Source organism: Plecotus auritus, assembly GCF_963455305.1.
Source record: "Plecotus auritus genome assembly, chromosome: 6".
Classification (NCBI taxonomy): Eukaryota; Metazoa; Chordata; class Mammalia; order Chiroptera; family Vespertilionidae; genus Plecotus; species Plecotus auritus.
Window position 1 is genome coordinate 104,512,399 of NC_137773.1, and position 288,358 is coordinate 104,800,756.

At 46.0% G+C, this 288,358-nt stretch overlaps 2 protein-coding genes across 4 annotated transcripts; one reads left to right on the forward strand and one right to left on the reverse strand.

Moving 5' to 3' along the window:
• Nucleotides 1-68,788: 68,788 nt before the first annotated feature.
• On the reverse strand, nt 68,789-75,936 carry PNMA2 (PNMA family member 2). Its single transcript, XM_080675970.1, has 3 exons — nt 75,761-75,936; nt 72,777-72,910; nt 68,789-72,471 (listed from the first exon to the last, which is right to left on the reverse strand). Exon 3 carries the CDS (start codon nt 71,983-71,985, stop codon nt 70,891-70,893), a length of 1,095 nt encoding a protein of 364 aa, XP_080532096.1. The 5' UTR covers nt 71,986-72,471; nt 72,777-72,910; nt 75,761-75,936; the 3' UTR covers nt 68,789-70,890.
• A 182-nt stretch (nt 75,937-76,118) lies between these two features.
• Nucleotides 76,119-192,163, forward strand: DPYSL2 (dihydropyrimidinase like 2). 3 transcript variants are annotated; one of them, XM_080675971.1, is made up of 14 exons: nt 76,119-76,606; nt 118,980-119,068; nt 120,721-120,905; nt 157,968-158,132; nt 161,581-161,642; nt 162,112-162,192; nt 162,756-162,824; nt 168,200-168,320; nt 178,925-179,081; nt 179,392-179,533; nt 182,176-182,346; nt 186,975-187,154; nt 187,961-188,126; nt 189,579-192,163. In XM_080675971.1, exons 1-14 carry the CDS (start codon nt 76,253-76,255, stop codon nt 189,668-189,670), a joined length of 2,034 nt encoding a protein of 677 aa, XP_080532097.1. In that variant the 5' UTR covers nt 76,119-76,252; the 3' UTR covers nt 189,671-192,163. The 3 variants fall into 3 exon arrangements, with proteins under 3 accessions (XP_080532097.1, XP_080532098.1, XP_080532099.1); XM_080675972.1 differs by lacking the exon at nt 76,119-76,606 and adding an exon at nt 114,839-115,574; XM_080675973.1 differs by lacking the exon at nt 76,119-76,606 and adding an exon at nt 116,750-116,911.
• Nucleotides 192,164-288,358: the final 96,195 nt, after the last annotated feature.

Below are 288,358 nucleotides of genomic sequence, written 5' to 3' on the forward strand. Positions count from 1 at the left end.
AAAGGTAGCACCAGCCCAGCTGGTGTGGCTCAGTGGTTAAGTGTTGAACCAAGAGGTCAATGTTCGATTCTAGTCAGGACACATACCTGAGTTGTGGGCTCCGTCTCCAGTAGGGGGTGTGCAGAAGGCAGATGATCAGTGATTCGCATCATTGATATTTCTATCTCTCTCCCTCTCCCTTCCCCTCTAAAATCAATAAAAATATATTTTAAAAATAAATAATCCTATATAATAAAAGCCTAATATGGAAATTGAACAGCAGAACAACCGGTGGAATGACCGGTCGCTATGACGCTCACTGACCACCAGGAGGCAGACGCTCAACACAGGAGCTGCCCACAGCCCGCAGGCCCCAGGCCAGCCAAGGTGGGTGCCAGCGGAGGCTCCCTGATCACCCCACTGGTCACCCCACAGAGGGATGTGACTGGCAGTGGTGGGGGGGTGGGACCAGCCGGCAAGCAGGCAGCACCATTCCCCCAATTGCCCCACCAGTCGCCTCCAAGGTGGGTGCCAGCAGGGGCTCCCCAATTGCCCCACCAGTCGCCCCACAGATCAGCTCTGATCACCAGCCAGGCCTAGGGACCCTACCCATGCATGAATTCGTGCACCAGGCCTCTAGTAAATAAATAAAAAGGCATTACCAAACCCAGGTCATCTAGATTTTCTTCTGTGTTATCTTCTACTAGAGGCCCAATGCACAAAGATTTGTGCAAGAATGGGCCTTCCTTTTCTTGGCTGCCGACACCACCTTCGCTCAGGACCAGAATCACCTTTCTGCCTTTGCTCCGGCCCGGAGCCGCCTTTCTGCCTTCCCATGCTGCCCAGAGGCCCAGAGCAGCTGGGCCAGTGCGGAACGCCTGCGTCCCACCCGGCCCCCGGGTGCTCGGCACCTGCATATGCAAATTAACCAGCCATCTTTGTTGGGTTGATTTGCATACTCATTCCTGATTGGCTGGTGGGCATCGCGAAGGTACAGTCAATTTGCATCATTCTCTTTTATTAGTGTAGATGAGTTTTGTAGTTTTGCAGTTTACATTTATGTCTGTGATCCATTCTGAGTCATTTTTAAGGGTACAGTTCAGTAGTGTTAACTACAGCACATTGTTATGCAACAGATCTCTATAACTTCTTCATCTCACAGAACTGAAATTCTATATCCATTAAACAACATTTTCCCATCTCTCCCAATGCCCAGTCCCTGGCAATCACAATTTCTACTTTATGTCTCTTGGAATTTGACTAATCTAGTTACCTCATATTAGTAGTAACATATAGTACTTGTCATTTGTGACCAGTGAACACTGTCAACTTTAATTAATCGCTCTAGTACTGTTGCCTTCCTGCTTTCCTTGCCAAAAAAATGCTATTTGTGAAGTACCTACTCCGTGCTCAGAATTATTGTCCCAGGTCTTTCACATGCTGTGGTGGGCAGAATAATAGCCCTTCAAAGATGTCCACATCCTAATTAGTGGAACCTGTGAATATGTTTGTTACCTTACATGGCAAAAGAGACTTTGCAAAAGTGATTAAGTTAAGGATCTTGAGAAGGAAAGATTCCTTAGATTATCCAGTTGACGCAATGTAACCACAGGGTCCTTATAAGGAAAGAGGACATGTTAGAGTTGAAGGAGTTGCAATGATGGAAGCAGAATTATGAATGATGTGGGACCACGAGCCTACCAAGGTGTGCAGAATTGAGGAGCTGGAAAAAGCAAGGCCATGGATTCTCCTGTAGAGCCTGCAGAGGAACATGGCCCTGCTGACCCATTCTAGACTTTACCTTCCAGAATTGTTAGATAATACATTCGTATTGTTTTAAGCCACTAAGTTTGTGGCAATTTGTTACAACAGCAAGGCAGACTAATACACATGCATTCTCTCATGTACACCTCATGACATTTTTGAAAGGGAGGTGTTATGCCCTGGCTGGTTTGGCTCAATGGATAGAGCATCGGCCTGCGGACTGAAGGGTCCCAGGTTCGATTCCGGCCAAGGGCACATGCCTGGGTTGCAGGCTCGATCACCAGTGGGGGCCGTGCAGGAGGCAGCCGATCAATGATTCTCTCTCATCATTGATGTTGCTATCTCTCTCTCCCTCTCTAAAATCAATAAAATATATATTTTTAAAAAATTAAAAAAAGAAAGAGAGGCATTAATATATTACAGAGGAGAATGACTCATTTAGGTAAGGATTCAATTGTGTAACATAGCAAGTAATGGAGCCTGGATTTGAAGGAAGAGCTGGCTACTTGAAGCCATGGGCATTGAGTCCCTCCTGCACTCAATACTCTGCCTTTAAAGTGAAAGTTAAGTTCAACTGTGAATGCTTGGCTGCTATGGTAACAGGCATGTGGCAAGAATTCATCTCTGGTAAGGACATAGTCTTTGGAAGGAGAGATAGACCATAAAACAGTGAAACATACTGCCTTGGGATGTCCAGAGTTTTATCTCCTCTTCAAAAATAAATGAATCAGACGCCTGAATGTTTGTTTGTTTGTTTGTTTGTTTAACAAATTCCTGTTTCAGTGTCTTTGGTTGATGGACATGCAGAAGTAGTTGTTTATTACCAAGAGTTCTCCAGAGAAACAGAACCAGTAGTAGATCTATCTATCTATCTATCTATCTATCTATCTATCTATCTATCTATCTAATCTTCCTTGCTATAAGGAACTGGCTCATGTGATTATGGAAGCTGAGAAGTCCCATGATCGCCATCTGCAGGCTGGAGACCCAGGAGAGTGGGTGGTGAAAGTTCAGTCTGAGGGAAGAAGACCAACGTCCCAGCTTGAACACAGTCCAGCAGAGAGAGTAAATTCTCCCTTCTTCCATCTTTTTGTCCTATCCAGGCTCTGATGGATTGGATGAGGGCCACCCACATTGGGGAGGGCAATCTGCTTTCCTCAGTCTACTCATGTTAATCTCATCCACAGATGCCCTCACAGACACACCAGAATCGTTTATTCAAATATCAGGGCACCCAATGGCCTGGTCCAGTTGACACAAAATTATCCATCACAAGTCTTGTATGGATAAATGAAGAAAGTGTCCAGGTTACAATTACAGTTCAGGGGCTGGAACTGGAAGCAGACTAAGCTCAGAGTTGACATTAGCAGGTATTGACTCACTCAGTTTTAGGTCCGGAAATGGCTTTAAAGGCAGGGCATCCTACTGAACCTTGAGTTTAAGAGCTGGAATTGCTTAGAGTGTTTTGCTCAGATACATACAGCACTTCATGGTGGTGGCCCAAGTGCCCTCAAATGAATGAGCAGTTATGCACTATGCTAACAGTAAATTAACCTGTATCGATCCTCTCCATGTGCTGAACACCATCTCAGCTCATTCCCTGTATCAATGCCTTTAATAACATGTGAGCCCTTAATTTGACAGATGAGGACAACACTAAGGCAGGTCCATGCAGACATCAAGAGGCAGAGCCAGGAATAAAACGTGTGCATGTTGGTCCAGGGTGTGTGCTGTTAACCACCATGCTCCGACCTCTGATTGACGTGCCTGAGAGCAGTGCATGGGCCCAAGAGGGCTTCATGTCAGGCAGGACTTTCTCCAGGTCACCTCTGTTGGGACTTGAGAGGCCACTGTGGGCTGGGCGACTTTGGCTAGAGCTGGCCTCTGTAGCTTTTAAAATTGGACTCTTAACAGACCAGCCTAGTCTCTAAAAGGAAAAGGATCACATTCACTCTTGGAGTTTCATTAAAGGGGCTCCCGCATGAGTCAGGTTAGCCATGGGCTGGTGCTGTTCAAGAAAATGCAACCGATCCTTACTTTGGAAGCTCTCACGCTGGGATGCTTGGGAAATGAATCAGGAAAACGGGGGGTTTTAATACCAGGGAGAGACTCAGGTTACTCCCCTCCAGGGACAAACAGGAAGCTGACCTTTCTCTGCTTCCTTCCCCCACAGACTGACTGTGGAAGCCTTTCTATTTTCTTTTTTTCAGAATGAATCTGGGCATTTACTTCCCGTACTCCCATATATGTTTGGTCCCATCCATGGTTCATCAATGGCATTTTCCTTTCATTTGTTAAAGGCACACTGGGATTTTTGTTTGTTTCTTTTTGTTTGTTTGTTTCTGACTGAGGGACTAACTTTAGTGAAAGAAGAAACTGACTGTCAGATTTGCTAGCTCAATTGTGAACCCCAGTAGCCAGAGTGGCTGGCTTTATGAAATAGTAGAATGGCCATGGAATACACAGCTCCTGAGCCAGCTGGAAGACAGCAGCTTGAGAGCTTGGATTCCATTTATACTTACAACTAGAGGCCCAGTGAATGAAATTCCTGCATGCGGGTGTGTGTCCCTCAGCCCAGCCTGCACCCTGTCCAATCTGGGACCCCTCGAGGGATGTCCGACTGCCCGTTTAGGCCTGATCCCACCGGGCCAGGATCGGGCCTAAACGGGCAGTCAGACATCCCTCTTACAATCCAGGACTGCTGGCTGCCAACCGCTCACCTGCCTGCCTGCCTGATTGCCCCTAACTGCTTCTGCCTGCAGCCTGATCACCCCCTAACCACTCCCCTGCCAGCCTGATCAAGGCCTAACCACTCCCCTGCTGGTCTGATTGCCCCTAACTGCCCTCCTTTGCCGGCCTGGTCACCCCCAACTGCCCTTCCCTGCAGGCCTGGTCCCCCCCAACTGCCCTCCCCTGCAGGCCTGGTCCCCCCAACTACCCTTCCCTGCAGGCCTGGTCCCCCCCAACTGCCCTCCCCTGCAGGCCTGGTCACCCCCAACTGCCCTCCCCTGTAGGCCTGGTCACCCCCAACTGCCCTCCCCTGTAGGCCTGGTCCCCCCCAACTGCCCTCCCCTGCAGGCCTTGTCCCTCCCAACTGCCCTCCCCTACCAGCCTGGTCCCCCCAACTGCCCTCCCCTGCAGGCCTGGTTCCCCCCAATTGCCCTCCCCTGCAGGGCTGGTCCCCCCCAAATGCCCTCCCCTGCAGGCCTGGGTCCCCCCCAACTGCCCTCCTCTGCCGGCCTGCTCACCCTTAACTGCCCTTCCCTGCAGGCCTGGTCGTCCCCAACTGCCCTCCTCTGCCAGACCGGTCACCCCTAACTGCCCTCCCTTTCAGGCTTGGTTCCTCCTAACTGCCCTCCCCTGCCGGCTATCCTGTGGTGGCCATCTTGTGTCCATATGGGGGCGGCCATCTTGTGTGTTGGAGTGATAGTCAATTTGCATATTACCTCTTTATTATATAGGATTAGCGATTCTGTCAATATCCTTCTCGTGACTTTCTTTTCTGTTTAAATGAGCCAGTCAGTTTCTGTTGCTTGCAATTAAAAACACCAAGAATACAAAAATACCTCATGTCTATAATATATTTATATATATAATTTTTTTCTTTTTGTAAATTGGCCTCCTACACAAGTAGATTATGAACTCTGAAGGTTGTCACCATTTCTAACATTTTTCCTATAGTATATGGGACTGTACTTTACACAGTGCAGGATACAGGTTGCAAACTTAAAGATTCTGGGTTATATCTGAACTGCATTTATTTTGAGCAATCTGAAGTGTTTTTTAAAAATTGACTTAGTTGCCAACATTTAAAAATCATAAGATTTCATATGCAATGCCCATTGGCACCTTTTCTTGAAAAATTTGAAGCTCTCAAATTCCCACAGCTTCCCTCTTTTTTTTAATCCTCACCTGAGGACATTTTTATTGATTTTAGAGAAAAAGAAACTTTGATGTGACTGGGAATTGAACCTGCAACCTTTTGTTATATGTATTGCTCCTACCAACTAAGCCACACGTCCCAGGGCCCACAGCTTCTTTAAACAGAACACAGGCACTTGCATTTGGCAAAGTCCTCACCTTGACCACTCTATTTACTTTCATTACTTAACCGGACCCTGAAGGCATGTTTGTCACTCTTGGTGCTTAACTGAATGATACTGAATAAATTAAATTGGCAATTAATGCTTGTGTTTTACATTTTCTTTCTTTCAAAAAAATATATTTTTATTGATTTCAAAGAAGAAGGGAGATGGAAAGAGAGACAGAAACATCAATGATGAGAGAGAATCATTGATTGGCTGCCGCTTGCATGCCCCCTACTGGGGATTGAGTCTGTAACCCGGGCATGTGCCCTGACCTGGAATCAAATTGGGACCTTCTGGTTCATAGGTCAACGCTCAACCACTGAGCCAAGCTGGCCGGGTGTTTTCTTTCTTTTTATTATTTTTAAAAATCTTTATTGTTGGAAGTATTACAGATGTCCCCTTCCCCCCCCCCCCCCACATTGACCCCTTCTAGCCCATGCCCACACCCTGCTCCGGGCCTTCACCACACTAAAGGAACACTATTTTAGATCAAGTCCCTGGAAGCAGGACCAGAGGCAGATGTTCTTATGAAAGTGACTTAAGATTGTTCTTCAGGAAGAAGCTGGAAGGAAGAGAGGGGAGCAGGACAGAGAGGAGGAAGGGCTGGGGCTGAGCAAGGATGTAGTCTCAAATAAAGTTTAGGAGATTTTGGAACATAAACCACACTGCAGAGCTGACCCACCTCTAGGCAAGGGGTCAGCTTTGTATACCATACCAATCAGTTCATGACTGGAGGCTCCATCAAGAGGTTCCTTCTTCAGAATGAGGGGCCGTGGGCAGCCTCCCACACGTGGCCTGGCAGTGGTTCTGAAGAGAGTGCCACAGCTGCCACTTCGTATGACTCTAGGTGACCATCAGAGTCTGACACCACTTCCTGACATCTCTATTCCTCCCGTGCAACACCATGCCGAGCTCTTGGGCCGTTCCCCCTGACAGGACTCTTCCACCCAACTAAGCAGTGTGAGTAAAAACAGCATCATGAAGGGGTTGGCGAGACGGGAGGTGGAGGCCTTCTTGCATTTGTTCTGGCACGTTGCACACCTGGCCTGATATTCAGCACACTGGTGTGAAAGATCAGAGAAGGAGAGCAGGAGGAGAGCCTGGAAAACAGCTGGTGTGCAGGTGGACAGAGTGACAGATCTATGGGCACCATGCCCAATGAGGGCAGTGAATTAGTGATGAAACCAGGACTGGAACTTAGGTCTTGTGACTCCAGGCCAGGCTCTTCTACCTGCCTCCTCAGGTGTTCTTTTTTTTTTTTTTTTTTTTTAAATATATTTTATTGATTTTTTACAGAGAGGAAGGGAGAGGATAGAGAGTTAGAAACATCGATGAGAGAGAAACATTAATCAGCTGCCTCCTGCACACTCCCTACTGGGTATGTGCCCGCAACCAAGGTACATGCCCTTGACCGGAATCGAACCTGGGACCCTTGAGTCCGCAGGCTGATGCTCTATCCACTGAGCCAAACCAGTTAGGGCCTCAGGCATTCTTGGTGTCTGCCCCTGGAGCTTATTGCTGCTCGATGGCGGCCATGGAGGGAGCCCATTGATGAGGCTCTGGAGGTTGAAATGAGTCAGGGGAGGTGGGGGCCTCTGTTGGTCTTGTGCTGGGACTGACCAGCAGACCCGGAATGATGGGTGAATGGATTACTCTGACACACATTTCTGTGAAAGAGAGGGCTAAGGGACTGCCTGGCTAAAGGAACCGGACAGCCCCATTCACCTGCCTCCTTAGGCTTTTGTTGTAGCAACAGCTTGAACTAAACCTCTAGATACTATCAGCAGGGTAAGTATCCTTGAGAAAGCACATGCTTCTACAAAGTTGTGTCTAAAGACTAAGCATAGAGATTCTAGTAAAACACCCAGGGCTCAGACTTGTTCGGAAAAGTCAAGGCAGGGGCTGCTGCCTTTGGCAAGATCCCCCTAGAAGCCCCCAACCTTTCAGAGAATCCTCCTTACAGACTTTCCAACCAAGTCCCATGCTTACCCACATCTCCTCCGTTTTTTGTTTTTTTTTGCTGGCTGCAGAAGACAGAGGGAGGTGGTGAACTTTCTGCTTTGAAATGTTGGGGTCCACGAAGCGCGTTCACTGCTCAAGTTCTAATTTTGTAGACATAATAGTGCTGATGTTCAATGAAGTAATGTTCTAGGTGGTAATACAGGATGCAAAATAAGCTCCTTCTCCAATCTATACTAGAAAAGATGAACTATGGCTTATTAGTAGATTGGGGCCCATAACAAAGACAAAGGGGTGAGTGGTACAAATCAGGCTATTGTCAGTAAGATTATGAGTAAAAGTTATACTATAGTGGCCAGAGGAGTTCTGGTAGTCACTGTGCCACAATTTCAAAGGGCTGAAAACATGGTCTAATCTCCATAAAGTTTCCTGAACTGGCAAGCCTAGTACTTGAGGTCGTGGGGAACTCATCCCTCCCTCAGTCCAAACCTCAGGCATGCCTGCATAACCAATGTAACTAGCATTAGATGCATGGTGTACCAGAATGTCAATGTGGTTGGCTTGCAAATGACCATGTGGGCTCCAATCTATAACCTGTTGGTCCCCTAGGACTGTCAAATGGGCATAATTTCCTTGACAGATTTCCCAATGGAATGCCTCAGCAGAGGGGTCCCACATCTTATTTTGCTTGCACAGAGGGATGGGAGGCACTGTAGTATTAGTCAGATTACCGCAGGCCAGACTGCCTGCTGAGAGAAAGGTTAGCTGGGATTTAATCTGATCATGTTTAGGAATGATATGTAACCAAATCTGATTAAGAGCTCTCATACAGTACAGAGAGGAATTGGAGGAGGTAACGCATAAGGGTAGTAAATTGGAATGAAAAGAGGTATTGGGACGGGCAGATGTCCAATGTGTCCCATTCTCAAGACTGCCTATCGGTAGCAAGTCTCCTCCCCCTAAAAGGGATGTTAGGTTGGTAGACACAGGAAAAGGGGGGGTCCCCCCAAGTGAGGGGTCTAAATAAAGGTGGATCTATAACATGTGCCAAATATAAGGTGGCAGATGCTGGTGCCCAAAGCCAGGCAAAAATGCCAAACCATACTGCACAGGAGTTGAGGTGAATCAAGGAAGTCATAGCAAGAAAGAGGTTATCTGGGGTGCGTGGAGCATGAGGACGCTCCAACAGTTGCTCAACCTCGCTGTCAGCTTCTTCATCACTCCCCAGGTTATTCCGGGGGCCATCTGGGTTCAGTGGAGGCGCCTCATTTGGGGCTGTGGAGCCCCCAGACCCAGATTCTTCATTTCTGGGAGAGGATTGGTCCCATGCCATGCCATGGTAGGGTTTAATCCTGCGAGCTGGAATCCACAGCGGCCCTGTGGGGGTAGAAACACGCATATCCTCTCCCCCATGTTAATAATTCATTGGTTCCTTGAGTCCTATATTCCCCTTTTTTATTTTACTACTATGCTCTTTAATGTTGAATGGGCATGCTCGACAATGGCCTGCCCCTGTGGATTGTAAGGGATTCCCATGGAATGCTGGATGGACTAAGTCCTGTAAAAGGTGGCAAAGGCATGGCTGCTATAAGCAGGCCTATTGTCAGTTTTTATCTTGGTTAATATAGCTACAATTGGAAACAGGTCTTATTGAATTCATGTAAAGAAACGTATTGCTACTTATTAAAAATAGCTAAATTTTAGAGGGCCAGGTAGGGAGAGAAATATATAATTTACTAAATTGTTTTAAAAATGCTTCCTTATATCTGAAAAACAAAAAGTTTAAGAATTAGCAATACTTTTGACAAAAGTTACAAAAACTATATAATTATTATCTATTTATTCTATAATAAAATTTTTGTTTCTTCTGATTTTTCCTGCCAGTACTTCTATAAATTCAGATACTTTATAGAATAATGTAAATGATAGGGAATCTTGTCCTTTCTATAAAATATAATATTCTAGAACAACAATTAGAGCTATAAATGAAAGTATAATATAGTTATTATTATTTGACAAAGCTTCCCATGTACCTTAAGTAGAAAATTTTCCTTTATGAAGGAGAAAGCAAACACTTGAGGCATTCTAGAGCCCATTGGAATGATCTAAAGCTAATTGTAGGTCAAGAAAAAGTTTCTTAAAATTCAAACCCTGGGAAGGTAGTCAAATACATTAGACTAAAAGATTATGTATTATTATTATTATTACTAGAGGCCCGATGCATGAAATTCATGCAAGAGTAGGCCTTCCTTCCCCTGGCTGCCGGCACCGGCTTCCCTTTGGCACCGGGGATCCGGGCTTCCCTCGCAGCCCCGGCTTTGTCCAGAAGGTTGTCTGGTCTAATTAGCATACTATGCTTTTATTATTATAGATTATTAAACAGTATTAAGTAATTTATTCATTTAAAGTAATCAAGTTCCTGATTAACATAATATAATTATTTTGAATATATATATGTATATAAAACCTTTGCTTCTTAGGCAAATACAGGAAAAAACTTTTTCCCCCCTTACTTTTAGAAATAGGCTTATTTTTCCAATGGAAAATACACTCATTCTTAAAAGGCATAATAGAGATAACATGACCTTGACAACTCTGGAGGCTGGAGAAAGGGTGGTGTGTATGTGGGGAGATAGCAGGTCCTGGAGTTTGTTCCTAGGACTGCAGCAACTTCTGGGCCTCTAACGGCTTTAGTGTAAAAGCACTATTTTTTTTTCTTTATAAGGAGAGTACCTCCCTACCCTGCTGCTGCTGCTTCTGCAGCTATTCAAGGGTACTTCTGTAGCTCCAGCCCTCTAGGATAAATACTTAGGATTTCCCATATTTTTCTCTTTTTGAGTAAACTAATAATATGAAATCTTGTATATAAGAAGAGATTTTAAAAACAGAAACAAAAAACCCTACAGTAAATGAATGAGTACTCGCAAAAGGTGGACTAGGACATTAGCCTTAGAATTTTATTTCCTACTAACCTAGCACAGTAAATGGGTTCTGAGTGGCGCAAAGCCCAAACAATACAGACAGAGGATTCCCTATGTTTATAAAATGGTGAAGTGCAAACTAAGTCCCCTAAAGGTAAGAAAGCAAGCAAAGAACATCAATCAGTAACTAAGTTACATTACAGACAGACAAGAACTTCTACTAGCTAAGAGTTTCTAATGGCTGATGTCTTGAGAAGGAGAGCAAGAAGATCCCCGAGATTAAGAGTTCTTGGCAGCTGCTGGGAAGTTCCTGCAATCCCTGCCACAAGTAACTGGGGCCCCTAGCAAAGTGAAATATGCCCTATCTTCAAACAAATTAAACAAAACAAAGACACAAAATAAAAATTAACAGAGACACTCTATGAACAATATTTATAGGCACGTACAACCTACAGACAAGACTTAATGAACCAGAGTCCTCTCCATGGATCTTTCAGAAGATGTCTTATAGTGCCCGGGACTTACAGCCAGAGTGTGACCCAGAGGGCTCCCAGGTGGGGTGGCTAGTCACACCTACAAACAGCCTGTTGTTCACAGATTTCATCATATTCTGCTCCCCATAATAGATATTGACTGGCATCTAGAGTTGTTTTGGCCAAAATCTGCCAGTCCCAAGGAGTTATGTGATAATTTTCAGACAAGGCATTAAGGAGTCCTTTTGTAAATGGACTGTTAGCCCCATTTTCTCTAACACTTTTCCTTATTTCTTTAAAGATATTAAATGAGAGCAGCTCATAAACTTTATTACCTTGTTGATCTTGTGTAACTGGGCAAGCTAAAAGCCCTCCTTCTAACCTGGCTTGCCTGACACAGGACCCCATAACTAAGGATCTAGTTGATGAGCCTTCCCACACCGGAGGCGGAGGATCGGGAAATATTTCCTTCAGTGGTGGGGCTTTGGGTATTACAGGCTCTACAGGCTCTGCTTCAGGAGGAGGGGGCGGTGGTAAATCCTCCTGTTGCTCTGTAGGCTTTTGATCCTTAATATGAAGTGGGCACAGTGCAGCTCAAACAAGAGCCCACATAGTTACTGATGATAAGGGCACTCGTTTTCCTGGGGCCTGATTTCTCTTTAAATTCCTGTCCACATGTTCCCAGAGATTAAGGTCTAGTGTTCCAGCATCAGGGAACCAAGGATTATAAATTATAACAGTTTGCAATAAGCTTTTTAGTTGTTCTTCGGTAACAGAGGCACCACCGGCTTTTAAGAACTGTTTCAGCACTGTGATATATTGCTGCTGTTCTGTGGACAGCTGTTGTCCCATTATGAAACCTTAGCTGAGAAAAAATTCCCTCGAACTTGGAAATCCCAAGCAGGCTCTAATGACTTACTGCACAGTTCCTTTCACTTTCTTCCTCTTCGTTTTTGAGGGTTCTGTCAAGTTTTGTTGCATTCTTGGGTCCTCACATAGGGCACCACTTGCCAAGACTGACCAGCAGACCCTGAATGATGGATGAATGGATTACTCTGACACACGTTTCTGTGAAAGAGAGGGCTAAGGGACTGCCTGGCTAAAGGAACCGGACAGCCCCGTTCACCTGCCTCCTTAGGCTTTTATTGTAGCAACAGCTTCAACTAAAATTAACCTCTAGATACAATCAGCAACGTATCTTTAAGAAAGCACATGCTTCTACAAGGTCATGTCTAAAGACAAAGCAGAGATTCCAGTAAAACACCTGGGGCTCCGACTTTTTTAGAAAAGTCAAGGCAGGGGCTGCCGCCTTCGGCAAGATCCCCCTAGAGGCCTCTGACCTTTCGAAGAATCCTCCTTACAGACTTTCCAACCAAGTCCCATGCTTCCCCACAGTCCTGGACTGTGAAGGACAGGGATGTAGATGCTGATCGCACCATCTTCCTTTCAGAGAGAAGATAAAGGAAGCCAGAAAATTGTGTTTTCATTTCATTGATATGGAACTGCTGCTAACAAATCAATAAGCCCTGTTTTTTTTTTCTCTTGGGCATCTTGGCATTGGGCATCTTCAGCCCAGCTACCAAGATCCACCTCCCCACTTTAGTGAGCTGTGGTGGGAGGAATCCCCCCTGCAGCCGCTGGGGCCATCTGGCTAGGGCACTGGTTGTTTGCCACCCACCACTCGGTGGGGTCCAAACCTGTCCCTGCTTCCATGACCCCCAGGCTCAGGTGAGGCTTAGCCACCCACGTGCCTCAGAGCTACCACCTGGCTCTACTGCCAGCTGTGATGGTCCCATCATCCCACCTATGTTCTGTTTGGCACTTCAGTTCTCGTCTGGACCTGACACCATGCTGAGCTCTTGAACCAACCCCCATGGCCCGAACTCTTCTATCCAACTAAGCAGCTGAGATTGCTGTTTCATTGTCCCCGTGCCCTTTAGCACATCTGCCATCTGGAGCCTCCCACAGTAGGGCCTCCCCACCTTCCCAAGTTTGGACCTCCTTGCCTACTAGCTGGCCTACATCAATTCCTGGTGGCTCACCACAGCCCTAGCAATGTACTGTGTTGTACTGTTTCTAACCCAACCATGAGGCCAGCCCTACACTAGTTATTTCTTTCAGCTCTGACTGAGTCTGACCCTCTCTTCCATTTCCCGACCATCCCGGGACCTGCCGCTGAGCCTACCTGAATTATGTAGAAGTAACCTTACCTTGTTGCGGGACTCTTCCTTTGTAACCTTTCTTGAGAACCTGAAAGGTGCCAGGCACTATGACTTACTATGGTAGGCAGTAGGGAGAAAAGGTTGAAAGAAACATGATTGCTGATAGTAAGGAATTCCAAACAAACCTGGGATTCTGTTAGAGACATCATTGAGGTCTGAATATGTCAACTGGGCGAGACTTTTAAGTTCACGTTGTGGGAAGAAAGGTTAACCTGGGAGAACCTCAGGTCCAAAGACAGCCTTATTGGTGGCTGCTTTAGCTTGAATACAACTATCTTAAGAGACTGTATCATTATTTAATAATTTAGATAGTTTATTTGCCTTCTGCACATGGAGTTATCTACTTAAGTTTCTCTCTGATCATGCTACTTTTTTAGCATAAAAATCACCAGTGACTTACTGTATCCTTGCCTTCAGGATGATCTAAACTTCTTGTCATGGCCTTCGAGGACCTTCCCAGACAAGCCCACTTATATTTCTAGCTTCATCTCCCTGCACTAAGCTATTAGAACCTTCTCCAACTAGCCTGGTTGATTGGCTGACAGCCAGACTGACATTTGATTCCTGCCACTATACTGAGCTTTCCTCACTCCTACTCCGTGTGTCTAAATTTCCCCTGTACATCAAGGATAGCCCATAGGTCACATCCTAGAAGCCTTCCCAGGCCACGCCAATCCTCTTTTCAATCAGTGGTTCTCACCCTGGCCGGTTCCTCAGTGGTTAGAGCATTGGCCCATAGACCCAGGGGTCAAGGGTTTGATTCCTGGTCAAGGGCACGTACCTGGGTTTCAGGTTCAATCCCCAGCCCTGGGTGGGAGGCAACCAGTCGATGTGTCTCTCTCACATTAATATTATTCTCTCTCTCTCTCTCTCCCCCCCTCCTCCCTCCCTCCCACTCTCTCTAAAAATCAATGGAAAAAATATCCTTGGGTGATGCTTAAAAAAAAAAGAAAAACTCCTGATTGTGTGTTAAGATCATCCACAGAGCTTTAAAAAATTAGATGGGTGAAAAAAAATTAAGTGGGTGGGTGGGGAAGGGGAGTGGGCAACAGACCAGTTTATTTTATTTTTATTTTTTTAAATATATATATTTTTATTGGTTTCAGAGAGGAAGGGAGAGTGAGAGAGAAATAGAAACACCAATGATGAGAGAGAATTATTGATCAGCTGCCTCCTACTTGCCCCACATCGGGGATTGAGCCCAAAACCTGGGCATGTATCCCAACTGGGAATCAAACCATGACCTCCTGGTTCATAGGTCGATGCTCAATCACTGAGCCATGCCAGCTGGGCTGGGCACCAGACCAATTTAATCAGACTCTCAGGGATAGCACCTGGCACTTATAAAAAGCTCCCAGGTCATTCTAACATGTAGCCAGGGTCAAGAGACCTTCTGTTGCAAACAAATATGTATTGTTTTTACCCCTTTAGCTATATTTTAAGTTTGTTGGAGGATGAACCGAGATGGAAAAAGATGGCAGACAATTTATCGCCACCCAGACATGATATGATGAGGGCCTACACTAAGATTTCATTTGGCATAGTTGCTGGGGAAGGAGGTAGGCAGGATAGCAAGAGGCCATGGAGCTGATGAAAACAACACTGAGGCCAAAACTTCATCTTTGGGGAAAAGATGGCAGACCACTGCTACCACTTCGTAAAAGTCTCTTATACGTGTTTCTTGCAAGAAAAAGGCAGGAAGTGATACTACGCTCAACACCATCTGTTAGGGCTTGTATTGTATTTGTTTCCGAGGTCTGTTATAATAAAGTTCCACGAAATGGATGGCTTAAAACCAGAGAAATGCCTCCGTCTTCATATGGCCATCTCCCTTGTGTGTGATCAAATTTCCTTTGTCTTATAAGGCCCGCCCGAACCCACTATGGCCTCAGCTTGCTCACATCTGCAGATTCTAATTCCAAATAAGGTCCCAGTCACAGGTACCAGAGGTTAAGACTTGAACATATCTTTTGGGGGACACAATGCAACCTGCACTGGGTGTATTAGGGCTGCTCTAGTTAAAGGTGCTGGGTAATCTCTTGCTTAAGGGGAAGAAAGAGGTAGATAAACTTGTCTACCTGCATAACTAACTCAAAGCGCTGTCCTAAGTGTTGCTTAATTCTCAGAAAGGATCTTTCCCCGGGATGGCTAAGATCCTCCCTGCCCTGATTCCATGCAGGTTTACACGGCTAATCACAGAAAAAAGATCTCCCCCTCCCCAAGTCTGTGGCAGCCCCCCAACAGGAGTCACATGCCCATACTTTGAAGCATAGAGGCAGCTGCCCAAATCCTGACAAAAGGAGTGGATTCTCTTGGCATGTGGGGGAGGATTCTCCAAAGTGCTGGCGGGCAATATTTGTTCTCTGCCTCTCCCCACATGCGGGCAGGGAGAGAAGGGCTCCGCTGGAAACACCAGCCTCTGCCTGGCCATCCTGTCTGTGGGCCATTTGCACAACAGGCAGCTTTGACTTACTCTTCATGTGGCTTTGATGGAAGCCTATCTGTTGAGCCCTTATTTTATTCTCTTCGGGAACCTGACATTTGCCACCATGTTCTCACCGGCCCACAGGAGATAAGAGCTAGTCAACAAGGCAGCCCAAGTGAAGGAATTGGGCTTAGTACCTATTATTTCTCTACTGTTCTGTGCCTCCAGGGCTGTGACACTGAGGATGGCTGGCCACTGGGCACTGCTCTTTGTACCATACCCTCCTTGCGGTGCAGGAAGCCCCCTGTCTATGTAGTGTTGCAGACCTGCCTGCTCCAACCTCTCCCAGCACAGGCAAACAAGAAGCTAGCCCTGACCAGTTTGGCTCAGTGGATAGAGTGTCAGCCTGCAGACTGAAAGGTCCCAGGTTCGATTCCGGTCAAGGGCATGTACCTTGGTTGCAGGCACATCCCCAGTAGGAGGTGTACAGGAGGCAGCTGATTGATGTTTCTCTCTCATCGATGTTTCTAACTCTCTATCCCTCTCCCTTCCTCTCTGTAAAAAATCAATAAAATATATTTAAAAAAAAAAAAAAAAAAAAAACCCAAGAAGCTAAAGTCATCTTGAGGTCCATACCTGGGTCATGACTCCATAAACATCCCACTGCCATTACTCTCAGCATTTGACTTGGAAAACTGCCCCACTTCCCTCCACTTGGCCTCCCTTCTGTGTTGCTTACCCTGAGTTTCCTGGCCACAGGCCAGCAGAGCGAGCAAAAACCTCAGGACAGCCCTAACTGGTTTGGCTCAGTGGATAGAGCGTCAGCCTGTGGACTGAAAGGTCCCAGGTTCGATTCCAGTCAAGGGCATGTACCTTGGTTGCGGGCACATCCCCAGTAGGAGGTGTGCAGGAGGCAGCTGCTCAATGTTTCTCTCTCATCGATGTTTCTAACTCTCTATCCCTCTCCCTTCCTCTCTGTAAAAAATCAATAAAATATATTTAAAACAAACAAACAACAACAACAACAACAAAAAAAAACACCTCAGGACAGCGAGTCCAGGCCTGTCCTGTATAGAAGGAGAGACCTTCACTTTTACCCTCGTTCACCTGCGGAGCAATGTTGGAGGAGGTGGGAGCCCAGTTGTGTAACTGGGCTGCCCTGCTGGGTGCCTTTCTTCCCTGTGTCACAGGTGAACATGACCTCAGGCTTGGTTCTCGGTTTTCCACCCACGTTTCCCTCTGCAGGACCGCCCACTGGGTGAAACAAAATATTAATATTCTCATTAACAGTATCATCAACAACAAAATAGTAATAACAACCATCCCTATGTGCCAGGCTCTGTATTTAGTTCTTTCTGATCGGTAGCTCATTTACTCCTTCTCTCTGAAGAGTAGATATCCTCCCTCCTATTCAGATGAGCACACTGAAGTTCAGAGAGGGGGTAACTTGCCCATGTTCACACACCTGGTGTGTGACAGGACTATCAAATCTGAGCTCTGGGGCAGCCTCAGGCTGTGGGGGGCAGTGGGAAAGACGAATATTCCTTTTCTTCCTTTACTCACTCCTCCTTGGCACCGTCTGCACTTCTCCCCCAATTCCTGGCCATCCCTATATCCATCTTTCTTAAATAGAAAAGAAACTTAGCTGTTTTATTTGTTCACTTCTCTTTTTATTTCCTAGTAAATTAATTTCCCCCTTATCCTCATTAATTTCTCCCTTTTGCTTTTCTCCAGCTTATTTTCCATAGGCAAATGTTCTCAGTGTTACTTTCTAACCAATCTATCATTTCAGCCTTGAATTTCTCTTTGTCCCAAGAGTTAAAGAGAGGGTTCTAAGATTTCCAAGTGGTTAACCTTTTGTTATAAATTACTCGTTTGTTTGTTTTGATGGTGGGGTAGAGGGTGGGTGGGAAGATATGTGTGTGTGTGTGTGTGTGTGTGTGTGTGTGTGTGTGTGTGTGTGTGTTTAGGAGAAACTTGTTTATTTGACTGGTGCTGATTGACACCAGCTGTACAAGGACATTATGTTGAATTCCACAAGAAACACAGAGATGAGTAAGGCAACCCTTGTAGAGAATCAAGCCCCAATTACTTGCTTCACCTTCCAGTACTTTTTGTTTTTTATTCGATTGAGAGTCTCCCCATACGCCAGACTCATACACCATTGTATTTGTTTTAGTGTACAACATGATTTGATATATGTATATATTGGGAAATGATCACCACAGGAAGTTTAGTTAACATCTATCACCACACATGATTATAATTTTTTTCTTGTGATGAGAACTTTTAAAATCTATTCTCTTAGCAACTTTTAAATATACAATTACTAATATGTTAATTACTAGTTTCTGTTATATTACAGAGAAAACATTTGCAAGTCATATTTCCAATATGGGATTATATCTAGAATATGTAACCAACTCCTACAACTCAACAACAACAAAAGCAAAACAACTGAAAAATAGGCAAAGGATTTGAATAAATATTTCTCCAAAGAAGATATACAAATAGCCAATAAGCACATGAAAACATGCTCAACGTCACTAATTATTAGGGAAATGCAAATCGAAACTACAATGAGATCCCACGTTACACCCAATACATGGCTGTTATAAAAACAATAAAGAGAGAAAATAACAAGGGCAGACGAGGATGTAGAAAAATTGGAATCCCTGTCCATTCCAGGAATATAAAATGGTACAGGTATATAAAATGGTACAGCTGCTGTAGAAAACAGTATGCTGGTTCCTCAAAAAATCAAAGAAGGAATGGTCCATATGATCCAGCAATCCCACTTTTGGGTATGTATCTGTATACCTAGAGGAACTGAAAGCAGGGACGAGAAGAGGTATTTGCACACCCATGTTCATAGCAACATTATTTAAAACTAGTGGCCCAGTGCACAAAATTCGTGCACGGAGGGGGGGTGTCCCTCAGCCCGGCCTGCACCCTCTCCAATCTGGGACCCCTCAGGGGATGTCTGATTCCTGCAGTCAGACATCCCTCTCACAATCCAGGACCACTGGCTCCTAACCACTCACCTGCCTGCCTGCCTGATCGCTCCTAACCACTCTGCCTGCAGGCCTGCTCATCCCCAACTGCCCTCCCCTCCTGGCCTGATTGCCCCTAACCGCCTCTGCCTCAGCCCCGCCACCATGGCTTTGTCCAGAAGGATGTCCGGAAGGTCTCCTGGTCTAATTAGCATATTACCCTATTATTAGTATAGATAGCCAAAGGGACCCTTGCTGGTTTGGCTCAGTGGTTGGAGCGTCAGCCTGCAGACTGACTCTCTGGGTTCTATTGTGGCAAGGACACATGCCTTGGTTGCAGGCTTGTTCCTGGCCCCAGTTGGCACATGCGAGAGGCACCCAATTGATGTGTCTCTCTACCTGTCTCTCCCCCTCAGTGGACCCACTCTGTGGGGTCCAAACCTGTCCCTGCTGCCATGACCCCCAGGCTCAGGTGAGCCTTAGCTGCCCACATGCCTCAGCGCTACCACCTGGCTCTACTGCCAGCTGTGATGGTCCCACAACCCACCTATGTTCTGTTTGGCATGTCTGTTCTGGTCTGGACCTGATACCATGCCGAGCTCTTGGGCTGACAAATGGAATTTTAGTCAGTCTTAAAGAGAAAGGAAATTCTAACACATGCTCCAACATGTGTACGAGCCTTGAAACCTGTACGCCATATGAAATAAACCAGTTACAAAAAGACAAATACTGTATGATTCCATTTACATGGGGTGCCCAGAGTAGTGAAATTCAGAGTCAAAAATTAGGATGATGGTTGCCAGGGGCTGGTGGTTGAGAGAAATGGGGAATTACTGTTTAATGGGCATGGCATTTCGGTTTGGACAGACAAAATGTTCTGGAGATGGATGGTGGTGATTGTTGCACAACAATGTGAACATTCTTAATGTCACTGAACCATACATTTAAAAATGGCTAAAATGCTAAATTTTATGCTAATGTGTATTTTACTATAATAAAGAGGTAAATGCAGAGCTCTTAACTCAAGTTACTAGTTTCTTTATACAAGTCTTATAGGTCATCTTTTGCCTAACAGGTGTGATTGAGAGAGTTTAACTTTCCAAAATCAACATGAGCCCTGGCACATGCCTGGGTTGTGGGCTCCATTTGGTAGGGGGTGTGCTGATCGAGGTTATGCTCTCACACCGATGTTTCTCTCTTCTCTCTTCCTCTCTCTCTAAAAATCAATAAGCTGTTCTTTAAAAAAATAAATAAAATAAATGTGATATTTGCTGTTTTCTGTGTTGTTTTGACACTTCTTACTTTAAATAGGTTGATATCAGACTACTCCAGACTCAACATTTTGTGACTGCTGCCCCCCCTTTTTTAAATAAATACAAAATAAACATTTGTTCCATTTAGTTTTCACCTTGAGTTGTACTTGTATGCCATTAGATTTATCACGTCTGCTTTACTTTTGGCTTGTATTTCATTTACTTCTTCCTTCAGTAAATAACCGTGTGCCCCTACTGTGTGCCAGGTACGTTCTAGGTGCTGAGGATGTAGTAGGGAACAAAATAAACCAGCTCTTTACCCGCCTGAAACTTACAGTCTAGTATGGGAGGAAAAAAGTAAAACAAGATAAAGGTGAAACACACAGCACCATGTTTTAGATGCTTCCTATCTGAATGCCCTCCACAGACCCACAGGCAGAGGTGCAGCAGCAGAATGTGGGCCCGTCTGGGAACTCGGGGCCACCTAGACCACGTGAATGTGCACCTGTGTTTAAACCTAAAGGGACAGTCAGGTTGAGAAGCACTTCTTAGACTCTGATGAGAGCTAGGGAGAAAAAGTAGAAGGTGAAAGAGTGAGGGGGCCTCACTAGGAAGTGTAACCAGACAACCAAGGGGGCCCAGCTGCCTGTCACTGCTTGAGCCAATTAAGCAGAGACAGGGTTGCACCACATATGAGTGTTTACTCCAATAATGGCAGCAGTATGGGAGAGCAGCATGTCATCCACAACAAGCTGCTCTGCCTCTCCCCATACGCCAGCTGCTTATATTGGGTAGAGGGACAAAGATTAGTGGGAAAGTAGGCATTACAGGCATGGGAAAATAGGTAAGGTATAATCATTACAGGTTACAAGCCACCGGTGCTGGGGAGTGTGGCAGAAGGCAGGCGCCTGGGCGGGTGCTGGGACCAGATTACAGGCAATAGGGGCTGGGGGTTGTAAAGGATGGGTGCTCCGGGACTAGATTGTTTTAGCCACGAGGTTGTAAATCCTTCCATAATGATAGGCAGTTCTCGGGACAGGAGGATGAACTGCATTCTGGTGTTAGCTCCCACGGCCCAGGGCATATAACTCCCAGCCAGGTTAGAATGTGCTTTCTCTAATCAGAACAGAACCATCAAGGTTAACAGAGCATGATTAACATTTCTTATTATTGTAGCTGGTCCCCAATATTCTATTTCTGCCCCTAACAGAAGGAGGCCTTTGAGTGGAGGAGGGGAGCTCTGCCGATACCTGGAGGAACAAGCTGCAGGCCTGGGCAGGTCCGGGCAGTGGGGCGAGGGCTCTGCTGCAGGGGGCTGGAGCCAGCGAGCTGGTCACCCCGCGAAGGAAGGAAGGTCGGGAGGAAGGGACCCATCCTCACTAGGGTTTTACTTCAGGTCTCTGTTTGGGGTGTGCCCTGGCTGCACCGCGCTGTAATCTGAGGCATGGTAAGACAGTGAGGCGGCAGGGATGCACCGAGCGCTGGTTCCGTGGGGACACGCACACATAAGGCGTTGTCCGCCTAGGGTTTCTGCCGTTCATCGCAGCTCCCAAGGCGTTCCTATCTTTGGCTTTCTTTTCAAAATGCAAATTCCTCCCTTAGAGCAGCCAGACTGTAGCAGAAGAAACCCCATGGCAAACTTTTGGATTTTTGCCCCCCTCTCGGCTTCTTCAGCCTAAACACCCTCCCTAACCTCTGCCTCTCAGTTCAGCTATCGGAACTCGTGGAAACCAGGGCGACCAGAAAAATCACCCGCGATCAGCTTGCCCTCGGGTGCTGAGCGAAGGGCAGTGGACCTGCGTCTGACCTAGCCCGGCGCGCGGCCCGCCTGGACCTGGCTTCCTCTCTCCCACTTGCATGTCCTCTCGGTGAGAGCAGGGAGCGACCCGGCTCACTGGGTCGTTCTCAGGCCTAATGAGAAGCATTTATGGGAAAGCATTGTTTAAGTCATAAAGTGCTAAATGCACGTGATGGCAGTCAACTCCTGGAAACCACTGATGTCTGGACCCGCCCATCCTCTGGTTCCTTCCGCCCCGGGAGCGCCTTTCCGCGCCGCTAGAGCACGTGACGCTCGCGATTCCGCGCCTCGGGCCGAGGGTCCCGGGAGGACCCGCCGGGGTGAAGCTGGGAAGGAGGTGGGGCGAGTGGTGACGTGCGCCGCCCGAGACTGCGCCGCGGGGACGCGGGGTGCGGGGGATGCGGAGGTCCGGGCTGGGGCGGGGCAGGAAGGGGGCGCGGAAAGGTGGGGAAGGTGGGGAAGGTGGGGAAGGTGGGGAAGGTGGCGGGTGGCGGGGGGCGGGGGGAGGCTCCGGGAGGAGAGGAGAGGAAAGGGTCGGAGAAGAAGAGGGGATTAGAGTGGGGCAGCGCGGAGGGGCGGAGGAGAGCAGCAGGGCGCATGGAGGGAGGAGGAGAGGAAAGAGCTGGGTGGGCCGGGAGAGTGAAAGGGGTGGGAGGGAAGGAGGGGAAGGAGGGCAGGGTCGGGAGGAGATGGGCAGCGGGGCGGGTGCCCGCCTGCCGCGGGGGCAGAGGCCTGGCCGGGCTGGGTTGGCCGCGACCCCGCGGTCCCACGGAGAGTGCTATGCCGGGTGAATCGGGCTGGGTCTTCCTGGGAGAAGACGCCAGATTTTGGGACGGGGGCCCAGGCAGACGGGGTGCCCGCGCTTAGGTTCGGGCACTTAGGTTCGGTTCTTCCCCGGGTGCTCTCCCAGCCACCGCCCTTCCGGCCCTCGGCTGCCGAACCGCGCGGGTCGTGTCATGTTTGGGGCGCTCGGCGGCTGGGCGGAGGGTGGAGAAGGCGCTCGGCGACCCCCAGTGGGACCTCTGTGTGCTCTGTGCGGGGCGGTGAGTGGGATGCGGAACTGGGATACAAGGTCATCTGGAGGCCCCGAGAGGGAGGCAGTTATAGGAGGGTCGTTATGGGGATTGTCTGCGGGGTTTACCAGCTTCAGGAGGCGTGGGCCTTGAAAGATGGGAGCAATCTTGTGGTGTTGTGGGTACTCTAGGCCGAGGGAATGGTGTGACTGAGGCAGGAGGTAGGGGCTTGCTGGGGTCCAGGCCTGGAGGAGTGGGAAGGGCGCTGGAAAGGTCCTGGGCCAGCCTGGAGCCCTGCGTGGCCCGCCTGTGGGAGGGATGCTGCGGTTCTGGCCAAAGTGTGTAGCCTCAGTGTCCCCATCTGCAGGTGGGACAGTACCTCGCTATGGTGACAGTTTATACTACTACTAGAGGCCCAGTGCACGAAATTCGTGTGTGTGTGTGTGTGTGTGTGTGTGTGTGTGTGTATGTATGTGTGTGGGGGGGGAGAGGTTGGGTTCCCCTCAGCCCAGCCTGCACCTTCTCCAATCGGGGACCCCTTGGGGGATGTCTGATTGCTGGTTTAAACTGGCAGCGGACATCCCTCTCGAAATCCAGGACCGCTGGCTCCTAACCGCTCACCTGCCTGCCTGCCTGATGCTCCTAACTGCTCCCCTGCCTGCCTGATTGCCCCTAACTGCCTCTGCCAGCCTGATCGCCCTAACTGCCTCTGCCTCGGACCCCGCCACCGTGGCTTTGTCCGGAAGGAGGACCGGACGTCCGGAAGGAGGACCGGACGTCCGGAAGGAGGACCGGACGTCCGGAAGGTGTCTGGTTGACCAGGTCTAATTAGTATATTACCCTTTTATTAGTATAGATATGAAACCTGTCGTGCCCCTCCCAGCACACGTGTTTAATAGCCTTACTCCTTTACCCTCCGGGAAGAAGGAAATGTAGTTGTGAGGCTCCCTTAGACACTGTACAAACACCGCTGAGAGCCAATTAGAGTCCAACAGGCACCTGGCCTTGCTGGCCATCTGTGTCGGGCATGCACGCCCCTTAGAGATTGGGTCTGTATTAGATTTATGGTCTTAGCTTGTTTGTTCTTCGTTGGGGATTTTTACCTATCAGCAAAGGGAATGCGCTGACATTGTTGGATGGACCTACACAGATTCACACATTTGATGGTATCTCATCTCGTCATCCTGTATAATAAAGAGTTAATATGCTAATTAGACCGAACAGCAGAATGACTGTCCAGAGGACCTTCTGAACAAAGTGGGCTGCGAGGGCCAAGCCCCTTGCACAAATTTCGTGCATTGGGCCTCTAGTAGGTATATAACCATCCATGTTATCTTGGGATATGAACTTTAATGGTGGCAACATTAACAGGATCTGAGAGGCAGAATTCCAGAACCACAGCAGAGCCTTAGGCAAAGGTTCTGGCAGCATCTAGACCTCATGTCAATGAGACAGCGAGAGCAGAGCCGGGTGCCTGAGGTCACAGCTGTGGGCTGGACTTGGTGGGATTTGGATTTCACTGAGTCACTGAAGTGTTTTGAATGCCCTGGTTGGTCAAGTTCATGACTCAGTTTCTCCACCTGGAAATGGGAAGTAAGGATACTGACTGTTTAGTTTCCCTCAGGGTAGATGCAGTCCTAAATGGCTCCTCCCACGTTAAGGCAGTTGGTGGGTGGAACCATCCTGTTTGTGGGGTGGAATGGGAGCAGCCTCCTAGTGAGGTCAGCACCCTGGCATGGCTGAAGTCACACCAAGGAGCCTGGCAGGGAGGAGGCAACCCCCCAAAGGGCGGGAGGAGGAAGCCTGGAAAGGTGTGGATCGGCAGAGAGATGTCATGACGGGTTTCCCCAGGGCAGAGCCTGGCTCTGGGAATGCCCAGGATGCTTCCAGGGCAGGTGACGCTTCTCTTTGTGCCAAGTGTGGGCGGTGGTTTAGGAAGTAGCTTGATGGATGGAACAGTCAGGGCTGAGCCACAGCATGTGGCCATAAATGCAAACAGTGCCACAGTTAGCCAATCCCCAAAACTGGGCCCAGCCTTGCTTCCTTCTCCATGCGGGCCTGCTTTGACGACAGGCTCCTTCTTGGACTTACCGTCTTACCTCAGAGCTTTACATGTGGGGATGCCAAGCAGGCTTTGCTGGTGTCAACTCCTGAATGTCACTCAAACATTCCAGTGAACCTCAGAGGAGTACTGAGTCAGTAAGAAGGCCGAGACCTCTTTCCCTCTGGCCAGGCTGTGTCTTCCTTCTCTCAGCATCACCGCTGCCCCTCTCCTCAGCAAGTTTATTTAAACCTTTATGCCAACTCACAGGGTATCCCCCAGACACACACCTAAATGTCCACTTCCAAGTCTGTCCTTCCCATCCTCCAGGTCTTATTCAAGCCCCATGTCCATCTTCAGTCCTTCCCTGACAGCGGCAACCTCGTTCTGTGAACTCACGTATGTCCTTTTACGGGCTTATATGATTGAGTTGCCTGCCATTGTTTTATGTTTGTGAGTCTTACCTCTCCATCTGGAGCGTAAGTTTCCCTGGGTTTGGATTCCTGCCGCACCTGACTCATGCTCAAGGGAGTTCAGGTGCTCACTGGATGCCTCCAGGTGTGATCGCTAGGTTCATCCTTGTCTTCATCCCTCCCCAGCTCACTGAGATGGGACACTTATTTCCACTGCTTCCTGGGACCCCGGCCCATGCTAAGCCAGGATACTAAGAAGGATTCTTGGTGAAATGGAGAAAAGGGATAGAGACTCTGTTAGTCTAACACCCGAGTCGTGCTAGAAAATCAGCTAGCTTTAGCATGTGTTTCAGTTTTCTTTCCAGTGAACTAACAATCTCCCACTCCTAAAACTTAGTGACTTAAAACAACAGCCATTTATTTGCTCAGGACTCTGCCATCTGGGCTGGGCTCAGGCCGGTGGTTTTGCTGCGTTTTTGCCTGGTGGAGTCTGATGGGAGCCCAGCTGGGGAGGGAAAAGATGGCCTCCCTCAAGTGGCTGGCAGAGGCACTGGCCATCAGCAGGAGTCTCTCCGTTCTCCATGGATCCTCTCATCCAAGAGGCCTTGATTGCTAAGGCCTAGGAGTCATTCATTGTTACTTCTCCTGCATCCTATTGACAGACAAGTCACAAACCAGGCAGGACTCAGCAGAAGGATGTGGGCCCCATGCCTTGATAGGAGGAATGGCAAAAGTCACACTGCAGGAAAGCATGCATGTTGGAACAAACTACCTCATCAAGAAAGGCATGTCTTTTAGAAATGTCACTGTGAAATAGCCCAAGAGGGCCCATTTTCCTTTATGTGACACTCTTGTCTCCACGCCCCATGTACCCCAGCTCATCAGATCAGCATCTCCTCCAGCGCCATGGCCTTAACACCAGATGGAACTGATGGACAGCCTGAGCCAGAGGCTCATGGTTCTGGCTGGAATCAGTGGAGAGATGGAGTGGCCATGGGGACAAGAGGAAGAAAGGATGAAATGAGAGGGAGGCTGCCCACCCAGGGTGGTGTGGACTGAGGTAACTGCAGAGGAAAAATTAGCAACTATTGGGTGCCATCCTGTGGTCTCTGTGTCGGGCTAGGATGATTTTCTTTCTTTTTTTTCTTCATATATTTTTATTGATTTCAGAAAGGAAAGAGAGGGAGAGAGAGATAGAAATATCAATGATGAGAGAGAATCATTGATCGGCTGCCTCTTGCATGGCCCTCATTGGGAATTGAGCCCGCAACCCGGGCATGTGCCCTTCACCGGAATCGAACCCTGGACCCTTCCGTCTGCAGGCCAATGCTCTATCCCCTGAGCCAAATCAGCTAGGGCTGATTTTCTTTCTGAGTTTACCTTTTTGCTTTCTATCCACTAGGGGTACAGGTTAAACAAGTGTCTTGATAGATGTTAAGAATTTCACCCAAATAGAAAATCCAAAAGAGCATTGTTTAAATGGTTACTTGAAACTTTTCAGGAAGTGGGGGATAAACCAAACAGGGCTTCTGGTCCAGAAGGTGGCGTAGGTAACTCGGAACCTCCCACAACCACATCAAAATCACAACTAAACTACAGAACAATCATTCAGAACCACCTGAAATCTAGCTGAACAGAAGTCTTATAACTAAGAATATACACTGAGTGGCCAGATTATTATGATCTCTGAACACATTGATGGATGGACCTACACAGATTCACACATTTGATGGTATCTCATCTCGTCATCCTGTATAATAAAGAGCTAATATGCTAATTAGACCGAACAGCAGAATGACTGTCCAGAGGACCTTCTGAACAAAGCAGGCTGCAAGGGCCAAGCCCCTTGCACAGATTTCGTACATTGGGCCTCTAGTAGGTATATAACCATCCATGTTATGTTGGGATATGAACTTTAATGGTGGCAACATTAACAGGATCTGAGAGGCAGAACTCTGCTAAGTACTGGCAATATTGGGAAGTTATTACATGTCTTACAACTTTGTAAATGTTGGTTTCTGGTTGGGAATGTAGACATACACTGAGCATAATAATCTGGCCACTCAGTGTATATCCTATATAATAAAAGGCTAATATGCAAATTGTCCCCTCGACCAGGAGTTCAGCCAGCAGTCAGGGCGGCCAACTTTCCATGTCCCCTCCCCCGGCCAGGCTGGCCGGACCCCACACATGCACGAATTCATGCACCGGGCCTCTAATATATATATATTTCTGGCCACTCAGTGTGTGTGTGTGTATATATATATATATATATATATATATATATATACACACACACACACACACACACACACACACATATGATGAAAAACTTCCCTAACTTGGTGAAGGAAATAGAAATAAAAGTTCAGGAAGTATAGAGAATCCCAAACAAGATGAACTTACAGAAGCCCACACCAAGACACATAATTAAAATACCAAATGTTAAAGACAAAGAGAGAATCTTAAAAGCAGTGAGAGAAAAGCAGAGCTCCCATTAACTGTCAGCTGATTTCTCAACAGAAACTTTGCAGGCCAGAAGGGATTAGCATGAAATATTCAGAGTAATGAAAAGCAAGGACCTATAAACAAGATTACTCTACCCAGCAAAGCTATTATTTAGAATCAAAGGGCAGATAAAGAGCTTTCCAGATAAGAAGAAGCTAAAGGAGTTCATCACCCCCAAACCAGTATTACAAGAAATGTTAAAGGGTCTTCTTGAAGATCAAGAAGAGAAAAATCCTATGTAATAAAATGCTAATATGCAAATCAACTGAACGGTGGAACGACCAGTCGCTATGACACACACTGACCACCAGGGAACAGACGCTTAACACAGGAGCTGCCCCCTGATGGTCAGTGTGCTCCCACAGGGGGAGTGCTGCTCAGCCAGAAGCCAGGCTCACAGCTGGTGAGCACAGCAGCGGTAGCAGGAGCCTCTCTTGCCTCTGCAGCAGTGCTAAAGATGTCCGACTGATGGCTTAGGCCCACTCCCCACTGCGAGAGGGTGCAGGCCAGGCCAAGGGACCCCCATCCCGAGTGTACAAATCTCATGCACCGGGCCTCTAGTATGAATAATAAAATGACAAATACATATCTATCAACAATTACTTTATTTTGTATTTTTTATTGAATTTATTGGGGTGACATTGGTTAATAAAATTATATAGGTCTTGGGTGCAATTCTATAATACATCTGTATATTGTGTATTCACATACCAAGTAAAGTCTTCCATCACCATACATTCCTCCTTTACTCTCTGCTACCTCTCTCCACCCCCTTTCCCTTTGGTAATCACCACACTGTTGTCTGTGTTTATGAGGTTTTATTTTTTGGGTGTGTTTTTTTTTCCTTAATCCCTTCACCTTTATTACCCAGCACTGCAACCCCACCCACCCACCAACAGCTGTCAGTCTGTTCTCTATCTATGAGTCTGTTTCTATTTTATTTATTAGTTTATTTTGTTCATTAAATTCTGCAGATGAGTGAAGTCATATGGTACTTGTCTTTGACTGACTTATTTTGCTTAGAATAATAACCTCCAGGGATATCCATGCTATCACAAAGGGTAAGAGATCTTTCTTTTTTTTAAGTACTGCATAGTATTCCATTGTGTAAATGTACTACAGCTTTTTATCCACTCATCCATTGATGGAAACTTGGGTCAGCAATTACTTAAATTTTTAAAAAAGATATTTTTATTGGTTTCAGAGTGAAAGGGAGAGGGAGAGAGAGAGAGAGAGATAGAAACATCAATGATGAGAGAGAATCATTGATTGGCTGCTTCCTGCATGCCCCCCTATTGGGGATCAAGCCCACAACCTGGGCATGTGCCCTTAACAGAATCAAACCCAGGACCCTTCAGTCCACAGGCCAACGCTCTATCCACTGAGTCAAACCAGCCAGGGCTGCAATTACTTTAAATGCAAGTGAGTTAAATGCTCCAATCAAAAGCATATGGTGGCTAAATGGATAATAAAACAAGACCTTTATGTATGGTATCTACAAGAGACTCACTTCAGACTGAAAGACTCACACAAACGGAAATATATTTCATTTAAAAAAACTAAGGTGGCAATACTTATATCAGACTGCTGGAAGCCAGTTCCAGCATGTCAGCAGGGCTGAATCATCTGGGATGGCTGAAGGGCATTTCCCCAAACCTGAATATTATTGCTTGCTGCCAGACCACTCAGAGCCATGGTTGGCAAACTGCGGCTCGCGAGCCACATGCGGCTCTTTGGCCCCTTGAGTGTGGCTCTTCCACAAAATACCACGGCCTGGGCAAGTCTATTTGGAAGAAGTGGTGTTAGAAGAAGTTTAAGTTTAAAAAATTTGGCTCTCAAAAGAAATTTCAATTGTTGTACTGTTGATATTTGGCTCTGTTGACTAATGAGTTTCCCGACCACTGACTCAGAGCATCTTAATCTGCATATTATTGCCTCCTGTTGGCCAAATACTCCTTCCCTTTGAAGTGTATTATCTCCACCTTGCCTTAGGACAAATTGTGTTAATAAATAGCACGGGGTCCTTAGACAAGGGGTAGTCTTTCAGCTCCTTTAGCTGAAGATCCTCTGACCCCCAATGCCTTTCAAAATTATCTTTCGTCCTTGGACTCCTTCTTGAATCTACACACAGCCTTTCTCCAGATTGCTGAACCCCCTGTTAATGCTGGGACAAGGACCCTGGCATCAGACAAAATAGACTTTAAAACAAAGGTGATAAAAAGAGACAAAGAAAAACCCAGCAATTTCACTTATAGGTATTCATTCAAAGAAACTCAAAACACTAAATTGCAAAGATGTACTAGTATATACCCATATGTTCATTGAAGTATCTACACTAATAAAAGAGAAAGATGCAAATTGACCGTACCTTCGCTATGCCCACCAGCTGATCAGAGTGAGTATGCAAATGAACCCAACAAAGATGGAGGGTTAATTTGCATACACAGACACCCAGCGGCCTGGGTCCTGGGGACATCCTCCGGACCCAGACTGCTCCGAGCCATGAGTAGGCCCTGAGCTGCCAGGGTCCCAGAATGCCCCTGGCCACTCCTGGCCTACGGGCCTTGGTGCTGATCGGCCAGGGGTGGGGCGGCAGAGGCTTGAGCAGGGCGGGAGCAAAGCCTGGGGGGCCCTGCCCAAGCTGTGGCATAGGCTTGATCAGATCCAGGGGGGGCCCTGCCCAAGCCACAGTGGAGGCTTGAACAGGGCCTGAGCAGAGGGGGCAGGGTGGGGAGGGTCCTGCCCAAGCCGCGGCAGAGGTTTGATCTGAGCCAGGGGGCCCTGCCCAAGCCGCAGAAGAGGCTTGAGTGGAAGGGGTTGGGGGGTGCCAGCCTTGGCTTGCCAGCAGCCCTGCCTCTGCGCATGAGCTGCACAGGAAACACTTTTTCTGACCGCTCATTGGCTAAGCTCCCTGTATGTCACTGGTAATGTTCTTGGTAACTTGGGTATAAGAATCCAAAAAGGTGATCTAGGGTTTTTCCACCACACTCCTGGAGGAAAAAAACGAAGGTCTGCTGCTGGAAGGCTAAGAAATGTCATATCCTGTCCTAGCGGGTTTGGCTCAGTGGATAATGCCTCGGCCTGCTGACCCCAGCGTCCGGTTCAATTCTGATCAAGGGTATGTACCTAGGTTGCAGGCTCCTCCCCTGGCTGAGGCCCAGGTAAGGGCTCATGCAGGAGGCAACCAATCAAAGTGTCCCTCTCACATTGATGTTTCTCTCTGTCTTTCCCTTTCTCTTCCACATTCTCTAAAAATCAATGGAAACATATCCTCAGGTGAGGATAAAAAAAAAGAAAGAAAGAAAGAAATGTCATATCCTATGAAAGACACATCTTGAAAATGCCCAAAGAAAGTTGTCATTTTTTCATGGTGAAAGGACTGGAGTCTGTGTTGATAAAAACACCTTGGCGGCTGCGGTGGCTGGCAGTGGCTGCAGCAGCAGGATGGTGGGGCTGGCACCTTCCCCTGATCAGCCCGGTCGCCTCCCACAGAGGGCTCCTAGTCTGTGAGAGGGGGCAGGCTGGGCTGAGGGCCCCCCCCCCCCCCAGTTCACATATTTCGTGCACCGGACTCCTAGTCCTATATAATAAAAGGCTAATATGCAAATTGACTGAATGGGCAGAATGACCAGAACAACTGGTCGCTGTGACATGCACTGACCACCAGGGGGCAGACAAATGCAGGAGCTTCCCCCTGGTGGTCATTGCACTCCCACAGGGGGAGCACCGCTCAGCCAGAAGTTGGGCTCATGCTGGCGACACAGCAGCTGTCGGGGGAGCCTCTCCCACCTCCGCAGCAGCGCTAAGGATGTCTGATTGGCAGCTTAGGCCTAAGCGACCAGTTGGACATCTCCCGAGGGCTCCCGGACTGCGAGAAGGTGCAGGCTGGGCTGAGGGACCCTCCCCCCCACACACACCAAGTGCACGAATTTCATGCACTGGGCTTCTAGTTATTTATAATAGCCAAGATATGGAAGCAACATAAGTGTCCATCAATAGATGCGTGGGTAAATAAGAAGTGGTGCATATATACAATAGAAAGTGACTCAGCCATAAAAAAGAGTAAAATCTTGCCATCTGCAACAACATGGATGGACCTAGAGGGTGTTGTGCTGAGTGAAATAAGTCAGACAGAGAAAGGCAAATGCCGGATAATTTCACTTACATGTGGAATCTAAAAACAAAATAAACAAGTAAGCAGAACAGGAGCAGATTCATAGATACAGAGAACATTTTGTTGGTTGCCAGGTGGGAGGGGGAAAAGGGAGATGGGTGGAAAAAGTGAAGGGATTTAGAAGTACAAATGGGCAGTTATAGACTAGTCATGGGGATGTAAAATACAATAGGGAATATAGTCAATCACACTATAATACCTATATATGGTGTCAGATGGTTACTAGATTTATCAGGCTGATCAGTTCATAAGTTATATAAATGTCTAACCACAAGATTGTATACCTGAAACTAATATAATATTGTACATCAACTGTAATTTAAGAATAAAAATATTAAACAAACAAAAAAAACCTCATCATCTCCTATCCTAATACCTGAGAATCAGAAAGTTAAACCGTTAGGAGCAGCTGTGTGATTCCTTCTGAGTGAAGGCAGCCCCTCAGCGTCTGTGCTTGCCAGGACCCTCGGCACCCTCGGCCCTTCTCCGGCCCTGCAGCCACTAAGCCCTGGCCCGCTGGCCTTCGCCCTCATGTGGGAAGAGTCCAAATCTCTCCAGCGGACGTCACAGACTCAGCTCAGCTATGTCTGGAGTTATCTCTGGGGAAGTCCAGGAAGCTGTAATACCGCACGCACAGTGCCAGGAACTTTGCTCTCCCTGCTCAGGAACTAAGGACACAATACTCAGTTTCAGGGACTGAGGTGGCAGGCGAACTTCAGGGGGTTCACAGGTGGAAACACACCTTGGCAAGTACTGACCACCTGCTGTATGCAGGGCCCTGTGCTGGGCCAGGTCTGGGCAGGCAACCTTCAATCTTTGATCACTTCCTTACTTATTATTAAGACGAGTACAGGATTACTCTAGGCACAGTGTATCCTCCCCTTGTCCCCACTATTTGTCCTAGGAACACTGGTTCTTTTCAGCAGAGAATGGATTTAGGTATTTGCTCATTACAGTTGGGGAATTACCACTCCCAAGCCCTCCAGGTGAACAGAGCTAGGGAAATACTGAACATACATTCGTATATGTACATCTATACGTATATGTTTATTTCTATAGCGACCTGTACTATTGAACACAATGAGCTCATACCAAGACCTCAAGCCAACCTAGCACCTGAGGACTCAGTCTCGTTTCCCCCCTTATTTATAGTTCTTTTCTCCAACAGGGAGAGAGAGTTGTGGCTCACATCATCTGTAATGTGACTACTCATTGCCCACCCTCTCTCTATGTAACCAATCTCCCACTGCCACCGGTACCCCTCCCTCAGACAGAGGCTGTCCCGCCAGGCTGGGCCCTAGCACCCCACTCATGCACACACTGCCTTCCTCACCTTTCTTGGGCTCTGATGTCCCATGTCACCCCTCTGTCCTCATCATGCTTGGTTTTTATCGCCCCACACCAGAGCATCCCCCAAAGCACTGTGGGTGCATCTCACCATGCCCAGTGTCTGGACACCTCACACTGAGTCACCCCTGAACCAAGGGCCTTCTACCTTCATGAAAACATCCTCTTCACCTGTTTGGGGTGAAGTGGGGGCTCCAGCACTTGGTCTAGACCCCTCCTCACAGCCCCCCTCATTTGGATACCTAGCCTTCACCCCATGGCTTTAAGACTGAGTTATTCAGTAAGGGAAGGGGGAGAGGGAGAGCCACATGTGAAATCTTGAGTCTCAGGCTCCTCAACAGTAAAACGTGCACTAGTACAGTGGCTGGGAACTACACGAGATAACGTGTGCCAAGTGCTTCCCAGCACAGGGGTGCCCCGGTGAACACTCAGGTCAACTGCCATCATTATTCTACATTAACATCCCATTTTATCACGTCACTTGGCAGGAAGGCAGGAAGAGTGGATGAGAAGGCAGGTTATCGGGATGGGAAGGACTGATGCCTCTTTCCTAAGAGAATAAAGACACTAGTACAGTCATTCCCTGGTATCCGCGGGAGATTGGTTCTAGGACCAATCAAATCCCTTATATGAAATTGGGTGGTATTTGTATGTACCCTACACACATCCTCCCGCATACTTTAAATCATCTCTGCATTACTTATCATGTGTAACACAAAGTCAGTGCTATGTAAATTGTTGTTATACTGTACTGTTTAGGGAACAGAGACAAGAAAAAGAAGTCAGTACAGACATAACTATCATAGGCCCAACTACTTAGTACACATCAGCAACAATGTAACATTTTTGGGGATAGTTTTCAACTGTGGTTCCTTGAATCCTCAGATGTGGACCCTGTGGCTAGGGAGGGCTGACTGGATATATAAAAGTAAGAAGAAACCACTGTGAGGAAACATTCTAATATGTTAAAAGTGGCTATGGTTTTTGGTGGGATTAAGTCACTTAAATTTTTGTGTATGTTTTCCAAAATGTGTTCAATAAATATTATTCAGACTCAGGAAACAATTATTTTAAAAGGATGCTGGTTAACCTCAACATCACTGACAACTGCTTGCAGCCTGAGCAGTTGCTGGTGCCTTCTTTTTTGGCTCTGGAGTCGAGTGCCTGGACTCCACCTTGGCTTCACCTTTTCCAACTGGGTGACCATGGGCAAGTTAATTCATTTCAAAGTGCCTTTGGGTTTTGTTTTATAAAGTGAGGGGGTTTACAGTGCCTAATTCAGGCTTATTCAACAATTAAATGAGATACTGCTTATCAAGCACCTGCCCGGAGTAAGCACATGGAAATGTTGGCTATGAATGTTATTATTGTCTCATGGGAAGGAATGTACTGAGTGGTTCCTCAGACGTTGCAGCAAAGAATTCCTTCTTCTCTGCCTGGCCTCCGCTCTGCCTCCCTCAAATTGGTCTCCCGTGACTCACTCGGAGACTTCAGGCAGCTGGGCCTCCTGTGGGGCAACAATTGGAGGCAAAGGTGACAAACTGAGGCAGGGGAAGTGTTTTCTTCTCTACTTGGATGGCCTCCAAAGAGGTCAGTTTCTTAACTGACTCAGCACCCTGGTGTTAAGACACCACGACTGGCACCCATGGGACAAATAATATAGCTCTGTCCGAGTTGGTATCCAATTTGGGATTCACTCTTTCATTTATTCACTCATTCATTCATTTGGCTGTTAATTTCACATATATTTATTAAATCCTTGCTGTGTGCCAGGCACTGACATAGGCAATGGGATGCAACCATTAAATGTAATTAATTGAAGATATATTACAAATTAAAATTTTTAATTAATAAGGGACTCAAACAGATATTTGTACACCCATATTTGTAGCAAGCATTATTTATAATAGCCAAAAGGTGGAAGCAACAGAAGTGTCCATTGATGAATGAATGGATAAACACAATGTGTACAGACACACAGTGGATATTACTCAGGCTTAAAAAGGCAGGCGAGCCCTAACTGGTTTGGCTCAGTGGATAGAGCATCAGCCTGTGGACTGAAGGGTCCCAGGTTCGATTCCGGTCAAGGGCATGTACCTTGGTTGCGGGCAGCTGATTGATGTTTTTCTCTCATCGATGTTTCTAACTCTCTATCCCTCTCCCTTCCTCTCTGTAAAAAAATCAATAATATATATATATTTTTAAAAAAGGGCAGGAGATCCTGACATATAACACAACTTGGAAGAACCTTGAGGACATTGTGCTAAGTGACAAAAAGACAAACGGTATATGATTTTACATATATGAGGCACCTAGACAGACAGGAAGTGGAATGTGGGTTGCCAGGGGCTGAGGGAAGGGGTGTTGGAAGTGATAATAATGGGTCAGAGTTTCAGTTTGGTATGATCAAAAATTCTGGAAATGGCCCTAGCCGGCTTGGCTCAGTGGATAGTCAGCCTGCAGATCGAAGGGTCCCAGGTTTGATTCCGGCAAGGGCACATGCCTGGGTTGCAGGCTCGATCCCCAGTGGGGGGGCGTGCAGGAGGCAGCCAATCAGTGATTCTCTCTCATCACTGATGTTTCTATCTATCTCTCCTCCCTTACTCTCTGAAATCAATAAAAAATATATTTAAAAAAAAAATTCTGGAAATGATGCACAAAATTATGAATGTGCTTCATACCACTGTACTATACTCTTAAAATGGCTAAAATGTTAAATTTTGTTAAGTATATTTTACCACTACATATGTTATAAAAATTGTGGAGGGGGCAAATTTCCACACTGCCAGTAAGAAAGCCAGTAAATCTGTTTTCTAGCCTTGTTCTTAGTGTCATGATCCTATCTAATAAAAACCTAATGTGCTAAGTGTCTGGTCATCCTGTGACCCGTTGACTGTTCAAAGAATCAAAGCATAATATGCTAATGATATGCTAAGACCACTCAACTGCTTGCTATTATGTGCATTGACCAACAGGGGCAGATGCTTCAACTGGTAGGTTAGCTTGCTCCTGGGGTGTGACCAATTGGGACTGAGTGAGATTGGCCAGACACACCCTGGAGCCCTCCCACAGTCCCTCCCCAGCTGGCCCCGATCAGGACTGGGTGAGTCAGGGCCAGAAAGGCCCTGGAGCCCTCCCGTGGTCCCTCCCGGGCCCCAATCATGCACCCATGCACAAGTCAGGCCCCTCGGGCCTGGCCCTCATTCTCTCACAATCTGGGACCCCTCGGGGGTTGTTGGAGAGCTGGTCCTGCAGGCCACTCCCCTTGGGAGGGCGCCAGACACAGGGCTCACGGCTGGCAAGCGCTGCTGTAGCAGCACAAGCCTCTCCTGATAGATCGGAACTGATTGGGCAGGAGCCCGCAGCAGGCGCAGTGCGGCCGGGATGAGCGGGAGTAGCAGGTAGGAGCTGCAGGTGGCGTTGGACTGTGGGTTTCAGCCTGATCCCTGCAGGCCATCCCGAGGGACCCCACCCATGCATGAATTCATGCACTGGGCCTCTAGTATTTAATAAGAGAGGTTGACTAGATGCTTCTGGGTCTGTGGTCTAATGTTGCCATGGTAACCACAATTAGCAAATGCCTGGTAGGCAGGATTTTACAATCAGATCAACAGGGTTCACCCTACTGGTCCCCTTCCCCTTTGCTCCATTCTTTAAGCTGCCACACAGAGTGCTAAAAATCAGTCGCAAATCTTGTGCCTCCCTCTGCATCTCACACTGTCACCCAGCCAGCTGGAAGCTCAGCTTTCCCAAGGTGCCATGCTCTAGTTTGCTCTCCGCCAGGCTCACGCGCTCTTCTCTCCAGTCCAGAACACCTTCTCTCTCTCCTCATGCCTTCTCATTTCCTTTCATCCTCTTACTAGCTCTTTCTCCTCCTTCAAATTCTTTAGGATTCTGCTGGAATGTCCCTTCCTCCAGGAAGCCTTCCTTTCTTGATTGCATGCGTGTTCAAGTTAGCATGGGTGTTCACCTGAATCAGTATGACAGACAGCAGAGAAGTTTCTCTCTGCTTATCAAACACCTGCACAGAGTAAGCACATGAAAATGTTGGCTGAGAAAATCTGCCAAAATGGACAGTAGGTCTGTTCTATCATCAATGAGAATATAGGTTCCATGTTGGCAGGATCTTGTCCATTCTATTTTATTAACTAGCGAATCCCCAGCACCTAGAACACTGCCTGGCATTCAAGAAAACATTTTTCAAATGATTGAATGAGTCTTCCATCAGCTGGGCCCTCTGTGTGCTCCTAGACAAGTCTTATCTCAGGAAAAGAAGAGGCCTCTGGACTCGAACCAGATTCGGGAGCTTACTCAGGCTCTGATTCTGACATGCCAGGTGGCCCTGGCCTGTTTTTTGTACTTCCTGGTTTCTCATTGCTCAGCTGGTGGCGATGACACCTGCTTGGGCTGGCCTCAAAGGTGTCATGAGCTTGAGGGAGGATCATGTAAATAAAATGCTCTAAGAATAGATGTCATGATTGTCTCCAGCCCTGCACTCTTTTCCAGGCACCAACCCTACATCAACAACTAACCTTCCACCTTTCAGCACCTGTCAGGTCTCAGTACCTCCCCACAAGGAGCTGTCCCTCACGCCTTCCTATTTTTCTCATTCTATCGCTATTTTCTCAGTATTTCATACTTTGAACTTAAGTCACCTCTCCCTCCTCCCTCTCCCTGGCTTCCTCTTTCCTGCCATAACCCTGGCTGCTTCTGTCCTTCTGTGGCCCTTGTTTCATCTGCCACCAGCCTGGTCACAAGTCCCTCCCTTCTTTCTGACCATTACCCTTCTATCAGCTGGGCAGGCTGCACAGATATTTGATGGTTATAGACACGAATGAGAATCGCAGAGCCACTGGCTTTGCTGCCTCTCCCCCTGGTGGGGAGCTGAGAGAAACAGACAGAGCTCGTCTTCCGCCTGCTCTCCACGAATTATAAACTACAGGCACAGCTCTTTGCTGCCTCAGCGTTCCTTTGTAGTGGAGCAGGTACAGCTGCCAAGACAGCAAAGGAAGGGGGTGAAGGAGTCACCTCAGCATCTCAGAGGACTGTATTTGTCACCTCTAGTACCACAGGCAAAGGCCTTTGCATTAGATCAGACATACTGGCTTCTGGCTGGCCAGCGTCCAGTCCCTGGTGGACTCTGTCTCACATCTCAGCTGGACTGGGCTGAGTTGGAAGCCGGCTGGCCCACCGTGTGGACCTGCACATCGGCGTCCTGTGCACATCGGCATCCTGTGCACATAGGCGTCCTGTGCACATAGGCATCCTGTGCACATAGGCATCCTGTGCATATAGGCATCCTGTGCACATCGGCATCCTGTGCACATCGGCATCCTGTGCACATCGGCATCCTGTGTATATAGGCGTCCTGTGCACATCGGCATCCTGTGCATATAGGCATCCTGTGCACATCGGCATCCTGTGCATATAGGCATCCTGTGCATATAGGCATCCTGTGCACATCGGCATCCTGTGCACATCGGCATCCTGTGCATATAGGCATCCTGTGCATATAGGCATCCTGTGCACATCGGCATCCTGTGCATATAGGCATCCTGTGCATATAGGCGTCCTGTGCACATCGGCATCCTGTGCATATAGGCATCCTGTGCATATAGGCGTCCTGTGCACATCGGCATCCTGTGCATATAGGCGTCCTGTGCACATCGGCATCCTGTGCATATAGGCATCCTGTGCATATAGGCATCCTGTGCATATAGGCGTCCTGTGCACATCGGCATCCTGTGCACATAGGCATCCTGTGCATATAGGCATCCTGTGCATATAGGCATCCTGTGCACATCGGCATCCTGTGCATATAGGCATCCTGTGCATATAGGCGTCCTGTGCACATCGGCATCCTGTGCATATAGGCATCCTGTGCATATAGGCATCCTGTGCATATAGGCGTCCTGTGCACATCAGCATCCTGTGCACATAGGCATCCTGTGCACATAGGCATCCTGTGCATATAGGCGTCCTGTGCACATCGGCATCCTGTGCACATCGGCATCCTGTGCATATAGGCGTCCTGTGCACATCGGCGTCCTGTGCACATAGGCATCCTGTGCACATCGGAGTCCTGTGCACATCGGCGTCCTGTGCACATCGGCATCCTGTGCATATAGGCGTCCTGTGCACATCGGCATCCTGTGCACATAGGCGTCCTGTGCACATAGGCATCCTGTGCATATAGGCATCTGTGCACATCGGCATCCTGTGCACATAGGCATGCTGTGCACATAGGCATCTGTGCACATAGGCATCCTGTGCACATAGGCATCTGTGCACATAGGCATCCTGTGCATATAGGCATGCTGTGCACATAGGCATCCTTTGCACATAGGCATCTGTGCACATAGGCATCCTGTGCATATAGGCGTCCTGTGCACATCGGCATCCTGTGCACATAGGCATCCTGTGCATATAGGCGTCCTGTGCACATAGGCATCCTGTGCACATCGGCATCTGTGCACATAGGCATCCTGTGCCTATAGGCATCTGTGCATATAGGTATCCTTGTACATATAGGCATCCTGTGCACATTGGCATCTGTGCACATCGGCATCCTGTGCACATAGGCATCCTGTGCATACAAGTATCCTTGTACATATAGGCATCCTGTGCACATTGGCATCTGTGCACATCGGCATCCTGTGCACATAGGCATCCTGTGCACATAGGCATCTGTGCACATAGGCATGCTGTGCACATAGGCATCCTGTGCACATAGGCATCCTGTGCACATAGGCATCCTGTGCATATAGGCATCTGTGCACATAGGCATCTGTGCACATAGGCATCCTGTGCATATAGGCATGCTGTGCACATAGGCATCCTTTGCACATAGGCATCTGTGCACATAGGCATCCTGTGCACATAGGCGTCCTGTGCACATCGGCATCCTGTGCACATAGGCATCCTGTGCATATAGGCGTCCTGTGCACATAGGCATCCTGTGCACATCGGCATCTGTGCACATAGGCATCCTGTGCCTATAGGCATCTGTGCATATAGGCATCCTGTGCATATAGGTATCCTTGTACATATAGGCATCCTGTGCACATTGGCATCTGTGCATATCGGCATCCTGTGCACATAGGCATCTGTGCACATAGGCATGCTGTGCACATAGGCATCCTGTGCACATCGGCATCCTGTGCACATAGGCATCCTGTGCACATAGGCATCTGTGCACATAGGCATGCTGTGCACAAAGGCATCCTGTGCACATCGGCATCCTGTGCACATAGGCATCCTGTGCATATAGGCATCCTGTGCGTATAGGCGTCCTTGCACATCGGCTTCCTGTGTGAGTGCCAACTGTGGGCAGCAGCTGCCCTCCTACCTGCCTGATCCTCGTGGCTGGCTCAGCAGGGGGAGCTGGAGCCACCGCCTGATGGAAAGCAGAAGGAGCACTCATAGGAACTGGCTGTTAGGTCTGCGTTTTTCTGTGAGAGTTCAGATTATTACTATTTGCTTCATTAGAATGGAGATAAAGTGCTAAAGGTAATAGTGAAACGTGGTGTAAATTTTATATTTCTGTAAAGTCTTTCCTGGAAATTAAGAAATGTAAAAAACCTTTTGGACAGCGGCTTGCCCTTATTTTTGTGTTACAGGAGCTGTAAGGAAAACAAAGAGGCAGGTGACACAATTCACAATTTCCTGAGCAACATTAGCATCACCTGCAAGACAGTAGACATGGTTCGTTCCCAGGTTTTGGCACCAAAAAAAAAAGTAAAAGAAAAAGAAAAGACATTTAGACATGAGACAGAAGGCTGGAGTTAGCCCAGTTGTGGTCAGCCTTCTGAAAGCCCCCCAAGGTCATCTTTGGAGAGTAGCAGGTCCCCACATAGCCATTTTCATCTTCCAATTTGCCAGCACCTTGTTCCTGATTCCTGACCCTCAGTTCCCACTTTGAGCTAAGACTTTTGTACTAATTGTGCCTTTTTACTTTCTGGTGCTTCGACGTCTGGGGCCTTGCTGGTCCTGGAGAGACGGCTTCTCTCAGAGCTAGCCAATTCCCAGAGAGTGAAGACTGGCCTGCAAGTGTGCCTTCATACACAGCCCAACACAGCCAGAACCCATACTCCCATCACCTCCTTTATCAATCAGCTCTTCCACTCCTACCACTATCCATCTGCCCTCGTCACTCCAGGACCAGACAAGTAGGAACAGTCGCTGTGCCCTTGAACCCACTGAAATTACTGAAGCCAGCCGATCCTGGGCCTGTGTCCCCTGCCTTGCCGTACCCACAGACCACAATAAAGGCTCCTGCTCCCTCTTTCTCCTCACTCCCTCTGCTTCCTGACTGCCCCTGGTGCTTCCCCGTGTGGCCCTGCATGGCATGCCGCACCTTCTAATTTTAGGGATGTGTGAATATAAAAAATTCCTTCATGACATTCATTTTCATGTCTGCATGTCTTACCATACTTGAGTAAAGCAATGCTGGCTACAATGTACAATTTGTAGCCTCTCTTTGGCTCAAAACTTGGTAATTCCTGGTGACACTCCGGATGGGACTTGACTCCTTGCTCCTGGCCTTGATTCTTTAGCCAAAGATTAAGCCTGGCATCTGACCCTTCAGGTTGTCGTCTTTAATTTCTCTCTGGCCAATGTCAAACCAGATACAACCAGTAGAGCTGAGCTTGCTCTTGGAAGAGAAGTTTACCTTCATGGGGTCATTTGGGGTTGCTCTAGAAAGGCCCCAATTCCCCAAATAAACTACACTCCAATGCCTAAAATTTTCCCATTTCCAAATCACCCCCTCCCTTTTTGTTGAGCATCATCCCTTGCTTTCTTCTCATACTTTTGTCTTAAAATGAGTTTTCTCAATTGCTTTTCCCCTTGTAATAAAAGAATATAGATTGGATCAAAATAGTATACCAAAATGGTATCCCCAATCCCATAAAATGACAGAAAATGTGTCTTTTTTTCAGGTTTTTATTTAAAACACACACACACACACACACACACATGTTTTTATTGATTTTAGAGAGAGGAAGGGAGAGGAATAGAGAGATAGAAATAGCAATGATGAGAAAGAATCATTGATTGGCTATTTCCTGCATGCCCCCTACTGGGGATCAAGCCTGTAACCCAGGCATGTGCCCTGACTGGGAATCAAACTGTGACCCCCAGGTTCATGGGTCGACACTCAGCCGGTCAGCCACACTGGCCAGGCAGAAAATGTTTGTTTGTTTGTTTGTTTGTTTGTTAATCCTCACCCAAGGATATTTTTCATTGATTTTTAGAGAGTAGAAGGGAGAGGGAAAGACAGAGAGAAACATTGATGTGAGAGAAACAAATCAATTGGTTGCCTCCTGCATGTGCCCCAACCAGGGCCTGGGCCAGGGAGGAGCCTGCGAGGTAAGTACATGCCCTTGACCAGAATCGAACCTGGGACCACGCAGACCGACGCTCTATCCACTGAGCCAAACCAACTAGGGCCAGAAAATGTATTTTAATATGGAGGGCTTCCAAGCTCAAAGCCATTAGCTCCCCTCTATTCATACTGAGAGTATTCAGGGCAATGATGTATATTCTGATTAGCTCTGGAGCTGAGCTGAGTCAGCTTCTGACAGATCCATCAGTGATATCCATATTGTTCAATGCGTCACCTACTTCAGTCCTCATCAGACTTGACTTCTTGGCAGAACCAAACACTATTGATCACTCTTCCTGCTTCTTGATATTTTCTTTCCCTTGTCCTCAGTGACCAGCATTGCTCTGGACTGCGCAGCCTTGGAGATGGTTCTTCTGTGCCTCCCTTGCAGGCTCCACTTCCTTGGCTTGGAGGTCATGGATGCTTTTTCTCAGGAGGGTTCCCAGGCACTCCTCTGACTCCATATTCTCTCCTAAGCCCCTCACCCAGCCACATCTACAATTTGCACATAATTACAGAAAACCCTGAACTGCTCTCCGGCCCAAACGGGTCCTTTGAGCTCCAGACTGGTATCAGCTTTTGGACAGCTCAGAGTTTTCCTCAATGTTAACTGACCCCAATCCTGGTCCACTTCTAGCCGTCCTTGTCTCTGTGCATGTCACTATCCCCTTGGGCAAACCAGAGCCCTCAGTGCCACCCCCACCTCTCCCTGCCCATCCTCTTATCCAAGTCCTGGCAATGTGGATCCAAATACTTCACAAATTCATTCACTTCTCTCCACCCCCACCCCCACGAAAAACAGTAGTCCTCACCTGAACCACTGCAAATGGGGCAATAGGTAGAGTGACCTCTTCAACATGCAAATCTCTTTATTTTACCTTCCTGCTTCCAGGACAGGTGACACCCTAATGTGTTCCCCACCCCACAACCCTGACTTCCTGCTCCACTCACACTGGCCTGATTCGGTCCCTCCTATTCTCCATGCCCCGCCCCCCAGGCCTTCTGCACGTGCAGTTTCCTCCAGTTCGCATCCTTGTTCCTGCCTTGACTCCTAGGAACACTGTGGACTCAGCTCAAGCATCACTTAGCAAGGGAGCTCCCGCCAGTGGACAAACCTCCCTGCACAGGCTCTGTCCCGTGGCGCACCTGGCACAGCCGCCACTATCCAGCTGGTGTGGTTTGTGTGGCGCCTATCACCTTTAGACTGCGAATGCAGTGAGGTTGGGGATTTTGTCTGCTTTTGCTCACCATTTTACCCCCAGTACTCACATATTTGTCAAACGAATGAGTGACTAAATGAGTGACTTTTCTATAGGATTCTTGATACAGATTGAGCCTCCTGGCTGGCACAATAATGAAGATAAAAAATTGCCCTAAAACATGAGTGACTCTAAAACAGATGAATCCTATTAAACTCAGCTACGGAGAATGGCTTTTGAATTTCTGGGAAAGGATCCAGTAATGCATGTTTCTTTCTCCCAGCATACAGCTCTCCCTGAAATCTAGCTCGTATTTCACATCATCACATTTCCTTAGAGCTCAAGGGAAGCTCTTTTAAACCAGATGCCACAATCTGGACATGGTCGTGAGAGTTGGCTTTCTGCAGCCCACCCAAGCCGGAAGGACGTGCCTGAGTGGGGCCGTGTATGTCTCCTTTTGCATATGGATGATGCGGCCATATAATAGGTACTGATGGAGACCTGCATGTCTCCCAGGAACTAACAGCCTGTCTTATCCATGACAGGGCATGTGTACGGATCAAACCTCCTACTGAGTCGTCTGCCTGACGACTTGGCACAAACCCATTAAGGAGGGCTTTGAGGAATCAAAGAACGCTTTTGTTGTCTGCTAATCCCACGCTCCCTCCTTGAGAACTGCCCCTGCAGGAGGGGAGGGTCTGACTTTAGGCACCTTCTCTGGTCACAGTTAAATGGGCTGTAGAGGGTCACCCGACTGAATGTGGATAAATGGGATGATCTCCCTGGAAGTGGGGGCTGGCACGGAGACTCTTCTAATGCGTATTGAACATACAAGTCAGCAGCCACGTGGAATCAAGGCTGGCTTGACTGTTTCTTCCGCATGTAGAGAGGTGGTGCAAGCTGACAAGCAGAGAGAGAAAGATAGGCTAAAATGCAAGAAGACAAGGGGCCATTTGGTCCCAGTTCCTGGGTTCAGGACCTCCTGAGGCCTAGATGTGTTTCCTATCCTGATTTTTAGAAGGTATCCTTCCAATAGATTCCAATTTTCTCTTGAGCATAGTCCATATAAACAGATACAGAGATAGGATGGGGAGGAGAGGTATGTCGAGAAACATTTTAAAGGAAGAAAGGTCAGTTCTCTTGACAGAGTGGCATTGGGGTCAAATGGAAAGGGAAGAGAACATTGGCTGAATGCCTATTCATGCCCACATCTGTGCTAGGAATCTCCCATATATGGCCTCCTTTTTTTATTGCAAGAAACTTACTCAATAGATCTCATTAGCCTCATTTGACAGACAAGGAAACAGGGGCTCAGAGAAGTCAAGACATGTCTCAAGGTCACACAACTAGTCAGTGCCATGGAAGTGGGCATGGAGCTGGCATTAGAAGCAAAGATGGCAACTCCAGTGGCTTCTGCCTGAAAGACTGACCAGCTAACCAGGAGTCAGAGGGATGTGGAGTGACCAACATTTCTCTGTCCAGGGAAGCAGCAGCCCTTTCTCTCTTGTCTTGGTTATTCCTGATCATCATCTGTCCACATGGCAGAATGCATCAAAGACATTGCCTAAGCCAAATTCCTTCTCTGCCCCTCATTCCTGGCGCATTGCCTCCTTTGCAGACAGGGTGCAATTAACACTCTCGCCTTCCTAAACAGATGCGTGTTGGGCCTGTCACTCAGGCCAGGGGAGGTCTGTGCTCCAGGTCATGGAGGGGCTGGCACATTTCCCATCAGGATGCCTGGGAAAGCGGAGCCAGAGGGAGGAGGAAGAAGGTGTATGTCCTGATTGTAGAGCAGAAATCATTTTGCGATTCCCTCCTGATGACTTGTCTGCAGGGTCCTACCTCAGGACAGGAGGGGCTGACCCTAGGTCTGACTACATTCTCTCAGGAGCAGGGCTGATCCTACTAGAAGTTGCCTTTTTGTATGCATGGTACAAGCAAGGTTTCCATGGGAACGTTTCAGAAGAAGGATGCTAGGATTCTGGCTCTTTGTGGCCTTGGATAAACAATGGATCGGATGCTTCTGAGAAGCCCAGAACCTTCTCTCTACCTTCTCCAATGCTGTTTACAGCCCCTCCCACCACACATACAAAAAGCAGGTGAAATGAAAAATGAAGTCAATTCAGCTTCAATACGTAGAAAGCACACACCTTGTGATTATTTCATAAACCAAGTACGTGTGGGTTTTAAAAACTCACATCTGTCAAACTCCTTAAGAAGTACAAAGAATCCTAGGAAGCAATTTCAACAAGGGACCACCGAGCTTCCTCAGGGGCCTGTGGCTTCTCTCTGATACCTTATCTGCTCAGCCACTGCCTGATCTGGCAGCCTCTGAGTGCTGCTCCTCCCAGGACTCAGTCATTTACTCACACTCTCTCCGTCACGTACAGAGCACCTACCCAGCGCCAGGCGCTGCGCCGCCAGCAGACACAAAGAACTCACAGCTTAGCAAGGAAGACAAAGAGTGGGAAAACTAGAAATTATAGCTGAGCAGGACCTGAGACAGGAGGAGTTCAAGCAAGTCCAGCCCCACATGCTATATATTAACCATCAACACATATTTGTTGGGGGGAAAATAAATTAAAATGTAGAAAAAAATTGAAGTTTATAAAAAGACAGTTTTGTTCATGGTCAGCCCTTTGCCTCCTGCTGTGGTGGCTCTTGGATGCTTTGGTCCTATGGTTAGAGGAGAATGGCCTATCTCTTCTAGGTCTCCTCCTGAGGATTGGAACCTGCCAGTGACTTTTCATTGGCTGCGCTGTGGCAGTCACCCATTGGCTGAGCTGTTACTGGGCAGGGAGGACTCTCCTCCTGAGAGTCACTTCCTGTCAGCGATGCAGGTACAGCTCTTCCTGTTGGGGTCAGCAGTGCATCTGAATGACACATACATGAGAATTCTCCCTGCTAGTCTCCCGACTCTATTTTAATGAGGTTTCTGTTTATTAATTTTCATACCAGTGTCTACATAAGAAACATCCAAACCTGTAGAGAATTTTGATCAGTTTATTTGAGCCAAACAGATGACAATTGTTGGGAAGCAAAATTTGCAGCAGATTGAGAAAATGCTCTGGGGAAGGGCAGATTTTAAACGTATTATATACATTAGAATCAACGGAGAAGACACAGGGGTTACATGAAATCCATTGGTGGCAGATTAAGGGCATGGGATAAAGCAAAGCAGGGAAGTCTCTGGGATTGGATAAAAAGTAAAATGGAGTGACACATACTACTTTTACATTGGTGGGTCCCGGATACTTAACCATCAACATTTACAGCACATAGAGATGGTGTTCAGGGAGCAAGATACAAGGAGGGGCTCTGTACCTCTGGTGTGAGGTTGTGCCTGGAGGGGTCTGGAAAAAAAGATTACGCAGACATTTCAAGGCCATGTCATCTTAGATGCAGAAGGCAATAGACAGCCACACTTAGGTAAAAGGTGACTTTTGCCAAGGAAGCTACTGGTCTAGGATGTGATTACATGCTTTTAGTTAGGAATTTTATGTTCTGACCATCCCATGTAGTTACTTTCTGCCTCTGAGTTTGTAAGGCCACCACACAGGCCTCCCCTGAGCTTGTCAGGTTTAGTGTGTCCACATCAGCATAGAAAAATAGCTATTTTTCCCTCCAGATTCCGAGGAGTCCCTGCGTCCACAAGGATGATACATCTGCATTAAGATTTCTAAGGCCCTTGCCGGAGGGGCCATGGGTAGGGATGGCCAGGCATTCCTGCGACATCATACTCAGTCACTGTCTTGGCCGCCCCAAGCTGAAGTGGACCCAAAGGAGTCAATGACTGGAGTCTGTCAGTTAACCTCATGCCTAGCGGCTTGGCCAGGCTTCCATGATGGCCCATCTGAGCGGTGCATCTCCACTCCTGCCACACTGACTTTGGTCCCAAGCAAACTGAAGCAGCCCTTCAAGGATACAGGTCAGGCATGGTCATGTCATTCTCGGAGTCTGCATCCATGCTAGACAGTATTGCCCATGGAGATAGGGCATCTTTAGAGTAACAACACATGTCAATATCACACAGTGATTTGTGACATTTCTCTCATTCTGTGTGTCCTGGTTCCCTTCCCAACAAGGTGTGAGCTTTCCAAAGCTACAGACTGTGTCTGACTTCTCAGCATCCCTGCAGAGCCCAGCCCATGGCTGGGCACAGAGTGAAAGCCCTGGAGACACTCTGATCCACCTGCTTCTCACTGCTTCCTCATCCTGTCTCCAGCGTGTCCCCTTCCATCCCTAAGCACTGCAATTTGAAGGCTCCTTTAGAACAGGCCATATGTAAGCCCCTGGCTCACTCTCAGGGTGAATTTCTGACAGAGGAGCACTTTCCTCCCCACTCCCCCACCTCCAATCATTCATTGTTCTTGTAGCAAATTAAAGAGAAAAGCAGGCAGTGCTTAGGAAAAGCACACCTCCCCGCACAGAAAAGCGTTTGACAACCAGTTCCCATGGCAACAGGCTTCTTTGGAAAGAATTACTTGTTCAGTGTGTCAGACCCCCGCATTTCTCTTCTTGGGAGTAATGGGCAGCATTGAAAATGTGATCAGACAAGGCAAGGAGAGAACATCCAGACAGGCCGGCAGGCAGCTTGCAAGCTCAGGAGGGCAGGTCTCACTGCTCTCTGCAGGGCCACACCAGTGCTCACCAAGGGGTTAACAGATGCCAACGATGAAGTCTGAGAAAAGCTGACAGCAGCGTTAAATGGCACTATTTAGAGCAACATAGTAGCTGCAGAGTTCTCTAATTTTGGAAAAGGGCCATGTTTGCACATTCTGAGCAACTGGCGGTGGCGGCCTCTTCCTTCCCCTTCCCCTTCCCCTTCCCCTTCCCCTTCCCCTTCCCCTTCCCCTCCCCTTCCCCCTTCCCCTTTCCCCTTCCCCCTTCCCCTTCTCCTTCCCCTTCCCCTTTCCTTCCCCCTCCACTCCCCTCCCCCTCTCCATTCTCCTCCTCCTCCTCCTCCTCCTCCTCCTTCTTCTCCTTCCTTCTTCTTGTCAGCCTTGACACATGGACAGTGCTTTCCTCTCAGAGGAGAGCTGACCCTGGCCCCGCCCCTCATCCTCATGGCCAGTGAAAATTTATCTCTGCTAGGGTCCTCAGGGAAGAAGTGTGTTTAACTGAACCACTGGGATAAGGTGTGTGCTGCTTCTTTCCTTCTATCCTGCAATTCTCATGAGATAATATTCCTTGTATTCTACCCTAACTGGAAACATATGAGAAAGGGAATTCTGGGGACTGTAAATCAATCTGCCCAGGTTGACATATTGCAAAGCCATCACATTTATTTTTTATTCTATTTTAAAAGTATCTTTATTGTTGAGAGTATTATAGATGTCCCACTTTTTCTTCCCATTGCCCCCTCTACCCGGTTCCCATCCCTCCCCAGGCCTTCATCACCCTACTGTTTGTGTCCATAGGTAAGATCTTTGGTTAATCTCTTCCCTCTGAGATTCGTCAGTCTGTTCCATGCATCTGATTCTGTTTTATTCACCAGTTTATTTTGTTCATTAGATTTCTTGTTCATTTATTTTGATTTTTAAATTCAATTGTTGATAGATATATATTTGTTGCCATTTTATTATTCATATTTTCTCCTTCTCCTCCTTTTCCTCCTTCTCCTCCTTCTTCTTCATAAAGAATGCCCGTCAACATTTCATGTGATACTGATTTGGTGGTGATGAACTCCTTTTGCTTTTTCTTGTTTGTGAAGCACTTTATCTGACCCTCAATTTTAAATGAGAGCTTTGCTGGGTAGAGTAATCTTGGTTGTAGGTTCTTGCTATTCATCACTTTGAATATTTCTGGCCACTACCTTCTGGCCTGCAAAGTTTCTGTTGAGAAATCAGCTGACAGTCATATGGGCATTCCCTTGTAGGTAACTAACTGTTTTTCTCTTGCTGCTTTTCAGATTCTCTCTTTGTCTTTAACCTTTGGCATTTTAATTATGATGTGTCTTGGTGTAGGCCTCTTTGGGTTCCTCTTGTTTGGGACTCTCTCTCCTTCCTGGACTTGTAAGTCTATTTCTTTCACCAGGTGGGGGAAGTTTTCTGTCTTTATTTCTTCAAATAGGTTTTCAATATCTTGGTTTCTCTTTTTTCCTTCTGGCACCCTCATAATGTGAATGTTGGTATGCTTGAAGTTGTCCTAGAGGCTCCTTACACTTTCTCAATATTTTTGGATTCTTTTTTCTTTTTGCTCTTCTGATTGGGTGTGTTTTGCTTCCTCATATTCCAAATCTTTGATTTGATTCTCAGAATTCTCTACTATTGAATCCCTGTAAATTTTATTTATTTCAGTTAGTGTATGCTTAATTTCTGACTAGTCCTTTTTCATGTCTTTGACATTCTCACTAAGATCCTTGAGAGTCTCATGAAGATCCTTGATAACCTTATAACCATGGTTTTGAACTCTGTATCCAATAGTTTACTTGCTTCCATTTCTGACATGTTTCTTTGTCTTTGCATTTTGGTTGTTTCCCTGTGTTTATTTCTATGTGTAGGTACAGCTTCTATGTCTCCTGGAATGGGTAGAGTGGCCTTGTATAGTAGGTGTCCTGTAAGGCCCAGCTGTGAAGCCAAGCAGGCTTGTACTAGTGTCAGGTCTTGGGCCTTTTATTGATAGGTTTGGGGCACACTGTCACCAGCTGCAGCTTGTTTGAGAGATTTTAGCAAAGTCTGAAGCTTGAGCCAGGACAGACCATTCATATGGAAAAGTTGCTGCAAACAGCTTGGGTGGAGCTGCAAATTGAATGAGGTGGGGTCTCAGGGAATCCTCAGGGTGGAGCAAACAGTGTGCTCCAGGATGACGGAGACTGAGATATGGCTGCCAGTCAGTCCTGCAACAGGGAAGTTCCAAGCATAGGAACAATAACCCTTGTGAGCATCCCCTTTTGGGAGAAAGCTGTCCCCGAGTTACTGCCCCAATGCCAAATAATCCAGTTCCTCCCACATGTGTCTGGGTCCCCTGGTGCTGGAGCTTGAAAGAAGCGGGGCATGTAAGTTTGTGCATAGGGTCTCCAGCAGCCTCCGTGTCTCTCAGCCATAATCCCCACTGTTTTTTATAGCCTGAGGTAACAGGGACTTCTCTCCCCAGCTATGGATCCTTGGGCTGGGAGTCTGATGTGAGGCTGGGACCCCTTGCTTCTCACGGGCGGTCTCTGCAGAGACCAATTCCCTCCTGATTAAAAAAACAGCACCCATGGATGTCTGACCAGCCCATTCTACACCTCTACCCCTCCTACTGGTCTCAACTTGCTTTCTTTGTACTTCTCCAGTTGTGGGACTTCCATTCAGCCAGCTTTCAGGTGGTTCTGGATGATGGTTGTTCTGTATTTTAGTTGTAATTTTGATGTGGTTGTGGGAGGTGGTAAGTTCAGGTGTTTACCTATGCTGCCTTCTTGGTTCTCTTCACCAAGTCATCACATTTGGCATCGAATAAAAAAATAGTTAGACATGCAATAATGCAGGAAAATGGGACCCATAAATAGAATAAAAATATAAACCGACCCAGACATGATCGAGATGATGGAATTAATAGGGAATAAACTTAACCAAGGAGGGAAAAAACCCATACTCAGGAAACTATAGGACATAGAATAAGGAAATAGAGGGAGACTCACACAAAAAAGTGGAAGCATATACCATGCTCATGGGTTGGAAGAATTCACATCATTAAAATGTCCATACTGTCCTGACCGGTTTGGCTCAGTGGATAGAGAGTCAGCCTGCAGACTCAAGGGTGCCAGGTTCAATACCGGTCAAGGGCATGTACCTTGGTTGCGGACACATCCTCGGTGTGTGTGTGTGTGTGTGGGGGGGGGGGGAATGTGTAGGAGGCAGCTGATTGATGTTTCTCATCGATGTTTCTAACTCTCTCTCCCTCTCTCTTCCTCTCTGTAAAAAAATCGATAAAATATATAAAAAAATAAAAAATAAAATAAAATAAAATGTCCATACTACCCAGGCTGATCTACAGATTCACCACAATCCCTATTAAAATACCAATGGCATATTTCGCAGATCTAGAACACATATTCCAAAAGCGTATATGGAACCAACGAAAAGACCCCGCATAGCCACAGAAATCTTGAGAAAGAAAAACAAAGTTGGGGGGATCAAAATATCAGATATCAAATTATATTGTGTGAAAGTCATTCTTATAAAAACAGCCTGGTACTGGCACAAGAACGGGCACATAGACCAATGGGACATAACAGAGACCCCAGAAATTGACCCATGCCAATATGGCCAATTAATATTTGACAAAGGAGGTAAGAACATACAATGGAATAAAGATAGTCTTTTTTTTAAAAAAATATATTTTATTGATATTTTTACAGAGAGGAAGGGAGAGGGATAGAAAGCTAGAAACATCGATGAGAGAGAAACATCGATCAGCTGCCTCCTGCACACCCCCCACTGGGGATGTGCCCGCAGCCAAGGTACATGCCCCTGACCGGAATCGAACCCGGGACCCTTCAGTCCACAGGCCGACGCTCTATCCACTGAGCCAAACCGGTTTCGGCTAGTCTTTTCAATAAATAGTGTTGGGAAAATTGGACAGGTACATGCAAAAAAAAAAAAAAAAAAAAGGAAAGCAATTAGACCACCAACTTACACCATACACAAGAATAAACTCAAAATGGATAAAAGACTTAAAAATGTAAGTCATGAAACCATAAAAATCCTCGAAGAAACGATAGGCAGCAAAATCTCAGACATCTCATGTAGCAGTATTTTCACTGATACATCATCGGAGTGCAGGGGAAATAAAGGAACAAATTAACAAATGGGACTACATTAAGCTAAAAAGCTTCTGCACAGGAAAAGAATCCATCAACAAAATGAAAACGGAACCCACTGTATGGGAAAACATATTTGTCAATGATATATCTGATAAGGACTTAATTTCCAAAATATACAAGGAAGTCACACACCTCAACACTAGGAAGACCAACAATCCAATTTAAAAAATGGGCAAAGGACCTGAATAGATATGTCTCTAATGAGCTCATACAGATGGTCAATAGATACAAGAAAAAATGCTCAAAGTCACTAATCATCAGAGAGATGCAAATTAAAACTACAATGAGGTATCACCTCATACCCGCCAGAATGGGTACCATCAATAAATCAACAAGCAAGTGCTGGCGAGGATGTGAGGAAAAGAGAACCCTAGTACACTGCTAGTGGGAATGCAGACTGGTGCAGCAACTGTGGAAAACAGTATGGAGATTCCTCAAAAAATTAAAAATGGAACTGCCTTTTGACCCAGCAACCCCACTTCTGGGAATATATCCTAAGAAACCAGAAACACCAATCAGAAAGGATATATGCACCCTTATGTTCATAGCAGTATAATTTACAATAGCTAAGATCTGGAAACAGCCCAAGTGCCTATCAGTAGATGAGTGGATAAAAAAGCTGTGGTACATTTATACAATTGAATACTATGCAGCTGTAAAAAAGAATAATCTCTCACCCTTTGAGACAGCATGGATGGATCTGAAGACTATTATGCTAAGTGAAATAAGCCAGTTAAAGAAAGACAAATATCACATGATCTCACTTATAAGTGGAATCTAAAGAACAAAATAAACTGATGAACAAAAGAGAGCCAGAGGTATGGATGCATGAAATAGTAACATCTCATTGGAGTGTGGGTTGGGAGGAGGGGACAGGAAGAGATTAACCAAAGAACATTTATGCATATATACATAACCCATGGACACAGACAATGGCATGGGGAAGGTCTGGGGTGGGGTGGGTGTGGGGTGAAGGGCGGCAAAAAGGGGGAATATGGGAGACATCTGTAACACTGTGAACAATAAAATTAAAAAAAGAAATAGTAAAAAAAAAAAGCCACTATAAACATGCTCAAGAACTTTTTTAAAAAACCCTGAAGATAATGTGATAAATAATTGGCGTTAAAAAGGACCACATGGGAGAAGAAACCAAGGTGGCGGCATAGGTAAGCACCTAAACTGCTGTCTGGCACAACAATTTCAAAACTACAACTAAAAGACAGAACGGACACCATCCAGAACCACAGGAAAGCTGGCTGAGTGAAAATTCTACAACTAGAAGGAAAGAGAAAAGCTCACAGAGAATTGGAGGTACAGCAAAGGGTCTTTGTGCTCGCAGAGAGGAAGGGTGGCTGAGAGCCTGGCTGACTTTCTCTGGCGGAAGGGGGAAGGAAGCCCCCGACCACACTGAACCCCAGTTCTGACTGCACTGAACCCCAGTTCCAGGAGAGCCCCTGGGGACCCACGCTCTTACGGGGGGAATCTGGACTCTCTGGCAGAGACTCGGGAGCCGGGGAAGGCAGAGGTCTGAAGATGCACGCGTGCGCGCAAGGGCAAGGCTGACTGGAAGCCAAGACTGTCTGCTCCGCCCTGAGACTCCACCCCATCCAAGCTGAGCACAGAGGCTATTGCAATTTGGCAAATCTAATCCTATAAGGCTGTCTCCAGCACCGAACTTCTCCCAGTGTAGACAAAGCTGATCCTTACAGCCAACTGGCCTGGAGGTCAATTCCTCCCAGTGATACCAACAACAATCAAGACTTAATTACAACAAGGCTGTACACACAGTCCACAAAGGGGTGCACCAAGAGTATCCACCTCAGGTTAACTGGGGAGGCCAACCCACTGGGCCATATAGGAAACCTAGCACACAAATCTACCTTACCAACTCAGGGAAGCAATGAAAATGCGGCGTCAAAGAAACAGATCACAAACGAAAGAAATGGAGGAAAACAAACGACTGGATATAGAATTCAAAACCACGGTTATAAGGCTTTTCAAGAATATCCTAGAAAAGGCCAATAAATATAATGAGACCCTCGAAGATATGAAAAAGGACCAACTAGAAATTAAACATACACTGACTGAAATAAAAAATATTATACAGAGACCCAAAAACAGACTAGAGGAACAAAAGAACCAAGTCAAAGAATTGAAATACAAAGAAGCAAAAAACACTCAACCGAAAAAGCAAAAAGCAAAAAAAAAAAAAAAAAAAAATCCAAAAAGTTGAAGATAGTGTAAGAAGACTCTGGGACAACTTCAAGCGTACCAACATCAGAATTATGGGGGTGCCAGAAGAAGAGAGAGAGCAAGAGACTGAAAACCTATTGGAAGAAATAATGACAGAAAACTTCCCCCACCTGGTGAAAGAAATAGACTTACAAGTCCAGGAAGCGCACAGAACCCCAAACAAAAGGAACCCAAAGAGGACCACACCAAGACACATCATAATTAAAATGCCAAGAGCAAAAGACAAAGAGAGAATATTAAAAGCAGCAAGAGAAAAACAGTTAATTACCTACAAGGGAGCACCCATACGACTGTCAGCTGACTTCTCAACAGAAACTATGCAGGCCAGACGGAAGTGGCAAGAAATTTTCAATGTGATGAATAGCAAGAACTTACAACCAAGATTACTCTACCCAGCAAAGCTATCATTCAGAATTGAAGGGCAGATAAAGAGCTTCACAGATAAGAAAAAGCTAAAGGAGTTCATCACCACCAAACCAGTATTATATGAAATGCTGAAAGGTATTCTTAAAGAAGAGGAAGAAGAAAAAAGTAAAGATAAAAATTATGAACAACAAATACATATCTATCAACAAGTGAACCTAAAAATCAAGTGAATTAAAAACCTGAGGAACAGAATAATCTGGTGAATATAATAGAATCAGGGGCATAGAAAGGGAGTGGACTGATAATTCTCAGGGGGAAAGGGGTATGGGGGGTTCAGGAAGAGACTGGACAAAAATCATACACCTATGGATGAGGACAGTGGGGGGGAGGTAAGGGCAGAAGGTGGGGTGGGAACCGGGTGGAAGGAAGCTATGGGGGGAAAAAGGAGAAACAATTGTAATAATCTGAATAAAGATTTATTAAAAAAAAAACAAAACTAAAAATGGAACTCCCAGTTGACCCAGTGATCCCACTTCTAGGAATATATCCCAAGAAACTACAAACACGAATCAGAAAGGATATATGCACCCCTATGTTCATAGCAGCACAATTCACCATAGCTAAGATTTGGAAACAGCCTAAATGCCCATCAGCAGATGAGTGGATTAAAAAACTGTGGTACATCTACACAATGGAATACTACGCTGCGGTAAAAAAGAAGGAGTTGTTACCATTTGCAACAGCATGGATGGAACTGGAGAGCATTATGCTAAGTGAAATAAGCCAGTCAGAGAATGACAAATACCACATGGTCTCACTCATTTGTGGAATATAATGAACAACATAAACTGATGAACTGGGACAGATCCAGAGGCAGAGAAGCATCGATCAGAATGTCAGACCTCAGAGGGAAGGTAGGGGAGGTTGGAGGAAAGGAGGAGAGATCAACCAAAAGACTTATATGCATGCATATAAGCCTAACCAATGGACATGAACACCGGGGGGGTGAGGGCATGAGTTGGGGGTGAGGGGTAATGGGGGAATAAGGACACATATGTAAAAAAAAATAATAAAAATAATAAAAAAATAAAAATAAAATAAAAAAATAGAAAAGAAATTGTGAGTAACCAGAACGCCCCCCCCCCACAAAAAAATAAAAATAAATAAAAAGGACCACATGGAACATAGAGCTAAAAAATAAAATATCAAAAGTGAAAAATTCACCAACTGGGCTTAAATGTAGATTAGAACCACAGAATTAAAAAAAAATCTATGAAATTAAAAACTAGTAAAGAAACTCTCTCTATAGATGCACAGAGGGAAAAAAGTCTGGGGGTGGGGGGTGGGGGGTGGGGGTGGGAAGGAACAGAGCCATAAGTAGTCTAACTTATTTGCAATTGAGTTCCAAAAAAAGAATGGGATCAGAAAATAATTTGGAAAAATAGTCAAAATTTTTCCAAATTCGTTGAAAAATTTAAACCTCAATATTTAAGAAATTCAATGAACACCAAGCAGAATAAATACCCCAGCAAAGTACATCATAATATAATTGATGAAAATCAGTAAGAAAGACAAAATCTTTTTTATATATATTTTTATTGATTTTAGAGAGGGAGAGAGAGATAGAAATATCAATGATGAGAGAGAATCATTGATTGGCTGCCTCCTGCATGCCCCACACTGGGGATCAAGCCTGCAACCCTGGCATGTCTCCTGACCGGGATCAAACTATGACCTCCTGGTTCATAGGTCGATGTTCAACCACTGAGCCACGCTGGTCGGCCGAAAAAGACAAAATCTTAAAGAAACCAAAAAAAAAAAAAAAGCCACTATTATATACAAGAGAACAAAAGTGAAATTTACTACAGAATTTTTGTCAGAAATAGTGCAAGCCAGAAAATAAAAAATGACATGTAATATGCTGAAATAAAAATTGCCAACCTAGAATTACAGAATGTAGTGAAACTATTCTTAAAAAGTGGGGAGAGCCCTAGCTGATTTGTCTCAGTGGATAGAGTGTCAGCCCACAGAGTGAAGGGTCCCAGGTTCAATTCCAGTCAAGGGCATGTACCTCAGTTGGAGGCTTGATCCCTGGCCTGTGTCGGGAATGGATGTGTCTCTCTCACATCGCTGTTTCTCTTTCTCTCTCTGTGTCCCTCTTTCCCTTACACTTTCTCTAAAAATCTATGGAAAAATATCCTCAGGTGAGGATTAACAACAACAACAAACAAAAAAAGAAGTAGAGCTAAAATAAAGACATTTTCCATACAAACAAGTTGAGATAATTCATTGTCATTAAACTAGCACCACAAGAAATAGCTAAGGAAGATTCCTTAGGCTGAAGGAAAACAATATTAGATAAAAACTCAAATGTACACAAAAAATGAAGAGTACTAGAAACATTAAATGGGTGAGTAAATACAAAAGATATTTCTTCTAATTTTAAGTATCTTTATAAGAAAATTGAACACAAAAAAACTTTCATTTTCAGCCAAGATGAAATAATAGGGATTAGATTTACACTTTTTGTGGTCTGAAAGAGTAAGAAAAATACATGAAACAACAGTTCATAGGTATTGATGATCAGGAATCAAAGGCCAGTGATCTCTGAGAATCAGGAAAAAAATGAACCGACCCCCCATAATTGCTCCAGCTTACTGCCTGAAGAAAAACTTGACCACACTGCAGGGAGAGAACCCAAGTAGAGCATGGTGGTTTTCCAGACTTACAGAGAAGGAGCTAGCAGCCGTGGGCAAACTATGGCCCGCGGGCCGGATCCGGCCCATTCGGCTGTTCTATCCGGCCCGCGGAGCCGAAAGAGCGGAGGGTTCTCTTTCTCTCCCCTCCGCTCCTTTACTTTGAATTTATATTAGTTCACACAAACACTCCATCCATGCTTTTGTTCCGGCCCTCTGGTCCAGTTTAAGAACCCATTGTGGCCCTCGAGTCAAAAAGTTTGCCCACCCCTGATAAGGAGGCCAAAGCAGCTAGAGTTCATAGGACAGAGTGCTGGAGATGAGAGAAAATTCTGGAGATCTGCAGAAGGTCCCTATTAAGTAATCACTTAAGTACTGATTAGCTCATGTGTGTCAAACAACCCAATGCAGGGAAAAGAACCACTTAAAATAATTGGAGGAAACAGTCATTGGTTCTCACACCAGGTTTAGGAATAGTGCCTCTTCCCACCAACCAAAGGAAAGCCTCATAATTTATGGAAAGCCACTGGGTAGAGTACTCATAAAGATTCTGTCACAGTATTGGGGCAAAGTAAACCTAGATTAAATTATATGCTGGTGCTGCCTAACAATGCTTAACAGTAAGAATCAAAAGGATAAAGTTGTTAGCAAGTAACTTATCCACATCCCAGAACAAAGTTCAAAAATATTTATAAGATTTGCCAAAACCGGTTTGGCTCAGTGGATAGAGCGTCGGCCTGCAGACTCAAGGGTCCCGGGTTCGATTCTGGTCAAGGGCATGTACCTTGGTTGCGGGCACATCCCCAGTGGGGGGTGTGCAGGAGGCAGCTGATCGATGTTTCTCTCTCATCGATGTTTCTGACTTTCTATCCCTCTCCCTTCCTCTCTGTAAAATATCAATAAAATATATTTAAAAAAAATATTTATAAGATTAAAAAATATATATATTCCAGCAGGCAAAATTCACAATGTCTGGCAAAAATCACCAGGCCTGCACAAAAACAGGAAAATATGACCCTAGGAAAAATTAACCAAGTTTATGGAAAGATTAACCATAGTAGAGATATTAAAGGTATATAAAAAAAAAACAAATCAAATTTCTAGAGATGGAAAACCATGATGTTTACAATAAAAAAATAAGTTCTTACTCCACAGCAACCATGTGGTCCTAACAGCTGCCTAGGGCCGAGCAGCAAGCATGGGCCTGGGCACAGTGCCACCAGGAGTGCAACTGGGAACTGACTACCTAGCCACTAGCTGAATGGTGAGTGGGGATGGACATGGACTGAACTAAGGGCACAAAATCTCTGAACATAGGCTCTATTTCTGGGCTGAACTTTTTCCACAGCAGGAGCAGCTGAACCCGGGACAGCCCTTTGTGTTTACTTCCACAACCTCCCATGTGTGGGTCCCTGGAATGCTTTCCTGCGACTCTGGGAGAGAATATCATGTCCATCGGCAACACAGAGAATATCATGTCCATCGGCAACACAGGGACTGGAAGTACTCCCCTCCTCCCACAACAGCATCAAAATTACAACTAAACTACAGACAACCATCATGCAGAACCACCTGAAATTTGGCTGAATGGAAGTCCTACAACAGGGGAATTAAAGAAGCCATGTTGAGACTAGTAGGAAGGATGGAGACTTGGAATGGGATGGTCCCACACCCATGTGTGGCGAATAAAAATTGGGAGATATCTTAGCTGCAGAGGTCCCCCTGAGGAGTGAGGGGTCCCAGCCCCATACCAGCCCCCTGCCCCCCGTCTAAGGTTCCAGTGCCAGGAAGAGAAGTCCCCATAACTTCTGGCTACAAAAACCAGCAGGAATTGAGGCTGAGGGAGACTGAGGGTTGCTGGAGGCCCAGTAAATTCCTCTTAAAGGGCTGGCACATAGACTTACTCAGACTCACTTCCTTTGAGCTCCAGTGCAGGGACAGCAGTTTAAAAGGCACCAGAGACATATGGGGAGGAACTAAATTATCCTGCATCAGGACAAGAGCTGGAGGGGACGGGGGTGGTGGTGGCAGCATTCATTCAGACAGAAGTCCTGGCAGGAGCCATTCTTTCTTTTCTGAGACCTGTCCCCCTCCACAGAGCCAGCAGGTGGGAGCCATATCTGAGACTCCATCAGCCTAACTCACACTGTTTGTCCTTCCCTGGTGATTGCCTGAAGACCTGCCCTTTGAGCCTACCTAAGCTATTTCCAGTGGCTTTTCCATATAAATGGCCTATTTCAGTTCATGCTTCAGATTTTCCTAAATTTTTTCAAACATGCAGCATTTGGACCCAGAGAGCCCCGTATGTACCTCTCGCTAATTGGCCCCAAGCCCAGCACTAGCAGTAGCCAGCCTTGGTTCACAACTTGGCCTCACCTGGGCACCTCCAAACCCAGCACAAGTAGCAGCCATCTGCAGATCACTTTGTAGCTCATGCTGGGTGGGCCCAGGCAGAACACAGGCAGCAGATGTTCTTGGCCTGCACCTTCTGGGAAGCCCTTGTAGGAGTGCACCCAATGGAAAACTTCAGAGCACATTGAAGCACCACCACTCAACCACCTCCACAAGCTACGCACTCAAGGGGAAGACTCAGCAGGCACCAGAACCCTGATGAAGTAAGTCCTGCTCTGTGGGGTGGGCTCCTGCACAGCCTATCCTCCACTGTGGTCAGAGGTCAGTGGTTGGTGGTTACTGCCAGTCCTTGCAGTTGATTGGCCTGAGGGGTAAATCCCTCCCACTGATGTACCAATGGCAGTTAAGGCTCAACTATAAGAAGATGTACACACCCATAAGCACCTTGAGTGCTCAATTTGGTTGATCTGGGAGGCTGTGCCACTGGACCCTACAGGACACCTACTACATTAGGACACTCTACCAAGCCTGGGAGACATAGCAGCTCTACCTAATACATAGAAACAAATACAGGAAGGCTGCCAAAACAAGGAGACAAACATGTCCCAAACAAAAGAAAAGAACAAAACTCCAGAAAAAGAACTAAACAAAATGGAGACAAGCAGTCTACCAGATTCAGAGTTCAAAACACTGGTTATAAGGATGCTCAAGGAACTTAGGGGAAGAGTAGATGAACTCAGTGAGAACTTCAAAGAGATAGGAAACATATTTTCTTATGATAAATCAGCAGATGCCCAGTTTAAGTTAACCTGCCCATTCCTGGCAAACACCACAGCCCATCTGCTAACAGAGAGAAGGTGCACCCAGCACTTATCCCTTGCATTCCAACATTAATGGTTCCTAAGCTGAGGCAAAAATATTCTAGTTACCAGTGGAATACATTTCAGATCCATGCCCTTACATGTTCTGAAGCAGCAAAGAACTTTCAGATGGGCTCTGCTCAAAGAAGGACAGCTCCCAAGTAGTTTGGCTGCTGATAAACATAATGGTCCTGGTGTGGAAACATGACCTAAAGATTCCACAGTTCTGCCAAGTTGCCCCATTAGTGATCTACTAAAAGTGTATCCAAAGCCCTGACTATGGCTTGTGGAACCTCTACAGCCAGCATATCAAACTTGCAGCCCGCGGGCCGCATGCAGCCCAAACAAATATTTTTCCCGCCCAGCCAATATAACGGTGTGTAAGAAACATTTTAATAAAAATTTTGTAACTTAATTTTTACAATATCCTGTTATACATAATTATTAATAATGAACTACAATGTTTGCTAATGACTGATTACTATAATCATGTTGCATTCATTTCCCTTACCCACCTTACACGAAGGTGCACCATTTCTCTCCACTAATACTGGCAGCGAATATTTTAGCAGCTGATTACCACGTCATTAGTCTTGTACTGACTTGTTTGGTGTGCGCAACAGGAAATATTTCGCTTTTGGAGAACAAAAAAAATAGGTTTATTTGCGTTACACTTATCAATTTGTGCAGTTATTCAGTGTCTGGTAAGTTAATGTTCAAGAAAAAATATTAATTTTTATTAAAATGTTCTATTATTTTATGTTAACGATTACTCATTTATTTCAGCCCTTTGTATTCAGCATGATTCTATCGAAATAAACCTACGTTTCTATGAAAATTGAAGCTTTTGTTGTTTTGTGGCCCACATAAACTTAAACCTTATTTATTTGGCCCGGGTTAGCCTTTGAGTTTTACATGCTTGCTCTACAGCCTGAGTCCTCACCCCACATTGCCACATGTTGGCCATAAACCAGGCCAGTGACAGGGTTTGGGACTCCAAGTAATTACTACCTTAGTTTTAGACCCATAAATCATGCCAAAATTTCCCATTCTGGGTTGGTAGATAGATGTTTCTCACAAGATGGCAGCACACTTGGCCCTGCACATTCATAGTTGCCTTAGGCTCATATAGAACCTTTCTGTTTAGAACCTTTAGAGTGTCCACTCTAGTTGGAATAGTAGGGTCCCCAAGCTCAACAATGTCATCAGAGGCTGATACCCTTGTATGGGATGTTGCCAGGGTGTGCAATATTATGGCTAGTCAGCAGAACTCAGTGAAACTTATTCAACAACCTGGTTTCCACCGTCTGACTTATTTTCACTTATAGCATAAAGTTTACTTTTGTAGGAGGAAATCCTGCCAATTGTGACAACATGGATAAGCCTAGAAGGCATTGTATTAAGTGGAATGAGCCAGACACAGAAAAACAAATACCATATGATTTCAACATTAGACACCAACTTATATGAGGAATCTAAAAAGGTTGAATTCATAAAAGCAGAGGGTAGAATGATGGCTGCTAGAGGCAGGGAGGTGGTGGGAGAAGTGGGGAGATGTTGGTCAAGGGTAACAATCTTTCAGGAGGAATAAGTTCTGGAGATCTAATGTACAGCATGATAACTATAGTTAACACGATTGGATTGTGTACTTGAGATTTGCTAAGAGAATAGATCTTTTAAAAAATATTTTTATTGATTTCAGAGAGGAAGGGAGAGGGAGAGAAAGAGAAACATCAATGATGAGAAAGAATCATTGATAAGCTGCTTCCTGCACACCCTCTCCTGCAGATTGAGCCCACAACCTGCCATGTGCCCTGATTGGGAACTGAACTGTGACCTCCTGGTTCATAGGTCAACACTCAACCACTGAGCCACACCAGCCAGGCAAGAGAATAGATCTTAAGTATTCTCACCACACACACACACAGAGGTAACTATGTGAGGTGATGAATATGTTAATTAGCTTGATTGTGGAGATCATTTCACAGCATATACATCAAAACATCACGCTGTAGCCCTAACCGGTTTGGCTCAGTGGATAGAGCATCGGCCTGTGGACTCAAGGGTCCCGGGTTCGATTCCGGTCAAGGGCATGTGCCTTGGTTGCGGGCACATCCCCAGTGGGGAGTGTGCAGGAGGCAGCTTTTTTGAGATTGTTTCTCTCTCATCAATGTTTCTAACTCTCTATCCCTCTCCTTTCCTCTCTGTAAAAAATCAATAAAATAAATTTAAAAAAAAACAAACATCACGTTGTATTTTTAAATATGTATACAATTTTTATTTGTTTATTATCCTATACTAAAAGCCCGATGCATGAAAATTCATGCAAGAGTAGGTCTTTCTTCCCCCCGCTGCTGGCACCAGCTTCCCTCTGACACCTGGGACCTGGGCTGCTTCCCTCCTCCAGCCACCAGTAGGCACCCGGGACCTGGGCTGGCTTCCCTCTGGCCACGGCTTTATCAGGAAGGATGTCTGGAATACGTCCAGTCTAACTAACATATTACCCTTTTATTATTATCCTATCTAATAAAGAGGGAATATGCAAATTGACCATCACGCCATCACAAAGATGGCAGTGCCCATAACCACAAGATGGCGGCACCCAGTCCCCTCAGCCCCGCCTGAGTCCCATAGTCCTTTCATCACAGCCGGGGGGGCGGAAGGGGCATGGTGCGGCCGGACCCTCCCTCAGCCCCCCAGCCACCCAGGAGGGCCCGAGGTGCAGGCAAGCCTTGGATGGTGACTGCCCAAGGCTCAGGTAACCAGGGCCAGCTGAGGCTTGTGCTGCCGGCAGTGGCAACAGCAGGGGTGTGATGGGGGCATCACCTTCCCCTAACTGCTGGGTCGCCTCCTGCCCCTGAGGGCTCCTGGACTGTGAGAGGGGGCAGGCCGGGCTGAGGGACCCCCCCTCCAGGGTATGAATTTTCATGCACCAGGCCTCTATTCCTATCTAATAAAAGAGTAATATGCAAATTAACCATCACTCCACTACACCCACAAGCCACACCCACCAGCCACGCCCACCAGCCACGCCCACCAGCCAATCAGGAGCGAATATGCAAATAAACCCAACCAAGATGGCTACGGACACAGAGAGCAGGAGGGAGGCTTGGGTTTCCCCAGCAATGAAGGAAGCCAAGCTTTCTGCCTGCCCTTGCTGGCCTAGGCCTCCACTCAAGGCTACAAAGTTTCAATGATAGAAGATACATAAATCCAAACAGACATGGCGGCAGTCACGGAGCAAGCAGAAGGCTACAAAGTTTCAATTGCAGAAGATAAATAAAGCCCAGATACCAGGGCCTCTGCTTGGGTCTCCAGGGCGCATGGCCGGCCTGCAAACCACCACAGGCCCCTCCCCCAGGCTGCCCCATGCCCCAAGGGAACCCCCACCCTGATCTGGGACACCCTTCAGGACAAACCAGCAGGCCCCCACCCGTGTACCAGGCCTCTATCCTATCTAATAAAAGAGTAATATGCAGATTGACCATCACTCCAACACACAAGATGACTGCCCCCATGTAATCAAAGATCCTGCCCCCATGTGGACACGAGATGGCCACCACAAGATGGCCTGCAAGGGAGGGCAGTTGTGGGCGATCAGGCCAGCAGGGGAGGGCAGTTGCGAGCGACCAGGACTGCAAGGGAGGGCAGTTGGGGGTGATCAAGCCTGCAGGGGAGGGCAGTTAGAGGTGACCAAGCCGGCAGAGGAGGGCAGTTGGGGGCAACCAGGCCTGCAGGGGAGAGCAGTTGGGGGGACCAGGCCTGCAGGGGAGGGCAGTTAGGGGTGACCAGGCCTGGAGGGGAGGGCAGTTAGGGGAAAACAGGCTGGCAGAGGAGCAGTTAGGCATCAATCAGGCTGGCAGGGGAGTGGTTAGGAGGTGATCAGGCTGGCAGGCAGAAGTGGTTAGGGGCAATCAGGAAGGCAGGCAGGCGAGCAGTTGGGAGCCAGCAGTCCTGGATTGTGAGAGGGATGTCCGACTATCCATTAAACGGGCAATCGGACATCCCTTGAGGGGTCCCAGATTGCAGAGGGTGCAGGCTGGGCTGAGGGACACCCCCCCCCGTGCACGAATTTCATGCACCAGGCCTCTAGTAGATAATAAAAGGCTAATATGAAAATTGACCAAACGGCAGAACCACTGGTTGCTATGACGCGCACTGATCACCAGGGGGCAGACCTCAATGCAGGTGCTGTCCCCTGGTGGTCACTGCACTCCCACAGGGGAAGCGCTGCTCAGCCAGAAGCCAGATCACCGCTGGCAAGCACAGGGGCAGTGGCAGGAGCCTCTCTTGTCTCCGTGGCAGCACTAAGGACCCCTTGGGGGATGTCTGTCTGCCGGCTTAGGCCTGTGCGAACCTAAGCCAGCAGGTGGACATCCACAGAGGGGTCCCAGACTGTGAGAGGGCAGAGGCCAGGCTGAGGAATCTCCCCACCCCCCAGTACACGAATGTCGTGCAACAGGCTTCTAGTCCTATCTCATAAAAGGGTAATATGCAAATTGACAGTCACTCCAACACACAAAATGGCCGCCCCCATGTGGTCAAAGATGGCAGCCCCCATGTGGACACAAGATGGCCGCCACAAGATGGTCGGCAGGGGAGGGCAGTTGTGGGCGATCAGGCCAGCAGGGGAGGGCAGTAGGAGGGACCAGGCCTGCAAGGGAGGGCAGTTGGGGGGACCCAGGCCTAAAGGGGAGAGCAGTTGCGGGGGACCAGGACTGCAGGGGATGGCAGTTGGGGGGACCCAGGCCTAAAGGGGAGGGCAGTTGTGGGGGACCAGGCCAGCAGGGGAGGGCAGTTAGGGTGACCAGACTGGCAAGGGAGGGCAGTTAGGGGTGACCAGGCCAGCAGGGGAGGGCAGTTAGGGGTGACCAGTCTGGCAGGGGAGGGCAGTTAGGGGCAATCAGGCTGGCAGGGGAGCAGTTAGACATTGATCAGGCTGGCAGGGGAGTGGTTAGGGGGTGATTAGGCTGGCAGGTAGAAGTGGTTAGGTGCAATCAGGCAGGCAGGCAGGTGAGTGGTTGGGAGCCAGCAGTCCTGGATTGTGAGAGGGATGTCCGACTGCCCGTCAGACAGTCGGACAAACGGGCAGTCGGACATTCCTCGAGAGGTCCCAGATTGGAGAGGGTGCAGACTGGGCTCAGGGACACATCCCCCCCTCCCCCCGCGTGCACGAATTTCGTGCACCGGGCCTCTAGTGTCTTAATAAAGCTGGAAAAGTTGAAGATTACTTTTGTGACAATTTCTTATTTCAAGGAAGCCTTATTTTAGTAATTGAGTTTTAGTAATTGGCCTAGCTGTTGTGCCAAGAAGCCAGGAAAGGCCTTTAGTGGGTCTGCCTTTACACGGTGCAGAGCAGGGCAGATCTGGGACAGGACCGGATGGGAGTAGGCTTCCCCTGCCTTCCCTGGGGACTTCCTGCAGTGGCTTTCAGCCTCAGCACCACCACCCAGTGTGGGTAACTCCTCCCTTTGGTGACTTTTTCCTTCAAGGGTGAGTGGGGTGGGGCAGATTGGGAAAGTCTCAGCTGCTGCTTAAAACAGCCCAGATGATTAGATGGGCAGCTCCAGCTGGTGTCCTGAGAGACTGAAATGCTACACCTTTTTTTCTTCTGAGGAATTGATTTTTGACATACACTTCTGGAGTTACGCTAGTTTTTAAGAAAGTGTCCATTTGGGATGCCAAGAACCACTTGGGTACATCTGAGAGTTGTGTAATGCAGCTCCGGGCCAGGGACCATTCCAGTGGAAGGCTAGCTTCTTTTTTTTTCTTTTTTTAAAAATATATTTTATTGATTTTCTTAGAGAGGAAGGAAGAGGGATAGAGAGTTAGAAACATTGATGAGAGAGAAACATCGATCAGCTGCCTCCTGCACATCCCCTCCTGAGGATGTGCCCGCAACCAAGGTACATGCCCTTGCCCGGAATCGAACCTGGGACCCTTGAGTCCGCAGGCCGACGCTCTATCCACTGAGCCAAACCAGTTAGGGTGGAAGGCTGGCTTCTGAGAAGCCCATCTACAGGCACTATCTTCTGCTCCTTAATCAGCTTCTCCCTGGGCAAACTCAAGGAGCTCCTGGTCCACCCGGACAAGAAGGGGAGGGGAGACTATCCAAAGATTATGCTGCTTGTCAACAAAAACAAACCTTTAGTGCATCTGACAATTGTCTCAGATCCTCTTGCTTCACTTCTGTGTTTCATTTCAGGTTCCACCCCTTCAAAACTGTAGGCTTTCCGAGTCTCGACTTGCAGAACTCTCTTGAACATGGTTTACCCTCGATATCTTTTTCTTCCTACTTTTTGTTGCTTTAGATGACCCCAGCCAGATTCAGTCCTAAGTGGGCCCCTCTTTGGCTTCTTTGACTCCTCTTTTAAGGCTTGTCAGGACTGGTCCACAGTGGGTGGTGGGGCAGAGTGGGTGAGCATATGCCAGGAGGGAGCAAATGTGTTTGCAAATGGGGAGGTGATGATGGTGAGCTAAAAGAAATGCTACCATCACTCCCCATCTATCCTGAGGTGGGAGACTAGGCAGCTTCCATTCAAGGGACTTGAGGGCAACAGACTACAAGGACCAGTGGTCGATTAAGGAATATGAGGACAGGGTTCTGCAAGGACGCTGATAACATAGGCAAGTTTGTTTAGGCCAGCACTAGGAAGCACAGGGTAGCATGGACATGACAGTTAAGATGAGAACTGATGATCAGAGAGTCTTGCATTGAGGATGAACAGCAAAAGAAAACAGGATGAGAGGCTTGGCAGGACTGGCTGATACAGGCAGAGATGTCAGTTGACATCTGAGGCCTGAAGAGGCTGATGGCCCTGGTGAAAAGCTATCGCAGCAGTGGGCTATGTAATCTTGGAGGCCTCAGTCTCTGAGGGTCAGCACTGGAGATATTTAGCACAAGGTGAGACCACTCTCCTAGGAGGTTTTTACTGAAATCATTGGGAGAGGGTGTTGGGTAAGTGTCAGGACACTCGCCTTGTAATGGGTTGATCTTTACTGTGTACAGTCCAATGAGGAACGCTCCCCCATTACACTGTAGAAAAAAAAAAAGAGAAACAATTTCAAGAGGACCAAAGCCGAGAGAAAATTTTCATACTGCACATATATATAGTAGAAAATGACTTCATCCAAGAAATGCAATATTTCAGCGTTCGGTCATTTTACTGTTGGCAGAATAGAGGCTGGTGAATTGTCTGCAGTTACTTGCCTGAGCAAATGAGTCGAAGGTCTCTGAGGGACCTGGCCTCCATCTGTCACTTTTTTGTATTTTAGAGAGAAATCAATGATGGGTGGACTGAGCCCTCTCGTCCCTGGAGACAAAGCCCAAGTATTCATGTACCAGTATTTTGTTCTCAGGTTTGCATGTCTAGAAGAGTTCAAGACCTTTTGGCTTGGGAGTGCTTTTCTAATCCTATCTACCAAAATTTTTCTTTTACCAATAATAGTAAAACTCCTTCAAGTAATAGCTTATACAAAACCACACTGCATGAAACAGAAAAAAACTTAGAGTTTTACTAATATGTATTTATTTTATAACTTCACATTTATAACATTTTATTTCACATATTGTCAATAAATGGAAACAGTGAAGGCATTTTCATGAGTACAAAAACATAGGAAATCAGGATGCACTGGGTGATATCATGCCACTGTGGTTGAACAGTATTGAAAAATATAACTTGGGCAAATGATCACACATGATCCCTTTTAAAAAAAAAATTCTTTTCTTACAATCTCAAGATATTCTTCAGTTAAAATGATCCACAATCAGAAATTATAACGTTTCAAAGTCAAATCACTAAACTATAATGGCTAGAATACTTTTCACAGAGTAACAGACACAAAGCACTCAAACTTACCATAAGAGCTAAAAAGATTTCTAATGCAATGTTATCACAACTTGACTCACAGGTTACATATGTACTTGCTATGGCACAACTGTTAGAACAATAAAGAGAGCATGCATTGAGCAGAAAAGCATCATGATGATAATAATGCCTCCATGTACTGAGGGCTTTCTATCCTCCAGACATCATGCTAAGTGCTTAAAAGGCATTATGTCATTTGATCTTAACGTAACAGCCCTATTCCATTACCTTCTCATTTTTCTGATGAGGAAACTGATGTTCAGAGGATTTAAGCAAGTTTGTTGTACACAGAGCTACCATGCTGTGCTACATCAACTAGCATTTCACTGAGTGGTGGTTACCGCTCTACTAGCATACTCGACATCAAGGGCATGCATGGGCCTGATTTAAATACCCACGAGAAGCTACAGGTCCCGTAATCTATGAACATTAAGAAGAGTTGGGTGGTAGGGAGAACTGTAGGAGGGTATAGGGAAGACAACTGTTGATGGAAGAAGACGTGGGGTGGTAAACACCATAGAGTGCGCCTGAAACCTGTATAATTTTGTTAACCAGTGTTACCCCAATAAATTCAATAGAAAGGAAAAAAAAGAGCGAAGTTCAGCCACATGCTCAGATAGTGCAAGGGAACCCTTTTTCCAATGCCTGAAAACAAAAGTGAGCCTGTGCTGGATGTATACATGCTAACATGTGGATAGCAATACACTTGCATCTGCCTGCTGTTTATTAGAGATTTAAAGGGTTTGAAATCCATTGTAAAGATGGAGCTTCAGAGAGTTCTCAATTCCTGCCTCGGCTCCACCCACTTGTTAGCAATTTGATATAGAGGAGACGGCTTACCAACTCGGAGCACTGGGTTGCTGCACACGTTAACTGCGACATGCACACAACACCCGGCACGTAGACCCATGTAAATGTGCATGCCTTTCCCCTCTTTGCCTTCTGTCGCCACTAAAAATCTTCTCTAGCCAGAGGGGCCTGCTCGCTACTCCAGCATGCCCTCCTGCAACATCGCCCTTTCCTGAGGGAGCCTCTCACATGCGAACCTCTTGAAAGCAGGGATCAGGCAGAGTGCTGTGTCTTCTGGGCCTAACACAGTGCCTGGACCCGTCTACCTGACACCTGGCAGAGAGGTGGGAGAAGTGCTTCTCAAGAAAGGAGAGAAACCTGAAGGTGGAGATGGCCGTGTTCATTTGGCAACCGCACTGCTATTGGCGTCATGAACTTATTTACACAGAAGGTTGTTCAGCTTCCACACGGGCAGGCCTGTCCTCAAGGAGCCTGTCGCTCTCTGAGAGCAGGACTGTTACCTCCTTGAACAGAGCCTCTCACTGCTTCAGGGACACGGAATTTGCTGATTTGAAAAAGAAAATCACCCGACAGGTAAAAATGCTTAGGTTTTCAGGTAGGTTACAAAGGATGCTTTTTTCTCATGTCAATTCTACTTTCTATGGTACGGGCAAACTTTGTCTATTGGGGATATTTAAAGGAAACGTGACGTTCCCTTTAGGTTACTATATCACATTTGGAATTTAATATATTGTTTATTGGTAATCTAGGTTAAGGTCCAAGAAACTCTCAGATAATTTTTTCTGAGAAAGAATCAAGACTTGGCTCGAGTGCCTTGGTTTTCATTGCATTCACTAAAGAAAAGAATATGGGAAAGGTCTTAGCCTGGTAAAATGAATGTCCCCGGGGCCCAGGGGCTGCAGTCTCACTCTGACTTAGCTTTTAGTTATCTGTCTCCTTATGCCAGTGGCCATAGCCATCACCTTCATCTGGCTCGTCAGTATTCTCATTTTCAAAAGCAGCCTCTTCCTCCTCCTCTTCCCGGATTACCTTCATTAACTCAAGGAAGCTGGGGGCCGGTCCCTGGTCTTTCAGCTCCCTAAGCCTGCACCACAGGGTCTCGCTGAGGCTCGCCCCGGCCAGCACCTGCTCCAAACGGACCTGGTCTGCGATATTCCTGGGGATGGCGCGTTTCTCCACAGCCTTGCGGAGCAGCGTCTCCAGCCGCAGCACATAGGCGGAGACTTTCTCGCCTTCCTCCTGATACGTCTTCAGGTATTTCACCTGGGAGGTCCGGCGGCTCTCCAGGCTCCCAAACACCTGCTTGAATGCCTCCAGACACTCGTCCACGCTCACAGAAGGATTGTCTGCCTGCACTATGCGCAGGAGGTCCAGGGCGGGGCCACGCAGGCTTTCCATCAGCCACCTTTTCTTTTCTGCCTCTGCTACCGGCCACTCTTTGACTATCTCAGTGGCCTGTTCCAACCAGATTTCAAAGGGCTCCTCCTCTGGGGCAGGCACAGCACTCCCCGAGAACACCCGCAGCTTCCGGTAACGCATGGGCAGCAGGGGCTGCGGGGCATGTGCTACTGCCTGCCCCACCACCTGGGCCAACAACTCGGGCGATACGCAGGGCACTGCGGCTGGAGACACTCCCTCATGCCCAAGGGCTCGGAACATACCTGAGACTGTCTGCCCCTCTTTTTCTAGAAAGAGGTGCAGTCTTTCAAGAAATTCAGCGTCCTGGTTAGGGGTCTTAAAGACCACTTTCCAGACGCCCCCCCTTCCCTGAACCTCACTGGGGATCTCCGAGACATCAGTGTCCCCCAGGAGCTCTAATAAGACGGCGCTGGCATTCTCCTGCTTCCTGACTATCTTGCCGAGCAGCCGGTACCTGCCCAGAGACTTTAACGTATCCTGGAGAACCTCCTGGATCTCAGCCTCCTCACACTCCACTGGTATCCCCATAACCATCAGGGATTTCTGATCATCCACACTCATTATCCGGCACCAGTCCTCCAACAGTGCCAGTGCCATCGTCACGAATAGCTATTCGCTCTAACTCTACGGGTACAATGAATTTGCAGTGCAGGTAGGCACTCCCTTAGGATTTCAAGTATCCTGGATAAACTCCTGAACCCACAGCCCACCAGGGAAGGGGTTTCCGGTCAGGTCCCTCCAACAGCAGCCCGAAGTCTTCTGGACCAGTAACCCTTCCTTGCCCGGTGGCAGGAACTCAGCACTTCTGGTTATAGCTCTAGACCTGACCCAAGGTGGGTGGTTAGTGTCTCAGTTAGCGCCACTGCCAGTGGGCTCTGTAGGTCCCCGGCTGCTGTGTCTCTCCAGATGCTAGCCGACGTGTGGTGGTGTTGACCCTTCTCTGACCAACCGAGTTACCTGCAAGAGCTGCTTCACACTCTCCCGGTCTCTGTCGCCTCACCTCTCTCTAGTCAGTGTGGAAACGCCTCCACGCCGGCCCCCAGGACTCCTGGAAAGACGTTGCACAGCAGAGGGCCTGGATTCCTAGCGAAACAATGGTCAGTTACCACACAGCCCTCTCCTTCCCAGGAAGCACCCACACTCGCATTAGGGGGGCGCATTAGGGACAGAGGTGAGGGCAGACGGGGTTCTACCCTACATTGTATTTGTGTCTACCCCACGGTCAGGTCTCTGCTGATAGTGACTTTTTTCCCTCTTGGGGACCCTCCTGCAATCTGGCTTCCCCGCCATTCACTCATCGGACATATCAATTAATGTCTGAGCCCAGTTGTGTCCAGGACTCAAGATCCTTCCCGCATGAAGAATGAAGTCAGGAGATGGTCAGATACCTGTTTGTAGCATTCCAGAATGTTCTGTGAGAGTCAAGAAGCTTGTTTATTCAGCTTCTAACACAGGAAGATGTCACCGAACTCTACAATGTTCACGTCTTGGTCCTTCTTAGCTCCAACCAAGCCAAGCTGCCCTGTTACATATAAATAGTAATGGTGTGTTTTCATTGCTCAATAATACCCAATAATAAAGACTGTTAATGCACTTATTAAAAATATGACAATCCTTCACAATGTAATTAAATCTACTAAACAATATACAGTAGTTACTTCAGTTCTTTGATTAAAAAATACAATTAGAAATTACTCTAACATTTAAAACCAATATCAGTATAACAATATAGCATATAATACACTTTAATATGATAATATAGACATAACAATTTAATATAGGCCTAACAATTTTTAAAAATCTCAGGGCCGAGCTTGGCCAGTGTGGCTCTGTGATTGAGTATCGACCTATGAACCAGAACGTCACGGATCGATTCCCAGTCAGGGCACATGCCTGGGTTGCAGGTTTGATCCCCAGTGGGGGCCGTGCAGGAGGCAGCCTATCAATGATTCTCACTCATCATTGATGCTTCTATCTCTCTCTTCTTCTCCCTTCCTTTCTCTGAAATCAATAAAAATATATTTCAAAAAAATCTCAGGGCTGAATAAGTTAAACCTGGAATTATGAATTCATTCTCTTTTGTTATGTCTGGGCAGGCTTCGCAAATACAAAAGGAGGTGTTTCTTTTGCTTTGAATGTTAAGTTACTAACATGACACTTTCTTCGTAGCATTTGAACTTGAATGGGGGTCCTTTGAAGAGAAAGGAAAAGAGAGGAAGTATATGGAGAACCAGTGGAGAATGGGTAATGTGAAAAGGAAAGAGTGCCTAACATCTCAACTTACTGCTGTAGGGTGGGTGTTGGGGCCCTGACCACTCCTCCCTAGGCCTGAAAATCTCCATCACACCTAGTGGGCTTTATATGCCACAGATACCAACTTGTAACCATCGAGGCAGCGGCTCCTGCTGCAGGCACCTTTCCCCAGTCCCTTCTGGATGGCTCTGAAGGCATGGTGCGTGCCCAAGCGCAAGGAGGACAAAGAGATGGATCACACCCTGGCCCAGCAACCCCAGGGATCTGAGTCTGGTGACTTCTCTATGCCCTGCTAACATATGAGGGTGACTTCCTCGTCATTGTAATACTTCAAGGAAACATGAGATATAAAGAGGCACCCAATGCCCAGGAAGAAATATCTTCAAGGTGTATGTAGTAACTGCTTTGCTGAGGTTAGGATACTCTGGGTGGCTTCTTCCTCCAAAGGCAATCTCTCCCTGCAAGGCGACTTTCAAATACAAAGATGGCAACTGAACCATGGTCCTTGATACACGGATTGAAATATTTGGTTATGGGAAAAAAGGGGAAATCTTGTATATTCTAACATAAAGATAGAATTAGTTGGAAAAGGAACCAGACTTCCAGGTGGAAGATTCCCATTGGATTTGTTGGATCATTGAGTTAGATAGTGTTCTTGGGCAAAGCGCCTCAATCTCTCTAAATCTCAGTCTCCTACCCTGGAAAACGGTGATGGTAAAGCACTCAACGCACTCATCACACACATCTTCCGGGGCTGCGCTGAGTAGGAAATGATGCAATTTGTGTGGAAGCACTTTATTCAGATGGAAAGCACATCTGGTTTGAGGTCCGAATGCCAGCTTCTGCGTCTCAGCCCTCACAGTTATTCCTCTTTCCTCTTCCTCCCCTTCTCATCTGAAGACTCCTCTCCCTACCCCCATCATGATGGGCTCAACCTATAACTGTAACAGGTAGTCCTCCAAATTTAACTCCTTTCACAATTGGGGGGTGGGGTGGGAGTATCCCCATTTAATCCTTTCAGGGGCAAGGGCTGACGATGGGAAAGAATCCCTGGTCCCAGTGTCCAGCGTGATGACCCTGCAGTAAACAGCCTTTTTTAACCCAAATCCATCCTAATTACCGAGCATGCCCAGACCTCCCTCTTGAGCCGCCAAAGATGGGCAACATCTCTGCAGACTTTGCCACTGTAGAGAGGGGCGGGGCTGTAATCTACCAAATGGAGGGATTGATATGGATACAGGGAAAGACGTGGGGATGCGAGTGAGCAATGAAGAATCCACCCGGGACCGTGTTAGTGGCACAAATCCCCACACATCTTTAGCCTGCTTCGCCACACGCAATTCAAAGCACTCATCACAGCCAGCACCCCATCTCCTACCCCACTCTGGGCACGCGCCCCGCACTTAGGTCTCCAGCACGCGGCTCTGGCGCAGTGCGCAACAGGGGTGGGGGTACCGGACCGGGAAGGTCTGGCGCTTTAGAGATTGGGCTACAATTTGCGCCTTTTCATACCATTTCAAAACACTCCCCTGCGCCTTTTTTGTGGCGCAGTTGCGCAGTTAGCGGTACATGGCAACCCCCGCACTGCCTGCACCCTCACTCACTATATATTAGTTGTCCTGCTGGGCCGGAATTTGCAGACTGCATTCTTGGTTACACTCCCAAGGGCCCGTAGATCTATGTCTCTCTTTATACCACTCTCCCCTCCCCCCAATCATTTGCTACGTCCCTCGGCATTTCTCTCGGCCATGCTGTGCGGCCCCCAACCTCAGTGGATGAACTGAGTGGGTGGACTCCCAAAGCCTGTGGGTGGACTGAGGCTCTGGTGGCCCAGGCGTCGTACAGCCCCCACCTCTGCGAGGCCTGCGCCATCCCTTCTCCATCCTCAATGAGGCCCCTTCCTCTCTCCCCGGGTGTCCTGGAGCCAGCCAGTTTGCCACCATTTTCGCACCATCAGCTCACCCCCGGGTAAGGAGGCAGGGGCCGTGGGTCCTCGCCCCTAGCCCACCTCCAAATGCGGTAGCGGGAGGCGCCGGGCAGGGCAGGTGGAGGAGGAGGGCGCGTTGGCCAGGGGCTGCGCCCTCTGATCTTCATCCCCGCGCGCCTACCGCATACTCACCCGGGAGCCGAGAGCGGTCAGCAGGCCCTCCTCTCCGCATCCATTAACGGGTGGTCTGGCTGCTTCACTTCCGGAGCGCGGGGCTCTGGGCAGCGCGGCCCTCCCTTTCTCCCTCCCTCCTCAGCGCTCCGCTCCCACCCCGGCGCCCAGCCCAGCCCCGCCCCGCCCGCGCCTCCCTCCGCCCGCAGCTGCCGGGAACTGGCAGCCTCTCCTTCCCGCTGCCGCAGCGGCCGCCCAGCCAAACCCAACTTTGCAGCTCGCGGGAGCTCCCGCGGCGGCGGGGGCGTGGGCAGGGGGGAGCTTGCAGGGTCAGGAGGAGGGGCCGGGAGGGAGGGTCGCCCGCTCGCCAGCCCTCCTTCCTTTCTGTGCACCTTGCGGTAAGGCAGAACGCGGCGGTGGCGGCGGCAGCCTGGGGGCTGTGCTCAGGGAGAGGCGGACCTAGGGACCGCAGAAGGGCGGACAGACGGAGGGACCCTCCCCGAGCCCCGCACCATGGCCGAGAGGAAGCAATCCGGGAAGGCGGCAGAGGACGAAGAGGTCCCTGCCTTTTTTAAGAACCTGGGTTCAGGAAGCCCCAAGCCCCGGCAGAAATTCTGTGGCATGTTCTGCCCGGTGGAAGGGTCCTCGGAGAACAAGACCATCGACTTCGACTCGCTGTCGGTGGGCAGGGGCTCGGGGCAGGTAGTGGCTCAGCAGCGGGACGTCGCCCACTTGGGCCCGGACCCGCAGCCGCCGTACTCCCGGCAGGGCCGGCGTGCCGGTGGGGAGCCATCTGTTGAATCGGGCCGGAAGGTGGAGATCCGGCGGGCCTCGGGCAAGGAAGCCCTGCAGAACGTCTACGACCAGGTTGGTATGGGGGAGGGGAGACCTGAGAAGGAGGACGGGGCTCGGGGATCGTCCCTCCCTCGCATCCCAGAGGCCCACCGTCCTGCCCCTCCCCGGATCTGTGCAAGCACCCCACCCTACTCTACCCTTCTCGAAGGGTGCGGAGAGGCTCCGGCTGGGCGGTGGGCGGCTGCGCCCACAAAGGCTGCCAGTGCTTATCTGGGTCTGGGAGGTGAAGCGGGGAAGGATGGGCCGATCCTCGGCTGGGGGATCGCAACGTGGGGTGTGGGGATGGGCGGCGGTTCCATTTTTCTTAGACCCTCCCGGGCGGCTCCCTATTGCAGCTGTGCCTGGGTGTCCCACCCTTTTTTGATGCAGCTCGGAGCGTGCGGTGGAGTCTTCGGGTAAAGGCCCGCGGGCTCCCCAGGGGTCGGGAGGGGCGGGCTGGGGCTTAGACCGCTGCTCCCTCCCGCGCCCAGCGCGCTCTCCATCTCACCTTCTCCCGCTCGCTCGGCGCTCGCGTCCGGAGCTGGAGGCCAGGACCATGGTCAGCGGCTCCCGGACCGCCTCGGAGAATCTCGGCACCCTGATTCCTGTTCGCAAAGTGAGAAGAACCAGGGAGGCGATGGAGTCACCCGAGGAAACCCAGACGCTCCTAAATAGCCCATATGCAGAGGAAAGTTCCGCTAAGTATCTCAGCAAGGGCTTTCCAGAGTGCCCCCCCTCACGACCGCCCTATTTGGGAGGCGCTTTGGAGATGGGGACTAAGTGGATTATGTTCAAAGGGTAAAAAGAAAAGGGAAAACACCTTCACATTTTGAATAGATTGTCAAAGATGGATTGGACCCCCTCTACTGTGTTAATGGGGAAACAAAGAGAACCAATATACTAAGCCTTGATTTTAGAAAATGTTTGTCACCTCTGGCAAAAATGAACAGTTTGTATTTTAAGTGAAGTCATCTTCTCACACCAGTTTTTTTTCCCTTTATCAGCGTGACCTTCATACTTGTGCAAACCCCCTCCCCCCCCCACACACATACACACAAACCGTAATTTCTCAACTGATGAATTACAGTGTGAAATGTTTTAACACTTGTTTGCTGTTTCTCTCCCAAGCCCATTGGTGAAGATGAGAAATGAGTCAATGATTGCTTATTTATTGAATATCTATTATGTAGCTTGCCTTGTGGGGCTGGGGGAAGGTTAGCTATATAAAAAGTTCAAGGCAATTTTTTCCTTAGGGGCTTCTAAAGTAGTCGGGGGTGGTCTCTACATATTCACGGAGTGATTCCACAGTCATTTCTTTGGCTCAACATTCAGGGTGTGTGCTGACAATGAACACATCAGAAAACAATTAACAGTTGGTGATAATGGCCCAAATATGTTACTGTTTCCTGATGTAGCATAAAGCTTTGCAGCTCCTCACTTTTATTATAGTCTGAGTGCATCATGTTGCATTTGAAATTCTACAACTATATTGAATTTTTTACAATTTAGTACAACAGCATGTACCCAACTTTAATGAGTACTTTCACATTTAAATACTGTCAAAGTTAGAGAATGTTATTTAAATTATTATTTTTTCCTTAAAAACATTTTTTTAGCTCTTTACTTTTATAGGGCCAGTTCTAGGAAAGATAAACCATTTACTGTCATTTTAAAAAGATAGGGCAACTAATTACTTAATTGATTCCTCTTCCCACAGCCCTGTCCTCTGATCTATTCCTATAAGGGAATACTTGATATCCTTATTTCACTGTGAGTCAACCAGAAGAACTTAATCCAAAAAACTCACTTTTTCCAAGTCATTACACAAACTTTGACAATTGAAGTAAAGTTTTTCTTAAAAAAAAATATTGATTTTTAGAGAGAGAGAGGAAGGAAGAGAGAAACATCAATATGAACAAAACATTGATTGACTGCCTCCTGCACGCCCCCTACTGGAGATCAGCCCACAATTTGGACATGTGCTCTGACTGGGAATCAACCTGAAACCTTTTGGTGAATGAGACAGCACCCAACCAACTGACCACACCAGCCAGGGCTGAAGTAAAGTTTCTAATAGTGAAAGCTGAGTGAGTGTGAAATACTACCCTATGTAAATACATTGGGTGGGGGCAAACCATGATCATATAGCATCATGGTTATGTGCGTATCCTCGCCTTCAACACATGGTGCTTGCTGGGGATCCTAATGACCTAAAGAGAGGAGAAAAATGCCTTGAGATAAGAAAGAAATCATTTTTTTTTTTTTTCAAAAAATGGCAGGTCAGGGGACAGAGATTAAAAGTGGCCATCTTGATAATGATGGCAGTGAATTAAAATTCAAGTTTGAAAGGCGAAGTTTCACTGGGTTGAATAACATCTCTTTTTCTGTTCATTTAGAATCTTAGATATTTGATCATCAGAGCTATGAGTTTGAACACACTCCAAATTTAACTGAAGTTCTAAATTGTAAGCCTAGGGCATTGGTCGGCAAACTGCGGCTCGCGAGCCACATGCGGCTCTTTGGCCCCCTGAGTGTGGCTCTTCCACAAAATAGCACGGCCTGGGCGAGTCTATTTTGAAGAAGTGGCGTTAGAAGAAGTTTAAGTTTAAAAAATTTGGCTCTCAAAAGAAATTTCAATCATTGTACTGTTGATATTTGGCTCTGTTGACTAATGAGTTTGCCGACCACTGGCCTAGGGTATATGAAAGGGAGAGATTTGAAGAGGAAATACCCAACCAAAACTCCAGATAGTTTTAGCCTCTGCAAACCCACATTTGTACCAGAGGGTGATTCTGGCTTGGTCTTCTGCAGCCTTCCCTGAATTTTCTTTTTTTTTAAATTTTCTTTTTCAAGCTTGCCTTATCACATAAGGGTTGTTCCTATGGGATTTGTTTCATTCATGACTGAGAGTATTTACCAGAGTCAGTACTTACAGTGTTTGAATATTTCACGTTTATACGAGAGAACAAAGGTGTGTGTGTGTGTGTGTGTGTGTGTGTGTGTGTGTGTGTGAATATGGTGATTTCCAAAAGCGCAGTTGGGCCCGCCATTTTGACTGAATCAAGTGGCCATTACTTAGTTTTCAGCTAATGAGCGGGCCAGCATCTCAGTGCATGCCTATCTGAAGCCCTAGCACAGAGAGAGGTGGGGAACTGAGCAAGTGGATTGAAGCCCCCACTCACCCCCCTCCTCCTCCCTGAATCTTTGTTTGTAGGTGTTGTTAATGCCTGGTCACAGAAATGGCTTTGTCCACCTGTTGCACTAGGGGTTCTCCTATTCCTTTTGCAAGGCTTTGGGAAGGGAGGGAACAGATTCCTTAGCCCAAATGCTTGTGGGAGACCAGGAAAAGTGTCTGAGCTTGCATTTGCAGGTGTCAGAAGGTCAGCACTAGGAAGCACTGGGCGTGGCTTGGGCTGGGCTGCTAGGTTTTGGTGAAGGGCCAGAGCCAGTGTTGTGAATGCAAATAAGAAAAGCTTCTATCTCATTACTGTCTTTTTTCTTTTTATCCTTGGGGAAGTCCACCTTGGGCTACATTGAGGTTAAATTGATGACTACCTGTGAAGGACTCGAGCCCCTTGGAACAGAGAGCAGAAGGTCAGCACTGCTGGCCAAATATCCCTTGCTAGTGCCCTGGGGTCCCTCAGCCTCCTCCCTTCCTCTTAGGAATTCCCTGCATTCCATTAGACACAGCTTAGCCAGAACCAGCTATTCCACCAAAGAAATTAGACCCTGAGCATCCCATCCAAAGGAGCTCCCAGGCCCTTCTCCCAGCAGCAAACAACCTGCGTAGACTAGAGTGGCAGGGGAGTGAGTCTCCACTTTCCAGGGCAGGTGCCAGTCTGTGAACTACACAAGAGTGCTGCTGAACTTGACAAAATCACCAGCTCTGTAAAATGCTTTCTGATATTCCTTTCCATTCTGTGTCCCCATCCTCTGTCCCCATATTATCTCCCAGCACTGGCTGCCCAGTGACTCTGCTGCCCTCTTACTGTTCAATGATACCCCTACCCCACCCTGATCATGATGCTTTTTCTAGATCTTTCTTCCTCCCAAAGCAACAAACTCTGAAATCACTCCCTTCCCCTCTGCCTTCCCCTCTCTCATTCAAAATTCCTACCCTGTGTTAATCTTAGCTAGGGAGAAATCCCAATGATTGAAGGCATCCATATCGTCTGTGAATGACTGTTACACAAGTTGTCCCTAGAGATGCTTGTTTGATAGTAGGCTAGCACTAGCCTGTTCAACAAAAAGAACGTCTAGTTAGCACAATGTGTGGTAGAGACTTGGCTGGGAGCCTAGAACAAGAGTATTGATTTGATACTTGAGAGGGCACATTGTTTCAAAAGAGGAGATTCAAATGTGAACATTTATGTGCTCAGGATCCCCCCAAAACTATGACCCTTCTGGGTTCAAAGGGAGAGGGGTGCTTGGGAGGAGAAGGAAATGGTGATAATCTGTAATTATTGGTTGCTCTTGATTTCCCAAATGATTATTGAAGTAATCAGATAATTAGTTTAAAAACTCTATATGTGGTGAAATACACATAACATAAAATTTAGCATCTTAACCATTTTTAAGTGTACAGTAGAGTAGTGTGAAATATATTCATATTGATGTGCAACCCATCTCCAGCGCTTTTTCATCTTGCAAAACTGAAACTCTTTGCCCATTAAACAACATATACACCTCTCCCAGCCATCATTCTGCTTTCTGTCTCTATGAATTTGACTAAGTACCGCCTATAATTGTGTTTATCTTTTTTGTGGCTTATTTCACTTAGCATAATGTCCTCAATGTTCATCCATGTAGCATGTGACAGGATTTCATTTTTAAAGCTGAATAATATTCCTATAATTAGTTACATTTCAATGAGTCATGGATATTGAAAAGTTGTCGCTCAGTTAATAGGCCCGCGATGAATTATGGGAGGAAGTAAGAAGGGTAACGTTTGGGATGCGATAGAACCCACCGCCACCACCTGGGGACTAAGGCTTGAGTAGAAGAAAACTCCCACAAGCTAATCATCTTTTCTCTCACAGCTCAAATGTAGAGAGGATAATTGCTGTCAATGAATTTTGAGTGACGACATCCAGCCATGACCTCTTGAATGTTGCGTAATTCATGAGCTCCTGGCCCACGGAAATCTGGACAGGCCGGGCATTTTTCTACCTTTGGAAAAGACAGCCCGGTATTCCTATGGATCCTTTGGTGCCAGTGCCACTTTCTACTTCCTTGAGAAAGAAGGGAGTGTCAGAAATGGCCATGGAGTCCAATGTATACTATCATCAAATGTGAGAGCCTGAAGGAGGCCTTATGATTATTTAATCACCCCATTTCTAGAGGTGGAGAAAGTGATGTCCCAAAAGATAGCACTTCATCCCATGGAACTCAGGTGACAGTCCCAGGACTAGAATGGAGGCCCCTCATTGCCTAGTCCCACTGCAATCCTATACCAGTAAAACCTTGTTATTTATGTAGCATTACATTCTAGATCCTGTATTCTAGAATGTACAGAATATATTACTTTAAAACTTGCCCCAGCACCATCTGATACAGGCATTATTCCCTTTATAAATAAGGACACAGAGTCTTAGTGATATTTACTGAGGATCCCAAGGTCTTGCTATTTAGTAAGTACATAAATTAGGATTTGAATCAAGGTTTCCTGACTCAGTCTCATATTTCTTGCAACACATCATTCTCTAGTTCAGTTCCATGGTCACATATAGTGAGTTTAAAGATATAGTTTAGTTTTGTGGGCAAAATATTTCATATTCTATTAAACTTCATATGTTCTAAGGGGTAGCCCTGTGATAAATACTTTATATGTGCTATGTTGCTAATGCTAAGACAACTATATTGAGTAGGTACTACTGCTATTCTTATTTTGCAAAAGAAATATCTGAAGGTAAAAAGAAAAAAAGAAACTTATAAAGCAACTTGCTAATTAAAAGCCAAAGGCAGGATTTGAACCCAGGTCTATGTGACTAAGGAGCCTCTTAATCACTGTGAGGTGCTGAATTGCTTTATATATGAACTATTCTTTTCTCATTTTATCTCCAAAAATTCACTGTTGCAAAAAAAAAAAAAAATCTGTGCCTACCTTTTTTGTTTTCTGTTTTGCAATGTACTTTTTGAAGCCTTTTATAAAGGGGACTGTTGATCTGTATTTATGAATATGCCCTAAACTTTGATATTCTGTCCGTCATTTTTTTTTTTTAATTCAAGAGATGTCTTCAGATATCACTGGACAGAGGCCAACTCTGAGAGTATGAATGACATGCTTTTCTAGGATTAGAGCAATGTGATGACAGTGTGATTTTCCTACTTGATGTACACCATGAACAACAAGCAAATAATTAAGAGGCGATCAATAAAAGCATTGATTGGCAGGTGGGCTGATGGGCACTTGGATTTGGTTGGTTGGTAGGGTAGGCTGAGAGCTGCACACCAAGAATGTCTTGAAGGGGCAGCACTTGGTTGTAAGGTGGTGTGGTTTGCTTTTAGGACCTTACAGACAGCTTGCCTGGGGTCTGATTCCAAGGCAGCTCTCGGGCAGAAAGCACTCTGGGCAAGGAGTCAGGAAGCCCAGCTTGTCTTCCTGGCTCTACATTCACTCGCTGTGCTAACTGCTCAGTCACCTAACCTGGGGCTGTCAGGCTGGGCCTTAATGTTTAAGATTCCTTCCCCCATTTCCTCTAAAGTCCCTGAAAGAAAGCTATGCTGTCCCTGGCTGTTCTTTTTTTTTTTTAATTGAGGTAAAATTTACATAACATAAAATTCTTATTTGAACCATTTTAGCCTACAATTCAGTGACTTTAGTAAATTCATAATGTTGTGCAACCATCACTACTAATTCCAGAATATTTTTATTACTCCAAAGTGAAACTCCATATCCAGTAAGCAATCATTTCCCATTATCCTCTCACCAACCCCGAACCCCCACCCCCATCCTCCTTTGGCAACTACCAATCTACTTTCTGTCTCCATGGACTTGCCTGCTCTGGACATTTTGCATAAATGGAATCATACGATACGTGGCCTTTTGTGTCTGGCTTCTTTCGTTTAGGGTAATGTTTTCAAGGCTCATTCACATTGTAGCTATCAGTCCTCTTTTATTTTTTAATCACTGAACAATATGCCATTGTTTGTATATAACAATTTATTTACCATTCACTAGTTGGTTTCACTCTTTAGCTATTATGAATAATACTATATTTGGCTATTAACATTCTCTTTAAAGTTTTGTTTAAACATATGTTTTCAGTTCACTTAACTATATAGGAAGGGAATTGCTAGATCATATGGCAATTCTAAATTTAGCTTTTTGAGGAACTGCCAAACTGTTTTCTGTTATGCCCAGATTTCGTGATCCCCAAAGACCACCAGGGAGCCGAGTCCTATGCAAAAGCAAAGAGCCTTTATTCGAGCTAGCTCGAGCTCCCTGTCCACCACACTCGCTGACGCAGCGGCAGGAGGCAGAGAGAGAGCCCCAGGCCCCAAATGCGCTGATTTATAGGGGGCCTAGGAGAGGTAGGAGGGGTGAGGTAGTGTGGCCTCCGCTGATTGGTTGGGGTCAGGTTGCACATGGAGGCAGGGTGTGGCTTACTTTCCTCTTGCATTTCTACTGGCTAATTCAAAAGTGTGGGTTGGGCTCTTGGAGAGGTTCTAGGGCGGGAACCTGACTCCACGAGGTGGAGGACATGGAACAAAGGGAACATGGAGTCGGTCTCTCCCACCCTTTCATTTTCCACAATTTTACATATACCCCCAACATTGTATAAGGGTTCCAATTTCTGTATATCCTCTACAACACTGATTACTCTCCCTTTTAAAAAATTATAACCATCCTAGTGAGTGTGAAGTGTTATCTCATTGTGGTGATGTTGAGTATCTTATTATGTGCTTGTTGTCAATTATCTTATTTGGAAAAATATCTATTCAAGTCCCTTGTGAATTTTTGAAAATTAAGTTGTTTGTTTCTTGTTGAGTTGTAGGAGTTCTTGATGTACTGTGGATACTAGCCGCTTATCAGATACATGATCTGCAAATATCTTCTCCTATTCTGTGGGTTCTCTTCACTTTCTTGAGAGTGTCCTTTGATACACAAAAGTTTTTAATTTTGATGAAGTCTAATTTATCTGTATTTTCTTTTGTTACTTATGCTTTTGATGTTATATGATCCCTAGCTGTTCTAGGACTACTGGATCAAAAGAAATCTAGCAAAGCAATTCCAGGGCTTCATTTTCCAGCATGATATTCATGTAACTAAATCCTATTGTTTTATGGGAGCTTTGAAATTTACTAAGAATAGCATTTGCAAAGAATTACATAGAAGATGGTGGCATAGGTAAATGCAGTACTCACCTCCTCTCACAACCACATCAAAATTACAACTAAATAACCATCATTCAGAACTGCCTGAAATCTGGCTGAACAGAAGTTCTATAACTAGAGAATTAAAGAAGAAGCCACATTAAGACTGGAAGGAGGGGTGGAGGCAAGGAACGAGCTGGTCCGACCAGAACATGTGGCTTTCTTTTTAAATTGGAAGGGATATCTTGGCTGTGGGGGTTCCCCCATAAGGATAAAGGGATCCCAGCCTCACACCAGACCCCTCACTTCAGGGTTCCAGTACTGGGAAAAGGGGTCTTAGTAACTTAGGGCTGTAAAAACCAGCCGGGATTGTGGCTGAGTGACAAGGAGAGTTGCTGGAGTCCCAGGCATTTCCTCTTAAAGGGCTGGCACACGGACTTACACAGACTCACTCCCTCAGAACTCCAGCGCTGGGGCAGCAGCTTGAAAGGATCCAGGGACACATGGGGAGGAACTAAATTGTCTGGCATCATGGCAAGAACTGGGGGGCAGCTTTCTCCCAGACAAAAATGCTGGCAGAGTTCATTGTTCCTTTGCTGAGACCTCCCCGTCACAGTGCCAACAAGCAGTGGCCATATCTGAGTCTCCATCAACCTGGCACACACTGTTCACCCCACCCTGGAGATTCCCTGCCTCATCCAATTTGCAGCCTCACCCAAACTGTTTGCAGTGGCTTTTCCATATGAATGGCCTGTCCTGGCTCAGGCTTCAGACTTTCCTAAAATCTCTCAAAACAAGCAGCAGCTGGCCTCAGCATGCCCCATACCTCTTGATCAGTGGCCCTAGGCCTGGGACTAGCAGCAACCTGCCTTTGTTCACAACTTGGCTTCACCTGGTCACCTCCAAGCCCAACACAAGTAGCAGCCATCTGCAGATCACTCTGCAGCTCCTGCCAAGTGGTCCCAGGAAGGGCACAGGCAGTAGCTGACTTTGCACCTCTCAGGAGGCCCCAGAGTCAGTGCACCCAGTGGTCATCTTCAGACCACACAAGATTACAACCCTACCACATCCACAAGTGACACGGTCAAGGGGCAGACTCAGTGAACACCAAATCCCCACTGAAGCAAGTCCTGCTCCATAGGGGCATCTCCTGTAGTCACAGCTGGTCTGCACAGCCAATTGGCCTGGTAATTAATCCCTCTCAGTGACACCAAAAACAATCAAGGCTCAACTACCACAGGACAGTGCACACAGGGATTCACCTAGAGTGCCCAGCTCAGGTGACTGGGGAGGCTGAGCCACTGGGCCCTACAGGACACCTACTACACAAGGCCACTCTACCAATTCCGGGAGACATAGCAGCTCTACCTAATACATAGAAACAAACACAAGGAAGCAACCAAATTGTGGAGACAAAGAAATGTCACAAATGAAAGAATAGGAGAAATCTCAAGAAAATAAACCTAAATGAAATGGAAGCAAGCAAACTACCAGATACAGAGTTCAAAACAATGGTTATAAGGATGCTCAAGGAACTTAATGAGAACTTCAAGGAACTTAGTAAGAACTTCAACTACTCTACCCAGCAAAACTCTCATTTAGAATTGAAGGACAGATAAAGAGCTTCACAGACAAGAAAAAGCTAAAGAAGTTTATCACCACCAAACCAGTATTACATGAAATGTTCAAGGGTCTTCTTTAAGAAGAAGAAGAAGAAAAAAAAGATTAAAAAATATGAACAATAAAATGGCAGTAAATACATATCTATAAACAATTGAATCTAAAAGTCAAATTAAACAAATAAGGAATCTAGTGAACAAAATAAACTGATTAATAAAATAAAACCAGAGGCATGGAAATATGGAACAGACTAATAAACCTCAGAGGCAAGGAGGGCAGGGGGATTGGAAGTGATTAACCAAACAATTTATATGCATACATGCATTACCCATAGGCACAGACAATAGGGTGGTAAAGGCCTGGGGTAGAGTGGGATTTGGGTGGAGAAGTGCAGTGGGAAGAAAAAAGGGGGGCATCTTTAATACTTTCAACAATAAAGATTTTTTTAAAAAAGAATAGCATTTGCAATAACTTAGTATTCTTGAGTATTTTGTATACTGTGTAGGTCTGATCTTTTTATCTCAGGATCCTATTCATACAAAGAAAATTCCTGTGTGTGTGTGTGAGTGTGTACTCACACATATATATAGTATTATATATCTAATATTTATAGGGCAGTGATTAAGCTGAATTTAGGAAAAATAAATATAAGAAACTAATTTAATCCAATTTGTTTTGTTTTATTTTTTTAGAGGTAACACAATAAAGTATCATTTTTTTAAAAAAATCCTTATTGTGGAGAGTATTACGGATGTCCCACTTCCCCCCACCCCCAATGTCCCCCTCCACCTGGTTCCTGCCCCACCCCAAACCTTACCACCCTATTGTCTGTGTCCATAGGTAATGCATATATGCATGTAAGTTATTTGGTTAATCACTTCCAATCCCCCTGCCCACCTTCCCTCTGAGATTTGTTAGTCTGCTCCATGTTTCCATGCCTCTGGTTCTATTTTATTCATCAGTTTATTTTGTTCATTAGAATCCTTGTTAGTTTATTTTGATTTTTAGATTCAATTGTTGATAGATATGTATTTATTGCCATTTTATTGTTCATATTTCTCCCTCCTCCTCCACCTCCTCCTCCTCCTTCTTCCTCACTGCTTTTCCCTTGCTGTATTTAAGATTCTCTCTTTGTCTTTAACCTTTGGCATTTTAATTATGATGTGTCTTGGTATGGGACTCTTGTTTGGAACTTTCTGTGCTTCTTGGTCTTGTAAGTCTATTTTTTTCCCCCCACCAGATAGGGGACGTTTTCTGTCATTTCTTCAAATCGGTTTTCAATATCTTGCTCTTTCTCTTCTCCTTCTGGCACCCCATAATGCAAATGTTGGTATGCTTGAAGTTGTCCTGGAGATACCTTACACTGTCTTCATATTTTTGAATTATTTTTTCTTTTTGCTCTTCTGATTGGGTGTTTTTTGCTTCTTCATATTCCAAATCATTGATTTGATTCTCAGAATGCTCTACTCTACTGTTGAACCCCTGTAAATTATTCTTTATTTCAGTTAGTGTATGCTTAATTTCTGACTACTCCTTTTTCATGTCTTTGACATTCTCACTAAGATCCTTGAAAGTTTCACTAAGCACCTTGAAGTTGTCATTAAGATCCTTGAGCAATATTATAACCATTTTTTTGAAGTCTGTATCTGGTAGTTTGCTTGCTTCCATTTCATTTAGTTGTTTGTTTTTTTGTTTTTGTTTTTGTTTTTTTTCCTGGAGATATCTTCTGTTCTTTCATTTGTGTCATGTTTCTTTGTCTCCACATTTTGTCTGCTTCCCTGTGTTTGTTTCTATGTATTAGGCTGAGCTGCTATGTCTCCCGGAATTGGTAGAGTGGCCTTGTGTAGTAGGTGTCCTGTAGGGCCCAGTGGCTCAGCCTCCCCAGTCACCTGAGCTGGGTACTCTAGGTGAATCCCTGTGTGCACTGTCCTGTAGTAGTTGAGCCTTGATTGTTGTTGGTGTCACTGGGAGGGATTGACTTCCAGGCCAATTGGATATGAGGACCAGCTGCAACTACAGTGAGAAAGCTGAGATGCCCCTATGGAGCAGGACTTGCTTCAGTGGGGCTTTGGTGCTCACTGAGTCTTCCCCTTGAGTGTGTCACTTATGGATGTGTAGAGTTGTAATCTGGTATAGTCTGAAGCTGTTCACCAGGTGCACTGGCTCTGGGGTCTCCTGGGAGGTGCAAAGTCAGTCACTGCCTGGGACAACCTGGCAGTAACTACAGAGCGATCTGCAGATGGTTGCTACTTGTGTTGGGCTTGGAGGTGACCAGGTGAGGCCAAGCTGTCTTGGGCCTCTTATTGATAGGTATGGGGCACGCTGAGGACAGCTGCTGCTTGTTTGTGAGATTTTAGGAAAGTCTGAAGCCTGAGCCTGGATAGGCCATTCATATGGAAAAGCTGCTACAAACAGCTTGGGAGAAGTTGCAAATTGGATGGGATGGAGTCTCAGGGAATCACCAGGGTGGAATGAACAGTGTGAGTCAGGCTGATGGAAACTCAGATATGGCTGCCAGTCAGCTCTGTGACAGAGGAGATCTCAGCAGAGGAACAATGACCCCTGTGAGCACCCCTGTCTGGTAGAAAACCACCCCCAAGTTCTTGCTCTGATGCCAGACAATCCAGTTCCTCCCTCTATGTCCCTAGATTCCACCAAGCCATTTCCCCAGTTCTGGAGCTTAGAGGGAGTGAGTCTGTGTGAATTTGTGTGCCTACCCTTTAGGAGGAACTGCCTGGGTCTCCAGCAGCCTCCGTGCCGCTCAGCCACAATCTCTGCGGGTTTTTACTGCCTGAAGTTATGGGGACTTCTCTTCCCAGCTCTGGAACCCTGGGCTGGGGGTCTGGTGTGGGGTTGGGACCCCTTGCTCCTCATGGGAGGTCTCTGCAGCAAAGATATCCCTCCCAATTGAAGAAAACACCACATGTGGGTGTTGGAACATCCTGTCCTGCTCCCCCCGCCTCCCGCCCCCTTACTAGTCTCTGTGTGCTTTCTTCTTTACTTCTCTAGTTGTAGGACTTCATTCAGCCAGCTTTCAGGTGCTACTGAATGATGGTTGTTCTGTATTTTAGTTGTAATTTTGTTGTGACTGTGGGAGGTGGTGAGTACCAGCATTTACCTATGCTGCCATATTGGTTCCTTCATTCCTGATATCTGATCAGCAATTTTTTTTAAGAAAGAAAGAATTTATAATCTTATTATCTAGAAATGACCACTTACAGCATTTGGTCATGTTGTTTCTTCCATTCTTTATACTTCCACCAAAATTGAATGAGAAATACTGCTTTTTAACATCCCTGACTTCACTGGGTATTATAGTTCTTATAGATAGTTCCCAAATTTATAGGTGACAAGTGGCAGCCTCCTTTTTGCCCACTTCCTATTAATGTATTCATATTTTAAACATTGATTCATAAAAATTATGTATCAAAATGTATCCACTTTAATGACACTTGTTACACATTTTTTTTTCCTAGTTTGTTTCTAATTTTTGTATGGCTTTTATTTTTTGACATCCAAATTTAAATTTTACACAAGTCAATTCATGTTTTCTGACTTGATTTTTGCCTTTCAAGTTGTAATTTACTTACATTTTCTGCTATACTTTTTTGGGCTTATATTTAAATCTGGCAATTAATTTTTATTTATAACTTGAAGTAAGATATAACGATTTTTCAGATAGTTCGCTAGTTGTCCTAATGGCAATTACTAAATAATTGATGTTTCTTCACTTACTGGTAGTTCTTATATACTCAACTTTGTATATATGTCTGGATGTGTTTGGCTTCCTGCTTTGTTCCATTGATCTGCCTTACTAATTTCACAATATTTCAATACCACTTTAGTTACTGCAAATTTTTAAAATATATATTTATATTGATTTCGGAGAGGGAGAGAGAGGGGGAGAGAGAAACATCAATGATGAGAGAGAATCATTGATTGGCTGCCTCCTGCACGCCCCCTACTAGGGATTGAGCCTGTAACCTGGGCATGTACCCTGACCAGGAGTTGAACCCTGACCTCCTAGTTCATAGATCGATGCTCAACAACTGAGCTGTAATTTTTTTATATCTTCACTTTTCTTCATTTTGTCATTACTCACTTGTAATTTTCATGAAAGTTATTTTCAACTACAGAAACCTGATGTGATTTTTCCACATTTTATTAAATTTATATTCTGAATTAAAAGAAATATTTTTTAAAAATAACCAGCCTTTCTTTCTAACTTTGTATTATATTCTCTCTTTTCAGGCCCTTTGTTCTATTTTTCTGAATTTTTTTTGTTACATTTATTCCCAGATGTTTTGTTGCTATTTTGAATGGGAAATTTCCCCATTATATTTTGAAGTTTACATTCTGGCTGACTCTTGAGTTTTACATTAATTAACTAGGTGCCCATTGCATGAAAAGATTCGTGCAATAGGCCTTCCTTCCCTTGGCTTCTAGCACTGGTTTTCCTCTGGCACCTGGGACCCAGGCCTTTTCTCCAGCCAGAGTCTGCCATCTTCGTCTTTGCTGCAGACTCCAGCTGGAGTCTGCCATCTTCGTCTTCGCTGCAGACTCCGGAGTCTGCAGTCTTGTCTTCGCTGAGGCACGGTGCTCCTGTAGATCCCTTCACCTTCCCCTGCCCCGCTTGGCCACTCCATGCCTGGAGCAGCTGGGCGGCCGCCATCTTTGGCCTTCTAATTTGCATGCTCACTCTGATTGGCTGTGAGCCTAGCGGAGGTACAGTCAATTTACATGTTTGTCTATTATTGGTTAAGATAATAGATTGCCTTACTGAACTCACTCTTGGTTCTCACAGTTTTCAATTGATCCTCTTTTCAATTTATTAACTAATGTTACTTAAAAAAAAGTATATATATATTTAGAGAGAGGATGGGAGAGGGAGAAAGAGAAACAAGGATCAGCTGCCTTTTGCAACCCCCTCTTCCCCTTACTGGGGATTGAGCTTGCAACCTGAACATGTGCCCTCACCTGGAATTCAAATTGCGACCTCTCGATGCATGGGACAATGCTCAACCAACTGAGTCACACCGGCCAGGGCCCTAATGTCACTTTTATGTTTTTTCTCCAATGCCTTTATTTATTATTTCCCTTCTTTGTCTGATTACGTTGGCTAGACCTTCTAGAAACATGTTAGAAGATGGTGGTAGTATGAGGGTTCCCTATTTGATTTCTGACTTTAATGAGGTCTCTGTGTTTTCATTATTGTTTGAGAAAGATGCTCTTGATCCTGTCAAATAATCATTCAGTTCTTACTTGTGCAGACGGTCAATGCCTTTCATCTGGCCCCCACTAGGACCACACCTGTAGTTACATGAGTTGGGTTGATAACTTGTTGCACTGAGGGAGAGCACATACTTGGGGAACCATGGCCATCGCTGCAGGAAGGTACGACACAGGGATCTGAGCTTTGGTGTGGTGATTTTGGGGAGGGTCCAAGGAAGTAAGGATTCCCTCTGGACTAGGTGCTGCCATAAAGTGGGGGAAATTCTATGACTGAGTATCTCAAGAAACCTTATCTATGGAAGGGCAGATGAGACTGAAGGGCTGAAGCTGTGATTGGTAAAGAAGTAGAGGCACTCATACTGGTTGGGAGAGGCAACGTTTGGCATTTTGTGACTTGGACAGTGTTTATATTTTACTAGACACCCGATGCACGAAGATTCGTGCAGAATGGGCCTTCCTTACCCTGGCTGCCGGCACAGCCTTTGCTCCGGCCCGGAGCCGCCTTTCCACCTTCCCATGCTGCCCAGAGGCCATGAGCGACTGGGGCAGTGCGAAATGCCATGGCAACAACGCAAGCGTCCTGCCCCCAGCAGCTGGACGTCTATGTATGCAAATTAATCCGCCATCTTTTGTTGGGTTAATTTGCATACTCACTCCTGATTGGCTGGTGGGCATTGTGAAGGTATGGTCAATTTGCATCTTTCTTTTTTATTAGTGTAGATTAGACGTGATTATAGAGGGGTCTCATTTATCTTCTCACCACCAAATTTATCATCTTCCCTCACTGGTACTGTCTTCCCCTCTCCACCGCTCACAGCAGAAGGAAGGCACATACTCTGCCTATGGCCATCTGCTAACTATACCCTGAATACCATCACTTTCTGTATCCTACAAGTGTCCGCACCCACTCCCGCCACTACTAGACCATTTCTATCATCATACGAAGGTCCTTTAGCATCTCCATTATAAAACAACAGCAACAATAAAACTCACAAAATCCTCTCTTGACCCCACAATCCTCTACAGATTGTACTGTTTTCTACTCCTTTTCTTATCAAACTTTTCTAAAGACTTATCCACATTTCTATGTTTCTTCATCTGCCACTCACTGTTTTAAAAAATGAACTTTATATACATCACAGAGGAATATATTATTAAATAGAGATATGGCTAAAACCCATTTGACAACTCTCCCCATTCTGGTCCCCTCCCGTGACCAGAGGGAACCAAGGTTTATCTGTTCTTTGGTTTCCGTCCAGCCCCTTTTCTACATATTTACACATGTGTACATCCTGGAGATAATGTCTCTTATTTGTGTGCATGCATGTGTGCCTTTGTGTGTTTTAACTATATTAAATCACTCTATATCAGCAACTGTTCCCTTTCCCCCTCTGTGTTTCAAAGGTCTATGTTAATATATATAAAGTACATTAGTTCCTATAAACTTACAATATTTTAGCTGCTGATACAAATAATAGTTGCTAATTTTTATTGTGCGATAAATATCTCTCAAGCACAATTCTATTGTTTTACATATAGTTATTTGTTTAGACCTTTTAATGACCCTGGGAAGTAGGTATTATTATCTCCATTTTAATGAGGAAACTGAGGCAGAAAGGGAATAAGTGATTTGCCTAAGGTTATGTGCTCAATAAGTGATGAAGTCAGGGTATAAAATCAGGCATTTGGCTCCACAGTATGGTTTTCCAATTACTCCACTCTTCTATAGTTTGAATATTTCATGGCATATTTAGCCATTTTTCTGTTATTTCCAGTTTTTATGGGCATTAAAGCTTCAGGGAGCGTCTTGTACATGCCTGCTTGCAGGAGTGTTAATGTTTCTCTGTGGTAGACTCTGGATGGTGAAACATTTAACACATTTAATATTATTATAGATATTGTCAAATCACCCTTGATAAAGACTGTCCATTTTACACTTCCATTAGCCAAATAGATGCATACCAGTTTCCCCATGACTTCACCAACACTTGATATCAAATATTAAAAGTTTGCCAATCACATAGGTTAAAAATGGGATCTCATAATTTTCACCTGCCTTTGTCTGAGTGTTAGTGGATAGAGTTTCTTTTCATATGGCTACTGGTCATTTACAGCATTTCTTTTGTGAACTTTTTATCAATCTTTACCCATTTTTCTGTGGGAATGTTTGTCTTTTGATTTGGAAGAGTTGTTTACATATTTTGGATAATACAACTTTCACTTCAACCCATTCCAATATGGGTTTCTATTCCTACTAAAACTTTTCTATGTCATGGAGTGGATTCAGTAGATCATTCCCTGTCACTGTCTTACTCCATAACCCATATGACCGCGTCCATAAAGATAGCAAGACTCATAAAGGAAAATGGCCACTAGATGGCAGTAGCACACAATCAACTTTATTTGGGCAGCATTTTGACAGTTGCTAGAGAGGAGACAGTCCCTCACAGCAGGAGACTTTCCAGGGGACTGAGGTGTGGATCACCACCCAGAAGGGAAAGTGGGCAAGGGAACTCTGGGAGAGAGCGACATCATACAGGGTGGGTTTCCGGGCTTGTGTGGCTAGGTTAGGTTGCTCAGCAGCACAGTGGGCGGTCATAGGCAGGCACAGGGGAGGCCCTTGTGAGTTTGTAAGTCCATTTGCTTTTGACAAGATCATGTGTGTAGTGAGAGGAAGGCTCTGTGGGAGGGCAGGACCAGTAGGGAGTGGGGCTGTGGTTCCCTGACCAGGAAGGAGTCACTGGCTTCAAGTGCGGAGGTGCACATGGCTGCATGGGGATGGCCTGGACTTTCTTTTGCAGCCAGGAAGAGACTGTGTGACCCCAGGGATGGGTTGAAGGTGAAGGGAGGACATTTGAGGGAGTTGATGCGAGATAAGCTTTATTTTTAGGTAAAAGAGAAGGGGAGGGTATCTTCCAAGAAAGAGTAAGTGGGCCTGGGATAGGCTTCAGAAGACTGAGTTTTGGTAAATCATTTTTTTATTGAGATATAATTCACATACCATAAAATTTTATCCTTTAAAGTATGCAATTCAGTGGTTTCAGTCGCACAATTCACCAGTTGTGCAAAGATCACATATCCACTTTCAAGATATTTTCATCAAACAGACTCATTAGGCAGTAATTCTCTATTCCCTCTACTTTCAGCCCACGGAAACTACTAATTTGTTTTCTTTCTCTATGGATTTGCCTATTCAGGACATTTCATATAAATAGAATCATACAATATGAAGCCTTTTGTGACTGGCTGCTTGCCCTTAATTTTATGGACTGCATGTTTGTGTCCCCCCAAATTCATATGTTGAAACCCTAACCCCGAATAAGATAGTGGTAGGAGGTGGTGTCTTTGGGAGGTGATTAAGTCAAGAGGGTGGAGCCCTCATGATGCTATTAGTGTCCTTACAAAGAGGAAGAGAGCTAGTCCTCTCTCTCACCACCATGTGAGGATACCTGAGTAAATGGCCACCTGCAAGCCAAGAAGAGGACTCTGGCCAGCGCCCTGCCATGCTCTGTTTACCCATTTGAATTCTTATTAGGTGGTAGACCCAAGCTATGCCATTTACGTGGACTAGCTCATTTAGCCCTCACAAAGATCCGTGAGCTGAAAGTGTGAGCTCGAGTCAGCTGCCTGGTTTGATAGCAGTAGCTGCTACTACTTACCAGCTGTTTGACTTTGGCCAACTGACCCACCCTTTCTGTGTACAGTTCCCAATTTTAGCAAATAAAAATATAGGACACCCAGTTAATTTTAAATTTGAGATAAACATCTAATAACTTTTTTACTTTGTTTAGAAAAATATGACCTATGCAATATTTGGGACATGTTATACTAAAATAATTATTTATTGCTTATCTCAAATCAAGATTTAACTGGGCATTCACTATTTTATCTGGTAATAATATTTCTGAGACTGTTCCTTTATTGATTAGATTAGGATAAGAACGGTGTCTAAATCGTTAGGAATCGTAGTCAGTGCAGGTTGCTATAACACATTGCTATAGACTGGGTATCATAAACAACAAATATTAATTTCTCACAGTTCTGGAGGCTGGAAGTCTGAGATCGGGCTGTCAGCTGGGTCAAGTGTTGGCGAGAGCTCCCCTCCCAGGTGCAGCCTGCCGACTCCTCTGTGGCAGTTGGGGCAAAAGAGCTCTCTGGCCTCTTCTCCTAAGGACACGGACCGCATTTATGAGAGCTCTGCCCTCATGATTTGATCACCCCCCAAAGGCTCACCTCATAATGCCATTGTGTCAACGTAAGGAACGTCCAAACCTGTGAGAACTTTTGAGTTTATTTGAGCCAAACTGACGACAATTGCTGGGAAGCAAAATCTCAATGGATTGAGACAATGCTCTGGAAAATGGCAGTTTTACCACTTATTTTATTCATTACAATCAGGGGAGGAGGCATAAGTGGTTACATGAAATCTATAGATGACAGATTAGGGAGGCGGGAGAAAGCAAAGTGGGGAAATCTCTGCGATTGGATACAAAGTGAAAGGAATAGACACATTCTTCTTTTACAGAGGTGGGTGTCGGATAGTTAACAGTTAATTAACATGAGGATAATTACAATGAGGGGACTTGTGGTCTCTGCTCTGGTGCCTTTTGCTTTTGAAACTGGACTCAGGCTACCTGTCACTACCCAGCCAGAAGCAGAGACAGGGATTGGATTAGAAGCACGTGTTTAATAATACCAGATGCCAGAAATCTGGGAAAGTGATAGATAAAAACCCTCACATCCACCATCCCCTTAATCTTGTGAGGAGAAAGCTCATATAGGAGAACCAGGGAAAGGGAATGTGGGTAAATAACAATACGGGTTTCTGGTGGTTTGCAGTCCTGGAATTGGAGTCCCTGGGGGGAAGGGAGGGTCTTGGGTCGTGATGAATGTCTTACAAAGATCCAGTACTGGTCCCAGAACAGGATGGTCAGCGTCCTGAAACTGATCTAGCAGTGATGGGGTGTGCGCCATCCCGGTGCCTCTCAGACCTGATCTATCAGCCTCCACAGCTCTGGGGTCAGGTGTGTAGGGTCAGGGCTGGGTTAAAGTCTCTTTGGGGTTGCCTGGTCAATTGGGAACTGCAACAACATCCTAGCCAGAACATAAGGTGAAACATATCCAGTTGATTAGTCAATAACACATTCTGTAAGGGAAAGGGAAGAGAAAAGAGAAAAGGAGAGAAGAGGAGGGAAAAATAAAAATCATATTTTTATTCTGCCCTTGTACCCCTATCACTTTGAGGGGTCGGGGAACAAAGAAATTACTTTGCTATTCCAAAGGTATGTTATCAGGTTTGTTACCTTAGATACCTGATAACAGACAACAGATAGGGTCAGTTAGCATGAAGACTGACCTTCGTCAGGGAAAAATACCATCCTATGACACGACTGCCTGCCATGACTGGCAGTTAGGTTTCCTTTCAGACCATCCTTTGTGGTTACTTTAGGCCTCTGAGTTTGCAAGGTCGCCACGCAGGCCTCCCCTGAGTTTGTCAGGTTTAGTATGTGGACCCTTTTTCATCCACAATTTCACTGGGGCTTAGGACTGCAACATAGGAATGTGGAGGATATAGTCTATACCACTGGTCGGCAAACTCATTAGTCAACAGAGCCGCGGTTTGCCGACCACTCATCTATACCATTTGGGTTGTTTAGGGGAATTAAATGCATAATACATGTACAGTTTTTAGAGCATGAACTGGCGCACAGTAAAAACCAAAATATTGTCGCTGTTGTTGCACTATCTTTTTCCAGTCTGAAGCCTAAATTTATTTCACAGAATGTAGGTGTGGAGATTGTCGTAGAGAACGAATGAAAGAAAGATATACTATGTTTCATGCTTGTTTATGCAAAATTGAGTTCTGAGATCTGGATTCTTTTTAGTGTAGGGGTCGTGTAGATCAATATTATGAATAAACTATTTACTTAGATGAGCTGGTCAGGATGAGATTGTTACTATGTTGACGTTGCCTTGAAATGAATATGCCAGGACGGAGGGCCAGCAGATTTCTCTCCTACTGCACCAGGGACCTTATGTTAACACACAGGCTGTTATCTGTGTGCAGCATTGTTACTGGAAAGGGAACCCGGCGCTTGGTGGGTCTGCCCAGGGCCAGCTGGTAGTGAGCAGGTTCTGGACTTTGTGCAGGAAAAACTTTGCCACAGGAGTCCAGGTGACTATGAGGGAACGTTTATTACAACTGGGGACAGTGACTCGAAAGGGCTTAGCATAGAAGAAGCAACAGGAGAGCCAGGCTGGGCTGCCCTAGCTCTCTGGGAAGACAGAGAAAAGGGGACCTTGGGGTCAGGTTCCGGGGACCACCTGTGACAAGCTGCTGCTTCCCATTGCTCCCCTGAAAGTCTCATGGGGTCCCTCAGAGTTTAGGAGATGCAGGCCTGTGGGGGAAAAGTGGGGGAAGAAGAGCGAAAGGGAAGTCAGACGTGTAAGCATGGGCACCTGGGAAGCTCATCAGGCAGCTACAGCTCACACAGCATTGTCCCTCCCACGGCATCGACACCCCCACGGTGGGGGCGGGGGGGAGGGCTGCTCCCCAGAGGGAGAGTTGTGTGCTGTGCTGGGTCCTTTGTCTTGAGGCTTTATCTTTCTCTTGCAGGTGGGAATCTTAGGGGAGGCCTCAGCGGAGGGTTTCCGCAGAATATTCATCAGTTTTCTAGGTGTGCTTCTTCAGAGCTGAGGTCTCCACTGATTGGTCAGTGTCTGCCGGGGGTCGTCAGTCATTGGTCCTCGAGTCACCCACCTGGTTTTGCTATTTTTCTGGGTCTGGAGCTGAAATACAACTGAGGCCTAGATGTGATTTCTAGGGAGGTGACCTGTATCTGCTGTGAGTTGTTCTGTCAGCTTGTGCAGCTGTCTGTCTCAGTTTCTCTATTCCACTTGTCCAGGCTTCCTGGCCTGTGTCAGTATCGTTACAAGTTCAGAGAGCTTTCTCCCCATCTACATGGCAAGTGCTCTATGGGTAACATTTTTGAAAAGTAAATTATTAAGTGAGAAAGACCTGAATAGTGCATCTGTGAAGGGAAACACATTTGAACAGGGAGGAATCTGGTAATGTCTAAAAGAAGCAAAGCAGAAACGAAGAGAAACTTGCACACAACCAGGGGCGGCGATGATTCTGAACGCAGCTTTGTTGATGGGAAAGGTAGTGAGAAAATGGCGAGGAAGGTGTGAACTGCAGCCTGACTGGGGCCACCAAGGGTCTCTGTTTGGCAACAGGTGAGAAAATGTCCACGGAACCTGATGTCCCTTTGTTATCAGTGGAAGTGGAGTGCTTGTGATGTTGCGAGGAAAAGGAATTCCTGAGACTCGCAGGGGAGGTGTGGAAAACCCTTGGGTTCCCAGTGTCCCATTTCTCTCCATACCGCCATGGAAACAGCCCAACCATATCTTCAGCAGGGAGTTTCTGCTCCTTGTTCACGTCCAGGCCAGCCCAGCATCCTGCGTGTGAAGTCCACACGGCCATGGGCCATGCAGCTGCTGAGGCCACACGGCTGTGAAGAGAGAACATGTGAACCAGTGTGGGTCATGGAGCAAGAAACAAGAGAGAGGGAGCTCCTTGTCTGGGGATTTAACTAGGAGCTTCTTCAGACTAACCAATTAACTTTCCAAGATTTCCTGTGCTTCTGATGGGGTGCACCCTCTAGCCGATCCATTGTCCCCCAGGCTAGACTGACAGGCAAGCATCTCCCTTGCAACACCCTGACATCTGCACGTGCCTATCTCCCCCTCTTCTCCCCAACAATTCAGTCCCGGATGGGGCAACGGAGGGTGTCGATGCCGTGGGAGGGACAATGCTGTGTGAGCTGTAGCTGCCTGATGAGCTTCCCAGGTGCCCATGCTTACACGTCTGACTTCCCTTTGCTTCTTTCCTTTATTCATATTAACTAGCTAATTATGACAATAATGCCTTCACAGCTGAGAGGCGTATAAATGAAGGCTATGATAGATGATAAGAATATATTTATTTGATAGAAAATTTTTAAAATGGATTTTCAGATTAGTGACTTGAAGAGATGTGTTTGCAGCTGTGGGAATCAGAAATGATTCCTACAGAAGGTGATGGGCGATATGTTCCTCGCTTCTGCCTGAATCAGGCGTTGTGGGAGGAGCCGAGGAGCCGTCCTGGCTCTCCACTTCCCCGTTAGTGGAGCCCAGTGGGCAGGCCGCCCCAGCTTTGCAAAGGCAAGGCAAGTTCAGGAGCTGTTAGGTCCTTAATTCCACTTGTTAGTTTTTGCCATATCTGCACACAGTCTTTCCTATTACTTATTCAATATTTTAGAAAAATCGACTTCTGCTTTCTAAGCTTGTCTTATAACTTTACACTCTGAAGTAATTTAAAATTCAGTTACAAAAACAGTACAGATTTTCTGTGTACCCCTTACCCAGTAAATTTTGGGCATTTTACTACATCTTTCTTTCTCTCTTAACCCACATACACAACTACATATGTTTTCTGCATCTTTGATAATAAGTTGCTGATAATGATGACTCATTAGCCCTTACGACTTCTAGGTGTTGTTCCTGAAAGACAAGGACGCTCCTCTCCAGAACCAGAATTTTCCATCAATTGGAAAATTCACATTGATGCAGTTCTACCAACTAATTCTCAGTCTCCATTCAAATTTTGCCAAATTTCCAATAAGTCATTTCTAGGTCCAGCATCCAAGTCAAGATTTAGTTTTAATACCCTTCAATCGGGAATAATTCATCTTTCCTTGACTTTTATAATCCTGACACTTAATGAAGATTACAGACTAATTATTTTGTGGAATGACTCTTAACTTGGATTTGTCTAGTGTTCCTTTATGACTGATGTCTTTTTGACATGACTGCTTATATTAGTCATTGAGGATTAGAGTTCAGCATATGAATTTTCTGGGGATACAAACATTCAGTCCGTAACTTCTGCCCCTAGGTTCCCCAAATTCATTCCTTTTTACATGCAAAATATCTTTATTCTAACTCCAAGGCCCCAAAGTCTTATTTTATTCTAGCATCAATGCTAAAGTCTAAAGTCTGAAGTCTCATCCAAATATCATCCAAACCAGATGTGGCTGAGACTCAAGGTGCTAGCTTTGCTCAGTGCTACTGAGTTGTCATTGTTTCTAGGCCCTCTCATTGGACAGAGCTGGGAACTTATGTACATAGGTTAATACTGACAAACATATGGACACACATCTACACTGAGTGGCCAGATATTATGATCTCTGAACGCATAATAATCTGACCACTCAGTGTGTGTGTGTGTGTGTGTGTGTGTGTGTGTGTGTGTGTGTGTGTGTGTGTATTAGAGGCCCGGAGCATGAATTCATGCATGGGTGGGGTTCAGCCAGCCTGGCCAGGGGGAGGGGACATGGGCGGTTGGCCAGCCTGCCTGCTGGTTGAACTCCTGGTTGAGGGGACAATTTGCATATTAGCCTTTTATTATATAGGAAATACACTGAGTGGCCAGATTATTATGCATTCAGAGATCATAATAATCTGGTCACTCAGTGTATATCTATGTACTTATCTTTTTTTTTTTTTTTAAGAAATATGTTTTTTATTGTTTTCACAAAGGAAAGGAGGGGAGAGAGAGAGAAACATCAATGATGAGAGAAAATCATTGATTGGCTGCCTCCTGCACACCCCACACTGGGGATCGAGCCTGCAACCCAGGCATGTGCCCTGACTGGGAATGGAATCCTGACCTCTAGGTTCATAGGTCAACACTCAACCACTGAGCCATGCCAACCAGGCTGTACTTATCTTTCTTTGTCTCTATATATTAAAAACGGATTCCTCAATTCCAATCCAACACCAGAGAATTTATTCCAGCTTTCTCTTTCTTTTTTGACAGTAAGAAATGTGACTGCCATTACCATTGATGTTTTTACTTACTGTATGCAACCGACTTCCATTTCTTCAATTTGGGGCTCCTCCTTGGTGCCTCCCAAATCCTCCACTACTGTTGGGTGCACCGACTGAATGCTCATCCAGGACTTGTCCTGAACAAGGGGAGAGAGAAGAAGGGGGAAGTAATTTGCATATTTTACTTTATTACTTTAAGTTGGGTCTAAGCAACAATATCTGTAAAAATATGGGTTTGACATGCTAGTTGTTTTTTTCTCATGCATAATATATAACTATTCAAATAAAAACGTTTGCTTGGGCACAACCTTGGGTACCTCTACACTGGAAAACAGTGGTCCAGTGGGTTGCTCAGACTTAGCATCCTTCATTATGAAATAACTTCATGGAAGTAAGTGCATGGCTCATGTCAAGGGTTCCCAAAGAGGCCAAGTATCAGAATCACCCAGGCACTTTTAAAAACTATATAGATTACTTGCCTCAAACCCATGCCCCTTCACCAAAGTATTTACTAATTTGAAAAACCTCCATTGGCTCTCCTCACATTTGAAAACCCTTATTCCCCATGTTAATAGTAGTAATGTTGATAATTTGTGTTTTTATGCGACTATTACTAATATGTATTGGTTATCGATTGGTGAATACAAAATTACCTAAAAACTTAGTGGCTTAAAGCAATATTTGTTACCTTACCGTTTCCGTGGGTCGGGACTCCAGGTGCAGCTTAGCTGAGTTTCTACTTCAGGATCTCTCACAAGCTCTGTGGTCCAGGTGCAGCTAGGGCTGTGGTCACCTCTCAGTTGTGACTGGGGACAGATGTGCTTCCAAGCTCCCCCTCATGGTTGTCAGCGGATTCATGGCCTCCTGGGTCATTGGACGGATAGTCTCACTTCTGCACCGGCTGTTGGGAGCCCTCAGTTACTGGCCAGCGGGTCTTCCCCACGTGGCAGCTCTCTTCGTCAAAGCATGCAAGCAGAGAAGGCAGTTGCAAGAGGATGCTAGTAAGATGGAAGTCATAATCTTTTGTAACGTAATCACTTTATTAGTCAGGGTTCTCCAGCGAAACACAACCAATGTGATGTGCATATGTAGAGAGAAAGATTTATTTTACGGAATTAGCTCACATTATTATGGAGGCCGGCAAGTCCAGCCACTGTCTGCAGGGGTCTGGACCACTAGAGACCCAGGGAAGAGCTGATGTTGCAGTTCAAGTCTGAAGGTGGTCTGCTGGCAGAATTTCCTCCTCTTCCTCAGTGGGATGTCAGTTCTTTACTCCTTTTTAAAAAAATCCTCATCCAAGGATATGCTCATTGATTTTAGAGAGAAGGGAAGGGAGAGGGAGGGAGAGAGGAAGGAGAGACAGAGAGAGAGAGAGAGACATCAATGTAAGAGAGAACATCGATGGGTTGCCTTCCGTATGCACCCAAACTGGGGATCAAAACTGCAACCTAGGAATTGAATCCGAAACCTTTCAGTATATGGGATGATGCTCCAACCAACTGAACCACGCCAGCCAGGGCAGTTCTTCACTCTTAAAGTCTTCAACTGATTGGATGAGGCCCACTCTAATTATGGAGGTTAATTACTTTAGTCAAAATGTACTGGCTTACCTGTTACTCTCATCTAAAAATACCTTCACAGCCCTAACCAGTTTGGCTCAGTGGATAGATCGTCAGCCTGCGGACTGAAAGGTCCCAGGTTCGATTCCAGTCAAGGGCATGTACCTTGGTTGCGGGCACATCCCCAGTAGGGGGTGTGCAGGAGGCAGCTGATCAATGCTTCTCTCTCATCGATGTTTCTCTCTATTCCTCTCCCTTCCTCTCTGTAAATCAATAAAATATTAAAAAAAAATACCTTCACAGAAACATCTAGAATAATCTTTGATTAAATATCTGGGTGCTGGGACCCAGCCAAGTTGACACATAAAACCGACCAGTCCCAGGAGCTGGTGGGCTTTGCTCCCAGCAGTTGCCTGATGCCTGGTAGACCAGACCCTCCAAAGGCCATGAGCGTTCTCAGTTTTGAACATTGGCCACCTGAGAACTGGATGGATGAGGTCCTCGGCAGATGTGTTGTAACAGCAGGGAGAGGGACCTGCAGTCATATTGTCAACCAGTCACACCAACGATTGCTCTGTTATAGTTGTCTAAGAGCCTTTCAAGTGGGGCTAGTGGGTGGTGAGCATGCTGTAGCGGGTGTGACCACTCTTTAAAAAGGAGATATTTGTTTTATTCCATTGCGTGGACACACATGTATGCTAGGCCATGATGTAAAATATGTATATATATATGTATATATATATGTATTTTTTTTACAAAGGAACTTAGTCAAAATGTTTGCAAAACACTGGTCTACAGTCTTTGCTAGATATAGTATATGAACCACAGCCCTTTATGGAAACAAGCAGAGATGTAACAATATAAGAGCAGTTTCAATTTGACTTTGAAATGTTTTCTGTGATTTCCTCCCCTGGCCGCTTTACCTACTGGTTTTTCGTAAAGGCAATATCTTTATCTATTTATTTTATTACAGAAGTAATACATGCTGATTGTGGAAAATTCGGACATTGCAGAAAAGTATAAAGAGGTGGCTCTCTCTTCTAATCCCACCTCCAAATAACACTGTTATTATTATTCAGTTAAGTGTGTAGATAGGTGCTGCAGACACGTTGCCTAAGTTCAAATACATACTGAGGTGAGTTACTTGACTCTCTGTGCCTCAGTTTTTTATCTATAAAATTGAAATGATGATAAAAACAAATTATCTCGCCCTGACTGGTTTGGCTCTGTGGATAGAGTGTCGGCCTGTGGACTCAAGGGTCCCAGGTTCAATTCTGGTCAAGGGCACGTAACTTGGTTGCAGGCACATACCCCGTAGGGAGTGTGCAGGAGGCAGCTGATCGATGTTTCTCTCTCATCGATGTTTCTGACTCTCTATCCCTCTCCCTTCCTCTCTGTAAAAAATCAATAAAATATAAAAAAAACAAAAAACAAAAAACAAATTATCTCTAGGATTGTTGTGAGGAATAAATGAACTCTTTATTTATTTATTTAAATAATTAGTTACTTAAACAGTTACTTAAATTATTTAAGGAAATTACATAAATCAATTATTATTAGTAGTAATTATGTAATACTATGTTATAACAATTATGTAATAATAGTTAATTATTATAAAGATCTTGAAACAATATCTGGCACACAGTAACTGCTCATAAATATTAATACCGTTAATATTTTAGTGTATATCCTTCTAGAGCAGTGGTTCTCAACCTTTCTAATGCCGCGACCCTTTAATACAGTTCCTCATGTTGTGGTGACCCCCAACCATAAAATTATTTTCGTTGCTACTTCATAACTGTAATTTTGCTACTGTTATGAATCGTAATGTAAATATCTGTATTTTCCGATGGCCTTAGGCGACCCTGCTAGCGGTTCTCAACCTGGTCACGACCCACAGGTTGAGAACCGCTGCTGTAGAGCCTAAGACCATCGGAAAACACAGATGTTTACATTACGATTCATTAACAGTAGCAAAATTACAGTTATGAGGCAGCAACGAAAATAATTTTATAGTTGGGGGTCACCACAACATGAGGAACTGTATTAAAGGGTCGCGGCATTAGAAAGGTTAAGAACCACTGTTCTAGAGTCTTTTAAAAAATTACACACATGCATTTATTTACATTTATTGTGCACAAGCCCTGTGTGTGTTACATTTTAATAAATGGGGTAAGATGAGAGGACTTCCTGCTTCTGATCTGACATGTCAGGAGCTTGGAAGTCACGACTCCTAGTCTCACAGGAAAGAAGCTGAACAAACCGAAACCAACAACTCTTCTTAGATCCATTAGAAAAGTGAGGTCACAGGGCAACTGCTGCACCTACAATGGGAGAGACTGGCTGATAGAGAGAATCAGAGTTTATTGCAGCAGAAGCCTCCCACAGAAGCGAGCACTTTATACCCAGTCGCTGATGGCCAGCTTTCAGCAACCCTGCAAAGCATACTAACAGACAAAACACAGTTCAGAGACACAGAGCATAACCAGACTCACAACCAGCCTCAGATATGACAGTGATTCAAATGAGGAATTTAAAATAATCATGATTAATATGCTAAGGGCTGTAATGGAAAAAGTGGAAAACATGCAAGAACAGATGGATAATGTTACCAGAGAGGTGGAAATTGTAAGAAAGAATCAAAAGGAAATTAAAACAAAAACACAGTAACAGAAATAAGGAATGTCTTCGATGGGCTTACAAATAGACTAGATACAGCCAAAGAAAGAATGAGTGAGCTTGAAGAAATGTCAACAGAAACTTTCAGTGCTGAAATGCAGAGATAAAAACAAAATGAAAGTGCAGAAAGAATAAAATGTAGTTCCTTACTGCTCCTCTTTCTGATTCGGAAGTCTTCACAGGAATGCGCAGACAGGCCTGGCCTCCCCAGCAAATGAGGACTCAGGAAAGCATCTGAGGGAGATCCCGCTGTGCCTCTCCGCTTTGGCCTGGACCTCAACGGGGACAGAAACGAAAGGGCTCACACTCTTGGCTCCCCAGGGATCACTTGCAATTCTGGTGACAACCGTGGTCATCCACTACACCATAACTGCTTCAGGCATTCTGCAGGCTGAAATGGCCAAATGACTTGAAATAGCCAAAGACAGGAAAAATAGAGGGAGGGGGTGACACAGGAGCATTCGTCTCAATACTGGATTGAAAGAACATTTCACAAGGTGAACTTGATCATCCCGCCTCTGCCTTTCGAACTTCCCCCTTAGTAACCAAGATGAATACTCGTCACACTAGGGCAGTGATCGGCAAACTCATTAGTCAACAGAGTGGCAAACCGCGGCTCGAGAGCCGCAGTTTGCCGACCACTGCACTAGGGAATGCTATGCTGTAAAGATGTCCTTTGTTCCAGCTCTCCTATCCCATTAAGGAGAAGTGACTGGAGACATGTCTGCAGATTTTAACAGTTTCTGCAGCCCTGGCTGGTGTGGCTCAGTTGGTTGGGGCATCATTCTGTATACCAAAAGGTGGCAGGTTCAATTTCCGGTCAGGGTACATGCCCAGGATGCAGGTTCGAGCCTCAGTTGGGGCATATGCGGGAGGCAACCTATAGATGTTTCTCACATCAATGTTTCTCTCTCTCCCTTTCCTCTAAAAAAAAAAATAAGTTTCTGCAACACTTTTGCAACATGGAAAGTGAGGGCCTAATCAATCTATGACTATAAGGTGGTACTGGTAGCAAGTTAGAGGTGCCCAGGCCTTAGTGACATTTCTACATTCTCCTCTGCAGGAGAGAGTGGTTGTCATGATTGCCCACTCATCCTCCTGGGAACTTTAACTAAAAAGGTGGATCCTAAGACAGCCTGGTTGTGAATTTTATGCCCTGAAAGATCATTTTAGACTCAAGCCCTAGTGTAAATGTATTTTATAACTAAAACTTTTGCTCAGGGATCTTATTTATTCATCTACCTATCCACCCACCCACCCACTCATCCATCCATCCATCCATCCATCCATCCATCCATCATCCATCCAGCCAGCCTTTTAGAATTTGTCCTGTGCCTATTGTATGTAAGGCCCTATGAGGGGTGTTGAAACAAGTGTAGCCTCTGACCTCAGGAAGCTTGTTGTCTAGAAGAAGGAAACAATCTATAATAATAAAAGGGTAATATGCTAATTAGATCAGACATCTTCCCCATGTCATTCCTGATGAAGCCAGGGCCGGAGGGCAGCCGGTGCTGGCAGCCAGGGGAAGGAAGGCCTACTCTTGCACGAATTTTTGTGCATCGGGCCTCTAGTGTATAAAGAAAGTGAAGGAAACTGTTTTAGGCCTTTTACTAGGCGTCTGTACAGGACCCCAGGGAACATAGTAGGAGCAGTGGTCACCTCTATCTGCAGGCTCGGGACTTGCTGCACAGAGGAGGTGACCTGTGAGGGGTCAGTGAGGGGATGGGTATGCTGGGGAAAGGTGGAGATGTGATTATAGACACGGAGTTTACAAATACCTCGACACATTCAGGGAATGCAAAGAGTTTGATGTGGCTGGAGCACAGAGTGTGAAACAGGGATGCAGAGAGCACTAAAGAAGGCAAGAGAGATAGGCAGATGCTGGGCTGTTCAAAAAGCCTGGACCACATGCTGAGGCCTAGGGACTTTGGGATACAGCTATTGTAGTTGAAGAGCGAAATGGTCAGACTTGCACTTTTGAAAAAGTGCCCTGACTTCAGGAGAGAACTGGTCCCAGAAGCAGGGTCCCAGGAATTAACTGGGAAAGATGGTGACACCTCAGATGAAGGCAGTGGCCTTTGGGGGAGAGGAAGAGGAGGAGGGAGGGAGGACACTACCTCCCCCTTAGTGTCTCAGGCCCCTGGGATTGCTTTCTTCCTCTCAGCCCAATCACGTTAAAGTGGCCTTTTCACTCATTTAACTTTATCCCTTAATTGCTGAGAGGCAGAGGGAACTCCCGAGCCACGTGGACAAGTGCAGGCTCTGGACCCCGCCCTGGCCTCACTGCACGCCACACGGTCGGTGCTGCCCATGGAGGTGGGATCCAGATCAAAGGCCCACAGGTGTGGTGGCCAGCACCGCTCCATTGGCTGCTCTCCTCCCAGTGACTTCCTTCTCTGGGGTCCTCCTGAGGTCCCACTGTTTCTTTGGATGGTGACGGTCTGGGCACAGAGCCCCCAGCACAGGCCCAGGGCAGAGGAGCACAGCTTTGTGGATCCAGTGAAGCACCTGGCATACACCTGCCACCACCACCACCACCACCACCACCACCACCACCACTACCACCACCACGGCGTCGCTGTGCACAGCACGGAGGGCCGGTGAGCAGCTCCCAGGCTTACCTATGGGCTGCCCTTCGGTCTCTGCCCTTGAGTGCTGTGAGGGCCTTGCTAGCTGGGGTGGAGAACAGGGTCCATTAGGGAGTTTGCAGTTGAGAGGCAGAGACAAGAAATAACCAAGTAAACACATACACAAGAATGCTTCCAGCTGGTGATTGTTACTGTTGAGGAGACAGTGCTGAGATAGGGAAGATCGGCGAAGCTGTGGGCGGCCTTCTGATAGGGGGGCCAGGGAGGGTCTCCCTGAAGAGGGCCTTGAAGGGTGAGAAGGGGCCGGTCCTGCAGTGAATGGGAGGAGAGGGGCCAGCAGCAGCAGGGGCTGCTGCAAGAAAACAGAAGGAACCAGGGTGCTATGTGTGGAGCAAAGCCCAGGGCGAGGCTGGGAAGGGAGGCATCGTGATAAACAGTTTGCATTTGGTTTCTGCAAGCAGCCTGCTTCGTTGTCTGAAATTCTGCCAATCAAGGTCTCCCCTTTTAGCATACTCATTGCTTATTTAAACTTTGGTGTTAATCCATCATGTTTCCAGTGAGAAGAGCGCCGGGCCACTGAGAGAAACTGGGTCATGTTGGGTGATAAGAAAAGACAGAGATGGATAATTAACTTGGGGACAAGGGGAAGTGTCTGAGGAACTCATACAGGCCCCGGGGGACTGACCGAAGCTCTGGGAGCCTTGAGTGGCAGGCCGGGATTGTGAGAGGGGGAAAGAAAGAGACAGCAGCCCACCTGGTTTACAAGGTGGGTCCTGGTTTTGGCTAAGCAAGTACTTTATCCTTTAAAGAACTAGCCCCTTGGGCTTGAGGCCATCACACAGGCCTGAATTAGAACCCAGCTCTTGCTCTTGCATGAACTTGAGCCTGAACAAGAGCTTGCTTTGAGCTCTACTCTCCTGTCTGTAAAATGAAGATTTACCTGGTAAGATTCTCCGGAGGATTAAATAAGATGTATTTAAAGTACCCAGCGCTACACGTAGACTATGGTAGGTGCTCAGTAAATGTTAATTCCCTCCTTACCGACTGTATAACAGTATTTCACTAAAAGGCAAACAAGTAGAGGGTCATGATGATCATATTTACCACTCTTTCATAAGTCCGTCCCACTGCGTAAAGAGCAGAGCACCGATGTATTCTGGGGAGTTGGAAAAATCCTAGGTAGGGAGTGAGAGTGTTCTCGCTTCTTCTATAAAAGGAGGCTGAGGTGGTTTAGTGGCCAGAGGTAGACTAGTTAACATTCTGGGGCTTTATCTCTGGAGATTCTAATCAGCATGTCTGAGCAGAGCCCCAAAGGATTCCAGTGCAGAGGCAAAATCACTCCAGGAGACTCAGGAACACTGGAACAGGGCCCTTCCCTAGTTCTGAGACACCCACCAGCCAGACGAAGATAGAGGGGATCTCAGTGCACTTTCCTCATTCACCGCCAGAGGGCAGGCCTGAGGCATGACGGCTGGAGCAAGATGCTGTCAGTGTCCTGCTCTGTAGATAAACCCCAGGGAAAATCTGTCACACAGAGCATGTGTGATGTGCAAGGTAGGGAATGCAAGGGTAACCTGGGAGGATGTGCACTGGCTGGAGGTAAGAGGAGAACACCAAGTTTACTCGATGCTGTGAAGTGCACACTTTCCTCTGGGCCCCATGGACTTGGACAGCTGAGCCTCCCGTCTTGACGCAGTAAGGACTTCCGCATGTTTTCACAGCCTCCACTAGGTTGACCGATAGTCTTACAGTTCTAGCAAAACCCGCATCTAGCTCAGAGGGCCAATCACTCTGAGGGTCACCACTCTGTCCTTGCCCCCTCCCACTCCCCAGTAAAGAATGCACCACAGCGGGAATGTCTTGGGCAGGCTTGGACCCATCAGCCCGCCCATGCCTGTCCCTCTGCAGACTCTGCCCCTTCAGGGTTACGTGCACAAAGAAAGTGCCCGTGATGGCCTGGTTCCTTCAGCAGAGAAGAAGGCATCTCTTCCAGCTCAAATGTCCTACTTGATGCCTTGTTTCTGGCAAAGAATTCCAGTACCTTCTCTTTGCCACCATGTGAATTTTAACACCTCTACAGGCTGCATGTGAGGCCACAGCCCTTGGAGTCAGGGCTGAGCAATGAGGGGGCTCGAGGGGTTTCTCTTTGTCACATCTAGGCTCCATTCTTTGTCAGCAACTTCTGTTTTGGAGTTTCTCTGCTCTATGACATCCCGAATGTTACACTTCTGCAGAGTGGGGCCACAGAAGCAGAAATGGTTACTCCTGCCTCCCAAAGGGGGAAGATGAAATCAAGCACAGTGGCGGGCCTGGGCCCAGACGGGACCCATCCTGTGCAGGGTGCTGAGGAACTGAAAGCAGCCAGTCACCCAGTGGCGCCTGAGTGACAGCACTCCTTCTCCCACCCCAGCTGCCCAGGGTGTATAATACTGACTGGATGTTATCACTTGGACATCCCTCCATGCACCCCATCCTTCCTGAACCCTCACCCATTTGGCCCTATATGAGGGTAAGACATGAGTATGGCTTTTGAAAGAGTGCTCAGTCTCTGTGAGCTCCAACTTTAAATGGAAGGAAAGTCATGCTCACTTAGTGATGGTATAGGTGAGGAATACCATCATATTATAGTGTAGGTGGTATCCTATCTAATAAAGATGGAATATGCAAATTGACCATAACTCCACAACAAAGATGGCAGCGCCCACAGCCAATAAGGAGGGAATATGCAAATTGACATAAGGCAAGAGGCAGAAGGCGGCTCTGGGCCGGGAGCGAAGGCAGAAAGGCGGCTCCAGCCGGAGCGAAGGCGGTGCCGGCAGCCAGGGGAAGGAAGGCCTATTCTTGCACGAATCTTCATGCATCGGGCCTCTAGTAATATGATAAATGGTATAATATAGGTATGCACAAAGAATAATGGGAGAGGGAAGAGAGAAGGCTTTAAGAAGTTGGTGCTGAGACCGGAGATGCCTCGTATGATTCTGGAGTTCATTTTAGGGTTGGATGCGCTCCCTGCATTTTCTCAGGCTTGATGGTGCATGGCAGTTTGTTTAGAGAAGGTGTAGCTTAACATTCAGGCAGCTACACCCATGAAAAGAATCAAAAGCTGCATGGTAACAAGGTCCTCTTGCACTTTTAGGGAGTTGGAGGAGAGGAGCTGGGCTGCCAAGAAGGAAGACCCAGCAAGGCCACAGTGCTAAGAGAAATGCCTGAGTTGGAGATATTGTTGATGTCAAAGCTCCCTCTGATGGTGACATGGACGAATCTTCTTTTCTTGTCATAGAAATGACAGCATTTACTTATGCACCCAATGTTGAGGGCCCGCACCATGGACCAGGTCATGCACTGGTTGGTGGAAAAAGAGGAATGCAAAGCTTTTCGCTTCTAGGAGTCATATGCTAATAGAAGAAACGGACAGATAATTAAATATAGCAGGATGTATGTTACAGTTGAGGTGAATATAAAAGGTTGTGCTTAAGACTTTAGGAGACAGGATGAGGGCAGACTTTATTGAGATGATATTTAAGCTCATTTTTAGAGGAAGTGTTGAGGGGAAGGGAGAGAGGTGAAGAGAACAGCTCAGGACAGGGCACAGATTTGGGAAAGGGCAGTGTGTGTGTGTGGGTGCACTGCTGCATGCACCCTGAGCAAGGGGATGAGGGCCTGGGTGTCAGGGATGGGAGACGCAGCTTCAGAGGTCAGAGTCTGATACAGCACCTGGGTAGACCTCACTCCTCCTGCTCATGGATCTGTTTGGGCAGGTTCTCCTTTCCCCCAGACCACCAAAATGCCAGGGGAACCATTTCATTAAATGGCTATGTCATTTAGTCATCACATCTTGCTCTTTCTAGGTGCTGGGGGAGGAGTCTGGGAAGACAGGGGCTTTGGGAAGGGGTCATAATGTGGAATAGGCCATCTTACAATGCCTTTTCATGTTTGACATGCATTTAATTTTTAAATATTTGGAAAAATTATACCCAAGAACAGGCTCAAATATTTGGTAGAGGGACAATGATCTGAAACTTTACAGAAAATTTTCATGGAATGTTTGTTTAAAGACAGTATAAAAAATGTATAGGAACAAGTTTTCCATGTAGAGTAGGTGGAAAATTCTTCTCCCACCCCTACTTTTCTGCATTGCAGGGATCGGTAAGTATGGTAAGAAATGCAGATTGCAGGCAGTTCTTTTCCCTGGTCCATTAAAATTATTTGCTGTCGCCTATGTGCCAAATACTTTTTTTTTTTTTAAATATATTTTATTTATTTTTACAGAGAGGAAGGGAGAGGGATAGAGAGCTAGAAACATCGATGAGAGAGAAACATCGATCAGCTGCCTCCTGCACACCCCCCACTGGGGATGTGCCTGCAACCAAGGTACATGCCCTTGACCGGAATCGAACCCGGGACCTTTCAGTCCGCAGGCTGACGCTCTATCCACTGAGCCAAACCGGTTTTGGCGTGCCAAATACTCTTAGGCTCTATCTTAGAACAGACCAATCAGTTTAAACCTTACATCTTTGGATATTTATGAGTGGAAATGTCAATTATGGACTAAGAAACTCATATTAATGGCTATAAAAATAAGTGACACAAAAGCTCGTGGGAGCTTTTATTGCAAAGCAAAATATTCCATGGAAAACTGGCAACTAATCAGATATAATTAAATCTGTTAAGATCAAACAATCCAGGAGCAGGAAAACATAAGAAGAATATAAACAAACAATATAATTAGAGGTTATTTGGTTTTAAATTAATTTGTATCTCATTATTTACTTGCTTGCCAAGTGGTATTTTCTTAAGATTTAATGACACCTGGCCCCCTGCCACTCTACATTCCCCCCTCCCCCATGCACTGTTGGCTTTCACAGGTAGGAGGGCCCACTTCATGCAATGACTTGTGGTTTGAACCCCTGCAGGCTGACATCAATACTTGCTGATATCAACTCACTTTTCTCTTAGCACAGCACATGGTTTGAGAAGGAAGTGCTTCTATTTTATTTTCAAGATGCATAGCTAATTGGAACCTGAATTAATTAACCAGTTGGGGAGCTTCCTGCATGCCTCACCCCCCATTTCTGGGACTTTAGAATTTACAGGAATGAGTGAGCGGGTGCATTCCACACTTTGTGAACAGGTAACAATCCAAAGTGGCCAGATGCAGAAAGATATCAGAACATGGGCCCACAGTAGCCCCAGGATTATTCTGTATTTATCTGGCTAATCTTTGCTGAGCAGGTGTGAGCCAATTAAATAGATGCCTTTTTCTAACGGTTGCTGGACGGCCTAGATTATGTAGGCCTAGCTATTGTTTGATCTCAAGCAGAGAAATCCAAAGCCATGGCTGCCTCTGGTTTGAGCCCTTGCACCTGCCTGGGCAACCTTCCAAAGAGAGGACCCCAGGTATGTTGACAGGGATCAAAGGGACCAGCGTTTTCTTCCGCAGCGACTCTGAAGTAAGAGTTAGGCATGACTCAGGCCAGGGCCTGTCCAGGTGCTAGCGCCGAGATGCCTCCGACGCCTTGTGAGAGTGACTAGGATCTCTGGCTGGGAAATGTTTTTAACTCTGATTCCAGGAGGTTTTCTCCATGACTCAGTTTCCCCCTTTGGGACTTAAGCTTTCATTTCTTTCATTCCTTCTGCTTCTTCCGTTTCTCTCCTCGCTTTCTGCCTCATTAGGTTGCGTGGAGGCCTGTCTATAGCACTGAAAATTTTGGGGGCTCCTTGGGCGCTGTAATTCCAACAGCTTTTTCTCAACAGATCTGCATGCACCAGAGAAATGCGACCAACAGATGGGTCTACGTGGGCGTGACTATTAAAGAGAACAGGGCCCTGGACTGGGCCATTTTTGCCTAAACAGGCAGCTGCTGAGCCCCCTGCCCCCAAGTTCCTTGCGGGCCGAAGGCACAAGGGACAATTCAGGGCAGGGTTTGCATCCCCAGCGGCGGACTGCGGCCTCCTCCAGCTGCCCCCTTCCCTACCCCTGACTTTCCAGCTGCCAGGCCACGGGTGCCTGCAGCCCTGCGCTCGCCCTCGGCTAGGTTTCCAGCCTCGCCCCCGGCCCGTACCCCTCCTCGCCCCCGGGAGCCCTGCGGACGCCGCCCCGCCCCGTTCGCAGGCCCTGGTCCAGCCGCCCCTCTCCGGGGCTGGGCGGCGCCGCGGCGAGCCCTCTCCCTTCCCTCCGCTCGCTACCATTTCAATTCCCCCGTCGACTCCAGGGCGGAGGCAGAACGAGCCTTCGCGAAAGCCGAGGGCGGCGGGAGGAGAGCTCGGGCGCCCCTCCCGGGCGGCGCGGCGCCGGCCGGTGGTGCAGTCGCGCGCTCGCCGCCAGCGAAGCCATTGGCTCGGCGCAGTCACCCCACGCGGGGCTGCAGCGGCGGCCTCCGCGGATTGGCGCGCAGGCGGGCATCCACCGGGGCGCGCGCGGACGGGTGCGTGCCGCTCGGGCTACAAGGAAGACCACCGACTCCGGGCTGGGCTCCCCTGTTCGTAAGGATCACCCGCCATTTTCCCTGCGTTGCTGTTGCTGCTGCATTTGGGGCTCCCGCAGCCACTATCCCCAAGGCGCTGGCCCGAAAAAAGGGCGCGAAAGACGCGCCCCCCCGGCCGGCCGGCCGCCCGCCCCGCCGCCGCCCTCCGCCGCACACTGCAGCATTTCGCGCTCTCACGCCACTCCCCTCCCGCCTGGACATTTGCATATCCCACGATTGTGGCCAATCAGGGCTCGTCTCTCCCGAAGCGGATGGCTTTTGCCTGAGAGGAAAGGGAGTGGCTGGCGGCGCATGCGCCGCGGTGGCCGACTCGAACCGAGGCTTTTATTGCTGTAGTTTATTTCCACCCCCTTCCCTCCTGTTCTCTCCCTCTCTCTTTTTTTTTCCGCCCTAGCTGGGGCTGTGTTGGAGGAGAGGAAGAAAGAGAGACAGAGGATTGCATTTATCTCTTACGTTCCTGGAATTTGTTATCAGCAAGACTAGCTAAGCTGTTGCACCTTTTTCAATCCTGCAAAAAAAAAAAATATATCAACTCTCTTTTTTGGCTTTTTTTTTTTTTTTTTTTTTTGCTTTAAAGCTGCCCTCTTGAAATTATTTTTTTCCCAGGAGAGAGATGTCTTATCAGGGGAAGAAAAATATTCCACGCATCACGGTGAGTTTGGCACTTGGGAAATTGTGGTCGGCCAGCAACCTTTTGTGGCACAGAACATCTAAGGAATTTTTTTTAAGGAGGGGGAGGAAGAGGGACCTAACTCCCCCCCCCCGCCCCCTTTACTAAAGAAGGCGATCGTGGTGGTAGGAGACGCAATCATAGAATTATGAGCCACATGATTTGTAAGACATTAAAATAGCCTGAGTGCATTGAGGTCGTCCTGGGTAGCGCGCCAGATCCGCTGTATCCTTTTATTGTCAGAGCGAGATGCTGCAGTGCTGGCCTGTGGGGTGTAAGCAAATGGATGCCAGATTGCATATGCATGGTTGGAGCTCGGATATTGTTCTCCGGGCTGCGTGCTGCGAGGCTGGACTCTAGGAGCTGGACAGAGAAATGGGAAATGGATTCTCCTGTGTCTCCCGCCCCCGCCATAAAGAGCTTTCTGGAGCCTTCCTCCGGCTCCTGAGAAAAAGGAGCAGGTTTCCGCCCGGCGGCGGAATGACAGCAGAGGGATGCTGAAAGGGCAGGGTGTACCAGGATGATGTGGAAACGGGAAGGAAAAACCGGGACTCGGGGATGAACAGAGAAGGGTGGGGGCCAGGCGTGGGCTTTTTGTTGACCAGGGACCGGTTTTGGTGGCCCTCTTGGCTTTCTCGCCTTCTGGGTCGGGGCTGGGACCCTGGCAGGGCTCTGGGCTGGCTTTCTTCTGCCTCTCTGTCCCTTCTGCAGCCAGGAGGCGTCCGTGTTGGCGCATACAAAGCGGGCTGGGAGGGTGGGCGTTGGGGACTGCGCCGAGCCCGGCTCGGGGAGGTAATGGCGCTGCGCGACGCGCGGAGCAGATGGCACGGCCGGGCCTCGGGCAGACAATGATCCGGTTGGCCGGAGGTGTTGGCGCACTTATGGGGCCTCGGGTGTGCTTAGTTTGTAAATCGCGAGAAAAACATCTACGCGATGAACTGGCGATGCTTCAGCGATGAACACAGGTTCTTACTCCCACCGCGCCCATCCTCACCCCATCTTTTCCTGGAAAAAATTTCGCTAGTCTTAGTTCTCTATTTACATCCCCAATAAAATGCTAGGCAGGGAGGGTGGAACGCAAGGGATATTCATTGTTATATAATGATGTGCAATCGCAATTGGCCCACTGATTGCTGGGTAGAACCCGGGGCTGAGGCAGAGACAGAAAGGATCCTTGAAAAGTGTAGATGTGTTCAGGGCTGGATTTGAGGGCGCGCTTTTCGCTCTGGTTTCCTCCTTAGCCACGGGCACCCCGGCCTCCTGTGGATGCACAAGGACACACCCATCCGCAGGAGAGAGATGTGGAAGCAAATGCACAGGTGCGGGGGTGTGTGCTGGAGAGGATTTTATAGGAGGAGCAGGGCTGCTCAATGGCGAGGGTGGATAGTAGCTTTTCCTAAAAGGCCAAAGACCCAGGATCCCAAAGGGCCGGGCGCGGGGGATCCGATGTTGGATATTCTCTGGTGAGAGGAAGAAGTCTGGAGAGAGGGGGTGGAGAGCACATCTGCTGCAAGTCTCAAATAAATCGCTGTCTTCCTGAATGAAAAAGGCAGTTTCGTTTTGACAGTGTAGGGAGGGAAAAAATTAAAAAGCAAACAAGACTGATTTTTAAAAGAGCGCCCCCTTCTACCCTTAAAATCTGGCTGCATTATGGAGGACCTATATAGCATGGTCTCCCTCCTTCCTTCCATCATCACAAGCCAGCCTCTTATGTAAGAAGCCTTCTGGAAGGCACTAGAGTGAACAGGGCTGTGATGTTTCTTCGTGTGTGTGTGTGTGTGTGTGTGTGTGTGTGTGTGTGTTGGCTCCGGGATTCACAGGTATAGCTGGGACAGGTACCACAGCGAATGAGGGAGCAGGTGGTGTAGGGCAGGGCTTCTCTTTGCCTCCCAGGCAATATTTATCCTGTCAAAGTCGGATCCTGAGGGGGAGTTCTGTGCAGACAGAGGAAAGTGTACTCGATCAGGTGACCTTGGGCAAGTGACTTAACCTCTCTGTGCCTCAGTTTCTTTATGTGTCATGGGTTAAGAATCTCCATCCACCTCACTGGATTTCGTGAAGGTTCTTACGTTTACCTTCTACAAGTGCAGGAATTGTTGTTGTTTATTTCGTCCCATATGACATTCCAAAGTCTACAGCAGACTGAAGTGTACAAAATTTAATGATCTTACTGTTTTTCATTATGTTACTTTGTAAATCCATGTGTGCATTTTTGTGTAAAAGGATCTTCTTGGTCTCATAGTTTATGTGTTTTTTACTACACATTTGCTATAATATTTTCTTTGGCAGGTGCTAAATATAAATAGCACTTGCTGAGCATGTAGTTTCGTAACAAGTTAGAGTTAACCATTGTCAAGATGAATGCCATTCCTTTGAAATGTTTTGCATATTAAGAGGGCAATCTGTGGTTTAACTTGTAACATTTCAACCCAGTGTGGAACAGCACAGGTGTACATCCACTGATTTTAACATTGCATTCCGTCAAAGCCTTTGGAATAGAGAGGAGTCATAATGCAACATTTTCATTATATTCTTGGCCCTCATGTGCTGCTTGTCATAAGTATTTTTTACACTAATTATATCATAAGTGAATTGACAATTTATAGTGGTGTTAGATTTAGAACTTGCCCTCTCATCTACTTTATCATAAAACTTTTCCTTAACAGTTTAATAGTCAAAATGGTGTATAATTGAAGAGGTTTTTTTCTCTCTTCGCTACAATTGCCATGATTTACCTCAAAATGAAATGGAAATATAATGAACAGGCTGAACCTAGTGTGTTTGTGTTGAGTTTGCCATGACAACAGACTTTTGGTTAATTCTTCCCCACACAAAGCTTGCCAAGAATTGACTTCCCTACATGTGGGTGTATTTTTTCAAAATGAAGTTTAGCTTAAAACCATTAAAAATATTGTCTTCTGGAAAGAGGGTTTTTTTGTTTGTTTTTAAATCTATGATGATAAGCTTTGAGCTTTACCAGCAAGTTCCTACTCATCATGTGTCAGATAGGTTCCCACATACAGGTTCACCATTGTCACTGAACCTTTCCAAAATTGGCTCATTTTGAGCATTAAATAGATTTTTATTGATTTCAGAGAGGAAGGAAGAGGGAGAGAGATATTGAAACATCAGTGATGAGAGAGTCATTGATCGGTTGCCTCCTGCACGGCCCCCACTGGGGACCCAGCCCACATCCCGGGCATGTAACCTGACTGGGAATCACACTGTGACCTCCTAATGCATAGGTTGATGCTCCACCCTGAGCCATGCCGGCTGAGCTGAGCATCACTTTTGAATAGTGAAATGTGTCCTTAGCTCACTTATTTTAGTACCAGTGTTCCTCATGGGTCAGGTATACATGGTGACCTTAGTATGTCTTTGTTTCAGAGTGATCGTCTTCTGATCAAAGGAGGTAAAATCGTTAATGATGACCAGTCATTCTATGCAGACATATACATGGAAGATGGGTTGATCAAGTAAGTGTATCTCATCTAGAAGAATTCGTGTACCTTCCAGTATTCCCAAGCAATACCTACAATCCACACACATAATATCAAGCTTTAGTGACTTCAAAGAGTGACTTAGTGTCTATTTAGGCCCATTTTGATTGGTAGTAATTAGTGAATTTGAAAACTCAGATTTAGGGAATTCAAAGCCACAATTAAATGCATACCCATTTCCTAACACATTATGTAATTTGCTATTTTTAACCCAGGTGACACAATTTCTTCTTGTTGCCAGCTCAAATACTTGGTTTAGGATCTATTGCATATATTAAAGGTTTTCCTAGAACGTAGTTGTTTGCTTGTCTTGTCCAATGGAAGGACACAAGTATGAGTATACCCTTTTCTATCAAGATAGCACATCTGCTTTCTGAATCAAGAATTCAGTGGTTGGGCCAAAGGAAAACAAATTAAGTAACATAGACAAATTACTGCCTCATCCCAAGGGAATTTTAGGTTTCATTCTTTAAGTGCCAACAAACACCAATAAGACTGCCCTTGTGTTGCTTGTGTATTGTGTTACTAACAACAGAGCAGTTATTGCATTAGGGTATTTTTGGATTCTAAGGGTTAAGTGAGCTGAGTACATACCAGTATCCTTGTGCCCTTTCGACTGGGACAGCTCATAAGGCTCCAGAGAAATAGCACATCTGTTTAAAGACAAACATTGCTGCAAATGACATCTTTTGAATAAGCAGCATTCATCAAGTGCTGCAGCAAACCATTCCTGAGCAGTGGAAAACTGGAGTGGATGTATCTGGTGCCTGGAAACTCACACCCTGATTTATGACCTAAAATAGGTCCCACCATTTCCACATTTAATGTTTTCTCCATGTGTGTTTGCCTATGACAGTCTCTGCTCCAGGCTCTCACATACCATGACTTGCCTGTCCCATGTCCCCCAGTTAGAATCTAGCAGAAAGACACTGGCCTAGAAGTCAGAAAGCCTGGGGGCTATTTTTAGTCGTCACTAATTTGATTTTGAACTTTATCAACTTTTCCTTGATTACTTTTTCCTTTAAAAAAATACAAACTGGTAGAAAGATGAAGCAGAAATATTTTTTTAGACATTGGAAATGAATTCATATCCTTCAACATAATGAATTTTTCTGCCTTATTATCTGAGTAGCTAATGACATGCTTCCAAATTTTCAAATTGTTTTAATCATAGTGTTCACTTATTTATTTTTTTGCTTCTCCCCTATTTTCTCCATGTTGCAAAGGATTTGGTGAAAATACATGTTTGTAAAGTGCCAACAGGCCTGGAGGAAATTGCTATAGGATAATTAGCTCAACTGTGTTTATCGAGAAAGTGCAGTGGCATTTTATGTAAATTCCTTGGGGTCTTGTTATCATTTGATTTTAGGAGTTTTCTGGTAACTAAGTCTCTTTGATTAGGCCTCTGGTGCCTTATTTAACTTTTGTTTTCTAAGGAAGCGCTGTATTGCTTCTTAGTTGGTGGTAGAGAGTGGGGAGTGCACATATATTATGACTAATTACAGTAACTGGAAATGTCTAGTGAACACAGGGAAGGATAGGGTAGGGCTTAGTGAAAATGTCTGTCAGATTTCATTTGATTTAAGGACATTTCACTTACCACCATTGTCACCACCCTATTAATGTAGGCAAATAGGAGAAAACCTGATTGTGCCAGGAGGGGTCAAGACCATCGAGGCGCATTCCAGGATGGTGATTCCCGGAGGGATTGACGTCCATACCCGCTTCCAGATGCCTGACCAGGGAATGACTTCTGCTGATGATTTCTTTCAAGGCACCAAGGCAGCTCTGGCTGGTGGGACCACCATGATCAGTAAGACAGCTTACAATAATAATCTTCGCACTCGGGAGCCTTTACCACGGGAACATGAGTCTGTGTTGTTTGCCTTTTTTCTTTTAGAAGTTGCTGAACTGAGCAGTGGCTTGATCTGCCACTTAAGGGAAAGGGGGTGCGGGTGGCCAGGCAGTTATCTTGTTTTCTTACTCGCATTTTCTGTCCAACTCTAACTTCTCCAATGGAACTTGAGAATATGGATCTAGAGAATTGTGGTAGGATAAAAGGAGTGGCTTCTTGCTTTCTCTGCCTGAGAACTTTTCAGACAAAAGTTAAATTGCCAATGTGATTTGATTGTGGTTACTGTGAAAACACAGCATTCAGAGTAATCTCCAAAGCTACCAATTTTGAGCTTTTGCTCCTAAGTGTTTGATTCTGATTTTTAAAGAATTCTTGAGGGTGCATCTTCTCGAAATGAGGATGGGGTGCAGCACATGTTGAACCAGGAATCTCTTGTCCACTGATGAGAAAATCAGACGGGGCAGTTCTTCCCGGCCTGGATTTGACATGAATGGAATTGAACAGTCCTTCTTGGAGAAGGAACCACAGATAATATATTTCTTAAAAATTCTTTATTGTTGAGACCCACACATAACATTAATTGTCATGTAGATAAGAAAACTGTAGTCTATAGCCATACCACCCTGAACACACCCAGTCTCGTCTGATCTGGGAAGAAAACTGTGCCCACCAGTAGCCGGGTGCTCTTCATGTTTTGCTCTGAAGGATTTATGCTTTTCATTCAGCCAAATCTAATGTCTCTTTCTGGGGTCATAGCACACACATTAGGAGTTTACTTATGAATGGTCAGTTTTCAGCATGCCTACTGAGTGCCCTTTGACAAATACTTTGTTTTTGAGGAGATAGGCAAACTGCATAGTGGCCAGCAGACACATATTAAAAAAAAAAAGATTTTATCAAAGAGTGAAAGTCAACATACAATCTGTCTGAAAAGCTAACAGAAGACATAGCTATGTATACTTTAGGAAAACCTGTCTTAACTGGTTATTTTTCAGAATGATGGTCTCTTTACCTGTGACTTCAGGGTCTGTCTTGAAGCTTCCTCTTTTCTATCCTACCACCTAGAAGAACGTCGCCCTGCCTTGCCCTCCTAGTCTGAGCTCCCTTACATTTTAAATCACATACTCACCTCCTCGCATTCTCTCTGTCCTGGTCTTCCATGTGTCTGAAGGGTCAGAGACCACTCTCCTGTTTCAGCTTTCTCATCACTGCCCAGAAAGAACCTCCAAGCTTAGGACTTCATCTTTCTTTCTTTTAAAATACATTTTATTGATTTAAGAGAGGAAGGGAGAGGGAGAGAGAGATAGAAAATCAATGATGAGAGAGAATCACTGATCGGCTGCCTCCTGCACACCCCCTAATGGGGATCAAGCCCGCAACCCGGGCATATGCCCTTGACCAGAATCAAACCCAGGACCCTTCAATCCACAGGCTGACGCTCTATCCACTGAGCCAAACCAGCTAGGGCTCATATTTCTTTCTTGCTGCACACATCACCTAACCTAGCAGATACATTCTCAAGGGGGGCCCTCCCCCCACGCCTTGGGACTCTGGCCTCGTGGGAAAGCCTGCTGTTTTGTCAGCCGTGTCTGTCAGGATGCACTTGGCACCACCAGGCATTCCCATCCCTCCTCCTGCTGGGGAGCCACACTTGGAGCTTGGAAAAGCACAGACTGCTTGCTGTCAGCCTGCAAGGTCAGGTCAAGGTTATAATCTGCCTTTGGTGTGGATTCATATGGGGTCCCTGTAGGTCCCAGCATTTGACACCAAGCATTAATAAGCCACAACTAATATTTCCTGAGGGAGTGGCCAGTGATGTCGGCCCCTGGAGCAATTGCTGGGCCGGAGCCCTCCGTGGAGGAAGTGTCCCCAGCCAGGTCTCTCTCTAACACTCACGTGCTGTGTGACCTTGGCAAGTCACCTCAGTTCTTTGGGCTTCAGCTGCTCATTGGCACAGTGAAAGATGTGCGCTAGATGGCCCTGGGTGTTCTTTCCAGCTCCCACCTTGGAGCTCAGAGACAGTTTTCCTCTCATAACATGCATTTTGTTCAATAGATACAGAAAATTCCTTTTTTTTTTCTTTTGCGCTAACTGGTTTGGCTCAGTGGATAGAGCGTCGGCCTGCGGACTGAAAGGTCCCAGGTTCGATTCCGGTCAAGGGCATGTACCTTGGTTGCGTGCACATCCCCAGTAGGAGGTGTGCAGGAGGCAGCTGATGGATGTTTCTCTCTCATTGATGTTTCTAACTCTCTATCCCTCTCCCTTCCTCTCTGTAAAAATCAATAAAATATATTTTAAAAAAAGGAAATTTTGTTTTTCTCTCAGACATGCTTGAAAGACCCCATCAGTCTGTTTCTCCTCTGTCATTCCTGAATGTGCTTCTGCACTCCTCACACTGGGCCCATTCTTGGCCCCTCTCCTGCTTCTTGTCCCTTTTGTGCCTCCCCTTTCCCTCCACCTTCACCAGGTAGGCATATCCCTTCTTGCCAACACCCTGCCTTTTCTCTGCGGCCTTCTTTCTTTCTCAGTGGCCGTGGGCTTCCCTTCCTTCATTTCAGGTGGTTGCTTCTGTGCAGGACAAGGGACCTCCTCGTGAGTCTAGCACCTGGCCCAGGGACCCGGAATAGCCAGCAGGTGGCCCAAGGGCAGATGGGAATGAAGGAGCAGTGAGCAGTCAGACTGCCTGCCCTGCTCAGTGGGGCAGAATGTGATCGCATTTTAATGCAGGTGTGGGAGGCATGAAAGAGGAGGGGGACTTAGTGGAGCAAACTCCAAAGGATAAAAGTCATCAGAAGTGCCAAGGAAGTGGTCAGAGTTGTCCCACCCCAAACTCCACTGCTTTTACATCCAGAGAAAAATGTTAGCTACGCTGACACATAACCACCCGTGGTTACTGACCTCCATAGCATTTCCACTAGCCTGCCCTTCCTCCCTTCAGGAGATAAGCGGTGATAATGCCGATGAGGAAACCGGGATTTTTTCCTGCTGGCGGGCATACTTTCTGCGTTGCTTCAAGCGATTGAGTGGCCTGGGCATGTTTTTCAGAGAAGGAACCTTGCCTAGAACTAGCTTAAGGTGACTTCATTGGTATCCATGATCTGCTCCTTGGGTGAGATCGGAGCTTCTTTAATGACTACCCAGGCCAGAAAGAAATGCTTAGAGATTCAAGTGCAAACTTGCAGAAACAAGCCATTGAAGTAAGCAGATTGGTGCAACAAAGCCTGTCCCTCTTCCTCCCATCTTTCTGGCTTTCTCCAAGCCATGTCGCCTGACCCCTTCCATGTGTTTCCCAGGTCAGAGGATTTGGGGGTGTCATTTCTCTCTGACATGGCATGGCCCGCAGAGGAAAATGCAGCCGAATATTCCCAGTTCAAAAATGGAGGTGACACGTCAGCAGCAGAAAATAATATTATTGCCGCCAAACAGAGCCTTCTATTGAGACTTGCATAGTGAGACCTTTGTATGCGGCACTCAGCGCAGGGCAGAAGGAATGCCCTTTGCTCTTTGCATCCAGTGATGGGTGGGCAGAGGTCCAGATGTGCCCTGCAGGCAGCATGCAGACTGGGTGAAGGGTCCTGGAGGTGGCATGGGTGCTGCTTGGGGAAAACGCTGCTGGCTTTCCAACGGTGTGTTATGATCATCATCGTTAAGACCCCAGAGTCTCCTGGAAGCAGGTGGGGAAAGTTCTCTGCATTTTATTTTTATTTTTAAAATATATTTTATTGATATTTCACAGAGAGGAAGGGAGAGGGATAGAGAGTTAGAAACATCGATGAGAGAGAAACATCAATCAGCTGCCTCCTGCACACACCCTCTGGGGGATGTGCCCGCAACCAAGATACAAGCCCTTGACCAGAATTGAACCTGGGACCCTTTAGTCCGCAGGCCAACGCTCTATCCACTGAGCCAAACCAGTTCTCTGCATTTTAAAGAGGGGAAGACTGAGGCCAGAGGGCAGGGCGTAGCTTGCCAACACTCACCCTGTTGACAGGTATGGAGTACACACCACCACCAGCTGGATGACTTGACTTTAAGCTTCAATCGCCTCAACTGCAAAATGGGGAAAGTTGTTTCAAATACTGACTTGGTGGCGTCCCAGCAGCACCCGGCCGTAGAAGTGAGCACTCAGATGTGATATTAGTGTTATCCATCTCACTTTAGGTGCCAGCAGCCTCCCCTCCCACTTGCCCTCTACTTTCTCAGCAGAGCCAGAGAGGAGGGGTCGCAGCTGCAGGAGGGTCTGACGGAGCATCTGCTGGGAGCAGGGCTTCTCCGAGCAGGTCAGCAGACTGTTCCCAGTGTCACTTGGGTGCATCTTAAAACATTCAATTTCTGAGCCCCACCCAACCTATCAAAGCAGAGAGAGTCTGCAGGTGGAACCTCTGAACCTGCATGGGGACCCGGTGATTGCTGATGGAAAGCATGGATCTCGGGCGGTGGGGGGTCCATGCCAGCTCTGTGGATTCTAGATCTCAAAGGAGCGGGAGCCACAGCCCAGAGAGGAGAGCCTGGCTGCCATTTCTGCTAACCTGGGCACAGCACGCCCAAGGGGGCTTCCTCCCCTCCCCCCTGGTTGCCACCCAGCAGAGATGAGGATGGGACTGGAGCACAGAGAAGGCGAGGACAGAGAAGGCTGCCAGCTGGGAAGGCCCTCTTTCCTGAACTCCGGACTTGTCATTTACCTACAGGGTGTGGCTCCTGGGTGTGCCTCAGCACCTCCATGCAGCCATCGCCAAGCAGACTCACCATTTCTCCCACACTCCTGCCGCCCAGCCTCACAGAGGGCTGTCCCTGTTGTCATGCTGGTTTAAGCCCACAGTCACCCTGTGCTGAATCGAGTCAGTTTTGTCTGTTATCTCTGGCACCCATCCCTTTACTGCCCCTGACTCAGACCTCTGTCACCTCCTCGCCTTCTGAGGAGTCTCCCTGCCCCATCCTGGCTCCGCAGCTTGGGCTCGTCCCGCACATGCTGATGCAGGCTCCCTCCTCCTGCTCCCGGGTGCAGCCCAAGCGCAGGGCGCTCCGTGACGTGGCCCTGTCCTGCTGCTCAGCCTGGCTCACTTTGCCACCTCAGTCAGAATGCCCTTTCCCTTTCCTCTGCCCACGGGAATCTTTGTTACCCTTCTAGGCCCAGCCCAGGTGCCACTCCATCCCAAAGCCTCTGCGTAGTCCCGTTCCTGGAAATCTGCTGCTGCTTCTTGGCAGCTAGGCAAACATTGGGCTTTTATCCACGGCCCCTAAGCCATCATCCTGTGTACAGTTTGATCAAGGCTCTTCTGTCTCTTTCGTTTGAATATTCCCCCGCACCCAGCCCTGCCACTCCTGAGGCACTCCGTTACTGCCTGCTGTTGGATGGATGGTGGATGGGTGGATGGGTGGATGGATGGATGGATACACTAATAGGACTTGGTTTTCTTCTTCATCTGAGTGATGCCAGAAGCCTGAGAATCCTGGGATGGGAGGAGGGTTTATAGTCTGATGGTTGCCACCTCTTCACCAGTATCCTCGTTTCTGCTGTCCCCCCTCCCCCCGCCCGCTCTCCGTCCCTGCAGTGAGCCACTCTGTTGCAGCAGTTGGGGAAGAGGCAGGAGGGGAAAGCACAGGGCCGAGCACCAGCCTGGGCTGTGGATGGGGACTGCCCCCTCTGTCTGGATGGTCTGCGACGGCAGTGGGATAGCAGCTCTCATGCTGGTCGTTAGTGAGAGAGCTTGCATCTGCGGGACCAGGGTCCCATCTATCTGAGGAGTGGTCCTGAGCACCATGGCAGACTCCGTGGTCCTTCCCCAAACCCCTTGGGCTTGCCCCAGCTCCTGCAGAGCCTCGCCCGGGAGGCAGGCGGCCTGAGCTTGGGCGAGGTGGCTTCCCAGGCCCCGCTGGCTGGCTCTCCTGGGGAGACGTGGCTCAGTGTCACTGTGGCACATCCACTGCTTGTCATTTTTCTATCCATGTGGCATTTGGGTTTGCTCCCTACTTCTGACGAGTACACGTGTGTGAACACACACACACACATACACACACACTATAATATGAATGTATCTGTAATAGATACTTTGATGATTCCCTTTGCATCATTCATTTGACTCGGGTTAGAAAATGTTTACAAAATAGCCCGACCACATCAGACTAAAGTTTCCAAGTCCAGGACCAGAGTTGTCACCACAAAATGTGCCCGTGGCCTGGCGATTAGAAAGCCACGTTATCCGGTGGCTGTTGGAGTAGGCTGCCTGCCTGCGCCTCCTGAGTCCTCCCCAGGCCCCACGTGGGCGAGGTCACACACTTCGCCCAAGGACACCAGGGCCTTCTGCAAGCAGACACCGTGGGGCTGGGCCTCTCAGGTGTTTTGGTGCAAATCTCACCCGCGAGTGGCTGGAATGGAAGAGTCCGTCCACTCCCGGGATATTGGCTGATCGCCCAGCCCCGGTGGAGGAGAGTGAAAAGATGATGTGTCCTGGGAGGTGGCCAGCACGGCGTTCCTGGAGGCCAGCGCACACACTTTACCAGATGCTTTCCTCATGACGGAGGCCGCTGGGGGCTCCACCACCAGCCTCCAAGGCTGGTCCTTCCAGAGCAGGGACATTCCTGCTTGGGTTCCGAGGCCCTGTGTCCTGGACATCGTGCAGTTATCCCAGTGCCCCTGGATTCCTTGCCTGGCTCCAGGCCTGAGAGCTGGGAGCTTTGGAAATCACCCCACTCCACAAAGAGAGGGTGTCTTCTCTCAAGACGGCATCTGCACTCCCCTCCAGTTCTGATGCTGCCTGTGGGTGCTGCACCCAGGGGTCTGGAAGTCTCAGTACTCAGATGCTCCCAGAGACTATGACCCGACTCCATCTGATTCCTGTCAGCCCTGGTGCCCAGAATGACAGCGAGAGCCAGGAGGGTTGTGGGGGAGTGGAATTGTTAGGGCTCCACAAAGTCTTTGGGCGTGAGGGACAGGCTTTCCGAGGTCAGCATCCGATGGGCTCAGGGTCTTGGTCCTAGATACGAGCCTGCATGGCACACACATGTCCGAGGGTGCCCTTGGTCTGTGCCTGGCTGAGTGACCTGGGCAGAGACTTCTAGACTGTCATTTTTAGGGGTCCCCTGCATACGTGGAAGCTGTCCCTGCTGGCAGCTGAATGAGTCCTCGTGGCTCCTTCTGTTCTTGATAGCGTGTACACTGCTTCCTGGACACCTTTGACCATACGGACCCCTCTGGTGGCAGATAAGACTGATTAAAGCAGAGCTGCTCTGGCTGGCATGGTGGGCTGTGGGGGAGCCCGGATCCTTGCTTCCTTGCTCCCTGTCCTCCCCCTTGACAGCCCCTCTGGGGAATCCTAGGGCTGGGGGAGGATTCCCTCCCTGCCTGCCCCACTGCCCACCTCCCCCCAGAGCAGGGGCCCTGCACAGCTCCCACGCAGAGTGGTGGGGAAAGGGTGTTTAGTAAGAAGGAACATGCCCACAGTCGCTTAAGAGAGCTCCTAGCAGCCACACTGACTTGTCCGTGGTTTTGTTTAATGTACTTCCTTCTGTTCAAGACAGGAACCAGGACAGAGCACTCATCTCAGTTCCCCTGCCTAGGTGTGCATTGGTTTGCTTTGCTTTGCACGAGAGCATAATAAGTGAATATTCTTCCTTTAAAAAAGGTAACGGTACACAGTGTTTTAAAGGAAAAATGACTGTCTGGGTGGGGTGGCCAAGTCACTCGAGTTTTCCTCCCTACTGTGCGTAGCTCTGGCCCCAAATCACCCCACTCCATTTGAGGCCCTCTCCCCTTCGTTCCCTTTTCCCCTCTTTGAGACAATCTCCTTATTTCTTCTCTGAAAAATGATTATTTATTTCTTTGGGTTTTGAGGGCTCTGCTTCTGACTTGCTGCTGTTGTTAGGTGAAGCCATTTACCCAAATTCCTTGCTTTTAGTCCATCTTAACTGCCATGGTAATGACATAGGGGCATCACAGTGAGTAGAAATTAGAGTTCTTTCTGGTTAACCCAGTTGGGAGGCAGCTTTCTTTGAATGTGACTAAATGTTCCCCTAATGATAGAGAGGGTGCGGCGGGGGTGGGTCTCTGTGGCCGAGGCTGACTATCTGGGATTTTGCAATGAGCCAGGGCAGTAGTTACCAACGTCGAGTGCACACTGGAACCCACTGGGGGATTTTCATAAATAACAGAGACCAGAATTTGTGACTTCATTGTTCTGGGGTGGGTCTGGGCGTCGGAGTTGCGAGCTTCTAGGGGACAGCCAGGATTTAGGGCCAGGGGTCTAGGCGCTTCTAGGAGCGGGACTTCTGCTGAAATTGAGTGGACGTCTGCCAAGCTTTTCTACAAGCTAGTGGTGGCACACCTCTGTCCTCTGTCCCCTGCCGGGTCCTGTCCTCTTTGAAGGGCAGGGGATTACACTGTCTTCAGGTGGGGGGTGGACTCTGTAGCCAGTGCCCTCCAGAAGCTTATGAAGCGGGGTGGGTAGAGCTAATGTCACCGAAAGGGCCTCCTCCCTTAGTTGTTGTTTTTGGTGTCCTGAGGTTTTACTTGGCTAATTAGGACACTGGTTAGGACTTGGCGTTAGTGGGCTGAGGTGGTGAGCAGGAACAGGGCAGGTGGTGGGATGGAGGGAGGGGAGGCTAAGGCAGAGTGCAGCTGGAGTGGGCCTGCTGTCCCCAGCCCTGTGGGCCACCTGCTGAGCTGGTTTCCGTGAGAAAACCCTGCTGCTTTTAGGTTGCATCAATAGTGTTTATGACCTAATCTCCCTCTAATGATGGGTCAGAGCTGGAATCCTTCCTTGCGGGGAGTCTGTGAGGGAAAAATTAAAAGAGCCCAGTAATAACATAGAATCCTAGGCTCTGAAGGCAGCCATGGAGACTTCCTGTCCCAGCTTCTCTCCCAGCTGTTGAAAGCGGCTGGGCATGCTTCAGAGGTGCGATGGCAAGGAACACCACCGGTCGGGTGGGAGCACGCCAAGAATCAGGTCTATGCTTAATTTCTCTTTCTAGTACTTTTTGTTCGAGTGTGACCATCTGATATATTTCTAGGTAGCTAGTTCCACGTTATAAAATGGAGACAATAGGTTACAATTTCTTCGGATTTTGTTGAGTGAGATTGTTTGTACCAAACCATTTATTTATTTTGTTAATCCTCACCCTTTCCCATTGATTTTTAGAGAGAGTGGAAGGAAGGGGGGAAGAGAGAGAGAGAAACATTAATGTGAGAGAAACATATCGATTGGTTGCCTCCCACATGTTCCCTGACCCAGGCTAGGGATGGAACCTGCAACCCAGGTATGTGCCTTTGACTGGGAATTGAACCCTCAACCCTTCCATCTGAGGGCCGACACTCTAACCACTGAGCTACAGGCCAAGGCTGTACCAAACTATTTAAAAATGATTATTCTGATACTTTTGGTACTTGTGTGAATCTATCTATCTATCTATCTATCTATCTATCTATCTATCATCTATCTATCTATCTATCAACATCTATCTTTCAATTATCATCTAATCTATCATGTTACTAATTTATCATGCATCTTATCTATCTAGCTATCTAATCTACTGCTGTATATCCAAACCTGTATCATCTACCTAATCTAATACCCATCATCTAATCTGTCTACCTAATATCTGTCTGTCTGTCTATCACTCATTCATTTCTCCTGACCCAAAGAGACAGTCCAGACAGCTTTCTCCCTTTACTGGTGAGATTAGGAAGGGCGCTCAAGGCTTGCTTCATTTCCAACCCATGCCATGGAGTTTGTGTTTTGAACACAGCAGCAAAAACAGCTCTGTTTAAGAAGCTTCATACATATGAACTACTTTTCACTTATTTTCCCCTCCAAATAATCGCTGGAGAATTTGGGGCCTAAATTTCTTGACAACACACCCGGTCCCACAGATGCAAAGAAGTGTCACCAGGAAACAGCTCATCAAGTTAATAACTCGTTCTAGATTTGAATTTTCAGCCAAAAAAAGGAATTCAAATGAGACCAACGTTACAGTTGGTTGTTACTGTGCTGTTGAAGGCCTGGTCCCCTCTGTTTCTCCTAGTGGATTCATTGTGGTCTCATCAAAGAGGCCTGCATTCCTGGCTGAGCCCGCACTGACATTTCCCTGTGCACAGCCTGCAGCTCGCTGAGCTTCCCGTGCGCGGCTGGGGGTCAGTCCTCTGGCAGCACTGGTGACAAATTCTTCCCCAGAGGGTATTTCAGCTAAGGAAGCATTTAGTCATGCAGGGCCCAACGCTCAGAAGCATGGCGGCAGTCCTGACAGAAGGCAGGCTGTCCTCTGCTCAGGCGTGGGGAGTGACTCCTCTTTCGTGGCATGGCATCCAATGGAGCGGCTGTGTGGGGCCCCTCAGAGATGTAAGTCCTGGTCCCTGGCCCACACTGCCAGTTCTGGCAGAGACAGACAGCTGTTCACATCTCCTGCTTCTTTCATTCAGCTAGCCGATCTTATTATTGTTACTTATTTAGTCTGTGCTTTGGTTCATTAGCTACACAAATCATGGGGGATAAAAGGCAGGCAGAGCACATCCATAGGTAAGGCAAGAAGGTAGTCGAGTTAGAAAACTATGCTCTACGGGTCGACTCAGGGGCCACTCTGAGCCTGAGGGAGGGGCTGGACTTAGTAGTTTGGAGCAATGCAATTTTTGTTTCAGAGCTTTAAATGAAACCCGAGTGCCACAGCTCAGGCCCAGTATTGGTGGTGTGTTTTCCAAGTGTCATTTTACACCACTGTAAGCAGGGCTGGCATTTAAGGGACTGTCCAAATGGACGCACGTTTGAGGGTGAAGATGGGTACTACTCATTTTTATCTCAGGACAGCAATGCAAGCCAGCACTGTCCCAGGTAAACCCAGGTATACACCATTCTTCACCTCGGGGGCTTGCGTTGAATTCTCTTGTCCTCTGATGAGCTCGGAAAGGGACTGATCCGTGGCTGCTCTTGGAACTCCTCCACTGACCTGCAAGGAATCATAGCCAGGAGCTGCCTGGCTCCATCCTCTGAAGGAGATGGTAGGAGAAAGGTCTTTTGGAAGGAGCAGGTGGTTGATAACCATTTATTGGGGATTTGGGAGCCACACAAGCCCTCTCTACACACTGTGTCTAATTCTCATGCCAACCCTGAAGATAGGTGGGCTTCTCCTCATGCCATATACATGAGGAAATGGGAAGCCTAGAGAAGCCAGGCGACTCATCTAAAGCCACAAAGATTGCAGGAGTTAGGCCTGGAATTCTGACCCAATCTCTGGGCCAGTGGCACCCACAGATCACAGGATAAAGAAGCGCTCCCTCCTTTGTTTTAAATTGATTTTAAAGAGAGGAAGGGAGAGGGAGAGAGAGAGATAGAAACATCACTGATGGGAGAGAATCATCGATCAGCTGCCTCCTGCATGCCAGGGGATCGCGCCCACAATCTGGGCATGTGCCCTGACCAGGAATCAAGCTGTGACCTCCAGGTTCACGGATCGATGCTCAACCACTGAGCCACCCCAGCTAGGCCCTGGTTGCTTTCTAACAATTAAGAAGTGCGCTCCTGGGTACTGCTGTGTGCCCTGCACCCTGCTGGGTGCTTCACAGACATCCCGATGCAGCCTTACCGGGAGTTTGCCAGCAGGTGGTGGGCTTAGTGAGATCCAGCCCTCAGAAACGGAAAGCTTTGGTGTTCAAGCTTTATCCTACCCTTTTGGTCCAACTTTTATTTAAAAGTATTTTTTTCTGGAATATCAAGTGAGAAAGTGATCAGAGAGTGAACGTCTTTCCCGAAGCGGGGGCCTGTGCCTAGGGGGGAAGAGGCTCACCAAGAGGGTGCTGTGTTGAGTATCTCTGTTCTCCCACCGGAAGCACTGCATTAGTGACCTAATTTCCCCTGCCTCCCTGGGGGCATTTGGAGAGCAATCAAGAGGAGTAACTGATGTCATGCATTCATCAACTGAACTTAATCTCTCTTCCGGGAGGCCCAGGAGCCTTCCACGCAGGGCCAGATTGTGCTGCGCTCCGTCACGCAGGCAGCCTCGGAGGCCCTGCCTGGGTCTCGTCCTTCATCGAGCTCCACCGGCTCCGCTCCCCGTAGGAAACACCTCAGGCAGATGGCATTTTTTTTTGAGGAGGTACAGGGACAGGGAGGAAAATCAAACAGTTTCTCAAAGTTGGGTTTGCTATTCTGTACATTGTTTTTTCCTTTATGGAGATAATCCAAGGGGAAGTATGAGGTATAACGAAAAGAATTTGAGGCCTAAACTTCTTGACGACACATCTTCATGGAGCTGGGAGTCGGGACCTTAATTCTGGTCTGGATTCTGCTGCTCATTCCCTCCGGCACGTTGCCCCGGTCTCTGTCTTGCTTTTGTCAATTGTCGGAAGGGCTTGGGTCAACCTTTCTTGCCTAAAAAGGTTGCTATAAGGATTCAGGGAGATGGTGGGTAGGGCAGGTTACCTACATGGTGGTGAGGGGTTAGAGTTTTCAGCCCAGTTTTGCTCCTGACCATCAAAACTTAAATAAATAAATAAATAAATATACGTGTGTGTGTGTGTGTGTGTGTGTGTGTGTGTATGTATGTATATATATATATATATATATATATATATATATATATATATATATATATATAAAATTGATTTCAGAGAGGAAGGGAGAGGGGAAGAGAGATAGAAACATCAATGATGAGAGAGAATCACCCATCAAATCACCCATCAATCGGCCACCTCCTGCACTCCCCCTCTGGGGATCAAGCCCCATGTGCCCCGGCCAGGATCAAACCGAGACCTTCTGGTTCATAGGTCTACACTCAACCACTGAGCCACGCTGGCTGGCCTGTCAAAACTTTTTATCATGATACCCAGACACTGGACATTTGAAGGGCTGAATGTGTTTTGTGTTATTGAGCTCACCAATCCTCTCAGTTCATCACACACTTTTTTTTTTTTTTTTACCCTTCTTTCATCAAGAAGCAATTAAAATGGTCAACGTAGCTCTGAAATGGTATTTTTTTTTTTTTTTGACTTTACGGTTAGAGGTGGCCTCTAGTGACCGATAGGTTTTCCATCCAGGATTATACCAGAAAATGTGTTTCCCTCTTCATGTCTTGGCTTGGCCCTTGCTTGTCCTCATTCTCTTTGTTCTTACAGCCTATTCTTGTGGCTTGTTTAAGGGATTTCATCAAACAAAGATGCTGAGTAACAGAGCCTTATTATTTTAGGTTTGCTTCATTCATTCATGCATCATTTATTTGTTTTGTGTTGGGTTACACAAACTATATTAACCAAAATTTATTTTAAAATGATATATAACTTATATAGCATAAAATTCACCCTTTTAAATTCAGTGGTTTTTAGTATTGTCATAGAATTGTGCAACCAACCATTACTTTTATCTAATTTCAGAACATTCTTACTGCCCCCAAAAGAAACTCCATACCAATTAACAACTTCCCATTCCCCAGCCCCTGCCAAACACCAGTCTACTCTCAGCCTCCATGGATTTGCCTGTTCTGGACATTTCATATAAATGGAATCATATGACATGTGCCTTTCGTGTCTGCCTTCTTTTGTTCAGCACCATGTTTTCAAGGCTCATGCCCATTGTAGCCTGTATCAGCACTTCATTTTTTTTTTTTTTTTACTAATATATATATATATATATATATTTATTGATTTCAGAGAGAAAGGGAGAGGGAAAGAGAGAGAGAAACATCAGTGATGAGAGAAAATCATTGATTGGTTGCCTTCTGCATGTCCCACATTGGGGATTGAGCCCATAACCCGGACATGTGCCCTGACTGGGAATCAGACCATGACCTCCTGGTTCATAGGTCAGTGCTCAACTACTGAGCCATGCCGGCCGGGCCGCACTTCATTTTTATGGCTGAATAATGTTGTATGGATGTACTAATGTCCATTCAGCCCTGGCTGGTGTGGCTCAATTAGATGGAGCATCATCCCATACACCAAAAGGTTGTAGGTTGATTCGCAGTCAGGGCACATACCGAGTTGCTGGTTCAATCCCCAATCAGGCTGTACAGGAGGCAACTGATCGATGTTTCTCTCTCCCTCTTCCTCTCTCTAAAATAAATAAAAACATATCTTTGGGTGAAGTTTAAAAAAAAGAATTAAATTACTAAAAAAATAACAATAATGTTCATTCATGGACAAGTGTATACATGTGCCTGTTTCATTTCTCTTGGAGTGAATTTCTGGGTTAGAGGGTAATACTTCTTTACTTTTTGAGGAACTGCCAGACTGTTTCCACAGTGGCTGCACCGTTTTAAGTTCCCACAAGCAGCGTTTGAAGGCTCCAATCTCTCCACGTCCTCGCCAGCACTTGTTATCATCTGTCGTTTGATCACAGCCATCCCGGGGGAGTCAGGATATCATTATGGTTTTGGCTTTAGGCTCTACTTTAAGGCCAGTTCAGTTTTACACTCACTCTTAGCCACACTTATCTTGATCTATGATGTGAGAACTTGGTTTTGAGTATGTTTTCCTAATCCTGCATGGAGACATCTGATGTGAAAAGTAGAAGGATGTTCCTGATGGTGAGAGAAGAATTGAAATCAGGGATGTCCCAGAGGAGGGGACTCAGCCCTCCCCCACTGCCACCCCCTGGAGCCTTCTCTCTGGGTTCCCCGGCCCTGGCTAGTTGGAACGCTGACTCTGTCCCCCGAGACTGGCTGCTCCCCTCTCACCACGTGGCCCCATTTTGCCGTCTTTTATGACCAGCCTTTGCTCTGCTCTCTGGCAGGGAGGGCAGGTAGATGGCCTGGGCCAGGGAGGAAAGTAGGCAGAGGCCTGCAGCCTCTTTGATCCGGTGCCCCTCTTCTGCCCCAGCCCACTGCCCACAGCCTGTCAGGCGCGGCGCGGCGCGGCCTGTGTGGGGACCTCCCAGGCCAGTCTTCCTGCCTCCGGTGGCCTTGCCCCCGCTTCATGGCCCAGAGTAAGAAGACTGCATTTATAGCTCTCTCCTAGGGCCTCCCTATAAAATAGATAGGGCTGGAAATACCCCCACTTCCCATGGGGAAACCGCAGAACGGAAAGGCTAAATGGCTTGCCCGAGGCCATCCAGCTAATAATGAGGCCAAATGAGGCAGGAAACCCTGGTCATCTAGCCCCCTGGCCGGTATGTGTCCTGCTGGACACGCTGCTGGGCCTCTGTCACCGAGGACACCAGGTGGGAGCGTGTTTCCGTCTATGCACTTTGAGGTGACTCCATCCTGCTTTCTGGATGTTCCTGATGTAACAGATTCAGTGGTGGCACCTGCTAGGCCTGAGAACTGAGAGTGTGCTGACGGCTGAGCGCATTGATGGGGCCGATGGAAGTGACAGCTGATGGAGGAGATAGGGTGTGGGCACTTCCTGCATCACACCTATTGTTCTGTTTATTTCTTTATTTTTTAATTTAATATACTTTTATTGATTTCAGTGAGGAAGGGAGAGAGACATAGAAACATTAACGATGAGAGAGTATCATCGATTGGCTGCCTCCCGCATGCCCCCTACTGGGAATCGAGCCTGCAACCTTCCAGTCCACAGTCCAATGCTCTATCCACTGAGCCAAACCAGCTAGGGCCTATTGCTCTGTTAAAACCAAGCTAATCAGCACTGTGGTTTCCACTGCTAAGAAAAGCCTTTTCATTCATCCCTTCATTTGTCCACTCAGCTGACGTTTGCTAGGCCACGTGTGAGGTACTGGTCTAGCATTAGAACTGCAGACCTGGTCCCAGTCCTCAAGGGACTTGCAGGCTATTGGGGAGTCCTACAAATGAATGCTTACACTAAAATGTGATAATGCCTACACTAAAGTTCAGGGGCAACAGAGAAGAAGAAATCTTTAAAATCTGCCAGAGAGAGTCAGTGAAGGCTTCGCCGACGGGTCCTGTGTGAGCCCAGGCTTGCGGGGTGGGCAGAATTTGCCTTGGAGTCGGCAGGAGCGGGTATCCAGCCGAAAGGGAGGTGGTGTGTGGATGGCGGCGGCGAATTTGGGAAACGAGAGTCTGGTATGCTTTGGAATTTACCAGTGAATCAGTATTTCTGGGTATTAGAGAGAGCTTTAGTGTGAAAGGCTGAGGCATGAGTGGTGTTCCCTGTGGTTGAAGGCCAGCCCCTTACCTGCTTTTCTCAGCTCCTCGCTAGTCTCCAGTCCTTTTCTTTACCATCACACCCCGCGGCTCCCTCACAGACAGTGCGAGGTCTCCTGGCTCCTGGGCCTGGCGGCAAGCGGCGTAGGTGGCAGAGGAGTCTCCTTTGCTGGAGACTCAGTCCTGGAGGGCAGCAGCAGGGCACCCACAGGGACCTTCAGGAGTGTGAGGTGGAGGCAGGGGGTCCCAGGGGGTGCCATGGGGGGAAGGGGTCTTGGACTCTGGATTTGGCCACAGGGTGTTTGAATTCCACCTTCATTGTCTTCCAGCAGGCAGTATTTTTCATTTCTGTGAGCAATAGTTCCTTCCTCCCTCCTTCTTTCCTTCCTCCTTCTCTCTATTTTAAAAAATTGTGGTAACATGTACATAACAAAGTTTACCATTTTAACCATTTAAAGTGTACAGCTCAATGGCGTTAAGTGCCTTCACAGCCATCCCCGCCATCCATCTCCAGAACATCTCCATCTCCCTAAACGGAAACTCTGTGCATTGAACAGTGCCCCACCCCCCAGCCCTAGACAACCACCATCTGACTCCCTGTTTTGTGAATTTGACTACTCTAGGCACCTCATATAAATAGAATCATACAGTATTTGTCTTTTTGTGACTGATTTATTTCACTTAGTAAAATGTCTTCAAGGTCCATACATGATGCAGCATATGGCAGAATCTTCTTCCTTTTTAAGGGTGAATGCTATTTCATTGAATGTAGATGCCACTTTTTTATTTTAATACTCACCCAAGGATATATTCTTACTTATTTTTTTTAGAGAGAGAGAGAGAGCGAGCAACATCGATGTGAGAGAGAAACATCGATCGGTTGTCTCCTTTGAACCCACAACCTGGGGGTATGCCCTAACTGGGAATCAAACCCATGACTCTTCTTGCACGGGACAACACTCCAACCAACTGAGCCACACCAACTAGGGCAATGCCACTTTTAAAAATAATATATATGTTTTTATTGATTTTCAGAGAGAGAGAGAAAGGGAATGGGATAAAGAGATAGAAACTTTGATGAGAGAGAAATATCATTGATTGGCTGCCTCCTGCATGCCCCCACTGGGGATCGAGACTGCAATCCAGGCGTGTGCCCTGACCGGGACTTGAACTGGTGACCTCTTGGTTCATGGATCGATGCTTAACCACTGAACAACACCAGCTGGGCAATGCCACATTTTAAAATCTACTCATCTGACGATGGACACTTGGGTTGTTTCTGCCTTTTGGCTAGAAAATAACACTGCTATGAATAAGTATTTGTTCCAGTCCTTGCTTTTAATTCTTTTGTGTGTATACCCAGAAGTGGAATTGCTGAATCATAATTCTGAGCCATAGTTTTCTGATTTGTAATACAGTGTTTCAAGGTTACCATGTGTCTTGAATTTGGTAGTGGACACAGTACTAAGCATGTGCCTGGCACTTAATAAATGTGAAGTTCCTTCCTTCCTGAAAGATCCCTTCTACCCTCTCCTAAAAAATTTTACCCGTTAAAACAAAAGCACTTTAAACTATTTTGATGAAAAATACATCCTCAGGGGTAATAGTTCCTTCTAAGTGAAGGGAACAAAACATCATTTAAGCCTTTTGATGACTTACAGTTGTTATTTTTGTTTTTTTAATCCTCACCTGAGGATATGTATTTTATTGATTTCGATTTTTTTTTAGAGAGAGGAGTGGGGGAGAGAGAAACATTGATGAGAGAGAAACATACATAGGTTGTCTCCTGTACACGCCCTGACCGGGGATCAAACCCACAACCTTTTTGGTGTATGGGACAATGCACCAACCAACTCTGCCACCTGGCTGAGGCACTGTGCTATGGCACTGTGCTTATCTGCAAAGTGTAGGGCATTTAACATCCCCCGCCCCCCACCAATGGTCTCTAGCTATTGGGAATATTTGTCTCATTTCATCATTTTCCTGCCTCCTCCCTTCCTGTCCCCCCTCACTTCTTAGCGCTGTTAGTAGACCTGCCTGTGTTTGTCACCCTGCCCCATTTACCTTCGCATTCCAAGTTTTCCCTCTGTTTGGAGACCAGGTGGCCGAGATCCTCACAATTGTGTGAAAGTAGGAGGATACTGGCCCTGAGTGAGAATGAAGAACCACATTTCCTTGAGAGCAACTTGTTTTAACTGAATGGAGGTCTTCTATAGCAGTTTTGTGGAGTTTAAGTGAGGAGTCAGGTGGCCAGATTTGGATAGTTAGTGTCATTGCATCCCAGGAAGGTCAAAGCCAGAGGAGTACTCTGCCAGATCTGAAGGGCAAGTGGCCAGCTCCTATCTGGGTAGTCTTGGAAGGCTCCCTGGAGGAAGGGGAGATGGGCCTAGTTGCAGGAAGAGGAGGTGAAGGAATGAGTGAGGGTGCCTGCTCTCCTCGTGGCAGTCAGGAAGCACAGAGCTAGGAAATCAGCTGCAGGCTGCCCTGGCTCCGAGGCCACCGTGCTTTGAGCACTCCTTCACTGCAGGGCTAAGGAGAAGTCTGACATCTGACCATCTCCACCCCAACCCCCTCCCCGTCACGTCTTGTGTTTACCATAGGAAATATTAGCATTGTCTTCATTGGGTCTATTTTAGTATCCAATATCTTAGATCTTTCTCAAGGGCATTTTGTGGAAAATGTGGTGAAATTGCCTTGAACTTCCATTTTGCACCAGGTCCTTGGGCCATGGATGGCCTTGGACAGGAGCAGTAGCCCTGGCCCAACAAACACTACAACGTCTCCCGCTCTAGTGAGTTAGGGATCAGAATGCCAATTATTATCTCTATTATTCTATTATTCCATTGTTCTGAAGTCCTAGCCAATGTAATAATATAGTAAAAATATTGGAAAGGAAAAACAAAATGATTAGATGGTTAACCCTTAAATATTCAAAGGAATTGACTGAAGAAAATATGAAGAAAGTTTATTAAGATGACCAATATAACAGTATGTTTTCAGAATTAATAGCTTTCCTACATGCCAGAAATTACCAACTGGAAAATATAATATAAAAATCCCATTTACAATAGCAACACAAAATATAAAATAACTGGGAATTACAAGAATATGTTCTTATATATGGGATCCAAGAGAAGACATTAATAAATTAAGAGATAAGTTAAAATGAATAGAAAGACCCAATACTGTTAAGAAGCAAATTCTGTAGAGATTAATCTATAAATTCAGTGTGATTCCAACCAAAACCTCAAAAGGTACTCTTTTGTTGTTGTTGTTTTTTTTTTTTTTTGACATTTGACTGAAGTTCAGGTGGAATAGTCAGCAGATGATAAGAGCCAAGAAAAATTTTAAAAAAGAACTTAATGAAGATGGGCAGGAGACTGCTATTGGCTGGATACCTAAAATATAAAAATATAATAATTAAAATGAATTGGCATTAGCTGCAGAAGAGATATCTACATCAATAGGGTAACATAGAAAACCCATTAAGTGGAAACAACATTTCAAACTCTAGATGGAATGATAACATAGTCACAGTATTATGCTGGAATAGTTAACCATTAGAAAAAATGAAAGTAAACTTCTTACCTGACATCATATACCAGAATTTCATATGGGTTAGTGTTAAATTTAAACAACAAAGTTGAAAGAGAACCAGGAGAAAATATAGACAATGAGTCATATAGTTTAGCTATTTCCTCAAAGGTAGCAATCAGGAAAGATGGAGACATTTGACTACACAGACATTAGAAACATAGGAATAAATTAATTGGAAGAAACACAAGAAGTAGGAAATTAGCTTTACAATCTATTATGAAGAACTGATGCATGGAAAATATGAAATCAGCTCGGCTGGCGTGGCTCAGTGGTTGAGCATCAACCTGTGAACCAGGAGGTCAGGGTTCAATTTCCGATCAGGGCACATGCCCTGGTTGCTGGCTCGATCCACAGTGTGGGGCATGCAGGAGGCAGCTGATCAATGATTCTCTCATCATTCATGTTTCTCTCTCTCTCCCTCTCCCTTCCTCCGAAATAAATAAAAGTATATTAAAAAATATGAAATCATAACATTTTAATTTTTTTAAAAAATATATTTTATTGATTTTTTACAGAGAGGAAGGAAGAGGGATAGAGAGTTAGAAACATCGATGAGAGAGAAACATCCATCAGCTGACTCTTGCACACCTCCTACTGGGGATGTGCCCGCAACCAAGTTACGTGCCCTTGACCGGAATCGAACCTGGGACCTTTCAGTCCGCAGACTGACGCTCTATCCACTGAGCCAAACCGGTTTTGGCTGAAATCATAACATTTTAAAAGTATGAACGCTTTTATCAAAAGTAAAGGGTATGAAGAAATAATTCTATTAAACTTAGGAAAAAATATTTAATGAGTAGTAAAACAAATACAAATTAAAATAACAGTGATCTAAGTTTTTGTCTACTAAATTTTTAAATAATAAAAGGAATGATACTACCAGGTGTTGGCTAGGTTGTAGTGAAATAGATGCTCATAAACTGCTGGTAGCTAATTACACTGGTGTGGCCTTTCAGGAGGGTAGTAAAATAATATCTAATAAGAGCTTTAAAAGTTTCTAAGCAAAAAATATTCATACCCCTTGATGCAGAATAATCAATGTGCAAACATTTAGTTCTAAGGATGTTCATCATGACATTATTTATGATGAGAAAAAAATGAGGAACAACTTATATGACCAAAATAGGCGATTGGTTAAGTAAATTTTGGCCATCTCTAGGACAAATTAGTGTATAGTCATTTAAAACCACAGTGGAAAATATTAATATGAACATATTTCCAATATATGATGGAAGAAAGCAGGCCAGGATCACTATGTCCAGTTTGATAATATACTTTTAAAAAGCATTAGAGAAGTATAATTTACATACTATAAAATTACGTTACTACTTTTTTTTTTTTTTTAATATATTTTATTGATTTTTTACAGAGAGGAAAGGAGAGGGATAGAGAGTTAGAAACATCGATGAGAGAGAAACATCGATCAGCTGCCTCCTGCACACCTCCCACTGGGGATGTGCCCGCAACCAAGGTACATGCCCTTGACCGGAATCGAACCGGGGACCTCTCAGTCCGCAGGCTGATGCTCTATCCACTGAGCCAAACAGGTTTCGGCTACGTTACTACTTTTATAAAGAATATATATGTGTATGAATAAGTGGGTAGGAAAAAGATTGGATAGACACATCAATATATTAAAAGCACTTTTCTTGGGGTGACGGAATAATGGGAAATTGAATTCTTTCTGGTTTTCCAAGTTTTTTTTTTTTGTTGGCATTTAAGTATTTTTGCACTAAAAGGGATTTTATAGAAAGAAAAGTCCCTCTGGAGCACTCCTTTGCATCTGGGTTACTATTTCTTACCCCTGTCATTCCAGGGAAGGAAGAGAACATAATGTGAGGAAGCGCTTGAATTTATGTCCAGTGGTGCGGCTGGTGCTTGCAGGGACCTGAACTCTTCAACTGTCCACACAGTCGGAGAGTAAATCAAGGCTCCCTGAGCAGCTGGTCCCTGGTCGGGCTTCATCCTATTGTCCAGATGCATTGGCTTTGGCTCTTTAATCCACTGGGGTGAAAAGTGCCCCAGTGAGCAGTTAGCCCTCAGCTGAGATGGGAGCACATGCGGTACCATGGCCATGGTTCAGGCTCCGGCGATGCTGTGCTGTGGTTTTGAATTCAGTCCAGGTCCCAATTATGTTGGCTCTAGATAGATTCCCGTCAACAGATGACTTCACCAGCTCTTCCTTTCCTGCTCGGCTTTATTTGGAGGCTATGCAAGGAGAATTGTTAACATGGGAATAAACAGAACAGGGACCGGGCTCCTCATGCTTTTGCTTCTGGGTTGAGCTCCAATCCAGTAGCCAGTATCTTCTGTACCGTCCATGCAAATCCTGAGCAGGGCATTTAAGAGCCAGAGCCGCCCTAACCGGTTTGGCTCAGTGGATAGAGCGTCGGCCTGAGGACTGAAAGGTCCCAGGTTCAATTCTGGTCAAGGGCATGTACCTTGGTTGCGGGCACATCCGCAGTGGGGGGTGTGCAGAAGGCAGCTGATCGATGTTTCTCTCTCATCGATGTTTCTAACTCTCTATCCCTCTCCCTTCCTCTCTGTAAAAAATCAATAAAATATATTTAAAAAAAAAAAAAAGAGCCAGAGCCATTCCTTTACATGTTAGTTCTTTTTTTCCCCCCTCCAAAACTCAAAAGGCTTTTTTATTATTCATCTACTAATTCTATTACATTTATTTATTCAGTTTTATTAAGATTTAAACTACACTGAGTGGCCAGATTATTATGATCTCTGAATGCATAATAACCTGGCCACTCAGTGTATATCCTATACAATAAAAGCTAATATACAAACTGTCCCCTTGACCAGGAGTTTGACCAGCAGGCAGGCCGGCCAACCACCCATGTCCCCTGCCCCTGGCCAGGCTGGCCGGACCCCACCCATGCACGAATTCATGCACCGGCCCTCTAACACACACACACACACACACACACACACTGAGTGGCCAGATTATTATGTGTTCAGAGATCATAATAATCTGGCCACTCAGTGTATATCAGAATAGAAAAATTTATATCTATCTGTCTATGGGAAAACAGTAGGTATTCAGAGTGGTACCAACACTCCTAGCATCTCTTATTTTGCATAGCCATAGTATCGAGAAATTTCCATTTCTTTCCCCCCCCTCAATGAGGTATTGCACTTTCCCCAAAGAGGTGTATTTGGCAGCATTCTCCCACTCTACTTGAGCCTTCCTCTTCTCGGCCTCCCCCTCTGGCCTCTGCTTGTTTGTGATGGCGTTGACATTTCTGGCCCAGAAACATTGGGTTTCCTCCATGGAATTTGTTGACAGGCAAAATCTTCGAGTAGATACTGGTTTTGAGGCTTGGGCGGCATCTGGGGCTTGTTCACAGCAATGCGAACGGGCTCCCGCTGGAAAGAAGTGCAAGTTGATGTTTTGTAGGGCGCAGGCCTGGAAGCATCAGGCTGAGGGACACTGGGCCGGGTAGGGTTGGTCCAAGCTGGTTGAGCTGGGTTGGTTGAAATAGGCTGAGGTGGTCTGGCAGGACCTGTCAAAGATGCAGGAGTTGGCAGATGAATTGACTGCAGTTGGTTGAGCTGGCGGAACCAGGCTGGGCAGGGTTAGCCCCAGCAGGCCGACGTGAACTAGGCGCTCTTTGTTATAGGATTGGTGTGTGTCCATAGACGATGTCCTGAAATATAGTAGGTGTAAACATCATCCCTTCTATTTCAGTCCATGTTTCCACAGGAGGGTTATTGTTATCGGGTCATAGGGTTTGTTTATCTATTTCAGTAGGAATGGAAACATGGCCCTGTTTCATTTATTTGTTCCTTGTTCTTTCCTGTTGTTGATAATGACCTTGGGCTGTGGCTGGAACAGTTTTGACATAGTTCTACACGTTATGGATGTAAGTACATGTGTTTCTGTCAATCTCTAATTAGGAAGCTGCAAGTCCTTGAGTTTATCACCGAATTTCCTTCCCAACAAGGAACCATCAGGAAGGAAAACGAGTGAGACAGTCTTTGCACAGGGCAGGGAAGCATGTGGGGTGACTTTTATTTTTGTGTGATATTCCACACAGCCCTGTAACCTCTTACTTTTGGCAGGCCTGCACTGAATCTGTGGGCTGGTAGTCCCGGGCAACCAAAAGCCGAGACAAACAGAGGAAGTGTCATTGCTCACGTGTTTCCCAGCTACCTCGTGTTGGTCCTGCACAGCCAGCTGCTGCCCCCCTTTCCAGGCGGAGCTTGCAGAGCTGAGTCTGACCTGGCCCCATGTGGAGTCCCTTTAGGTTGTTCCCTGTCGCTCATTACTTTCCTGTGGTCCTTCTGTACTTGGTTCAATCTCAACTTTATTATATGGCAGACTCCATTTCCTTAAAGCAGCTTGCAGCCACAGGAGGTAGAGTATGAGCTCACCTCCTTTGCTCCTGTTGTACTCACAGGCACACACACATGCACACATGCATATACACACGTGCACAGGCACACACATGCGCCTGCACATACGTGTACACACATACATGCACAGAGACACTCTCCAGTCAGCCTCCTAACCACTGAGCCCCTGGCCGGGTGGGCACTTCCTCTTAAGTGAATATACACACAGTCTCTCTCTCTCTCCACCTGGGGCCCAGGGGCCTGGGCTCTCTACACGTCGGTCCTGCCTTGCCTACATCTTGTCCACCTAACAAGGTGGCCTCGGTAGGAGTCATCTTAAGGCTCCAGTGGACAAAGCTGGGAGAAGGCTGATGAACGGGGTTAGAACTAAAATGATGGATGTACCAGGGGTCCTCAAACTACGGCCCGCAAGCCACATGCGGCCCGCCGAGGACATTTATCCGGCCCGCCGGGTGCCGCTGCCTGTCCTGCTTAGCAGCCGACTTGTCCCGGCCCGCAGTGCGCATAGGAATTTGTTCATAGTTTTTTTTTTTTAAACTATAGTCCGGCCCTCCAACGGTCTGAGGGACAGTGAACTGGCCCCTGTTTAAAAAGTTTGAGGACCCCTGAGTAGCCATTTAATCATGTTTCTGCTCAATGGTCAGTAACTTCTTTGTATAGCTGTGGATCTGATGTCTCAGGGCTTACTCAAGTCCCCTATTTGGTCTTGGAAGGTGGCCATTTATCTGAAGCAGAGATAGCCTAGTCCAGTGAAAGGGCTTTGTTTTTTTGTGTGTTTTTTTAAATAAATTTTTATTGATTTCAGAGAGAGATGGAAACATCAATGATGAGAGAGAATCATTGATCGGCTGCCTCCTGCACCACACTGGGAATTGAGCCCACAACCCGGTTATGTGCCCATACCTGGAATTGAACCGTGACCTCCTAGTTTATAGGTTGACGCTCAACCACCGAGCCATGCTGGCCAGGCAGGGCTTTGTTTTCTACCCCTTTAAATAGTAAGCAAATAAAATAAAAATAGCAGCAGTGGCTGGGGTGACATCCTGATGCGTTGCCGGGAGCAGCATGAAGTGGTGACACTTGGATACAACGTGGTCATCTGTATTAAGAACCGTAGCTCATTCGGGAATCCCATTGGATCCGCTCCAGAGAAATCCAGTTAAAACATGGGGGAAGTTATTTGGGTGCTGATGTTCATAAGAACATGTTGTATAATAGAGGGAAATTGGAAGTAGCCTATAGGTTCAACGTCAGGTAAGGTTAAGAAAGTTATAATAGGTTTTCCTAAGAATATCTTACATAAAAATTGAATTATGAAGACTCTAAGACAATATGATCTTAACAAAAAAGCCACAATTAAAAGTGAGTATGCCCTGTGATTACACCCACATAAAAATATGCACATGATAAATATGGAAGATTAATAGTTATTGGTAGGTAGGATGGCGGGATTATAGGTAATATTAGCTAAGATTTGGAAACAGCCCAAGTGCCCATCAGCAGAAGAGTGGATAAAAATGCTGTGGTACATCTACACAATGGAATACTATGCAACTGTAAAACAGAAAGAACTCTTATCATTTGCAACAGCATGGATGGGCCTGGAGAGCATTATGCTAAGCCAGTGGTCGGCAAACTGCGGCTCACGAGCCACATGTGGCTCTTTGGCCCCTTGAGTGTGGCTCTTCTACAAAATACCACGTGCGGGCAAGCACGTACAGTGCGATTGAAACTTCGTGGCCCATGCGCAGAAGTTGGTTTTCGGCTCTCAAAAGAAATTTCAATCGTTGTACTGTTGATATTTGGCTAATGAGTTTGCCGACCACTGTGCTAAGCGAAATAAGCCAGTCAGAGAAAGATAGGTATCACATGATCTCACTCATATGTGAAATCAAATGAAAAATATAAACTGAAGAACAAAATAGACCCAGAGACATAGAAGCATGGAACAGACTGTCGAACCTCAGAGGGAAGGCAGGGTAGGGTGGGCGGTGGGAGGAGATCAACCAAAGAACTTGTCTGCATATATGCAGAAGCCATGGACACAGACAGTAGAGTGGTGAGGGCCTGGGGCTGGGGTCTGGGGGGGTGGGCCAGAGGAGGTCAATGGGGGGGAAAGGGGACATATGTAATACCTTCACCAATAAAGATTTAAAAAATAATAATAAAAGTAAAGGAAATAGTACAGATTTGGGATTCAGACCTTGGATTAATTCTGATAATGCCACATCTCATTCTGTGTCTTTTTGCAACTCTTGAAACTTCCCTGGGAATCAGATTCCTCATCAGCAAAAAGATAGAGCAGTTTTTAGGGTCCCAGGGTGTGAACCTGACTCTAGCCACTAAACCACCTCTTCAAGTAGAATCTGCCAGGCTTGCTTATATCAGTAAGTAAGACGCATGCGCAGTTAGTACATCCCTGTGCACAGACAATTGAAGTCCTTTAAGCACTCCTGGTAGTTAACAGTGCTCCTGCCATTGGAGGTGTGGTGAAACCTCTCCTGAGGATGTCCATGCACATCCATCCTGAGTGCAGTGGAGAGCCGATCCACGTCCTGCCTGGGAGGCTGATTTCATGTAAAGCTGGTTCTGGCGAAGTGGGTCATGTCGGGCCCTCCCTCCCCGGGTTCTCCCTCCCCATGCCCTCCCTCCCCATGCCCACCCTTCCCATTCCCTCCCTCCCCATGCCCACCCTCCCCATGCCCTTCCTCCCCAAGCCCTCCCTCCCCATGACCTCCCTCCCCATGACCTCCCTTTCCATGCCCTCCCTCCCCAAGTCCTCCCTTCCCATGCCCTCCCTCCCTATGACCTCCCTCCCCATGACCTCCCTTCCCATGCCCTCCCTCTCCATGCCCTCCCTCCCCAAGTCCTCCCTTCCCATGCCCTCCCTCCCTATGACCTCCCTCCCCATGCCCTCCCTCCCCATGCCCTCCCTCTCCATGCCCTCCCTCCCCATGACCTCCCTCCCCAAGTCCTCCCTTCCCATGCCTACCCTCCCCATGCCCTCTCACACATGCCCACCCTCCCCAGGCCCTCCCTCCCCAAGCGCTCCCTCCCCATGCCCCCCCTCCCCAGGCCCTCCCTCCCCAGGCTCTCACTCCCTATGCCCTCCTTCCCCAAGCGCTCCCTCCCCATGCCCCCCCCCAGGCTCTCCCTCCCTATGCCCTCCCTCCCCAAGTCCCCCCTCCCCATGCCCCCCCTCCCCATGCCCCCCCTCCCCAGGCCCTCCCTCCCCAGGCTCTCCCTCCCTATGCCCTCCCTCCCCAAGTCCCCCCTCCCCATGCCCCCCCTCCCCAGGCCCTCCCTCCCCAGGCTCTCCCTCCCTATGCCCTCCCTCCCCAAGCGCTCCCTCCCCATGCCCCCCCAGGCCCTCCCTCCCCAGGCTCTCCCTCCCTATGCCCTCCCTCCCCAAGTCCCCCCTCCCCATGCCCACCATCCCCAGGCCCTCCTTCCCCAGGCTCTCCCTCCCTATGCCCACCCTTGATGGTGGGCCCCTTCCTGGGAAGGTCGACCCCACGCTGCTTACAGATGAGCTCTCTGCTCTTCCTGTCTCTCCACGGCTGTTTTTGATGAGTCAAGGGGAGGATTTCTTTCTGCTCGGTGTTTGGTTTGTCACTCTTAGGATTTACACATTATAAACGACCCTTCATCACCACACACAGATTTCATTAGCCTGGCCTTTGATCTTGCATGCAACCAGCCATGTGCAAGCTTCCCCAAGCCTCAAAGAAAAGGGTTTAATGAGCTGCTGACATTTTGACAAGCCCTGTATCTGGTGCCCCAAATTAATTTTCACTGACTCTCATGGGCTATTCCCCCTCTGTCCACTGGGCTAAGCTCATTAGCTGTCCACTTAAGTGATCCTGCGTATGTTTTTGAGGATAGAAAAGGGTTTAGGTATGGAAGGTTGAGGTGAGTCAAGAAGGTGGTGGTTAGGAAAGGCTATCAACAAGGCAGGTTTGGTTCAGCTGTTGGCGAGTGCGTGCACGACCTCAGGCGAGTCTCGGGGCCCCGGTTTCCTCATCTGTGACAGGAGCATTGCGAACCCATCCTGTCTTCCTAGTTTAAGCAGCAAATGAGATAAGGCGTGTGATAGCCCTTTATGAATCCCTAAAAAGCTATACCGAGGTGAGGTTGATATTGTTGCTATCAAATAGATGCAAACATTGGTGTGAAATTATAACATGGTTCAATCCATCTTTCCATTCTGATTGAAAAATACTTCTGGGTGGGTGGATATATTTCCTAAAGGGGGAGCTCTGGTTATGCCTGTACTAAATTGTGACAATGGAAGGAAGAGCTGAAGATGGCTTTCCAAGGTCACCTTCAGGTCAGAAATAGCACTGGGTTTGAAGTCTTCTCTGCTCGGTCCCCACCTGTCCTTTCCCACCCTCAGTCTCTGGCCCTGGCTTCTGGAACCCCAGAGTCTTCTGCCAGCAACAAATGGGGAACCTCGTTCTAGCAGGCCCAGGGAGTCGGGTGGGCAGGGGGCGTGGACTGCAGATGTGGGCAGCCCCAGGTGCCCGGGCCCAGCTTCTGGATGGGCAGCTTCATTCATGCAGCAGGAGCCAACCCTGACAGGTGCTGCAGCCTGTGGGTCCCACCTGCTTCCAGAGATTTGCCTGAGATTGAAGAGGGCTCCAGTCCCCAAACACAGCAGCTGGTGAGTGTTGAGCCCAAGACGCATTGAAGAAGAGCGCGGGAAGCAGAGAGGAATGGGGAAGAGGAGATTAGGAGGGAAGAGAGAGGATGTGGCTGGAGGAATGAGAGAAGGTGAGGCAAGAGCAGACAGAAAGGAGCCCCAGCTGGGCCAGCCATAGGAGGACCTGCTGTTCCACGGTTCAGATCCGCAGCTCAGCACCTTTTGAGTAAATGTCAGAACTGTGAGTGGAAGCTAACCAGGTTGGACAGAGCTCCAGGGGACACCAGCATTGAAAATTGGGGGGGGGGGAGGGGAAAGAGGGGGAGTGTCGGGGGGAGAGAAGCCAGGGAGCACTCAGAGAGGTGGAGCGGACTTCAGAGGCTGTGTGGATGGAAGAGGCCATGATGCGGCGGGGTCACCCCATGGCTGTGGAAGGCGGTCGGGGTGCGGGGACAGGGATGGGATGAACCAGGAGCACATTGTGGGGCAAAGTGGAGCCAGGGCTGCAGTGGGCCAAGAGGCAATGGGATCCATAGCTGGTTTGGCTCAGTGTATAGAGCCTTGGCCTTCGGACTGAAGGGTTCCAGGCTCGATTCCAGTCAGGGCACGTGCTTGGGTTGTGGGCTCAATCCCCAGTAGGGGGCGTGCAGGAGGCAGCCGATCAATGATTCTCTCTCATCATTGATGTTTCTATCTCTCTCTCCCTCTCCCTTCCTCTCTGAAATCAATAAAAAAAAAAAAAAATTAAGGAGACAATGGGAGGCAAGAACTTGGAGCATTGACAGCATTCAGCTCCTCCTAGACCTTGGGAGGAAGGATAGGCTGGGAAGAGGGCAGAGCCCAAGGATCAAGCAGAATCATTTGCTATGTTACCTTTTACTGTATTTTCCCCCAACTAGATTTTAAATATTTTAAGGGCACGGCTTATATCTGTTACCTCTTTGTTTCCTCCAAAGCTGGCTGCTCAGCAGACCACCTAAGTGTTTGTTTGTTTGGTTTATACACATTTAACTGGACCTTGCTTCGGCCCTCTTCCTGCCAGATTCTGGCTTAATGATTCCAGCAGCGATTGCTGGAGGCGGAACAGTTGCTTTCGGCTCCACTTAGTTTACATGAATATATCGTTTGTCTTAAAAGCGAGATTACATTAGAAAACGTTTGGGAAGGAGAAATAAGCGATTGCTCAAGTGCCTCCAGATTTGAGCAGTTAGAAGCACGTGTTGCTATGCCTGGACAATTAGGCTAATTGCAGAGTTTTCCTCTCTGTTTATTGAATTGTTGAACCACTTGCTGTAATTATAAACAGTAAAAGGGATGAGGCTGCATTTTACTACTCAGCGCCGCTCCCCACTCTCTAGAGCAGGTGGTGGGAGAAGGGGCTCTGCAGCCACAGCCCACCTCTGCCCCAGCGGTGGCACTGGCTAAGGACACATTAGGGACCACCTTCCACAGTTCCCCCAGGGCCTGCCTTGGCCGAGGTGCGGGTGGTGGGAATGTTGCACAGCTTCTGTCTGTCAGGCTCTCTGCCGGGTGTGCTTTAAGTAACGTGAGCAGGTTACTTAATCTCACATCCCTCAGCTGCTTCAACTGAAAACTGGGGCCAACCCTGGCTCTGACATCAGGGGACGGGTCCAAAGATGAAAGGAGATAAACCATGGGCGATGCATGGAAAAGCACCAGACACATAGGAAGTGTTAGATACACGTTAATTATTTTGAGCATCATTCCCATCTTCGAAGTACACGGCATACCTTTAGGTTAAAGTTGGCCACTCTTTCTTTGGCTAATGTTACCCTAAGGTAGCCGGACCCCTTGCCAGCATTCAGGAGGACTGGCTTCCCCCTCCCCCTCTCCCCCCCCCCCCAGTGATTTCTAGAGAGAATGGAAGGGAGGGATGAGGAGAGAAAGAGAGAGACAGAGTCTGACATCTGTTGGTTGAGCAGGGCTGGGGCTTTAAAAAGCCACGGTGTCTAGATGGGATGGCTGTGCTCCAAGGGCTTCGCCGGGCACCAAGCGTTCTGTGATCAGTGTGATCGGTGTGGAGTCCCACGCTGGGCCCGTGGAGGAAGCGGCTCCCCGGTGCTGGAGGTGGCCAAGGCCTTGCTTGCCAGAGGCCTGCGATGTTTGATCTCTTCTGGCTTACCCTTCTGCATGCCAGTCCTCTTGCTCGGGGTTTGGGGGACACAGAGAAGAGAATAGGAGTGATAATTGGTCAGATTTGACCAGCACTTTATGGTTTACAAACACCTTGTTACTGAACATTCACAGTCATGCTGTAGATGAGGAAATCCGGCACAAACGTTCCGGAGAGTTCCAGCTCTTTGGAAAGCGCTCCTCTGTGCTGTGGGAGAAGCAGTATACAGTCGACTCTGAACAACACAGAGGTTAGGGGTGCTGACCCCCCTTGTAGTAAAAAATCCAAGTATAACGTTGGACTCCCCCAGAACTTAACTACTAATAACCTAATGTTGATTGGCAGTAACATAAACAGTTGATTAACACACATTTTGCATGTTATCCTATATAATAAAAGACTAATATGCAAATTGACCAAACGACGGAAGAACCGGTGGCTATGAAGCGCACTGACCGCCAGGGGGCAGACGCTCAACGCAGGAGCTGCCCCCTGGTGGTCAGTGAGCTCTCACAGGGGGAGTGCCGCTTAGCCAGAAGCCAGGCTCACAGCTGGTGAGGGCAGCGGTGGTGGCAGGAGCCTCTCTGGCCTCCACAGCAGTGCTAAGGAGGAACGGGCCTAAGTTGGCAGTTGGACATCCCCCAAAGGCTCACGGACTGCAAGAGGGTTCAGGCTGGGCTGAGGGACCCCCCACCCAGCACACAAATTTCGTGCACTGAGCCTCTAGTATGTATTATATAATGTAATTCTTACAATGAAGCTAAAGAAAAGAAAGTGTTAAGATGATCATAAGGAAAATACTTCGTGTTTATTGAAAAAATCCACGTATAAGTGGACCTGCGCAGTTTAAACCTGCGATGCTCAAGGGTCAGCTGTGTTTGCGCAAGGCAAGGCGTGATCCCCGCCAGCCTGTGCTGTAGAGGCACCTGGATGCTTCCTTCACACGGGTGCATGCATGGCGGCTCCCTGCGTAAAGGGTATAACTGTTTCTTCCTGCTGGTGTGTGTTGAACACGTCCTGTAGCAGGCACTCTTCAAAGTAGCTCCCGTACTAACTCATTTCCCCTTGCTGGAATCCTGTGGGCGAGGCACTAGTATTAGCCCCATTTTACAGATGGGGAATCTGAAGGCCACTGAGGTTGAACATCTAGTCCAAAGCCACGCGATGAGTAAGGGGCAGAACTGGCCAGACACTCGCACATCTGAACCCACCTCTCCTGCAGGTTCTCTGCATATTCCCAGGGACAGGTGCTTTCTCTTCCTTTCCTGCCTTTTTCCAGAATAAAACCATGTTCTCCTAACTGGCAGGCTGGGCTCCCCAGGGCTCTTATCTCGCACCAACAAAGCCCTTCCCTGTTGAATGGGTCACTGGCATTTTGCTGAGTAGATGCCAGTGTGGGAGGGCCACGGATAAGCCAGCGGTGGTGTGTGCTGCCATCTCCTTGATGGTTTGCTCTGAATCCAGACCTGTTCATTTATCTAAGATGAAAGGGGAGAGGCCGCTGGTAAGTGGGGACTACAGAATGAGGCAGTGATGATCCTGGAATGGGAGACAGGACGTGGGTGCTTCTGATGGAGTGAATGCCCAGGGAGCGAGGGAGGTGTGTGTGCTGACTTACAGGAATTCCTAGAACAGCCCTGTGTGTGACTGTATGAGGCTTTGGAGCCGTGGAGGTGGGGGCCTAGTGGAAGGGAGTCTTCCCCCCTTCTTTCTGCCCCACATGCTTAACCCCACAGCAGACATTCCCACAGAATGTGGTTCCCACTCAGCTGCTGCAATTCCATAGCAGGGACAGTGGTGATGACTTTATAGCATCTGTGTTTTAGATAAAAAGGGCCCCTTGAGAGCTGACCAGATATACCAACTGCTTTGCTGGCTTTTTAAAAACTTGGGGTCTTGTTGACCTCCTGGTTGTGATATTGTTCTAAAGTCGGGCAGGATGTTACCCCTGGGGGACCCTGGGTGCAGGGTCTGAGGATCTGACTGTATCATTTTCTACAACTGCATGTCTATCCACAATTACCTCAAAACAAAAGTTGTAAGAAGCCAGGGTCCTTTAAATGCCACAAATTCCAAGGAGCAGCCTGTTTGCTCCGTGTTTAACACCTTGCAATATTCAGTAAACAAAAAATAGGATTCCAGGACCACTGAAGGCAATAGAAAAGAATGAAATGCTGATATGCTACAACATGGACAAACCTTGAAAACATGATGCTGAGGGGAGCCAGACACAAAAGACCACATCTTGTATGATTCCATTTGTATGAAATTTCCCGAACAGGCAAATCTATAGAGTCAGAAAGCAAATCAGTGGTTGCCTGCAGCCGGGACTGGCAGGGCCAGGCTGCTCATGGGCCGCCGGGGCTTCCTCTTCAGGTAATTCCCCTTTTGTGGGTGATGCTTTACAAATAGATTGTGGTGATGGTTGCATAACTCTGTGACTAGACTAAACACCATTGAATGGCTCCGTGTTACTGGGTGAATTGTATAGTGTGAGAATTATATCTCAAAAAAGCTGTTAGGAATTTAGGGTCTCTTGACAGTTTTAAGAGAAGTAATAACAGTCCTTTGGAAATAGCTGGTGTCTTCTGGTTAATAGCACTTCTGGACACTGGTTGTCACGCCTAAATTCAGGCCGCTATCCTGGGGCAGGTTGATGGCTCCCTCATATACCAGATTCAAGGGCTTGCTGCCAACACCACAGTGGCGTTTCCCATTGCTCACCCAGGGCATGAAAACTGGCAGCTGTTTTGCCAGGTGCTTTTACTTCTTGCCACCCTTCACACCAGGTGGCTTCATGCCCATGCTTTATATATGAATAAATAGAGTTCCCAGAGACAACGTGTGCAGTAAGAGAGTGCTGCTGCAAGAATCTGAATTGAACTTGGGGCCCATTGAACCCAAGTCGGTGTTCTGTTCACTGCCGGGGGCTGGGGGGTGAGGTGGGGGAGGGGAGGCTGGGCTGGCGAGCTTTCCCTCACCTCTTACACGAGTGGGAGGAGTCAGCTGCAAGGCAGAAGCCAGCTCATAGGGACAGATAGCCTAGAAGTCACCCGAGGGAAGGCAATGGGGATCTGCTCCCTCCGGAAGTGAGCATGACCTTCTGCCCTGTTCCTGGGCCAGCTCTTCCCAGGAGAGCTTCTACAGAAGGAGAACTGTGGGAAAACATGTGGGAGCTTTTCATGGACACGTTTCTTGAGTGTCATGAGCTCCCAGAGGGAATGTGTTTACTTCCCTGAAGCCCTCAGCTTTGTCTGTCCTGAGTTTTCAGGGGCTCACAACTATAGGAGTGTTTGTGGACATGGAGGGGAGCCACAGTATGACAGCAGGGGACCGCGCTGTGTGTGTAAGTGATAATGCTGTTGTGTGCAGTGAAAACGGGCACAAGTGAATAGAGCTGCAGGAGAAGTAAATGGGAAACGACCTCCCCTTAGGGATGTTCAGGTGGTCGGAGGCAGACGCGTTAGCTCCCAGGGAGCTTATTAAAAATGCACATTCTCAGGTCCCAGTCCAGACCCACAGAACCTGAAATGCTGGGGTGATGGCCAGGGACCTGTGCTTTAATAAGCTCTCAAGATAACTTTCATATACCCTGGAGTTTGAGGATGTTCTTACACACTCTTGGGGTTGAACAGGAAAATCCGGATGTGTTCCCAGGAGAACACTTCCTTCTGTATTTGACCTGGTCTTGCAGGGTCGGGGGGAACAGTCCTTCATTTGCTGAAAACATTTATTGAGCACTTGCTGTATCCAGGCCCTTATTGCCTGCTGTGATGGCGTGTGAAACCTAGTGCGGGCAGTTAGTAAATTATGGATGGAAACGGATACAGAAATGCCTGCAAATGGGAATGGGCCCTGGGATGGTGACATTTAGCCCCATGAGGAGGAGGAGATGCCTGGCTAAAGAGCAAGGGGAGTGGATTTCCAGAGAGAGTACTGCTTGCGCAAAGGCCTGGAGTTTGGGAGGGGTTGGACTGGTCAGGGGATGAAAAACAGCTGGGGTGGCCTGATGGTGGAGAGCCCGGGGCAGGTGGCAGACAGAATGCAGGGGTGGGGGTGGGGGGATGAGCCAGGACTGAGTGCACAGGGCCTAGGGGAGGAGCTTGAATGTTTCCTCTGAAGATGGTGGCCAGCTACTGAAGGATTTCGTCAGGGAATGACAGGACCGGATGAAAGGTTTAGGATCCTTCTGGCTGCTTAGGAAGAGTGGTTTGGAGGAGGCATAGAGATGAAGCCAGGGGTGTGGGGCGTGACTAGGGAGATTCTGTCCAAACTGCTCACTGCCCTCCTTCTCAAGCAGGGAAACACAAGAACAGATACTGGGATTGTTTTGTCAGGGTTTCTGTTAGCATTTTACAGATGGAACGATTGTATTAGAAGTACACACATCCTCAATGCTTCCATTAGACAACATTGTATTACAGTACCAGCTATGTACACTGAGTGGCCAGATTATTATGATCTCTGAACGCATAATAATCTGGCCACTCAGTGTATATCCTATATAATAAAAGGCTAATATGTAAATTGTCCCCTTGACCAGGATTTCGACCAGCAGGCAGACCGGCCAACTGCCCATGTCCCCTCCTCCTGGCCAGGCTGGCCGGACCCCACCCATGCACGAATTCATGCACTGGGCCTCTAGTACACACACACACACACACACACACACACACACACACACAGACACACACACTAAGTGGCCAGATTATTATGCATTCAGAGATCATAATAATCTGGCCACTCAGTGTATGTACCCATTTAATTGCATATACTACTACTTATAAAAAGTAAATATTGTCAAAAGAAAATTCAGCTTAGATGCCCACATTTTTTTAAATAATTCTTTATCGTTGAAAGTATTACCTTTGTCCCCTTTTCCCCACCATTGACCCCCTCCAACCCGCCCCATCCCACCTTCCCCTGCCCCAGGCTGCCCACATTTTTGAGACATACGGAGCCAAGCTCAGTTGATTCCAATTTAGCAGCATCTGCAAGATTTGATCCATTTCAGAAATCTGAGCTCACTAGCATTGCTTGGGCTGGCATTTTCTTAGCTGAGAACTGCTTACCTGGGTATAGAAAATCTGACATTTTATTTAGAAGAATGATTCATTGCTTAAGAGCGTCAGGAGTCCTGGGCTTTATTTTCTTTGCTGCACAAGTTTGATTTGACCTTGGACAAGTCATTTCATTTTGAAATTTGGTGTCTCTGTGTGGAAGATGAGTAATAATAGATCCGGTGAGCTTCCTGTTGCCATGTTAACTGGGTGAAAGCTCTCCAACCCCTAGGAGACACAACTTGTGCAAGGGCCCCATGACAGAAGGGAGCAGGCTGGTATTTCAGGAAGTAAGAGCAGCATGGGAGGGGGCGATGCTCCAAGGTGATGTGGTGGAGGCAGCCATGGGCCGGAGATGCAGACCTTGTTGGGGACTTTAGTCTTTATCTGAAGAGCAAGAGGAAGCCATTGGCAGATTTAAATAGGGGAGTGACTTAAGGTTGATACGCTGTCTCAATTAATCTTCACGGCAAATGTATATGGTTCGCAGTACCCCTATTTTAAACCTGCACAGCAACTTGGGGTAGTGGAGGTTAAGTAGCTTACCCAAAACCTCCGGTCAGCTTGACTCCAGAGTCCTCTCTCTCCATATCAGCCGAGCTCAATAATAATATAACAATGACCACAGTTTTAAAACACTTTGAACTCTTCTGATGAAAGCTCTCCCTTAATTTACAAAGTGGTATTATGCTGCAGAAATACGAGTGGTGATGAGAGAGTGGATATGCCGGGGATCTTTTAAAAGGCTCTGTCTGTATGGCTGGGGTCCAGCAACTTCAAGTTCCTTGCTGTCTGGTGGGGGGCGTCTCACAAGCAGCTATTAACACAAGGAAGGGTTTGGCAGCTCGGGCTGGCCATTTGACACTGCCATTGTCCATAATGACTCATTGTCCAAGAAATGTGCCCAAGGTGTGTCCTTTCAAGGGCTTTGAGCTGGGAAATCAGATCTGGGCAGTTCATGCGTGGTTTCACTAGAGTGACCATGCCATGCCAAGTTTCTGCTTTCTCCCTCTTGGGTAGTCACCTGGTTTAAGTGGATTATTAGAAGCTGATTGTAGAGATCACCATCTCGACTTTGAAACCAAGAAGTCTTGTTCAGGGTTGAAATGGGAAAACAGCTGTTGGCCTGTGGCCCTGGAGGCTTTTGTTGATGATGACAAATATCTGTTCTTTTCTAGTTGACCATGTTGTGCCAGAGCCTGGGACAAGCCTGCTGGCTGCCTTCGACCAGTGGAGGGAATGGGCCGACAGCAAGTCCTGCTGCGACTACTCTCTGCATGTGGACATCACCGAGTGGCACAAGGGCATCCAAGAGGAGATGGAGGCCCTGGTGAAGGATCACGGTAGGTTGTGTGGACCCAGCACCCTCAGGTCATGAGCTGGCACAGCCCTGTGGAGACAAGCTCTGTGAATGGTACTTAATAGATCCTTTTTGGGTCTCACCGCGGGCCTGTGAGAGACAGGGCTTCAGCTGCAGCTCATGCTGATTGGAGGTGGCCAAACCCAGGGCAGCCAAAGAAGCTTTCGTTGATATGAGAACCCGAGCCTTATTCCAGGGACCTGCTCTTATATAACAGCTGCTTGCAGCTTATGGGTTTGAAGGAACCATGTGCCCAAGCCCGGCTGGGGAGTTGAGGCTACGAGAGTGATGAGCCAGTGGATTCTGGGCAGTCGCAGGAGAATGCCTGGGGCCTGGGGTAGAGGACTTGAGCAGCTTCTTCCTGCAAACCCAAAAGAACCAGGACAGACTTGAGGGTGAGGAGGCTGTGGGACAACCTGAGGGGTCTGTTGATCCATAGGTCTATTTTGGGGAGTAGGATTCCAAAGATTGGGTTCTGAAAGATTTCCAGGGAGGCTGGAAGGATCTTGACTACCTCAAAACGCCCCTGGGACCCTGTTATCCACAGGAAACTTGGGGTTTTGGGTAGTGTTGCCAAATTACATCGTCTTGCAGGGATCCCTTAAACTTGGCTGTAGACTAGATTCAAGTCCTGGGTCACATGTAGACCTCATTGGATCTTAACTGTTGGGGAAGCACCTATTGCTTTCGGGTTTGGAGATTTCTAAGCTCAGAAGTCCCATGAGCTGTGAATAAAATGGCAGGAGGGAAATTGCTAGACGTAGATACGGTAGATATCCAGAGATATGGTAGAAGAAGCCCAAAGTTGAAATCTAGAGTCTTGGGTTTATTGCTTTGCTCTTCCACAAATTAGCTGTGTGACCTTGGGCAAATCACTTAAATTTTCTGAGTCTCAATTAAAAAAAAAAAAAAGACTCTCACAGGAGGGTATTGTACTAGATATCCTAAGATTCTTTCTACTATGAAGGCCCAACATAAAAGGAAGTAGCTAACCCTTGATCTTTCTCACTTTTGAGAATGCCAAGATTTAACTTTTGATACTTATAAATGAATTTAGTCTAACTCAACCAAGAGAGTTACTATAACTACTGTTGCCTGGCAACAGAGAAGGGCTGAGATATCCTGAGGCTTGAACTTAGGCAGCTCACAGCACTGCCGCCAGCACCCCTGGGTTAAGCTCCAAGGCTATGAGGTTGTCAGTACAGTTGTTTACCATTTGGGCAGGGATATTTGTTCTCTCACGAGGGAGGCAAGAACTATAAAATTACCAGGATGAGAACTGCAGCATATGCTTGTCACACTCAAGGACCTTTTCTTAAAAGTCAGCATGGAGGGCAGTCTGTTTACCACAGAAAAGACTTTTATTATAGATCTTCATCAATAAGGTCTTCTATTTCATTGCCTTGTTAAAGTCACAACAGTTGGGGAAAATTTTTTAACTTTTAATTGCGGTAAAATACAGCATAACATAAAATTTACCACCTTAATCACTGTAAGTGTACTGTTTGGTGGCATTAAGTACTTTCACATTGTTGAGCAGCCATCCCCATCACCCTCCCCTGGAACTTTTCACCTTTCCAAACGGAAACTCTGTCCTCATTAAGCAATAATTCCCCATTCTCCCTCCCCCCAGCCCTTGGCAGCCCCCATTCTCTGCCATTCTACTTTCTGTCTCTATGAATTTGACATATAAGTGGAATCCTGCAGTATTTGTCTTTTTTGTGACTGGCTTATTTCACGGAGCATAATATCCTTAGGGTTGATCCATGTTGTGGCATGTGTCAGAATGTTACCGGAAAGGGGACCGGCCCAGACTGGGTCTGCCTCGGGCACAGGTAGTGTGTGGGTTCTTGACTTCATGCAAAAAAGATTTCACAACAGGACTCCAGGTGATTGTGAGAGTATGTGTATTAAATCTGGGGACAGTGAACAAGGAAAGGTTTAGAATAGAAGAAGCAACAGGAAGGAGCCTATGTGGGGCTGCTTCGATTCTCTAGAAATGTTACAGGAAAGAAATGAGCTGAGGTGGGGCTGCAGTCAGCTCACTGCAAAGTCAGAGAAAAGGGGACAGGTTCAGGGGGTTAACCGGGATGAGCAGCCCCTGCCCATTGCTCCCCTGGCCGCAAATCTTTTGGGGACTCTTAGAGTTTAGGAGATGCACGCCTGTGGGGGAGGTGGAGGAGGAAGGTACTCCCAGAGGGCGGGCTGGCTCCTTTGTTTTGAGGGTTTAGGGCAGATCTTAGGGGAAGATCTCAATAGAATATTCATCAGCTTTTCCAGGTGTACGCCGTCAGAGTCGTGGCCTCCACTGATTGGCCAGTGCCAGGACAGGGGTTATTAGTCATTGCAGCTGGTCCTGGTGTCACCCACCTGGTTTTGCTGCTTTTCTGGGCCTGGAGCTGAAATACAACTAAGACCTAGGTCTGTGGTCGGCAAACTGAGGCTTGCGAGCCACATGCGGCTCTTTGGTCCCTTGAGTGTGGCTCTTCCACAAAATACCACAGCCTGGGCGAGTCTATTTTGAAGAATTGAACTTGGGGCCCATTGAACCCAAGTCTGTGTTCTGTTCACTGCCGGGGGCTGGGGGTGGGGTGGGGCAGGGGAGGCTGGGCTGGTTTAGTTTAAGTTTAAGTTTAAAAAATTTGGCTCTCAAAAGAATTTTCAATCGTTGTACTGTTGATATTTGGCTCTGTTGACTAATGAGTTTGCCGACCACTGACCTAGGTGTTATCTTTAGGAAGTGACCTTCTCTATCTGCTCCGAATTGCTCTGCCAGTTTGTTCAGCTGTCTGTCAGTGTCCCCACTTTACTTGCCAAGGAGTTTTCCTAGCTTCTTACTGTCCTGCTTGAGCCTGAGTAATATGCCATTAGATGGCTATGCCACATTGTGTTTGTCCATCTGTCAGTGCACACTTGGGTTGCTTCCACTCTTTGGCATTGGAATGCTGCTGCTGTGTATTTGTGTGGTGTACAAATAACAGCAACTTTTAATTTTGATGTAGTTTTAAACTTAGAGGAAAATTGTAAGAATACTAAATAGAGTTTTCACACCTTATTCCCAGATTCACCAGTTGTTTATATTTTACCTCATTTGCTTTATCATTCTCTCTGTGTCTCCACTTGTCTCTCTTTCTTGCTGCATGGGCCGGTGTGGAGCGGGGGGGGGGGGGGGGGACAGGGGGGGGGGCAGGCGGGCAAAAGTAGGTTTCTGGTTGTGAGTACAGGATACACAGAGTTAATAAGCTATTGGAATAATGTAATAATCATATCCTGTATGTCTTTTTCCATACCAACAACTGTAAACCTACTTTTGTCTACACTGTATATAATACACATACACATAATATTGTAACTTTTTTATTCCCTTCCAGATTATTTGGATGGCCTCTTATAGTCATGCATTTTGTCTGTCTATTTTGTCTGCCCTCCAGGGGTAAATTCCTTCCTCGTGTACATGGCTTTCAAAGATCGCTTCCAGCTGACGGATTCCCAGGTAAGAAAAGTGGGCTTTCCTGAGCAGTTCATTGGCGTTCAGTACATTGGGCCATGGCTGTTGTCTTGTAAGCTGCCTCAAGTGTATGCACATCCCTTAGCTTCAGGGGAAAGGGCTGGTGGATCAAGTCCTGGGAGGATGTGAACCAGGACTGGTGTTCTACCTGGCTCTGCGGTCAGCACGCCGTGGGGCCGCGTGGCTGAGGGGTGTGCGCAGAGCCTGGTGTCTCCTCTGAGCTTTTACTCCCAGTTCACATCCTGTTCGGTTACTCTGCCTCTGCTAATTACTGGAGGCTCCGCTCTGCCACACACGACCAGAAGCATTGCCCTCCGGATCCGTAAAAACACCAGCTTGTAGAAGCCCTGAGGAGATGGGTGTCATTTCTGGCCTCTGTGGCCATCAGGGACAGGGTTGTGCTGGTGAACAGGAAGCTGGAGGTCCCTGTCTCTGACCCCAACTCCCTCCTCAGATCTATGAAGTACTGAGCGTGATCCGGGACATTGGTGCCATCGCCCAAGTCCACGCAGAGAACGGCGACATCATTGCAGAGGTACTGCGCCTTCCTCTCCATTGCTTTCTGCATGAGCCGCAGGGCGGGAGGCAGGCTGGAGGAAGCGATGACTTCTGTAGCTCAGCTCCCAGGAGGAAAAGCAGGGGACCTGATGGAGCCATCCTGGGTGCTGTGCTAGTCTCATTGCAGCGCGGGCCATAGGCGCCTCTTGGTGTGTTCCGTGGGACACACAGCCTGCTCCCTTTCCACAGAGACAGGGAGTCTCTCCGTGCTGGGATGCAGCTGTCTGTGTGGGGTGGTCGTGGACCCCCACATGCAGACATTTTACCCTTAGCATCCCAGGGAGCAGCTGCGTGCATTTGGGAGGCTGTGATTGGCCTGTCAGAGCTCAGGCAGGGCTGGGAATCAGGTAGTGAGCCTTTCTCTTCATGGGGTCTTGGCATGAGGGCCAGGTGGTCAGCAGCACCATTTTTACGTCTTGCATGAGTAACTACCCAGGTCCCTAGCAGTCAGAGCCACCTGCAGTCCCACACAGACACACACACATGCACGTGTGCACACACAGCAATCTCTGACAGCCTGGCTTTCTTTAAACATCGCAGGAGCAGCAGCGGATCCTGGACCTGGGCATCACGGGCCCCGAAGGACATGTGCTGAGCCGGCCTGAGGAGGTGAGCATCTGCTGAATGCAGTGAAGGTCCCGCAGGCCCCTGGGCCGCCAGAGCCAGCACACCCTCCTGCCTGCAGAGCCGGGGCTTCTGCGAGGCTGTTTTGGTCATCCGACGTCTCAGGTTACCTGCGTGGTCCGCTCAGGCAAAGGGCAGGGTGAGACTGAGTCGAGGCATAAAGCAGTGTGGCTTGTTTAGCCTGAAGACTCCTTTCTCCATCTCGGATTCTCCAGTCCTTTCTTGGGGGACACAAACAGCTTTTAATCAGTGTCCTGCAGTCTGCATTTCGTGGTTCATATCTTGGGGCCTCCAGAATCTCACCAGTCACCAAGCATTAGTGACGGGGATCTAAAGCTCTTCTAAATATCTAAAGCATAAGAGAACTGTGTGTTTTCCCATGGTAAGTCTGCCCAGGATGACCAGCAGGGTTTGGTAGAACGAATTTTTCGAAGTAGGGGAGGGACATGAAGAGCAGGGGCCCTGCTGGCACCAAGGCTGAGAATTGCTGACTTGGATGGTGAGGCTATAAGTTACCGGGGGTGGGGGGGCCACATCGTATGTGATGGAGAATCGGTTTCTCTAAAGTAGAATGTGTGGCCTTTCAGTGCTGCTTAGGAGTTGTCTGAGGAGCTGCTCCCACCCTGTCCCAGCGGACTCTTGGCAGGAAGGCGCTGGCCCTGAGAGAACAAGCGCCGCTCTCCCTGTTCCACGAGGCTGTTTCTGTGAGCCCTGCGCTTGTTTAAATTGAGAGTCTTGGTGGGGCTTGCTTCCCCTTCTCCCTGCTGTCTGCTCTGCATCCCCAGATCCCTGCAAACCCCAAGTCAGAACGCAAAGCCTGCCCTGGGTTCACCGGACAGGCCGACGCTACCAGAGGAGCACCGTTCTGGTTGCCATTTTGACCAGAAACATCAAGGCCATTGTCCCATGACTGACGTGGGAGACTTCTCTGGTAGCAGCTGCTGCTTTGAGTGTTTCAGAATCCACAGCAGTGGGTCACGAAGGCTTTTCTGGGGGCTGGCAGAACGCTCCAATATGGGGAGCTCTTGGCTCCTTGGGACAACCTCTCATCTCCCGAGGGGCTGCTGTTGGGGACTTTCTTGTCTGCCTGCTTTTCTCAGCAGGTTCAGAGGCCCTGCCCTCTGCCGGGCACAGGACTCGTGCTCCCTTAGGACAGCTGCCAGCACGTCCCACGCCTTCTCCCCCTGCTACTGGTGGCAATTTTCAGTTTGTTGCCAGGGGTCTGTTGTATATTAAGCCCTACATGAGCGATAAAATGTGGAACCATTCTGAGGTGACTTGAGCTTCATTTGCAGTGCAGCTGGGGCGATGCTGCCCATCCATAGGACATAGTGGTTCAGGGCCTACGAGAATGTGGCTCCGCAACTTGCGCTGGACTGCGCAGAGTGGTCCCTGCCTCTGCCGCTCTCCCCGCCACCCAGGGAGGCTGCCAGCACGGCTGGCCGTTTGCAGCGGAGAAGATTAGAAGGGAGACACAGAGAATGCAGAAATCTAGAAAGCACTTATCTATCAAAGGTGTCCCATCATGGAGTAGGATTGTGGCCCCATGGGGGCAGCAAGATGAAGGAGAATGTGACCCCTGTGAAAGGGGGGAAGAGGGAAAGACTGGCTTGGAAGTGAGGGTGATGAAGAATTCTTTACTGAAAGGAACTTTCTAACGGCCTTGAGGGCTATGTAGACGGCTGGGGACTGAGCCATGAAGGGCATGCTGGCACTGACCTGTGTTTCCTGGGGCTGGTGTGTGTATTGACACTGTTGTGTGTGCTGATACTGTGTCCTGGGGCTGGTGTGTGTATTAACACTGTTGTGTGTGCTGACCTGTGTGTCCTGGGGCTGGTGTGTGTATTAACACTGTTGTGTGCACTGACCTGTGTGTCTTGGGGCTGGTGTGTGTATTAACACTGTTGTGTGTACTGACCCTGTGTCCTGGGGCTGGTGTGTGTATTAACACTGTTGTGTGTGCTGACACTGTGTCCTGGGGCTGGTGTGTGTATTAACACTGTTGTGTGTACTGGCCTGTGTGTCCTGGGGCTGGTGTGTGTATTAACACTGTTGTGTGCACTGACCCTGTGTCCTGGGGCTGGTGTGTGTATTGACACTGTTGTGTGTGCTGACCCTGTGTCCTGGGGCTGGTGTGTGTATTAACACTGTTGTGTGTGCTGACCCTGTGTCCTGGGGCTGGTGTGTGTATTAACACTGTTGTGTGTGCTGACCCTGTGTCCTGGGGCTGGTGTGTGTATTAACACTGTTGTGTGTACTGGCCTGTGTGTCCTGGGGCTGGTGTGTGTATTAACACTGTTGTGTGCACTGACCCTGTGTCCTGGGGCTGGTGTGTGTATTGACACTGTTGTGTGTGCTGACACTGTGTCCTGGGGCTGGTGTGTGTATTAACACTGTTGTGTGTGCTGACCCTGTGTCCTGGGGCTGGTGTGTGTATTAACACTGTTGTGTGTGCTGACCCTGTGTCCTGGGGCTGGTGTGTGTATTAACACTGTTGTGTGTACTGGCCTGTGTGTCCTGGGGCTGGTGTGTGTATTAACACTGTTGTGTGCACTGACCCTGTGTCCTGGGGCTGGTGTGTGTATTGACACTGTTGTGTGTGCTGACACTGTGTCCTGGGGCTGGTGTGTGTATTAACACTGTTGTGTGTGCTGACCCTGTGTCCTGGGGCTGGTGTGTGTATTAACACTGTTGTGTGTGCTGACCCTGTGTCCTGGGGCTGGTGTGTGTATTAACACTGCTGTGTGTACTGACACTTTGTGTTCCTATATAGTTTGCTTTTCTCTCTGGACCTTGGGTTGTTGCATTTTTAAATTTTATTTTATTAATCCTCACCAGAGGATATCTTCTCCATTATTATTATTATTTTTTAAGAGAGAGCGGATGGAAGGGAGGAGGAGGAGAGAGAGAGAAACAGCAATTAGTTGCCTCTCCCATGTGCCCTGACCAGGGCGGGGGATCGAACCTGCAACCCAGGTACATGTCCTTGACCGGGAATCAAACCCGAGACCCTCTGGTGTGCAGTTGATGCTCTAATCACTGAGCAGTGCCAGCCAGGGAGGCATGCTCATTTTTAAAATCAGAAAGCAGGGCTAGTGACCCCCCAAACTCTGAGAGGCAAATGATAGTTTTTATTTCTAATTCTAACACTATTTTCGTAATATTCTAAAGCAGTAGTATTTAAAGCAGAGCTCGGTGTGTGTGAGACAGTTTATGCTTCATGTCAGGCACACACCTATACACATAGAAGGTGAAATGTGGATTCTTCCGTGGTTCTGGGTGCAGCCTGGAGAGCTGTTTAAATGACCTTCTCTCTCCACGAGGTAATCTTGAGTTTGGCCTCTGCCCTCATTCCAGGCCTGTGCGAGGGTGGGAAAGTGGGGGTCAGAACCTCTCAGCGGATGAGCAAATCCCAACAGGACCCTGGGACCCGGATTCTCCAAACCAAAGCCAGTCTTCCTGGAAGCCAGTCCTCTTGGGTAGGGCCCCGATAGAACTGGCACTTTTGCTCCATTTACTCCCTAATTAGGATGATTACTCATTCCAGTGCACTTGGGACAGCCCAGTCCCCACCCATTGCTCCCTGCAGTTATGAATAGTGCCTCTGTGCACTTTCAAAATGTCTGGGTTAGGACAGTGAATTGGGAAGTCACTGGCACCCCTGGGAAGCGATGAGGATTCTAGGGGAGTCCTTTTTACTCTTTTCTCTGCAGACTTTTTAAAAAATATGCATTTTTAATGATTTCAGAGAGGAAGGGAGAGGGAGAGAGAGATAGAAACATCAATGATGAAAGAGAATCATTGACCGGCTACCTTCTACACACACCCCCCCTTGCCCCTCCTCCCACTAGGGATGGAGCCCACGGGGACCTGGGCATGTGACCAGGAATCGAACCGTGACCTCCTGGTTCATAGGTCAGTGTTCAACCACTGAGCCACACCATCTGGGCTACTCTGCAAACTTGTGAGGTGACCACAGAGATGGAGGACGTCTGTCCTGTGTGCTGCCTGGGCCAGAGGCACTTTGGTTGTAACTGGAGCCAAGGAGAAAGAGAGAGCTGATCGGTTAGCTATTCTAGGAATTAAAAACATTTGGATGTTTAATGAGCTTTTTCAAGAGCCATTTGGTTTGCCTTTAGATTTCTAGACATCTCTCTTCACATATTTGATGCCTGAAAGGCCAAATGTGAGTGCTGTCTTAGGTTATTAAATTAGATTGCCAGTTAATGCAATTATAGAATGTCAGCTCTTGGCCATTCTCCTTCGGAAACTTGGTCAGCTCCGATGACTCAGTTAGGAGTTCAGTCATTTCTGGTGAAGAGAATCACAGCTCTTTACGGAACAGCCTCGCTTTAACCATGAACATAGGATGAAGCCATTTATTTGTTCAGTAAACATTTCCAAGCACTTGCTGTGTACTGGGCGTTACATTGGGAACTGCTGAGGATGGGCAATGGAGGCCACAAAAAGCCGAGTAACGCCCAGCCCCTTGCCTCAAAGAGATGAGGCCACAGCCTTTCCCCGGACTTGGGAGGGAGTAAAAGGCTTTCTGACATCACTGTTTCACGGCTCTACTTGCTTTCTCCGTTGCCCTTTCTAAACGCGTGGCTGGTTCCTCTGTAAGATGTAATTTGTTCCAAGTAGTCTTATCTGATCAGATACTGAGCAGTCATCACATGGGGTCTTTGAATTTTCATCCATTGAAGCATCAGGTTTAAAGCATCACATTATTAATTAGAGCAGCTCTTTCCCTTCTTGTTGTGCTGGAGGTCGTACCAGCCTGTGGCTAGCCACGGCCATGATCTACACACAGAGGGACTTGGGTTCGCACAGATGCTGCCTGCTCCCTCCCCAGGGCCCTGTGAGGCCGCATTGTCCCTTTGTCGGTGCTGGCTTCCTCTGTGAGCATCGTACAGAAGCCCAGTACAAATGATCACATCAATGTGGGTCTTGACTCAAGACCTTGCAGCTGGAATGAAGTACTAACATTGGGAGCAGTGTTTCTGTGCGTGGTGGTCCTCAGATGTTAGCAAGCATAAAAACCACCTCGAGCCTCATGCCAAGAGGTGCTGGTCCTGTGGGTGTGGGCGAGGCCCAAGAATCTGCACATCTTCCAGGCTGCTGCTGGCTTTGCAGGCCTGCCAGCCCCACTCAGAACCACTCAGAAGGGCCGGGAATGAATGTCGCTCACTCCAGTCAATATGGAGTGACACTGGGCAGGTCACATCTGGCGTGCCACTCAGGGTAGAGTCTTGAGGACACAGTGGTCGCCCAAGCATCATAGCCTTTTTTGCAGGGTGGAGGGTGATGATGGGCTTGTGGAGTGGGGATGGTTCTCACATTCAGATGCTTTTCTGTAGGTCGAGGCTGAAGCTGTGAACCGTTCGATTACCATCGCCAACCAGACCAACTGCCCCCTGTACATCACCAAAGTGATGAGCAAGAGCGCGGCCGAAGTCATCGCCCAGGCCCGGAAAAAGGGTAGGTGCTGCTGGCTGCCTGACTGCAGACCTGTTTGGAAGCGAGCAGGGCTCCTTTTCCAGACCCTCATGCCAAGTGGTCCGTTTTCACCATGTTCCAGCATTAACCTAATTACAGCTGAGCAAGGCAGGAGCTCCAGTTTCTCCCCCTGCTCCACTGCGCGGCCTTCAGTACCTATTTAAAGCCGTGCGCCGCATGAGTGGGTGGGCAGGCACACTTCCCCCTGCCTCCCCCTCCTCTGGAAAGGTTGGATTAATTCAATGCAGTCTAGATAAACTAGGCACGTACACAGATGACGTCAGTTTCCATCTGCAGCAGCAGCACCCTTCTGGGCAACTTTCTATTGCAAAATGCATTTCCCCTTGTGGCTGGTAGTGCTGTCCACTGGGTGAGAGAGCCTGCTGGGTGTGGGGCGGGGGTGTTGCCCTGGACTCCTGGTGCTCAAGTCACTTCCTGTACCTTTTGTTGATATAGTCCTGGCTGAGGCTGGGAGTCCATCGAGAAAGCTGTTGGAAACTAATTTACTAAGTGCAGCTTCCAGAGGCTGTTCCGTGGGCACCTTATCCATTATGGATGCAGCCGAGCCCGGCTGTAACCTGCCCTTGGCAGCAAGTTTGGATACTCGCACCACGTGTTCCTGGCTTGGGAGGGTATCTTCCCACACAGAGCCTGATCGCACCCAGTGGACGCAGGTGGCTCTTAGCCTGGTGTGAACATGACTATCATAAGAGGGTCCTTCCTCTCTCCCTCCCTTCTTCCTTCCTTCCTTCCTCCCATTATGTTCCCGCCCTTTTGCCTCTCTGGATTTCTCCAATCCCATATTTCTCCATTTCTTTTATTTCTTGTTCTATTACTCTCTCCATCTCCATGTCTCCATTTTTCTCTTGATTTCTGCCCTGCTTTCTCCTGGTCTCTGCATCTTTTCTTGGCCTCTCTTTCTCATTCTCCTATCCCTTTACCTCTCTCTCTGTGTTCCTCTTTCTCTGTTAATGAGGGGCAGTCCGACCTTGAGGTTTGGTTTCTAGTTCTCTGTGGGATGGGATCTGCATGGATAAGGAGGACTAGGATTTTTTCACTGGTGGGTGACTTGGGGCAAGACCTAGATCAAACTGCTGCGTGACCATGGAGTCAGCTGGTCCCAAGAGAGGGCAGCTTGCAGAAGGCCCTCCTTGGAGCTCTCCTGGGCCTCTGTCCTCAGGCTCCAGATCAGATGGGATGGCACTTTGTCCTCTTCCTGTAGCCTGTCCTCTCCTGGCAGCTGGAAGGAGTTGCCTTTTTGAAATAAAAGATTCACCTAAAATAACTTTGTCTACTCAGAATGGGCTGTGAGTTGTTTCTAGGAGATGTTGTAGATGGTGACTGTGAGTGATCCTCCCTCACCAGGGCCCTGCATCACCCAGGCACCCACTTCTAACACGCCGGCATGTGTGGGAGTCAGCCTCATCACCCAGCGCATCACAGCTGTTGCTTCCACGCAGCACGGGCACAGTGGGCACAGTGTCTGAAAAGGGGGAGATGGTGGGCAGCCTATTTCATTTGTTTTAGTAACCATACTGTACTCAGATGACAATAAGAAACAAAAAGTTTCATGTAATCCTATATAATAAAAAGCTAATATGTAAATGGTTGTCACGCCCTTGTGCCCTTGTGCTGGAGCCGGGGGACCTGAGACCATGCCCCCCGCCCTGGTGCTAGGGCCCGGGGACCTGAGGCTGCGCCCCTCGCCCTGCAGGGCTTGACAGGGGTGGGGCCAGCCGGGTCTGGTCTCACTCGATTTCGAGGCGTGCACAGGTGAGCGGGGACTTGACTCTGGGTCCTGCAGTGCGCCCCAGACTCTGACAGGAGAGAGATTTTCATATACATCTTACTAATTTTCTTTCATCTCTGACACCTCTATCATAGAGAAAGAGCAAATCGCAATATTAAAATATTTCCTCTAATTAATTCCCTTTTATTTTTTTATTTTATTTTATTTTATTTTTAATAAATCTTTATTGTTCAGATTATTACAGGTGTTTCTCTTTTTTTCCCCCATAGCTTCCCTCCACCTGATTCCCCACCTCACCCCATGCCCTTACCCCCCGCCACTGTCTTCATCCATAGGTGTAAGATTTTTGTCCAATCTCTTCCCGCACCCCTCACACCCCCTCCCCACTGAGAATTGTCAGTCCACTCCCTTTCTATGTCCCTGATTCTATTATATTCACCAGTCCATTCTGTTCTTCAGATTTTTTATTCACTTGATTTTTAGATTCACTTGTTGGTAGCTATGTATTTGATGTCACTTTGTTCATAATTTTTATGTTTACCTTTTTCTTCTTCTTCCTCTTCTTAAAGAACACCCTTCAGCATTTCATGTAATCCTGGTTTGGTGGTGATGAACTCCTTTAGCTTTTTCTTGTCTGTGAAGCTCTTTATCTGACCTTCAAGTCTGAATGATAGCTTTGCTGGGTAGAGTAATCTTGGTTGTAGGTTCTTGCTGTTCATCACTTTGAATATTTCTTGCCACTCCCTTCTGGCCTGCATAGTTTCTGCCGAGAAATCAGCTGACAGTCGTATGGGTGCTCCCTTGTAGGTAACTAACCGTTTTTCTCTTGCTGCTTTCAAGATTCTCTCTTTGTCTTTTGCCCTTGGCATATTAATTATGATGTGTCTTGGTGTGGTCCTCTTTGGATTCCTCTTGTATGGGGTTCTGTGCGCTTCCTGAACTTGTAAGTCTATTTCTTTCACCAGGTAGGGAAAGTTTTCTGTCATTATTTCTTCTATAGGTTTTCAATATTTTGCTCTCTCTCTTCTTCTGGCACCCCAAAAATTCTGATGTTGGTATGCTTAAAGTTGTCCCAGAGGCTCCTTACACTATCTTCATATTTTTGGATTTTTTCTTTTTGTTTTTCTGGTTGGGTGTTTTTTGTTTCCTCATATTTCAGATCTTTGGTTTGATTCTTGGGGTACGTTGATCTACAGTTGAGTTTCTGTATATTCTTTATTTCAGACAATGTATGCTTAATTTCTGACCGGTCCTTTTTCATTTTTTTTGGTATTCTCATTAAGATCCTTAAAGGTCTCACTAAGTTCCTCAGCAGTTTTTAGAAGATTCTTGAGTAACCTTATAAATGTGGTTCTGAACTCTATGTCGTCCAGTAGTTTGCTTTCTTCCATTTCTCTCATTCGTGACATGTTTCTTGGTCTCCGCATTTTGCTGCTTCCTTGTGTTGATGGAGTGGCTTTGTGTGGTAGGTGACCTATAGGGGCCAGTAGCTCAGCCTCCCCAATCACTTGAGGTGGACGCCTTTGGTACACCCCTTTGTGGGCTGAGTGCAAAGTCTTGGTGTAGTTAAGCCTTGATTGCTGTTGGTACACTGGGAGGAATTGACCTCCAGGCCAATTGGCTGTGAGGACCCACTGTGTCTATAATGGAAGAACTGCTGCGCTGGAGACACGCTTATGGTGCAGGACTTGTTTCAGTGGGGCTTTGGTGCTCACTGAGTCTGCCTCTTGAATGTATCACTTATGGATGTGAGGAGTTGAAATTTGGTGTCTCACACTGACCACCAGGTACACTGGCTTCTGGATCTCCAATGGGGTGCAGGTCAGCTACTGTCTGAGGCCACCCAGCAGGAGCTACAGCAAGAACTACAGTTTTCTCCTCTTTGCTTGGGGTTTGGAGGTTTTGGAGCTGTCTGACCTGGGCTGCAAGCTTGCTAGGTTAAGCTGCGATAGGGCAGGCCATTCATATGCTAAAGCCGCTGCTTGGAGCTTGGGTGGGTTTGTAGGTTGTGCGGGGCGGGGTCTCAGGGCGTCACTAGGCGAGGGCGTGGCAAACAGCGATGGCTGCCAGTAAGCTGGCTTTGCCTCTCCCACCGTGTCCCTGCGTCCCGCGCCCCAGCACAGTAAACAATTATTCCTGCGTGCAGCCCTGCAAGCAAGCCTCCCTCACTTTCCGACCCCACGGCAGACAGTCCAGCTTCTCACTGTAGGAGTTTGGGTCCCCCGCGTCTCCGCAGAAACTGGAGTTCTGAGTAATCGGGAGCTTATCTCCCTTCAGGTTGAAAACAGCAGTGCTCCTGATTCGCGCGTCTCTGTACCTCAGCTTTTCCGCGCTTGTGCACCCCTCAATGCTGTTTGCTCTTTCCTTCTAGTTGTAGAACTTCCACTCAGCCAGCTTTCCCGTGGTTCTGGGTGATAGACGTTTTGTCTTTTAGTTGTAGTTTTGAAATTGTTGTGCGAGGCAGCAGTTTAGGTGTTTACCTACGCCGCCATCTTGGATCCTCCTAATTAATTCCCTTTTAATGTGCATGAATTTCGTACACTGGGCCACTAGTTTTAATATAATTAAAAATTCATTTTTATATAATTTAACTTCTGAGGCCTTGTTTTTTAATTCAACCTGTGACTTGCAAAGGAGGAGGGAAGAGTTGGGCCTTTCACCAAACCCGGGTCTGGGCCAGCCCTGTCCCAGAGTATTAGGGTGTGAAGGTGAAGAAGGGACCACCTAAGTCTGTTTGTTTTAGAACCTTCCAGGTGTGAGTCCCAACTGTGCCCGCATCGCGGTTCCCAGGGCGGCTTTTGCATTCAAACTCCCGCTCACTTTGTAGTCCGTGAAAACTTTGCTTCAGAGAGACCGAGCCACCAGGAACCCTCCAGTGCATCCCGTGCTTATGAGGAAGAATGGAAATCCTAGCTGGCTTTGCAGGCTCTTAAGATGCTTTCTGTCTTGTTGGGTCTTTGTAACAACTTTGGGAGGTGGCCTGACAGGGGTCGTGTACTTTGCTTTACTTGGCACCCGAGTAAACTGACCCCCACAGCTGGCGAGGGGTGGAATATCTGGCCTCAGGCCATGAATATCCATGTTAATATGGGACTCGATACTTTGAGATTACTTTAGTATGGGAAATGTCATGACCACCTTCTTGTCGGTGTCTATTGGGGTTCAGTTCCTCGACAAGCCTGGTAAAACTAAAGTCTGATGCCCAGCACAGTCTAGGACAGTATGGGCCGAGAAGAAAAACAACATAAGGCTGTATAAGCGTTCACACTCTGGTGTCAACCTCCTGTGCTGACAGATGCCAGGCCCCTGTGTACTCGCACGAGATGCTGGGCAGGATAGGGGTCATCTCTACACCCCATTTTCCCTCAACAAGGAGGGCAGTGAGAGTGACTTATTGCACAGCATGACAGTGATGCTTGGGTGAGATGCTGTTCATAAAGATGCGTATAACACGCACACCTGCTACTCACATGGTTGCGGCATAAAGGTCTGGTCAGAGAAGCAAGGAAAGACACCTGCTGACCTGGGCGAGGATTTTCTATGAAGTATTCTTTTCTTCAGGTGGGTTCTTCTGGCCCTGGAGGCAAGTGTGAGGCCAACTTTCCGCTGCTCCATTTCTTCATCTATAAATTGGAGAGATTTTTCATTCATTCAAGAGCTTTTACTATGTACTTTTGTTGCTGTTAATCTTCACCTGAGGGTATTTTCTCCCCATTGCTTTTTAGAGAGAGTGGAAGGGTGGGGAAGAGACAGAGAAACATGGATGTGAGAGAGATACATTGATTGGTTGCCTCCCACACATGCCCTGACCTGGGCAGGGGATTGAGCCTGCAACCGAGGTACATGCCCTTGACTGGAATCAAACCCAAGACCCTTCCGAGGGCTGATGCTCTAACCACCGAACAAAACTGTCTAGGGCTACTATTTCCTTTTACTGTGTGATACTTCCGGCCTTTGTGCTGAGAAATGGTCCTAGCCCTCAACTCCTTCACCAGCAGGGCGGGGACACGGGCAGAAAGTCACAATGGCAAATGGTCAGTGCTACCAAAGAGGTGCAGCCATGTGTGGTCAGAGCACAGAGGAAGGCGCCACTGTCGACAGACACGCACCACCTATCTCAGGCCGCATGGGAGGACTCGCCATGTCTCTGCCGATGGGCGCTACTGGAAAATCTTAACCCTACACCTTCTTCTCTGATTGGTCCCTATGTGCTGGTCCTAAATCTAAAACAAGGAGTTTGGGGAAGTAAGGATATGAGGTAAAACATAAATGAGCACTATTTTCACTTGCCTGCCTGACCCACCACGACCACACTGTTCCCCAGAGGCAGGCTTGCACCTGCTCCTCCCTCCTCTGTGCCGTCCAGTGGGCCGGCAGGACCAGGCCGCCCTGAGCAATTTTTAATCTTCAATAGCACTTAGACATTGGTCGATGGCTCCTAGCATGAAAGAGAAACTGAAATGTGGAAGTGAGTATCATGCTCCCCAGCTCATTCATCCTATGAGAGACCGAACCCAGGATCTGGACTCCTGGCCAGCCCCCTCTCCACTGAGGCGCCACTCTGGGACTGCTTTGGAGTGGCTCCCTCAGACTGCATTTTGTCCACGTGTGAAATCCAGTGTGGCTGTGACGCCTCCCGTGTGTAGATGGTAGTGTGTAGGCCGTGAGTGCCCGACCTTAGCCAGCAGACAACCTTCTCCAGCCTCCTCCTTACCCATCCCCAACACCCAGATGCAGAAATGTTCAAAACATCTGGTGATTGCTGAGGGACGTTAAACCCTGGGAACCCAAACCGAGACAAGACTTCCTTTGACCTGTGGGTCAATAGGAATGACTCAGGCGCAATGAGAAAGAAGCATGTGGTCATGGATGGAGCCGGGAGGACCACCCCAACTTGGGGATGAATCCTTAGTGTTATGCTAATCCCAGCCTAGCCATCTTGGACCCAAAGAGTGGCTCACGACTTGGCTTGTGCATGCCATAAAAATCTGTTAGCCAGGGCTCTTCAGAGAAACAGGAGGGAGAGAGAGATCTCAAGGAATCTTATGCAGTTGTAGGCACTGGTAAGTCTGAAATTTGCAGGCTGGCCTGGGGGCTTGGAGACTTAGGGAAGACTTGATGTTGCAGCTGGAGCCCCAGGCTGTCTGGCAGCAAAAATTCCTACCCAGACTATGCCCTCACTTTAGCAGCAGACACAGACCTTGGGAATGCAGTTTGCATTGTAATGCAGCCACTGCGGGTTGGGAGTCTGTTCAGGTTCCAGCGGCTGAGGCTGGAGGCTGCTGCAGATAAGCCTCTCCTTCAGGGCAGTCAGAAACCCCGGGGCCACAGATGCCGCCCTTGGGCTGTGAGCTTGAATCCCTGAGCTCTTCCTTTCTTTCCCCGAGTTGTCTAGCACGATTAACTCCTTTGACAAAAATGTTCTAAGGTATCAACCCAAACGCTGCTTCTTTGAATAAGTATTAAGCTTGTCTGTGGGGGGGATATTTTGCGCATCCCTGTTGCCCTCTTTCCTAATGGAAATGAGTCATTAGTGCCTTTAAAACAAATCAGATTAGAGGGGCGATTCCACAAACCCCAGACTCATTCAGAGAACATTGATTCTCTTCCTCTGGAACCCTCTGGGTACCACAATCTGACGGGATTACCCATGGGTAGGCCCAGCTATTGGCTCCTGGCTTGGACTCAGAGAGAGACAGGCAGACAGAGACCCAGTCAGTGTCTCACTGTGCTTTCGTGGTTGTGTGTTGAAATCCATGTACCCAATCTTCCATTGTTTCTACTCTGGGTTTGTCCTGCTTCTTGTCCATGGAGGCGCTGTCACAGCCCAGCCTCCCGTTTACTCTGCATGAATGCTCTCAGGCCCCAGCCCCTTGTGAATCAGCACCACCCGCGGGCCCCGCAGTTCCGGGCTGGCCTGGGGAGCCTGCCAGCTGCTGGCTCAGGGTCCCATCCTTCAGTTCAGACGTTCCCTGGAGAAGGACATCGGAAGGTCTAACCTCCGCCAAGAAAGCCTCAGGAGCGTGTTTAGAGGAGTGCGGATCGGCCAGTTGAGCCCATCCCGTGGTTTATTCTGATTAGCGGTGATTGTTTCTGGCATGCAGCTCAGGGGTGTCTGTGGGCTGACTGAGGCTCAGAAGCTCCTGCTGAGGTACAGTGCATCAAAAGGGAGCGTGCCCTGGGGCTGGGAGCAGTCCCAAGCGGTGGTCCACATGCCCCTGGGGTGGGGGTCTTCCACAGGATGGGTTAACTCCTGCACTGCCCGTAGGGGCTGAAGAAAAGGAATAAACCAAAAGACTGCAGCACCTAAGGATCCCTAGGAATCTGAACAGGAAGGACAAAGCAGAAATCAACCTCAAGCTGCCTTTCTCCTTCTCCAAGTGCCCCCGTCTCGGCTTGGCCCCGGCCCAGGAGTCCTGGCTCAGCCTGGGCCTTAGGCAGGGCTGCTCAGCAGTGGCCTTGGAGCTCTGACCCGCTTCTGGGTTTTCCAGAGGTGGAAGGCTGAGTTCATTCTTTCGTGGTGAGTGCATGTTCTGTGCACCAGCCCCACGCCGCCAGCAGTTGCATGTCACAGACTGAGATGAGGGCCGCAGTCAAGGGCACGCACGTGAGGGGGATTCAGGATGCGTTCAGGAGCCAGCCCCTCCTTGCACTCAGGTTTCCAAAGCAGGACTGCAGGGCAGATTCAGGCCGAGGATGAGCAGGAGCAAGTTACGGTAAAATCAGGGAACTTTATGGTGGTCCAGGATTTTTTTTCTCCAAGTGGTTCTACTCTCTGGAACTTTTTCATGTCAACACAACCTGGACACTTTACGGTTAACAGTCCTTTGTTTTCCCGATGCCTGTGCCAGCCTCAGCCTTGTGCTATGGCAATAGCCAGCAGGGCTCCAGGCCTGGCTGCGTGGAGCCAGGAGCGGAAGATCCCGAGCGGAAGTCCTGAGAACCGCACGGCTGGGTCCCGCTCAGCCGTTTGCATCTCTTAAATGGACTTAGTAGCAGCCAGGGCTTTTGCGGTGTGCGGAGTTTTTCTATTTGGAATGAGCTGGAGCTGTTTACATCCAGCTGGCTCCTCAGACCGAATTCTGCCCGAGAGGCTTTGAGAAGGTCCGGAACCCAGGAGACCTGCCAGGGGATTCTGAGCATTGGTTCCGGGGGCTTCCTTCTGGGTGAGGCTCCCCTGGGTATGGAGCCCTCCCTCCTGCTGCAGGATTGTTACCGATTTCCCCTGGAGAGCTGCCCGCCTGCGGTGGCCTCTGACACTGCTGGCTGAACAGGGACTCCTTTATGAAATTCCTGAGGCTGGAGGGGACAGCTGGGAGGAGCCAGCTCAGAGTGGCCACTGCAGCGCAGAGGGCCTGTGGTTTAATTATCGGGAGATAAGGCCACGGAAAGGCTGTGGAGAGGAAAGGAGACACATTCCTGACTGAGAAGTGTTTGGCCCTGAGGACCCTGTGTTTGGAGAATGAGGAAGGGCTGGAAGGACCACTGTGGGGGTGGGGTAGCCCTGTGGTAGGAGGAGGTGAGGAGAGGGGATTCCTGGAGGTGGTAAGGCTGGCCTGGCATCACATTTCAGCTCCGATGCCTTTCATTAGTAAAAGATCACCTTAACACACATTTATTGAGTGCCTCCTATGTGCAGGCAGAGTCGTTTTCTTTAGGGTATCTCCATCTAGTGGAGAATCCAAAAACTCAAAATGGGGTGGTTATTAGAGTATTGGAGTGGAGAACGGGATTGAGTTTTGGATGATGTGAATGGGGAGATCTAGCTTTGTTAGGCCACCGGACAGTGGCGTGCAGCAGATGTGACAGTGAGGAGTTCGTTTTTGTCCTTGAAGGCCAATGTTCCTCAGGAGGACTTCCTGAAGGGAGTGGCCTGGGAAGACTGTCTTAGGGAGATCACTCCGGGAGTGTCATGGAGAAGGGATGGAGAGCTGGGGAAGAAGGTTAGGAAAGCAGAAGTAAATCTAAACTCTGATCAGGAGGCTCTGCTGGAATGAGCTGGGGGGAAATGAGCTAAGGGGTGGGACACACAGTGGAGGCAAGGATGGGTTTCAGCCACTGAAGTTGGCATTCGATGATGTAAATGATTTCCCACCTGTCTGGCTTGCACATGAATGGACAGAGAAGGACATGATTTGGGCATCAGGGAACTGACAGTCTTTCTTTATAGTGTATTCATTAAGCTAGACTAGGCTTCTGGAAGCTCAGAGATCGCATTATGTACTGCAAAGCCCTTTGTTTCTCTTGCAAAGCCAGCTGTGACTCGGGGTGCTAACGGCAGTTCCCTTCAGGTGGTGACTCAGGGAGCCACACCGTCTCTTGGGCAGATCTGTGTTTGCTCTCAAATGCTTCAGCCCCTTGGTATAACATCTAATCCCCTCTCTCAGCTCATTAGCCAGAACTAGACACCGTGAGGGGGCTGGGAAGTGTTGGGAGAGTAGGGGGAGTATTTGGTGAGTAGTAAGGTTAAGTTTGAGATGCATGGATCACCCAAAAGTATAGACAGCACTTGGGACGGGATGCTTGAATGCAGTCTGAATGATTTGGGAATGAGCAGCATAGGAGGTGGAATGTTTGGGATCACCTATGGAGTGTGTTGAGTTAGAAGAGCAAGGTCCCAAGGTGAACTCTGAGGGAACACACGTGGAGTTGGTGACTTTGGTGGGTGAGGTATTTGGCCTCCAGTATCCGTGTCCTCACCTGTGAGATGCAGCTGGCACCTTTTCTGAAGGGATGGTGAGAGTCCTTGACATGCTGCTGGGCAGGTGGCTACTCCCAACAGGCTGGTTTCCTTTCTCCCTCATTGCATGGTACTCAGCTTTGCTCTCTTTGTCAGGAACCGTGGTGTACGGCGAGCCCGTCACCGCCAGCCTGGGAACTGATGGCTCCCACTACTGGAGCAAGAACTGGGCCAAGGCCGCTGCTTTTGTCACCTCCCCACCCCTGAGCCCTGACCCGACCACTCCGGACTTTCTGAACTCCTTGCTGTCCTGGTGAGTCTTGGTGACTTGTTCACACTTCCCATTCTTAGTCTTCTCTCAGACCTGGTGGTTTATAACATGGTGGGCAGAAGCAGGCTTGCAGACAGACCCATGTTCTCCAAACTCAGTTGGCTAAACGGGAACAGGGAATTGTCACTTTGACACCATTCTGGGGAGGGGAATTTAGAATAAAAACGTGGGCCAACCGACAGGGATGAATGCGATATCCAAAGGATTCCACTGTGGTGTGATGACACCCTAAGATGCCTTACAAATAGATGCCAAAGATTAGTTATAAGCTAGTCACCTGTTTCCCTTTCAGTGGAGATCTCCAGGTCACTGGCAGTGCCCATTGCACTTTTAACACTGCCCAGAAGGCAGTCGGAAAGGACAACTTCACCCTGATCCCCGAAGGCACCAATGGCACTGAGGAGCGGATGTCCGTCGTCTGGGATAAGGCTGTGGTAAGGAGCAGTGGTCTCCCTCCCGGGCTGGCCCCAGCTTTCCCCGGCCTCCTCATCAGAGGGCCATGGGTCTCATGTCAGCCTTGCAGTGGCAGTTGAGAAAATTCTAGAAGCTGGTACTTGTATGACAATACTTCTTAGGTTTGGGAATCCAAGATTTCTCCTTATATAGATCATTTCTTTCTAAATATTTCATATACGTTTTTTATTATTATCCTCTGTGATCAGTGGAGACTAAAAAAAACAATACCCCACAGTCTTTAAAATGTGACTCTTTTGTGATTAGTCAGGAAAAAGTTTCCTTAGGGAGCTGGTGATGTTCTCGGTTAACCTTCTGTTCTTGGAAATGGACTCCATCTCCTTAAAAGTGTTTTTTTAGGGCTCTTTGGGCTCAGCATCTCTACCCACGACAACCGCAGGCTTGTGGCGGGCCTGCTTTGAGCATACTCTGACCTTTAAGGGTCTTGGGACTTTTGCATTTTCAGTGCTTTAAAACAGCACAGGTTTTGTTTCCTAATGAATTTTTTAAATTATGCAAACAATATATCCCTGTTCCAGAAAGAATGGAAGTGAATAAAAACTACTCATGGCACCATCTTTCATATTTAATGACAATTGCTATGTTGGCCATGTCTTTCCATTTTTTGTCAGCGCAAGAGTGCACATGTGTGTATATGATATGTGTGTGTGTGAGTGTGTAAACACCACGGCCTGTTTTATTAAGACAATACATCATGAAAAGGTCTCCACATTCTGAAATATACCTGAAAAACTTGTTTTTATTCTTTATGTTCTTTGAACATTTATGTTGTTTCTGATTTTTTTAATGCAGGAAGAGGTGTTTATTTCTGTTTGGATAGTAGTTTGGTGGTAATTGCATAAGTGGTCTTGAAAAGTGATTTTTAATTGCATGTTTATAAGTTGAGAAATTGGATATGCACTTTAAGTGGAAATAATTTTCTGCTGTGACTGAGAAGTTACACCTGCAGTGAAATTTTATTTTTCTCCTAGAGTATCCAAAGAATTGAGCTATGAAAGCCTCAGAGCACTTTAAAAAATATATATGTTTTTATTGAACTTTTTAGAGAGAAAGGGAGGAAGAGGGATAAGAGAGATAGAACCATCCATGAGAGAGAAACATCTAACGGCTGCCTCCTGCATGCCCCCTACTGGGGATTGAGCCTACAACCTGGGCATGTTCCTTGATTGGGAATTGAACCAGTGACCTCTTGGTTGTGGGTCAATGCTCAACCGCTGAGCCACACTGGCTGGGCTGTCATGCGCTTTTATGTCTTACCATCACCAAGCAATATTTTCCTTATTGGTGATACATGCAAACAGTGAAATTGAGTTGTACAGTTGCATCTGGGTATGTCATTGAATTGTACCTCCCACCCTACTGAAGAAATGGCAGCCTCTCGGGCCCGTCAGGCCGTCCACTGGACTGATCCAGTGCTCAGCTTCCCATAGGGAACCTGGTTTTGTTACTGGGATGAATATCGCTGGACGTATCTTTTATTATGCTTCTGGGAGAATTTTCTAGAAGTGGTATTGCTGGGTCAAAGGATGTGCATATTTTTTGGGCTTTTGTTATATATATTGCCAAAGTTACCTCCAGGAAGATTGCATCCATTTGTATGCCGCCTGCATTGTGTGACATCCACCAGTCTCTTCCACCTGGTCCTCACTGGTGTTATCATCAAAACCCCCAAAATGTGGCTGATTTGATGGGTGAATTTTGTCTTTCATTCAATCCCGTCAGTTACTAATTGGAGTGAATATGTTTTCATATGCTTATGGACCATTGCTATTTTTCTCTTTCTCTTAATACCAGCTCATTTCCTTTGCCCAGTTTTCTACTAGCTTTAGGGTAGTTTCCTATGCAGGCACATCCTCAAATTCTGCTTTTGAAAGGACATAGAGCACACGTGGTAGAGATGAGAAAGTGCAGGAAGGACATGAGGAAATGTCATTGGCTTCAGAAACCCAGACGTGGGGCTGAGACCTCTAGATTGGCTAGACTAGAAGCCTAGGTCTGCGCTGTATCTTTGAAGAGGACAGCCACTCCAGTCTAATGTTTCCTCAAGAGGTGTTGTAGCCCTGTCAACTTTTTTTTTAAAACTTTTCATTTTGAAATAATTATATTCAGAGGAAGTTGCAAAGAGAAGACAGAGGGCCTGTGTACCCTCCCCCCGTTTCCCCCCATAGCTGCATCTCACATAATTAGAGTAAGATATCAAAGCCCAGAGATCAACGATGGTGCCGTGTGTGTGTGTGTATCTGTCATTTTGTCCTGTGGAGATTCATGTAACCATCACTGCAAACAAGGTACAGAGGTCCCCTGTCACCACAAAGAGCCCCTTCATGCCGCCCCTATATAGTCACACTCATCCCTACCCCCTGTCACGCCTATTCTGTTCTCCATCTCTGTAACTTTGTTATTGTGAGAATGTTTATACAAATGAAATCATACTATATGTGACCTTTTGAGATTGGTTGTTTCACTCAGCATAATGCCCTTAACATCCAAGTTGTCGTATGTATGAAAAGTGTGTTCACTTTTATTGCTGAGTCGCAGTCCACCCTTCAACCTCTTGACCTGCTTTTGGTGTGTGTGTGTGTGTGTGTGTTCTACTCTGCAGGTCACTGGGAAGATGGATGAGAACCAGTTTGTGGCCGTGACCAGCACCAACGCAGCCAAAGTCTTCAACCTTTACCCTCGGAAAGGCCGCATTGCTGTGGGATCCGATGCTGACCTGGTCATCTGGGACCCCGATAGCGTTAAAACCATCTCTGCCAAGACCCACAACAGCGTAAGGCCTGTTTACTGTGCACACCCAATCCAAACAGATCACAGTCACAGAAAGAGAGAGGCGTGGAGAGTCCCAGAATTGAGGGAGAGAACTCACTGTGAGAGGAATGAACTTTCCCTGAGATATATTATAATTTGCATTTTGTTGATAAAATTTTTTTTTTTTCTTTAGTGAGGTCAAAAAGACTGACGGTAAGTTACTCTTATCATTCTGGAGTACCACAGCCTCTCTTATAGATAGAGTCTCTACTTACAGACCTTCAGAGTCTCCAGTCATGCAGGACATTGGGAGCTTCTAGGAGTCAAACACCATTCCATTTTTATAGTTTGGTGCAGCACCTCCCATGGCAGCACGTGGTGCAGGGGACCTAAATAAACACTTCTGAGGTGCCCACTGGGCATGTCTATTCTTTTAAGCCATTGTTTTCTCATGTCAGTGTTGCTATCTATACTAATAAAAGGGTAATATGCTAATTAGACTGGGTCAACTGGGCATCTTCCAGATGTTTGACTGCCTTCCGGACAAAGCCATGGTGGTGGGGGCTGAGGCAGAGGCAGTTAGGGGCGATCAGGTAGGCAAGCAGGCAGGCAGGCGAGTGGTTAGGAGCTAGTTATCCCGGATTGTGAGAGGGATGTCCAAGGGGTCCCAGATTGGAGAGGGTATAGGCCAGGCTGAGGAACCCCCTCAGTGCACAAATTTTGTGCACCAGGCATCTAGTAGAAACATAAATGACAGAGGCTTGTATTGTCTCAAGGAACTAATTGACTTTGACTTATTTCCAAATAGAAGAATACTCCCTGCAGCCATTCTGATACGATTTTAGGATCTGGAGCTTGGGTTGTCACTTTTTTAATTTTTAAAATTTATTTATTGATATGAGAGAGAGAGAGAGAGAGAGAGAGAGAGAGAGAGAGAGAGAGAGATTTTTTATGCATTCATTTGTTTATTCTTGTATGTGCCCTGACCAGGGATTGAATCTGCAATCTTGGCATATTAGGACAACACTCTAACCACAATTGTCTAGCTACCTGGCCAAGGCAGTCTTGTCTCTTAGTCCAGACTGCAGAATGTGGGGATGCACTGTCTTGTTAATGGGACCTTGGGCAAGTAACTCATGTCACGTCTCAAGCTCCTCAGTTGAGAGTGCGGGATTTAGATGAAGTCTCTGAATGTCCTGTGAATCAGTGAGGTCAGGGCCTTAGGCAGAGGTGTTAGATGCCACTGGCTCTTTATAGAAAAAGTCACGTGTGTATGTGTATGTATAGATATATCAATGTATCTGTATAGATATAATATTGAAAGAATATGGGCAAAGGGAGCTTTGGAAAAGAAATGGACAAAGGACAGAAGTGTTTTGTCAGAAACTCATGAATCTGGAAGTGAATTAAAGTTCGGAATTGAAAGCTGGCTCAATAGGGAATCTGATTCTAGATTGCCCACCCCAGCTAGCCTGGGCCAGCAAGTACTGACTCCTTTCCCAGGTACCACCACAGCTCAGGGGCAGGCTTCTGGCATTTCTCCAGGACAGCCCTGGGCCCTTTGCTGTGCCCCAGTCCTCTCTGTTTGAGGAGAGGGGTTTGAGGTGTGGGGCTCACCTCTAGCCTCTACTGGCACCTGTGGGTGCTGGGATTGAGGGTGCCTTCTGGGAAGGCTGCTCCGCCCTTAGTATTTATTTATAGTTGACTTTCATCCTCCTTTCTCACTGGCTGGCTTAGCTTTGCAGCATAGCCTTATGGCCACACTGACTTGTAACCTAATCACAACCTCTTGGGGTCCAGGGTGGCTTCTTTACAGGTAGCGGATCCTGCTCAGTGAACCCCCGTATTCCTATGCAGTTAACATCATATTCCTTCCCATTTACTCTTTCATTTGGCCTTTTCAATAAAGGGATGGTATTATTATCCCGATTGGGAAGATAAATAAATGGAGGCTCATAGAGCTTAAGTCTAATGTTACATAGCTATTTTGTGGTAGAGTCAGAATTAGAACCCAAAATTGTTCAGCACGCTTCCCTGCCACACTGCGTATGCAGCCTCTGGTCGGGGTTCAGTGGAGAAGATGCTTCCCCTCCCTTCAGCCCTTCCCCAGAGGTGCTTCCTGTGAAGGCGGAGCTGGACTCATTATGTAAACTGCAGATGACCTTGCTGGGAGCTTGCATTTGGCGCCCTTAACCTGGGTGAAGGAGCGATGATTTGAGAAGACAGGTTCTTCCTCCAGGCCTTCCACCCGAACATTTCGAGGGCGACAGCAATGCTCTGCCTTTACCGCCAGGCAACCTCATATAAGACATGCTGACTTCCAAAAGTGCCTCTTTTTCATCCTCACTTGTTTTAAAGAGCCCACACTAAGCACGCCCATGCAGCATTCATCATTTGGGAGAATACAGACAGGAGGCTGTCCCATGTAACAGCGTTTCCTGCCACAGTGCTGATTAGCTTTAATTTGGAACATTTAGATAACTATTATTGACAGCCTGGTGCTAAGCCTCTGCTTGGATCTTCCAGGCATCAGCCAGATGAGTAATTTAGGGGCCCATGTGGATGTAGGTTAAAAACATCTACACTAGGGCCCTAGCTGGTTTGGCTCAGTGGATAGAGCATCTGCCTGTGGACTGAAGGGTCCCAGGTTCAATTCCAGTCAAGGGCACATGCCTGGGTTGCGGACCTGATCCCCAGTAGGAGACGTGCAGGAGGCAGCCGATCAATGATTCTTTCATCATTGATGTTTCTCTATCTCTCCCTCTCCCTTCCTACCTGAAATCAATAAAAATACATAAAAAATAAAACAAAAACAACAAAAAACACACATCTACACTGGGGAGTGATCAAGCTGGACCGCCTCATGGTTTGACAGAGCTTCATGGTTTGACAGAGGGTGGGCTCTGAACACCCTGTGATCTGACCACTGACTTGTTGATTTTAAGTCACTTAGAGTTGTGGGGCTGGTTCCTCCATTGTTTTGGAATGGGAGGTGGCCCAAAGCTCTTGCAGGGGGTTATGCTCAGTTCTTCACAAGTAGTTAAACTCAATACATGTGTCTTCCGATGTCTTTGACACTAACAGGCCTGCACTCTTGTTGGGACAGTGCAATGAAAAACCAGACAGTGAATGAGTGAATGTGTTCTACATGCCTGCTTTGTGTCAAGTAGCATGTGAGCTGCTCTTGTTTTTCTATTTCTCGTGATCTTAGCACCATTCCTGTAAGTGGGCCTTTTGTAGACGAGGAAGCTGTGGCTCAGAGGAGAGTAAGGGACTTGTCCAAAGTCACACAAGTGGCAAATAGCGGCCCAGGATGTGAACCCAAGGCAGATGGCATCGGCTCCAAGTTGTCTCCATTCCTCCAGTAGGGCGCAGGGGAGTCTGTGAGAATGTAGACCGTTAGCTGTGGGGGAACATGACAGAGATGGAGCTTGAGCCAGCCCTTAAAGGATGACCCCCTTCCCAAGGTCATTTCAGAGCTGACAGAATTCTCTCAGGAATCTGCACACACAGGTTGCTTTTTGTGTTGCAGTCGTCACCAAGCCTTTGAGAGCGGCAGGGCTGAAGTGAGCTGCCCATAGTCACACAGCTTCTGCATCTCACCACATCTGAATGCCATCCGTGCTCACATGTTCCCTTAGTTTATGTACCACCATCGGGGCACATCACAGTCAAGGTGAGAGGCAGACCCTATCAAAATACGCTGTGCCACCGAGGACCAACTTGTGTTCAGCGTAGGGTACGTGAGAGGGGAATCTGCCACGCAGGATGTGATACACACACACACACACACATACATATATATATACACACACACACACACACACACACATATATATATATATATACACACATACACACACACACACACACATATATATATATATGTGTGTGTGTGTGTGTGTGTGTGACACACACATATATATATATATATATATATATATATATATATATACACACATACACACACACACACATGCACACTGAGTGGCCAGATTATTATGCGTTCAGAGATCATAATAATCTGGCCACTCAGTGTAGACCGTTAGCTGTGGAGTAACATGACAGAGATGGAGCTTGAGCCAGCCCTTAAAGGATGACACCCTTCCCAAGGTCATCCTGAAAAGCTTGAAACCCAGTGCTAGTTGCATGTTTGGGAAATGAACTAAACCTCAAACATGTTATGAGGGCAAGCCCCTTAAATTACCCCAGTCCTTTCATTAAGGGACTGCAGCTTAACCACATCGCTAACAGTATGGAGTACCAGGCTCACCAGCGGGAAACCCTAGCCCAGGATGGCCACTCCAAGGTTAAATTTAGAACTCAGTCATGCAAGGCCTCTGCTTTCAACCTGATTGGAGCTTCAGTTAGTGAGAACAACATCGCTGCTAATGCGTGGAATCCTTCTCTTAAGTTTTGTAGCATTTACAAGGCCTCATGCTTTTCCGGTGGGAAGAGATGACTCCATGTTCTAGACAGAGAAATTAAGACTTGGAGATTAACGCCTGCTGGTGTGGTCCATGGGGCAGGGACTCCCGCTCTGGGTCTTTCTTTTGTCCATGTGATGTGGGGCAGTGGGTGCTGCCCGCCTGATGAAATCTAGCCAGGGTGGCAGGGGGTATCTAAGTGTCCTGTGCCCTCTTCCTGCAGGCTCTCGAGTACAACATCTTTGAAGGCATGGAGTGCCGTGGCTCTCCGCTGGTGGTCATCAGCCAGGGGAAGATTGTCCTGGAAGACGGCACCCTTCATGTCACCGAAGGCTCTGGGCGCTACATCCCCCGGAAGCCCTTCCCTGATTTTGTTTACAAGCGTATCAAGGCAAGGAGCAGGGTGAGTAGCTCAGAGCATATCATTGTTTTTCAATTTCATAAACCCTTCTAAGCACTTTGAGTCAGAATATCGAAATGAGTACGAAGGATTCAGAGAAAAAGGAAACTTTTTTTAAAATTCCTGGAGTTGAGAATACCAGTGGAGGAGTCAGGCGTGTCCACAGCCAGCCAGATGAAGTGAGACTGACATGTGCTGTGATAGGATTCAGGGGCAGGACCTCTGCTGTGGAGTCAGGGGGGAAAGTGTCATGGTGAGAGGGCATTCTGAGTTGGGTCTTGGAGGTTAAGTGGGAGATTGGCAAGTCAAAGAAGGGAGATGCGGGAATATGTAGAGGGAATGTTATGAGCACGGAAAACGTATGGTGTATTCAGGGCATGGAGAGTTGTCTACAGCACTGGGCGGGGAGGTGTCAGGCTGGGGTCAATGGAGTTGGAAGGGTATTAAAGGGAGAGTGAGGTTGGAAGGAAAGTTTGGGGCCTGATTTGACCATCAAAACAGATCCTTTTCACAATATGTTTGGAATTCCTAGCGGTTTAAGGGGAAATGCCTGGGGGAAAATGGTAAGAAATGTTAATTTTTATGGAGTAACCAGTTACGCATGACCCACCTAGGAGGATTGCTAACCTGGAATCCTGGAGCTGGTCCCATGCTGACATCTGTCCCTGCCCTGCTCTCCATAAGGAGAGCCCCCCATCTTTAAATCTCACCGGCCTCTGTTCTAGCCTCTCTTCTTCCACATCCGAGGGTGGCCAGGGAGGTATCCTCCCTCCGAATGTGGCCTGAACCAAGGGGCCTGTGTTTTGCAGCTGGCGGAGCTGAGAGGGGTTCCTCGTGGCCTATACGATGGGCCTGTGTGCGAGGTGTCTGTGACACCCAAGACAGTCACTCCAGCCTCGTCGGCTAAGACGTCTCCAGCAAAGCAGCAGGCCCCACCTGTCCGGAACCTGCACCAGTCTGGATTCAGCTTGTCTGGTATGGTTATGGTTTGGGGAGGGCCCAATTCTGCAGGGGGCTGGTGAGTCTGAAATCACTTTTGTAGAAGGAGAAGAGGCAGAAATGAGTGGTATTCCCATTTTTCCCAAAGTGGGAAATACTGCTATCACCAGAGATGTCATTCACAGCCAGTGGCCAGTGGGTCTCAGAGTCCTGACATCCGTTTGTATCACATATAATGGCACGATGCGTACACTGTGTGCAATATCCAGTATGTTAACAGGACATTTTTTCTCTCTGTATTATGGCCATTCTAGAAAAGGATGTGGTGGTATTTCAGGATTTCTCTTCTCCCCTAATATGCAGTACAATAGACCCTTGAACAATGGGATTGAACTGTGCAGGTCCACTTATATGTGGATTTTTTCCAATAAATACAGTTGGCCTTTCATATCTGTGGATTCAACCAGATGTGGATCAAAAACAATATTTTTGCTTTCGCACATTCCCAGATACAAATCTAAAATAGTGTTTTTGGTCCATGTTTGGTTGAATCTACAGAGGCAAAGAGCCCATTGTAATTAAGTTTTGAGGGAGTCAAAATTATACACAGAGTTTTGACTGCGCAGGTGGTTGGCGCACCTGCCCCCTGCGTTGTTCAAGGGTCAACTGTATATTGTGTAGTTCAGCTTATGGAGTTTCAGCAGCTTAACTTCGTAGTCCAGATGTTTGCTAGCTGTGCCTCAGTCTCCTCCTCTATAGAATGGGTATAAAGTAGTAGCTACCTTATGGAGTTGTTGCGAGGATTAAATGAGTTAATGTGCATGCAAAGAGCTCAGAATAGAGCCATTTGAGAATTTTTAGCTATTTCTTTGAATAAAATATGTGATATCAGGGAAGATGAGAGGAAGGGGTCAAGATTTTAGCGCTTCTGCACTTGAAATTTCCTTCCAGTCCTTCATTTGGCCCATAACTAGAACTCTTCCACTTTTCTAGCCCTCTGAACCACAAATAGGTATCCAGATTTCTATGGTGTGTTAAACAGTTAATTAGTTTTGTCATAAATTAAAATGGGCATAATGATGTTGTGCTATCTGATGTCACCAGGCCATTAATGTAAGGAACCATCATTCCCTTGCTTTTCATTAGACAGTGAGATGACTAGTGTTAGGGGAACATAATGCGAGAGGGCTGTGCCTTCGGAAAAGCTGCACTCAAACTGACTACAGAATAGGGGCAGGATGTAAGAGGCAGGAGAAAGCCTGGAATGGAGTGTTATTTTATATGTAGCTTTACTTTTTCAAGTGATGGATCCAACTGGCTTCTGCAGATACTGCTTTATACTGTCTGAGTCTTTGGCCACCTTAAGCCCATCACTTCTTTGTAGTTTAAACTTCCAGGGAGTTTTGAGGGGACAAAGAATGGGTCCGGCCCTTAGAGCAGGAACTCCTGTAACTCTGCTTTTGACCCTCACCCCTCTTTCCTCTCCAGGTGCTCAGATTGACGACAACATCCCCCGTCGCACCACCCAGCGCATCGTGGCGCCCCCTGGTGGCCGTGCCAACATCACCAGCCTGGGCTAGAGTTCCAGGGCCCATTCCACTGGGGGATAGGGATTGGGGGATGGGACACCTGAGGACATTCTGAGACTTCCTTCCTTCCTTCCTTCCTTTTTTATTTTTTTTTTTTTTAAAGAGCCTGTGATAGTTACTGTGGGGCAGCCAGTTCATGGGGCTCCCTCTTGGGCCTCACACTCCGTCCCTCACCCGGAGTCACTGACTTTGCTCACCCACTTCTCTACACATCTACAAACATCACACCACGTCTACCCACCAACCCCGTTCATGGGACTGCATCTAACACTCAGACATGCGAAACAAAGCAAATCACCATGAGGGTGTTTCTCATCTCCAACCTCTGTTGTATTTATCATCTTCCTTTTCATTGGGAGGGAAGATAAAGTGAATTGCCCAGAGCTGCCTTTTTCTTTTTAAATTAAAAAAAAATGTTTTCATTATGGGGCTGGGAAGGGGTGGGTGGGGGAGGGGGGAGATTTTAAATACTAAATTAGAAAGCCTAATTCAATACTAATACAAGGGGTTTGAACTGGACATCCTAATGATGCAATTATGTAAACCATCAAGCTGATTCAGGTGGTTGGCACCCTCAGCGTGTCCCTCCTGAGAGGTTCCAGAATGTCCATATCACCATTCCGTAGTCTTCTGGGCTGACTGCTTTTAGGGCAGGTTTTCTTTTTGGCTTAGATTTTGCTGCAGATTAAATCTTTTCCTCGGTTCACCTCTTCTTTCTCTCTCTCTCTCTCTCTCTCTCTCTCTCTCTCTCTCTCTCTCTCTCTCTCTCTCTCTTTCTCTCTTTCTCTCTCTCGGTTTTTCATTCGTTTCATGTCTATCTCTTTGTGTTTCCTCCCACCCTTGTCTCTGAGACACTGTTTCTCTCCTTCCCCACTGCCTTTTCAAATGACCAGGTCCACCATTCTACTGTGGTCATAAGAACCTGCCTGGGAGGATGTGAGCTTTGTCATCACAACCATAGTCATCTGCTGTCCTTGTCCCTGTAAGACTGGTGCTACCCACCCATCACCATGAGGATATGCCTGTGAGTCTGAGACACTTCCCAGGTGTAGGGAAGGGCCGAGGTACCCACCCACACTGTCACGCCTGGGTCCAGAAGAGACCCTGAAGCAGTGCTGCGATGTGGCAGAAGTCTGAGGCTACAGGACGTGAGAGTTTTTCCTTCGGGCAGTGCTAGCTGGTGAGACATAATCAAAACTGTAAAGTGAGCCCCCAAACCCAAGTGAGCCAACCAGTCCCTCAGGCCAACCACCAGCTCAGAACTGTCGAACTAGTGGGAGGGCCCCAAGAGCCTGCTGTTTCCTGGCTAAATATCTTTTGAGGTTCCTGAACACAATGGGGCTTCTCACTTTGGGGAAAAATCTTTTTTTTTTTCTTGTCCAATTATTTCGAAAGACACCATGCAATACAGGGAGGCCTTTTATACTTTGAAAATTCTTGGGAAATTGGACGTAAAGCCCATTTTACTTTGCAAAAGGAGACATCTGTTTAATGAGTGCGATGTCACATCAGAGCTGCTTGTGGAGAAACTTGCACATCAAACATGTGGCCTATAGAGACCGACGGTGACCTGTGTCAGCATCTTCCCTCTCTGTCTCAGTGACCCTCTCACTAGCTGCCTTTGTGCCCGCCCCTGTCTTTGCTGATTTGTATTGCATGTCCTTCCAAGCGTGTATATAGGTTCTCCTAAGTGATGTTCTGTCTGCAGGCTTTCATAAAACCCAGCTGCTTTTTGAAGCGTAACACAAACAAGTAGGTCATCCCATCATTCCACTTGTCTCTCCACACATTTTGCCTTTGGGGTTATGGTTGGGGTTTATTTTTTTAATTACTGTTGTTGTTTATTTGTTATTTGAAAAGGAAATTGCACTTTTAAAGAATAATTGGTTAACTTAATATATTTGCTTTTTTTTTTTTTTTCTCACCTTCACTTAGAAGAAATTTGAACCAGTTGGAAAAAAGTACTTTTTGTTTCAATTCTAAGAAACACTCGCAGCTCTTCAGTGTTCACTTGAGTCTTCCTGTCTTTCCTGTACCAGGTCCTGGTCATTTTGGTTCTTTGGATTGTTTCCTTAAAGCCGCTCGAAACCTGGAGATTTCCGCAGGCTGTGTAAGCATGTGTACCTGTTGGCTTGCTTTGTGCGTCTGTTAGATGAATGTCATGTGTAAATGCTAAAATAAATCGACAGTGTCTCAGATCTGAATAACTGCAGTGACTTGATGCTCTGAAACAGTGTAGGATTTCATAATAGATGGTTCTTAATCCTTGGAATTGTGATTGTGACCCATGAGGAGGAACTTTCAGTGCTAAAGCTCATCATCGTGTGTAGCCAGAAGAGTACCTTTTTTTTTTTTTTGTAACCACTGTCTTAATGACAAAATAATTATGGTTAAAAAACAAATAAGTCTCGTGTTTATTATTCCTTAAGAACTCTGTGTTATATTACTATGGAACGCCTAATAAAGCAAAATGTGGTTGTTTCACAGCTGTGTCTGTGTTGAGATGTTCAAGAGGCAGCTGGTTGGCCTGGCCTTCCAACACCACCTCCCTTCCCTTAGTGTTCCTGGGCCCTCTGACCTGGCTTTGGTGACTGTCCCAGGTCCAGAGTTGTCGCTGCATGTCCAGGCCACCGAGGTCTGATTCCCAGCAGAGCTCTGCATGGCGGAGCTGAGTGTCAAATTCATAGACCATCCTGGGGAGGCCACCAGGGTCCCGGAATCCAGCTACAGACCTACCATGGGACGTGGGAGTGGCCGGGGCCATGTAGGATAGTGTGGGTGACCTCTGGGCTCCCCGGGACACCCTTGAGCTACATGGGGACGTGGAAGACGAGAGACTAACGTGTGTTGATTTGCATCAGTCCGTGAGCTCGCAGGAAACCCAGACATAAATCATTTGTTTTTCTGTCCTTAATCCAGTGCCGAGCGGGCCCATCAGGGGTGCGAGCAGGCTGGTGCTTGTCCCCACAGCCCCCGCTAACTGGTATTTTTAATTCTGAAAACACGGAGTGAAGAGGGTGTATGCTGGGGGCTCCCAGGCCATTGTAGGGCTGCTGACAGCCTTTTCTCTTCCTTTCTCTTTTTGTTTTCTACCCCCCACCCCCCGTCCAAACAGGATATCAGGTGGTTTACTATACCAAGCTTTTATAAACAGTACTTGAGCAAAGGGAAAATGAGAGCAGGAAAAATAAGATAAGGCCTGGGGTTAGCACAGCACGCCTGCCATGGGGTTGGGAAATTGTGAGGGAGCTCGGAACGTCCTAGCAACAAATCAAAACGGAGACATAGCCAGAGGCAATATAACATTTACAGTGACCAGAAGATAAATACATCCTTCAGAAGAAATAGAGACCCTGGTCCTTGCCCCGAGGACAAGTGTGGGGACCCCAGGAGCCAGTGTTGTGTGTCTAGGGCTGGCTCCATGGTGTGCCCACGACTCAGCATTGGGATCCAGGAAATTCAAGTCTGTCCACGAGCTGAGGTGGGGCTTGGGGAGGGGCCATGAAGGCTGGCCCTAACACTGTTGGGACTTGGGCCAAGAGTTAAAAATCCCAGGCTCACAGCTCATTCTTGTTGTAGAGCGAACGCGAGTAAAGACCACTGGAGTCCAGACCAAATTAAAATTTAGGGAGCCTTTATTGCCGGCCGGCGACTGTCCCCTCTCCACTCAGGGAGATCAGAGAGCAGCCCCGACCCTTTGTGTCCGACTGTATTTAAACCTACTCACTACATCCTGTTTTTTTGCAGAGCAAACAGTCTAAAACAATTTAAAACAAAGCAGTTTTCCTTAATTAAAGAGCCAGCCCTATGTGTGCTTAGTGGTTATCTCGCTGCTGGCCTTGAAAACAACACAGTTCTGTCCAATTAAAAAAATGCACCTGGCATGGCATTGAGAGTATGGGCATCTCTAGTCTCTGGCCTACAAGGTCAGACAGCTAAGTTTATCTTCCTCATTATTCAAGCAGGCTAGAAAGCAAAGTTATTTTTTAGAATAAGAGTTCGTCTAAAAAAACAGCAGAATTCCAAACAGTAGTTTTACAAAATAGGCGTTAGCCTTCTCACTAGGAGGAAGCATGCTCAAAAATTCCCACTCCCCAACAATTCTCCTGGCCCCACTCTGGCTTCCTCCCACACTCAGGGCTCATGCTCATGCCTGTGGAAATCCCAGTTCACATTCCAAGTTTTCCCCCACCCCTAGCAGACACTCTGAGGCTGCCCGCAGCAGCTATGAGCTCCAATCTGAAGGACAACCCAGCAGAGGCCAAGAGTAGACACGGGCCGGGCCGCAGACCTTGGGTCCATTTGAGCAGGGAATTGTGGGAGGATGGCCAAGAGGCAGGTGCTCTAAAGAGAGAACCCCATGGGTGCCATGTGGCTAAACAGTGGGCCAGGTATATAACTATGATTTAATCCAAGGAGATTGAAAAGCATCTAGAAAAGGTACGTGGATGCGTATCTCCCAGGAGGTGTTTTCGCCTTGCATTGCCCGGAGTTGGAAGTCACTTCCCCTGGCCAGTTTCTGTAGCACGCCTTCTGTAAGAAAAGGCAGAGCCATTCCTTTCCCATCAACTGAGATGGGGATACCGATTAGGTTTGTGTCTCTCAAAAAACCTGCCTTATTTACTCTGCGCAAGGTAGAGATGGTGTTACCTTCTCAGCCTAACTCCCCGCGGAGGTCCAAACTGAAAAGGGCAAGCCAAAAATCAGACATGGGGCCGAGCAGAGGATTGGGAAGGAATGATAGGAAGCTGTTGGGAACAGTGTCTTAAGTGTCTCTTTCTAAAATAGAAATAGATAGTTGACTGCAGAGATCACAGGACTATGAGACATCAGCGATGATGTCGACTGTTAATTAAAACAACCGGGTAAAGGCACATTGCTAATAGCTAACATTTATTATTACGCGCCAGGTACCTCTTTAAGGGCATTTCACATGTTAACTCAGTGAACTCAGTGAATCTTTGCAACAACCCAGCATAATTGTTGCCACCGTACAGGTGAGACAGCGGCACAGAGTTAACAACTTGCTCAGAAAAGGCTTTGAAACTGATCAGTCGGAGTCCGGTGGCCGTGTTTTTGATCACTATTATTGTACCATCGATGGGAAAGCTCCCCTTAGAAGGGTGTGGGGGAAGGAGAGGTGGAAAGTGCCAGAGGATAAGGCTGTGCAGGTAGTTAGGCAGACTCAGGAGCAAAACTGTGGACAGATGAGCTTTGCAGAAAAGAAGACGTGATCTCATGAAGCCGACTCGAATCAGGAGCTATACGGGCTCTAGGTAAAAAGAAACGAGGGGGCTATAAAACGCACAGCCAGGAGAAACATGGTCCAGAGAAGGGCGAAAGCTGCAAAGGAAAACAATAATAATAGTCTGAGTACATGAAGTTTTACATACAAGATTTGGGGAAATGGTGTTGATTTGGTGAAAAATTGCAAGTGTCTCTATGCACATAAATACTTTTATAAGGATATTGCAAACGCGAATAAAATAATGCCTATTGAAAATATTTTGAAAGGAGCAAAGGGACCTAGACATGCAAGTGCCTTGCCCTTTCATGCAGATTTGATGTCAGGAGAGGGCTGTGCAGTTAGGAAGGGGACAGGTGGCTCCTTGCAAAGCTGGACATGATGTGAGGGGCGTAGAGATTTATGGTTCAAATAATTCATTGCATTGCGATTATTTATGTGACTGGTAGTTTTGACAGCTACGCTGTGCTGTAGTTACACAAACAGTCCTCATCCCACTAAAGTGCATCCCACAGCACAGAACCACCTGGCAACCTGGTGTGTGTGATGGGAGCGGGCAGGTGCAGAGGCAGGTGGGCCAGACTCCCGCCTCCATGACCTTGCCCAGGGCCAGCTGTTTTCAGCTTCAACTTGTGACTTGGGAGGCACCAGGAAACCATGATAGTCCCAAATGTGGACCCCCCCCGCCCCCCAGCCAGAAGAAGGGGCTGCAGGGAACTTACTGATTTGCTGTGACAGCTCCTCAGGGCCAGTCCTTCCTCGGAAAAGACTAGATGTGCCCTGGGCTTTCCATTTCTGGTGGCTCTTTCCCTTGATTTCCCCTCTCACTCGTTCGCCATTTTCACCCATCAGCAATTCAAGAGCCTCTGGTTCACCGCAAGCTTCTTTCAGGAGGTCAGCGTATTCGTGGTGTTGCACGCCCTCTGCTGGACACACCTCTTTTCTCTCCGACATAGTTACGCGGTGAGAAAGCAGAGATTGTCGTCTGGACTGCTTTTTTACGTGAGGACTGCTTTTTTTTTCTCAAGAGAGCTAGTCCAGCCGTCTGCTGGGTGTCCTGCCCAGATGGGCCCCCACTCTTATTTTCCGCTCTCTGACCAGTTTTCCTATGCACCCTTCCCGTAACACTCAGGTTTTAACATCCTACACCTTCAACCATGTGACTTGGTTGTCCTCTAGCATCTCACCAGGACCCCTTGGCAATCATTTGAACTCTCTTCCTAGTTCTCACAATTTCCTTGAATCCATGTCCCCCACTTGTAACTGGAACACCCCCCCAGCTTGGAGCCTCCCTCACAGATCCAGCCCTGCCAGCCCGCAGCCCCTGCACCGCTCTGTCCTCAGAGCAACCACTCCTGGTGAAGGACCTCCTGACCAATAGCAGCCCTCGCCGCATGCCCCATCCCATCAGCCGGTACTGAGGTTGGCTGGTACCTGAGTAGACTTCAGCAGGCATGGCTTTGGTTGTAAAAATGTTTTCTCCTCCCTGGGCCTCATATGCTAATTTGAACATTGTATTTCTTAGGTTTTCTTTCACTAAATTCTTTACGTTATCTAAATGAACTCTGCACCAGCAAGACTAGTTTCCTTATTGTTTTCCAAATATACCTGTCCTCTTCACTTCTTTGCCCCACCCCATTCATATGCTTGGTGTGAAGGGGACCTTTTGGCAAAATGATTCTTTGTAATTATGCCTTGAGAGGTGATCCATGTCAGCAAGAGAGGATGAGTTTTTTGGTTTTATTTTTACCCTTCCCCCCCTCCATGATATAGGTGCTCCTCTCTGAAGAAGATAAAGATTCACAGCAAATGATATAAAAACTGTTGTTCATGGCACTGCTAGCTCAAGTACAGGAAACAGAATAGGATGAAGCTGATGACCTGAAGCTAAGTGGTAGAAAAGAAAGCTAGAGGAAGCCTGGACAAAATAGTAAAGCAACATCTTCACCAGGTATATTTGCAACTAACTGACTCAGTAAGACAGTTATTTCTCATCCGTGGCCGACCCTCCAAGACCTTTCGCGGCAGGGTTACACATCTTTGTGTGTTTCTACCTCAGTATGTTTGCTTGGAACACATCCTTCATTCTTTTGTTAGTCTCCATATCTAATGTTAATACTGGTAATAATAATATCAATAATATTAGTAAATATAATTTAGTGAGCAAAGGAAAACTGTTAGCTCCATTTTATGAGGAAACTGAAGCTAAGAGAACTTACTAGTAAATAATGAGCTCAGCCTCATAGTCCTGGAAATGGCAAAATTTGAAATCCATGAGTCATCCCGGATGACTCTTTTGCTGAGTCATGAGAGGGGATAGCAGGTAAGAGCGTGGGTTCTGCAGTCTGCTGTGTGGATTGAATCCTCGCTTAGCCATCTCCTAGCTGGGTGTGGGGTCAAGTCATCGAACCTCTGAGCCTATTTCCTCCTTTGCAGGATGGGATAATAACAGTACGTCCTCTTTATGGTTGTTGTGAGGCTTACATGGGTTAGCGTGTGACTGTGCTCTTGGATCACTGCCTGGTCCATTCAGTGCTCAGTAGGTGTTAGTTATTGTTACACTCACTGCATTGCTAGCCTTTCCTTCCTTCACCTCTATTATGCCAATACTCAGTACTCAATACAGTCAGTACTCAATACTCAGTACTCAGTAGATATTTCTCAATTTTGCCTTAGGAGATGATCAGTTCTTTAAAAATAGAGACATGTTTTATTTATTCCTCCATAGCATTTAGAACAGTTTCCTGCACAAATAGGTGCTGAATAAATGTCAGCTGAGCTGTGTTATAAGCAGACAGTACAGTGTTTAAGAACATAGACTGTGGAGCCTCACTAATCTGGGTTCAGATCCCAGACCTGTCACTTACTAGCTGTGTGCTCTTGAGCAAGTGACTGAAGTATTCTGTGCCCCAGCTTCCTCATTCACACATTGGAGATAATGTTTTCCACCTTGTAAGTCTGCAGCGAGGATTAAGTAAGTTATTATATGAGAGGTGCCTGCAACAATGCCTGGCTCATCATAAGGACTATAGCAGTGCTTGCTCTTATTTGCATTTTCTTTTTAAGGTTCATGTTTCATCTCCCAAAGTAGACGGTAAGCTTTTTGGAACACATGACATTTAAATAAAGTGACTAACTCAATGACAGTTTATTCCAGCAAATTCCAGCATGGTCATATGAGGCCAGGAGGCTCTCCTGTGCGTCTCTCCTCTAAGTGGTAGCACAGTGACCCTGGCTCCTTCCATTCTCCAAAACCACCATCCTCAACACCTGCCTTCCAGTGTTGGCATAAGGGGGAGAGAGAGAGAGAAGAGTAGGTCAGGCCTAGGAATAGGCACATCATTTTTACTTGCATTCCAGTGGCCAGAATTCATTTCATAACCCACCTACATGCAAGTGGCTTGGGAAATATACACTGAGTGGCCAGATTATTATGATCTCTGAACGCATAATAATCTGGCCACTCAGTGTATATCCTATACAATAAAAGGCTAATATGCAAATTGTCCCCTTGACCAGGAGTTCGACCAGCAGGCAGACAGGCCAACCGCCCATGTCCCCTCCCCCTGGCCAGGCTGGCCAGACTCCACCCATGCACAAATTCATGCACTGGGCCTCTAATATATATATGCATTCAGAGATCATAATAATCTGGCCACTCAGTGTAGGTTTTCTGTGTTCCCAGGATGACAAGGAAACAGTTTAATTAACATACAGCATTGTCTCTGCCACACTAGGGAAGGGGGAGTTCCCCAAAGAAAAATCTGGGTGATAGAAGTAGAAGAGGGATGGAAAACACCATTGATTTTACTACACTCAGGTTAATTACAGAATTATTCTCCACTAGATGGTAATCTTATCACTTTATCTTAAGAAAAATGGGAAATTGATTCTCAAAGTGTTGCAGTGATTTATGCCAGACTCCATGGGTTCTAATTGCATCTGAGAGATCTCCTGGTTATGACCTCAGCACTTGACCCAATTGGACTGTGTTCATGTATAAATCTCCTTCATGTGGGGCTTACTTGGCAGAGTGGCATGGATTGTGCTTACACACCCGCGAATCTCCCTTTACCTGACAGTTTGTGGAGAGGTGGATCCCGCACCAAACCCAGACAATAGAAAATGATCAAATGAGGTCTCAGTCTAGAGTGGCAGGCAGACTTATAAACAAATAATTGTGATTAGAGTTGTGCCAGAACTATAAACTACAAGGTACACAAGCAAGGTAGCTAATTGAGGGGGTGGGAAAGATTCCACAAATAACTCATGAGTCTTAAAAAATGAAAATAGAACAAAGAACAAAAATGGAGAAGTCTGCTACCGCAGAACCCAGAGGCACATTGTCTGTAGAGCTCAGGCCCAGTTCATTTCCAACGGCACTAATCTGATCATTAACTCGAGCTTTTTATGTAAACTTTTATAGGACCAAGTTGGAGCTTTTTATGTAAACTTTTATAGGACCAAGTTGGAGCTTTTTATGTAAACTTTTATGGGACCAAGTTGACCAGATGTTCTATTTTTCTGGTCCTGCTGTTCATTGCCCAATAAGTTTTCTATCAGTTCTTAGTGATTCATTTGCAGATCTAATATGAGGCTACTTGTTGAAATGTTATAATGTTCACAAAGGATTACTCTATTGGAATTATTACTGCTCCTCCTCTCCCGCCCTCCCAGTTCTCCCTCTTCTCCACACCCCACTCTGCCACTCAGCATCCACCCGTCCCAAGTTCTTACTCAGATGAATGCTCCTTTGCCGGATTGCCGTTGAAACACTTAATTCCAGTTTAATGTGTGCCCATCACCATGCCCTTTTCCTCCTGGATGATAGGCCTAAGACCTAAGAGTCTCGGTGACAAAATATTTGTTGAGGAATTTGTAATGAAACGATAAGAACTTAGCTTTGGCGGGATGCACAGGTTTGCCACTAGATGGCAGCAGTGTACGAGCTGTGCAAAAGCAAGTTTCTGAAACCTTGACACAGAGCAAGAGAACAGAATGCACCACTTCAGTGAACAACCATTTCCTAGACAAGCACCCAGCCAGCTACACAGGGATATGGGCTATCTTCTGTTTATGAGACCAGTGGATGACTCTCAGTTTGGAGTATCAATACAAAGTGAGCATGTAGATTTAACAAGAGTTACTAAAAAAGTTGATTACTAGGGCCAACGTCTCAGATCGCCCCGCCAGCCCTCTTAAGGAAGACGGTCTTCCTCTTACAGGCGGCCTGTTTTCTAATAGTTTACCAGCAGTTTCACCAGTTAGCCAACCAGGCCCAGTAGAATTTGGGCTCTTCACTTCCCCTGGTAGCCTGTTCTGGTTTTCATGTTGATGTTCTGTGAAGATAGTACAGAGATTTCCCTTACACTCCATACCCAGTGTCCCTTATCATTAACATCTTATATGAGTACTAGAGGCCCGGTGCACAAAATTTGCTCCTGTGTTAAGTGTCTGCCCCCTGGTGGTCAGATGATGTATTATAGATGTATTATAGATTTATATAGATGGTACATTTGTCACATTTGGTGAACACCCCCCTGCCTGCCTGGTTGCCCCCAAATGCATCCCCTGCCGGCCTGGTCACCCACGCAGCCTGCTACTCGGTTGTTTGGTTGCCCCTCACTAACCCCCCTGCCAGCCTGGTTGCCCCACACAGCCTGTTCGGTCATCCATTCGGTTGTGATGGTCGCTTAGGCTTTTTAAATATAGATGGTACATTTGTCACATTTGGTGAACAAATATTGATACGTTATTAATAACCAAAGCCCATACTTTACTCATTTTTCCTTAGTTTATACCTATTGTCTTTTTTTCTGATCTGGGATCACATGTCTCCTTAGGTTCTTCTTGGATGGACAGCTTCTCAGACATTCATTGTGTGTGATGATCTTGGCAGTTTTGAGGAGTACTGGTCAGGTATTTTTAAAATCTACACTAATAAAAGAGAAAGATGCAAATTGACTGTTCCTCCGCTACGCCCACCAGCTAATCAGGAGTGACTATGCAAATTAACCCAACAAAGATGGAAGGTAATTTGCATACGCAGGCACCCAGCGGCCTGGGTCCTGGGAACATCCTTGGGACCCAGGCTGCTCCAAGCCTGTAGGCCTGCACATAGACCCTGAGCTGCCAGGGTCCCAGAATGCCCCTGGCCACTCCTGGCCTTTGGGCCTTGACACTGATGGGCCAGGGGTGGGGCAGCAGAGGCTTGAGCAGGGCCTGATTGGAGCCTTGGGGGGCCCTGCCCAAGCTGTGGCACAGGCTTGATTGGAGCCGGGGGGCCCTGCCCAAGCCACAGCGGAGGTTTGAGCAGGTCCTGAGCAGAGCAGGGGGCCCTGCCCAAGCCGCAGCAGACGCTTGATCTGAGCTGGGGGGGGGCCTGCCCAAGCCGGCAGAGGCTTAATCGGAGCCGGGGGGGGGGGGGGGCCCTGACCAAGCCACAATGGAGGCTTGAGCAGGGCCTGAGTGGAGCTGGGGGGCCCTGCACAAGCCATGGCAGAGGCTTGATCGGAGCTGGGGGGCCCTGTCCAAGCCGGGACAGAAGCTTGAGCAGAGCCAGGGGACCCTGCCCAAGCCATGGCGGAAGCTTGAGCAGGGACTGAGTGGAGGCAGCGGTCCTGCGCAAGCCGTGGCAGAAGCTTGAACAGGGCCTGAGAGGAGTCGGGGGGCCCTGCCCAAGCCATGGCGGAGGCTTGAGCAGGGCCTGAGCGGAGCCAGGGAGCCCTGCCCAAGCTGCAGCAGAGGCTTGATCAGAGCCAGGGGCCCTGCCCACGCCACGGTAGAGGCTTGAGCAGAACTGTGGGGGCCCTGCCCAAGTTGCAGCGGAGACTTGAGCGGAGGGGGTGGTGGGTGCCAGCCTCAGCTTGCCAGCAGTACTGCCTCTGCGCATGAGCTGCAGAGGAAACACCTTTTCTGACGCTCATTGGCTAAGCTCCCAGTACTCCACTCGCAGTGTTCTTGGTAACTTGGGTAATAAGACTCCAAAAAGGTGATCTAGGGTTTTTCCACCACACTCCTGGAGGAAAAAACGAAGGTCCACTGCTGGAGGGCTAAGAAATGTCATATCCTGCCCTAGCAGGTTTGGCTCAGTGGATAATGCCTCGGCCTGCTGACTGCAGGGTCCGGTTCAATTCTGATCAAGGGCATGTACCTAGGTTGCAGGCTCCTCCCCTGGCTGAGGCCCAGGTCAGGGCTCATGCAGGAGGCAACCAATCAAAGTGTCCCTCTCACATTGATGTTTCTCTCTGTCTTTCTTTCTCTCTTCTGCACTCTCTAAAAATCAATGGAAACATATCCTCAGTTGAGGATTAAAAAAAAAAAAAAAAAAGAAAGAAAGAAATGTCATATCCTATGAAAGACACATCTTGAAAATGCCTAAAGAAAGTTGTCATTTTTTCATGGTGAAGGGACTGGAGTCCATGTTGATGAAAACACCTTGGTGGCTGCGGTGGCTGGCAGTGGCTGCAGCAGCAGGGTGATGGGGCTGCTGCCTTCCCCTGATCAGCCTGGTCGCCTCCTGCAGAGGGAGGCCAGACTGAGGCTTAGGCCCGCTCCCTAAGCTGTCAGTAGGACATCCCCTAAGGGCTCCCAGTCTGTGAGAGGGGGCAGGCTGGGCTGAGGAACCCCACCCTCAGTGCACAAATTTTGTGCACCAGGCCCTAGAGTGTGTGTGTGTGTGTGTGTGTGTGTGTGTGTGTGTATACACTGAAATCAATATATACTTATTGATTTCAGAGGGGAAGAGAGAGGGAGAGAAAAAGATAGAAACGTCAATGATGAAAGAGAATCATTGACCAGCTGCCTCCTGCATGCCCCTACTAGAGATAGATCCCACAACCCAGGCATGTGGCCTGACTGGGAATCGAACTGTTACTTCCTGGTTTATAGGTCAAGGCTCAACTACTGAGCTACACTGGCAGGGCTGGTCAGGCATTTTGAAGGATGTGTATCAGTAGGGATTTATACAATGCTTTTCTCATGATTAGATGAGGTTGTTGGTTTGGGAGGATGACCAGAGAGGTAAAGTGCCATTCTCATCACATCGCATCTCATCCCATTGACTTATTACTATTGATACAAATCCCAATCGCCTGACATAGATGTTACCCTCTGGTTTCTGGTATTGATATTTGTGTCTTCTCTCTTTTTTCCTTATTACATTAGTTAGAAATGTAGCAATATCTATTTTTAAAAATTAAATTTATTGAGGTGACATTTATTAATACAACTAGAGGCCCAGTGCACGAAAATTCGTACACTGGGGAGGGGGGTCCTTCAGCCCAGCTTGTGCCCTCTTGCAGTCTGGGACCCCTTGGGCAATGTCCACCTGCCAGCTTATGCCCACTCCCCAGGGGATCGGGCCTAAGCTGGCAGTCAGACATCCCTCTGGCACCCTGAGAGGCTCCTGCCACCGCGGCTGCGCTCGAAGCCATCAGCCCAGCTGTGGCTTAGCAGAGCTCCCCCTGTGGGAGTGCACTGACCACCAAGGGGCAGCTCCTGTGTTGAGTGTCTGCCCCCTGGTGGTCAGTGCGCATCATAGCAACTGGTCATCCTAGTTATTCTGCTGTTAGGGTCAATTTGCATATTACCCTTTTATTATATAGGATTATATAGTTTTTAGAAGTACAATTCTATAATACATCATCTGCATATTGTACTGTGTGTTCACCACCCCAAGTCAAGTTTCCTTTCATCACCATTTATCCCCCCTTTACCCTTTCCTACCTCCCACAACCTTCCTTTCCCTCTGGTAATCACCGTACTATTGTCTGTCTATGAAGCTTTTTTCTTAATCCCTTCACTTTTTCACCTATCCCCCACTAACACCTCCCCTCTGATAGCTGTCAGTCTGTTTTCTGTATCTATGGGTCCATTTTTATTTTGTTTGTTAGTTTATTTTGTTCATTAGATTCAACATATAAGTGAAATCATATTGTATTTGTCTTTCTCTGACTGGATTATTTCATTTAGAATAATACTATATCTGTGCTGACCCCAACGGTAAGATTTACTTCTTTTTTTTATTGGGCTCTTCACTTCCCCTGGTAGCCTGTTCTGGTTTTCATTCAGTAAATGTATCGCAGCTTTTTTATTCACTCATCTACTCATGGACACTTGGGCTGCTTCCAAATCTGGGCTATTGTAAATAACACTGCAAGGAACACAGTGGTGCATCTATTCTTTCTGATTGGTGTTTCAGGATCCTTAAGATATATTCCCAGAAGTGGGATCCCTAGGTCAAACAGCAGTTCCATTTTTAAGTTTTTGAGGAAACTCCACGTTGCTTTTCACAGTAGCTGCACCAATCTATTCCCACCAACAGTACACAAGGGTTCCCTCTTCTCCACATCCTTGCCAACACTTGTTGTTTATTGATTTATTGATGATAGCTATTCTGACAGGTGTGAGGTGATATCTCATTGTTGTTTTAATTGGCATTTCTCTGATGATTAGTGACTTTGAGCTTCTTTTCATATGTCTACTGGCCATCTGTATGTCCTCTTTGGAGAAGTGTCTATTCAGGTCCTTTACCCATTTTTAAATTGGATTGTTTGTTTTTTGGTGTTGAGTTTTATAAGTTCTTTATATATTTTGGATATTAACTGCTTATCAGATGTACCATTGGCAAATATATTCTCCCATATGGTATGGGTTCCCTTTTCATTTTGTTGATGGTTTCTTTTGCTGTGCAGAAGTTTTTAGTTTGGTGTAGTCCCATTTATTTATTTTTTCCTTATTTCCCTAGCCCTAGGAGACATATCAGTGAAAATACTGCTCTGAGAAATATTGGAGATTTTATTGCCCGTTTTTTTTCCCTAGGATTTTTTATGGTTTTATGCCTAACATTTAAGTCTTTTATTCATTCCAGTTTATTCTTGTGTATGGTTTAAGTTGGTGGTCTGGTTTCATTTTTTTGGCATGTACCTGTCCAATTTTCCAAACACCATTTATTGAATAGACTTTCTTTACCCCATAGTATGTTTATCAAATATTAATTGGCCATAATGATGTGGGTTTATTTCTATGCTCTCTATTCTGTTACATTGATTTATATGTTTGTTTTTATGCCAGTACTAAGATATTTTGATTACTACAGCCTTTTACTACAGTTTGATATCAGGTAGTATGATTCCTCAAACTTTGTTTTTTCGCAAGATTGCTGCAGTTATTCGGGGTATTTTCAGTTCCATATAAATTTTTGGAATATTTTTTCCAGTTCTGTGAAATACACCATTGGTATCTTGACAGAAATTGTGTTGAATATATAGATTGCTTTGGGTAATATGAACTTTTTTTTTTTTTTTTTTTTTTTTTTTTTTTTTTTTTTGCTTAACCTGACTCTTTAATTGCCTTTTGGCAAGATTTGGAAAAGGATAGTTTTATTTTTATTTTTTTACTAGAGGCTCGGTGCACAAAATTCGTGCACGGGGCAGGTGTCCCTCAGCCCAGTCTGCACCCTCTCCAATCTGGGATCCCTCGAGGGATGTCCAACTGCCCATTTAATATACAGGCAGTCGGACATCCCTCTCACAATCCAGGACTGCTGGCTCCCAACTGCTTGCCTGCCTGCCTTCCTGATTGCCCCTAACTGCTTCTGCCTGCCAGCCTGATCACCCCCTAACCACTCCCTTGCCAGCCTGATTGATGCCTAACTGCTCCCCTGCTAGCCTGTTTGCCCCTGACTGCCCTCCCCTGCAGGCCTGGTCACCACCAACTGCCCTCCCCTGCAGGCCTGGGCACCCCCTACTGCCCTCCCCTGCAGGTCTGGGTCCCTCCCAACTGCCTTTCCCTGCAGGCCTGGTCGCCCCCAACTTCCCTCCTCTGCCGGTTTGGTCACTCCTAACTGCCCTCCCCTGCAGGCTTGATCTCCCCCAACTGCCCTCCCTTGCAGGCCTGGTCCCTCCCAACTGCCCTCCCCTGCTGGCCTGATCGCCCCCAACTGCCCTCCCTTGCAGGCCTGGTCCCTCCCAACTGCCCTCCCCTGCTGGCCTGATCGCCCCCAACTGCCCTCCCTTGCAGGCCTGGTCCCTCCCAACTGCCCTCCCCTGCTGGCCATCTTGTGGTGGCCATCTTGTGTCCACATGGGGGCAGGATCTTTGACCACATGGGGGCAGCCATCTTGTGTGTTGGAGTGATGGTCAATCTGCATATTACTCTTTTATTAGATAGGATAGAGGCCTGGTGCACGGGTGGGGGGCAGCTGGTTTGCCCTGAAGGGTGTCCTGGATCAGGGTGGGGGTTCCCTTGGGGCGTGGGGCAGCCTGGGTGAGGGGCCTGTGGTGGTTTGCAGGCTGGCCATGCCCCCTGGTGACCCAAGTGGAGGCCCTGGTATCTGGGGTTTATTTATCTTCTACAATTGAAACTTTGTAGCCTGGAGCGGAGCCAAGCCTTCTGCTTGCTCTGTGGCGGGAGCCATTTCTGTTGGGATTTATGTATCTTCTATAATTGAAACTTTGTAGCCTTAAGCAGAGGCCTGGGCCGGCCAGAGTGTGCGGAAAGCTTGGCTTCCTCCATCACTGGGGCAACCCTAGCCTCCTGCTCTTTCCAGCTCCGTGGCTGCCGCCATTTCTGTTTGGATTTATGTATATTCTATCATTGAAACTTTGTAGCCTTGAGTGGAGGCCTAGGCCAGCAAGGGCAGGCGGAAAGCTTGGCTTCCTCCATTGCCGGGGAAACCCAAGCCTCCCTCCTGCTCTCTGTGGCCATAGCCATCTTGGTTGGGTTTATTTGCATATTCGCTCCTGATTGGCTGTTGGGCGTGGCTGGTGGGTGTGGCTTTGGGTGTAGTGTAGTGATGGTTAATTTGCATATTACTCTTTTATTAGATAGGATTTTTTTTTAATTTAATAAATCATTATTGTTCAGATTATTACAATTGTTTCTCCTTTTTCTCCCCATAGCTCCCCTTCACCCAGTTCCCACCCCACCCTCTACCCTTACCTCGCCACCACACTCCTCTTCCATAGGTGTACGATTTTTGTCCAGTCTCTTCCTGCACCCCCCATACCCCTTTCCCCCTGAGAATTATCAGTCCACTCCCTTTCTATGCCCCTGATTCTATTATATTCACCAGTTTATTCTGTTCCTCAGATTTTTAATTCACTTGATTTTTGGGTTCACTTGTTGATAGATATGTATTTGTTGTTCATAATTTTTATCTTTACTTTTTTCTTCTTTCTCTTCTTAATGAATACCTTTCAGCATTTCATATAATACTGGTTTGGTGGTGATGAACTCCTTTAGCTTTTTCTTATCTTGGTTGTAGGTTCTTGCCATTCATCACTTTGAATATTTCTTGCCACTCCCGTCTGGCCTGCATAGTTTCTGTTGAGAAATCAGCTGACAATCGTATGGGTGCTCCCTTGTAGGTAATTAACTGTTTTTCTCTTGCTGCTTTTAATATTCTCTCTTTGTCTTTTGCTCTTGGGATTTTATTGATTTTTTTAATTGATTTTTTACAGAGAGGAAGGGAGAGGGATGGAGAGTCAGAAACATTGGTCAGCTGCCTCCTGCACGCCTCCTACTGGGGAAGTGCCCGCAACCAAGGTACATGCCCTTGACTGGAATCGAACCTGGGACCTTTCAGTCCACAGGCCCATGCTCTATCCACTGAGCCAAACTGGTTAGGGTGCTCTTGGCATTTTAATTATGATGTGTCTTGGTGTGGTCCTCTTTGGATTCCTTTTGTTTGGGGTTCTGTGCACTTCCTGGACTTGTAAGTCTATTTCTTTCACCAGGTGGGGGAAGTTTTCAATCATTATTTCTTCAAATAGGTTTTCAGTATCTTGCTCTCTCTCTTCTTCTGGCATCCCCATAATTCTGATGTTGGTACACTTGAAGTTGTCCCAGAGGCTTTTTACACCATCTTCAACTTTTTGGATTCTTTTTTCTTTTTGCTTTTCCGGTTGAGTGTTTTTTGCTTCTTTGTATTTCAAATCTTTGACTTGATTCTTGCGTTCCTCTAGTCTGCTGTTGGGTCTCTGTATAATATTTTTTATTTCAGTCAGTGTATGTTTAATTTCTAGTTGCTACTTTTTCATATCTTTGAGGGTCTCACTAAATTTACCAGCCTTTTCTAGGATATTCTTAAAAAACCTTATAACTGTGGTTTTGAATTCTATATCCAGTCATTTGTTTTCCTCCATTTCTTTCGTTTGTGATCTGTTTCTTTGTCTCCGCATTTTTGCTGCTTCCCTGAGTTGGTAGGGTAGCTTTGTGTGCTAGGTTTCCTATATGGCCCAGTGGGTCGGCCTCCCCAGTTAACCTGAGGTGGACACTCTTGGTGCACCCCTTTGTGGACTGTGTGCACAGCCTTGTTGTAGTTAAGTCTTGATTGTTGTTGGTATCACTGGGAGGAATTGACCTCCAGGCCAGTTGACTATGAGGATCAGCTGTGTCTACGCTGGGAGAAGTTCGGTGCTGGAGACAGCCTTATAGGATCAGACTTGCAAAATTGCAAAAGCCTCTGTGCTCAGCTTGGATAGGGCGGAGTCTCAGGGCGGACCAGACAGTCTTGGCTTCCCGTCAGCCCTGCCCTTGCGTGCACGCCTCCCGACCTCTGTCTTCCGCGGCTCCCCTGAGTTTGTGCCTTACAGTCCAGATTTCCCCCGTAAGAGCGTGGGTCCCCAGGGGCTCGCCTGGAACTGGGGTTCAGTGCAGTCAGGAGATTCCGACTCCCTTCTGCTAGGGAAAGCCTGCAGCTACCTCCACGTTCAGTCTTCTCTGCGAGCACTTGCGTGCGCGCCCCTCCAGACCCCTGCCCACCGTGGCTCCCCCGAGTCTCCGAGTCTCCATGTGCCTTTCTCTCTACCTGACATTCCAGACTCCCCCTGTATGAGCCTGGGTCCACGGGGTTTCTCCCGGAACTGGGGTTCAGTGCAGTCGGAACTGGGGTTCAGTGCAGTCGGGGGTTTCCTTCCCCATCCCACCAGAAAAATCAGCCAGGCACTCAGCCGCCCTTCCTCTCTATGTGTGTGTCTCCGTACCTCAGCCCTTTGCCGCTCCTCTGTTTCTCCATGAGCTTTTCTCTTTCTTTCTAATTGTAGAATTTCCACTCAGCCAGCCTTCCTGTGGTTCTGGATGATGTCCGTTCTGTCTTTTAGTTGTAGTTTTGAAATTGTTGTGCGAGGCAGCAGTTTAGGTGCTTACCTATGCCGCCATCTTGGTTTTCAATATGAACATTTAAATGATGTTAAGTCTTCCAATCCATAAACATGGTATATGCTTCCACTTATTTGTATCTTCTTCAATTTCTTTTTTCAATGCCTTATAATTTTCTGAGTATAGGTCTTTACATCCTTGGTTAAATTTATTCCTAGTTTTGTTTTTATGCAATTATAAATGGGGTAGTTTCTTTAGTTTTCATTTCTTATACTTCATTATTGTGAAAAAATGCAACTGATTTCTAGATATTTATTTAGTATCCTGCTACTTTAATAAATTTATCAGTTCTAGATTTTTTTGGTGGAACTTTTAGTGTTCTCTATATACAGCATCATGTCATTTTCAAATAATGGCATTTTTACTTCTTCCTTTCCAATTTGGATGTCTTTTATTTCTTCTTGTCTGATAACTGTGGCTAGGATTTCCAGTACTATGTTGAGTAAGAGTGATGAAAGCAGACATTCCTATCTTGTTCCTGATATTAAGGGAAATACTTGTAGTTTTTGGCCATTGAGTATGATGTTAGCTGTGGGTTTGTCATATATGGTCTTAATTGTGTTGAGGTATGTTCCCTTTATTCCCACTTTGCTGAGAGTTTTTATCATAAATGGGTGCTGGATTTTATCAAATGCTTTTCCTGCATCTATTGATATGATCATGTGATTTTATTCATCTTGTTTATGTGGTGTATAATATTTATTGATTTGCAGATATTTTACCAATCTTGCATCCCAGAAATAAATCACACTTGATCATGGTGTATGATCTTTTAATGTATTGTTGGATCCGGTTTGCTAATATTTTGTTGTTGTTTTTTTATTTTTTATTTTCCAGCTTCTTTTTAAAAATTTTTTAAAATTTCTTTATTGATTAAGGTATTACATATGTGTCCATATACCCCCATTACACCCCACCTCCCATTCATGCCCCCACACCCCTGGTTGTCTGTGCCCATTGACTAGGCTTATATGCATGCATATAAGTCCTTTGGTTGATCTCTCCCCTTTACCCCCACTGTCCCCTACCTTCCCTGAGGTTTGACGTTCTGATTGATGTTTCTCGGTCTCTGGATCTATTTTTGTTCATCAGTTTATGTTGTTCATTATATTCCACAAATGAGTGAGATCATGTGATATTTATCTTTCTCTGCCTGACTTATTTCACTTAGCATAATGCTCTCCCGTTCCATCCATGTTGTTGCAAATGGTAAGAACTCCTTCTTTTTTTTACCACAGTGTAGTATTCCATTGTGTAGATGTACCACAGTTTTTTAATCCACTCATCTGCTGATGGGCACTTAGGCTGTTTCCAAATCTTAGCTATGGTGAATTGTGCTGCTATGAACATAGGGGTACATATATCCTTTCTGATTCGTGTTTTTAGTTTCTTGGGATATATTCCTAGAAGTGGGATCACTGGGTCAAATGGGAGTTCCATTTTTAGTTTTTTGAGGAAACTCCATACTGTTCTCCACAGTGGCTGCACCAGTCTGCATTCCCACCAGCAGTGCACGAGGGTTCCTTTTTCTCCGCATCCTCCCCAGCACTTGTCATTTGTTGACTTGTTGATAATAGCCATTGTGACAGGTGTGAGATGGTACTGCATTGTTGTTTTGATTTGCATCTCTCTGATGATTAGTGACTTTGAGCATGTTTTCATATGCCTCTTGGCCTTCCTTATGTCTTCTTTTGAAAAGCGTCTATTTAGATCAGTTGCCCATTTTTTGATTGGGTTGTTTATGTTCTTTTTGTTAAGCTGCATGAGTTCCCTATAAATGTTGGAGATTAAACTCTTATCGTTGATATCATTGGCAAATATGTTCTCCCATGCAGTGGGCTTTTTGTTGTTTTATTGATGGTCTCCTTTGCTGTGCAAAAGCTTTTTATTTTGATGCAGTCCCATTTGTTTTTTTTCTCTTTAGTTTCCATTGCCCTAGGAGCAGTATCAGTGAAGAAATTGCTTTGGCATATGTCAGAGATTTTTCTGCCAATGGATTCCTCTAGTATTTTTATGGTTTCCTGTCGTATGTTTAAATCCTTGAATCATTTTGAGTTTATTTTTGTGTATGGTGTAAGTTGGTGGTCTAGTTTAATTTTTTTTGCATGTATCTGTCCAATTTTCCCAACACCATTTATTTATTGAAGAGACTGTCTTGACTCCATTGTATGTTCATGCCTCCTTTGTCAAATATTAATTGAGCATAGTGATTCGGGTCGATTTGGGGGTTCTCTATTCTATTTCATTGATCTATATGTCTGTTCTTGTGCCAATACCAGGCAGTTTTGAGAACAGTGGCTTTGTAATACACCTTGGTATCTGGTATTGAGATCCCACCTACTTTGTTCTTCTTTCTGAGGATTGCTGTAGCTATTTGGGGTATTTTTTAATTCCAGATGAATTTTTGGAAAGTTTGTTCTAGGTCTGTGAAATATGCTGTTGGTATTTTAATGTGAAGTGCATTGAATTTATAGATTGATTTGGGTAGTATGGACATTTTGATGGTGTTGATTCTACCAATCCATGAACATGCTATGGTCTTCCATCTGTTTATGTCTTCCTCTGACTCTTTTTTTAGTGTCATGTAGTTTTCCGCGTATAGGTCTTTTACCTCCTTAGTTAAGTTTATTCCCAGGTATCTTAATTTTTTTGGTGCTATGGTAAATGGGATTGCTTTTTTAGTCTCTCTTTCTGTAAATTCAGTATTGGTGTATAGAAATGCCATAGATTTCTTGGCATTAATTTTGTATCCTGCTACATTGCCGAATTCATTTATTAAGTCTAATAATTTTTTATGGAGTCTTTAGGGTTTTCTATGTACAGTATCATGTCATCTGTAAATAAGGACAGCTTTACTTCTTCTTTTCCAATTTGGATGCCTTTTATTTCTTCTTCTTGTCTGATTGCAATGGCTAGTACTTCCAGCACTATGTTGAACAGGAGTGGTGAGAGTGGGCTTCCCTGTCTTGTTCCTGTTCTTAGAGGAAATGGTTTTAGTTTTTTTTTCCATTGAATATGATGTTGGCTGTGGGTTTGTCATATATGGCTTTTATTATGTTGAGGTATGATCCTTCTGTTCCCACCTTGCTGAGAGTTTTTATCAAGAGAGGGTGTTGGATTTTGTCAAATGCTTTTTCTGCATCAATTGATATGAATATGTGATTTTTATCTCTCAATTTGTTTATGTGATGTATCACATTTATTGACTTGCGGATATTGTACCATCCTTGCATCCCCAGGTTAAATCCTACTTGGTCATGGTGTATGATCTTTCTGATGTACTGCTGGATCCGATTTGCTAGGATTTTGTTGAGGATTTTGGCATCTATGTTCATGAGGAATATTGGTCTGTAATTCTCTTTCATTGTGTTGTCTGTATCTGGTTTTGGTATTAGGGTGATGCTGGCTTCATAGAAGGAGCTTGGAAGTGTTCCTTCCTCTTGAATTTTTTGGAATAGTCTGAGGAGGATAGGTTTTAGTTCTTCCTTGAATGTTTGGTAAAACTCCCCTGTGAAGCCATCTGGGCCCGGGCTTTTGTTTGCTGGAAGCTTTTTGATGATTGCTTCAATTTCTTCCATAGTTATCAGCCTACTGAGATTTTTAGATTCTTCCTGATTGAGTTTTGGAAGATTGTATTTTTCTAGGAATGTGTCCATTTCCTCCAGGTTGTCTAGTTTGTTAGAATAGAGTTGTTCATAGTATTTTTTAATAATCCTTTGTATTTCTGTGGGGTCTGTTGTTATTTCTCCTCTTTCATTTCTGATTTTGTTTATTTTGGTCCAGTCTCTTTGCTTCTTGGTGAGCCTGGCTAGAGGTTCATCAGTCTTGTTTATCCTTTCAAAGAACCAGCTCTTTGTTTCATTGATCTTTTGTATTGTTTTTTTGGTCTCTATGTCATTCATTTCTGCTCTGATCTTCATTATTTCCTTCCTTCTGCTCACTGTGGGCTTTTCTTGTTGCTCTCTTTTTAATTCTTTGAGTTGTTGAGTTAGATGATTTATTACCATTTTTTCTTGTTTTTTTAAGGTAGGCCTGTTGAGCTATAAACTTCCCTCTCAGGACTGCTTTCATTGTGTCCCATAGTATTTGCATTGTTGTGTTTTTATTGTCATTAGTTTCCAGGATGTTTTTAATTTCTTCTTTTATCTCATTGATAACCCAATCATTGTTTAATAGCATGCTATTCAGCTTCCAAGTGTTTGAATTTTTTTGGAATGTTTTTTATCGTAGTTTATTTATAATATTATGCCATTGTGGCCTGAGAAAATGCTTGATATGATTTAAATTTTTTTGAATTTGGGGAGACTTTGTTTGTGACCCAGTACATGGTCTATTTTTGAAAATGTCCCATGTGCACTTGAGAAGAACGTATATTCCGTGGCTTTGGGGTGAAACGCTCTGAAGATGTCAATGAGGTCCATCTGATCTAGTGAGTCATTTAGGATTGCTGTTTCTTTGCTGATTTTTTTTGTCCAGAGGATTTATCCAGTGATGTCAGTTGTGTATTAAAGTCCCCTACTATGATTGTATTGTTGTCGATCTCTCCCTTGATATCTTCCAGGAGTTTTTTTTATGTATTTGGGTGCTCCTGCATTGGGTGCATATATGTTTATCAGGGTTATATCCTCTTGTTGTATCGATCCCCTTATTATTATGAAGTGGCCATCCTTATCTCTTTACTTTGAAGTCTATTTTGTCATAAATAAGTACTGCTACCCCAGCTTTTTTTTTTCATTTCCATTTGCCTGAAAGATGTTTTTCCATCCCTTCACTTCCAGTCTGTATGAGTCCCTTTTTCTGAGGTGGGCCTCTTGTAGACAGCATATATATGGGTTGTGTTTTTTTTATCCATTCAGCTACTCAATGTCTTTTGATTGGAGCATTTAGTCCGTTTATGTTTAAAGTCATTATTTAAAGGTACTTATTTGTAGCCATTTTTATTTTTTGTGTCTATGTTCCTTATTACTTTTTTATTTCTTCTTTTTACACCAGTCCCTTTAGCATTTCTTGCATTGCTGGCTTGGTAGTGATAAACTCCCTTAACATTTTTTATTTTTGTCTGTGAAGCTCCTTATTTCCCCTTCAATTTTGAATGATAACCTTGCTGGATAGAGTATTCTTGGATTCAGTACCTTGGTTTGCATCACTTTGTAAATTTCCTTCTATTCTTTTATGGCTGATGTGTTTCTGTTGAGAAATCATTTGATAATCTAATGGGAGGTCCCTTGTATGTAACTTTCTGTCTCTCTCTTGCAGCCTTTAAGATTCTCTCTTTGTCCTGAATATTTGCAGTCATAATTATGATGTGTCTTGGTGTGGGTCTTTTTGGGTTCATCCTGTTTGGGACTCTCTGTGCTTGTGTGACTTTTTTCTTTGCCACATCAGGGAAGTTTTCTGACATTATTTCTTCAAATAGTTCTTCTAACCCTTGTTTCTCTTCCTGTTGTTCTGGCACCCCTATTATTCGTATGTTGCTTCGTTTCATGTTGTCCCATAGCTCCCTTAGGCTCTCCTCCTGTCTTTTAATTTTTTTCTCCAGTTGCAATTCAGTTTGGCTGTGTTTTGCTTCCCTGTCTTCTAGTTCACTAATTCGGTCCTGCGCTTCTCCTAGTCTACTGTTGAAACTTTTCATGGTGTTTTTTATTGCAGCTATATCACTCTTCATTTCTTCTTGATTCTTACAGAAGTTGTTGATTTTTTCATCCACTTCTTCTTTTTTTTTAAAAAAAATATATTTTATTGATTTTTTACAGAGGGGAAGGGAGAGAAGGGATAGAGAGTTAGAAACATGGATCAGCTGCCTCTTGCACGCCCCCTACTGGGGATGTGCCCGCAACCAAGGTACATGCCCTTGACCGGAATCGAACCTGGGACCCTTGAGTCCGCAGGCCGACGCTCTATCCACTGAGCCAAACCGGTTTTGGCTCATCCACTTCTTCTTGATTTTTACAAAAGGTGTTGATTTTTTCTTCCATCCGGTTTATGAACTCTATGACCCTTATTCTGAATTCTTTTTCTGACATATTGCATGCCTCTGTTTCACTTAGCTGCTTTTCTGGTGATTCCTTTTCTTTCCTTTGGGGGTATCTTTGTCTACCCATTTTTGGTCTCACCAACTGATCTAGATGTTGAGCTGTGCAGGGGCTGCTCCTTGGGTGGCAGTGGCTTCTCTGGCTGTGGTTGCTCCTCAGGTGGTTACTGTAGCAGCTGCTTCTCAGTTGGCAGCGGCTCCTCTGGTGGGTGCTGTTCACAGCAGTGGTGCCTCCTCTGGCTGGTGGGGGAGGCTGCTCGTATAGCTGCTGTTCCTTGGACGGGGGTGGGCTGATTATGAGGTTACTGCTCCTTGGATGGAGATGGGTTGCTCGTGTCCGCTGCTCCTTGGACAGGGGCCAGCTGCTCACGTGGCTGCTGTTCCTTGGGCAGGGGCGGACTGCTTGCGTGGCTGCTGTTCTTTATATTGGGGCTGGCTGCATGCTGCTGCTATTCCTCAGATGAGATGGGCTACTCGTGATGCCGCTACTCCTTGAACAGGGGCAGGTTTCTTGCAGGGCTGCTGCTCCTTGTATGGGTGGGGGTTGCTCATGCAGCTGCTTCTCCTCGGACGGGGGCCGATCTGCTCATGCAGCTGCTGCTCCTTGCGTGGGAGTGAGCTGCTCGTGCTGTTGATGCTCCTCGGACAGGGATGGGCTGCTCACCTGGCTCTTTCTCATTGGACAGGTGCAGGCTGCATGTGGGTGCTGCTCCTCGGACCAGTGTGGACTGCACAGGGCTGCTGCTCCTTGGACGTGGGCGGTCTGCTTATGTGGCTGCTGCTCCTCAGATGCAGGGAGGCTGCTCATGTGGCTGCTGCTCCTCAGAAGGGGGTGGGCTGCTCACACAGCTGGTGCTCCTCGGATGTGGGTGGGCTGCTCACACAGCTGCTGCTCCTCGGATGTGGGCCGGTGGCTCGTGCACCTGTTGCTCCTCAGAAGGGGGTGGGCTGCTCACACAGGTGCTGCTCCGTGGAAGGCGGCTGGCTGCTAGTGTGGCACAGCTGCTGCTCTTCGGACAGGTGCAGGGTGTGGGCTGCACGCAGCTGCTGCTCCTCAGAGGGGGGCCGGCTGCGTGCGACTGCCGCTTCTCAGTAGTGGGTGGGCTGCTCAAGCAGCTGCTGCTCCTCGGATGGGGCGAGCTGCTCGCGTGGTTGCTGCTCCTCAGACAGGGGAACTGGCTGCTCACACAGCTGCTGCTCCTTGGACAGGGGCAGGCCACATGAAGCTGCTGCTCTTAGGCCTGTGGCGGGTTGCTCGTGGGGCTGCTGCTCCTTGGACAGGGGCGGGCTGCTCACGTGTCTGCTGTTCACGTGGTTGCAGTGCCCTGGGCTAAAGCGTTGGGCTGGTCAGAGGGGAGCGTGCTTCCGAACTCACAGGAGACCGCGCCCAGGGTGGCTTGAGCCTCGTTGACCATGGGATCACAGCCTAGGTAGCATGTCCCTGGCAGGGGTGGCTGTAGAGTCCCAGGTATTATCTGAGGGCACTCTGGGTGGAGTTGAGTCTGGGATCCCAGTTACAGCAGCTCTCCCCTTCACAAGGGCTAGGCCTCTAAGGACAAGCTGGCCTCCCGGTACTGTTTGCAATGGTAGCAGAAGCTGCCTAGTTAGGCGAGCCTGATTAGCCTGCCCCTGAAGGTCCTGTGGAATCTAACTGTGCCTCACTCACTCTCTCTCTCACACACACACACACACCCCACCTGACCACACGCTCCTCTTTTACTCCCTCACTCACGCATGCTCTTTTCCTCACTGCTGCATTCTTCCTGCCTCTATAGTTGGGTCTGGAGTGTTATTGACCCATTCGTGGATGGAGTTTCCTCTCCAGGTGTCTGGTTATGTGGCTTGCTCTCAAGCCCCTTGGCCAGATCGGATAAAATTCACCTCAACAAGACACAACCCAGAGGGAACTAAGCACAAATGTACTCACAACACCAATAACCCCAATGTAAGTGACCACTTGAGAAAAGAGAGATAGGGCAGAGAAAAGAAAGCACAAATGCTATCGAAGAGAGAGAAAAAGATAAGGGATAAAAGACAAAGGTATAAAAAGGAGAATATATATATATATATATGACACCACAGAACCAATAGATAAACCAAAAAAAAACACACACAAAAAACAAAAAAAACAACAAACACCACACACCCAGCAAAGAGGATTTGGGCAGAATCTATAGAGGTTGAGCTTATATAGTGAAAATAAGATTAAGAATTGGATGAATATGGGGAGGACCACAATTTAGTATTGAGGAAGTAGAAAGGGAATAAGTGGATGAGAAGAAAGTGAGAAGAAAAAATAATAAATTTTCAAAAAAAATTGATTTCAAAATGGTATAAAAAATTAAAAATAGTAAATAAAAAATAGTGATGGAAAAATGTGAAAAGAAATAGAAAAAAAACAACAAACAAAAACAGGAAAACAAAGAGGAAAAGAAGAATAAAAAAGAAAAAGAAAAAAGGGATAATAAAAAAATAAATAAAAATAAAAGTGAAAAAAGTGGAGTGTCGTTCCTTTGGCTGGCTTATGATTCCAGTCATTTGTAGTGTACTGTTTCTCAGTTTCCCGTTGCTGGGGCTAAAGATTTCTCTTTAGGCCAGTTCCTATGACCTCAGGGAGTATTCAGATTCCTTTGTATTATTCAGGGTGGAATCTGGGTGTGGCTATATTGGTTGCCTGGAGACTGGAGGGAGGGGCTATCTCTCAGGAGAAAATGGCAACCAGGCTTAGATATGACTCAGCACCAGACTCGCTACCACCTCTCCTGGACCGCCACCTACTCTCCCCAGATTCCACAAGTCCACACCTTCTCCCGCACCTCAGCCACAGGTAAGTGTCTGTATCCGAAAGGTCCTATGAACTAGGTGGAGAAAGGCACAGGCCCCAGTGCGAGGAGGGACTGTGTCTCTGCAAGCTCCTCTCTTGTCCGCACTGTGCAGTCCGGCCAGTCCTTCAGGGCTGCCTCTGAGCTCAGATCCAAAATCCAGACTCCAAGGTCCAAAATCCCCTACCTCCCGCAGTCTCGTGGTCCCTTTGTTTTCACAGTCAGACGCTTTGCCTGTCCTCAGGGACACGGCTTGGCACCCTGTAGTTTCTCCCTGACCCTCTGGGCACAGAGGTCTGGCAGACTCTCTTGCCTAGATCCTTGATTGCACCTTTATCCAGGGTCCTCTGCCCTTCCAGGCTGAAAACTGTCTCACCAGCTGCGTCTCCTTCGCCAATTCGGGCTGAATTCCACTCGTTTCAGCTGCTCACTCTATTTGCTCTGGGACAAGGCTCAGGACACGTCCATCTATTCCGCCGCCATTTTGTCTCCTTCCTGCTAATATTTTGTTGATAATTTTTGCATATATGTTCATCAAGGATATTGGCCTATAATTTTCTTTCTTTGTAGTGTCTTTATCTGATTTTAGAATTGGGATAATGCTGGCCTTGAAAAATGAGCTTGGGAGTCTTCCCTCCTCTTGAATTTTTTGCAATAGTTTGAGAAGGATAGGTGTTAGTTCTTCTTTGAATGTTTGGTAAAAGTCACCTGTAAAATCATCCACTCCAGGACTTTTATTTGTTAGGATTTTTTTTATTACTGCTTCAATTTCTCTAGTTGTAATCTATCTATTTAGATTCTCTGATTATTTCTGATTCAATTTTGGAAGCTTGTTTGTTTCTAGGAATTTATTAATTTTTTTCAGATTGTCCAATTTGTTGGCATATAGTTGTTTGTAATGTTTTCTTATAATCCCTTGTATTTCTTTGGTGTCAGTTGTTACTTCTTGTCTTTCATTTCTGATTTTATTTATTTAGGTCCTTTCTCTTTTCTTCTTGAAGAGTCTGGTTGAAGGTTTTTTAATCTTGTTTTATTTTCAAGAAACCAGTTCTTGGTTTCATTGATCTTTTATATTATTTTTAGATTCTATTTCATTTATTTCTGCTCTGATCTTTATTATTTCCTTCCTTCTACTAACTTTGGGCTTTGTTTGCTGTTCCTTTTTCTAATTCTTTTAAGTGTAAAGTTAGAATTTTTATTTGAGATTTTTCTTGTTTCTTGATGTAGGCCTGTAATACTATGAATTTCCCTATTAGGATGGTTTTCACTGTGTCCCCAAGATTTGGGTTGTTGTGCGCTCATTTTCATTTGTTTCAAGGTTTTTTTAAATCTTTTTTTATTTATTCCTTGATCTCATTGTTAACCCATTCATTGTTTAGTTACATGATATTTAGCCTCCATGTCTTTGTGTGTTTTTCTGTGTTTTTTCCTTGCAATTGATTTATAGTTTCATACCATTAGGTCAGAGAAGATGCTTGATATGATTTCAATCTTCTTAAATGTATTGAGACTTGTTTTGTGTCTTAACATATGGTTTATCCTAGGAAATGTTCCATATGTACCTGAAAATAATGTATATTCTGCTATTTTTGGGTGATATGCTCTGAAATTATCAATTAAATCCATCTGATTTAGTGTATCATTTAATGACACTGTTCCTTGTTGATTTTCTGTCTGAAAGTTTTATCCATTGATGTTCATGGGGTGTAAAATCCTCTTTTAGGACTATATTACTGTTGATCTTTCCTTTTATGTCTATCAAGATTTGCTTTATATGTTTAGGTACTCCCATGTTGGTTGTATATATGTTAACTAGGGTTATATCCTCTTGCTGGAGTGCTCCCTTTATCATTATGTAGTGTCCTTCTTTTATAGCCTTGGTTTTAAATCCTATTTTCTCAGATATAAGTATTGTTATTCCAGCTTTTTTAAATTTCTATTTGCATGAAATATCTTTTTTCATCCCTTTACTTTTACTGTGTGCATCTTTCATTCTGAGGTGGGTTTCTTGTAGACAGCATATATATGGGTTTTGTTTTCTTTATTGGTAGGTATGTATTTATTGCTGTTTTATTCTTTTAACTATATTCCTCTGTTGTTGCTGCTCTTTTTTGCTTCTTCTTTCCTCTTCATCTTCTTCAAGCAGACATTTTAACAGTTCTTATAATACTGTTATAGGAGTTTGGTGGTAACAAACTCCTTTCCTTGCCTGGGAAGCTCTTTATTTCTTCTTTAATTTTAAATGATAGCCTTGCTGGGTGAAGTAATCTTGGTTGTAGGTCCTTGCTTTTCATCACTTTGAATATTTCATGCCAATCCCTTCTGGACTGGGATGTTTCTCTTAAGAAATCAGCTGACAGTCTTATGGGAGATCCTTCCTTGTAGGTAACTAATGATTTTTCTGTTGCTGCTTTTAAGAGTTCATCTTTCTCTTTAACATTTGCCATTTTACTAGGTGTATTGGTTAATAATGTGGATTTTGTAATCAAAGAAAACACGATAATTTCAAGAGAAACATCAAAAGTGCTTTATTCAAAGTAATGTCCATCACTAGCTACACATTTCCCCCATTTTTCAGGTAATTTGAGGATACCGTCCCAATAGAACTTTTCTTGTTTTGAGGCAAACCATTCAGAGACCCAACTTTCCACTTCTTCATATGTTTTGAAGTGCTGCTCAGAAAGTGCATGTGCCATAGATCAGAACAAGTGGTAATCTGAAGGAACAAGGTCTGGTGAATATAGCGGGTGGGTTAATACTTCCCAGGCAAGATCTTTTAACATGTCTTTTTTTTTTTTTAAATTATTGTTTCAGAGAGGAAGGGAGAGGGAGAGAGAGATAGAAACCTCAATGAGGAGAGAGAATCATTGATTGGCTGCCTCCTGCACGCCCCCCACTGGGGATCGAGCCCACAACCCTGGGCATGTTCCCTTGACTGGAATCGAATGTGGGACCCTTTGGTCCACAGGCTGATGTTCTATCCACTGAGCCAAACCAGCTAGGGCTTAGCGTGTCTTTAACTGGTTTTGAAGTGTGTGATGGTGCATCATCATGAAGAAAATTACTTTGCCGTGTCTTCTGGAACATTCTGGTATTTTCACGATCAAAGTGTGGTTCAAATTGATTATTTGTTGTCAGTAGCGATCAGTATTAATGGTTTCACCTGATTTTAGAAGCCCATAATACACCACACCTTCCTGATCCCACCAAATGCAGAGCATTGTCTTCTTTCCGAAGCGATTTGGCCTTGCAGTTGATGTTGATGGTTGACCTGGATCAACATGATTTTGTGCATTTGGGATTCTCAAAATAAATCCACTTTTCATCGCTAGTCACAATTCGATGCAAAAAAGACTTTCTTTTGTGCCGTTGAGCAACATTTTACTGATGACTTTTCGGTTTTCCATTTGTCTTTCGTTCAGTTGATGTGGCACCCATTTTCTGTCCTTTAAAATCTTTCCCATTGCTTGTAAATGATCGGAAATTGTTTGCTGAGCAATGTTTAATCTTTCTGCAAGTTGTTTTTGAGTTTGACATGCATCTTCATCCAATAATGCTTGTAATTGTTGGTCTTCAAACTTTTTCGGTTGACTTGGACGTTCTTTGTCTTTCACATAGAAATCATCACTTTTAAAGCATTTAAACCAGTATTCACAAGTATCTTGAGATGGAGGATGTTCACCATAAGCTTCCTGAAGTATTCAGCAGCACTTTTCTTCAAACTAAAGTAATGAATTAAAACTTCCCGCAAATGCTCTTTTTTTGGCCTCAGCCTGATGACTCCCTGAGCCCCACTACAAAGGTAGATAAGCATAAAAATATCTATGATGTTAACACCTTCAGAAAATTTGACATATGAAGTTTTGAAGCTTGCTGTCAATACAACAAAATAGCATACATATCAAATCGCATATATATCAACATATGTGTAACTCCATCTATTGAAAAAAATCCGCATTATTAACTGGTACACCTAGTACTTATGATATGTCTTGGTGTGGGTCTTTTTGGGTTTATCTTGAATAGGAGTCTCTATGCTTCCTGGACTTTTGTGTCTGTTTCTTTCATCAGGTTAGGAAATTTTTCAGGCATTATTCCTTCAAGTAGATTCTCAATCCCTTGTTTGCTCTCTTCTCCTTCTGGTACTTTTATGATGCCAATGTTGGTTTGCTTCATGTTGTTCCAAATGTCCCTTAAGTATTCTCATTTTAAAAAATTCTCTTTTATTTTGCTTCAATGTGTTTTTTTTCTTTCCTATCTTATCTTCCAAATCACTGATTTAGTTCTCTGCTTCATCCAACCTACTTTTTAATTTCTTCTAGTGTGTTCTTCACTTCAGATATTGTCTTCTTCATTTCTGACTGGTTGTTTTTTTATGGTTTTTATGCCATTTTTATGTTGTCGCAGTTCTCACTAAGTTCCTTGAGCATACTATAACCATTCTTTTGAACTCTATATCTGGTAAATTGCTTGCCTCCATTTCATTTAGCTCCTTTTCTGGAGATTTCTCCTGTTCTTTTATTTGGGGTATGTTTCTTTGTCTCCCCATTTTGGCTTTCTCTTTGTGTTTGTTTCTATGTATTAGGTCAGGGGTGGGCAAACTTTTTGACTCAAGGGCCACAATGGGTTCTTAAACTGGACCGGAGGGCCGGAACAAAAGCATGGATGGAGTGTTTGTGTGAACTAATATAAATTCAAAGTAAAGGAGCAGAGGGGAGAGCAAGAGAACCCTCCGCTCTTTCGGCTCCGCAGGCCGGATAGAACAGCTGAATGGGCCGGATCCGGCCCGTGGGCCGTAGTTTGCCCACGGCTGTATTAGGTAGATCTACTATGACTCCCAGTTTTGGTAGGGTGACCTATGTAGTAGGTCTTCTGTGGAAAACCCTGGCTCAGTCTCCTTGATCACCCATACTGCGTGCTCCAGGAATGACCCTTATGTGGGTTATATGGGCCCTGCTGTTGTAATTGAATCTTGATTTGTATTGGCCCATTTATGTGTGGGGTCACCCTCAGGCTGGATGAGTATGAGAATCAACCCTGACCACAGGGTATGAGCTGCTGTACAGTTGCTGACCACACAGAGCAGAATTTGCCTCATCAGGGTCTTGTGCCTACCAAGATCCTCCTTTGGATATTCTACTTGTGAAGCTAATTGGATCTTGCTCTGATTTTGTCTGAAGCTTGCCACAGGGTGTGTTGGTTCTGGGGCCTTTTGGGGACATCTCTGGGGCATGCCAATATCATAGGCTGCCTTTGACCGACTCTGGGCAACCTGTTTGGAATTATAAAGCAACCCACAGTTTGTGGTTGCCTCTGCTGGGCTTGGATGTGTACAGAAAGGATCAAGCTGTGCACCAAGGTTGGCTTTTACCAGCATCAGGCCAGGAGCAGGTCAGCAAAAGTTGCAAGGAAACCTGAGATCCACCTTTGCCTGCCTCTGTCTTCCAGCTGCCTGTTAGGATCAGTCACTGAAAGAGCTGCTGGCAGTACAAGTTGCATGAAATAGATTCCCAGAGAGTCACCAGTTAGGGACAAGTAGTGTTCACCAGATTGATACAGGTTCAAATTTGGTGCCAGTGCTGGGTCTGAGGCCACACAGCAAATGTCTTAGGCTATACCAAATCTAGTTGTGACCCACTGGGTGTGCATATACCTTTGTAGTGGGGCTCAGCGAGTCATCAGGCTGAGACCAGCAGAGTTTATGAGGCCCTAATAGACCAAGATTTGGCCATGTGAAGGGAGGGCTCTGCACTCATCATCTATGCAAGGGAAAAATTTCTGCTGTCCCAGAGCCAACCAACTCAGTCTGTCCTAACATCTGCCAGGAGCCCGATCTCAACAGGGCTGGGCTGCTCAGAGTTGGGAGAGTGGAAGATGCTGGTCAGGCTTGTGGCCAGATTCTTCCCTGACCTAAGCATGGTGGAGCCACCAAGAGTCAAGAGGGTGGGTCGGGCTTCTAGGAGCCCAGAAGGTGGGGCTAGCAGATCTCTTGTGAAGGGGAGGGTCCCAGGTTCATGGGAAAGTGGGGGGAATGGCTCTCACCCCAAGGCCACACAACTCACTCACTGATACCCCCTGGGTCTGCCCAGACCTCTACACCCTGGTCTAAGCCACTGACACCTCAGAAGGGCATAAACTCTGCAGGGTGGTGTGACAGGGAGTCCAGGGGGTGGAGCTGTTGTCTTTCCCTGAAACTGATGCTGTCAGGAGGGACAGAGCTCCATCCATGAAAGACTGTATCTGTGGTGCACGGGGATCCCAGCAGCTGTACCCTCAGCTCTCTCCCCAGATCCACAAACCCCAGACTCTAGTCATATGTCTCTAGTCTGCTCCACCTTCCCAGGGTGAGTGGCTGCAAATGAGATTTTGTTCATTGGCCCTTTAAGAGCATCTGTGTTCCTAGCAGACTTCTGTATTTCCCTGTTGGATAGAATTCCTGATGATTTCCACAAATTGATGTTATCTTGCTCTGGGCTGGGTGGGGAGCCTGGTATGGGGTTGAAACTCCACATTAATCAAGGGGAACCTCTGCAGCTGAGATATCCCTCCAGAATCTCAGCTGTTGCCTATAGGAGTGGGGCCAGCCTTTTTAGTGTGTCCATGCTTCCTACCAGTCTTGATGCAGCTTTTTCTGTAAATCCATGGTTATGACTTCTCTTCAGCTAGTCTTCAGTTGGTTATTCAAGTTGATTGCTCTGTATTTTAGCTGGGTCTGCCATCTTGAATCAGAAGTGTAGCAATTCTTTTTTTTAAAGTATCCTTTTTAAAATATATATATTTTTATTGATTTCAGATAGGAAGGGAGAGGGAGAGAGAGATAGAAACATCAGTGATGAAAGAGCATCATTGGTTGACTGCCTCCTTCATGCCCCACACTGGGGATTGAGCCCACAACCGGGCATGTGCCCTTGACCAGAATCAAACCTGGGACTCTTCAGTCTGCAAGCTGACACTTTGTCCACTGAGCCAAACCGGCTAGGGCACAAGTGTAGCAATTTTATTGATCTTCTTAAAGAACCAGCTTTTGGTTTCATTGATTTTCTTTATTGTTTTACTATTTTTTATTTAATTGATAATTCACTCTGATCTTCATAATTTCCTTCCTTTCTGGGTTTAATTTGTTCTTTTTTTTTCTTCTAGATTCATAAAATGGACCTGAAATATTTCTTCTTTTCTTAAGTAGGGATTTAGTGCTATAAATTTCAGCCTAGTTAGTGCTTTGCTTTCTTCTTTTATCCATGAGTATTAAGTGTGTTACTTCATTTCTAAATATTTGGGGATTGTCCAGAGATTTTTTTTTTGCTATTGATTTATATCTTAATTTTACTATAGTTAAAGAACATTATTTTGTATGAGTTAAATAAATTTAAGTATATTGAGAATTATTTTATGGCCCTAAATGTATTCCATCTTGAAAAATGTTCCAAGTGCACTAGAGAAGTATTTTCTGTTGTTGGTGGATGGAGTGTTCCATAAGTTCAGTATGTCAAGTTGGTTGAATGAGTCATTCATATCTCACAATGTCCACACTGATTATCTGTCTATTTCTTATATCAATTCATAAAATTATGTTAGCTGAGAACAGTTTGATCTGAAATTTTAGAACAAGGTCAAAGTAAAAAAAAAAAAAAAAAAAAGGCAGCATTCTTATTTTGTTCCCACATCATTGTGGACACAGTCATTACATTTCCCAAAGTGAATTCCTAAAAAATACTAGCCTGGTAAGATGCTCTGTGAAAACAATGTCTTCTGTGTCAAATGGGTATGGGACATTTGGGCAGTTAGAATACATATCCTATCTAATAAAGAGGGAATATGCTAATTAACCATCACTCCGTCACAAAGATGGCTGCACCCACAGCTGAGGCCAACTTCCCATAAGGACCCTTAACAAGCAATCAGCGGGGACCTGAGGCTATGCCCTCCCCCTCCCCCATGGGGCTTGACGGGACCTCAGGATGCCAGGGCTTGACAGGGGACCTCAGCCCACCTTCCACACCCAGCAGGGCTTGACAGGAGACCTCAAGGTGCGCTTCCTGTCCTGGTGCTGGGCTAGGGGACCTCAGGCTGCTCGCCGCCCCCCCACCCCACCCAGTGCCAGGCCAGGGGATCTCAGGCCACACCCCCCACCAGCAGGGCTTGACAGGACCTCAAGGTGCACTTCCTGTCCTGGTGCTGGGCTAGGGGACCTCAGGCTGCTCCCCCAGCCCCAGTGCCAGGCCAGGGGACCTCAGTCTGTGCCCCCCACCTGGCAGGGCTTGACAGGGGACCTCAGGCCACACCCCCCACCAGGTGGGACTTGACAGGGGACTTCAGGCCTCACTCCCCGCCCCAGCACTGAGCCAGGGGACCTGAGGCTGCGCCCCCCTGCCTGGCGGGGCTTGACGGGGGACCTCAAGGTGCACCCCCAGTGCTGGGTCGGGGGAACTCAGGCCGCGCCCCCTGCCCAGGAGGAACCTGAGGCTGCACCCCCCTGCTGAGGGGGCTTGACAGGGGACCTGAGGCTGTTCCCCTCTCCCAGTGCCGGGCCAGGGAACCTGAGTCTGTGCCCCCCCACCTGGTGGGGCTTGACGGGGTCCTCAGGCCATGCCCCCCACCCAGCGGGGCTTGACAGGGGATCTCAGGCCATGTCCCACACCTGGCGGGGTTTGACGGGGGACCTCAAGGCACGCCCCCCACCTCAGTCTGGGCTGGGGGACCTCAGGCCACACTCCCTGTCCTGGCACCAGGCCAGGGGACCTGAGGCTACATTCCCTGCCCTGCAGGACTTGACAAGGGTGGGACTAGCCAGGTCTGGATCTATCCCAATGGGATCTCAGGCTATGTCCCACACCTGGTGGGGCTTGACGGGGGACCTCAAGGCACGCCCCCCACCCGGGTCTGGGCTGGGGGACCTCAGGCCACGCTCCCTGTCCTGGTGCCAGGCCAGGGGACCTGAGGCTACGTTCCCTGCCCTGCGGGACTTGACAAGGGTGGGACTAGCCAGGTCTGGATCTATCCCAATGAGGGGCAGGGGGCGGCCAGGTGTGGGTCTCACGCGATTTTGAGGCGCATGTGGGTGGATGGGGACTTGACTCTGGGTCCCGTGGTGTGCCCCAGACTCTGACAGGAGGAAGGTCTTCATATATATTTTACTAATTTTCTTTCATCTCTGACACTTCTATTACAGAAAAAGGGCAAATAGCAATATTAAATTATTTCCTCTAATTAATCCCCTTTTAATGTGCACGAATTTCATGCACCAGGCCACTAGTAAACACATAAAAGCCTGTTTAATTTGGTAAATTTATCATGTCTCAAATTTATTTGACCGCAGCACTATTTTTACACTTACTATTAAAATCCTCAGAACTATCATTGAGACATATTTTAAGAAATAACAAATAGATATGATTGTTGTATTCCCACAGAAATTCTTCACCATGTTAGAAAAATATTTTAAAAATTCTATTTTAGAGTCTGTTCTCCACCCGATAACAGATACCAAATTTTAGCAAATCCTATTGAGATGATTATGTGATTTTTCTTTTTTGATCTATTGAACTGACATTGAATTAATTAATATGTATTATTTTTAACATAAAGCTAATATCAATTTGTTAGAATTTTATTATAAACTAGAGGCCCAGTGCATGAAATTCATGCACAGGATGGAGGGGAGGGGGTTTCTCAGCCTGGCCTGTATTCTCTCGCAATCCTGGACCACTGGCTCCTAACCGCTGGCCTGCTTGCCTGCTTGATCACCCCTAACCATTCTGCTTGCCTGCCTCATTGCCCCTAACCACTCTGCCTGCCTGAGGTCCCTAACTGCTCACCTCCCTGGCTGATAGCCCCTAACCACTCTGCCTGCCTGCCTGATCGCCCCTAACCACTTGCCTACCTGTCTGATCGCCCCTAACCGCTTCTGTCTTGGCCCCCACCACCACAGCTTTGTCCAGAAGGACATCCAGAATGACGTCCGGAAGGTTGTTTGGCTGTTTGGTCTAATTAGCATATTACACTTTTATTATTATAGATTTTGGATCACTATCATTAAGATGGGCTTAATTATTTTTGTATATGCTGATTTTGTCAGGTTTGGCTTTGGGGCTATGGTATTTTCTTAAATTAGCTAGGATTCTTTCCTTTTTTTTCCCCCCTTTCTGTGCTGCAGAGGAGTTTATACAGCATAAGAATTGTCTGTTGTTTGAAAGTTTGAAAAGCTTGCTCATAAAATGTCTGAGCCCAGAGCCATAACTAGGTTATAAATGTGTGTGCAGTTAAGGGAATTTATTTTATATGTAAAGACTGGAGGATTTTTAAATGCTTGACATATTGAAGAGGCCTCCTTAAAAATAACAGGCCCTTCACACCAATGTAAGAAAACATGGGCTTCCTCCATGTTATCTGACATAGGGTTTTTCTTTGTCAGGGGGATAAAGACAGGATTGATCAGCTGTGGCTTCATGTAAAAAGTCCAAGCTGTACTCTGACCAGGACAGAGGCCTCTGGCTATGTATTTACCAGCAACAGGAGAAACTATGGTGGTTAACCCTTCTTAGCACAAGATAACCTGACACTGCCACAAAGTGAGCAAAATTGAGAGAGGCTGATTGGAACAGGACATCCTACCTAAGCAGGGACCCGCTGTTCCAGACAGAGGCATAGCACAGGCCAAGGTGCACACAGTCCTGACAATAAGCACCCTGTTATCAATGTCAAGTTGCATACCTAGTCATCACCTTAGATAAAAACTCTCTTGTTCAAGGGAAAATTAATTTCTGTTGCCTGTTTCTTAGCATCCACTATGTGTATTTAATAAATGAAACATGAACCTGTAGTCTTTAGAGTGAGATTAACTTCTGGCATCTAGCCTCTATGTTCATCTGGGATATTGGCCTGTGATTTTCTTTCTTTGTGGTGTCTTTATCTGGTTTTGGAATTAGGATAATGCTGGCTTCATAAAATGAGCCTGGAAGTCTTCCCTCTTCTTGAATGTTTTGGAATAATTTGAGGAAGATAGGTGTTAGTTCTTCTTTGAATGTTTGTTAAATTTGCCTGTGAAGCCATCTGGTCTAAGACTTTTGTTTGCTGGGAGTTTTTGATTATTGCTTCCATTTCACTAGTTAATCATTTATTCAGGTGTTCTGATTTTTTCCTGATTCTGTGTTGGAAGATTGCACATTTCTAGGAATTTGTCCATTTTGCCCATGTCCTATTTGTTGGCATTTAGCTGTTCATAGTATTTTCTTACAATCCTTTGTATTTCTGTGATGTCAGTTGCTACTTATTTATCATTTTATTTGGGTCCTCTCTCTTTTTTCTTGATGAATCTGGTTAAAGTTTTGTCAATCTTGTTTATATTTTCAAAGAACCATCGCTTCGTTACATTGATGTGTTTTATTGTTTTTTTAGTCTCTATGTCATTTATTTCTGCTCTAATCTTTATTATTTCATTCCTTCTACTGGAGTTTGTTTGTTGTTCTTTTTATAGTTTTTTATTTTTTGGAGTAGGTTTAGAGTGTTTACTTGATGTTTTTCTTGTTTCTTGGTATAGACTGTAATGCTATGAACTTCCCTCTTAGGCCTGCTTTTGCTATGTCCCATAGATTTTGTATTGCTGTGAATTCATTTTCATTTACTTCTAAGAAGTTTTTGATTTCTCACTTAATCCATTGATAACCCATTCATTGTTTAATAACATGCTATTTAGTCTCCATGTGTTTGGATATTTTTCAGTTTTGTTTTGTGTGTGTGTGGTTTTTTTTTTTTTTTTTTTACTGTAGTTGATTTCTAGTTTCATGCCATTGTGATCTGAGAATATGCTTTATGTGATTTCAATCTTCTTGAATTTGTTAAGGCTTATTTTGTGTCCTATCTTGAGGTTTATATTTGAGAATGTTATTCTGCTGCTTTGGAATGAAGTGTTCTGTAAATATAAAATAAATCCATCCAATCCAGTGTTTTGTTTAAAGTGGCTGTTTTCTTGTTGCTTTTTTGTCTGTAAGTTCTATCCATTGATGACAGTGAGGTGTTAAAATCCCCTACTATGACTGTATTGCTGTTGATCTGTCCCTTAAAGTCCACCAAGATTTTCTTTATATATTTAGTAGCCCCTTGTTGGGTGCATATATGTTTACAAGGGTTATATACTCTTGTTGGATCTAATACCTTTAGTGTTATGTAGTGACCTTTTTTGTCTTTTTTATGGCCTTTGTTTTGAAGTCTATTTTGTCAGAAGTATTGCTACCCCGTTTTTTTTTTATATGTTTGTTCCTATTTGCATGGAATATTTTTATCCATCACTTCACTTTCAGCCTGTGTGAATCTTTTGTTCTGAGGTGGGTCTCTTGTAGACAGCATATATACTGTATGGGTCATGTTTTCTTATCCATTTAGCTACCCCATGTCTTTTAATTGTAGCATTTAATCCATTTACATTTAAGGTTATTATTGACAGGTACTTTATTGCCACATTTTTACCTAATACCTATGTTCTTCCCTCTATTTCTTTTTAAACCAGTCCCTTTGACATTTCTTGTAATACTGGTTTAGTGAAATAAGCTCCTTTAGCTTTTTTTTTTTTTTTTTGGTCTGGGAATCTCTTTATTTTGCCTTCAATTAAAAATTGGTTGCCTGACTGGTGTGGCTCAGTAGTTGGGCATCAACCTACGAACCAGGGGGTCATGATTCAATTCCCAGTCAGGGCACATACCCGTGTTATGGGCTCATTCTCAAGTAGGGGATGTCCAGGAGACAGCTGATCAATGATTCTCTTTCATCATTGATGTTTCTCTCTCTCTCTCCCTCTCCCTTCCTTTCTGAAATGAAGAAAAATATATTTTAAAATGATATCCTGGCTGAAAAGAGTAGTCTTGGTTACATGTCCTTGCTTTTCATAACTTTGACTATTTCATGCCAATTCCTTCTGGCCCATAGTTTTTCTGTTGTGAAATCAGCTGACAACCTAATGGCAACTCCCTTGTAAATAACTGTCACTCTCCTGCTGACTTTAAGATTCTCTCTTTGTCTTTAACATTTGCCATTTTAATTATAATGTGCCTTGGTGTGAATCTCCTTGAGTTTATCTCTTTGTCTTTACCATTTGCCATTTTAATTATAATGTGCCTTGGTGTGAATCTCCTTGAGTTTATCTTGACTGGATCTCTCTTTGCTTCCAGAACTTGTGTGATTTTTTTCCTTCCTCAGGTTAGGGAAGTTTTCAGCCATTATATCTTTTTTTTTTTTTTTTTTTTAAATATAATTTATTGATTTTTTACAGAGAGGAAGGGAGAGGGACAGAGAGTTAGAAACATCGATGAGAGAGAAACATCGATCAGCCGCCTCCTGCACACCCCCCACTGGGGATGTGCCCGCAACCAAGGTACATGCCCCTGACCGGAATCAAACCTGGGACCCTTCAGTCCGCAGGCCGACGCTCTATCCACTGAGCCAAACTGGCTAGGGCTCAGCCATTATATCTTTAAAAAAGTTCTCCATCCCTTGCTCACTCTCTTCTCCTTCTGGTACCCCTATGATGCAGCTGTTATACTTGATGTTGTCTCAGAGGTCCTTTTGATTTTCCTCATTTTAAAAAATTATCTTTTCTTTTTGGTGCTCTGTTTAGAGGCTTACTGTTATCTTCTAATTTGCTGATTCAATCCTCTGCATCATCTAACCTGCTATTGATTCCTTCTAGTGTATTCTTCATTTCAGGTATTATATTCTTCACTTCTGACTGGTTCTTTTTATGGTTTCTATGTCCTTTTTAATGCTTACTATCTCTTCACTTAAGTTTTCACCGAGATCATCCATTCTTCCCCTAAGGTCCTTGAATATCCTTATAACCATCACTTCTCTTGTTTTCTTCTCACTCTAACAATGTAAAATGACCCTCTTATAAAACTGAAGTAAATATGCTGATTCGGCCTCTCCTTTTAATTCCCCTTCACGGAAAGCACACCCACCTGGATATAGGTTTCCACACTGCCCTGAGTTGTAACTATGTATCTTTCCAACTTGAGTGATTCTCCACCTATTTAAGTGGATCGGATTCCAGGGAAGGCTCTCTTAATCAGGTACCAACTTGCCAACTTGCCTTGATAGAGGCCATTAGAAATTTTTAATTTTTACTAATTTTACCTGAATCTCACAGACATTTTGCCATGCTCTGGTAACTCTTTCATCTGGCCCTCCACAACCACCTGGAAACCACTCAGTGGGCTCCCACCGCTTCCAGGGTAATGACAGCACTCTTTATGATGCCTGCACAGCCCTGTGTGGTCTGGCCCCAGCTGGTCCCTCTGCCTCATCTCCTGCTAGGCTTCCCTTGCTCTCTGCACTGTGGCTTTCACTCAACACCTGTTACTTACCCTGGGCATTTAAACATGCTGTTCCCTCTGATTGCAATGCTCTTCCTTTCCTGCCTTACTTATTCAGCTTCTCTAAGTCTGAACTCCAGTGCAACTTCCTCAGGAAACCTTCTGGGATCACCTGTAAATAGGCTAACTATTCCTTTCATAACCTTTTGGAGCATGGTGTACCGACTTGGCACTTATTACTGTTTAAAAGCTACATAAAATGGGAGGTCCAGGAGAGCAAGAGCTGGGCTTATCTTTGTCATCACTGTGTGCCCAGGACACACTATAAGCTTGGCGTATTTTTGTTGAGCCAAAGACTCTTGGCCTCCAGGGTTTTTAAACAGCTGATCTGGTTTATGAGATGATCCACATCCAGCAGGAAAACGTACATTCAGCAGTGAAAACAACAGCCGCCCAGGGCAGTTGGAGGAACCTTGGTGATGAGATGACCCAAGCTGCCCTGTGACCTAAAGAGAAGGTTGGGGGCAGGATGGTCCATGAGAGGACCATCTCCTTAATCTTGGCAGCACAGATGAGATCATGGGCCCTTTGGAGCACTGTGGGAAGCTCACTGGTTTGTGAAGCTGCTAGAAGCCACTTAGCCATGCATCTACCCAACCACACTACCCAAGCCTACTATGGACCCTGTATGAATAGGAGTTCCAGGGACCCAAAGATCAGAATGAATGACTGTCCTGAGCACACTGCTGACACTGCTTGATTTTGTTCCATTAAAAAGACCTTGCTCAGAAAACACTCAGAGAGATCATGATACTCTGCAAGATGAGGTATGAGGGCACCTGCTTGGAAAGGAAGCAGAATACCTTTGAATCCCAGCTCCACTGTGCATTAGCTATGCAACCATTGACAAGCCACTGGGCCACTGTGGGTCAGTGTCTCATGCAATAAGTTCAGGATAAGAATCAGAGTATCTGCCTTCCAAGGCTGCTGTGGAGATAAATTAAGAGAATGTGTTGGCATGCTTGGCACACAGCATATACTCAAATTCCAGTTTCCATTACAATATAAAAATCCTGATACTATTGTTCCACAAAAATACATACGCTTAAAATCAAATGTGGGAACACACTGAAACTAGCCCACCAACTTACACCATATACAAGAATAAACTAAAAATGGATAAAAGACCTAAATGTAAGTCATGAAACCTTAAAAATCTTAGAAGAAACCATAGGCAGCAAAATCTCAGACATCTTTCAAAGCAATATGTTTACCAATACATTTCCTAGGATAAAGGAAACTAAGGAGAAAATAAACAAAATGGGACTACATCAAAATGAAAAGCTTCTGCACAGTAAAAGAACCCACCAACAAAGTGAAAAGAGAGCCCACTGTATGGGAGAACATATTTTCCAATGATACACCTGATAAGGGGTTAATTTCCAAAATATACAGGGAACTTATACACCTTAACAAAAGGAAGACAAACAATTCAATTAAAAAATGGGCAAAGGACCTAAATGGATACTTCTCCAAAGAGGACATACAGAAGGCCAAATGACATATGGAAAATGCTCAAACTCACTAATCATCTGAGAGATGCAAATTAAAATGACAGTGAGGTATCACCTCACACCTGTCAGAGTGGCTATCATCAACAAATCAACAAACGACAAGTGGTGGTGAGGATGTGGAGAAAAAAGAACCCTAGTACACTGCTGGTGGGAATGCAGCCTGGTGCAACCATCATGGAAAATAGTATGGAGTTTCCTCAAAAAATTAAAAATGGAACTCCCATTTGACCCAATGATCCCACTTCTAGGAATATATCCCAAGAAGCTAGAAACACCAATCAGAAAGGATATATGCACCCCTACGTTACAAGGGTGGGCAAACTTTTTTTTTTTTTAATATTTTATTGATTTTTTACAGAGAGGAAGAGAGAGGGATAGAGAGCCAGAAACATCGATGAGAGAGAAACATCGATCAGCTGCCTCCTGCACACCTCCTACTGGGGATGTGCCCGCAACCAAGGCACATGCCCTTGACCAGAATCGAACCTGGGACCTTTCAGTCCGCAGGCCGACGCTCTATCCACTGAGCCAAACCGGTTAGGGCAAGGGTGGGCAAACTTTTTGACTCGATGGCCACAATGGGTTCTTAAACTGGACCGGAGGGCCGGAACAAAAGCATGGATGGAGTGTTTGTGTGAACTAATATAAATTCAAAGTAAAGGAGCAGAGGGGAGAGCAAGAGAACCCTCCGCTCTTTCGGCTCCGCGGGCCGGATAGAACAGCCGAACGGGCCTGATCCGGCCCGCGGGCCATAGTTTGCCCACGGCTGTCATAGAAGCACAATTTACAATAGCTAAGATTTGGAAACAGCTCAAGTGCCCATCAACAGGTGAGTGGATAAAAAAGCTGTGGTACATTTACACAATGGAATACTACATGGTGGTAAAAAAGAAAAAACTCTTACCATTTGCAACAGCATGGATGGACCTAGAGAGTATTATGCTAAGTGAAACAAGCCAGTCAGAGAGAGACAAGTATCACATGATCTCACTCATATGTAGAATCTAATGAGCAAAATAAACTGATGAACAAAATAGATTGAGAGACATAGAACCATGAGCAGACTGATAAATTTCAGAAGGAAGGTGGGGTTGTGGGGTGTGTGTGTGGGGAGAGATTAACCAAGGAACTTATATGTATATAATGCATGGCCCATGGACACAGATAATAGTGTGGCAAAGTTTTGGGAGGGATGGGTGCAGGGAGGAGGGGGGCTAATGGGGATCAAAAAACCCAACAACAACAAACCCAAACTGGACATCTGAATACTTTCAACAATAAAGATAAATTAAAAAAATAAACTTTTCTGATTATCGCAGTAATACATTTTCATTGAGAACAGTTTGGAGCAGTACATCCCAATATGGACTAAATAGATTCAAATCTGGCACCACTTCCTAACAGCTGTCTGGCCTTGGCAAGCTCCTTAACTTCCCAGAGTTCAATCTCCACATCCATGAAACGGGGATGATATTTCCCAGTTTATAGTCTGGTTGTGGAAATTAAATGAGTTAATCACGTGAAGTTCTTGATACAGCACCGGACACATTGTGAGGACTCAGCAGACATTATTTCACTCATTATCATCACTGCTATTGTGGAGACATTTTAAAATCAGAAAGATACAAAAATAGGGAAGGTAAAATAATTTGTAATGCCACCATCCATAAATAACCATTTAAAACATTTTAGTGTTTTTCCCTAATAATCATGCCAATATTTTTCTTTTATAAAGTTAGGTCATATAATGCAAACTGTTGTGTTCTGATGTTTTTACTTTTCTTAATTATAATTACTAAGAACCTGATCTAATATTTCATTATGTGGCAGTACCAAAATTAATACATCATAATTATTTTTTAACAAATGTTGGTCTTATAAATAGTGCTGGAATAAATGTGTTTCTGCATATGCCTTTGTTCTCATTTCAAATTATTTCTTTAGGACATATTTCTAAAGAATGAATTACTGTTTGACAGAGCACAGGAATTTTCTTTTTTAATTCTCAATGCATGACAAATTGCTTTCCAGAACTTACTATGGTATCTAACACAGTACTTAGTAGATTAAGGGGCTGGATAAAGAGGTGTCAAAGGGAGAAAAGAGGGTAAGCATTATCTTTTTAAAAAAATATGTAGACTGACTTAATAGAAATACTATATCTTCTTTTATTTTAAATTTTTGAATGCTAATTAAGTTGAACATTATTTACATGTCTATATTTATTTTATGAAATTTTGTACCCATGCCTTTGTCTAGCAAAGTTTTAGTATTTTTATTAATTTATAAATGCTTTCTCTATATCAAGGCTAGGATCTCTTTGACTTACTTGTGGCAGTATTTTTCTTAATTTGTGTCTTGTTTTATTTTTGACAGAGATGATATTTTAATGTTAGTGTAGTCAAACCTTCTGATTTTACTTGTAAGATCTACTGTTCTTAGGATTAGATAAAAACTCAATTATGTCTTCTCCTAACTCTTGTGTGTTCTCATTTTTTATACATAACACTTCTCAATAAATACTCCACAATCTGAATAAATTTGTTTTTGTGTTTGGCATGAGATGACTGCCTATCTGAAAGTGTTCTGCAAAATCTCCCAGCATCATCTAAAGAATAATACTTTTTTGTGCTGCTGCTGTAACCACATGCCAGAGACCCACCAATGATGATCAGGCTTTATCTCTGACTTGTGGATTCTAGTCCACGGTTATATTGAATTTTACATCATTCATAATGAGCTGTCAGGGGCGAGGGGAGGAAATCATCTTCAACCTGAGTCAGAAAATGCTGTCCCATTGTGATGCTCTAGGCACGTGACACATTGCCCTTCTTTGGACAATGATTCCTGCTGCAGAACCAGGCTGGCCTTTAGGAAGATCCCAGTGCTGCTGAAAACATGGTGCCAACCTGAGACATGTCTCTGGCATCATTAATACCATTTTGGCCCAGCACCTCACTCACTGATATTCTCCCAAGCCATGGTTTGTTTTGTTCTCTGGTCAGGAAAGGGCCGCTGGGTTGCCTGAATCACCACAGAGCTAATTTGTTGAACAAAATGTTGACAAGCGTCAAGGACGGTTCTCAGCTCTCTGTGGCCACTACCTAAAACTCATCAGGTCTAAGTTCTTATTTTACTCACTCCCCCAGCCACATTTAACTCAGTTGCTCTCTCCCTCTTCCTTGAACACTTTCTTTACCTGAGTCCAGAACACCACACTCTTCTTGTTTTCCTTCTTTCTAGAAATTTGCTCTTAGCCTCTTGTAGGGCTTCCTCCTCATTGTCCCTACTTATGAATGTTGGAGATCTGAGTCATTAGACTTGTTACCAGCCCTCTTTGCTTTCCTGCCTGCACTCACTCTCAAACTGATCTCATCTCATCTGATAGTTCCAGACACCAAGCACAGGCTGATGACTCTCAAAACTTGTACATGTCCACCTTGGGCCCCTCCCCTGACAGACCAATGTATCCAACAATCAACAGTTGAACTTCTAACATGCCCCAGAGTGAACACCTGTCCTTCCCCTGGCAGAACAGCTCCTCCGCAGTCAGAGTCCATCAGCAAATCCACCAAAATACAGCGGAGTTCAACTGCATCTTACCACCATCCTGGTCCGAGCCACCATCCGCTATCTTATGCCAGAAGGAGTCTCCTAAGTGGGCTCCTGCTTCTGCTTTTTAAAAGAGATGTATTTTTATTGATTTCGGAGAGGAAGGGAGAGGGAGAGAGAGACAGAAATATCAATGGTGAGAGAGAATCATTGATCACTGCCTCCTGCACGCTCCCCACTGGGGACCGAGCCCACGAGCCTGGCATATGCCCTTGACCGGAATCGAACCTAGGACCCTTCAGTCCACAGGCTGACGCTCTCTCCACTGAGCCAAACCTGCTAGGACTCTTAACAGTTAAGTCAAAATCCTAATCATGTTTGTATAGCCCATCACTTCTCTGTCCTCATTCCCAATATTCTGCCTCTTGTGCTCTCTCGTCCAGACATCCCTGTGACTCCTCAAGACAGGAGCACTCCCCACTTGGACCTTTATGCCTGCTGCTCCATCTCCCAGATGGTCCTTTCGTGTGACTCCTCACTTCCATCTGGTCTTTGCTCAGGTCACCTTCTCAGTGAGGCCTTCCCTGGCCCTATCTAAAATGTCAACCCACCAAAAATGAATAAAATATCAACTCCCCACTTTATATCCTCTTTTTCTTGGCTTATTTTTTCTCTTTGGCACTTATCCTAACAGACTTTAGATTTTACTTGCTTAGCTTGACTGCCAACTGTTTCCCTCACCAGAAACTAGACTCCATGAAGGCAGGGATTTTTATCTGCTTACTATCGCATCTCTGGTACAAGAACAGCGTTTGGCACATAGTAGGTACTCAGCTACTCACTGAATGAATGGATGCATAGATAAATAGATAAACAAATCATTTGCAATCAAGAAGGCAGAGGCTTAGAGTAGTTAGAAAGCCTCCCAGGTTGGAATTTGAACCCAGAACTATTTCTATTAAAAGGCCTCTGTTCATAGCACTGTCGGTATGAATTAAGGGGTGAAGATGGTGATACTATGAATGGAAATTGGATCTATTAAGTAAGCTCACTCTGTTTCACAATGCAGCGCACAAGTTAGCCACTATAGTTTTCTTGGGAGGGAGGGGGGTAATGTAGACATCAAGGCAACTGTCTTCTTGAGTTGGCCCAGGAAGGGAAAAAGGAATCAGCAAGACAATGCCCAACAGTGAGTGAGAGAGCAAATGAGAGATCTGATTGATAGACAAGGAGAGCAATTAATTCATCAGAACAAAAGAGAGCAGAGGGCTGGATCAGCAGAATAAAGCGATGAACATGGAGGGGCTCCCTGGATGGGATGCTGATAATGAATTCACTACGAAACTCTGGAACGATGTTACGATTTTAATAAGCTGCCCTCAAAGAGCATCCCTCCACTTTCACAAGTGTCCATTCTCATCACTGAATTTTAAGGGGGAGGAAGATGCTCCACCTAGCAGTTTCTACGTTAATAATGTGCTTCATCCCTGTTACGCCTCAGAAATAAAGCCACTGTAATGTTTCAAACTGTTTGGGGGAGAATTTTAATATTCTCCCTGCTAATATAAACAGAACCTTATTAACTAAGTCCCACAGATGCCACGTTTGGGATCTCATCTAGACCCGGTGCCAATTCCAATGTTGACATTTGAAAATATCTCGTGTACACTTCATTTGAACAGGTAAGCCTTCTAAGCTTTCCCCTAGAAAATGGAAAGTAAACAAAAGGTAAGTCTGTACCCCAATGAGAAAGGCTAATCTTAATCTGGACAAAGACTATGGTGAGTGATACATACCATCTCTTAGTCATCATTATTTTCATAACATCAACTCTCCCTCAGTTCTAAGCAATCTGTGCTGTAAATATAGCCAGTTCCACCCCTTGGAGGGGAACATGAAAGAGAAACCCAGGTGACTTATGTATAGATTGAAATTGCACTGCCGCAGGCCACACAGCCCTCAACCCAACGGAGGCCAGACCTGGCTCCTGTGCTCGCTCCCTGCCCAGTAGCTTGGTCTGTGCCTGACACTGCACAGCCCAGGGACCCTCATGGCTTCCAGGCACAATGCTGCTGATCACATGAGCAGCACGAGGCTCTGCGTCACTGGATGCATCATTTCCAGATCAATCGGATCTCATTCTAGTGACCAAGCCTCTAATGTCAGCCCAGACTCTTGTAGCTGCAGCAAATCCTCACGACTTCCAAGCCCAACACAAGAAAAGCAGTAATAGCAGGTGAAAAGGAGAAAGTGAAATGAAGAGAGCAGTAGTGAGGGAAGGTATGGTTGTCTGGTTGTCCATCATCCCGACAAAACACAGGCAGTGTGAACATACTGCTAATATATATTTAACTTTGAAAAATGTTCTTCTTGTGCCCTGACTGGCTTGTGTGGTTCAGTTGGTTGGAGCCTCGTCCCATGCACCAAAGGGTCACACGTACCAGGGAGACTAGCTCTGGCTAGTGGGTAGGAGCTGAGGTTGTGGATTCTGACAGATCTGGACTTCCATTTCACACGGTGCATTTGTTAGGTGGTGTTGGCTTGGTTAATTAATCAACTCAAGCCTTGGTCTGCTCCTCTCTAAATTGGAAATCATGACCATTAGCGCTTGGTTTGTTAATATCATGCCTACAAAGTCCTCAGCACTGGCTTGAAAAACATTAGAAGCTAATAATACTTTTATTTGTAATCTTACTATTCTTAATAATGTCTATCCAGTTGCATAACAGTTTTTGAAAGAGCGGAGATTTTTGTAAACTTGATTGAACAAAATACCGAGACTTGTGTGCATCCCCATACTGTGTCTGGGAGAAACAGCTCCATGCTGATGGGAAGCAGACAGCAGACTGGTGGGAGGGAACCACATCAATTGGTTTCCAAGAGTCACTGATAAATGGCCCATGCCCTACCTCATGATCAAGGTGGTCGAGGTAGACCTCTAGGAGCCATCCTTAATTTCACCTCTTTCCTCCCATCCCTTTTGCTCACCCATTACTCTGTATCAGGGATTCTACCTTTAAACATACCCCACATTCCCCACTGCTGCATTGCACTGCCCCACGCTACCCCGGATGCCATCCACCTGCTCACCTGCCGTCTGGCAGCTCGCCTTGCAACTAGTCTCCTCACTTCCTATCCCAGTGGTCGGCAAACCGGGAATCGCGAGCCACATGCGGTTCGCGAGCTATGGTTTGCCGCTCTGTTGACGAATGAGTTTACCAACCACTGTCATATACTACCCTTTACCTCTTTGCACACAATATGCCACAATTGCCTAATCTTCACAGCTTCCAACTACACAGTAACATTTAGTCTAGTCCAGTGGTTGGCAAACTCATTAGTCAACAGAGCGGCAAACCGCGGCTCGTGAGCCGCGGTTTGCCGACCACTGTCCTATCCTGTGTCGCTCTCCAGCCCCACCAAATCCAGCTTCTGCCAGGCATGTCTGCTTAAAATCTTTGATGGCTCCCATTGCCTTTGGAGTGAAGTCCAAACCCCAAACAGGCCGATGCCAGCCCCTGTGGGAGGGACATCCCGCCACTGACCCTGCACTCAGCACATCCAGGAGTGCCACCTCTGTTCCTCAAACACTCTCCTCTGTTCCACTCCCCGGGCCATATGCAGGCTGTTTCTCTGCATGACAGGCCACTCCCTCGCCCTGTGCTTGGCCGGCTCCCTCCTTGTCATAGGATGTGGCTGAAACATTTCCTCCTAAGAGGTGAGAACCCCAACAACTCCAAAAAGATGCCCAGTCATAAACCGTTGTTTCTTTACCACAGTTTTCTCCATTTTAATGCCGCTTTGGATGCTTTACCTGAGTCTCTCCACCCGACTGTAGGCTTCTCGAGAGCATGGGGCAAGCCCTCTTTCATTCACTGCACGGAGCACAGTATCCTGCACATAGTAGTAACTTGGGAAAGAACACATTATTCTAGTGTTGTCATGGGGCAGAGAGATTTGGACTATTCTGCATGGCTCAGAATCAAGAGAAGAACCCTCTGACTGCAATTATGAGGCAGTCAACACCTGTCAGTGAAAGGAAGGCATCCTGGTCTCCAAAGAGCTGCTGCCCTGTGAGTAGGGAGGCTCCGTCCCTGAGAGCACGCACAGGAGACGAGGGACCGGACCGGCCAGGTGGCTCTCACCTCTGTGATCAGGAATGCAGTGTTGTCCCTGGGCTGTGACTGCAGGTGTCCCACTGTTCCCAGAGCCCAGCACCTGGCTTCCTAGCCTCAGTTTTAGAGAAGATGCACGATCAAGCCACAGCCACTGCTGAGACCTGCTCCCTTGCGACGCTTCTCCCTTGTTCCACAAATGCAGACTAAGCCATGCCTGTGCCCGGCTGGCTTACGCTATCCTCTGGGAAGAGAAACAGTTAAGTAAGAGACAAAATGAACAACTAACTCAGCCTCACAGATCGCTGGCGTGCACCTGGCATGGTTCTAAGCACTCCGCATGAGTTAACTCATCCAGGCCTCACCAGAGCCCTATGAGGAAGGTATTATCGCTGCCACCAATGAGCAGACAAGAATGTTACGATGCCAAGAGAGTCAGCGCACAATGCCCAAGGTCAAACATTGTACAAATGACAAAGCTCTGATGAGGACCCAGGAAGGCAGACTTGAAAGACAGACACAGAACCCCACCATTATCTGGTGGCACAGGAGCTGGAAAAGCAAGATTCGGCAGGCATCACCCTTCTCAGTTCCTCAGGACCACTAGTGGGGTTCAAAACCCCCCCCTGCCCCCCCACCCCGCAACATCCTGGCAAGGCCTCCAGACTGGGCTGGATTCCGAGAAGCCAAGAAGCCCCCGAGTCGGAGCACACTGAGTTAGGTGATTGGAAGGGGCCCCGAGAACACAAGCAGAGCTGGGCAGCGGCCTGAGAACTCATGCCCAAGGCAGCACTGGCCTCACTGTGCGCACCTGCCCGTCCCCCAAGGGCTCCCCAACACGGGAGCTTGCCGAGCACCCCAGGAGCAGGTGAGAGCCCTGCAGTGGCAAAGCCAAGCGAGGGGGAGCTAGAGAGGCACAGGGAGTGGGAGGAGCAGCGGCCACCAGTGACCTTCGGGCCGGGGCACAGGAAGCAAGTGACCTGCCCTGCAGGTCTCTGCTTCCTCGCCTGTATTACAGCTGCTTCTTAGGGCTGTTCTGACATACAAGTTAGCACATGCCTATAGAAAATGCTAACATCATCCTACAAATTCATATGGCTATTAATGTGTTATAGCCAGCAAAATTAACTCCAGTAGGAGAAACGTCACATAAATAGCACCCTAGCTGACATGTATTAGCATTCACTCTGTGCCAGACAACGTCTTACAGAATGTGTTTGGGCTGTTCTAGTTAATCCTCAAATGCCCCACGATGATAGGACAATGACCCATTTCACAAGTGGGGAAACTGAGAGCCAGAGTCCAGAACTTGCCAAAGGGACACAACAACTGTTAAGGGCAGAGCCGGACATGAACCAGCGAAGTGACCCCGAGGCATGTGCTGACCCACACCCTCACCAGCCTCTGAGGGACATGGGAGCGTGAGTGCTGTCCCTGGACAGGCATATTTGCTGAAGTACTGGCCTTTGTCCTAAGTAACGCAGACTTCCTCAGATCCAGTCCTGGCCTCAGAGTCTTCTTTCGTCCGGGTTCTCCGTGTTCAGCTTGTCGATGAGTCCCTTACATGCCCATCACAGGCCAGCACAGCTGTCATTCCGCGTGGGTCACTGACACCTCACACTCCCCATGAAGGGTACCCACGGGCCTGGAGCAGTCCCACTGTGTGAGGGCCTGGAGCAGTCCCACTGTGTGAGGGCCTGGAGCAGTCCCACTGTGTGAGGGCCTGGAGCAGTCCCACTGTGTGAGGGCCTGGAGCAGTCCCACTGTGTGAGGGCCTGGAGCAGTCCCACTGTGTGAGGGCCTGGAGCAGTCCCACTGTGTGAGGGCCTTTCCAGTGGGGCTATTATACGTTGGGACCAAAACAGCAGCACCAACCTTCTCTTGGTTTACTGCTACATGTATGAGATGTGATACATGATTTACAGGGGCACATATTCCCCCCATGACCTCTTCAATCAAACTCTTTGTAACTGTCAGGGAAGAGGTGCAGGTTTCTACCACTCAGACGCCCCACATCACTGCCGGTCTCCTGGGTTCCTCCGCGCCCTGTGTGGTATGGTAACTGGGGCATCTCCAGAGCTGGGTTAAGGGCAACCTGCAGCGGGAGCAGGGACAGAGAGGGTGGCTAACTGCCTTGTGAGTTAGGGCCGGAGGGAAGGCGTCAGGGGTGAACATCACTGAGCAGGAGTGTGCGGGGCCCTGAGCTAGTGCTTCCTGGGCTGCATTCGATGGATCACGCAAGAGGAGGCCTCAGTGCTGGGCCCCTCAGTGCTGGGCCCCTCGGCACACGCCCCAACAACACTGAGTGTAGGTTCTGGGCTCAACTACTGAGATTGTTATCTGTAACCATTATCACACCCTATGAATCCCAATCAGAGCACAGCTTATTCATTTAACTTTAAAAAAGGAATTCCACCCTGTGTCTCAGAAAGGTATTTTATAAAGATTGGGATATTCAATCCCCAGCAACATTGATTAAAACCCCTTGCTTTCCCACGCATTCCTCTCACACCGCCTGCCCCTCCCCACCCCCCACCCCCCACCCCCCACCCCCCAGAAGAGTGGCCTTGCTACAGGCATCCCCCCCCAAACCCCTCATCCACTCCTAATCTAAATGCCTTATTTTCTTTGACCCTAATTATTTTGACTGGGCTAATCTCTTTCTTAACCAGAAAAAGATTCCGCACCCCCCACTCCCCATTTTAAGGTCAAGGGAGAAAAAATGGGGTCAGCAATTACAAGACTCTCCTTGGTGGCTGGCAGAACAAGCTGCTCTATGGACACGCCCATGTCAGTCATTTTGTCCTAGCCTAGTGCCACTAATATGACAAAGTGAATTGGAGAGACTATCCCCATTTTCCCGGATGCAGAGATGAAGCCTAAGAGAGATTATGAAAAGAGAAAGAGTCCTAGCCTGTGTGGCTCAGTGGTTGAGTGTTGTTGACCCATGAACCAAGAGGTCACCAGTTCAATTCCCAATCAGGGCACATGCCTGGCTCGTGGGCTTCATCCCCACTGGGGGCATGCAGGAGGCAGCCAACTGATGTTTCTCTTTCATCGATGTTTCTGTCTCTCTATGCCTCTCCCTTCCTCTCTCTCTAAAAAAAAAAAAAAAAAAAAAAAAAAAAAATGAATAAAAACATATTTTTAAATAAAAGGAAAGAGGAAGAGGGTGGAGGGAGGACAAAGAGGGTCAAATACATGGTGATGAAAGGAGACTAGACTTTGGGCAGTGAGCACCAATAAACGGATATCATATTATCAATTACACCTGAAACTTATATAATGTTATTAACCAACTAGTAGCCCTGAGCATGAATCCATGTGCCTGTAGCTCTCTGCAAGGCCTGGCCACTCCTCACTGCTGCCCAGATGCTCTCTGTGGCCCAGAGGCCCATCCGCGGCTGGGTGCAGAACACTTGCCTCGTCGCCAAGGCAATGAAGCAAGCATTCTGCCAGGCTGCTCATGCTGCCCACTCTCAGCGGCTGCTCCCCCTGAGATTGGGGGACTCAGGCGGGGCTGAGAGGACTGGGCGCCGCCATCTTGTGGCTATGGGCACCGCCATCTTTGTGACAGAGTGATAGTTAATTTGCATATTACCCTTTTATTAGATAGGATGTTACCCCAATACATTTAATTTTAAAAAGTAAAAAGAAAAAAGTGCCCAGGCCACATACTCATACATGGGAGAGACTCAGCTTTTTTCACAATTCCATTCCGTTTCCCTAAAAGAGGAGGTAAAACTATACATAACTCAAAAAATTAAAAAGGGAACTGCCTTATGACCCAGGAATTTTACTTCTGGAGATATATATATAAGAAAAAAACCTAAATACTAATTTGAAAGAATATATGCACCCCTATGTTCATTGTAGTGTTATTTATAACAGCCAAGCTATGGAAGCAACACAAGTGCCCATCAATAGATGAGTGGATGAAAAAAGCTGTGCTATATTTACACAATGGATTAATACTTGGCCATAAAAAAGAAGGAAATCTTACCATTTGCAACAGCATGGGTGGACCTAGAGCAGCCTTGGGCAAACTACGACCCGCGGGCCGGATCCGGCTGTTCTATCTGGTTCTCTTGCTCTCCCCTCCTGCAAACAGCCACTCCTTTACTTTGAATTTATATTAGTTCACACAAACACTCCATCCATGCTTTTGTTCCGGCCCTCTGGTCCAGTTTAAGAACCCATTGTGGCCCTCGAGTCAAAAAGTTTGCCCACCCCTGACCTAGAGGGTACCATGCTGGGAAATAAGTTAGTCAGAAAAAGACAAATACCATATGATTTCACTTATCTGTGGAATCTAAAGAACAAAATAAATAAACAAAATTGAAACAGACATAGACACAGAGAACCGACTGATGGTAGCCAGAGAGGAGGGTGGTTGAGTGACTGGGTAAAAAAGGTGAAGGGATTAAGAAGTACAAATTGGTAGTTACAGGATAGTCACAGAGATGTAAAGTGTAGCCATTATGGTAATGGCTCATTCATTCAATGATACTAAAGAGACTTTTAAGAACCAAGCACTCTTTAAAGCACAGGGAATACAGCCAACTTCATGGAATCCTGGTCTTCGTGGAGACTACAGTTTTTTAAATTGTTGGTGTTCAGGTTGAGTGGAGCTGATGGGACTAGGCAGGAGTTTGTTTCAAGATCATGACTTATTTATCTCCTTAGCTTCATTATGTTTCCTGACAAAATGCCCTAATCTACACTAATAAAAGAGAAAGATGCAAATTGACCATACCTTTGCGATGCCCACCAGCCAATCAGGAGTGAGCATGCAAATTAACCCAACAAAGATGGAAGGTTAATTTGCATACACAGGGGTGGGACTCTTGCGTCGTCAGTGATGACGCAGGCGTTCTGCACTGCCCCAGCCACTCAAGGCCTCTGGGCAGTGTGGGAAGGCAGAAAGGCGGCTCTGGCTGGAGCGAAGGCAGTGCCGGCAGCCAGGAGAAGGAAGGCCCATTCTTGCATGAATCTTCGTGCATCGGGCCTCTAGTAAAATCATATAATCCCAACCTCTTCCCCCTTGTAATGTCAAAATTAAGTGATGGTGTAGTCATTCTCCTGAAAATGACTACACCATCTCCTGAAAATTCTCTTAGAGAAATCCTTAGGCAGGAGGTGAACAAGCGGCTGTCAGTGGAGTGGGTTCCTGTCTTGGTGCGGTATGGTTGTTGCTATTGCTGTTTTCTAACCATCTTGCCTGCTTGTGTTTAAAGTGATAGTTATACCATGCTGATGTTCTGCTTTAGAAAAAATGTAAATATTTTCAATACCTGTACCATTTTTATAAGTAGATAAATATCTCCCTACACCTGTTGACTTGGTAGGGCAATATAGCCAAAGCTGTTTCCTCTTATTGAAAATTAGTACACAGCCCAATCTGCTGCTGTTATTCTTCCATAGCAGAAGGGTAATTGTGCTAAGAGCTGGAAAGTGTGTGTCTCTGGTAAGTAAGAAAAGCAGGGGCTTAAATGCACAAAATCCAAAACAAACCCTCACTCATCTGATTATAACTGATTGAAATTGTATGACACTTTATTTATTAAAAAAGTGTCTTAAATTATTGAAAAAGTATGGGCACTAAATATTACATGTATATAAATTTTAAGTAAATTAAACTTTTAAGTATACAAGGGAAGGTTTGATATAGCCTACACTAATAAAAGAAAAACATGCAAATTGACTGTCACTCCGCTACGCCCACCATCCAATCAGGAGTGAGTATGCAAATTAACCCAACAAAGATGGAAGCAGCCATGGAGCTGGAGCGAGCAGGAGGCTTGGATTGCCCCAGCGATGGAGGAAGCCAAGCTTCCAGCCCACCCTGGCCTCTGCTCAAGGAGGGGCTGGGAGCCTGGGTCACCGGGGGGCATGGCCAGCCTGAAAACGGCCCTCAGCCTTTTACCCAGGCTGGCCACAACCCTATGGGGTGAGAGTCCCCACTGGGGGGCTTTGCCATCCTGCAAACAGCCATCAGCCCCTCACCGAGGCTGGCCAGGCACCCCAGTGGGGACCCCTACCCTGAAGGGGATGTGGCCAGCCTGAAAACAGCCCTCAGCCACTCATCCAGGCTGGCAACACCCCCCATAGAGTAAGAGTCCCCGCTGGGGGCATGACCAGCCTGCAAACAGCCATCAGCCCCTCACCCAGGCTAGCCAGGCACCCCAGCGGGAACCCCCACCCTGAAGGGGGTGTGGCCAGCTTGAAAACAGCCCTCAGCCCCTCACGCAGGCTGCCATGCCCCCCCCCCCCCACCCAGCAGGGGCCCTCACCCCATGGGGGCATGGCCGGCCTGCAAACCATCACAGGCCCCTCACCCAGGCTGCCCCATGCCCCAAGGGAACCCCCATCCCGATCCGGGACACCCTTCAGGGCAAACCAGCTGGCCCCCACCTGTGTACCAGGTCTCTATCTATACTAATAAAAGGGTAATACGCTAATTAGACTGGGAGACCTTCCAGAAGACCTTCTGGACATTCTTCTGGACAAAGCCATGGTGGCGGGGCCAAGGTAGAGGCGGTTAGAGGCCAAGAGGGGAGGGCAGTTGTGGGTGATCAGGCCAGGATGGGATGGCAGTTGTGGGTGATCAGGCCAGTGGCGGGGGGCATAGGGAGTGATCAGGCCAGCGGGGGGGAGCAGTTGGGGTTGAGCAGACCAGCAACAAGCCAACTAGTCCACGTCCAACAGGTCACTAGCAATCAGCTTCCTGGGCTCTAATGGACTAAAACTGAGGCCCAGCCAGTACCTTATACGGGAGTGGTTTGCAATTCCCTCACAATGGTGTCTTATGAGGTCAGAACAAGAAATGAACCAATCATGACTGGGGATGAACCACAGTGGTTTTCTCACTTTTTGGTCTCCTGACCCTTTTACTCTGGAAAACAGAAAAGGACTTCCAAAGAGCTTTTTGTTTATGTGGGATATTACAGATCAATATTTACTTTATTAGAAAAAAAATCTGTAAGATGCAAAAAAAGAAAAGTCTGACTTATTCTCATGCTCCAGGTCGCAGTTCAAATATCACCAGCTTAGAGGGCCTCCCTGACCCATCCATTCTTCCCTACCTCACCCAGCACGTCATGTTTTTTATTTTCATAGCTCTGACCACATTGTAGCTGATTTTTTTAAAAATCCTCACCCAAAGATATGTTTTTATTGATTTTTGTTTTTAGAGAGAGGAAGGGAGAGGGAGAAAGAGATAGAGAAATGTCGATGTGAGATAGAAAAATTGATTGGTTAGCTTCTGAACACACCCCAACCTGGGACCAAACCCACAACCTGCGCAGGTGCCTTGACCTGTGGCCTTTCAGTGCGTGGGGTGATGCTACAACCAACTGAGCCACACCCGCCAGGACAGTGTAGCTCATTGTTGTTTACTGTCTGTCCTTCCCATGAAGGGAGGAGCATGACTGTAGGGTTCCCTGTGTCTAGCACAGTGAGTGGCTACAAAATATGTTTAATAAATATTTGTTCACTGGATTAATATAAGAGTTTGGGGGAACAAAAGAAAATACGGCCAACTACTATTTAATCAAAGTGATTCATAAAAAATCTTTAAGAAATTCATGTTCTGTCATCTCAGCTTTTGGGGCAAATAAAATAGGAAAGAGGAGGGCTGAAGTCTGGGTTCCAGGTCTGTGGGCACTTGGTGAGGCTGAGAAAAGGCCAACAGGTAGGAGCCTTGCTGCGAAGATGAAAAAAGATAGTTGGTCCTTCTGTGGGACTTGCCAAAGGAGGCAATGAATTTGGATCTGCAAGGAAGCTACAAGGCATTTTCACACTTTGAATATCCATTTCCAGTCTACACAAAGGACTTCTCAGGACACAAAGGACTTCTCGGCAGTGAGTAGGCTATTTAGGTAAATTTCTGTGTTACTTAAATGAACCATCTCTGTGGACAAAAGTGATGATGAGGCTTGCTAATTTGCATTTGCAAACGCACTTTGAAACATTCTGCAAAGATACAAAGGGTGAGGTAATCTGCTGGGCAAATTCCACCCTTTATGGAGGCAGCAGCGAGGGAGCAGGCAGGCTTGAGGACACTTAGGGGAGCCTCTGGCACATTATATTTCGAAGTAATCTTTGAAGAAAGCGCCCTACTTTCAGTACATGGAATGTTTTAACCAGATGTGTGAGTTGTTATTCTAGTAATTGCTTTCCTTGAACATTTCTCTCCTAAAGTCTCAGCTCTGTGTAAAGGGAATCTTTAGAGGAATTAGCCTGTGCGCTTTCTCTCCTTCCCTTTTCCCATCCTATTTTCTGTCTCTATTAATCTCACTATTACTGTTCCACTATTTTATTTTGAAAACCCAATAATTCCTTTGTTTTGATTTTAAAGTAATCACTTGTGGACAACTTTGGAAGTGGTAAGAAATGACTTACAGATATATTTAAAAATACTGAGTTGATGCCAGGCCAGTGTTGCTCAGTGGTTGAGCATCGACCTATGAACCAGAAGGTCATGATTCATTTCCCTGGCAGGGCACCTGCCTGGGTTGCGGCTACTAGTGTATCTCCAGGAGGGGGCGTGCAGGAGGCAGCCCATCAATGATTCTCTCTCATCATTGATTTTCTATCTCTCTCTTCCTCTCTGAAATCAATTAAAAATATATTTTTTTAAATATATTTTATTGATTTTTTTACAGAGAGGAAGGAAGAGGGATAGAGAGTTAGAAACATCGATGAGAGAGAAACATCGATCAGCAGCCTCTTGCACACCTCCTACTGGGGATGTGCCCGCAACCAAGTTACGTGCCCTTGACCGGAATCGAACCTGGGGCCTTTCAGTCCGCAGGCCGACGCTCTATCCACTGAGCCAAAATATTTTTGGCTAAAAATATTTTTTAAAAAGTTTAAAAATACTCAATTGACAGCTAAATTGAATGGTATGTTTCTCAGGGCAGTTCTCGTTAAATTCAAGATCCTTATACTTCATCTCTTTCCTGAGCTCTGGAGGCTCTAACTAGCAGATCGAGGGCTGAATACCAATTAATCTCAATTTCCACTTCTCTGCGAGCATGGGATTGGAGAAATGAGCCCAGAAAATAGAAAGTAAGATGCCAAACAGAAATGAATCAATATAAAGTGATCCCAAAATAGAAGCATGGAATAAAATTTTAGGTTAGAAAATACTTCCAAGGACCCATCTAATCAGAATTGGCATCTGATTAGGTAGATAGCAGTTATTCAAACAAAACACTGAACTGCAGTGGGGACTGGGTTCTGGGCCTAGCTTCCCAAATAACCTAAATTATAACTCAAAGCATTCAATAAATGCTAATGTGTAGGGAAACAAATGTAGCAGGTGACAAGATAACTCTGTGTGTTATATATATGTATATATATTTATATATATATACTAGGAGCCCAGCACATGAAATCATGTGGCACCGCCCACCCACCTGCAGCCCTGACACTCGAACCTGTCCACTCAGAGCTCCAGTTCGCCTGGCCCAGCCCCCAAACCCCCTGGCCTTCTCTGGCCCCTTCAAGCTCCAATCTCAGTCCCTCCAGTCACCTCGGGCTGGTCCCGCCTTCTCTGGGAGCCTCCCCACTTCCACCCCATCTCCAGAGCAACACGGCTCTGCCCCGTCATGGCACCGGAGGAGAGCGTGGAAGCCTCCCATCTGCTGTGCTGTGCTCCTTCCCCTGGCAGGTGGGCCATGGGGCACTCAGAGTGTGAGCAGTGGGTGGTGAAGGACTGGTGAGGGGGGCGCTATGGACTCTCACCCATGCCCTCCCTGACACGGAATGGTCCTGCCTCCCACAGGCGCCTCCCTGCTTCTGCCCTGTTGCCAGAGCAACGCCCCAGCTAATTTGCTAATGACCTGGTCGTTACCCATTATGGCGTCCAGCTCATTAGCATATTAGCTCTTTTTTAGTATAAATATGTGTGTGTTATGTGTTTAAATTCTAAAGTTGTATGGTAGAAATAAAATAAAAACATTTTAGAACCAGAAGAAATCACAGAGACCTAATTAGTCTAATTGCCCCAGAGTATCAATAAGAAAATTTGTGAATAAGCATTGCCATTGTGCATTAGGATGAACGGAATAATTTTAACTGTGAAGTAAAATAACTTTGAACATTTTAACTTTATGTCAAATTGGAGAATTACATATAGATTTTAACATTAATAAATGAAGCATATTTTTCTGCATAATTCATGTCAGACTTAATAGTCTCTTCACTGATTCTTTGTGCTGAGAAAGGGCATTTTCATTGTCCCCCTCATTGTTAAGACTAACAACAGACTTTTTGTGACCTTCAACTTCTTTAGTACCAAGAAGCTCTTCTTGATTTACTTCTAGGTTTTCCCCTAGAAAAAAAGATGAAGCAGTGTGGCAATGGCTGGGTCTTTTTTTGAGGTGGGGGTGACATGAACCATCGCTGGGACCACTTTGTTTAGGAAGAAAGACAAATGCCTGAAGCCTGGGGATCCTGGGGGCAGGTTGTTTGGGGAGGTGCATAAACTGGGTCCCCAATTGAGCCTAAGAGTCATTTTAAGTCTTGAACTGTTACAGTCCCTTTTGGTCTGGACTGGTTGTTAATTTGGAAGTATAACTCCCTAAAAAACATAGTCGGTTTTCATCTCTTTGATTCAAGAATGCTGTATGTCTCAATAGCCTTACTCATACCCTTTTCATTATTTACTAGAGGCCTGGTGCATGAAATACGTGCACTGGGGGTGTCCCTCAGCACAGTCTGCACCCTCTCCAATCTGGGACCCCTTGGGGGATGTCCGACTGCTGGTTTAGGCCTGATCCTGCAATCGGACATCCCTCTCACAACCCGGGACTGCTGGCTCCCAACCGCTCGCCTGCCTGCCAGCCTGACCAACCCCTAACCACTCCCCTATCAGCCTGATCGATGCCTAATTGCTCCCCTGCCAGCCTGATTGCCCCAACTGCCCACTCCTGCTGGCCTGATTGCCCCCAACTGCCCTCCCCTGCCAGCCTGGTCCCCCACAACTGCCCTCCCCTGCCGGCCTGGTCCCCCCAACTGCCCTCCCCTGCCAGCCTGGTCACCCCCAACTGCCCTCCCCTGCTGGCCTGGTCACCCCTAATTGCCCTCCCCTACCGGCCTGGTTGCCCCTGACTGCCTTCCCCTGTAGGCCTACCCCCCCCCCCCCAACTGCCTTCCCCTGCCGGCCTGGTTGCCCCCAACTGCCCTCCCCTGCAGGCCTGGTCACCCCTAACTGCCCTCCTCTGCAGGCCTGATGGCCCACAACTAACGTCCCCTACCGGCCATCTTTGACCACATGGGGGTGGCCATCTTTGACCACATGGGGGTGGCATGAGGGTCAATTTGCATATTACCTCTTTATTATATAGGATTTAGTGTTTGTGTCATTCTCAGAGGTAAGGACTTTGGTCATTATGGAACTAATCAAAGCAGGGTCCTTACTTAATGAAAGCTTTCTGGAGAAGATAACTTTGAATCAGATAACTTTTAAGATTACAAATTAACACTTAGTGCTTGCTTCGGCTGCACATATACTAAAATTGGAATGATACCGAGAAAATTATTAAGGATGACATGCTAATTTGTGAAGCGTTTCATATTTCTTTTTTTTAAGGAAAAAAAAAGAATTAACATTTATTTAGTGCAAGGCTCTGTTCTAAGCACTTTGCATGTATTTACCCATTTAATTATCACAATAAAATGAGGTATTTTCCTACTTTTAAAATAATTTTCCTACTTTTATACCAGCGATTTTTGACCTTTTTCATCTCAGGGTGTTAGCAGACAGGGACAGGCCCAGAGCGGGGCCTTGACTTGGTGTTGGAAGGATTTCACAAGAGGAGTCCAGGTGGATTTGAGAGTGTGTTTAGTAAAGCTGGGGAAGTGGAACAAGGAAGCACTTAGGGTGGAAGCAGCAGCAGGGGGAGCCTAGGCAGGGCTCTGCTTGGCTCCCTAGGAACGTTATAGGAAAGCAGGCAGCCAAGGCGGGGCTGCTTGGCTCACTGGGAAGGGAAGGTCACAGTCATAGAAGTAGCCAAGGCTGGGCTGCTTGGCTCACTGGGAAGTCAGAGAAAAGGGGGATCTGGGAGACAGGGTCAGGGGGTGAGCCCGGGTCAAGCTGCCCTGCCCACCGCTCCCCCAGCAGCAAGTTTCATGGGGACCCTTAGAGTTTGGGAAGAAATAAAAAGTTCATGCCTGGCCGAAACCGGTTTGGCTCAGTGGATAGAGCGTCGGCCTGCGGACTGAAGGGTCCTGGGTTTGATTCCGGTCAAGGGCATGTACATTGGTTGCGGGCACATCCCCAGTGGGAGGTGTGCAGGAGGCAGCTGATCGATGTTTCTCTCTCATCGATGTTTCTAGCTCTCTATCCCTTTCCCTTCCTCTCTGTAAAATATCAATAAAATATATTAAATAAAAAAAAAAGTTCATGCCTGGGAAGCAGCTTGGATGTGCTCTGGAGCTGGTTGCATTGAATCTTTGAGGGCTTTTTACCCATTTTTCCCTGCAAGTGAGAATCTTAGGGGAAGGTTTCAGTAGAATATTCATTAGTTTTCCAGGTGTATTTTAAATATGCTGATGCATTAAAATGAGTGTACAGGGGAGGTTGGGGTTATTCTCTGGTCTGTTGTACTGGTTTACTTTTGTCCTAGGTCTGCCTGGCTTTCCGGGGGGTTTTGTTATTTGTTCCCCAACTTCATCTGTCCCTGGGTTTAGTTGGCACAAATGGCATTAGTTGGGTCTTTGTTCTCTATTTTCCCAGGCAGGGTGATTCAAGCTATGCATTCTCTGGTTAGGGAGGAAGGTGTAGACTCTTTGCTCTCAAGTGTCCTTGTTCGGGCAAGATAAGGTGTTGCAATGCACTAACTGGCTGCAAGCTGCCCGAACTCTTGTCTCAGATTTCCCATTGCACTTGCCCCGGGATTTTCCCAGCTTCTTCCTATCCCACAATAGTACATTAAAGCGAATTACTGTAATTCTGGGGCATAACAAGAAATATATACTTTTGCTGATCTGATAAAAATTGGTATAATTTTGATTGATTTACAAAAAAATAATAATAGTGGTTACCTTCTCTTTTAGCTCCAAAGTGACTTAAAAAAATTTAGGTGCCTATATTTGCATATAAGGACTTCTTGTACCAAGAATTAACCCATCAGATGCAACCTTGCTATGCAGCATGACCAATAAGATGCAGCTCTTACCTGACCTATATATTTATGGTTCAAGACAGGGCATTCACACCTGAAAATTATTGTCGTGTTGGTTGTTGTCATTTTTAAAAAATATATTTTATTAATTTTTTTACAGAGAAGAAGGGAGAGAGATAGAGAGTTAGAGACATCGATGAGAGAGAAACATTGATCAGCTGCCTCTTGCACACTCCCCACTGTGGATGTGCCGCAACCAAGGCACATGCCCTTGACCAGAATCAAACCTGGGACCCTTCAGTCTGCAGGCCGATGTTCTATCCACTGAGCCAAACCGGTTAAGGCTGTTGTCATAAGGGAATAGAGGTCAGTGCCTCTGAGTAAGTAGTCAGGTGTTGCTTGTTTTAAAAATTCTGTGGCACACCTGTTGAAAATCGCTGCTTTATACAGCTGAGAAGTGGCTGGGAGTCAAACCCAAGTTATCTTTAAATCCCGCACTCCTAGCGACGGTGTTACTTCAGTAACATTCAATAAACTTACCAATCAATTTTGGAAGATAAGACAAAACGCTTGACTTTATTAAAGTTATCACAAGAATTTAATACAGTTAAATACATTTTTAGCAGTTTTTCAGACACCAAGAGGTAGCATTTTCTTTGTCCACCAGAGGGCGTGTCCAGCACAATCCCCAAGTTCATGGTTCTGACAGATTGGGTTTTTGCAATTATCGACCCATGACAGTAGCCATTCTCACACAATCATCCGTCTTTGACAAAATTCAAAGGTGTTCGAAGCACGCACAAAGGAATTGTCACTTCCAAATGATTTACAGATGTGAGAGGCACTACCATGGAAGGAATTCTGCTCACCAGAGCGTTCTGCTTATGGCTTTTCTCAAGGAGAGGAAACCACGCAGAGAAGGACACAGAAGTCTGAGCCGCGGTCATGATGCCGTGTCCTGTGAGACGGCTCCCAGAACAGGAACCTGTGTCTGATACCCTTCAGGCACACACCAGGATGGGTGCTGGGGGGCGGGCCAGGCAGGCCGGGCAGGGTCTTCCCTGGAGGAGGAAAATGTCAGCACGTATTTGGGGCTAAGATGCAGTTCCTTGACTAAGACCTTCAGTTGCTAAATAATAAAATCAACCCTTAATTTAACACCCATGTAGAGCCTCAGGAGAGAAAGTTTCCTGTGATAAGCCAAGAAGGGGGAGATTTGTGAGGGCTGCCCTGCTATGCTGCTTGTAGCTGTTTTATTGACTTTTTCTTTGTGTGTATGTATATGTAAAAATATGCTACACTGATACTAGAGAAATATGAAAGCAGGAATTTTCACTACTACATGCACAAACAGTTACACACACACACACACACACACACACACACACTGAGGATAGCTCAATAAGGACACCTTTTCTGACATTTTTTTTATGGGATTGATAATAACTTTTTTAGGTTTAAGACTATATTATTCAGAGAAAATGAATATTAAGGCAGTTTGGAAAGATTTCAAAATCCCAGTGCAAACTTTCAAAAGTCTTGGGTTTGAAAAAGAGCTGAAAAGACGTGTTCTCCAACCACTTTTCGATGCTTGAATCATCTCCATGACAACGCCCTGCAGAGGTATTCTGGCCGATGCTTAAACTTCTTCATGGTGGCAGTCTTACCTGCCAAGGCACCATTAGAAACTAAAGTCACCTTTCATTTCTGCCTACTATCTCCGATTTTTAATAATCCCTGCTCGTATTTATTGAACATTGGGTTAGATGGTTGGTTCTTATGTAACCTCCTATTGTATCTCTATGGGTGTATTAGTTAGCTCGGGCTGCCCTAATAACATATCATAGATGCAATAGCTTAAAAACAGAAGCTCATTTTCTCACAGTTCTGGAGGCTGGAAGTCCAAGATCAAGGTCCAGCTGGTTTGGTTTCTGGTGTGAGTTCTCTTTCTGGCTTTTAGATGGCTGTCTTCTTGCTATGTCTTCAGATAGTCTTTCCTCAGGGAGTGTGCATGAGTGAGATGAGGTGGGGGCAGGGGAGAGAGGAGGGGGTAGGGGAGAGAGGAGGGGAGAGGAAGGGAGGGGAGGGGAAGGAAGGTCTCTGGTGCCTCACCGGATCAGGATGATCTCATTTAACCTTAATTCTTTCTAAGTGGCCCCGTCTTCACATAGAGTCTCACTGGAAGTTACGACTTCAACACAATCATCCAGTCCATAACAATGGCGTGAATATCAGTAACTTTCTCTTCCAGAGAAGGAATCTGTAAGTAACTGACTTGTTTTCTCATGCAATGAGTTCGTGATTGGGATTGAAACCAGACCTCCCTGACTCCAAAGCTGGTGTTTCCAACAGTGCCACCCTGTCACTGTGTCACCTGCCTCACTGCGCCGCCCTGCCCCACTGCGCTGCCCTGCCCCACTGCGCCGCCCTGCCCCACTGGGCCACCCTGCCCCACTGTGCCGCCCTGCCCCACTTCGCCGCCCTGCCCCACTGGGCCACCCTGCCCCACTGTGCCGCCCTGCCCCACTTCGCCGCCCTGCCCCACTGGGCCACCCTGCCTCACTGTGCCACCCTGTCTCACTGTGCCACCCTGCCGAACTCTGCCTTACTCTGCCATCCTGCCTCACTGTTCACATGGCCTCCCTGTGCCATCCTGCCTCACTGTGCCACCTGCCTCACTGTGCCACATGGCCTCAGTGTGCCACCCTGCCTCACTGTGCCACCCTGCCTTACTCTGCCACCCTGCCCCACTGTTCACATGGCCTCCCTGTGCCATCCTGCCTCACTGCGCCACCCTGCCTCACTGTGCCACCCTGCCTTACTCTGCCACCCTGCCCCACTGTTCACATGGCCTCCCTGTGCCACCCTGCCTCACTGCGCCACCCTGCCTCACTGCGCCACCCTGCCTCACTGTGCCACCCTGCCTTACTCTGCCACCCTGCCCCACTGTTCACATGGCCTCCCTGTGCCACCCTGCCTCACTGCGCCACCCTGCCTCACTGTGCCACCCTGCCTTACTCTGCCACCCTGCCCCACTGTTCACATGGCCTCCCTGTGCCATCCTGCCTCACTGTGCCACCTGCCTCACTGCGCCACCCTGCCTCGCTGTGCCACCCTCCCTCCTTGTGCCTCACGGTGCCACATGGCCTCAGTGTGCCACAATGCCCCACCTTCATGATTCTGGAATAGTGAGCCAGTCCCCCTTGGACTTGGGACAGCCTGATGACAAGCCCCTGCATTTCACTGTCCAGCCTGATTCTGCAGAGCAGGAGCCTGGGTGGGGTTTGGGGCCACAGCCCTGTCTAGTAACAACACATGCATTTTCTGGAGTGGAGTCAAAGCCAGGGTCCTGTGGGCATGGCAGTCAAAGACGTGGAATCTTAGCTTGCCAGGGCTCCCCAACAAATACCACAGGATGGGTGGCTTACACAGCAGGCGTGTACTTTCTCACACTTCTGGAGGGTGGGTACCTGATATCAAGGTGCCCGCTTTCTTCGGAGGCCCCTCTTTGGGCTTGTAGATGGCCATCTTCCCTGCATCTTCACCTGGTTTTCCCTCTGTGTGTGTGTCCCCTCTCATCTCGTCTTCTTGTATTGCCACCAGTCAGACTGGATTATGGCCCACCTTAATTTAACTGTAATTATCTCTCTAAAGGCCATATCTACAAATATGATCATATTCTTAGGTACTGGCGTTAGGACTTGAACCCATGAATTTTGGAGGCGGCACAATTCACCTGTAACACTCAGGTGGTGTCCATTTGCCCTCAGAGTCCTGGCCAACAGAGGGCGCTAACGCACACAGTCTAGCACCCGGGAAGGGCCAGGCCTTCGGCAGTCCCTGAGCAGAATGCTTCTGGAAACACATTGTTTTTCTTGGCAGTACCCCAGTTTACTTGTGTCCCCCCTCCACTTCCAGATGGCCAGGAAAGAAAAAGAGAAAGAAAACTTTTAGTGTAATAAAATGCTGCATGCTTTTTGAACTCTTGGATTGTTTTTCTGTTACCAGAAAACATTTTTTTCTCCATTAGATAGCATCTCTCTCAGTATTCTATTTGTTTTTTCTGCTAGCACTTGCCTTCTGTCCCCTCCCACCTGGAAATTACCTGTGAGTTACATAAATTGATTACCTATAATTACACATACTAGTAGGAGTAGCTTGCTCTGGTACACAAGGTACACACTGTCCTCCGAGAAGGGCTTGGAGTTATGAAACCAAGTCATACCAGGACTTGACAACTATTTGGAGAAAGATGCAGAAGCACCATGATCTCACCACACCGAAACAACCATTTCACCTTGCACATTGCAGTGGTTTTTAGCTGCACGCTTATATATGTCATTCAATTTCTGTGAGAATCCAGGTGGGAAAACAGAAACTATGAGTTGTTTTAACAGAGAACATTTAATAGAGAGAACTAGTGAAACAGGAGTTGGAGACCTGAGAAAGCAAAAATGGGGAAACTGCTGCGGTAATTACAGGGAGCAGCTACCACACTTAGGGCGAGCAGAGATGGGAAGGGGTGAGATGAGGAAACAGCAGTCTGTGGAGCTGAGACTCAGCTCTCTGAGGAGTGGGCACTGCCGTCTGAAAGTCTGAGGTGGCACAGGTGCTGGGTCTGGAAGTTTGGAAACAAGCAGGAAGCGAAGCTCGGCCCTTTCTTCCTCCAGCCTCCGGCTCTCCTTCTCTGCCCCTGCTTAGCAGAACCTAACAGGAAGCCTGAAGAAAGGTAGTTTGCAGAATTCCAGTCTTAGCTGCACAGAGCAGAACACAGAAGTGTAGGACTGGAAAGACAAGAGCATAATATTGCAGTTCATGTCTTAGGCACTCGGATCCATACACACAGCTTTGTCACACATTTGAACTTCCCAATGACAATGACTCTCTCTCTCCTTAAGGGAGACACGGAGCCTCAAGAGCAGACCCCCCTCCCCCTCCCCCGGAAGCCAGTCATGGCATCCATCTCTGGGTGATGCTTATTTCTCCACAAATTTAGTTCGAGTCCCCCTGGAATATATATATTTTAGCACAAGTGCCACCATTTTGGGCCTGTAGTTCTCTCTCTTTAAAAAAAAATAGATTTCAGAGAGGAAGAAAGATGGAGAGAGAGATAGAAACATCAGTGATGGGAGAGAATCATTGATTGGTTGCCTTCTGCACATCTCCTACTGGGGATCAAGCCCCTAACCTGGGCATGTGCCCTTGACTGGAATCAAACCTGGGACTCTTCAGTCCACAGGCTGACGCTCTATCCACTGAGCCAAACCAGCTAGGCCCATGCCCCGCCCCCCCCTGGAATATTAACCTATATAATAAATTAACAGTATCATCAACCGCTACCAGGGAGCTGGTTGGCCTTCCCAGAGAAAGGTGCCATAATACAGGCCCAGTGTTGGTCTCCATAGTTGACAAGTTAGGCAGTGGCAGTAACTAGAGTAGCTTTGCTGGAGAGAAGCCCACATTATGGACTGAGTGTTTGTGTTCCCCCTCTCCAAAAAAAAATTCATATTTGAAATCTAATCCATTAGGTGGTGGTATTTGGAGGTGGGCCCTTTGGGAGGTGATTAGGCCGTGAGGGTGGAGCCCTCTGGAATGGGATTAGTGCCTTAGAAGAAGAGTCCAGATTGCTATCTTGCTGTCTGTCTACCACGTGAGAATATAGCAAGAAGGTGGCCACCTGCAATTTTAAAGACGGCCCTCACCAGGCATTAATGTGCTGGCACTTTGATTTTGGACTTCCAGCCTCCAGACTGTGAGAAACAAATGTCTGTTGTTTAAGCCACCTAGTCTATGGTAATCTGCTAACTAAGACAGCCCTCATCGCCAACAGCTGGGTGGCTGGGAATGAGGCCCACTCATTCTTACTTAATTAGTAAGAGCATCCACTGCAGTGATGCCCTATGGTCAGCATTCACACGGAGCACATATAATTGCACTCCCCATGCTTATTCTCCCACACACCTCTTTGTCGGCAGACTTCCATGTCACCAACTTTCTAATCCAGTTCTCTAAGTCCCTGACCAACTGCCCTGTCACCAGCCCCTCCCCATGAATGAGTATAGACCTGTGCCTCTGGCGACCTCTTCAAAGAGGACAACACAGTTTTGATTAGAGTTCTCTCCTGCTTCTTTCAAAGACACTCCTGATTGGGTTATAGCATGTGGCAATCCATTTCTGGTTCACATATTGTGCAAACTCATCTGAAAGACTCTCTAGTTAATGAGGTCTTAGGCAAATTTGCATGAGGTTATACGTGTGGACTGAACATGAGCAGATGTCTGGGGAGTCTGAGACAATTGTTCATGCAAGTTACCCATGCCTTCTGAACCTGCCTGAGCCTGATTCATTGTTCCACTTCTACCTGGAAAGGTGCATCTCTGACAACATGACTCAATATATCAGATAACAATGGTCCATGATGGGATGCTCAGGTCCTATAACCATATAATATCCCATAGCTAGATTTTCTATTCCTGTAAGACCCAGTAGAAAGCCAGGAGCCATTTCTCAAAAAGAAAATTATTTGTGAAGGAGGGCAAGGCTTTGCTCCTAAAGCTTAAGGTTCTGACTTTGACTCCCCTACTGAAGCATGTCAGAGGGTTCATATTACATTGTTGGTTTCCATAGAAACTTGAGGCAGCATGGATCTTCTGGGTCATTAGGCCCAAGTGACAGAGCAGCTTGCTCTGGAGCCTGGGGCCTGCTCCAGATACCCTGCTGGACTCTGGTCCCCACTCAGTAAGTACCAGAAGCCTGATGGCTCAGAATAGAACATTTAACTTGATACATTCCCTCTAAACTACAAGAAGACCTGCCAGGCATCGTCATCTCTTTTAGTGGCAAGAGATGAAAGGTGCAATTACATGTTTTCACATTGGGGAGAAATCCTGACACACTCTGTTGAGGACACAAGACTCGTCTCTCATCCTCTGGTTTGCATTTGTCTTCTTACTAAGGCAGCTGAGCTATTTGCTATTTCTTGGGCATCAGGTCCAATCTGCATAAAGTCTGCAATATAGTAGACCAGTGTGATTTTTGTGGGATATCAAGACCACTCATATTTCTACCCTCTGGCAAAATTTGAAGATGTACTGTTGGCCCTGCCAATTAAAGCAGATGGTCTCTCCTGGTCCTTGGAAACCTCTGTAGAGAAAACGGAGCATCCGCCACATCAAGCTCTGCATACAAAATGCGGTGAGCTGTTCCAGTTTGCTCCAAGAAAGTTCTCACATCTGGAGAAGCCAGCACCTGTTTGAGTTTATGGTAATCAACATCTCTGAGATCCATCTACCTCCTGGGGGCCTCACAGATCTGTTAAATGAGAAAAATGATAAGTATCGCCCGTCCTTCCTCCAGGCCTGGCAGTGGCACTGATTTCTGCACATTCCTCTCAGGATGTAGTACAGCAGAGAGAGGATGCTTCAGGGACTCTGCTTTCCTTCCTACTATAGTAGTGCTCACCTGATGGGTCAGAGAGACAGTGGGGGGCTTGTTTCAATTATACATTCAGTTTGTCAAGTGTAGCTGCTCTAATTATGCATTCAGGCAATGGAGACATGTCTATAGGATGGTCCTTGGACCTACCGGGCCCACTGTGATTTACACTTGAGCTAAAACTCCCCTGGTCAGCTCACTATTATAACCCTCACTTTGATCAATGGACACATAGATGTCTTAGGTCCTTAGGAATGAGCATCAGTTCTGGGCTAAGGTTTATAATCCCCCCCAAAGGGTCTGGGCAGTTTCTTCTCCCAGTGCACAGTCACCATTTATTAGGGTCACATGTCCTCTGGGAGCCGGCTGGGAGGAGTATATACTTGTGACAGTGTTGCAAGGTTTTTCCTTAAGTGACCTAGTCTCCTCTTCAGTTGAAGGTTTGTGAAATAGATTGAGCGTAGAAACTGGAGTGAAGTTTTTCTACTGTAGCGACCCAAGTCAGATTTTTGCCCCACAGAATTTTCCCTTTTACATAAACCAAGACATATGTTAATAGGGTGCTCATCAACTCCATTCCAAGGAACATCATGATTAATGGGCTACACTGGATCAAAGGGTGTCAGCGCAATTCATTCTCAATGCCTTAGTGAGGAAGTGTCCCCTGAGCCCTTGGGGAATGTTGAAGGGCTGTGAATAGGTGTGGTAAGCTGTGTATGATAAATCCACCCCAACATTCCTTTCTCTATAACCCTCTGAGACGGAGGGAAGTGGAGTTTGCCACTGCAAATATGCCTTTTTGAGATACCTATTATTTTAAGCTGGTTATTTAAAAAAATTATTTTTCAATTACAGTTTGCATGTAACATGCTTTTGATATTAGTTTCAGTTACACAGCACAGCAGATAAACATCCATATAGGTTACAAAGTGTTCCCTCCAGTAATTTAAGAGCCCACTTGGCACCATAGATGGTTATTACAATATTACTGACCACATTCCCTATGCTGTACTTTATACCCCCATGCCTGTTTCATAACTACCAATTAGTACTTCTTAATTCCATCATACTTTTTTTACCCCATCCCCAACACCTCTTCCCTCTGGCATCTTTCAGTTTTTTTTTTTGTATCTATGAGTTTGTTTCTTGAGGATATTAGGCTAAGTGAAATAAGCCAGACACAGAGAGACAAATACCATATTATATCAGTTACCAGAGGCCTGATGCACGAAGATTCATGCAAGAATGGGCCTTCCTTCCCTGGCTGCCGGCACCACCTTCACTCTGGCCGGAGCCACCTTTCTGCTCTGGCCCGGAGCTGCCTTTCCACCTTCCCACACTGCCCAGAGGCCCAGAGTGGCTGGGGTGGGGCTGAACGCCTGCGTTGTTGCCATGGCGATGATGCAAGTGTCCTGCCCCGCCCCCAGCTGCTCAGCGCCTGCATATGAAAATTAACCTGCCATCTTTGTTGGGTTAATTTGCATACTCACTCCTGATTGGCTGGTGGGCATTGCACAGGTATGGTCAACTAGCATGTTACTCTTTTATTAGTGTAGATATGTGAAATCTAAAGAACAAAAGAAACAGATAAACAAAATCAGGCTAGTATTTTAAAGAAACAAAAGTCTCAGAAAGGAACTTTGCTTTCCCCCCTAACTGCCTAAAGAATTTAGACAGAGGACCTGCAAAATTAAGTGTGGCAGACGGGAAGGAACCTAGCAAGGCCTCTTTAGTTCTCTCATGTCTCATTTTTTTCTGGGTGACCCAGCAAGAATTTTTGTTATCAAGTGTTTGCTCCTTATAATCTATCTGTAAATTGTCTGTGTTTCCTTTGAAATCCAAACCACTATCCCCATTTCTCCTAAGCTCAAGATGGCACATGACCCTCTTCTGCCTGATTTGTCTTCTGGCCCCATATTCTTATGGAATGCCCATATGCACATATGTAATTAAATTTAGTTATTTTTGAATCTCAGAGGAAAGGTGGGGGAGGGTAGGAGGGTGAGTGGGAAGATATTAACCAAAGAGCTTGTATGCATATATGCATAGTCCATGGACACTAACAATAGGGTGGTGAAGGCCTGGGGTGGTTGGCGGGTGCAGGCTAGAAAGGGTCAATGGGGGGAAAAAGGGGACATATGTAATACTTCAACAATAAAGATTAAAAAAATAAATTTAGTTATTTTCTCCTGTTAATCTGTCTTATGTCAATTTGAATATTAGACCAGCCAAAAGAACTAAGAGGGGAAAAAGGGGGGAAATTCCCTCCCCCCAAACTGAATCATATCATGCAATTCCAGCTTTTGCATCTGCCTGTCCTCAGCAGTTTATTCCCTGACTCTGTACCATTCCACATAATGTTTCTTTCTCATACCATCCTGTTCATTCCCTTTATGGAATGTATCATGATTTATAGTAATACTAGAGGCCTGGTGCACAAAATTTGTGCACAGGTAGGGTCCCTAGGCCTGGCTGGCGATCAGGGCTGATTGGGGCCTTCCTTCATTCCGTGTCTCCCCCTGGTGATCTGTGCATGTCATAGCGAGTGGTCAAACTCCTGGTCAGTCAAACTCCTGAGGGGACAATTTGCATATTAGCCTTTTATTATATGGGATATTTGTTATGAAGACCAGTAATTCTGTTTGTCCATAGTGGGAGCTAGTAGGAATTCATGGAAATTTTGAGGCTACTAGGACAAGAGAAATCACTGAGCTTAAAATCTATCCCTTGGCTGTGCTAACAATACTGCAGTGTCTTAGTTGATGTTGGTTAGGCTGACCACTAATCAGGAAGCATGCCAATACTTTCATTTTCTGTCCCAAGCATGTTTGCCTTTCTAATTCTATTTCCAGGGAAGCAGCCTTCCAGGAAGCAGCTAGAGGCAATTCCTTGGCGCTTCCCTGAGAACTGTGTGAGCAACCTCTCCCACCTGTGCTCTCTACCTGAAGAGTGACAGCCACATCTAGAGGTGTCCTTCAAGGGTCACCATAGTTAGGAACCTTGGGCAAAGAAATATGCCAATGTCTTTGTTTGAAAACTGTTTTTTAAAGGAAGATTGAAAGCAACTTGGTGTGCTTTTCAAAACTGGGAAGATGCTGTAGAGCTTTGAAGCTGGCTCCAAACAATGTACTGGACACCTTTCTGAGTGCTGGCCATCCAGGGCTGTTAGTGTCTCCCTCGCACCTGCTATGAGGCTAAAAATAAAAGCAAAAAATGCCCCTTTGCTCATGACAACCAAAATGACAGAAATCAACTAGAACAGATCCCTTGAAGTTTAAGGGGAAACAGTGCTAAGACTTTCAGTCTTTAGAAACTGAGAGTAATGTTTGCATATTTCTGTCTACACTTGTTAAAGCTCCAATAAAATCCATTTTTGCCCTTGCTATAAACTAATAGCACAGAGCATTGCTACCAGTTTGTTAGTAGTGAGTGGAGTTGCTGTGGGTAAAGGTAAGAATTCTTTGCAATCAAGGAGAACTGAGACAATGCTATTGCATTAATGCTCATATTTTGAAAATCTTGGAGCTCGTATAGCCAACCTCAGTTTGTTTATAAGAATCAAAACTTTAGTGAGTATATGACCTCAGTTTCTTGGAGATTCAGGGAGAACCAAGTCATATACGCTCAAGTGCTTAATTCACACTCTAGACAATTAAAGCAAAGTTTCTGAGCATCTGTCAGAAAGGGATACAATTATGAAAATGCAGTTGCACAGTAAGCTAACTCCATATCACCAATAAATTATATAATTAGTATAGGTATGTCTACAGGAAACACAGAGAATGTTGGTCTGGATTGAATGCAGTCTCAAGAAGACATTTTCAATACTGCAGTGGGCTTACTTTTTCATGTTCCCTGTTAGAATATTCAGTCTTGTGACTTGTTTCATGGCAGGGTATAACAATACAAGGAATTGGTATGGATTCCTTGACATTTCAGGAAGGTTCACACAAGACTCAGAGTTTTGTTTTTGTTTTTGTTAATCCTCACCTGAGGATATTTTTCCATTGATTTTTAGAGAGAATGGAAGGGAAGGGGAGAGACACACAGGGAGAGAAACATTGATGTGAGAGAGACATGTCTATTGGTTTCCTCCAGCTCGCCCTAAATATGTGCCCTTGACAGGAATGGAGCCCTTGACCCTTCAACCAGTGGGCTGATGCTCTATCCACTGAGCCAAACCAGCTAGGGCAAGACATAGAGTTTTGATTCTAGTCTTTGACAATGTGAAATTATTTAGAAACTTCTCTGAATGCTCATCATGGCCAGCTTTTAAGTGCAATGAATTAGTTTGCTAACTACTATTGTTTTCGTATTTAAAGATCAAACAGCTAGTATTGGATTGTTTACTCCTGTAGATCTCTAGAGCTTACAAATTGAACTTAAATTCCAGTTCTAGAAATTCAGAACAACTGTGAGTACTTACACAGTCAGGGGTTGGTTACAGCATGAGAATGAATTACTCCCTTCCATCAGACATGAGACTTTGCCTTGCTCATAAGAAGCACATTCACACCAGGTCCCAGAACAGATTCCTCACACTTAAGTTAGATCTGAGTAGTCAATGTTAGGAAGTTTTTCTCCTTGGTGGCTATGGTTATAGCTGAAGTTCCATGACATTTGTCAGTCTGCTCCATGTATCCATGCCACTGGTTCTATTTGTTCATCACTTTATTTTATTCATTAGATTCTATATATCAGTGAGATCATATGGTATTTATCTTTATATGACTGGTTTATTTCACTTAGCATGCTCTCCTGGTCCATCCATGCTGTTGGCAAAGGATAAGAGTTCCTTCTTTTTTTACAGCAGTATAGTATTCCATTGTGTAAAGGTACCACAGCTTTTTTTATCCATCTACTGATGGGCACTTGGACTGTTTACAGATCTTGGCTATTATACATGATGCTGCTATGCACATGGGGTGCATGTATTCTTTCTGACTGGTGTTTTGGGATTCTTAGGATATATTCCTAGAGGTGGGATCACTGGATCAAAAGGCAGTTCCAGTTTTAATTTTTTGAGGAAACTCCATACTGTTTCCACAGTGGTTGCACCAGTCTGCATTCCCACCAACAGTGCTCTAGAGTTTCTTTTTCTCCACATCCTCACCAGCACTTGTGTGTTGGTTTACTGATAGTAGCCATTGTGGCAGATGTGAGGTGATACCTCCTTGTAGTTTTAATTTAGCATCTTCCTGATGATTAGTGACCTTGAACATTTTTTTCATGTCTATTGGCTATCAGTATGACCTTTTTGGAGAACTGTCTATTCAGGTCCTTTGCCCATTTTTTTAAATTGGATTATTTATATTTCTGGTGTTGAGTTGTATAGCTTCTTGATACATTTTGGAGATTAACCCCTTATCAGATGAATCCTTAGCAAATATGTTCTTCCATACAGTGGGTTCCCTTTTTGCTTTGTTGATGGTTTCTTTTGCTGTGCAGAAGCTTTTTAGTTTGGTGTAGTCCCATTTGTTTATTTTTCCCTTTGTTTCTCTTGATCTTAGAGACATATTGGCAAAAATATTGCCACATGAAATGTCTGAGATTTTACTGCCTATGTTTTCTTCTAAGATTTTTATTGTTTTATGACTTACATTTAAGTCTTTTATCCATTTTGAGTTTATTCTTGTGTATGGTATAAGTTGGTGGTCTAGTTGCATATCTTTTGCATGTACCTGTCTAATTTCCCAACACTATTTATTGAAGTGACTGTTTATACTCCATTGTATGCTCTTGCTTCCTTATCGACTATTAATTGACCATAATGGCATGGATTGATTTATGGGGATTCTGTCCTATTCCAATGATCTATATGCCTGTTCTTATGCCAGTACCAGGCTGTTTTGATTACAATGGCTTTGTGGTATAGTTTGAAATCCAGTATTGTGATTAGTCCAACTTTGTTCTTCTTTCTCAAGATTACTGAGGCTACTCACAGTCTTTTTGGTTCCATATAAATCTTTGGAATATTTGTTCTAGATCTATGAAATATGCCATTGGTATTTTAATAGAAATTGCATTGAACCTATAGATTGCTTTGGTTAGATTGACATTTTAATGATGTCAATTATTCTTATCCATTAACACAGTATATTCTTCTGCTTATTTGTATCTTCCTCAATTTCTTTTTATTTCGTTTTTCAATGTTCTATAGTTTTCTGAGTACAGGTTTTATACCTCCTTGGTTAAGTTTATTCCTAGGTACTATACTTTATTTTTCTGTTTGTTGTTGCAATGGTAAATGGGATTGTTTTTTGTTTCTCTTTCTGAGAGTTCATTATTGGTGTATGAAAGTGCTCTTGATTTCTGGATGTTAATTTTGTATTCTGCTACTTTGCCTAATTTATTTATTAAGTCTAGTAGTTTCCTGGCAGAGTCTTTAGGGTTTTCTATGTACAATATCATGTCACCTGGAGGAAGTTTCACTTCCTCCTTTCCAATTTTGATGCCTTTTATTTCTTCTTGTCTGATCACTATGGCTAGGACTTCCAGTACTACATTGAATAAGAGTGGTAAAAGTGGGCATCCCTGTCTTGTTCCTGTTCTTAATGGGAAATGCTTATAGTTTTGCCCATTGAGTATGATACCTCTAGGTTTGTCATATATGGCCTTTATTATGTTGAGGTCTGATCCCTCTATTCCCACTTTGCTGAGAGTTTTTATGTTTTGTTAATCCTTACCCGAGGATATTTTTCCCATTGCTTTTCAGAGAGAGTGGAAAGAAGAGAGCAGTAGATAGACAAAGGAGAGTACCATCAATGTGAGAGAGACACATCAATTGGTTGCCTCCCACACACGACCCCACCAGGGCTGGGGATCCAACTTGCAACCCAGGTACTTGGCCTCAAACCCCTGACTCTGATGTTCATGGGCCAAAACTCTAACCACTATCCCTGATGAATATAGATACTAAAATCCTCAACAAATATTACCAAACTAAATCCAGCAATACATTAAAAAGATCATGCACCATGACCAAGTGGGATTTATTCCAGGGATGCAAGGCTGGTACAATATTCACAAATCAGTAAGTGTAGTACATCACGTAAACAAAATGAAGGATAAAAATCATATAATCATATCAATAGATACAGAAAAGCATTTGACAAAATCCAGCACTCATTTTTTTTTTTTTTTTGGTTAATCCTCACCCGAGGATATTTTTCCATTTATTTTTAGAGGGAGTGGAAGGTAGAGGGAGAGACACAGAAAAACATCAATGTGAGAGAGACACATTGACTTGTTGCCTCCTGCATGCACCCTGACAGGGCTGGGGAGCCTGCAACTGAGGTATGTGCCCTTGACTAGAATCGAGCCAGGGACCCTTCAGTCCATGAACTGACACTCTATCCACTGAGCCAAACCAGCTAGGGCCTAGCATCCATTTTTTATAAAAACTCTCAGTAGCCCTGGCCGATGTTGCTCAGTGGTTAATGTTATGTAGTGACCTTTTTTGTCTCTTTTATGGCCTTTGTTTTGATCTATTGGTCTATTGGTTGATTTTGTCAGATATAAGTATTGTTACCTCAGCTTTTTTTTTTTTTTTATTTCCACCTACATGAAAAATTTTTTCCACCCCTTTACTTTTATCCTGTGTAAGACTTTCGTTCTGAGGTGGGTCTCTTGTAGACAGCATACATATGGGTCATGTTTTTGTATCCATTCAGCTACCCTATGTATTTTGATTGGAAAATTTAATCCATTTAAATTTAAGGTGATTATTGATAGGTACCTCTTTATTGCCATTTTAATTCTTTATGTTTATGTTTCTCTCTATTTCTTCTTATTCTTATAGCAGTCCCTTTAACATTTATTGCAGTGCTGGTTTGGTGGTAATAAACTCATTTAGCCTTTATTTTTGTTTGGGAAGCTCTTTATTTCCCCTTCAATTTTGAATGATAGTCTTGCTGGATAGAGTAGTCTTGGTTTCACATCCTTGTTTTTCATTACTTTGAAACCTCATACACTTTCCTTCTGGCTCGTAGTGATTAATTATGTTGAGAAACCAGCTGACAGCCTTATGGGAGCTCCAAGAGACTGTATCTCTCTTGCCACCATTAAGAATATCTCTTTGTCTTTAACATTTGCCATTTTAATTATGATGTGTCTTGTAGTTGGTCTCTTTGGGTTCATCTTGATTGGAACTCTCCATGATTCCTGAACTTGTGTGACTTTTTCCTTCCAATGGTGACTTCTTGGTTCATAGGTCTATGCTCAACTGAATCATCCAGGCCAGGCTAAAGATTTTTTCTTTGCAGCAAGATTAAAATAAAACTTTGACACGTGTTCTTAACTGCCAGAAAATATTTTTTTACTTGGTAAGAATAAAGGTATCTGATCCCATCCTCCTGTATGTTCTTGTAATCTATTAGAAATAATTTGTTATCAGAAATGAACTATTGGAATTTTAAATTTAAAATACAATAGCATCAGATTCCCAGATGGCTGCAGAGTAGCTGGAGGTTCCATTTGCTTGCTTCCAACACCACTGGATTCCCTGTCAGGGCACATGCCTGGGTTGTGCACTGATCCCCAGTGAGGGGCATGCAGGAGGCAGCTGATTAATGGTTCTCTCTCATCATTGATGTTTTGATCTCTGTCTCCCTCTCCCTCCCTGTCTCTGAAATAAAAAACATATTTTGGAAAAAAAGTAATATATTGTAAAGATTCACATTTGGAAGACATATTTAAAGAAAAAAAGAATAGTTAGGTAATCATTGTTAAACTGTATATAAAAGTTTATACTATATTAATAAAAAAGGAATTCTTGTTCAAAGAATTTATTGTCCCACTGGCACACATCTGAGAGAGCAAAAGCACACTGTTAATGCTTACACAGAGATGACCCGAGACTTTATTCTGCACCCAGGAATGTGTGACTGCGACCCAACTGACAGCACAGAGCATGGGTTCCCACATTAAGTCCTAATCCCATTAAAGTTTATCAGAAAATTGCTCAAGAGTTTGATCAGAAATACTAATTTTTTTCAGAATGAGTTGTGAATTACATCATACATAAGGCTCTATCCCAGGCTAGACTTAGAACCATTTTTCTTTTACATTGCTTTTTAGTGCCTACGGAGGCAGGTGGCTTGGAATACCCTTCTCTCTCGGGTTTGCTTCATCTTCTCTCTCCCATGTTTCCCTGTGTCTTTCTGACTGCTTCCTCAAGTTTCAGCTCCATGCTGTTGGTGCCCCATCTGAGAAGTCCATGGTAGAAATAGAAATAATAGCAGCAGCCAAATCTTACACTGTGATTACCATATAACAAGTATTATTCTAAATACTATATGTATATATAGTTTTACTAATTTAATTCCTACAAGAGCACTTTGAAGTAGGTAATGTACACATCCTATCTTAGTTGAGGCAACTGTGGCACAAAGAAGTAGCTTGCTTAATATCCCAGCTAATAAATGGTAGATTTGACCATAAACAGATTGGAGCTCCTGTTTCTAACCACTCTGCTTTAGAGAGGAGCATCTATCAGACAAATCTTTCTCTCTTTATATTTATTTTCACCTGGGCAAAATAAAAAAGAAAGATGGGAGCAAGAGAGATGAAAAACCATTGGTTCACATTAAAAAATATACCTGTCTTGGTCTGTTCAGGCTGCTATAAGAAAATACCGTAGACTGGACAGCTTAAACAAGAGAAATTTGTCTTTCACAGTTTTGAAGGCTGGGAGTCCAAGATTAAGGTGCCAGTTGAATTGGTTCCTGGTGAGACCTGTTCCTAGTTTGCAGTCAGCTGCCCTCCACCTGTATTCTCACATGACTACTGCTTTGTGTGCATGGAGAGAATGAAAGAGAGCTCTAGTCTCTTCCTCTTCTTATCAGGACACTAATCCCATTATGGGGTTCCATCCTCATGAGCTCATCTAACCTTAAATACCTCCCAAAGGCCCCACCTCTTAAAACCATTAGCTTGCCAATTAAGGCTTTTTTCTCTTTTTTTAAATCCTCATCTGAGGATATTTTTCCATTGATTTCTTCAGGGAGAGTGGAAGGGAGGGGGAGACACAGAGAGAGAAACATCGATGTGAGTGAGGCACATTGATTGGTTGCCTCCTGCAGGCGCCCTGACCTGGGATCAAACCTGCAACCCAGGTACATGCCCTTGACCAGAATCCAACCCAGGACCCTTCAGTCTGCAGGCCAACATTCTGACCACTGAGCCAAACCAGCCAGGGCGGCAATTAAGACTTTAATGTATGAATTTGAGGGAGACACAAGCATTCAGTCCATATCACACCTTCACATATAATGTGTTGGAAGAATACAGGCAAACAACTTAACAGTGGTTATCTCCATGTCATAGGATAAGAGGTGATGTATTTTTGCATATTATAATTTTGTTTACAAAAGAAATTTTATTTTTATATAAGGGAACAACACATGCTATTAAAACATCTTTCAGCTGAATAATGATTTCCAAAGGTGTTTCACCCCTGTTTGGCATGGAGGTATGACATGTTCTCTGTGAATTCCGGGGCAAAGAATTTACAGCACATCACATCCTTTAAAATAGGTGAAGTGGCACCATGGCATTCAAATGCATACTGAGCGTGGGCTCTGGCTTTTATGAAAATTACAAACCAACTGAGCTAAGCTTTCAGCCCAGGCAGAGAAACTTTCCTTCACACCAGCAGAGCCTAATTGTTGAATGCTCAGGCCATCCATCATTTCAGGTTTACTCTGAGTCCAGGCAGCGATCATCCCCTCTCCTATTAAAGAATCAGCAGAAGAGGCTCCTGGGAATTGGCAATTAAGAGCAGCATAAATCAAGCTGGAAAATTGCCCTCGATTTAAACTATTTGTCCAGACATTTTCCCATCTCCCATTATCTCTGCTTTTTCTTAATTCCACTTTTTTTTTTTTTTGTTAACATAAGATTCAATTATGGAGGTGTGCTTTATCTTTCTTTTATAAATGTAATAAACGAAAAGAAATAAAAGCTATAGAGTAAAACAAGCTGCAGTAGGAGTCCATGTATATCTAAAGAAAATAGCAAACAGAAAAGCGCAGAGATAATTGAAATTATGGGCCAATTAATTCCCAAATGTTGGCGATCTGTCTATGGTGTTATAGGCATTATCTTGACAGTTAACTTTTTGAGACACTAAATGCATCAACTCAGAGCACCAAAAGTGAAAGTCTAGTTTGAAACTGGTTAAATCTACTTAATGTCAAAATGTCATTTAAATAATTTAAAAATATTACTCAGCTCTGTGGACAAAACTCAATCTCATCAATTTTAGGGTCTTAACCTTTTGTATCCTATGTCCAATGATTCAGTATAAGAACTTAGGTCCCATGCTTCCATGCTGGAAACCAAAGGCCATTACCCTCAGAGGCTCATTCCTATGTCTTAAAGTACTATGCTGATGCCTTGGTAACAATTACATTTATTCCTGGCTGAAAACTAAAGCAAAAGAGGAAATCTGAATGTGTCAGTACTCTGAACAGTAGCTTTTGAACTGCATTAACCTAGAAATTAGGTCTGTTAGTGATGAAGAGTCTCATCACGTGGAGAATTGGAGTTTGCTGGTTCCCCTTTCAGAAGGTGGGTTCTTTTTTTTTTTTTTTTTTTTTCAAATTTTTATTAAGGTATTATATGTGTACATATCTTACCATTGCCCCCCACCCCCACCCCACTCCCATACATGCCCTCACCCCCCAATGTTTTGCATCCGTTGGTTACTCTTATATACATGCATATAAGTCCTTCAGTTGATCTCTTATTTCCCCCACCTCTCCCTAACCTTACCACTGTAATTTGACAGTCTGTTTGATGCTTTACTGCCTCTGTAACTATCTTTTTGTTCATCAGTTTATAATGTTTTTCATTATCCCCAAATGAGTGGGATCATGTGGTATTTTTCTTTCATTGACTGGCTTATTTCACTTAGCATAATGTTCTCTAATTCCATCCAAGTGCCTACAAATGGTAGTAATTCCTTCTTTTTTACGGCAGCATAGTATTCCATTGTGTAGATGTACCATAGTTTTCTGATCCAGTCATCTGCTGATGGGCACCTAGGCTGTTTCCAAATCTTAGCTATTGTAAATTGTGCTGCTATGAACATAGGGGTGCATATATCCTTTCTGATTGGTGTTTCTGGTTTCTTAGGATATATTCCTAGGAGTGGGATTACTGGGTCAAATGGGAGTTCCATTTTCAGTTTTTTGAGGAAACTCCATACTGTTCTCCACAGTGGCTGCACCAGTCTGCATTCCCACCAGCAGTGCACGAGGGTTCCTTTTTCTCCGCATCCTCGCCAACACTTGTCGTTTGTTGATTTGTTGATGATAGCCATTCTGACAGGTGTGAGATGGTATCGCATTGTTGTTTTGATTTGCATCTCTCGGATAATTAGTGACTTTGAGCATGTTTTCATGTGTCTCTTGGCCTTCCTTCTGTCTTCTTTCGAAAAGCTTCTATTTAGATCCGTTGCCCATTTTTTTATTGGATCATTTATCTTCCTTTTATTAAGTTGTATAAGCTGCCTGTAGATGTTGGAAATTAAACCTTTATCAGTGATACCATTTGCAAATATGTTCTCCCACACAGTGGGGTTTCTTGTTGTTTTGTTGATGGTTTCTTTTGCTGTGCAAAAGCTTTTTATTTTGATGTAGTCCCATTTGTTTATTTTCTGTTTGGCTTCCATTGCCCTAGGGGCAGTATCACTGAAAAAGTTCTTTTGGCATATGTCTGAGATTTTGCTGCCTGTGGATTCCTCTAGTATTTTTATGGTTTCCCGTCTTATATTTAAGTCCTGTACCCATTTTGAGTTTATTTTTGTGTATGGTGTAAGTTGGTGATCTAGTTTCATTTTTTTTGCATGTATCTGTCCAATTTTCCCAACACCATTTATTAAAGAGACTGTCTTGACTCCATTGTATGCTCATGCCTCCTTTGTCAAATATTAAATGCGCATATTGGTTTGGGTCGATATCTGGATTCTCTATTCTGTTCCATTGATCTATATGTCTGTTCTTGTGCCAGTACCAGGCTGTTTTGATGACAGTGGCTTTGTAATACAGCTTGAAATCTGGTATTGAGATCCCTCCTACTTTATTCTTCTTTCTCAGGATTGCTGTGGCTATTCGGGGTCTTTTTTTATTCCAGATGAATTTTTGGAGAGTTCTTTCTAGGTCTGTGAAATACGCCGTTGGTATTTTAATGGGGAGTGCATTGAATCTATAGATTGCTTTGGGTAGTATGGACATTTTAATGATGTTGATTCTGCCAATCCATGAACATGGTATGTTCTTCCATCTGTTTACATCTTCCTCTATCTCTTTTTTCAGTGTCCTGTAGTTTTCCGCGTATAGGTCTTTTACCTCCTTGGTTAGGTTTATTCCTAAGTATCTTAATTTTTTTGGTGCGATGGAAAATGGGATTGCTTTTTTAGTCTCTCTTTCTGTAAGTTCATTGTTGGTGTATAGAAATGCCATAGATTTCTTAGTGTTAATTTTGTATCCTGCTACATTGCCGAATTCATTTATTAAGTCTGTTAGTTTTTTGATGGAGTCTTTCGGGTTTTTTATGTACAATATCATGTCATCTGCAAATAAGGACAGCTTTACTTCTTCTTTTCCAATTTGGATGCCTTTTATTTCTTCTTCTTGTCTAATTGCAGTGGCTAATACTTCCAGTACTATGTCAAACAGGAGTGGTGAGAGTGGGCATCCCTGTCTTGTTCCTGTTCTTAGGGGAAATGGTTTTAGTTTTTGCCCATTGAGTATGATGTTAGCTGTGGGTTTATCATATATAGCTTTTATGATGTTGAGGTATGATCCTTCTATTCCCACCTTGTTGAGAGTTTTTATCAAGAAAGGGTGTTGGATTTTGTCAAATGCTTTTTCTGCATCAATTGATATGACTATGTGATTTTTATCTCTCAATTTGTTTATGTGATGTATCACATTTATTGATTTGCGGATATTGAACCATCCTTGCATTCCTGGGATAAACCCTACTTGGTCATGGTGTATGATCTTTCTGATGTACTTCTGGATCCGATTTGCTAGAATTTTGTTGAGGATTTTGGCATCTACATTCATGAGGGATATTGGCCTGTAATTCTCTTTCATTGTGTTGTCTTTATCTGGTTTTGGTATTAGGGTGATGCTGGCTTCATAGAAGGAGCTTGGAAGTGTTCCTTCCTCTTGAATTTTTTGGAATAGTCTGAGGAGGATAGGTTTTAGTTCTTCCTTGAATGTTTGGTAGAACTCTCCTGTGAAGCCGTCTGGCCCCGGGCTTTTGTTTGCCGGAAGCTCTTTGATGACTGCTTCAATTTCTTCCATAGTTACTGGCATGTTGAGCTGTTTAGATTCTTCCTGATTGAGTTTTGGAAGGTTATATTTTTCTAGGAATATGTCCATTTCCTCCAGGTTGTCCAGTTTGTTGGAATAGAGTTGTTCGTAGTATTTTTTAACAATCCTTTGTATTTCGGCGGGATCTGTTGTTATTTCACCTCTTTCATTTCTGATCTTGTTTATTTGGGTCCTCTCCCTTTGCTTCTTGGTGAGCCTGGCTAGAGGTTCATCAATCTTGTTTATCCTTTCAAAGAACCAGCTCTTGGTTTTGTTGATCTTTTGTATTGTTTCTTTGGTCTCTATGTCGTTTATCTGTGCTCTGATCTTTATTATTTCCTTCCTTCTGCTTACACTGGGCTTTTCTTGTTGCTCTTTTTCTAACTCTTTGAGTTGTTGGGTTAGGTAATTTATTACCCCTGTTTCTTGTTTTTTGCAGTAGGCTTGTAGAGCTATGAACTTCCCTCTCAAGACTGCTTTCGCTGTGTCCCATAGATTTTGGATTGTAGTGTTTTCATTGTCATTTGTTGTCATGATGTTTTTTATTTCTTCTTTGATCTCTCTGGTAACCCAGTCATGGTTTAATAGCATGCTGTTTAGTCTCCATGTGTTTGATTTCTTTGGGTTGTTTTTATTGTAGTTGATTTCCAGTTTTATGCCACTGTGGTCTGAGAAGATGCTTGATATGATTTCTATCTTCTTGAATTTGAAGAGACTTTGCCTATGTCCCAACATATGGTCTATCTTTGAAAATGACCCATGTGCGCTTGAGAAGAATGTATATTCTGTGGCTTTGGGGTGAAATGTTCTGAAGATGTCAATTAATTCCATCTGGTCTAGTGAGTCATTTAGGATTGATGTTTCTTTGCTGATGTTTTGTTTAGAGGATTTGTCCAATGGTGATAGTGGGGTATTAAAGTCTCCTACTATGATTGTATTGCTGTCAATGTCTCCCTTGATATCCTCCAGGAGTTTTTTTATGTATTTGGGTGCTCCTGTATTGGGTGCATATATGTTTACCAGAGTTATTTCTTCTTGTTGGATTGCTCCCTTTAGTATTATGAAATGGCCTTCCTTATCTCTTGTTATGTCCTTCAGTTTGAGATCTAATTTGTCAGAAATAAGTATTGCTACCCCAGCTTTTTTTTCAGTTCCATTTGCCTGGAAAACCTTTTTCCATCCCTTCACCCTCAGTCTGTGTGCGTCTTTTTTTCTGAGGTGGGTTTCTTGTAGACAGCAGATATATGGGTCGTGTTTTCTTATCCAATCTGTTACCCTATGTCTTTTGATTGGGGCATTTAATCCATTTACATTTAAAGTTATTATTGATAGGTACTTATTTGTCGCCATTCCTATTCTTTACCCCTGTGTTACTTCTTCGCTTCCTGTTTCTTTCTTTCTTTCTTTCTTTCTTTTTTTTTTTTTTTTTTTTTTTACAGTAGACCCTTTAGCATTTCTTGCATTGCTGGTTTGGTGGTAATAAATTCCCTTAGTCCTTTTTTGTCTGTGAAGCTCCTGATTTCCCCTTCAATTTTGATTGACAGCCTTGCTGGGTACAGTATTCTTGGATTCAGCCCCTTCCTTTGCATGACTTTGTATATTTCATTCCATTCCCTTCTGGCCTGATGAGTTTCTGTTGAGAAATCAGTTGCTAGTCTGATGGGGGTTCCTTTGTATGTAACTTTCTGTCTCTCTCTTGCTGCTTTTAAGATTCTTACTTTGTCGTTGGTGTTTGCCAATTTAATTATAATGTGCCTTGGTGTCGGTCTTTTGGGGTTCATTTTGCTTGGGACTCTGTGAGCTTCTTGGATTTGTGTGGGTTTTTTCTTCCCTATATCTGGGAAATTTTCTGTCATTATTTCTTCAAAGAGGTTTTCTATTCCTTGCTCAGCTTCCTTTCCTTCTGGAACCCCTATTATGCGGATGTTGTTTTGTTTCGTGTTGTCCCAAAGTTCCCTTAGACTCTCCTCCTGCCTTTTAATTTTTTTTTTCTAGAAGTTGCTTTTCTTGGGTATTTTTTTCCATCTTGTCTTCTAGCTCACTGATGCGGTCCTCTGCTTCTTCTAGTCTACTCTTGATGCTTTCTATTGAGTTCTTTACAGCAGCGATGTCATTTTTCATTTCTTCTTGGTTCTTCTTCATTTCCTCTTGGTTCTTGCTCATATTGTCGAATTTGTCTTCCATTCTTTTCAGCCACCTTATGACCATTTCTCTGAATTCTTTTTCTGGAAGGTTACTTGCCTCCATTTCGTTTACTTCCTTTTCTGGTGATGCCTGCTTTTCTTTCATATGCGGGCTGCTTCTTTGTCTCCCCATGGTCTCTCTTCTCTGGGTGTCTGGTTATGTAGTTCTCTCTCTCCTGGGTTGATTTAAAGGCACAAAATACAGCACTACCAGGTACAACTCACAAGGCACTGAACAGGAATGTATTCACGATATTAATAACCTCCAATAAAGGTGACCACCAGAGAAAGGCAAATTAGGTGATAGGAGAGAAAGAAGAAGAGGAAAAAAGAAAGAAAGAAAGAAAGAAAGAAAGAAAGAAAAAAGGAGTGTGAAAATGAAATTGGGAAAAGGGAAAGTAAAGAGAAAAAAAAAAGTAAGAGAGACAAGAAATTGACTAAGAGAGAAAGGGGAACAGACTATATATATTGGGGATAAAACTCCAATAGAACAATCACTAATCCCAGCAAATGCCAGCAACAAGTGCCTGGGGATTAGTACAAACTACAACACCAACTAATATGGAGTGAGGCAAGGGAAAGCTGAAGCACAAAACAAACAAAAAAATACACAAAAGAAGAATAAGCAAAACAATCTCACAAAAAAAGCATAAAAATTGGATATAATCTACATTCAAGCAAACAACAACAAAAGGACAGAGATAAGGACAAGTTTATGGATAACTCAGACAGCGAAGGGAGAGGTGTATGTGGACTTGGAGCAGGGGATTGGAGATTAGATATGTAAGTAGGGTGAAATTTTAACAAGGGGTAAACAGAAAGAATAGGGAAAATCTGAAGCAGTAAAAGGGTAAGACAAACAGGACACTGAAAAGGGGGAGGTTAGGAAGAGAGTGATGGCCTAAAGGTAGAGTTGAGATAGAGTAAAACGATGCTAAAGGAAAGATAAAAAATAGAATGTAGAACCCTAATCCCAAAATAAAATGAAGAGAAAATAAAATGACACTTAAAAAAAAAAAAAAAAAAAGATAAAATAGCAGTAGTAATAATACGGATTGAAAATAAAAATGTAATCATTAAAAAGGTAAAATCAAGTGATGAAAAAAGAAAAAAAAGTTTCTTGATTAAAAGATGCAAAAAATGAAAATTAAAAAAAAATAAAAAAATAAAAAAAATAAAAGGTAAAAATAAAATGTGGAGTAGTGAAGGTCATTCACTTCCTCTGTTTTTCTGTTTGGCACGCCTGTTTCTCAGTCCAGACAGTATTGCAGTTCCCTACGATCCACTGCTTTTCGGTGTTGTAAGCCAGTCCTGATTTTAAGCAGGCGGTGTGTCTTAATTTCTCGTATTCCTTTATTTTTAATTACACAAGAGTCAATTTGTGATTCAGCCCCTGGGTGGCAGTGTTTCTGGATTGACTTCCGGGTCTATCTATGGCCTCTCTAGGCAGTGTTAGAGCCTTCTTTCCCTGTGGCACTCGCCACGGGCCTGTGGGAGTGGTCTGCCTCAGAGCTGACTCTCTGATGGTCACTCCCCGCTCCGATCCCCAGGTTCCAGAAAAACAACCTTCCCCTGCAGTCTCCCAGGGTGTCCCCAACTGGGTGATCCTATGTATTGGGCTTAGTAATCAGAAGCAAGGATTTGAAGAGGAAAAAGCCCAAGTGTGCGAACTCCGGGACTGCGAGTAAGCCCAGGCACCCAGGGAACGCAGGGGCTGCGCGTAAGTCTGGACTGCCTGAAATTCTTAGGGTGTCCCTGCACTTCAGATCAAAATGGGTTGCTTTTTAGAGTGCCCTTCTCTTAGCAGCTCTGAGGACCCCTTTCCACAGTCACAGATCACGCTAGCCCCTACAGCCACGGATTTTTCTAGGCACAGACTTCCCTGGTCCTCCAGCTCCCGCAAAACGCGCGTTCCTCTCTCCCGCCGGGACCAGAGACCTCACCTTATCCCAGGCGAAATCTGACCTTTCCGTGGTGGAGTGTAGAGCTTCTCTGAACCCGTGTGCTTGCGCCAGTTGGGGAGCGTTGTTCTGGGGCTCGCAGCTGTTCCTGGGGTGCCGCAGTTGTGGATTCTCAGGCTTCAGATAAGCTCCACTTTCCGGATCAAGATGGCGCAGACTCCGCGTCCAAGCCCGCAGCTCCGGGAGGGGACCCAGCCGCAGTTCGTGCTGCCAGGTCAGGGGAACCCCGTTCAGCAGTCCCCCACCTCCTTCTGGAATTCAGCTGTCTCCCAACCAGCCAACAAACACTCCTTGCGCGACCCTCAGCTGTTCTTTCTTTCTGCTCCGGGACAAGGCTCGGAACACGTCTGTCTATTCCGCCGCCATTATTCCCTCAAGAGAAGGTGGGTTCTTTATGTAAAGTAAAAAAAAAGAAAAGGCCTGGTCCTCCCCAACTGCTCTCCCCTGCAGGCCTCAGTCCCCCCTTACTGCCCTCCCCTGCTGGCCTGATCACCTACAACTGCCCTCCCTTGCAGACCTGGTCCCTCCCAACTGCCCTCCCCTGCTGGCCATCTTGTGGAGGCCATCTTGTGTCCACATGGGGGCAGCCATCTTGTGTGTTGGAGTGATGGTCAATTTGCATATTACTCTTTTATTAGATAGGATAGAGGCCTGGTGCACGGGGGTGGGGGGGGGGCTGGCTGGTTTGCCCTGAAGGGTGTTCTGGATCAGGGTGGGGGTTCCCTTGGGGCATGGAGTGGCCTGAGCGAGGGGCCTGTTGAGGTTTGCAGGCCGGCCATGCCCCCCGGCGACCCAAGTAGAGGCCCTGGTATGTGGGATTTATTTATCTTCTATAATTGAAACATTGTAGCCTTGAGCGGAGGCCAAGGCAGGCCAGGAAGCTTGGCTTCCTCCATCGCCAGGGGCAACTCAAGCCTCCTGCTCTCTCCAGCTCTGTGGCTGCTGCCATTTTTGTTGGGATTTATTTATCTTCTATAATTGAAACTTTGTAGCCTTGAGTGGACTCCAGGGCCAGCCAGGGTGTGTGGGAAGCTTGGCTTCCTCCATTGCCGGGGAAACCCAAGCCTCCTGCTTGCTGCAGCTTTGTGGCTGCAGCCATCTTGGTTGGGTTAATTTGCATACTCGCTCCGGATTGGCTGGTGGGCGTGGCTGGTGGGTGTAGCATAGGTACGGCAATTTGCATATTACTCTTTTATTAGATAGGATAGGTCATATAATAGAGTTGCATCGTATTGGTCACTTCAAATAATAAGGTTGTGTTTGATTGGTTAATTCATGGTACCAGAAATCCTTACATGCAAGTATAGGTACTTGATTTTTAATTTTTTAAAATGCAAATGTATTTTTTATTTAATTTTTTTCATCACCATTTATCCCCTCAATGCCCTCTTCCACCTCCCTCATCCCCTCCCCTGCTCTGCATTCACCACAGTGTTATCCATGTCCATGAGTCTCTCTCTCTTTTTCTTTTTTGCTCAATCCCTCTAACCCCTCCCCACACCAGTACTATCTGCCTGCTCTCTATCTATGAGTCTGTCTCTATTTTGCTTGGCAGTTCAGTTTGTTCATTAAATTCCACATGTGAGTGAAATCATATGGTACTTGTCTTTCTCTGACTGGCTTATTTCACTTAGCATAATGTTCTCCAGGTCGATTCATGCTGTCACAAAGGGTAAATTTTTATAGTAGAATGGTATTCCATTGTGTAAATGTACCACAGCTTTTTAATTCACTCGTCTACTGATGGATACTTGGGTTGTTTCCAAATCTTGGCTATTGTAAATAACACTGCAATAAACATAGGGGTGCATATATTCTTTGGAACAAAAAGAATAGATAATTACAATTATTTTTTGTAAATCAATCAAAATTATACCTATATTTTTTGGTGTGTTGCAGAATTTTAGTAATTAGTGTATGTGTGCCATGAGATGAAAAAGGTTGAAAATCACTGTTCTACTCTATACCATTCCTTTATTATTCAGAACCATGACAAATCATATTTGGGGTCCATTATTCAGAAAAGTGTTACTTATTTATTAATGAACTGGTTCATGAATGCATCTAAGAAATCATTATTGAGTTCCTACTGTATGCTGTGCTCCAAAGTGCAAAAATGAGATGTAAATCTTTTTCTTATGGTGCTTACAGTCTAATTGAAGAGACATGGGAAGATATAAAGATGTATTATAAAGTTTTGCAAGGTGCACAAGAAGGAGACTTGCGTTTTTCAGAAAATAGGAGGAGTCAATAATCACTGGAAGAAGATATGACATGAATGACATTTGGATATTTTATCATAACTTCTGAATTATCTAGCTATAAGGTATGTCATTTGATGCTAGATGCAATTTCTTTTATTTGTGAGCTTTTCAATGCTAGCTAGAAAGTAATATTTCATAAATCCTTTTTAAATTATAAAATATAATAAAATATAAAAGAGTAACATGCTAATTGACCATACCTTTGCAATGCCCACCAGCCAATCAGGAGTGAGTATACAAATTAACCCAACAAAGATGGCGTTGAGTGGCCAGGGGTGGGGCAGGATGCTTGCATCATCGCCATGCGTTCCACACCACCCCCAACCACTTGGGGCCTCTGGGCAGCATGGGAAGGTGGAAAGGCGGGGAGGTAAGCAGTTCAGCCCGCTAGCCAGCAACCTAGGTCAGCTGCTAATCAGCCCTGCCTCTATGATCAGGCCCAGAGATAGGCCCGGAGATGCTGACTGGCATAGAAACTGACCAATCAGAACCAAATCTGGGTGAAGTGTGAGGAGCCAATGGCTGCCTAGGAGGTGGAGCTTTTGACACTGACTGGCATAGAAACCGACCAATCAGAACTTAATCTGAGTGAACTGCAAAGTCAGAACCTAAGGTGGGGGCTGAGGAGGGGTTTTAAGGGCAACAGCTGTTTGGTGTAAGGTGTAGGAAAGTGGTTCAATTTTTTAATGATCGGTTTGGCAGTATAGTGCATATGGCTGGCTATCAGTCCAGAAATAGGGATTACGTATTTTTGTCTGCCAAGAGCATCTCCTCCTGATGAAAAAGGCTTTTCCCCCCTATTTAAGCAATCCTATTCTATATACTCTATCTATACTACTAAAAGGGTAATATGCTAATTAGACCGGTCATCTGGGAGAGAGAGAGAGGCTTGGCTGCCACTGCTGATCAGCCCCACCTCTCTCCCTCTCCAAGAGGTCAGCAGTTCAGCCTGCTCGCCTGCTGCGTGCACAGCCTGGCATTTGGTTGAGCCTTCAGTTGTTTTGGATGTTACGACCCTGGCTCTTTATATATATATAGATACTCAGTTAATATATTGCACAACTGATCAAGAAACTGAATTAATGACTGAAATATTTCTCATATCCATTAGGGTGCTATCTTGAAGAAATAAAATATCGTGTCCTTATCCACTCTTTTTGGGAACATGTGCTTCTTCAGATAGATTTATTCTGCTGGAGGGCTGTCTAAGAGCATTGTGTTATGTGTGTGAGTGCATGTGAGTGTATGTTCAGGGTCTTGTCAAACATTTACATTTTTTTCTCATCAAATTGGTGCAAAATGTCATCTCATAATCATGATTTACATTTCCCTGAACAATATGATGCTGACTATCTCCCCATGTTTATTGGCTATGTATATTTAATCTTATGTAAAATATCTCTTTACTCCCATTTGACAGATGAGAAAACATAGGCTCAAAAGTTTTGGTATCTTGCCTATGGTTATGTAAGTATCATGTGAGAGATTTGAGCTTCAAAGTCAGGTCTGTCTGAACACAAAATATTGTTTTCTCCATTACCTGGCATGGTTTCTTTAGGCAGCAGTTTTAAATGACTTCAGAAGTCATTCACTCAGATAAGTGATTTCTTTCAAAGAACTCACTTGAAAAGTCTATCCCTTTATTCCGACAATGAGGCCATTGTTTGAACAATTTATAGATTTCTTTTCTGTCAGTTAATAAGCCCTGTAGGAATATAGTCTTGCTAAATTAAATTTTTCTCACTTTTTTGGAATCCAAATGATATTCCCCACATTTTTAATTCATCCACTTTAGGAACTATTGCCATTTGGAATGGCTATCTGTTGTTTCAAAAATTAAAAATACCAATAAAATTTTTTGAAAATGTGCCTCCTGGACTCATTTCAGTGGTTTTACAGCTGTGTCTCTTGAGCCCTGTGAACATACCTGAGAACCCCAGAAGGTGACAAAAGAAAGCTGAGTGCCCATTTTAACAGGACATTTTGTGTTTCCTGTGTGGGGATTGTATTTAATTCATTTTGGAGGAGAAAAGCTGGTAAAAATCCATTTATGAGAAGCTTTTTCTAAATTCTTAAGTCCCTCCATCACTTTCTACCCGCTTACCCTGCTAATGTTCATAGAACTTACCCATCTGATAAATTGCTTTGGCTGAACATCAACTCTATACCCACTACAATGTAACTTCCATGATGGGGGAACTTTGCTTTGCTATTGTGCCCTCACCATCTACAAGAGTGCCAGAATCAGGGTGATTACTCACTACCTATTCAATGAAAGAAATAATGAAAAATGTCACATTGAGTGTCTACTTACTGCTGGGCACCCTCATCCCACCTGTTGTTCCACCTCCAATCGCAGATTGCATAAAGAAGAGGGAAGGGGTTGGCAAGGGTGCAAGTGCATCATGGGAAGCTTAAGAACTCAATAGTAGTTCATTTTGGGGATTGTAGTTTTACATGTACTTCATCTATTCATAGTAACTGAAAATAAAATTTGATTACATTTTTGCTTAACAGAATCACACAGATAAAAGCTTCCTAGTTAAGAAAATTTGATCCAGAATCTGCGTATATCAACTCCTCTCCAGCTGCATATTTGAGAATTAAATTCAGTCAGCACTCCGGTGGAGAGAGTTCAGGGCCAAAGATAGCCCACACACCTTGACTTGTAGTAAACATTGAGTTCAGGTGCATATCTTCTCTTTATTGAATAAGTCAACAGGAAACATTCCATCATGGGGCTTATAAAATCCTCCTGGAGAAGAAAGGAGAGGAACATTTTCCTGAACATTCAAATGGAAAGGGAAGTCTAGAACAACCTACTGCAAATATAGAGGAACATTTTAGGGAATAATTTGCATAATAGGATGCAGAAAGACATGGCTTCCATGACAAAGGGATAGAAATTTATATCTGGAGAACATGCCATTGAAATGTAAGAGGATGAGACCAGAAGGGAGTTGGGTAAATTAAGGAACCATTGCAAAGCTATTAAAAAATGCAACAGTTGAGTTGCTATCCACATTAAAGGCAGTAAACTTCAGGGTGGACAGAAAGCAAAGGAACTACTGAGGTTCAGAACAAATGCTCTAATCTCTCCTGCATGCAGAGGTAAAGTAGAAGGATTTTTACCCAAGATGATGTGGGTGGGCGTGGGTAATGGCTACTGAAGATAGCAGATAGCCAACCTCATACTTTCAGATTTTCCAAAGAAGGAAAAAAAATAACCAAACTGAAATGGAAGCAATAATCAAAGATGTGATTGAATCAGTCTTCCTGAGTTGTTCCATGGAGGGTGTATTCACCATGTTCTAGGCCAACAATTTCAAACTTGCTCACCTCATGGCACACAAACAACTTGCTAAACTTCTGCAGCATACTAAAAAAAATATATATATATATTTTTTTGCCCATCTGACAAAAATAGATTAATTTTGATTGATTTACAGAAAAATAATCATAGTATTTACCTACCCTTTTCACTCCAAAGTGCTTTTTTAAAAAAAATCAGGTGCCTATACTTATACATAAGAATTTCTGGTAACAAGAATTAACAAATCAGACGCAGCCTTATTATGTGCCATGACCAATAAGATGCAGCTCTATTACATGACCTAGATATTTATGGTTCAAGACAGGGCATTCACACCAGAAGGCTATTGTTGTGTTGACCATTGTCATTTTTTAACTTCGGTAATCTAAGGAAAAAGAGGCTAGTGCCCTGGACTAAGTAGTAAGGTATTGCATGTTTATTGCAGCACACTGATTGAGAATTGCTATTCTAGGTAAAAAAAAAAAAAAAAAGGGAAAGGTCTCTATCTCTTCCTTCTGCTCTTAATTTTGGAGTAGTGATCTGTGAGGCAGTATGAGGAAGGGAGGTCCTTATTCCGAGGATCTTGGGTAGTGTCTAGGAATAGAACTACATAATAGATAGGGCTTGTAAGTCTTCTGTAATATTTCTAGAAAGGTCTATGTCAGTGCCTTCTTTTACCTTTAAATTGGTGCTGCTTAGGCCTACCTGGTCAGCAGCTGTGAATTTTAAGAGAACTGGATTAGTCAGGATTCTCCAGAAAAGCAGAACAAATAAAATAAGATGCATGCAGCCCTAGCCAGTTTGGCTCCATGGATAGAGTATTGGCCCAGGGACTGAAGGGTCCCAAGTTTGATTCCAGTCAAGGGTACATACCTCGGTTGCAGGCTCAATCCCCTGCCCTGGTTGGGGCATGTGCTGGAGGCAACCAATTGATGTGTCTCTCTCACATTGATGTTTCTCCCTCTGTCTCTCCCTGTCCCTTCCACTCTCTCTAAAAATCAATGTGGGGAGACCCTTCCTTTCCTCTCCTTGAAAGGCGAAATAAAATAATATGACTTCCTTAGTTTAATTTTATGACTCTTCAAAAAGAATAGACCTAAAATTACTGTACTAAGCAATCTTTAACTCTTTCTTAGACTTTCTTATATCCAAGATGTACAGGGTTAAGTATTAATGGCACTATTTTATTCATCAAGCATGTTGGATAAACATATATAGACTTATAGACACAAGAAACGGAGTCAGATTCAAAATGGCAGCTGGATAGGCAGACATGTCCTGTGCCTTGTCATGGAGCAGATAGAAGGAACAACTAAATCAAATAACATCCACCCGGAATTGGCGTATTAGACACCACTGGTGAGACAATCCACGGCCAGAAAAGACAGAGGATGCCTGGAGAAGGTAGGATCCGGGATCTGGGCTGGAGAGAGAGAGAGAGAAGTGTGACCACCAGGACAAGAGGATCAGAGGAACCTGCGCTGCACCAAGTTCTCATCCCTTGGGGACAGGTGTAACACCCAACTATGGGAGGGGGTCCACGGGGCTGCTGGCGGCTGGGGAATTTAGACCTAAGTCCACAGCCACGAGAGGTTGTGCCCAGAAAGGCAGCATGAAGAGCTGCCTGAGCTGCGTGGTGCCAGGGAGTGAGAAACTCGCAGGTGCATATTTTTGTTTTTTTTGCCTCTGTTTTGTCTTAGCTTTTATTCGCTAAACCCAGTTCATAGGACCTTTCAATTACACACACTCACCAAGGCTGCAGTGCAGGTGGAGGTGCAGGTTTGTGCAGGCTGGGGAGAGGTTGTGGAGGGGAGCAGCACATGGAGAGGTGACTAGGAATCCAGCACTGAGACATTCTGGACCCTCCAAACCTAAGCAGCCATTTATCTCCTGAAGAGCTAGCCCCTCCCAGCAGCCTCAGGACAGGTAGTGCAGCCACACCCAGCCTCAAGCTTTGCAGAGGAAATAAAGATTCTGAATAGCCTCAGGAAGCCCTCCAGGACTGGGTTGAGGAGGGGCTGTTCAGTCCCAGAAAGTAATACAGCACCCATCCCACCTAAAGCCCTTGTTAGAACAGACATATGAGTGATTAAGACTGACAGCAGGCCAACAGGCAAAGTGGGCAGATTGGTCCCGCCTGCTTGCAACCAAGGCTGTGGAGACAGACACAGGAGGATCGCTGGGAACTTCAACACGGTGCTGACTACCTAACAGGAAACTGAGAAGTGGCAGACAGAACACAAGAGTGGGGTCTTAAACCAG

What these genes read in the sequence shown, in the direction of transcription:
- PNMA2 (XM_080675970.1), bottom strand. Translation starts at nt 71,985, where the DNA reads ATGGCACTGGCACTGTTGGAGGACTGGTGCCGGATAATGAGTGTGGAT.
- DPYSL2 (XM_080675971.1), top strand. Translation starts at nt 76,253, where the DNA reads ATGGCCGAGAGGAAGCAATCCGGGAAGGCGGCAGAGGACGAAGAGGTC. An exon ending in ATGGAAGATGGGTTGATCAA is followed by an intron (nt 119,069 to 120,720) that starts GTAAGTGTATCT and finishes CTATTAATGTAG; the next exon opens with GCAAATAGGAGAAAACCTGA. An exon ending in GTCTGGATTCAGCTTGTCTG is followed by an intron (nt 188,127 to 189,578) that starts GTATGGTTATGG and finishes TTTCCTCTCCAG; the next exon opens with GTGCTCAGATTGACGACAAC.